General features: G+C 53.0%; 6 protein-coding genes and 1 pseudogene across 21 annotated transcripts; 5 read left to right on the plus strand and 2 right to left on the minus strand.

Moving 5' to 3' along the window:
- Positions 1-27,880: 27,880 nt before the first annotated feature.
- Positions 27,881-28,983, minus strand: LOC132229121 (E3 ubiquitin-protein ligase RNF113A-like; annotated as a pseudogene).
- Positions 28,984-121,875: 92,892 nt separating this feature from the next.
- SETD4 (SET domain containing 4) lies at positions 121,876-145,955 on the minus strand. Of its 11 annotated transcripts, none has more exons than XM_059686404.1 (12): positions 145,547-145,955; positions 144,070-144,238; positions 143,424-143,519; positions 141,388-141,425; positions 138,801-138,889; positions 136,709-137,138; positions 134,427-134,601; positions 132,509-132,590; positions 131,627-131,707; positions 129,889-130,012; positions 126,011-126,227; positions 121,876-122,417 (listed from the first exon to the last, which is right to left on the minus strand). In XM_059686404.1, exons 2-11 carry the CDS (start codon positions 144,140-144,142, stop codon positions 126,027-126,029), a joined length of 1,389 nt encoding a protein of 462 aa, XP_059542387.1. In that variant the 5' UTR covers positions 144,143-144,238; positions 145,547-145,955; the 3' UTR covers positions 121,876-122,417; positions 126,011-126,026. The 11 variants fall into 11 exon arrangements, 10 of the variants coding, with proteins under 10 accessions (XP_059542387.1, XP_059542390.1, XP_059542386.1 ...); XM_059686407.1 differs by lacking the exon at positions 121,876-122,417 and adding an exon at positions 122,425-122,715; XM_059686403.1 differs by lacking the exon at positions 121,876-122,417 and adding an exon at positions 123,794-124,747.
- A 4,215-nt stretch (positions 145,956-150,170) lies between these two features.
- LOC132229858 (carbonyl reductase [NADPH] 1-like) lies at positions 150,171-154,045 on the plus strand. Its single transcript, XM_059686414.1, has 3 exons — positions 150,171-150,581; positions 151,611-151,718; positions 153,483-154,045. The coding sequence occupies exons 1-3, from the start codon at positions 150,293-150,295 to the stop codon at positions 153,917-153,919; spliced, it is 834 nt and encodes a 277-aa protein (XP_059542397.1). The 5' UTR covers positions 150,171-150,292; the 3' UTR covers positions 153,920-154,045.
- A 3,044-nt stretch (positions 154,046-157,089) lies between these two features.
- LOC132229857 (carbonyl reductase [NADPH] 1-like) lies at positions 157,090-160,576 on the plus strand. The gene is made up of 3 exons (XM_059686413.1): positions 157,090-157,539; positions 158,052-158,159; positions 159,884-160,576. Exons 1-3 carry the CDS (start codon positions 157,251-157,253, stop codon positions 160,318-160,320), a joined length of 834 nt encoding a protein of 277 aa, XP_059542396.1. The 5' UTR covers positions 157,090-157,250; the 3' UTR covers positions 160,321-160,576.
- A 3,360-nt stretch (positions 160,577-163,936) lies between these two features.
- LOC132229859 (carbonyl reductase [NADPH] 1) lies at positions 163,937-169,542 on the plus strand. Its single transcript, XM_059686415.1, has 3 exons — positions 163,937-164,365; positions 164,874-164,981; positions 168,985-169,542. The coding sequence occupies exons 1-3, from the start codon at positions 164,077-164,079 to the stop codon at positions 169,419-169,421; spliced, it is 834 nt and encodes a 277-aa protein (XP_059542398.1). The 5' UTR covers positions 163,937-164,076; the 3' UTR covers positions 169,422-169,542.
- Positions 169,543-174,661: 5,119 nt separating this feature from the next.
- Positions 174,662-180,706, plus strand: LOC132229860 (carbonyl reductase [NADPH] 3). The gene is made up of 3 exons (XM_059686416.1): positions 174,662-175,051; positions 176,430-176,537; positions 180,086-180,706. Exons 1-3 carry the CDS (start codon positions 174,763-174,765, stop codon positions 180,520-180,522), a joined length of 834 nt encoding a protein of 277 aa, XP_059542399.1. The 5' UTR covers positions 174,662-174,762; the 3' UTR covers positions 180,523-180,706.
- A 2,499-nt stretch (positions 180,707-183,205) lies between these two features.
- DOP1B (DOP1 leucine zipper like protein B) lies at positions 183,206-243,408 on the plus strand. Of its 6 annotated transcripts, none has more exons than XM_059686417.1 (38): positions 183,208-183,391; positions 185,431-185,613; positions 187,829-187,993; positions 198,106-198,287; positions 198,605-198,775; positions 201,112-201,301; positions 203,078-203,176; positions 203,462-203,585; positions 205,288-205,397; positions 205,618-205,732; positions 206,790-206,910; positions 208,152-208,271; positions 209,692-209,794; positions 210,503-210,694; positions 212,046-212,724; positions 214,181-214,452; positions 215,454-215,606; positions 216,328-216,428; positions 217,579-217,769; positions 218,503-220,111; positions 220,827-220,938; positions 221,540-221,728; positions 222,541-222,663; positions 224,453-224,584; positions 226,406-226,461; positions 226,857-226,961; positions 227,051-227,117; positions 229,079-229,223; positions 232,823-232,908; positions 233,379-233,488; positions 233,599-233,745; positions 234,658-234,719; positions 235,378-235,506; positions 236,708-236,844; positions 238,286-238,341; positions 239,030-239,191; positions 242,323-242,452; positions 242,925-243,408. In XM_059686417.1, the coding sequence occupies exons 3-38, from the start codon at positions 187,856-187,858 to the stop codon at positions 243,174-243,176; spliced, it is 6,870 nt and encodes a 2,289-aa protein (XP_059542400.1). In that variant the 5' UTR covers positions 183,208-183,391; positions 185,431-185,613; positions 187,829-187,855; the 3' UTR covers positions 243,177-243,408. The 6 variants fall into 6 exon arrangements, 3 of the variants coding, with proteins under 3 accessions (XP_059542400.1, XP_059542402.1, XP_059542401.1); XM_059686419.1 differs by having other exon boundaries at positions 232,826-232,908; XM_059686418.1 differs by lacking the exon at positions 185,431-185,613.
- The last annotated feature ends 2,143 nt before the right edge of the window (positions 243,409-245,551 follow it).

A 245,551-nucleotide genomic window follows, 5' to 3' on the forward strand; every position in this document is an offset into this window, starting at 1 on the left:
CAGGCAGCCTTACCGCGGGCCACCTTCCGTGGACGAAGGACCGCCGTGGCCTGGAGCCCTGAGTGCGGACCTGTGATGAACCGCCCCCGCCGCCTTTCCTGGGCCTCAGATGAACCACTTGACGTTCGGCCCACGGATCAGACGGCAGATCTGCGCTTGTTGCTTTTGGACACCAGCCACCGTGTGATTTACGGAGCAAACAATCCTCAGAGTCCATTACAAAGTTAGAGGGAATTTCTAAGCATGAAAATATGCAACATTTCAAAGGCAATGCCATAAAAAGAGGCATCAGACCAATAGATCACTGTCCCATTCAACTGTAATCTCTAAAAATAACTGCGGCTTTCATTTCTCAGGAGGAGGCAGAAACCTTAGAAGTCACAGTCACGGTCTTCAGAGTCCGTATGTAACCTAACGACTCCAACACTGAACTTGAATGCAACCGAGTTAGAGTTACATCCCCCAAGGACATCTCGGGATAGAGTCAGACTCACAAAGCACAGGCACAGATACCAGGGGTGCGTTCCAGCGCCCAGGCCCACGCCCACGGCAGCCGCCTCCGTGTCCACGTCCCCCTCTCTCCCTTTGCTCCCAGGAGCCGGGGCTCCCGTAAGAAGGCCCGTGCGGTCAGAGAGCTACAGGAGCCTGGTTCGGAGGGAGTAACGATCCCTCATCTGACAATTCTCTGAGCGCTCACACTTTCTACTCATCACTTTTTCCGTCTTGCACGTCATGCAAATTGTGACAGGAGGTTAAAAAAATGGATAGGCTAGAAAAGAAAAAAAGAGGACAAAAAAATAAGATGCAAAATGTCTTTGATAATGAACTTAATGTTTTTTTAAAATGCCTTGTATGAGAACACTAGTGGAAATGTTTAAATAACATAGCCCCAGACAGATTTTCAGATGGTGATGCGCATGCCCCGTCCCTGGCACCGAGACCACTGCAATGGCCACCGAGGACGCCCGAGGGCCACTCCCCGTGGACACCGGCTGTGGGCCAGGCCAGCTGCCCCCAGGGTCGCCTGAAGGAGCCACTCTGGCTGCCAGGTGGCAGCCTCGGAGGGACGCCGAGCTGTTACTTCAGAGGACAGCCCTGCGTTTACTTGTTCGCCTGCTGGCTCTTGTCAGTTTTCACTGAGACGCCCGCTTCTCAGAGTCACCGGAACCTGCGGCCGTGGAAACCCAGGGGCAGGTCTGCACCATTACTGGTTGCCGTGCCCGCTGCCACTTGGCAGTGAGAACAGGAAGCTAAGAGCCAAGACGACCCTCCACTGGGAAACGCCAGATACGCACGGGAGCCCTCGTGCGCCTAGGACAGTGATGGTGAACCTATGACACGCGTGTCAGAGGTGACACGCGAACTCTTTTTGGTTGATTTTTCTTTGTTAAATGTCATTTGAATATATAAAATAAATATCAAAAATATGTCTTTGTTTTACTATGGTTGCAAAGATCAAAAAATTTCTATATGTGACATGGCACCAGAGTTAAGCTAGGGTTTTTCAAAATGCTGGCACGCCGAGCTCAAAAGGTTCGCCATCACTGTCCTAGGATGTCCCGTGTGTCCGGAACCTGTGGCCGATTCCAGGGCGGGCTGTGGAAGCCAGGCGGGTTCAAGGTGATGAAACATCAAGGGCTTTACAAACTCAGCTCTTTGTGGTGTGAGTTAACACATCTTGCGAAAAGGAAAACAAGAAATTCCATAGGAACAGGCTCCAGCTGTGGCTCTAAGTGCCCGGGACGGCTGGGGCAGGGAGCCCGCGGGGCCACTGGCCAGGGTGCACCGCCCCAGGGTGGCCTGGCGGGCGGCCGCTGCTGCCCACTCTCGCCTCCTCTTCTCTTCCTGGGGCTCCTGGAACACCCTGCTGACACCCAGGCTCCTGCCCAAGCAGGAGGGGAAGGCATTCGCACCAGACGGCGTCTAAAACCGCTTTCTACCGATTTCAACATTTTAGTCAAAAAAATGCATGCTGCTCCAATCTGAACGGGGAAAAAAAGGAACCATTTCTTCAAAGATGCCGATCTGCTCATGCCCTGTGCGTTTCCTGTCCTGGACAAAAATTTCCATTCTCTCCTGAAGCCAATTCGTTCTGAAGCTGGGAAGTCAAGCAGACATTGTGTTTTAATGACTTTCTGTCCATAAAAAAGGAGAGAAAATGTGTGTTCTTTGGGGAGAAAAGATAAAACCCAGAGACAGGCTTACTCTCTCCGCTCTCAGATCAGAAGAGCAGGCCTGTGATCGATGCTGTGCTTTCGCTCATTCCCTGGCACACAATCGTTGCTTAGTAAACTTTTTCCTGTATGTTAAATGGCTCTTTCCATTGAGTAATTTACAGGTTTTCCGCCACTCCTTATACTCAGGGCTCTACCAAGGATCTTTGTAAAAGTATAAGACCGCGATTTTTACTCTAGAATTTCCCAGTGCAACATCTCTCTTTCTAAATAGTAGCTTCCACTTGCACCCCGCAGAGTGAGTTTTCTCTGGAACCAAAGGTTCGGCTGAGTCATGGATCCCACGGGCTGTGATGTCAGACAGGCACGTGCAACCACATGGTTCGGCCACTTGCTCACTGCTGTTCAGCAAGTTGCTTCATTTCTCTGAGCCTCACTTTCCCCACATGTAAAGCATCATAATACTTATTTCACAAGACTATCCCTGGCTTAAGTGAAGTGATATGTATAAAACAGCAAGGCGCCTGATACTCAATGAATAGACTGTTTTTGATGACTTCTTAATTAGTAATAGCATCATTGTCATTCTTACCTAAAGGAGACTTTAGAATAATCCTATAGCATGCCTTATAAGTTAAAAACTGTTGTATATCAAAGAAGTTTTCTTGCTCATAAACTATATCTGCTGGTGTTTTGTATGTTACATTGTAGAAAAGTGCCCTTAGTGTTTGTAATGTCCAAGAATAAATAAATGATAAATTATGTAATTTCTCTAGAATGTTCTTAAGTAGTATATACGTATATACAGTATATTCAAAGTCAACAGCCTACCAGTGACCACAAAATACAAAAAAAAAAAAGAGAAAGCAGTGTACACCCACACACATCCTCATGGCAGGAAACGTGGAACTGACCACTCCCTTGGGGAAGTGGAGAGACAAGGTCAGATGCTCTTCTAGAAGTTTCTATGCCTGCGTATCCGCTTTTCACCTTTGATGGGGTTAAAGGGATGCCTACAAGTTTAGGAGGCTCCACAAAGACTCCTTTACCTCGGGCACCGGGGGTTTGCCCTTCAAAGAACTGGAGCAGAGACTCTGAACACAGAGGTGGAACGTGTCCATGAAGAGCATGGGAGAAGCGTGGCTCTAAATACGAGGGCGGACAACAACTTGAAAAGGAAAAGACAGTTGGGTGCTTTGGGCCATTGCTCTCCACTAAACAGCCAGGCTACAAGGATTCGGACTAGTCCTCAGTCAGGGAAGGCTGGCCCCGTATCCAGGCTCGGAAAATCACCGGGAAATGGCAGACCATCCCGTTTCGCGCTCCCTCTGCGCCTAGGCCCGCGGACGAGAAAAGGAGCCACAGCCAACTCCTCTCCCGTGTGCCCGGCCGCTCACTCGATGCTCTCAGTGCCTGATGTCACCCCTCTAACCCAGCTCCCCCGAACAGACATTTCCTTCTGGGTGTTTCATGAAGACCTTAAACATAAGCAAAGCCTCTATTTACCCACATTTCAAATTAAATTAAGTCCTAATCATTGTAACTTAGAAACCAGCCCATGAATTTACTTGTTGATTAAATATTGGTCAACTGCATTGAGCCCTTCTTGTTAAGTGAACAAGAAATGTGTTCATAACTGTACCTGTCCCTTATCTTACTTTCATCTTTCCCAAGTCACCCCATGACCAGAAGGGGCAGCGTAACCCTCCTGCTTTCAAAAGTTTGTCCATTGGGCCCTAACTGGTTTGGCTCAGTGGCTAGAGCGTCGGCCTGCGGACTGAAGGGTCCCAGGTTCGATTCTGGCCAAGGGCATGTACCTTGGTTGCAGGCACATCCCCAGTAGGGGGTATGCAGGAGGCAGCTGATCAATGTTTCTCTCTCATCGATGTTTCTCTCTATCCCTCTCCCTTCCGCTCTGTAAAAAAAATCAATAAAATATATTTAAAAAAAAAAAAGTTTGTCCATTGGGGCTCATCTTCGACTCTTCCTCACCCCCAGGGGAGGGGGCATGCAGGTGGGGGGAGGGGAGCAACCCACCTCCTCTACAGTCTCCAAGCTCGGAAAGGCTGGGGTGGGGAACCCCGGGGGGCCGGTGCCTGCGTGCTCCCTGCAGCAGGCCCTTCCGACGGGTCCAGGAGGAGAGAGGGCCAAGATGGAAGCCATGGACCAGCCCCCTGACCACACACACCTGCATCCCACCCCTCACAGGCGTAAGGACGGATTCATTCCTACTTTCAACTCAGAAATTTTAATTGAGCAACTACAACGGCCAAGCACTGCTCTGTTTTCGATGACGCAGATGAAGGGGGAAACAGGACGCGTGTGCCTGACCTCAGGAGCTGGCGGTCCAGGGGTCCAGCTCTTGGGCGTGAGACGGGGAGTGTGAGGAGCAAGCCTCCTGAGGATGCACCACAAGCCTTCAGTCTCTCTAAAAGTTCTCGACTGCCCTCGGTCTAATTCCAATGCCAACGTCATTCCTTCCATGCAACATGGCATGGCCAGTCCGACCACCAATCACCAGAGGCTTTCCTAACTCTCCGCGTGCGCCGTCGGCCAAAGAAAGCAGGCTGCTCCGGAATGGCATGGCCAAGCATGTGGAGCAGTTTTAATCGATTCTCTCAGCCAGTTTTAAAGGTATTCATCACAGAGCAGCACCGTCTCGCTAAAACAGTTCTTCAAGCACAGAGCGCGCTTTGTTTCCAAGCCTCCGGGAGACCCGGGAGCACCCAGACACTGGGCCTGTTTTGTAAGTTCAAGTGAAAAAATACGACACCGAACCTCCTGGTGATACCTCCTCGGCAGCGAAATTCATCAGCGAGGTAATAATTCCCAGTAGCGGCACAAAGAGACCACAGTCTTCAGAAAAACCACATGACAGAGGACGGAATCCTGGGAGCAGCCCACATAATGACTCATGATAGATAACTGTATTAAAAATTAAATATAAATTACTGTGGGCATTATAGTTTTGGCACGAGATGAAAAAAAGCGCTTTATGTTACTTAAAAGTTTCAATAGCTGCCTTAAATGTGGCTCCGTCGAAAGCCAGCCTACCCTGAATAAATATGGAGCAGGAACATGTGAAGTATTGCTTTCAATACAATTGCAGGGTAAAAAACATCCCTTGAATTTTCTGAAGGTTGCTCTATGGCATTGATCTTCCTATAAAGAACTAAAAACGAATACCAAGAGGTGAATTTTAAACAGGACCTTAAGGGAGATTAGTATATGAAACTCAACAAAACACAAAAAAATCAATTCCAGATGAGCTTTTCATCTACATATGAGAAGGGGAAAATAAATCTTTTTGGAAAAAAATATGAGAGCGTCTTCATGACACTGGAGTAGGTAGAGTCCTTAAGTAACACAAAAAGCACTGACCTTAAAGTAGAAAAAGATGAATTAGATCACATTAAAATTATGAATTTCTTGTCACCGCTTTTAAGAGAGTGAAAAGGCAGCCACAAGGTAGAAAAGATGCTTGCGCTACCAACACCAGCAAAGAACTGATTCTCAGTGAGAAAAAGGAAGCTCAGCCGGCGTGGCTCAGGGGTTGAGCGTCGACCTATGAACCAGGAGGTCATGGTTCTATCCCCGGTCAGGGCACATGCCTGGGCTGCGGGCTCGATCCCCAGCGTGGGACGTGCAGGGGCAGCCGATCAATGATTCTCTCTCATCATTGATGTTCTCTCTCTCTCTCTCTCTCTCTCTCTCTCTCTCTCTCTCTCTCTCTCTCTCCCTCTCCCTTCCTCTCTGAAATCAATAAAAATCTATTTTTTTGAAAAAGGAAGACAACACAATAAAAAAAGAAATGAGGAAAAAGCCCCTGGCCGTGTAGCTCTTTCTGCTATGCCAAGGTGGTGTGCTCATCCCCAGTCAGGGCACACGCAAGCAGCAGCCAATGAACATCTAAATAAGAGGAGCAACAGATAGATGCTTTTCTCTCCCCCGCCTCACTTTTCCCTCCCTCCCTCTTTCTCTCTCTCTAAACATTCTATTAAAAGTAAACATTTTAAAAAAAAAAAAGAGTAAGAAACTTTGACACTTCACCTAAAAGACCGTGGCTGAGCGGACGAGAAGGAGGCTGATGCCACACGGAGCCCTCGTTCTCTTATGGCTGGTAAGACAGTAAACGGGCACAGGTACTTTGGAGAACTGCTTGGCGCTGGTACCTGCTAAGCAGACCTTTTCAAAGCGCGGTTCCTGGGCCAGCAGCACCCGCATCACCTGGAATTTGCCAGAAGGGCACATTCTGGGGCCGCACCCCAGCCCTGCTGAATCAGACACTCTAGGTGTGGCCGGGGATCCGAGGTTTAACGAGCCCTCCCGGTGGTTCTGAGTCATGTGGAAACCGGAGAGCCACGGGCTAACGCTGAACAGATGCACGCCCCGCGGCCGGACTGCCTCCGGGACACCGCTCACAGCCAGTGGACGAGCAGCCATGGTCAGCACTGCAGGGGGCTCACAGCAGCTCCGCTTTCGGCAGCCAAACACTGGCAACGGCTCCCTGCCCGTCGCCGATAGAGCAGGCAAACACGCCCGGAGGTAGCCGCGTAGGAACCCGCGCAGCGAGGGGACGAGCAACCCTTGGTTTCGTGCAGGGGTGAGAGGACCTCACGTCTGCGATGCTGAGCAAAAGAAGCCGACACACAGCAGTCCGTTCCGTATGACGCCATTGCTGGAAAGGACCGAGACAGGAGAAACGACCCTACTGCTGAAAGTCAGGGTCGCAGGGACGCTGGGAGAGGCCCCAGGAGGGTGGGTGGGTGTGATTAAGGTTCCATGTCTTGATCTAGACTTGGCTACACTGGTGGTCATTTTATGAAAATTCACGGATCTTCTCATAGCCATGTAGACTTGTAACAGGGGTGCTTGTCGACGCCTATACTCCGCTTCAATAAAAAGTTTTTTGGTTGGCTTTTTAAATATATTTTTATTGATTTCAGAGAGTAAGGGAGAGGGAGAGAGAAACATCAGTGATGAGAGAGAATCATGGATCAGCTACCTCCTGCACACCCCACACTGGGGATCGAGCCCACAACCAAGGCATGTGCCCTGACCAGGAATCAAACCATGACCTCCTGGTTCGTAGGTTGACTCTCAACCACTGAGCCACTCCGGCCAAGCCAATGAAAAGTTTTTTGGGGTTTTTTTAATCTTGATTAAAATAATTATTTTCAAGTTACATAGTTGAGAATTACTTTAGGTAAAAACAATGTATTCATGCTGTTTAGGGCGTTAAACCATGAGGAACATGAGATGCTGTGCCGCTCTGGGAACCGCTGTAGACATAGGGGCTGAAGTCGGGGTGGGAGCGTGTGAGCTCATCCACCACGGAGAGCCCCCCAGCGCTGCATCTAGTTCTGAAACTGCCCCTGGGGTCCGACTGGGCGGTAGAAACCACCCGTGGGCGTAGCCCCTTGTAAACCTAAGCGTTAATAATTTACTAATGTAAACACTCTCTCTCTAGGTCCCTCGCCTCCACTGAAATCTGCAGGGGTTGCAATTGCATTAATCTGCTCATGGGTCAGGTTAGGCAGCCGTCGAAGGAGCAAAGCCATTCACGGTCAGACGCATTAACTAGCTGATGCTTGCTTCTACTGAAGTGTGCTCACTTCTCTGCCAGTGGACAGGGGTTTAAAGATGATGATGAATAGTGTCCCATCCCGTCACCGGCCGAGCCTGGGGATCCCTTCGGAGTGGGTTCCGTCTGGTGTTCACCACCAAGGAGGTTGACCCTGGCCAGCATGTCACTCAGCGACCTCGATGTGAGCAATACACCTATATTTTTCCCCTTAAAAAAAAAGTATCCTCTATGCTGGTTTTTATTCTTTGAAATGATAACTAGCTTGCATGGTTAGGAACTCAAAAAGCACCAAGAACTTTATGTAAAAACTAGAGGCCCAGTGCACAAAATACATGCACAGGAGATGGGTCCCTCAGGGGATGTCTGACTGCAGGGATCAGGCCTAAATCGGCAGTCAGACATCCCTCTTGCAATCCGGGACTGCTGGCTCCTAACAGCTCACCTGCCTAACTGCCTGATCGCCCCTAACCACTCGCCTGCCCGCCTGATTGCCCCTAACCGCTCTCCCCTGCCAGCCTGATTACCCTAACTGCTCCCCTGTCTGCCTGATAGCCCCTAACCTCCTCTGCCTCGGCCCCCACCACCATGGCTTTGTCCAGAAGGATGTCCCAAAGATATCTGGTCTAATTAGCATATTACCCTTTTATTAGTATAGATGTCTGTGCCCTAATCCCATCCCCTGTCATTCTGTACCCATCTCTGCAGGTAACCAAGGCTACCAATTTCCTCTGCAACTTCCCAGAGGTTGAATACTTATTGGAAAAACTCTGGCCACGTCTAACTGTTCCCTCTTGTCCTTCTCTCCTCTCCATGCCAACAAAAGTATTCACACTGCCGCGCACTTAACATCTCAGTCTCCCCACAGTTAGAATGGGCTTGCTCCTCCTTTTTATCGCCGCAGAGCCATCCGCTTTGGGAGTGATGGATGCGCCACAATATAAGTGCTCCCACATGACAGACATGTGTGTCCACTAACCTTCTCATGCAGAGAGTGTGATCACGGAGAATGGTCTACATACGAGTATGTAAACATGTGAGCATATCTGAGCATAACGGCCTGCTTTATCACAATTCCTTGTTAAACTCTTCCATTTAAAAAAAAAAAACAGACCTACAGAAAAATTGTAAGACTATTACATTGAACTACTAATAAAATAATATTCTATATAAGTTTCCACTGCATTGCAACCCACTGACCATTTTATATGGAGAGTACATCTTTCCAATGAATCCTAAGGGAGCAAGATAACCTGGGCATTTGAAGGCAATTTTTTAATTAAAATAAAATAAATTTTTAAGTGGCAGTCCAGAGGAGGGCAAGGAAAGCAGGACAGGGGCGAGGGGATCTCAGCACAGCCGCCTCACAGGCCGTCCCTGTGGGGATGTCGTCTCTCAGCTCACACACCAGGACGGGATACACGCTTTCCCGACAGCGGGCCAGACAGTGGATACGTTAGACTTTACGGTCGCAGCCATGCCACTCAGCGTCACCACAGTCGCATGAAAGCCACCAGGAGCACCACCTAAACAAACGAGAGAGGCTGTTCCACCATCACTTACAACATTACCCACAGCAACAGGCCTTTGTGTGCCAGCCTCTGCTCTCAAAGGTGATATGAAAATTGCTACTGTTTTGCCCAACCAGCATGGCTCAGTAGTCTAGCATCAACTTCTGAACCAGGAGGCCCCAGTTCGATTCCTGGTCAGGGCACACGCTCCGGTTTCAGGCTTAATCCCCAATGAGGGCATACAGGAGGCAGCTGATCAATGATTCTCTCTCATCATTGATGTTCTCTCTCTCTCTCTCTCTCTCTCTCTCTCTCTCTCTCTCTCTCTCTCTCTTTCCTTCCACCCACCCCCCATCTCTGAAATCAATACAAATATTTTTTTGAAAGAAAATTGCTGCTTTTCAAGAAGGTCGACCTCTAGACTTTTCAAATGTTAAAAAAAAAACACACATGTCCATCTCTTCAAATCCAAGCGAAGCGCTCCCTGCGGGCCTCTGACCGCTGACAACTAGGCTGTCATTCTCTGCGTTAAACTGATTCCACTGCTCCCCGCAAAGAATCGCGGGTTTGCACTGAAATAAGTGTCCCCGTGAGAGGCTGGTGCTGGCACTGTCCCTGGAGGTCCCACATGCCCCCACACAGGTGAGCGGACTGGGAGCCGCCTGAAGGCAGGCACCACGCAGCCTCTAGGTCTGGGTGCACATGCGTGCAGGCATGAAAACACACTCTCTCACGTGAGAGAGAAAGTGGTGCTTTGACATCTGGACCGTCACACAGCAGGGAGCATAGCTGCCAGTGCCCACGCAATCCAGTCCCCGTGATTAAATACAGAGAATGTCTTCTAATCGGTTCCATAAAGGAACCCTCTGTGGCTGACTTCCTTGAAGCCATGTGACTTTCCCCTGGAACTGGGCTCTGTTTCACTGGGTTATTCTTGCCTGGAGGTCAGGGCCTCTGGCAGAACATCCCTGCTGACTAGAAACAAGCTATGCTTCCGGTGCTCTAGAAACGTGCGACCATAACATTAATTCAATCCCTTTCTCTCTTGCTTCAACCCAACCAAAAATCTATAATAATAAAAGCATAATATGCTAATTAGACTGGACGTCCTTCTGGACGACCTTCTGGATGAAGCTGAGGTGGCGAGGGAAGCCGGTGCCGGCAGCGGGGGAAGGAAGGCCTACTCTTGCACGAATTTCATGCACCGGGCCTCTAGTAAGATAATAAAAGGAAGTAGAGGGCAGAGAGACTTTCCTATGGAAAGAAGATCATTCAAGACAATGCCTTTCACAGCCTTCTGAGACCGTCCCTGAGAGCAAGAACATACGTCTGGTATATTACAGATCAGAGATGCTCTAGCCAGGAATTAAACCCAGAGAACCAACTTATAGTAACTACACCTCCAATGATTTTTTTATGCTTTCATCTCAGAAAGCTTCTTTTAATTGATATCTGTTATTGGTTTGATATCAATGTCAACTAAAAGCAGCATATTACAGCCATTATGCAACCAGATAGGAATAAAAAACACACGAATATACAGGTCTGACATCGAACACACAAAGTTGATCATTATGATAATAAGTATACTTGTTGAGAGGCTGACAAATAACCAATGGATTATTGATAGGATCCTCTAATCCCCCTGCCTACACCTAGATAAAAATACAGAAACCAAAATAAAAAGATAATACACTAAGAATAAAAATGAGAAAGCAGAGTGTCCCCTTGATACATAATTCCAGGACATTCTCTCAGCCCGACCCCTGCTCCTCCCGTGTCGCATGGAGTCCCATCGCCCACCTGCCTGGGCTGAGAGGAGTGAGTCAGAGGCGCTGTGGGAAAGCAGCCAGGCGCTCTGCACTGTGGGTCATGGTTATTGAAAAGGCGGGCGGAGTAAAACCCACTCGTTTGAAAATCTCTCTCCCCAAAATGTCCCCATATTATCTGCATCATCTAAAAGATGAATTTATCACATTTTAAATTGTGCTCTCGGTTAAAATAATCATGTACACAATCAGATCCCATGGTGGAGTACTCATACATTTTTTTAAATATATTTTTATTGATTTCAGAGAGGAAGGAAGAGGGAGAGAAATAGAAACATCAATGAAGAGAGAGAATCATTGACCAGCTGCCTCCTGCACACCCCCTAATGGGATTGAGCCTGCAACCCAGGCATGTGCCCTTGACCGGAATTGAACCCGGGACCCTTCAGTCTGCAGGCCTACACTCTATCCACTGAGTCAAGCCAGCTAGGGCCACACATTTCTCTTTTTTTTTTTTTAAATCTGGAATGGGGCTTCGTTTTATTATTGAACATAAAAAATGCATTATCCCTCAGTTCACTTGTTAATTCTTAGGTAGCTAGATTTTTCCTTTAGTTTTTGTCTATTGGATCCTTTTCCCACACAGCCAGCTGACGGACAGCAGAAAGTGCTTGAGATGTGGAAGTCTCTACAAGTACAGCTCCTGGGACGGCAGGTGCCGGCAGGAGCACAGCGAGGGACTTTACCACCTCAGAATTAAATGCCTTCCTGGCGCGCTATCTCACGCCCTAGCCTGGCGGTCCTGAGATGCCATCAGCAAGAACCGGCCTCCTGCCCATAGTCTATGTACCGGGTGTCTCACAAAGAGCCGGGAGGGACCGGGTGAACGTCACACAGTTCAGAGCAGCTCTTGTACCTGCAGCCAACAGCCCTGGGCTCCAGCCCTCAGCACTGCTTGCTGTTGTGAGACCCGCGACACGGCATCCAGGAGCCTTGCTATCTATAGTGATACTACTATATGATGCTACTTCCTTTATGATACTACTTTCCCTCGGAATAGGCTCGATTTTCAAGCTTTCCTTGCAAGGGTATAGAGGTGTGGCTCTTTTAACAGTAATGTCTTTCTTCTCTAGTTGTTTTCAAGATTTAACTTTTTACTTTGGTCTTCAGCAGTTCTACTATGACATGCCCACGCACGGCTTTCTTTGCATTGCCATTGCTGGGGATTCCCCGGGTTTCTTGAATCTCAGGATTCGGTTTGATGAAATTCTCAGCCATTATCATTTTGAAAATCTCTTCTTCCTCCATTCAGCCTGGGAATTAAGTTATGTGTATATCAAACCTTTTGTCATATTCCTCTTGGGTCTCCCATATCCATCATTATAAATCAGAATTTGAATGCTATTGGCTTGCCTTCCAGTTCACTAATCTTATGTATGGCTATTTCCAGTCAACTATTAAGCTCAATATATTCTTAATTTCAAATATTGTACAGGCCTGGAAAAAAGTAGGTTTACAGTTGTTCATACAGAAAATAATTTAATAAATATGAATATAAGAATAAACTGTTTTGCATACTCACAATTGAAAACGTACTTTTGCCCCTCCCTGTATTTTCCCACTTTAGGATATCTATTTGATTTCTTATAGATTTCAACTATTTGATGCAATTATCCATCCTTTTATCGCTTTTATTCATTTCTCCTCTATTTTGCACAGATGAATCATGCATATTTTAACTCCTTGGCTGCTAATTCCAGTAACTGGTCATCTATGGGTCTTCTTGTGTTACATGTTGTTTTCCTTGATTATCAGTTATACCGTCTTGCCTATTTGCATGTCTTGTAATTTTCTAATTGTATACTAGACAAAAAAAATTTTAAAAACTATACTGACCCTCGGTGGTTTTATCTTCCATCAGGGAGCATTTCTCTCTCCTCTACTGTGAAGGACTAATCATTTCAATCCAATAAGGTGTTAAGATGGAAATGGACTAGGATTAGTAAGCTTCATTATATTCTGTTGTTCCTTTATTGCTATGGCATGGATGTCCTAGGCTTTTATTGAGATCCTGGCAGGGCCTTTGTCTTCTTGGTTCTGAAAGATTCTGAGAGTCTCAGTTTTGACCTTTGGAGGTTTTCAAATTAGCGCTCCATCCTCCCACACAATGCAGCCTCAAAAGTAAAAATGTCTTCCTGGGGACACTGGCCAAGTGTTTGGTGCAACTCTCCTCCTAGGCAGGGGTCTTTGTTTTCTCACCTTATATCCAGAACTGGGGAATGACCACAGAGGGTGGAGAACAGCTCACAACCGCCAGGTAACCCTGGAAAGTTTCTCTCCTGGGAGTTCAGTTTATTTAGTCCTAATTGTGTCATCTCACCTCTATCCTAGCACTCTGGTGCCTATAAAAATAGGGGTTTTCTTTGTAAATTTATAAATCCATAGGTTTTTTTTCTCATTGTTGTAGCAAGAGCATTGGCCAAGACCTTCTACACCCTGCCCAAGAGAAGAAGTCCCCCTTCTCTCCTGAAAACAAGTGGTATAATTGGTGACTTCATGCTCATTAAAAGCCTCCAAATCTTTCATTACTAACAGAAGAACCTGGAATGGAGGGAAACCACAAACAGCTTGACCTGTTGGATTCCTTTTTTCTTTTCTTTTTTTTTGGAACTTTTAAATGTTGTTTATTTCCTCCTCAGGCCCAAAGAACACTTCCCTTTGTACAAGAACCGCTTCTTATGGACAAACCAGGCCGACAGCATTTAAATGATAATTTCTAGTTTACATTCCATTGAACCACTCCGCTTACAAACACCACAGCCCAGACAAAGCCGCTGTGACAGAGCGGGACCATTTGCCCATCAGTTTCATCCTCGTGATTCAGACGTGCATGTAATGAATCATTTGGGTTTCGCTAGGATAATATCAACTCACAACCCCCCGCCTCCCGTCAAAATAAGCTTCACACTGACACAACAGAAAAAGGACTGATAGTTAAAAAAAAAAAAAAAAAAAAAAGATGGAAAGCAGCCCGATTTAGAATCGATCATCCTATTTACAAAAAGGTGCTCGATATGATCATTGCAGAAACTGCTCCCAAGCCACTTCAGGACCAATCGCTACAGCGAGGGAGATGGAGAGAGAGAAACTAGAGCTGTGTGTGGTGCAGAGACCTGATCTGGTGCAGGAGTGTGCGTGCTGGGATCCACTGAGCCCTGTGGAAAGACTGACGCTCCCGGGCCCTACCAACCCTTTAGTCTTAGGAGCACAGTGACTCTGGGAGAGTTTGTCAATAGCTCTTCTGGTTTAAAAAAAAAAAAATGTGACAAGGCCTTGTCCTGTGTACGTCATGAACTAGGTGACGTTTGCCCTAATTTCCAACTCCTTCCTGGAGCCCTCCACAACCTCCTAACTGATGTCCTCGTTCGTCATAAGGCGCCCAGACCCGCTTTAAGGATCTCTCTTTGAAGGTGCGCTACCTTCACCTTCCTAGATCCATCCCGGCCCTCCTTCCCACCCCACCACTATGTTAATGTATCTATATTTGTAGAGACGTGCAAGGAAAATAGAATGAAAATTTAGAAGAGAGGCATTTTAAGGCCCTTCTATCTTAGCAGGCATGCACAGCCCACCTTACCTAATGCACAGGGCCCGCCCTGGCCAGAGGGATTGAGGAAATGGGTGGTTCTGATGGGATGGGCTGGGAGAAGAATGGGATCAGGAACTGTTCGCCATTTCCAGCCCGCTCATTGGATGTGTCCTCTCACCTCTATCCTGCCACAGCTGGTGAAAAATTTAAAGGCCACTTTTAGTTTTCCAATCAACAGCTAGAAATGATCCAATAAAAGGGCAGCTCCCCTAATGGACAGGCTAATGCACTGGCACACGGAGGTCCGGGCCCCCATACCTGGCACATGAACAGATCATCTCTTTCCTGAAACACCTCTTCCCTTCCCATCAAAGGTATGAATTATTTGTCCAAACAATCTCCCACTCTGAATGTAATACAAAAGCGCAGTCAGTGCTGAAATTCGGGTGGGGCCCACCAAATCTAAGGCTCTATAGTTCGCGGGTTGCGGGGAGAGGAGGGTGTGGGAATCAGGTGCCTAATATGATGAGAGATCAAATGAAACCAAAACACTCCACCTTGCCAAGCATTTCTCGCAGCCAAATACCAATCCAGATGGAGCCGGAGGGCTTAGCCTTCAGGTCAAAGAGGTGCTGCTTAAGCTTCTTCCATTATTGCTCCTTCGGCAGATGGCCTGCTTCCTGGTACCGTCATCGGGCCGCGTTTTTTAGAAGTTCTGAGGGCTTGAACTGTGTGGATCGTTTCTCCAATGTTTTATTGTGACGGAAATATACTTCTGATGGTTCACTTCTCCAAAACACGTGGTCTATGCTGTTAATTCTCACACCGGGCGTGCAGGGGTACATCTTTGCTCACACGAGTGAGTGAGCAGACCCCTGAGAGGATGAGATGGCCGCCCATCTTCCTGGGGGCGTCCAGCTCCAGCCGGGGCCTCCAGCCACTGCCCAGGTGCCCGGCACCCGCAGGACCTCAGCAAAGAGCCAACCGAACCGAGAACGCTTTCTCTCTCAGTCACTGAGCGCGTGCGCTCTTGTCCCTCGTTTCAGCCGGGGCTCTATCCACACACATTATCCGCATCCTGCCACGGCGCCCTGTGCAGACACCTCAACGTGCAGCCGCCGCGGGCCTCAAGGCTCAAATCCTCCCCCGTGGCTGCTTCGGCGTGTTGATTTATGTGTCTCTGACTCGATAACACGTGGATTCAGAGAGGCTGCGAGTCAAATCAGGCCCTGCCCACCCCCACATAACTACACTCGGGAAAAGCCTGCGTGCGCGTCCATCGGGGGGTGTTAGCTTTGGCTCCCTGCTCCGGCTTCCAAAACCTAAATCCACCACAAAATAACAATGGCCAACGCGCAGATCACCACGCCTGTACACAGCACTTCCACAACCATGATCCCATTCGACCCTCACAAGAACTTTATTAAGTCGACAAAGCAGGCGTTACCCTTCGTTTAAAGATGATGAAAATAGGGCCCCGCGAGGTGAACCCCCCCCCGCGCCCCCCCCCCCCCCCGCACCTCCCAGCAGCCCTCGCCAGCACCGGCCCGGTCCCAGCATCACCAGCCTCGGGAACCCCGATTAATTCTGCCTTAGCACAAAGCATGGGACTTACTGGAGCATTACCACCCGCCATCGCAGGATAAACGTCTCTTGAAATTAAGCCTCTGAGCGCGACGCCAAGTTGTTACAAAGCTCTGGCGCCCTCAGACGCTGTTTCCCTTTGTTGTGCTTAAACACCCCTCTCTTTCCGCACGTTCCCGCGACTCTTCTTCATTCCCCGGCTGCTGCACATCGTAACTATCAGAAATGTCTGATCGCCTTAAGATGCTGGAAGCACTGCCCACATGCTCAGCTAGTGACGCGGCGCTATCCCAGCTGCGGTCACGTCTTTGCAGAGGTGTTACCAGGCCTGACCTTGGGTGGGGGTCTCCTGCCCACGCCTGCTTCTCCCATGTTCCTTCTGCAAGTGCTTTTGAAAAATACACCACATGGTAAACCCCACCTCCGTGTCTAGTTCCAGAGACCTCACTAGGTTTCGCATCGGCTGACAAGGAGGGACACTGCCCAGGTAGGAAGCTGGTAGAATATCCAGGGAAAGAAAAAATCCTGACAGCCACGCACTTGCAACTTGAGTCCAGGGGAGGAAATGCGATAAGGTGTGGATGGGAGGCTTGCCAGTGAGTGTCCGTGAAATATCTCCATCCCAGGGACAGACAGATGCGGGGCCCCAGCGACTTAAAATGCAGGGACAGCATCGCCATTGGATAAACGCTAAAATGTCAGAGTCCACCTCCCCGGGAGGGTCAGAAAGAGTCCCTCGGCTGCCTGTGGCATCGCCTCCTCAAGGCCGATAGATGTGATAAGAACACTGAAACTTGATATTTAAAATCATGAGGATCGATTTTACAAAACATACATGCTCGGCTAAGGAAAGCTCATCTACATAGCCCTCAGACTCTTATGGCCATAAAACGATATGAAAAGTCTTGTGATTTATGCAAAACTTTCCTTAGCAATTGATAATTATTTCATAAATATGTTTCGTGTGTGTGTGCGTGTGTGTGTGTGTGTGTGTATAATATATATATAGTCTCATTTCCACTTAAGGTCAAGGTCAAAAGAAGCTAAGTAAAAGGGTGGAGGAGGGTGGAAGGGTAAATTGTTCCATGAAAATTTTTGAGCTGATTAAAAATTTACAGAGAACAGAATCCATTCCAGCATCGTCCTGCCGCCCGTCTCCTGCAGGGCGGGAGCTGGTTACTTAGTGCTAACCCTGCTCACAGGCTATCTGATTACCCCTTATCAGGGGCCATTAGTGTCCGATAATAGCAGCCAATCTCTGGTTCGGTCGGCCCTAATTTCCTTAAAGAAAAATCTCCTCCTTTGGCGCGCAACTCGTCCCCTGTTCCCCCGATGGAGCGGTGCAAGGACCGGAGATACACTTGAAGATCGGGCCCCAAAAGGCAAGGCCACTCCCCCCCGCCCATCGCCTGTCCACAAACACTCCTTTCCCCAGGCCTGTCACGAGGTGGCATGGTCCTCCTGCCGGGGCCCAGCCGAGCAGCAGAGACCTGAAGCAGCATGCAATATTTATTGTAATAATTACAAAATATGTAGAAGGCCAGAGTCGAGGGAACTGTAGAAATCTTTTAGGCCAGCCTCTACCTTTTATAGGGCAGGAAACAGGAGCCCACAGTCTCCTAGGGCCGTAGAGGTCAAGTCTAGATTTCTGACTCCCACACCAGGCTAACCTCCATCCTGAAAAGCCACGCGCATCGTCCCGTTTTCCACGAGGAAGAAAAGGGCACCCGTCCAGCCTGCGTCATCCCGGGAACGTCACCTCCCCTTTGCCATTATGTGCCTTGTGCCTGTACAGACATTTTAAAGAGAATTGTGACTAATTGGGATACACACACACACACACACACACACACACACACGATGGCAAAAGAAGGAAAATGTCTCCACTTTGAAATAAAAATCCCGTGGATGTTGGCCTCCGATTTAAAAAGCATTCGCTCCCTAGGCTCCACGAACAAGAAAAAAAAAGATACAGAGCAGCAGGGCCCCCACAGGAAGCGTGAAACTCCGACTGGCAGGCAAACTACAGGACGCAGAAGGGGGTGGCAACATGAAGGCCAACAGCCGCCCCTCTGGAACTCGGACCCCCATCCTGCCTCGACTCTCGGACGCTGAGGTCTGTCTGCAACAGAAGGCAGTCAGCATCCCCGCCCCGTGTGGCCCAGGTTTCCGAGCGTTGTAATCCCCGTGGAGCCTCCGCTTCTACGGAGAAGGCCGAGGCCATGGCCAACGGTCCCGTCTTCATGGGCCTTGGTGCAGATTGGGCCTGGGGTTCTAGAGCGTGTGTCAATCTGGTCTCCACGTGGGTTTTGAAATGGAATTTTTAAAAGATTCGAGCCACTTAAAACTTCAATAACCAGAAGGGGGAAGGCGCAGATAAGAGGGTTCTAGTGAGGGTCAGAGAGAGGGTGCGGGCGGACGGACAAGGTCAGCATTCGCAGGAGGGGCCGTGGGCGCTGATTCAGGAAGCCTGAGCCGTGACGTCAGCACACCCACATCGTTCGGTACAAAGCCCCATTTTCAGAAGAGGGGCCAGGTCCGCAAGCATGTCCACCGCCTGTCTGCTGAAGGCGTCGTCGGCCGACTAAATGTTTTAGACGCAGGAAGTAAACCATCTCTCTACTGAATTAAAAAACAATTCTTACCCATCGTCTCCTATCACAAGGCAATAATTGCTCACTCGCCACTTAAATTTGTTCTGGCAGCCTAACGTCAGATAACACCAAGGAAAACAGATGAAAAATAGAAAGAAGAGTTAGTCTCCTCCGTGATATATGTTTGTGCCAAAAAAGATTAGTTAAAAATCCATCTTCCTCCACCTGAATTCAGAGAATGTTTAAGGGAACTGTCCGGAAAATCATTACTAATGAAGTAGCAGAGTACGCGAAACCATGGTTAGGAAGGAAATTTAAAAGATAAATGCAATTGCAGATGTCACAAATTTTTCATTAGGGAATGAAGATGCTGGGAAAGGTCGCATTGTTAGGACAGCCCGTGAGCATTACGAGTCTCCGGAGCATCCAGTTTTACCTAATCCCGTATTCTGGTCCAACTCTCAACCTTCTCTCTGTGCTCAAGCCCCTCCTGCTAGGTTGTGGCACTTGGCTTTTTCTGTAAAAACTGGAAAGAACTGCCATCCTCTACCCCAACAACCAAACCCAAACCTACTTTCTTGGCCAGCATGGCCTGTGGCGTGTATAATAGAACATCCATCTTTAAACTACAACCATCATCACTCACCCAAAATCCCACCGAGGGGCCCACAGGATGGCTTTGCTTGTGGGAGGGAGGGGGCTTGGTCTAAAGACAGACACCCACTCTAACACCGGACACTGGGTCCTGGAGTGGGCAATGGTGACCAGTGAAAGTGGCCACGAGGGCATGGGAAGTCAAGGAGCAGGAGGGAGGCTGGTAGTTGGCAGAGTCGGTTTCAAACGATGGGTGTCTGCAGACAGACATGCGCACCCAGGCCCTGCGTCCAGGACGTGGCCTTTTTCACTGGGGAGCGAGCCCGACTCCTCTTCCGAAGGGTAATGGGGAGACACCTCAGAGAGGACAGGAGACCACGGAGGCGCTGTCCCCTACACGCTCCTACGACACTTCAACCTATTTGTGGAGTTTCCATTGCCCGTGCCAACTCAAGAAGCCAAGTGGCCCGTGGCTCAGTCCCCCCGGACTTTCCTCTCTCCTGAAGTCCAGGTCAGCGCCGCCCTCACCCATGTGCTTGGTGCTGATGGAAGGAGCACTTATATCTTGTGCCTGGACTGACAAATGACAAGGCAAAGTATGTTTTTAAAAAAGTCAACAAAGAAGCTAACGGAAACTTCACGGTGAGGTGCTACCGACCTAGAAACCAGCTCAAAGCCTCCGCGTTCCCTTGCCAAGTGGCACCAAAGGCCAAGAACCAGAGTCACGACACGTGTGAGATTGCTGTAGCGCGATCCCAGCATGTACCAACCCGAGACTTCGACTTCCAGATCCCCCTGAATAATACTCCTAATCATTGAGTGTATTTTAATAAAAAGTAGTGCAGCTATTTCAACGATGTTATAATTAAGACTAGTTGGCTTTCAGTCAGAGAAAGATAAGTGTCACATGATCTCACTCATACGTGGAATCTAATGAACCAAATAAACTGATGATCAAAAATAGACCCAGACTCATAAACTCATGAACAGACTGTTGAACCTCAGAGGGAAGGCAGGGGAGGGTGGGTGGGAAGAGAGCAACCAATGAAGGCGTATGTTTATCTCCATAACCTGTAGACACAGACAATAGGGGGGGTCAGGGCCTGGGGTAGGAGGACTGGGATGGGCTGGAAGAGGTAAACAGGGGCGGGGGAGGACCTATGTCATACTTTCAACAATAAAGATTAAAAGAAAAACAAGCTTATTTGGCTTTGAGCAAACCCGTAAAGCTAAAAAGTCAACTCCCTATACGAAGATAAAGAGCTCTGCCGAGTTCTGAATGGAGACGTAAACCGGACTGAGACTGTGGAAAGCCAGCCCAGCTGTGGCTGTGCATCCTCTGGGAACGCAGCCTGTTTCAGAGCCGGGGGCCAAGAGCCTGTGCCGAGAAAAGGGTGCAAGACTCGAGGGGACAAAACCCTCATGGCCAGGGGCTGGGCACGGCGCTAATCCCAGCGGGAAACCAGTGTGCGGACTGGAGCTGACGACGAAGTCGCGTCCAGGCACACCCCCAGGCTTCCAGGAGAGCAGAGGGTACAAAAGGCTACAGTGGGCACACGGGAGCAGGACTTCTGGCGCTCCCCAGGCTCAGAGTGGGAGGAAACGGAAGTCAGTCCCGACCCGTCACCAGTGGAGATGCACGGGCTAGAACAGGCTGGAGGCCCACCGGCGAGCCTGCGGGGAGATGGGCTTCAGCAAACAGCGGGAGCTGAGAGGGGCATCTGATGAGCTGGAAAGGCAAGCGGCGGGCAGCAGCCAGGAAAGCACCGAGCACTCATGTGGTCCACACAGCCAACGTGCCGGGAGCGGCACAAGAATTGCCCGAGCTGCCAACGGGCTGAGGCCCTCATTAGATGGTGCACGGCCATCCAATAGAAATCGCCCCGCAGCACGCCCTCCCTCCCATCCCTCAGACGCTTACTGAGCACGTGCGAGATGCGGAGCCTGCAGGTGGGCCGGTGAGCCGGTGGGCCAACCCCACAGCGCGTGCAGGGCCACAGGGAGGCGCAGGCCGGGCCGTTACCTCCTTCACACTTAAGGGGCTCTCAGCTTGAGAGGCACAGGCCACGCTGACAGCGGGCTCCCCGGGTTCTAGTCGTTTGCTTTTCACCAGGCTTTGTCCTTGTGGCTGTTGTTTAAGATGTGTTTCTGCTAAACTCGCTTTACATGTGGGTTTTGTTGTTGTTGTTTGTTTTTTATATGTTTTTGTTGTTGTTTCTTTACAGAGAGGAAGGGAGAGGGATAGAGAGTTAGGAACATCGATGAGAGAGAAACACCGATCAGCTGCTTCCTGCACACCCCCTGCTGGGGATGTGCCCGCAACCAAGGTACGTGCCCTTGACTGGAATCGAACCTGGGACCCTTCGGTCCACAGGCCGACGCTCTATCCACTGAGCCAAACCGGCTAAGGCACATGTGGGTTTTTTTACTAAGTGGATTTTATAATGTATTTAATACAAAATGTGTGGAAGACATACAGAGATTTCGGGATCTGATGCTATTTATAAGTTAGCACTTTGGACGCCACAGAATTAATAAGGACTTCTTTACTTCCCAGTTGGTGCCATTCCCACGGAGCTGGCATACACAAATGCAGCTATGAAGGGCGCGTCACGCTGTCTCATTTTGCTTGGAAATAGCGTAATGGTGATATTCCGTCAAGGTGAGTAAGACATGGACCCTTTTTATAGAAAAAGATTCCCACATTGCTCATCTGTTAATCTTTCGGGCCCACTGTGCACAGTAGGTGTTTGAGGGTGGCCTGGACTATGTAGGGTGATTCCTACTCAACACCAAATGCATTCGATCCGAGGGGCTTAAATTATAATGTTTCTTAACGATCAGCCCACCAAAAGCTAAGAATAGATCCCCCCAGCTTAGAGTACTTCTCTAACTATAAATTAAAATAACATTGAAAATAAGTATAACCAAAATAATACAAAGCCACAAAATTTCAAATTAATAAATGCATTTGAACATGGCAGGTGACTGGGTGACTGTAAAGTGACTGCTGCCCCGCCAGCGTGGCTCAGTGGTTGAGCATCAACCTATGAACCAGGAGGTCATGGTTTGATTCCAGTCAAGGGCACATGGCTGGGTTGCGGGCTGGATCCCCAGTGTGAGGCGTGCAGGAAGCAGCCAATCAATGATTTCCTCTCATCACTGATGTTTCTCTCTCTCTCTCTCTCTTTCTCTCTCTCTCTCTCTTCCCCCCCCCTTCCTCTCTGAAATCAATAAAAATATATTTTAAAATAACACTGAAAATAAATATACCCAAAATGATACAAAGTCACAGAATTTCAAATCAAATGCCTTTGAAATGGCAGGTGATGGTGTGGCTGCTGAGGAAGCGGGGCCTGGGTCTGGCCTGGGACATACGTGTGCGCCACGAGTGTGTGGTGGCCCCAGCACCTGTCTCTACAAAGTACACCGGGCGTTGCCGGCACAGCCCTCGGTGCGCTCACAGTCCTGCACGTGGCGCGGAATCGCTCTGCATGTCTCCTCGGTCCCCGCATTCTTGCGCTGACGGGTGACAGTTAACGGAAAGTCTCCGCTGCTTTGCTCTCCCACGGGTTGTTTACCTGAAAATGACCACAGAGCGCTCCCCATCTTCTAACGGTTTGATCAATTGCACCACGGAGCAGCTCCCTGCCGCCTCTAACCCCAGCCCTGCTGCTCCTGGGGCAGGTGCCGAAACACCTCCCAACCTCAGGCTTGGAATCTAGTCCCACGTCGTGCTGCATCCCAACAATCCATGTGGAGCTCATGCTCTAAAATCAGCATCGAAGGCGAAGACAAGGTCGGCAGTCCCCTTGAAATTGTGTCCCATTGGGAACCAGCATGGATCCTTGCGTGGCCATCCGTATGCTCGCTGCAGTTTGAGAACCACTGACACAGACTAAAGGAAGGAGCAAAAGGGAAGTCCCTCCACGGAGACGGGGCGCCCAACCATCCCCCTGTGAGGCAGCGCCGTCCCCGGGGATGAGCGGGAGACCAGTGGGCATTCAGACGTGTTCTTGCTTTGCCAGGAGCAGTCACTCCATTCATCCTTTTCTCATGCGGAGCTTCTCACCCTGACGTGTTAGGTTTGGTCACACTGAGATCTCAGCCAGCTCATCGTGCTGCACGCACTTCTGTGAATTCCAGGGTGCCCTGGGGTTGTCTTTTCCTGGTCAGTCCCATGATTGACTCATACCCAAACATACTTCCCAAAGATCTTCTGTTTGCACAATGTTAATTCTGTTCAGTGTGTGACGCTATATGTATTTACTGAAAAACCAAATGAGTCTTCTTAAAGAGCAAGAATTGCTATTGTGCCCAAAGAGTCAGACTCACCAGGCAGAGAAGAGCCAGGAGATGAGTGTAACCCACATACAGGCGCCGTGTACAAAGGAGGAAAGAATGTCTGGTGGTCAAGATGGACAGGCTGAAATATAGCGAATCTGCTGCCCTTAATCAAACTGAACCAACCATCAGAATGTTCGGTCGGCATAGTTTTCCAGAAGACGTTCCAGCCTCATGCACGTGGGCCCCCTTAGAGCTACGTGGGCTTTATAAATATTCAATCAGAAGAGCCCAAATGAGTGCCTCTGTCTTCTGTTGCCGTGGTTCTGCCCACGCAGCCCTGGCCTCTGGTCCCTAAGAGGAATTTCTTCTCCTGTTCATGTTATTTGCTCCTCCTGCAGCCCCACTGGCTCTGATCATGGCCCTAACCAAGCCTGGTCTTCCTGCAGCTGCCATCGCCTCAGCATGAAGGCCCCGCCCAGTTGTCCCACCTAGAAACCTGGAAGTCTGTCCCTCGCCTCCACTTCCACGCAGGCGCCCAGACCGGCCTCCCTCGGCCTGCAGTAGCACCTGCCTGGCCCCGGCCACCGGCGTCCGCGACCTGAACTGTCAGGTACCCTCCTCAGTGCTTCCACTCTTGCTCCCCACAAACTCGGGATCTGGAAATCAAATCAATCGTGTCTGCTACCTGACCCTTTCACCGACTGCCCGTTCCTCCCCCGATCATGCCAGAGTCCATCTTGCCTGCCAGGCAGGTTCCTCAGGACCTGGTCCCTGCCTCCCTCTCCAGCTGCAGCGAGGGCCATGGTCCCCCCTCAGGCCTCTCCTCGGACCTGCTAAGGCCCCAGCTCGGTGGTTCTGCAGGGGCTCCACACCTCCTCAGCCCTCAGTTTGGGGTGCCTGACCCTCCCAGGCAGCCTGAGCAAGCCCTCCACCTCCAGTTTGCTCCCTTGTTACACCCGCTACAGCTGGTCAGTAGAATAATGCCCCCCCCCCCATATCCAAGCCCTAATCTTTGGAACCTGTGATTATTTTACCTCACGTGGCAAGAAGGACTATGCAGATGTGATTAAGAACCCTGAGGTGGGGAAACTGCCGGGAGGGTTTGGATGGGCCTGACGTCATCACAGGAGTCCTTAGACGTAGGGGAAGTTTCTAGTCTGTGGTCACAGGGACCCATGAGGACAGAGGGCTGGTCAGAGAGAAGCAAGCTTGCTGGCTGCAGTTGAATTTTTAAAACATGCAATACCTAACTCTTTAGACAGAGGCGCTAAGGGACAATCTCCCTTACATTACCAACTTAAAAAAATGACAAGAGCCATCCAGTGTGAATGACTCAGAATTATACTTATTTCGTCAGATCAGCAAAAAATACATTTTTTTTTTTTTGGTGTGCCATTGAATTTTAGTAATTAGTTTGTGTGCCATGCGAGGAAAAGGGTTGAAAATCGCTGTCCCAGAGCCTCCAAAAGCAATGAAATCATGCCTACAGCTTGCTTTAGCCTGGTGAGACCCGTGTTGAATTTCTGACCTTATAATCTGTGTTGTTATAAAACCATGCAGTTTTGTGCTAATTTTTGTCACAGCACCACAGGAAACTCACACACAACATTTGTGCTATTTGTCATCCCTATAATATCGGTAATTATCTCATGTGGTGGTTAGAAACCACAAGCGCTGGTGTCAAACCAGGTCAAGCTCCCGCTCTCCCGCTCCACAGCCAGGGGGCTTTGGACAAGTTACCCGAACAGCCATGCTAAGCTTCAGCACCCTGGTCTGTGAGAAGGGGCTGATACTGCTTACCTCCAAGGGTGGTAATGGGTTTCAGTAAGAGACTGTGAACAAGTACTTAGCATAATGACCGGCACAAAGCAAGCCTCCAGTACTAGTTCTTTTCCCCACGAGGTTATATATAAACTCCGCAAAGACAAGCACCATGACTTTATTGCTCATTGCTGCATTTGCAGGGACAAGCACAGAGCTGGACAGAGGGGGTGGTCAACACAGAGAGAATGGACAAATGGATGAATGTGTTTATGTGGACACTGCTTAGGTGCCAAGTGACACAGAGGCATAATTCACACGGTTAACTCAACATGACGTGCTGACCAGCGCTACACATGCGAGGCATTCTGTGCTGATGAGCTTACAGCTGCCGGGGTTCTCAACAGGTACCGATGGTGACAGCATTAGACAACGTGGACTTTTGGAAGGTGTAAGAGAGGAAACTGTGGCACCCACCGTGGGTGGTCCTAGAGGTGTGGAGAATGAGAGGGGGTCTTCGACTCTAGGCCAAGTTTCCACTGGACAAGAGCAAACAAAGAGAATCGTTCTGGGGCTCGGTGAGTGGCCTCAGCAAAGGTGCTGCGCAGGCAGATTGAAGGTGCAATGCACTTGGGGGACCTCGGACTCTGGTAAAGAATTAATGTTGGGGAGTAAGGGACATGCGCCTGCCAACACGGAAACACAGTGGACCGTCCCCTAAAGCAAAGGGAGGGTCAGTGAAGATTTCTGACCCAGGACGTAGCACAATGAGACAAGCGTGGAGACAATGGCTGTCCTATCTGACACACCGTGTAGGGCTGCAAATCCTGGTTATAACAGGAGGAAAGTTTGATGGTGAGGCACCAGGAAGCACCTTATCTTCACTTCAAAACCACTTTGGAATTTGTTTTCAAGGTGTGGTCCGGATTCCTGCCTCATCTTGGTGGTCAGTCTGCTCTGTTCACTAGACTGTTGGCAATCACTGTGCCCACTGGCCCCTGGGCTGGGCAGCGCTTCTGCTGGTGGCGCCCACATGAACTGTCCTAAGCCTCTCCCAGGGGCTCTGGCATTGGAGTCTCGAACTCTGCAGTGCGACATCTCATGGAGATCATCTCAGCGTGTTGAGACTGAAATGTAGAATAAGTTGGGTCCTCAGCAGTCCTTCCCAAGAACCCCAAAATCTGAGTCTTTGTGCGATGACCTTCCCTACCTGGACAAAGACCGGCCTCCCTAACAAAAGTGAGTACTGTCCCATCAGTTGTGACACAAACATGGGGACGAAACCCAGCCCTATCCTGGGACTCTCAACTTGAAAATGGACAAATAGAGAAGGCCTTTCTCCGTCCTGGCTTTGTGATGCCAAACTATTGCAAAACATTTGCTCAAGAAAAGCAACCAACTGGCTTTACTTCCATTACAAATAGCACCCAAATATTTCCAAAGTCCTTCCTGGCATCAGTGGTATGCACTTCTGAAAAGTCTTAACTGTTTCCAAACTCTTTTGAAATTTGTAGTGATTGATACAGGTTTTTAAGTTTAGTATTACTGCTCAGGTCACATTTTCGCCTGATTTCCAATCTTTTGTGGTATCCTTGATTAGTAAGGAACTCGATTTTATCTTTTATTGGGGGCCTTTGAATGTAGCAAAATGTTGAAATGATTCATTAATCATAATAAACGACTTCAAAGGGATTCAAGTTAAACTTCAGGTTTCGGAAGAGCACACTAGACAGGCAACTTCTTGTATTTCAACTTCAGGACAATAAGCCTAGTGGAGGATTTTGCTAAAAACGCCTAATGAGTATGTTAGTCACATCTAAAAATCATCTGTTGTCCACATGTTCACGTCCAGATATTGCATTTCATCCAACATCCATTTATTATGCAGCAAGATAGAGTCTGGGCTGTTCATTTCTACTGATCCATTCCCTGAACTGCAGAAGAAAAATAAAGTGAATTCCTCCGGGCTGGAGCCTGCCCAAAACCAGAGACCTGGCTCATGTCCTGACTTGAGCTTTGTCCACACGGGCTCCAGTTTGAAACAAAGTCGAAGTCCCTCAAATGACCGTGTTGTTCTCTTTTGTGTGCTTTGGGGTTTTGTTTGTTCTTGTTGTGTGCAGTGCAGGAATTCGGGTCGCTTCACTGCAGGGCCTCGTGCAAGGAGAGCTGGAAGCTGTCCCTTCAAAACGCCATCCCCGAGGGCGAACGACTGAGAGGTCTGAAAGGCCAAAAACTATGAGCCAGCTTGAGTCAGGGGTGCAGAGTCGTGGGTGCGTGGACTTGGTCAGTTTCTGTGCATACCTCAGCCCTTTTCTTCATCACATCCGGTTCCCGGTGGCATCGTGTCCAGGGTCTTCGTGGCTGTGGCGGGGGGGGGGGGGGGGGGGGGGTAGCATTTTCTGCTTTCGGGCGCGGCCAGACCTCCCGCGGCTCTCACGGGCCATCTCTCCGGGACCCTCCGCCCCCGCCTGCCGGTCCCGGTCCCTCCGTCGCCTCCCCGTCCTCTGCCGCCGCGGGGCGCCTCTGCAGCTGGGCCAGCAGCTCCTTCGCGGGGTTGAAGACGCCGTGGGTCTGGCGGCCGCAGACGGAGCAGCGCGGGCTGGCGCGGTAGCGCTCCAGGGCGCAGCGCTCGCAGAAGCAGTGGCGGCAGCGGGTGACCACGGGCCGGCGGAAGGGCTGGCGGCACAGGGGGCAGCCGGCCGGCACCGCGGGGGCCCTCGCCGCCCACCTCGTAGCTCTCGGCCTCGGCGGCGCCGTGGCGGCCCTCGGCCAGCTCCCGCGCGATCTGCCAGCCGTGCTTGTAGTCGGAGCGGTCGTGCAGGAACTTGCAGCTGTCGCCGAAGCCGCAGAAGCCCGTCTCCTTGAAGTCCTTGCACAGGTCGGGCTGGTAGTCCCAGCGCACCGTGGCGCGCAGGTGCTCGGGCGCGCGCAGGGGGCCCACGCGCCCCAGGCCCCACGCCCCGGGGCCCACGCGCGCGTCCCTGGGCGGCAGGAGGCGCCGGTAGCTGCGGAGGCCCCGGTAGGTCGGGCCGTGCGCCCCGGCCCGCGGCTCCTCCCGGCGCTCCTCCTCCGGGTCCGGCTCCGACACCGCGGTCGCCCCCATGTCCTCGGGCCCCACGGGCTTCGCGGAGCGGGTGGACTTGTAGACCACGCGGGGGGCCCCGGCTCTCCTCCTCCTCCTCCTCTTCCTCCTCCGCCGCCTCCTCGCGCCCCGGGGCGCCGCCAGCCCTGCGGTGCCCGCCCCGCGTCGTCTGGACCCGGGGCCCGCGGGCGGCCCGCTTCCCGCCCGGGCGGACCACGCAGCTGCCCTCGTCCTCGTCGCCACTGTCCCCCGGCTCTGGGTCCCCCACCCCGCGCTGCCTGCGGCCCGCGGTCCCTCTGCGCCCCGGCTTCCTGAACAGGAAGGCGCACACCGGGCCCGTGGGCCCTGCGGGGGAGAGCCGCTCCGCCACCTCCCGGCCCCGCTCCGCCACCTCCCGGCTCGGCTCTGCCACCTCCCGGCCCCGCTCCGCCACCTCCCAGCTCGGCTCTGCCATCTCCCGGCTCGGCTCCGCCTTCTCCCGGCCCCGCTCCAACGGCTGCGCGGAGCCCGCACGTGGGCTGCGTCACGCGAGGCGCGTGGGCGGGGGGGGGGGGGGGACAGGGAGAAGCGGGGAGGAGGGAAGAGGGGTCGATAAAGCAAGAATGGAGAATCGGAGCGAGACTGGCCGAGAAGAGGGCTGTTGGGGCCCTCACACATGATTTTAATGTTTTTAAGATGTTAGATGCGAAATGAGCCCCAAAGCAGGGAGGCGTGGGACAGACTGACACCCCTCGACGTGGGGTTGGGGGCACGGGAGGAGATAAAGCAAAGGGCATATATACTCACATGCACAGCCCATGGACACGGGCAACAGGGGAGTGGAGGGGGGGGTCGGGGGTAGGGGATGGGAGGAGGGGGAAGGGGAGAGAGACATCTGATACCAGCAACAATAAACAGTTATTTTAAAACACAGTCATCCTGTGTGTTTATTACTTGGACATTGTAATGCGGCTGTGGGGCGGTCTTCAGTTGCCTCCTGCTCTCCCCGAACGTCCCTCATCCATAGAGACCCTCCGGGAACGGCAATGAGAGCTCTCAGCCCACCGAAACTGATCATCAGTGACCATGACCGTCAACTGACAACCCACAACTCAGAAACACCTGACATGAATTCGACCTCAGGTCTTCAAAGGGACTGAGAGTTTGACTGGATTAAACGTTGAATAAGGCGAACGAGGGTGTGTGTCTGGTGTCCGTACTGATGTGGGGAGCAGTGTTAGCGAAGGTGAGAAGATGAACACAATCAAAAATAAGGGACTGGCCTTTCGAAATGCACACTGACAGCACGTGGTCTTCCGTCCTTGCGATGGGTTTACTGAGAGGCCGCGACCTGGAGGATGGGGGCGCAAAGAGCAATGGAGCAGAAGAAAATAGACGCCTCAGTGCCCATAGAGCTGGGCCCAGGCGAGCAGAGAGCCAGGGTGCCTGTGGCTGGAGACTGAGGGGGGGCCTGTTCTCCCCGGTGGAATCAGGAGAGACTTGGGGGCGGGGGTGATGGTCCCATTTAAATTAGGTCTTGGGAGGGAGGGAGGGAGGGTTCCAGCACCCAGAGAGGAAGTCCCGGGTCAAGGACAGCATGGTCACTGGCCAAAGGCATGAGGAGGCAGCTCTGGCAGCTGGGAATCTAGGAGACCCTGGAAGTTGCGGGGGGGGGGGGAGGGTGGCAGCACCTGCCATGAAAATAGTAAATCCAGGGCAGGTTGAGAGGGCAGGGCTAGGGAGAAAATGGGGTGGGGAGGTTTGGGACAGAGAGGACTTTAGAATCATAAACATGATGATGAGCCAGAGGGTAGCGCACAGCTGAAGGAGGAGGAAAGGTCTGCCAGGAGACCCATGGACTGGCTCCCCCGAAAGTCAGGCGGCTGCGGCCTGAAAGGCACAGGTGGAGACGGGAAGGGGGACGGGGAAAATCCAGCCGCCAGCCAGCATCTGGTCCCTGGTATCATCTCAGTGCAAAGATGGCTCAACATCTTCTAACTGAGGGAGGTGCGGACCCCGGGGGGGGCGGGGGTCCAGGAAGACAGGGAACACGGGAAAATGCAGGTTTTGGAAACAATTAAGTAATTGATGTTGTTGTTTTAATTTTAAAAAGTGATGCCGAATTTCAGTCTTAAAAATTTTAAGGCTCACTAGTGAGAAGAGTAACAAGGGGACACAGTCTAGCCGGAGGGAACAGCATGAGCAGCGCCACAGAGGTGAGCGCTCGGGGCTGTAACAGCAGGAAAGAGGCAGGATGGGGCCAGGAGCGGGGGGGACCTTTGGGAGGCGAGATCAATAATCGCTGATGATGATGGGATAAGGGAGACAGGGGTTCAAGAAAGTATCTCGGGTTTCCAGCTTAAGTGGCCCCTGGGATTTCATCCCCACACTGGACGTGGAGAATAGATGCGGAGGAGGAGGCAGAGGAGGGAGATGAGCGAGCCGCTCTGGCCATGCTGAGTGTAAAGTGTCTGGGAGACGCGGGGGCCCGTTCCAGCCGCAGACAGAGGAGCAGGGCCGAGGCTGGGACTCGAAGAGCCGCAGTGATGGAGACGCAGCGGTGTTCCTGTGCAGGCGGTAAATAAACACGCGTGTAGGAGGCGTGGCTGTGAGACAGCTGAGAGAGGATCACACGTTTCTCTCTGTTGACCCCAGCACCAGGCGGCACCGTTCAGACTGAAGAAAGAAATCCTCTGAGAGCCGGTCATAAAGGCGCCAACAACACCCGACAAACAGAACTAACGACCGAGCCGACTGGAGGAGCCACTCGCTAGCGTGCCACGTACAGTTCCACTGGTCACGCCACAAACGACATCCTCGTCATCTGACGGAGCCACACGCTGGCCTTTCCTTAACGCCGCCAACACGTGGGACTGTCTGTCCATGACCACCAGCGTGTCGGGAGCGAGGCTGCCCGCAGTCCGAGCCCAGGTTCCAGGTTGACTAATGCTTCAAGGCCTGGAACATTCCAGCAGGTACAGCAACAGGCAGAGCAGTGCCATCCACAGAGCAAGTCACTCCCCGAAGGAGGGAGGGCTCTGCGTCCCGGGCCTGCGAGTAAACGTTAAAGACCGCAGGTGTGGTTTAGTGACTCACACCTTCCCTTTGGGCAGTGGTCAGCAAACCACGGCTCACGAGCCACATGCGGCTCTTTGGCCCCTTGAGTGTGGCTCTTCCACAAAATACCGACTTCTGCGCATGGGCCACGAAGTTTCGATCGCACTGTACATGAGTGCCCACACGTGGTATTTTGTGGAAGAGCCACACTCAAGGGGCCAAAGAGCCGCATGTGGCTCTCGAACCGCGGTTTGCCGACCACGGCCTTTGGGGAATTAGACACACCTGTTTGACAGGACGGGAATGGCACCGCAAACTTCCTCCGAGGGTCTCCGCTGAGCCTCACGGGTTCTCCCGGGCGCTCAGAGCCCCTTTTCGCCGCATCCATAAATGTAGCGCGTGGGTGACATCGCCCGAAATGGGCGCCCTGCACGCGCTGACACCACATGTCACAGGCGCCTACGAAACGCAGCAACTCCGTCAGCTCAGAGAGGCTGGGGCGCACACGACCCGCGGAATTCTCGCTCCTGGAGCTCCAAAGAATAATAAACATCTAGAACTTTTTGGTCTTCAATTATTAAATGGAGCAACTTATATAGCCAAAGTCCACTAACCCTGCGGGCCTGCTGACCACCCTCGTGAGGGGAACCCCCAGTGGCACCTGGGACACTGATCGGAGGCTGGAGGGCGGGGCAGGCCCTTGGCCGCCTTTAACCCTTAATTACAGGAGAGAGAGGCTCATTCACGGCCTCCCTCCCGTTTCCAGCTCCCCCGCCCACCCGCCCGCCCGCCCCTCCCCGGGGAGGCTGTGTCCTTCTTTCATTCCCTGTGTCAGGTTTCGGGCTGACACGTGGTAATTGATTCCGCTGCTGGTCAGACGGGTGTTAAGTGGGTGGGATGGAGTTTCAGTGAAAACAAATAGCACTTCATGGGTCTGACCTTTCCTCTCGGAGCTTTTGTTGTGGTCGGCGCTGGGATGCGCCGATCAAAGGCTGTGCGAGCCCGTTGTGTCTATGTCTGCAGCCCCCTACTCCCCCCGTTCACCTTCACCCGCTCCCGGCGTGCCCACGGCAGCTAGAGCCGCGCGGTGTCACTTCTGGCCTGATGACAGCTCGGCGGCAGGTGGCGGCTCAGATTCACAACAGAGAGCTGGTGTCCGAGAGGCAGAGAGGCTGAGAGGGGCCCGGCCTCCCGGGACAGCGTGCCTCCGTGGAGACTGACACCCGGAAGATGACAAAACTAATCTCTGAGTTCTCGGGAGAGGACGTCTGGTCCCCGGCTGCCTCCGGTCTGCGGCTCCGTGTCAGCATTCAGCTCCATCCACCAAAAGGAGGCAGAGGCACTAACCCTGTCCCATAGGAAGTTCAGTGCGGCCTGGTAAAGTGGGTTCTTGCACTGTTGTCACAGGTTGTCTCTGCGTGCCCCAGGCCCCACTGCAGGCCTGCAGGGTACACCCTGGGCAGAGAGGCTGCCGGCCTCTGCAGGCGCTGCCCGTGACTGGAGGGCGTCCCCTGAGCAAGATCCTTTCCCACAACAGCCGCCATCAGCCTGGTGGGCAGCTCAGGAGCACGGCCTGCCTTCTGCCCCAGCTCAGCAGGACCTGAAGGCCACGCCGGCTTGCACAGGGTGGCGGCAGCACTGTCCACCTCTCCACAGCCCCCTCCATCCCTTCCTGCCTGGACCGCAGGCGTGCCCCTAGCAAACACCCAACACGCCGGCGTCCCACTCAGAGTCTGCCCCAGGAGCCCACCCCGACGCCAGAGTGATTCCAAAACGTGGAGTCATCCATAGGATATTTGGGGCTAGATCCCCCCTCCCCAGCCAGCAATGGAGACCTGTTGCCAGCTCCTGGCTCCTGAACTGGGGCGGCGTATCCGGCCGGAGATGCAGCCGGGGCTGAGAACCAGCCCTTTGAGAAATACAGGAAAGAGTCGTCAGAACGAGGTGAGATTGGGTGGCGGCTGCTGAGGGCGGCTGATGCTTGGGGGGGGGGGGGGGGGGGGCTTGGAAGCCTGAGGACACCAGCCACCAATAAATTCCCAGCGGGAAAGCCAGAGGGTTCCCCGCCGCCCACGAAACGCCTCTGCCACTTGGATTCAAACCACAGAGCAAGCGAAGGACGAGGCTAAAAGTCCAAGATCGCGGCATCCTCTTAGCCACTCTCCTTAGCTGGTGGACAGCCACCTCCCTGCCTCACCGCTCCCTCCGTGCATAGCTGTGTCCTCATCTCCGCTTGTTCTAAGACACAGTCATTGGATTAGGGCTCACCCCAACTGCCTCACTTTAATTTAACCATCTCTTCAAAGGCCCTGCCTGGACATGCAGTCACACTCAGAGGTGTGGGGCTAGGACTTCAACATGAAGTGTGTGGGAGAACACAGCTCAGTCCATACCAGCCCTCCACAGCTCGGCCCATACCCATACCAGCCCTCCACAGCTCGGTCCATAACAGCCCTCCACAGCTCGGCCCATACCAGCCCTCCAACAACACTTCCTAGAGGTGGATCAGCGGCTGCTGGGGGGTCTGGGCAGCTGGGAGCAAGCGATGGCTACGTCGAGTGAGGCAGACATGCCAGGACTGCGCTGGCGGACGGCGAAGGAGGAGCCAAGGCTCAGGAAGCGGGCGGCTGGGCTGGACACACCATGGGAAGCCAGGACACCCAGCAGAGGCCGGTTCACGGGAGGGCCAGCGTGTGCGCCGGTTACCTAAGCAACAGGAGCTGCTGGTGGAGCCATCGGCATCCCCGAGCGTCTCGGTGGGTGCCGGTCTCTGCAGGCAGGGCCGATGGTAGGAGACACCAGCACAGAAGTTGGCCCACTGGTAACCATGGCGATGATAGGACCCAAAACAGCAGACACCACCGCCGTGCTCAGCCATCAGGAGCAGACAGATAACTCTCCTAATGAGCGGAAAGGTCAGAGTGCATCTCCTGGGGTCATCCAGGCAGAGGTAGGAGAGGATTGTGGGGGAACAGCACCCCTAGAGGCCGGGCAGAGCCCAGCCAAGGCCTTGCTCAGCATGTGCCTTCAGAAGGAGCCACACTGGAGAGCAGGGGGCTGGGGGAGCGAGCCCCTCCCAGGCCATCACCCTAGTTGCAGATGTATGACGGGGGGCAGGTGTACCTGACAGTGGCAAACACCGACACGGAGAGAGCTGTCATGGTGGGGAGTCGAGGGGAAGTTCCAAAGCTGCCCCCCACCCCAGCCAAGGCAGGAAATCAGAGACAACGCCTACAGGACGCAGGGTGTGGCCCCCATCCCATCACCATCTATTCATCAGTCCAGTCCCTGGGAGACCAGGTGGGTCCGGAGGGCACAGCGGGCAGCGGCCTTCCTGCCAGGGGGTGCTCTTGACTCAAGTGCCGGCTCAGGTGCCCGGTGTGCAGCCTTTGGCCCGGGACTATACCCTTCCCATCCCCCTGCCCCCCCCCCACACACACACACACACACACACAGGAGGGCCTGACGCAGGCCCCACGCCCTCAGACGGACAGCGGCGCCCGCGGCATCGCCTCCTCTCTCCCAGTGCAGCCGGAGGAGACCCCCCCCCCCCCAGCGGACATCGGCAGAGCGTCCCGCGGTGACGACATCCCGAAGTCAGACTTGATGAATACCAGGTGCCCCAGGCCGGGGCCCTCGGTTCAGACTCCGGCAACAGAGACAGCAGGAAGCAGCCCCTGAGAAGACGCGGAGGCGGCCGCACCGGTGCCCCTTTCCGCGGCCCAGAGCCCGGGACGCGCTAGAGCGTCTCAGCGTCCAGAACACATGCCTGCCTCTCGCCCCTCCTGACACCCAGCAGGCGGCACAGTCCCACGCTGCTCCGGCCGGGAGACAGTCATCCACGCTGGGGACGTGGCTCGTACCCCCGTCACGAGAGACAGAGGGCTGAGCGGGCCCAGAGCAGGAAAAGGCCCTGCGAAGGCCCCGCTGCAGGCAGGCGGCCCCCGCCCAAGCCCGCGCCCCAGCGGCCCCTGTGGAGTCAGAAGTACTGGCGGTGGGTGACTTTTCCCTTTAAAAAATCCCCATATTGAGCTTCATCATCAGTTACATAACTTAGCCAGTCTAGAAGTCATCTAAAACACTGGAAAGAAATAAAAATCAGCGAGCTTTTAAGTGGTAAACATTCATTCTCTCTCCAAGTCGAAGTTCAATAGAACTCTTTCATGAAACGGGTTTTTTTTGAAGAGCAAAGGGGACAAAATGGTCACACAGGAGCTCTTTCTACAAGAAGCCCTCGGCCCTGGCTGGTGGCTCAGGTGGTTGGAGCCTCTTCCCCGTACACCAACAGGTTGTGGGTTCGACTCCTGGTCGGGCACATACCTCGGTGGCGGGTTTGATATCCACTCGGGGCGCACACAGGCGGCAACAGATTGATGTTTCTCTCTCACATCAATGTTTCTCTCACTCTCCCTTCCTCTCTCTGAAATCAACAAACATATCCACGGGTGAGAATTTAAAAAAAAAAAAAGAAGTATTGGTGATGGAAAAAGGCAGTGTGTGGAGCTTTGGCAATCCACATTTAGACAATCACAACTCAGGCACTCTTCTGGAGCAAAGCCTTGTACAATGAATCACTTCAGAAAAACAAACAAACAACAACAAAACAAAACAAACAAAAAACGCTCCTGGCTCACTGTTAGGCCCTGAAAGAGATGTGGTTCCCCACAGTGGGACCCCAAGTGACCCATCAGCCATGACGAGCTGGGCTCCATCACACCCAGGAGCTACACGGCTGGGCGGCCCACTCCCTGTGAGATGAGAGGGGTACATGCAGACCAAGGGCCCGGGCAAGCTACACAAGCAGGCAGCCCCGGCCCCATGCCACTCACCACTGTGGCCCCAGTTCCCCTCCTGCGGTCTGCTATGACCAGCTGATGATGGAGGGGAAAAACCAAACATGATGCATCCATGGGTCAGCTGAGTATGAAGGTACCAGCCAGAAACAGCCAGTGGGGCCCTAGCCGGTTTCAAACCTGAAGGGCCCCAGGTTTGATTCCGGTCAAGGGCACATGCCTGGGTTGCGGTCTCGGTCAGACATGCAGGAGGCAGCCAATGATTCGCTCTCATCATTGGCGTTTTTATCTCCTCTTCCTCTCCCTTCCTCTCTGCAATCCATAAAAATATATTTAAAAAATAAAAAACAGCCAGTGGTTGCAGTTCAGCCTCATCCGGGGGTGGCCTGCAGGTAGCGGTGAGAGGGAGAGTTTCGGATGGCACGCACGGTGCTGGAGGGAAATTGGAAACTGCCAGTGTGCAATAGCCTTAACTCCTTACCCCACGCAGGACTGGGGCCGACAGGAACAACTGGGTAGTTTATGTCACAGGCCCCCAAATCCAGCTGATCGTCAGAATGACCCAAAAGCTTCTGAAGGCTATAGACCCCTAACCCCACCTCAGCATGACTGCAGCAGACACTCCGGCTATGGAGCGCATACGTCTCTATTTCGAACAAGATCCTTACGTGATTCTGATAGGGCTAGTCCTTGCAATGGTATCTGGGAAGCATTTGTCTAAAGCGGCGATTTTCAACCGTGGACTGCAAGAATGTTTAAAACATGCAATGCCTGACTCTTTAGTCAGGGGCACTGGGCTCTTTTCCCTTAGATTGTCAAGTAAAAAAATGACAACAGCCAACGCAATAGCCATCTGGTGTGAAGGAATTTAAATTATACCCATTTTTTGTCCGGTCAGCTAGAAATATATTTTTTGGTGTGTGCCGCAGAACTTTAGTCATCAGTTTATGTGTGCCACGAGATGAGAACGGTTGAACATCGCTGCTCTGAGGGGTTAGCAATGCCACAGTGAAAACGAAAACATCAATAGCAAATGCAAACACACATAAGTAGCCCTAGTGTGCAATCATTTCACATTCTACATGCGATCGACGTATCACACTGTACACCTTAAAAGTATTCGATGTTAATTGTTGCTATCGCTCATAGAGCCGGCGGGGAGGGGCACGCGGTAAAGAGACCGTTTTTCAAAAAACACATACAACGCCACGTGCTTTAATAGATATTAACTTTTGAATCCTCCCTGCCACTCCATGAGGGATGTGTCGTTAACTCCGTTTTGTCGATGGGAACACTGAAGTTGAGTGACTCAAGGTTACACAGTGAGTGAGTGACGGGCTGCATTGGAACTCAACCTGATTCTGGAGTGCCTATGCTTAATCATGATGATGTAGTGGAAAAGGCAGCCGGGGGTGGAGGGGGGGAGGTCTGTAATCCACAAAGCACAGACATTTTTTTAGGGCCAATTCCTGTATTTACCTTAAATGAAGACAAATTGTTTTTCCAAATAGTTTAATATGAGAATCCATTTACAATAGCATATGAGCGCCACCTAGTGGCTAAGAGGGCTGTTTGAGGAGTAACTGCTCTGTTGAAATCATTTCAGAAGAACAAAAAAAACAGAGAATTGTGGCCGGGCTGGTGTGGCTCAATGGTTGAGTGTCAACCTATAAACCAGGCGGTCAGGGCTTGATTCTTGGTCAGGGCACATGCCCGGGTGGCGGGCTGGATTCCCCAGTGTGGTTTGTGCAGGACGCAGGCCATCAATGATTCTCTTTCATCACTGATGTTTCTATCTTTCTCTCCCTCTCCCTTCCTCTCTGAAATCAATAAAAAAAAATATTTTTTAAAAAAAATGAATTGTTAAAGTTTAGCAGATGCAAGTTCCCAATTCCAGAATGAATGAATTCAGAGAGATGAATTCTTTGACTTCCAGATAAAGTTGTAAAAATATAGTGAGGATATAAAAATGAAGGGGTGGGGGGGGTATAAAAACAGGTAAAGTCTATAATAGCCACAGGAATAATGTCAGACAGGGGTTTTACAAAGGATGAAAAGACAATAGCAATAAAACATAAAAGAGGAACGGCGGTTTGGTAAATCATTTTAAAGTTTATATCCTTACAATGAATTCACTACAGACAAACGCTGAAACTTTTCATGACCTTCTCCAGAGCTATCTTAAGTCGGCATCCTCTTCCACTAGATTCTACCTGCCCCCCCTCCACCCATGAGACCTCAGGGCCACCTCGCAAGATGAGAGCTGCTAAAGTTTAGAAACCCACCACAGTCCTCCCCGATTTCTGTGAGATTCATCTTCCCTCTAGAGCTACTGAGCCCACCTACACAGAGGCAAGGCAGGCGATACTGAATCCACACAGTGGGGAGTCGTTCGTTGTGTGAGAAGCGGGGCTGGAAGGCAGGCACCAAGGGCCCCAGGTGGCATCGCCCAGAACAGAGCCAGGGTGAAACCAGCCAGGAGACAGAGGGTGGTCCCGTGAGCGGACTCTGGCCTCCGCAGCCTCTGGAGGGCTCTCGGGGGCTCAGAGGCACCAGGCTCGTCTGCAGGTTCTTAAAGCTCCTGCTCTGCTGTGAGTAGGAGACGCACTAGCTCCCCAGCCTGGTTTATTTTAGGGAGAAATGTCCTCCTGATATGGATGAACTTTTGAAAACATGATGCTAAGTGTAAAAAGCTGGACACCAAAAGCCACATTTTGTACGAATCCATTGATGTGACATCCAGAACAGATCGGCCCATAGAGACAGAGAGCACACTGGTGGTTGCCAGGGGCTAGAAATACATAAACATGTTTTTATATTTTTTTTTCTTCTGTGGCCAAGCCCAGAAATATCACAAATAAAAAACTCTGTCTTCTGTGTTGGGCCTTTAGACCAGGGTGCCTTGAATTCAGGGCCTTTAGACCAGGGCGACTATTCGGTGAGAACTGTCTATGAGACGTACTGAGGACCTCGGCCACCCTCCAGGGTCAGCAGGTCCTGCGCCCTCGGGGTGCCCAGGGTTTGGTAGTGAGAAGGGGAGAAAGGAAGGTGACTTCTGGGCCCCGGACGGGGGAGGCAGCTCACCTGTGGCAGCAAAGCGGTTCTAACCAGAAGCCAGTCGGGCTTCCGGGCTGCGCTTTGTGTGGGTTCCATGTTCGGACGGGAGGGGTAGGTCTCCTGACAAGAACCACGGCGGCCCGGGCCTATCTCTGGGAAGCCCCCACCTTCCCGATCCCAGGGAAGCATCCGACGGCACTCAGCAATTGGCTGAGAGGCACAAATTCCAGACACACGCCCAGTTCATGGGAACCACACACACACACACATACACACACAGAGACACACACAGACACACACAGGCACACACAGAGAGACACACACAGACACACACAGAGACAGACACACACACAGAGACACACGCGCGCGCGAGAGCACACGCACGCGCGCGCACACACACACACAGGCTCTCCCTCCCTGCCACTCCCTGGGTGGGAGCCTCGGACGGAAAGTAGCCACGGGGGCTTCGCTCCGAATTCTCTACATCGAAGGGGGAGTTGAGTTTCTCTAAAATAAAGCCTTTCTGTCTATAAACATATTGTTTTTGCCAAGAATGCTTCCTTTTAGGTGCTCTGGGAAAACTGCAGAGTCCTCGGGTTTGTGGCCAAAGACGCCGCGTGTTGCAATCCTGAGCCTCCGGCGTGGCCAGGAGTGTCTGCGAGTGGAAAGTTTCGCCGTGGGCCGCCTTGGTGCTGTGTTTCGGTGTGTGTCTGTTTGCCTGCTTCGTGCCAAAGGATTTCCTCGGGGTCCCCCCAGAGCCAGGAAGGGGGGGTCGGCACTCCATTTGGGATGTTGGCCCCAAATCACCTCTACCCAGCTTGTACATCCCGTGTGGCTGGAAGAAGAAAGAAAGAAAGAAAGAAAGAAAGGAAGAAAGAAAGAAAGAAAAGAAAGAGAAAGGAAGGAAGAAAGAAAGAGAGAAAGAGAGAGAGAAAGAGAGAGAGAAGAAGAAGAAGGAGGAGGAGGAGGAGGAGAGGGAGGGAGGGAGGGAGGGAGGGAGGGAAGAGATAGCAGCCATGGTGGGGGGAGGGGGAGGCAGCCCCCTTTTCTGAGGCCAGGGAGGCAGACGGGACCCATGAGGGGCTCTCGCCTTCGCTCAGGTTCCGTGCGGCTGAGTGTTTCTGTCTCCGACGACCCCGGCTGGTTTGCTCCCTGTCACCCTAGGACACACTCTGTCTCTCCCTCTCTCCCCGGCTACTCCCGGGGCCGAGACAACAGTCTGATACCCGCTCTGACTCTCTATTGGAGCTGGGCGTGCGGAGGGGCCCAGCCAGGCCGGCGGGCTGTAGAGACGAAGCGAGGCACCCCCAGGGCGCTGTACATTTAGCGCAACAGGGACGATGGGCTGAAGACCCAGCCTCCCGAGCTGCGAGGCTCGGAACTGAAACTGACAGACTGAGCCTGGTCCCTGGTCGGAGCCGCTGCACAGGGGACAGCAGCGGTCCTGGTGCGACCAGGCCCGGGGGGGGGGGGGCCAGGCTGAGGGCGCAGCGCTGAGAGGGGCGGAGGATAGAGCCAGAGCCCAGCCCCAGGCCTGTCTGCCCCAGCGCAGGCGGTTGCTGAGCGGGAACAGGGCCGGCGGCCCACTCAGTCCCGAGGACACCCAGAGAGCTCCGGGCCCACGGAGCACCTTCCCACCCCGGACCCCACGGGGGGGGGGGGGGGACGGCTCCTCCAGCCCTGCACCTCGCCATCTCCGGCCACAGAGCGATGCTGCCCTCCCGCCTCTGCGTCCGGTGCACGTCCAGCACTCAGCCCTCCCCCATCCTGGGTCCCTGCTCTCACCCTCTCCTGCTCAGCCCTCCCCCCTCCTGGGTCCCTGCTCTCCCCCTCTCCTGCTCAGCCCTCCCCCCTCCTGGGTCCCTGCTCTCCCCCTCTCCTGCTCAGTCCGCCCCACTCCTCCCTCCCGAGGGGCCTTTCCTGATAACCGGCTTCTGAGACACTGGCCCACAATTCCTGGCATCAGCTCCACTGTCTCCATCGCCCCCCTCGGCTCATCTGCTGCCAAATGCCATGGCTCTGCTGGCCTGGTGCCTCTCCTCCATCAGCCTGGTGCCTCTCCCCCATCAGCCTGGTGCCTCTCCCCCATGGCCTGGTGCCTCTCCCCCACATGGCCTGGTGCCTCTCCCCCATCAGCCTGGTGCCTCTCCCCCACCGGCCTGGTGCCTCTCCCCCACATGGCCTGGTGCCTCTCCCCCATCGGCCTGGTGCCTCTCCCCCATGGCCTGGTGCCTCTCCCCCACCGGCCTGGTGCCTCTCCCCCCTATCAGCCTGGTGCCTCTCCCTCCTATCAGCCTGGTGCCTCTCCCTCCTATCAGCCTGGTGCCTCTCCCCCATCAGCCTGGTGCCTCTCCCCCATCAGCCTGGTGCCTCTCCCCCATGGCCTGGTGCCTCTCCCCCACCGGCCTGGTGCCTCTCCCCCCTATCAGCCTGGTGCCTCTCCCCCATGGCTGCTTTTCATCACCGCAGCCACCACCGGCTCAGGAATTCAGCAGGCCCCCTGACCCCACTTGATCTGCTCCTGCCTCCCCCCGCTCGGCTGCCCCCAAGCGGAATCCTGGTAAACGCCTCCCTGTCTGGCTTATCCCCTCCGCGCCTCCTCCCTCCCTGTCTCTGCAGATACTGCCTCCCTCCTGCTCCAGACGGCGTCCAGACGCAGGGTGATGCTTCCCTTCGGCCACCGCGGATCTGCCTCTCTGCCCAGAACCCGTCCCCTCTCCTCCCAGCCGATCTGGCTCATCTTGCAGATGCCCCAGGAGTCGCTTCCTCCAGGAAGCCCCACGTGCTTCCAGCAATGGTGACAAGCACTGACCCACGGGGTGAAACAATGAGGGAAATATCCAGGTCAGGTGGCAGCGACTCGCAGGCAGCATGGGGGTCTGCGGTGTCGCCTACGACCCTGCCTTCTCCCCGCTGTTTCTCTGCCCCTCCACCCCCACTCCCTATCACACACACACACACACACACACACACACACACACACGCACGCACACGCACGCACACCCTGGCGCTGGCTTCATCTCCGACAGGTGCTGGTCCCAGTTCCAGATGCCACGTTCAGGCAGGCCGTGTCCAGAGCAACGGGGAGTTTTCCTCCCTGTCCTTCTCAGGTGGGAGGGGCCATTCCCAGAGGCACCCTCTCCTTCCCCGCCCCCAACAGAACGCTCCTCACAGTTCATTGGCCAAGCTTAGATCGTGTGTCCATCGCTCAGCCAATCAGCGGGGCGTGGCATCATTAGTGTCACCTATTGAGCCACCCCTTGCACCTGGGTGCACGGTCAGCCCCCCCCCCCCGAGCACATGACTGTGCAGAGCGAGCGTGGAAACCTGATCAAACCCAGACTCCAGCCTGGCCACGTGGCCCAGTAGATTGAGCATTAGCCTGCGGACTGAAGGGTCCCAGGTTCGATTCCACTCAGGGCACACGCCTGGGTTGCAGGCTTGATCCCCAGTGTGGGGCGTGCAGGAGGCAGCCGTTCACTGATTCCCTCTCATCACTGATGTTTCAGTCTCTCTCTCTCCCTCTCCCTTCCTCTCTGAAATCAATAAAATCACATTAAAAAAAAAAAACAGGCTTCGTTCGGGTGGAAGCACCGGGCACCCCGAGCTCACTCCCTTCACCTGGCCCCTAACTTAACTCTGGTGCCGTGTCACAGATAGAAATTTTTTGATATTTGCAACCGTAGTAAAACAAAGACTTATATTTTTGATATTTGTTTTATATATTTAAATGCCATTGAACAAAGAAAAATCAACCAAAAAAATGAGTTCGCGTGTCACCTCTGACACGCGTGTCGTAGGTTCGCCATCACTGACCCAGACTCGGCCCAGGGCCCCTGTGGTTCCGTGGTCGGTGGGTCATGGCCCCACATTGAGGTCAGCTGTCTCACACTCCCTCTCCCCACCCCCGGCAAGAACGGACACAGAAAGACGACTGTCCAGCTCCTCTCTCGAGCCCCAGCGCAGCCTGGCAGGCGGGAAGTGCTCAGGAAGTGACTAGACCTGACCTGACGGCACAGACAGAGATCTAGGGTTTCCAAGGCCATGACTGAAGTCCGCAGCGAGAACAGAGCGGGAGGAGGGGAAGCGTTGGCAGCAGCAGGGCCTGAGCTCCTGGTCGCAGGGCGGGGCTGGCGGCTCGGCCCAGGAAAGTTCTGAGACGGGAAGAAAATGAGTGTTTTATGACCGTCATTCTGTCCCATTTTTTCTCTTTGCTTCTCTTCATTTTTAAATTGGTTTTTCACCCCCAGGGCGTGGATGGTGCCTCAGAGCTGTTGGCCTCTCTTCAGAGGGGGCTTCTCACATCCCAGCTTCTCCCCCGATGCCAGGAGCCGGTCCATCCTTGCTGTTTCAAAGGACCTGGCATATATGGCATACTGTTCTTGATGTGTTTGCTCCCCTTCTTGGCGCTATGTGTTTTAACCAAGGTCACCTCTCTGAGAAAGGTTGTTTCCCCAGGTAGGGATTTTCCCCTGAAGTTAGGGAGGGAATAAAACCCCTTAACTAAGTGCCAGGCGGGTAATTAATCACTTTAACTACGAACAATCATGCTTAAGCTACATAATCTTTACTCCCTGGAATGGAGATAAGAAACGCCCTAACCTTTGGAATAGAGATTGATAGGATTGGAATCAACTGGTATAAATACAGATGTAACAAGACAACAGGACACAGAACCTAGACACAGAACCTAGATACAGAACCTACACAGAACCTAGAGACAAAAGAACTTTGCTGGAGAGAACATGGCAAAAGATCCTGGACAGAAACTGGCCACAGAACCTAGAGACAGAACCTAGCGAGAGAACCTGGCTGAAGGACCTAGAGAGAGAACCTCACTATAGAACCTGGATAGAACATGGCAAGAGAACCTGACTAGAACCTGGTGACTGAACCTGGCTGGAGAACCTAGCAAGAGAACATGGACACAGAACCTGGCTGGAGATCCTAACCAGAACTTCGCTGGAGATCCAGACCAGAACTTGGCTGGAGATCCTGGCTAGAGATCCTGGCTAGGCTGCTGATCAACTGAACACTGTCTCCGTGTCATTCCTTCTTCACCGACTCCGTCCACACCTTTGGGGACCCCTGGACCTGCTGGGGTTGGACCCCAGCACCCCGAGACGCCCTGACAGTAGGTCCACAGCTCATGGCAACTCCATGCTCTGAGCGGTTCCTGTCTCCGGACAGTGTCCACTTCCCCTGCTGACCACGCCTCCTCCTCGCCATCTCTCGGCACGAGAACAGCTCTTTCCCGCACCAGGCGCCCACGTTGGCAAATTTTTTTTTAAAAGGAGAAATTAAAATTCCATTGGACACTGGGGAGAGATAGAGGCACAAAAACACATAGCATGCCTGGGAAGATAAATGTGCCTTTAAGTTCCTAAATGTGTGTTAGAAACTTCCTAAAAGAGCGTTCAATCGGTGCTATAGCGTCACACAAAGGAAAGGCTCCAAGCACACAAAGTAAGAGCTAATCCGGTTTCTGTGACGCAGACCTTGTCAGAGCCTCTCCTGTGCTAACAGGCACCGTGAATCTCCATGAGGCACAGGAAACGTTCGACGCCTCGCAGACCCACTAGCCATGGGCTCATCCTGCAGGGGAGTGGCGTGCAGGGGGAGGAGGAAGTTCAAGGACAGGTGCCCAGGAAAGACTCTGGAAAGCACTGGCCCCGGCAGGATACGGTGCCGTGAAGTCTCCAAGCAGAGCTAGGGTGACTCCCGGCACACGGACTCCCTGTGGGCTGAGTGGTGAGCGCGTGAGTCTGAGAGACAGGAAGATGGAGATGAGGGCTCAGACCCAGAGGGGTGCGAGAGAAAGGAGACGTTCCGAGCCGCATGGGAAGGGCGCCAGGCGGCTCTGTGGAGGAGAGCTGCGGGTGGGCGGGACAGAGACCTGGGAAGAGAGGGAGAAACTGGGGAGGAGGGAGCTGAGACCCGTGACCGCCTCCTCCTGGCAGCAGGGAAACAGGAACTCCACCTCAAGACAGGCCTGGGTGCCGGGCCAGCAGGACCGAACGAGGCTCGTTTATCAAAAACGCGGGTGCCGATAAGCAGGGGCGAACTTGGCGCGCAGTGAGCCACGTTATCCAGGGCCAGAGCCTGGGCATGCTGCCCATCTCAAACTCCCCCCCGTGCTGCCCTGGCATAGGCAAGCAGCCCCACCTCCCAGTGACCCAGTGTTCCCGCCCGTGAGATCAGGGAAACTGAGGCTCCGGCCCCTGACCATCCGAGCACCCTGACGGTCTCTGTGGTGTGACAGTCACGTCCGTGCAGAGCCGGCAGGGCAGCCAGCGCCGGGCAGGGGGCACTGTGAGCTCAGGCTCCACACCTGTCCCCCCACTGTGACCTTGACGGGTGGTTTCAGCTGCCAGCCTCCCTCCGAAGGGCAGCTGGGCAGCCCGATGCAGCCGCTGGTGCCGTCTGGGCAAGGGGTGGGCACCCAGGAGGCACAAGTTCCGGGGAAATCAAGGGACAATATTTTGGGGGGCCCGAGGATGGAAGGATTGCAGGGGGTGTCTTCTCCCCTTTTGAACTCTGGCAGGCTCATCACCCTGCCCCCCTGAACCTTCAAGACGAAAGTGACCCGGTGCCATGTGCTACTTCCCCAGCTGTTTCCTAACCACTGAGCACCAGGGGACAGCTCGGAGTCTGTAGATCACAGACTCTGTCACAGCTTCCCAGGGTCGCAGAGCGGAGCACATGGCCTGGGTTACAGAAGACAGGAAGCCTCGCACCAGGCCCAGAGCAGCAAGTCCATGCACGCCACGGCTCTGGAGTGTGAGAGAGAGTGTGTGTGTGTGTGTGTGTGTGTGTGTGTGTGTGTGGCTGGAGCCGAAGTCTTTCCCAGGATGCATCACTGAGCGTTCCCCCTCCACTGGCTCGCCCCCCAAGCTCCCGCTGTCCGAGGGCGGGACTCGGGACCTCCTCAGGCCGGTGCTGCAGGGGCACGGGAGGACGGGGAAACAGGCCCACGTGGGCAGCTCTAACTTCTTTTCCTTACGGCTGACACAGCAAGTTTGGCTAAAATGTTGGAATCGTTTCATTTTCCATTATTAGCATGACTCTTACTCAACAGAATAAAATATGGCTTTTTAAAATGTTCTCCAAAAAAATGGAAAATATATACTTTTTGGTTTAAGAAGCTCACTAGGTCATAAAATATGGAGCAACCTCGGTTGCGTTTAGCGCGGCTTCCCAGCAGCTGCTCTGGGCTGGGCGGTAACGCTGGTCCACGCCGCGGGCATCTGCTGCACTCCCAGCTCCTGGCTGACCCCTTAATCCGCAAATTAATTGCGTAACGTGAGCCAATACATCGGAATGCACAGCTATTTTTATGAACTCGACTGCCAGCACATTAATGCACGACATGTGTTTCATAAACTGGAAGAGTGGCTGAAATATACGTATGGTTTTTACATGACGGATGTTTCTAGAAACCAGGTGCTGCGGATCATTCATTCATCAAGAAGTGTTCACTCAGCGCCTACGAAGAACCAGCCACAATTCTCAGCACCACGGGCGACAGCGGAATCCAGTCCAGGGGTGGCAACAGGTGTGCGAATGAGTCCTACACACAGGCGTGTGATGGAGCCGCGCACACAGGTGTGTGATGGAAGTGTGCACATAGGCGTGTGGGGGAGGCGCGCACATAGGCGTGTGATGGAGACGCGCGCACAGGTGTGTGATGGCGGTGTGCACACAGGCGTGGACGGAGGAGAAGTGAGAGGGGAGTTGGGTGGCACCTGGTGGTGTGATGGGGGCCAGGGATCCAGAAATTCCCAAAACCTCCCCCGCAGATCCTGTGGCTCCGCCAGGATTGGAAACAACTGAGCAGATGGTCTCTAAGCCAACGTCAGTGCCACCCAACTCCCCTCTCACTTCTCCTCCGTCCACAAGCAAGCCCTGCTGATGGGAGGCGCGCACACAGGTGTGTGGGGGAGGCGCGCACACGGGCGTGTGGGGGAGGCACGCACACAGGCGTGTGATGGAGGCGCGCACACAGGCGTGTGGGGGAGGCGCGCACACAGGCGTGTGATGGAGGCGCGCACACAGGCGTGTGGGGGAGGCGCGCACACAGGTGTGTGGTGGAGGTGCACACAGTGGGAGCCACACACCTGCTGGGGGTCAGCCCAGGTTTCGCTAGGGCAGGGTTGCATCTGGCAGGATGACGAGGGTCCCACCGGACGGACAGGCAGGAGGGGTCATAGTGACGGAAAGGCCCCGGGTGGCAGCCATCTACTCAGGAAACCCCTCGAGGCTCAGGGAGGCTGTCAGGTCCGGAGGAGAGACGTGTGGGCGGGAGAGAGGGGAGGACAGCCCCTTCGGAAGCCTTGAGGGGCACAGAGGAGTCTGGGCTCGCCCTGAGGCAAAGCGGGCTTCTGAGGGCGCGAAGCAAGAGGGGCCAGTGGCCGGAGGGTAAGAGCCGTGTGGAGACGCGCCGGCGGGCGCATCAGGACGGGCAGGTGGGAAGGAGCCTGGTGGAGAGGCAGCGTCCAGCCCAGGAGAGGGGATGGCGGTCTGGGCTGAGTCGGCGGCACTGGGGAGCAAGAGCAGAGAGCAGGTTTCGGGGACACCTTCTTCCCGGGTTCTTTGAGCTAGAACTGACTCAGGCATCGCCCACAGCTCACATCAGCAGGGCTGCTCGTGGACGGAGGAGAAGTGAGAGGGGAGTTGGGTGGCACCTGGTGGGTGGCAGCACCATCCACTGAGTGTGGGAGAGAAGGGAACCGGGTGTTGGGGGGAGCTCATGGGCCCCTCAGCCATGGGGGCCGGAGAGGGCTGTGGGACATCCACAAAGCAGGCCCTCAGCAGGCCGCTGTGTACATGGGTCTGAAGCTAGAAAAGAAGTCTGGGCTGGTGAACAGCTGTCACCACTGTTACCATGGAAACCAAGAGAGGCCAGGGGGGTGCCCAGGAGGGGCGGGTGGAGGAAGAGGAGTCCAGGAAAGAGGTGGCCCAGAGACGGCACGGAGGAGGCTGAAGAGAGGGGGTGGGCGCACACCACCAGGTAGAGCAGCTCCCGGGGGTGCAGTCGGCAGGGGCGTGGCCGAGGAGGCGGGATGAGCGCTGGACGGACGCCTCACTGTCTGCAGATCCCAGTCTGCGGGTCCACCCAGCAGCGCCCGGGATTCACCGCGGACAGGGAGGTGCCGGCGACACAGAGGGAACGCCCAGCAGCCCTCACGCTCCCACATGCAGGGGACAAGGCCCCCAGGCCCGCCCGCGGCGTCTGATGCAGGCGTCTGTGGGAGACCCCGGGCTCGGCATTTCTGACAAGCGCCCGGGGTTCCTATGAGGACAGAGAACCCACCCTCAGACACACTGTGAACGCACCTCTGTCAGGGCAAAGGGGGGGGCTTTTCAGCAAGGGATTCCCCCGGGGCCCACAGCATCCGTTTCTCTCCCCCGGAGGCTCCTGGGCGGGTGTCATCTCCCCAGCGACTTGAGCCTGGTCGCCCTCCTGCCCTTCCAACGGGCCAGCGCTGTCACAGCTGCAGGATAACGGGGGCGTCCTGGTCCCACCGACCTCCTGAGTCAGGCTCCCGGAGGGGGGCCAGGGATCCAGAAATTCCCAAAACCTCCCCCGCAGATCCTGTGGCTCCGCCGGGGTTGGAAACAACTGAGCAGATGGTCTCTAAGCCAACGTCCGTCCTTCAGCCCTGCCTCCCCTGAGCGTCTGCGGGAGGAGTTGCGTCCTGGCTGCCAAAACAAGGCCCAAAGGACCTCAGATTCCTGCGTGTCAGCAGAGCCGGCGGGAGTTTTCAGAGTAAATACTGTTGCCGTGGTGCAGGGTCCTAGCTGGCCCTCCTAATGAGGCAGTGGGAGCACTCCCGGGTCCAGGGTGCCTGATGGAAACACCTGGTCGGGTAGTTACTACAGCCAAGTCCAATGGCCTCCTCAACTCCGTCAGCAAAGATTTACCACTGCTGCCATGACAACAAGAGCCGTCGGGGAGGAGGCGTCCCTCCGTCAGCTCTAACACAGGACCATTGGTAAGAGCGGATTGCAGTCGGCGCCAAATCATAAACCTCCGTCTCATAAGGGTCGCGAAGGGAATCACGTGCCTAAACGAGCATCGTACAGGGCTGGTGGTCCCCGTCGCGTCCAAGCCCCATTTCTCCAGAGGGGAAGGTGACAGGCACTTGCAAATGAGCGGGTTCTCCCCTAACCTTCCCCCTTTCCTCCTGGGCCTCTCTGACCCGTGTCAGCAATGGCCAGTCCCAGCCTAGGTTTTGCGGAAAGGGAAGGGGATAGAGGACGTGGGGGAGCGCGGGGCGGGCCAGCACTAGGACCTGCGTGCACCGCGTGCCTTTGCTCTCTCTCCCAGGATGGCCCAGGGAGGTGCCTCCAGTGTCCCACAGAACAGCAGAGCCGTCCCTGCTTGAAAGCCTCAGTAGAGCCCGGCTAGCGTGGCTCCGTGGTTGAGCGTCAAGGTCAGGGTTCGATTCCCTGTCAGGGCACATGACAGGGTGGTGGGTGTGATCCCCAGTGTGGGGCGTGCAGGAGGCAGCCAATCAATGATTCTCGCTCATCATTGAAGTTTCTGTCTCTCTCTCCCTCTCCCTTCCTCTCTGAAATCAATAAAAAAATATATATTTTCTTTAAATCTCAGTAGGACTCCCAGTGCCCACCCAGTAAAGCGCACACTGTTTGCAGAGGCAAGCAGGGCGTCTTCCCCTTGGCCTCGGCCTCCTCACTTCCCTACCCACGCGCGTGTGCGCCTTCCTGTCCACGAGCATGAAACCTCTTACTCTCCACCCGTCGGGGCCTTCCCCTGCAGGCGCTGAAGCCTCTGATGCAGCCCCTCACTGCTCCCTGTCCTCACCTGGCAGATCTCTCCCGTCTCCCAAGACCCAGCTCAGGTGGCATCTCCTTGGCGAAGCCTTCCCAGATCACCACAGACAGACATACGGACCCACCCCCGGTGCTCTGGGCCCCGTTTAAGCGCCTACGACAGTCAGCACCCTGCTAAGCTACCGCCCACCCCCTGCTGCAGCCCGTGAGCAGCTCAAGGCCACGCTCGGAGTAGGCCCTTAAAATTACCTGTTGGATGGATAGAAGGAAGGAAGGAAAGACGGGCAGATGGATGGAGTGACAGACAACGGAAAGGAAAAGGAGGCGGAGGAGAACTGGAGTCCAGAGGCCTATATGTCTCCATCTGTTAATAAATCAAATGTGTATTGGGAACAACTAAGTTCAAAACATGGCGCCAGACCCACCGAGACAATGAGACACGCCGCTGCCGCCCCCGGCAAAGCTCCCAGGCCAGCCAGGAACACAGACGCGCAGACAATGGCGATAACATCCCATGGAGGTCCACACAGGTGCCATGACATCATACGGGAGGATTAGCCAAAACAACCAGGGAGTCCAACTGAAATCCGAATCCCAACGCATGAGGAGCGCCGGCAGCAATTCACAGACCAACCCAGTGCAGGCAAGGTTCACGCAGAGGAAGGAAAATCAAGAAACGCTTGGGCTAAGAATTGGAAAAAAGAAAAAAAGTGCCCAGCTGTGTGTTAGCAGCCAGGCAGGGAGAGAAGGCTGGGGAGAGGCAGGGTGTGGCCCCGAGGGGGGCAGAACAGGCATGGGCAGGGGAGGAGCCAGAAAACAGCTCCCACTGCGCCCCCCCCACATCCGCCCCCCCCAACCCCACCCCGCCTTCACCTGCTGCTCCTGACTTACTAGTAGAGTATGCCTCGGTCCTCCAGCCAAATTCCACGGCCCCCAGCTCGGGGTTCCAGGCAGCCTACGCTTCCATTAACGCTCCTCACATGTATGTCCCTGGCCTGTCTCACACCGGCCGCCCCGACATGGCAGCCTCCGCCAGGTAGCCTCCACGTCCTGGTTAAATGAGCGCGAGCCACGCATGGTCTGGTTGACAGAATCTTCCCACGGCGGAAACTGTGAAGTAGTGAGAGGAATCCCATCTGGGAAGATGTTTGGGGAACATTCATGAGGTAGGAAGAGTCCCCGGGGGAGGCTGGCTCTCACACAGCCACGGACACTCGGTGTGATGGGCCCGCAGGACGTGGTCGCTCCCCGAGCCTTGGTTTCCCCTGATCCACGGGACTGTGATCCCAGATGAAACCTAACGGTCTCTCACTCAGCCAGCCGACGGCTTGTACTACAGCAGCTTCAAAGCCACGGGGAGCGGAGGCGGGAGCCCTGGGCGGTGCTAGATGGAGGAAGGGCCCAGCCGAAGTGGCTCAGGGGTTGAGCGTCAACCCCGAAACCAAGAGGTCACGGTTCGATTCCCAGTCCAGGCATAGGCCCGAGTGGCAGGGTCCATCCCCAGTGTGGGACGTGCAGGAGGCAGCCGGTCCATGATTCTCTCTCATCATTGATGTTTCTCTCTCTCTCTCCCTTTCCCTGTCTCTCTGAAACCAATACAAATATGTTTTAAAAAAGAGAGAGAGAGGAACTCTGCACCATTCACGTCCAGCGTGTGGTCTGCTTCCATGCGTGCCTGGGAAGCCGTGCAGGGGCGGCCTGACTTTATTCCATGTGAGACGCAGTCGGAGAGGAAAGGGGAGGTCACCTTGCTGAGCAAATCAACTTTCTTCCTGTGAGTCCCCAGGACGGGCTCTGCAGAGCCCAGCGCTTTCCACGTCCAAGTTTAAGGGGCCAGGAACAGCCGCTCCCCCTGAGCCCCACCGGGGAGAGGGGCTCACGCAGCACAGGGCCACGCGGGTCTGCTCTGCGCCCCGGAGATGCAGAGGTTTGGAAATAAACTAAAGTCGCGCTCTAAGTAATTTCATCTAAGTGTTTCCAGAGATTAATTATATTTATTGCATCTGACACCAGTCAGGGCTAGCAAACGTCTTTTGTGAGCCTAGCACAAAAGTTAAAAAGCATTAGTCGTAATGGCCGATTCTGTTTTATTACATCTGACTCAAAGCCGAAGGTGGACAGCACTTAGAGCTGCCCGTGGACAGGGACGTTGGAGGGCAACCCAGGCAGCTCCCCTCTCGGGCCTCCTACCCGCACCGGCTTCCCACCCCCTCTCACGCAGGACGTGGGTGGGGCTGGGAGCCAGCTCACACCTTCAGAATGTACTGGGCAGCCAGTATATCAAAAGCACAGAGCTGGGTGTTCCTGGATCTTCACAGGTGAGTAAGCTCCCGGCCCTTCAGGGATGCAGAGGGTCAATCATCCTCTAGCCCTGGCTGGTGTGGCTCAGTTGGTTGGATCGCTATCCCATACACCAATAGGTTTCCGGTTCGATTCAAGTTATACCACATACTTAGGTTGCAGGTTCAATCCCCAGTCAGGGTGCGTACCAGAGGCAGCCAATCGATGTTTCTCTCACATCAATGTTTCTCTTTCTCTCTCCCTTCCTCTCTTTCTAAAGTCAATAAACATGTCATTAGGTGAGAACAAAAATAATGATCTCTATATATAAAAGGCTAAGCAACCATATGACCGGCCAGTAGGTATGACACACACTGACCACCAGGGGGCAGACGCTCAACACAGGAGCTGCCATGACTTGGCAGTGGTGGTTCTCGGGTGACATCAGCACCCTGGAACCAGAGAGGAGGGAGCCCGATTCCAGGGTGCATCACCCAAGAACCACCCTCTTACAATCCAGGACCCCTCAGGGGTGTTAGACAGCCAGTTTCAGCCCAATCCCCACAGGCCGGGCTGAGGGACCCTACCTGCTGGAGGGACCCCGCTCACTCTGCAGACAATCTTCAAGCCCCAGCCCCACCCCAGGTGCAGCCAGCTGGGAAGGGGCTGCGGGAGTTGTCTCCAGGGGGTGTCCGGCCCATCTCGCCCAGTCCCACCCTGCTGGCCACCTTCTAATTAATTTCCTTTTAATGCACACGAATCCATGCACTGGGGCACTAGTAATAATAATAAATGACAATAGTGATAAGCTAATAAACACTATCCCATCAAGATGATACTGCGTCCTTAAGACAGGAAGACAGGTGAGGTCACAGTAGGGTGAGAATGTCCACAGATGGGGAAGGGGGCTCCCCTGGGAGAAATCAGGAAAGGAGGTGTCGTCTGAGATGAGCCACCAAGGAGGTATCTGTCAGGGTGACAAATGGAAATTGGATTCTTGTGCCATGAGCAGCATAGGCAAAGGTGGGAAACTGGGGAAGGGTGGGGCACAGCCTTAGATGGTGTGTGTCCATGCTGCCCGACGATGGGCATGTGTGTGGTGGTCAGTAAGGAGCACGTGTGCCCTTGATCAGGAGAATAACTGCATTCCAGAGAGATCAATGCAGGCGGTGTTAGGCATGCAGCGAGCGGCGCCTTTAAGAAACTACCTTCCACGGCCCATTGGAGAGCCACTACCCTAGGACAGCTGCCAGTAGAGTCTGTGGTGTTGCTTCTCCAATATTATAGAAATTAACAGGGCGGGCTTGGTAAATTTTAGTCACCCGGCCTGGGAACCCAACTCTCTCGCCCACAGAAAAATGCAATTGTGGATTTCAAGCCACTGACTTAGAAACAACCTTCAAAGACAACCCAGATGTGAGCTGTGGACAGCCCCCCAAAAGGAGGGAGGTTTGCTTCCCATCTTTACAGGAGATTTGCTTCCCATCTTGAAGGGAGGTTTGCTTCCCATCTTTAAGAAAGGTTTTCTTCCCATATTTGCTTCCACTTTTCAAGGAGAACTTGCAATCTCCGGGAAAGAGGAGAGTATTTTGGATGAAGGAACCAGGAGCTTCAAGCATGAGGGCATTTCCATGCACCTGTGCCCCGACCAGGAACACGGCCCACCAGGCGGACTCCAGCTAGTTGCACAATGGCCTGTCTCCATGCGCCTTAAAAAATAGCACAAGAGGGGAATGTCTTTAAAACCATAACATCTTCCCAGAGTCCATTTTACTGGAAAATTGCTCTCCCTTTTTATTTTTTTTAAATATATTTTATTGATTTTTTTACAGAGAAGAAGGGAGAGGGATAGAGAGTTAGAAACATTGATGAAAGAGAAACATCGATCAGCTGCCTCCTGCACATCTCCTACTGGTGATGTGCCTGCAACCCAGGCATATGCCCTTGACAGGAATCGAATCTGGGACCTCTCAGTCCACAGGCTGATGCTCTATCCACTGAGCCAAACCAGTTAGGGCCCTTTTTATTATTTTTTAATATATTTTTTATTGATTTCAGAGAGGAAGGGAAAGGGATAAGGAAATAGAACATCAATGAGAGAGAATTGTTGATTGGGTGCCTCCTGCACACCCCCTACTGGGAATCAAACCCACAACCCAGGCATGTGCCCTTGACCGGAATCGAACCTGTGACCTTTCAGTCCGCAGGCTGATGCTCTATCCACTGAGTCAAATTGGCTAGGGCTGAAAATTGCTCTTCTTTTTTAGAACATTAGTCCCTGAGGAGACAGTGTGGGGACGTGGGGAGAGAGACTTGTTTTTATGAACTTGCCTAAGAAAACTGATACACCCTAAAGCCCATCTAGTTATAAAATTCCTCCGCCTCTATCTCTTGTTTGCTTTGGAACCACCCACCTAAACCTGCTTGGAGCACTCAATGCAAAACAGTCATAGTTCTGTTCGCTTCCGCTTGGCTTGAACGGGAAGAAGTGGTGGAGCGTAGGGAGACAGGGAAACACAGGGAAATTAGCATCCACGCGCAATGCATCAGACCGGAGCTCCGAGCTCTGCACCGTCATCGGTCCTTCTCCTTCACAGAGCAGACATTGACGTCCCTCCTCCCTGCAGACTTTCTGGGTCCGTTGCTGCTGCCCCATGTTTCGTTGTGCCAGGTATAAACCCTGAAACATCATAAGCAGCGTCTACTGCTTATCTTTTAAAAAATACAACTCAAAGATCCGATAAAATGATGCATGCGGGCTTAAACAGGCAGAGATGCATGTGTCTGTTGAGGAGTTCATGTACATGTGACTATTGTTAACTTTCTATTTCAACACCGGTTTAGGCTTATAGAAAAGTTGACGAGTAGAATTCAGAATCCCCGTGTACCTCCCACCTAAACTCCCCAATATTAACTTTGATCCTGTGTTGGGGGAACATGGGGACATGTATGTCACAAGCATGATGCACTTTTATCCCTAATGGCTGAAGGTTTTGTCTCCTGAAAACAAGAACATTCTCTTACATCACCACAATATAACTATCAAAAAAAAACAATAATGCTATTGTTCAGACCTACTACACAGACTGTATTCAAACGTTGCCAGTTGTCCACATTTAATACCATAAACACCATGAAAGTGGTTCTTTTTGGTGAGTGTGAGGGAGTTTCCAGAGTAGCGGGCAAAGTTCTAGTATAATAAAAAAGTTTAATATATGCTTACAAATCAGAAAAGAAAATAGTTGTTATTTTAGAAAGACTTTCCAGAAAAGAATCCAGCATGGTTATGAGTTACAGCACTGTGAACCCCTCACAATACACATCTGTATGGAAAATAAATGTCCAGAGGTTTTGAAGTCTGCCCCCCCCCCCCCGAGCTATGAGCTGTGAACGGTGGGGTGGGAGGAAGATAGACAGGGAGCTGGGAGGCTCGGTACAGGAGGACTTTTGCTTTTTGCTTGACGTATTTTCATACTGTTTGCATTTGTATAAGCAACTTTTCATGTATTATTTACATAGATTAAATGAAGCAATCAATCAAAGAGTGAGTGAGTAAGTGAGCGAGCGAAGGCATGTGTAAGCCAGTGGGTGAGTGATACACTCCCTCAGTGAGGGAGACGGAGTGGGTGAGTGAAGGAGGGAGGGAGGGAGTTTGCAAATGAATGGAGCAGAAGAAAGCAGGCCAGTATGGCAGGCAGAGTCCAATAGTCAAGTCTCCATAACACCATGTGCGTGAACCACAGAGAAAAATGGGTTGTGCAAAATCTGTCTCCGCAGAAATTTCCCAGCCAGCGTATGTGAAGACCCTTAAGTCCCTAGTCACTGACGCAATGAGGTGTATGCTAAAATTTTATAAATAAAAAATGTACAGCCGGCCAGCGTGGCTCAGTGGTTGAGCTTCCACCTATGAACCAGGAGGTCATGGCTCAGTTCCCAGCCAGGGCACATGCGCGGGTTGCGGGCTTGATCCCCAGTGTGGGGCGTGCAGGAGGCAGCCAGTCCATGATTCTCATCACTGATGTTTCTCTCTCTCCCTTGCCCTTCCTCTCTGAAATCAATAAAAATATTTTTTTTAATTTACAGGGAAATTTGATGACAGACCAGTCAAGCACGGATGCAGAACCCGTGTCCATGCTAACACCATCTGTCTGCGCGCTGGGAAGCCCTAACCAGGGGATCCGATGGGGAAGGCTGGCCAGCCTCTGCAGTGTCATCACCCCCAAAGAATTCTGGAGCGCCCTCTGCACCCACCCCGAACTCTTTCTCTGCGAACATTCCTTTAGACACTGAACCACGGCCTCTAAATCACTGACCACCCAGTGTCCGCATTCACAGCAGAAAGACATTCTTTCAAAATTAGCCGTTGGAAAACAGCTCCACCTCCAACCGAGTTTCTCCAAGTCATCGTGTTGAACTCCGGGAATTCGAGGTCTAGAAAGCTCGTTAGAAGGAGAGTGTGTTGCTTAACTTTCCTGGACTTCCGCCGGGGTTTTCAGCTATAAAACGGAAGGAATACTTCACCCCCTTCAGAGAGCGGTGCTGTGGCCTCCCTGAGGGACTTGGGAAACGCGCGGTACAGTGCCTGGTACATAGCAAGTACTCGGTAGGTATTTGCTGCAGTTTTTTGTTTTGTTTTTATTTTTCATTAAGGTGAGAATCACATAACACAAAAGTCGCTGTTTTTAAGTGAATCGCAGTGCCATTTAGTATGGTCACAGTGTTGCGCAACCATCTCTCTACCTGGTTCTAAGCCATCTCATTACCCAATGGAAACCCATATTCACTGAGCAGTTAACTCTGTACTTCCTTCCTCCCTACCCCTCCCTCCCACTTCCGGCCCTCACAACCACCAATCTGCTTTCCGTAACTCAGGCTTTACCCATTCTGGACATTTCATATCAATGGGATCATACAATACATAAGCTTTTGTGTCTGGCTCCTTTCGTTAGCGTGATGTTTTCCAGATTCATCCATACTCTAGCATGTATCAGTACTTCGTTCCTTTTTAAGGTTGAATAACATTCCATTGTATTTTTTAATATATATTTTATATATATATATATATATATATATATATATATATATATATATATATATATATATATATGCCAGAGAGGATTGGAGAGGAAGAGAGAGATAGAAACATCAATGATGAGAGAGAATAATGGGTCGGCTGCCTCCTGCACGTCCCACACTGGGGATCAAGCCCACAACCCAGGCATGTGCCACAGCCGGGAATCAAACCGTGACCTCCTGGTTCAAAGGTTGAGCTCAGCCCCTGAGCCAGGCGGACCGGACCCATTGCGTGTTTACACCGCAGTTCGTTTGCCATTCATCAGATGCTGCCATGTGGGTTGCTCCCACCTTTGGGCTCCTGTGAAAAGTGCAGCCACGAGTATCTGTGCACATGTACTTGTTGGAGTGAGCTCCTGTTTTCAGTTCTTTGGGGTATAAACCCAGGCGTGGCATCTCTGGGTTAGATGGTAACTCTATGTCTAACTTTTGGAGGAACCACAGAAAGCAGCCATTGCTGTGCCCAGCGCTGTTTCCCAGGGCGGTGGGATAAGGTCACCCGCCGTAGCCCCTGGGAGAATTTATTTTCTGGGAGCACCTTCCTTTAAAAGGTGAGAAGTCATTATAACTTTCCACTGGTCTAGGCCAGTGGTCGGCAAACTCATTAGTCAACAGAACCAAATAGCAACAGTACAATGATTGAAATTTCTTTTGAGAGCCAAATTTTTTAAACTTAAACTATATAGGTAGGTACATTGTTATTAACTTAATTGTTATTAACTCCTAAGGCTTAGGAAGAGCCACACTCAAGGGGCCAAAGAGCCACATGCGGCTCGCGAGCCGCAGTTTGCCGACCATGGGTCTAGGCCAACTCAGAAAAACTGAACCTCAAATTTCAAAGGAGTCTTTATCTCCCCCAATATACGTGAGTTAGATGTTTGCAGGTAACTAAACCTGTTCTTTTAGCTGATAACTTCTGACTAGATCGAACTTGACCTGCTATAGCATCTAAATAAAATCTATTTCTAGGCCCTAAGCCATACACATCCATGCACGCACAAAGGCATCATGGCCGAGAGCCTGCCTGGCGTGATTGCTGCGATGGAGCCAGACCTCCACGGAGGCAGGTTAGGGAAACACACCCACGACGGGAGGGCAGCGGCGTAGGCCTTGGGAAAGCTGAGCCTGGGAAGAGCTTCCAAGAGCAGAACAATGTCACAGGAACGCCAGGGCCTGCAGAAGGTCTGCCAGCTGTGGACGGAGGCAGGGTGAAGCGATGAGAGAGGAATGCTAGCTTCCTGGCCTGGCCAATATCCCTCATGGCTAATTACACCCGACAGCCTATAAATTCCTCTGATAGTTTTCCACGGAGACACTGCTCCCCTGCCCATCCTTGGAACTGCCAGTGGTGCGGCAGTTAGTGGGTGTGGACAGGGCGGAAGAAGAATGCGTTCCTCCAGGAGCCTCTGGGCAGAGAGCACCATGTATGGCAAATACCAGGCTGCCCGCACACAGGTCCCTGCTTCCCAACGGAGGCCAGTATCTGAGGACGCCTTGCTTCTCTCTCTCTCTCTCTGTCTTCCCACTCCATCCCCCGCCCCCCAAAGACTAGTCCCCCAGGGAGCCCTGGCCCTGCCCTCATCTCTTCCCCACAGTTTCCAGAATGAACTTCTCAAAACTCACTTTCCCCAGAACTCCCTGCTGGGCTCCCCACTGAAGGACAAAATCCCCAGGCGTGGCCAGGGGAGCGCAGGGCCTCGTGCCCTGGGTCGGAGCCCTGCCGGGATGCCCGGGGGGGGGGGGGGGGGGGCCACACACACCGAGATCCTGGCCTTTGTTCCTCCGAGCAGATTCCAGAGGAAGAGAGGGTGCACGCACTCGGGCCTCTCCCCTCAGTCATCGCTCTGAGAATCCTGGGGTTTCCAGGGAGGCTCAGCGGTCGGGGTGGGCTGAGTGAGAGAAAGAGGGAGCAGTTACTGCGCGCAGCATCCCAGAGCTGGCCGGACAGGGTGGAAATGTGCCCCCGAAAATCAGAGAGAAGCTGGACCTGTCCGCCGCTCTGCAGACGGACAAGGAGATTTCACAAACACCCGTGCTTCTGCATCCCTCACAAATTACACAGCCCCTCCCGCCACCTTGACCACCACACGGCGGGGAGAGAGCCAGGTCCCGGCCGTCCCTCCAGGCTTGGTGACCGTGCACAGGCCGCATCCAGTTCCCCAGGGCGACGGGAAGAGGCCCGGAGCCAGCAGTGCGCATCCCTCCCCTGCGAAGGGCCCGCTGTCCCGGGCTGGGCGCTGCCAGAGGCTGGCCCTGTGCAGCGGGGACTCCGTCACATGCTGCTTCTGACTTAACAATCGCCCACGCGCTTTCTTAAAGACCCGAAAACGAGCGTGTCTCTCGCAGGGCTGCCCGCAGAACCACGCGAGGGAACCTGTCCCGCTGAGACCGCCCCCGCCCCCACGCTGCCCTGCCGCTCCTTCTGGCCCTGGAGTTGAAAGTGTGTTTTTTTTTTTTACTTTAAAGACTCAACTTCAAAGCCATCTATGAAGCTCTGGCCTTGCACTTCGAGCAGAACAGCAGCATTCTGAATCCAGCCGTCCATGGCAGATGGACGCGGCTGCCTCCCCTGCTCCCGCTCACAGCTGGAGACGTGGCTGAGGAACTGCCCTGGACTCGAACCCCAGGAAACACAGACGGTGATGCCACACAGCCAGCTCTCTCTCCCCTTCTGAGGCCCCAACCGAGCCCTTCCCTCCTAAGTTCACTGACCTTCAACCTTTACCCCCCAACAGCTTCTTGCCTTGGCAAACACCTGAAGCTGGCAGGGTGGTTAGCAAACAGTAGGTGTCGGCCTAAGGGTTAAGAATTCACGCTCCCAGATAACATCAGCATATTGTTCCGGAAAATTAAATATACCTGGGCCAAGTCTCTTAGGGCTGTACTCTTTGGAGATGTTTCAGTTTTTTAAAAAAGAAGAAACAGTTCAAGAATGTGTACTTCATTTCTCACATATATTTCCCTAGACCTTTTTTCTTTTTTTCTTGGTATGTTTTGTTATGTGTTGGGTTTTCCCAAGGTTTCTCCCTACTCTTGTCCTCCTTGGCCTATGAAAATGAAAAGTGCTTCCATTTTGCCCTCTCAGTGGGACACGGATGATCACAAACACGGCTCATTCATACAGCTAGCTGCACGGACCCCAGCAGCCGGGTGGCCGCGCCGTGCCACCAGCGGGTGGGGGTGGGGGGGACACATACATTCCACAGCAAGAATCGCTTATTGAGTCATCTACTCACTGAACACTGGGCTCACAGCACGGCTCTCACAAACCAACCCGGACATTCAGTTCTCAGGGATTCACATCTGTTGGAATAATGGCCTAGAATAGAGGCCAACACAGGCTCTACCAGAGGAGTGGGCACCTGGGACAGGAGTGGGCACCTGGGACAGGAGGAGGCCGGGGCACCTGGGACAGGAGGAGTGGGCACCTGGGACAGGAGGAGGCCGGGGCACCTGGGACAGGAGGAGTGGGCACCTGGGTCAGGAGGAGTGGGCACCTGGGACAGGAGGAGGCCGGGGCACCTGGGACAGGAGGAGTGGGCACCTAGGACAGGAGGAGGCCGGGGCACCTGGGACAGGAGGAGTGGGCACCTGGGTCAGGAGGAGTGGGCACCTGGGACAGGAGGAGGCCGGGGCACCTGGGACAGGAGGAGTGGGCACCTAGGACAGGAGGAGTGGGCACCTGGGACAGGAGGAGGCCGGGGCACCTGGGACAGTGGTTGAGCATTGACCTATGAACCAGGAGGTCACGGTTTGATTTCTGGTCAGGGCACATGCCGGAGTTGTGGGCTCCATCCCCAGTAGGGGGCATGCAGGAGGCAGCCGATCAGTGATTCTCTATCATCATTGATGTTTCTTTCTCTCTCCCTCTCCCTTCCTCTCTGAAATCAATAAAGATATATATTTTTAAAAAGAGAGAGAGATTTCTGCTGTGATGAGAAGCTGGCAGAGGGTATTTCAGGAATCTCCCAAGCAGAAGAGGTTGTGGTCTTTGCGGGGAGCACTAAGGATCCATGTGGATTTCACCGTAACTCTGCCCCTGCCAGCTGATGACCTAGCCCAGTGATGGCGAAGCTTTTGAGCTCGGCGTGTCAGCATTTTGAAAAACCCTAATTTAACTCTGGTGCCGTGTCACAGATAGAAATTTTTTGATATTTGCAACCGTAGTAAAACAAAGACTTATATTTTTGATATTTATTTTATATATTTAAATGCCATTTAACAAAAAAAAAAATCAACCAAAAAAATGAGTTGAAAAATGAAAAGTGTCATAGGCGAACGTGTCATAGGTTCGCCATCACTGACCTAGCCAGTGGTCAGCAAACTGTGGCTCGGCAAACCACGGCTCGCAAGCCACACGCAGCTCTTTGGCGCCTTGAGTGTGGCTCTTCCACAAAATACCGACTTCCTGGGAAACCATAAAAATCCTAGAAGAATCCAAAGGCAACAAAATCTCAGACATATGCCGAAGCAATTTCTTCACTGATACAGCTCCTAGGGCACTTGAAACTAAAGAAAAAATGAACAAATGGGACTACATCAAAATAAAAAGCTTCTGCACAACAAAAGAAACCATCAACAAAACAACGAGAAAACCCACTGTGTGGGAAAACATATTTGCCAATGACATATCTGATAAGGGCCTAATCTCCAAAATTTATAGGGAACTCATACAACTTAACAAAAGAAAGATAAACAATCCAATCAAAAAATGGGCAAAGGACCTAAATAGACACCTTTCAAAAGAGGACATCCAGAAAGCCAAGAGACATATGAAAACATGCTCAAAGTCACTAATCATCCGAGAGATGCAAATCAAAACAGCAATGAGGTACCATCTCACACCTGTCAGACTGGCTATCATCAACAAATCAACAAACGACAAGTGCTGGAGAGGATGTGGAGAAAAAGGAACACTTGTGCACTGCTGGTGGGAATGCAGACTGGTGCAGCCACTATGGAAGACAGTATGGAGTTTCCTTAAAAAACTGAAAATGGAACTCCCATTTGACCCTGTGATCCCACTTCTAGGAATATATCCCAAGAAACCAGAAACACCAATCAGAAAGGATATATGCACCCCTATGTTCATAGCAGCACAATTCACCATAGCTAAGATCTGGAAACAGCCTAAGTGCCCATCAGTAGATGAATGGATTAGAAAACTGTGGTACATCTACACGATGGAATACTATGCTGCTGTAAAAAGGAAGGAACTCTTACCATTTGCAACGGCATGGATGGAACTGGAGAGCATTATGCTAAGTGAAATAAGCCAGTCAATAAAGGAAAAATACCACATGATCTCACTCATTCATGGACAATAGAGACCATTATAAACTTTTGAACAATAATAGATACAGAGGCAGAGCTGCCTCAAACAGATTGTCAAACTGCAGCGGGAAGGCCGGGGAGGGTTGGGGGGTAGGAGGTAGGGGGGTAAGAGATCAACTAAAGGACTTGTATGCATGCATATAAGCATAACCAATGGACATAAGACACTGGGTGATAGGGGAGGCTAGGGGACTGTCTAGGGCGGGGGGATAAAATGGATACATATGTAATACCCTTTGTAATACTTTAAGCAATAAAAAAAAAAATATATACCGACTTCCGCGCATGGGCCACGAAGTTTCAATCGCACTGTACGTGTGTGCCCACATGTGGTATTTTGTGGAAGAGCCACACTCAAGGGGCCAAAGAGCCACGTGTGGCTCGTGAGCTGTGGTTTGCCGACCACTGACCTAGGCAAAGTAGCTAACCGCTCTGTGCCCCCACTTCCTCCACCGTGAAAGGGGGTACATGCTGGTTCTGCTTCTAGGGCCGTTCCAGGGTTGAATGAGCTCATCCGTACCCAGGGTCTATTGAGACAGAATCAATGCCGAGGAAACACGTCTTTGTTCAGAGTGTGACATGTTCTCATTGGTTCACTGCCCAGCATCACACCAGGCCTCGTAAGTGCTGGGAGATGCCACTGAAGTGGCACACAGCGCGATGGGACCTCCTTCCAAGCCCAGACCATGCCCACGACCCGTGTCCTCCCACCAGCTCCTTCTTCCTTTCTGCTATGAGTCAAAGTGAAGCGTAAGGCGGATGAAAAAGACATTGAGATGCGGGTTAAACAACTGGCATCTTTATAACTCTTCTTCAAATACAATTAATCACGAATGACATTAGTCAATTCCACTAACTCCTATGCAGAAATGTCTGTCCGTGCCGTGTGCTTCCGTCTTATCGGACAGCATTCAAATGTGTTTCCAGCCTCGGCCCTTTGCAGTGCTCCTGGTAGGGAGAGTGGAAAGTCCCAGAGGGGCCCTGCCTGCATTGCCCCCGGGCTCCCTGGTGCCGCCCATTTTAGACGCGTTTACCTTGAACTTCCAGGCACCTTCTTCCACCCCCTGCGAGCTCACACACAGAGCACCTTTGAGAGCCGGAGACTGAGCCGGGGACAGAACACAGAGGTTTGCCAAGCCCCGCAAGCGGCTTCATGTGCAGGAATCCCCGCTGCCTCTACAGACTAAATGGTGCAAACTTTCAGCTGCTTCTGGTTGAAACTCCACTGGCACCTTCACTGGGGGCCTGTGCCTTCCGCACATACAGTTCCCGGCGCTCGTGCCATCGGCTCCACCTGCCAGCACACACGCTCGGCGGTCTGTGAGTAGCAGGTGGCTTCAAGGTGTCTGTGTCACTCGACCGCCAGTGGTTTCCTGCTTATTTGCTGGGTAAGCACGTCCCTGCCCACTCATGCACGGCAGCTCACAACATTTAACGAGGTTCGGGTGGCGGGCGCCTGGAGTGTGAACGTCCCAACATGGGTGCCGGAACGGACCTAGCAGTGGGCAGCTCTGTTAAGAAGGTGCTACAATGGTGGAGGGTGGGGGTGTGGAGGGGGAGGGACAGTTAGAGATCCTGTTTGACAGCCACTGGCCACGTGTGGCTCTTCAGGGCTGGACATGTGGCTAAGCCAAACTCAGATGTACTACAGGCATGAAATGCACACCAAACTTCAAAGACTTAGTACCAAAAATAGCCAAGTAACTCATTAATACGTTTTTAGATAGAGTAGATGTTACAAGGGTAATTTGGATATGTGGGACAAATAAACATAATACTAAACTTTCACTTGTTCCTTCTTACTTTTTTAATGAGGCCACTAGAAAAATTTGAATTCCACACACGGCTCACATGCTATTTGGATGGTACAGTGCTGACTCGGGCTTTTATTCAAGTCAGAGTCTCACGGGGTGGCCCTGGAGTTGGCGTGGCTAACAAGCACCCATGTGATGGAGACCGTCGCCACTGGGGACCCTGACGGAGCCGGCAGTGACCTCCCCGCTGAGTGAGGCCACCTGGGTAGCACCTGAGGAACTAGCCGTTTCACCTTTCCAAGAGCCTCTGACAAAAGCTGTTAACCTAGTCCTCCCGGTCTTTGAAATTTCCATTCCAAACCGTGGAATGTTTCCATTGGAAACGAAAATGGCTCACTCAAACTACTTCTAAAAGTAACCAATGAAGTAAGTCAGCAGTGCCACGTGTCTGGGACGAGAGGAGGAGGCGGGTAAGACCTGCCCCATCTAGACCCGGAGCGCCCCTGGGCGGGGCCGGGGGGGGTCTCCCTCTCCCGCTGCCAGGGCGCACCGCGGGTGGGAGTGAGATGTGCAATGCTGGCACTTCAAGTAAGAGTTTGTTGGCTCATGTGTGAGAGGAAAATTCACCAGGCTGGCCACCAGGCAAAGATCCTGGGCAAACCTCCGTAATCCATGCAGGGTCCCCACTTCCCCCCACCACTTACTGTCCCCACGTCACTTTACTGACGCAGCAAAGGAAGGCCCACGGGGCTGTGAGGGTAGGCGCCCGCTGAATATAGAGCAGCGGTCCTCAACCTGTGGGTCGCGACCCCTTTGGGGGTCAAACGACCCTTTCACAGGGGTCGCCTAAATACATCCTGCAGATCAGATATTTACATGACGATTCATAACAGTAGCAACATGACAGTCATGAAGTAGCAACGAAAATAATTTCATGGTTGGGGGTCACCACAACTTGAGGAACTGTATTAAAGGGCCGCGGCGTCAGGAAGGTTGAGAACCGCTGATACAGAACATGTGGAGACCAGCTCCCATGTCTTGCTTTGCTAAGGACTCTCACATCTCTAACCTGACACCGTCGCAGGTGGCATTCTTGCAGTGTTGTGTTTCTCACGCTTGGCCTAAATGTCAACGCCTGACCGAGCCCCTTAGACTGGGGCTGGCCCATCCCACAAGGATTTACCATCCCATCCAGCACGTCCTTGCCAGCAGGCACCAGGAGGAAGACAAACTCATAAGAAGCGTAACAAACAGAATCAGGACCCAAGTGATGAGCTAACACCGTGAACAAACACACGGGGATTCCAAGGTAAACCGGTTCTGTTTGCAGTGGGACAGGGCGTCCTCCCTGGGGACTCGCCGCCCGGCCTCTCTGATCAGCAGCTCCACATCCTCACGACCTCCCTCTCGAGTTCCCACTGCCTCGTGTGCAAGCGGTGGTTGCTGTTCTGCACAAGAGGCCGAGCTTCAGTAAACAGCTCACCACCAAGCAAGACCCGTAGTCGCATCTCCAACCACTGTGGCCGTCTAACTCCACGGCCTCACATCCTCCTCTGCACAGAGAACAACTGATAGGACTCCCTTTGCTGACCTTGAATCCCGGCCCAGAGGACCACGTGGGTCTAACTAAAGAATTGGGGGGTCACCAGGAACCTGTGTCAATGAGCAACCAATGAGCTTCCTGGGCAAAGAAGGCCCGACTAGCAACCTCAGTCATCAGTGAGGAGGTGACCTGAGTAGCCCTGGGTGTTTGGCCTGAGCCCAGCCCACCCAGCCCGCCGTGTCCAGAGACTGGACTGAAATGGAGGCTGCCTGTCACTAATGACATCTGAGGCACCGAGATGAGGGTAGGGTTGCTTCCGGCTCTTTCCATGACATGCAGAACAGGTGCAGAGAGGAATTCTTCCCACAGAGGACCACAGGGCATGGCTCCTCAGGGCTCCACCCCGGCACCTACACAAGCAGAGGGGATGGCATGGGCAGCAGGGGAGAGGGGGCGGCCCTCCCTCCTGGGTCAGCAGAGGCTCCGGGAGTCTCAAGGAGAAGGGAGAATCTCTCCAGGCGGCTCCCCAGCAGCAGAGGAAGCAAATGGCAGCTGCCACATGGGGACTGAGTCCATGAGTAATTAGGAGAACAGTCTGTGGGGGCCAGCATCCCGTGAAAAACAAGAATAATGGGTCACGCATGCCAGGTGGCGGGCTCAGTGGGTGAGTGTCGACCTATGAACCAGGAGGTCCGTTCGATTCCCAGTCAGGGCACATGCCAGGTGGCGGGCTCAATCCCCTGTGTCGGGTGTGCAGGAGGCAGCCGATCAGTGATGCTCTCTCATCACTGATGTTTCTCTCTCTTTCTCCCTCTTCCTTCCTCTCTGAAATAGATAAAAATATTTAAAAAAAAAAAAAGAAGAAGAAGAAGAACATGGGTCATCTATACTAAAGTGAACCTCTTTTAAACGATATGACTTGCCCCAACCGGTTTGGCTCAGTGGATAGAGCATCGGCCTGCGGACTGAAAGGTCCCAGGTTCGATTCCGGTTAAGGGCATGTACCTCTGTAAAAAAGTCAATAAAATGTATTTTTTTAAAAAAAATAAAATAAAAAACGACGTGACTTAACAACAGCTAACAAAATCAGACCTTTCCTGGGACGCGACACCGCAGACACACTGAGAGACGGGGCTCCCCCACGGGCAGCAGGGAGGTCCCTCCCGCTGTGCTCTCCGTGTGGGATTAGGCATCTTAGCTGACTTAACCTGACACTTGAAGGAGCAAAGGGATACGCCTCTCAGGTGAGCAAATGGGCAGCAGAACGGAGACGGACAGTTGCCATGAGCATCCCGTGCCCACGGGCCAGGCCTGGGGTCTCACTGTCTCAGGACGGCCATCTTCATGGGGTTGGAGAGAATAAGGGCGCTGGCTCTGTGGTCATAGAGACATGGATCCAGCTCTCAGCTCCGCCACTTGCTCATAGAATGAATTTTAACAAATTGGGTGACCTCACCTTGGACACCTCAACTAGCAAGAGAGGATTCCGATAAATACCTTGCAAGACCTATTGGAGGGTTAAGTAAACTGTGCAAAGCTCAGCGTGGAATGCCAAGAATAATGTAGTTGCTTAAAAAATAACAGCTACTGCTGTTAGCCAGCCCATTCTGAACAGCTTTCCTTCTACACAGAGAAAGCATGGAAGCAATGAGACATGGACCCAGTAACAGAGGGTCAGGAACAGTGCGTGTGCTTGTAAAGCCATGGGATTGGAGGGAGAAAATCTCACCGATTACACGGTCCAACCCCCGCCCCCCCTTTTTTTTTTTACAGAGAGGAAGGGAGAGGGAGAGAGAGTTAGAAACATTGATGAGAGAGAAGCAGCGATCAGCTGCCTCCTGCACACCCCCTACTGGGGATGTGCCCGCAACCAAGGTACATGCTCTTGACCGGAATCGAACCTGGGACCCTTCAGTCCGCAGGCCGACGCTCTATCCACTGAGCCAAACCAGTTAGGGCCCCCTCTTTTTTTTTTTATAGAACTGGGGCTAAGTGCCAAACTAAGGCCACACCGTCAATGAGAGATAGGAAAGAACCAAAATCCATGCTTGGCCCTGTTGTGGATTGAATATTGTCCCCCAAAATAGGACATGTTAGAGTCCTCACCCCCAGTGCCTCCGAATGTGGCCTTATTTGGAGGTAGGGTCTTTACAGAGGAAATGAAGTTCAAATGAGGTCATTAGGATGAATGCTGATACACTATGACGCGGGTCCTTATAAAAAGGGGAAATGTGGACGCAGACAGGGAGAATACTCTATGAGGATTAGAGTTATACTTTCCTCAGTCCAGAAGCTGCCAGAAGCTAAGAGAGAGAGACCCGGAACAGACCCTCCCCTGTGGGGGGAGCACAGGACTTGGTTGGAAAGTCTGTAAGGAGGATTCTCTGAAAGGCCAGGGGCCTGTAGGGGGATCTTACTGAAGGCAGCAGCCACTGCCTTGACTTTTCCAAACAAGTCTGAGCCCACTGGTGTTTTACTGGAGTCTCTATGTTTAGTCTTTAGATACAACCTTGTAGAAGCATGTGCTTTCTCAAGGATACTTAACCTTCTAATAGTAGCTAAAGGTTAATTTTAGTTCAAGCTATTGCTACAATAAAAGCTTAAGGAGGCAGGCAAATGGGGCTCTTTGGTTCCTATAGCCAAGCAGTCCCTTAGCCTCTCTTTCACAGAAACGTGTGTCAGAGTAATCCATTTATCCGTCACTCAGGGTCTGCTGGTCAGTCCCGGCACCCCTGGAGCCTCAGAGGAAGCTGGCTCTGCGACACCTGGGCCTTAGGCTTGGCCTCCAGAACAGTGAGACAAGAATTTTCTGTGGTTTAAGCCACTCAGTGTTGGGTACTTTGTTTAAGCAGCCTTAGTGAACTAGTACAACTATTCCCCAGTGCACTAAACCACCCTACTAGTCATTTTCAAATTCTGCTACACAGGACCCTCGGGCCCCTGGCAGACAGTGATGTCCTGGTAAATGTATAATAAATGGGTCTCGGATGTATAGTGTTTGCCAATTCCTATGGTGTAAATACTCCCCATGTGGCCAATTTCAAGCTGCCAATGTGTAGTTGGGAAGAGCTGTACACCTCAGCTCTCCTGAGCCAGTCTTAGCCCCCTGAGGCTCCTAAGATGCTTTCTTCTTTTTGCCAAGATGACAGAATCATCTCACTGCTCAACTGTCTCTCACAGATTAAATAGAGAGAGTCAGCACAGCAAACAATGGTGATGAAAATCGCAGAGCAGAAAGAGCGCTGGCCTAGGGAAGGGCATTCCTAGTGCCAGCTCCATTAATGAGCGACATCCAGTCTTCCCCCTTCCCAGCCCCTTTACCTGCAAACGGTGTGACTAGGGAACGCTCAGCCCAGGTGTGTAGTGCGGGTCGCATGAGGTGCCAAGCACATCAGACATATTGTCATCCCCATCTTATCAGCTTTACTCTGGTGGCTTCGGTTAGAGCGTTTGTGTGATTGATTCATAGGAGGCAGCTTTCAGAGTTGCTTTCCATGTAAAAAGCAAACTAACCCAGAAAAAAATAATTCCACAGGCCCTGCTTTTGTTGGTTTGATCAGTGTGAGAGACGGCAGCCAGATCATTTCTTTCTAAAGGTAAGCATTTTCTTTAGGAGTGTGTGCCGACTGACTCGCCTTCCAGCCTCCCCAGCAATAGCTCCGGCACAGCTGGGTGTGTTAGTGTGTCAGACACACTGGGTGACAGCCCACCTCAGCCAACTACAGCTCGAGACCCAGGGATGCGCACCAACATGGACAGCAGGACGTAGAGAGAAAGCTCCACAAGAACCAGGAACTCACCTCTCTCTCCTCATTGGGTTTATTCTGTGTGTGTGCGCACATGTGTGCATGTATGCGTGCATGTGGGCGTGCGTGTCTCCTCCCAGACTGCCTCACTCAAATTGTATCACCAACAACTCAATGTGCAGGTTGTCTTTGTTTTCCGACAAGGACAGAAGGAAGAAGATGGCAGGACTCCAGGCCGTACCCTTAGAAGGATGTTTAAGTGTGAGGGGGGGAGACTCAGATGAAAGAGGCCCGGGTGGCTGTCTGGGGAGGGAGGAAGAACAGGGGATGTGATAGTAGGAAGAACAGGTGTGGAGGAGCTGGCTCCAGGAGCCCTCACACCCCCTCCAATCACAACACTGGAGTGTCACTGGGGCAGGGACAACAGATGGTATATTACAAGCCTAGAGCTGCATGTGACGTCCCCCAGAGAGGAAAGGCAGAGGGCCTAGGGGGCACGGGGAGGGCCCCAGGATGGGAGGAAGAGGAGGAAGGCTCAGCAAAGGCATTCACAACCTTGGGTACCAAAGAGCGGGGGGCGGGGGGGGGGGGGATAAATTCCCATGACCAGCCAGCGGAGGGTGTTTTAAGAGAGAAGGGGGTCAGCTTTGCCAAGCGCTGGGAAGAGGGTGAGGAAGCGAGGAGGAGGTCCAAGGGGCAGCCATGAGGGTCTTGGGGCGACATATCTGTAACAGGGTGGTGGGACAGGAGCAATCACCAGGCAGAGCAATCACCAATAATTACCCACATTGCCTCTCAGCACACACCAGTAACGAGAGACCACACGGGAGAATGCAGAGGAGCGAGACTAGGACGGAGAAATCACGTGGTGGGAACATTTCATCCACACAGACGTGCGACCTGGGGGTGGGAGATGAATGGATAAAAGCTGACTCGCTGCCACAGGACGGAGAGATTGGAGGGCTCCGCAGAGAACAGGGGACTCCCCGGGAGGGGGCGGGGTAGGCTCGGCCTCAGAGTCCAGCTCGGCAAGCAGGGCTCCGTGTCAGGAGGGTTGGCAACAAGCAAGCAACCGGCACCCAGGGGGGCAGAGAGCGTGGGGCGGGGGCTGGGGACGGAGCGCATCTGTCAGCATAGTTTTCCAACAAGCCAGCTACCCCGGGAGCAGGAACTGTCCTAGGAAAGGGGCAGAAGGACCCAGGACAGCAGGGCCGACCCACCCGGCGTGGGAGCTGAGTGTCCGGCACACCCCGAAGAGGGGGTCAGGGCCCTGAGGCTGCATGGGGGCCGGGGGCAGGTCTGCCTTGCTGCAGCCCCGAGCACCGGGCCGGACCCTCAGCTCCTCCCCAGCCGGGCGGGAAGGGCCTGGAGCGCCCCAGGGTCGCTCAGGGGTCCCACAGAAGAGGACCACCCTGCCAAGAGCCGGGCAGGGGCCAGAGGGGCTGCTCCCTCATCACGTGGGGCTCAGCTCAGAGACGGAAAGGAAGGAGGAGGCTGGGCAAGGCGGAGCTGGGACGGTCGGGAAGAGCATGTTGTGGGAAGGAGGCCTGGGAAAGTGGGGAGGAATGAGATTCCCGAGGCAAGGCGTGCCTGGCCTTGCCCACCCCCTCCCCGCCTCGCCTAACCAGGCACGGACCCCGAGCTGCTGGAGAACAGTCGTTCATCGATGCAGCGCCCGGGGCACACGCCTCCTGGGAGACAGCCTGGCCTGCCGGGCGAGGTCCGAGGACGGAGCTGACACCGTGTGTCCCCGCAAGAGGCTATGAGCGTCCACGCTTCGGCTATCGGTTTCCTGTGGTGCCGACCCACCTACCCTGAGATCTACCCGAGGACCAAGAGGTGAGATGACAACTTCACACAGAAGTGAGAGCTCACTGCTTCCTCTCCCAGCCGCCCGGCCCCTGCCGGGTTTCAACCTGTGACTCCTGGAGCCCAGGACAGTGGCTCGGGCTCTGCTTAGGTGGAGAGGACGGAAAGAAAGGCATGTCTCTTCTCAGCCAAAAATGCTTTCCAAATCATCAGTTCTATGTTAACCCTGTACATATATTTAAGCCTATCTACACTAATAAAAGAGAAACATGGTAATTGGCGTACGACCGCTACCCTTCCCATTGGCTAATCCCCCTGTCACTCACAGAGTAGGGCCGAGATATGCAAATTAACTGGCAGCCAAGATGGCAGCCGGCAGCCAGGCAGCTGATGCGAACAGGGAGGCTTGCTTGCTTCAGTGACGGAGAACTCCAACGTTCCCCGCCTGATTTGCCGGCCTCTCAGCTGCAACTCTAAGCAACTATGTTGCGAATATAGAAGCTAAAAAAACCCCAGAAACCTGCTTTACTCAGTGGGGCTTCAGCCAGCCAGACCGCAACATTGTATCAAATACAGACGGTAAACAAAGGCCAGAAACCTGTTTTCAGCAGCCGAGGCCTCAGAGCTAAAGCTGGCCCAGAATAAGAAAAAAAGAAAAAAAGGAACAGTTGGGAGCTTCAGTCCCAGCCTGAAAACAGCCCTCAGCCCCTCAGCCAGACTGGCCAGGCACCCCAGTGGGGACCCCCACCCTGATCCAGGACACCCTTCAGGGCAAACCAGCCAGCCCCACCCATGCACCAGGCCTCTATTCTATATAGTAAAAGGGTAATATGCCTCCCGGCACCGGGATCAGCGTGACAGGGGGCAGCACCCAAACCCCCTGATCTGCCCTGCAGCTCTGTGTATGACAGGGGGCGGGGCCACAACCCCCCGGCCCCCCACGGGCCCTGCTCTGTGTGTGACGGGGTAGAGCCATAACCTCCCCATTGGCCCTGCCCTGAGTATGAGAGTGTCGGCGCCCCAACCCCCTGATCAGCCCTGCTCTGTGCATGACAGAGAGGAGCTCCCCAAACCCCTGATTGACCCTGCCCTGTGCGTGACAGGGTATGGAGCCCCAACCCCCCTGATGGGCCCTGCTCTGTGCGTGACAGGGGTTGGCGCTGCAACCTCCCCATCGACCCTGCCTTGAGTGTAACAGGGGGCGGTGCCCCAACCCCCCAATCGGCCCTACCCTGAGCGTGACTGAAGGTGGCATTGCAACTCCCCAATCGGCCCTGCTCTGTGCCCGACCAGGGGCTGCACCTAGGGATTGGGCCTGCCCTCTGCCACCCGGGAGCAGGCCTAAGCCAGCAGGTCGTTATCTCCCGAGGGGTCCCAGACTGCGAGAGGGCACAGGCCGGTCTGAGGGACCCCTGCTTCCCCCGAGTGCACAAATTTTTGTGCACCGGGCCTCTAATCTATAATAATAAAAGGGTAATATGCTAATTAGACCAGATGTCCTTCCAGACAAAGCCAGGGCTGCAAGGGAAGCCCGGGTCCTGGGTGCCAGAGGGAAGCCGGTGTTGGCAGCCGGGAGAAGGAGGGCCTACTCTTGCACGAATTTCGTGCATCGGCCTCTAGTGTATATATTACTGATCTCAGAGAGGAAGGGAGAGATAGAAACATCAATAATGAGACAAATCATTGATCGGCTGCCCCCCTGCCCGCCCCCTACTGGGGATGGAGCCCACAACCCGGGCAGGTGCCCTGACGGGGAATCAAACCGTGACCTCCTGCTTCATAGGTCGAGGCTACCGCTGAGCCACACCAGCCGGGCTCCTATTTTAAGCCTTTGAAATGACCCAAATTCTTCAGTGCCAACGACAATCCTTTAAAACTTTCTGACTTTCAGAGAAAGACAAGCATCACATGATCACACTCATACATGGAATCTAAGTAACAAAATAAACTGATGAACGGAGGGGATCCAGAGACATGGAAGCAGGGAACAGGGTGCAGAATCTCAGAGGGAAGGGGTGGGCAGGATTTAATCAACCAAAGACCTTGTATGCGAATGTGCATAACCCATGGACGCAGACAATAGAGTGCTGGAGGCCTGGGGGGTGGGGAGGGCTGGAGGGAGTCAGTGGGGGAGGAAAGGGGAACATTTGTAATACTTTCAACAATAAAAAATTATTTTTTAAAAAACTTCCTGGCTTTAGGTTGCTGACTTAAAACCTGTACACGTGGTTTTCCTCTAAGGGGCAAGTATTGTGGATTTGTTTTTGGTCGTCCCCTCAAACGAAGGACCTGCACCTTTAGATTCAGACCTTAACCAGACTGAACAAAACCCTGTGCCACCCCGGCCGCTGAGCCCCAGAACGGGCAGGCCCGGTGCCTGTAGGGACCCTCCGGAGGAGGAAGTGGCTCCCAGCCTCCTACTTCCATGAGATTAGATCATAAACGCCCCGGGCTGTCACGCTGGCCTCAGTGAGGATCTCGGTAAAGAAATGAAGAGGACACCTTGACCCAAACCCTCCGGCCCGCACGTCAGGCATGGACAGGGTGTGCCAGAGCAAGACTGGACCCGGGGCCAAATGGCGAGACTCTTGCCTCTGCATCAAGCTCCTCCCACAGAACCGGGACCTTGAACTAGATAACCTCAAAAAAGAAAACAATTGGCTCCAAACTGTGGTTCACTTTCAAAGCCCAGTAAAAACAAAGCTATTCTCCAGCAGCTCTGGGACTTGGGTTCATGTGCTGCTTTGAAATCCTCTGTTTTTCCCCCTCAGTGTCCTGTATGAGAGGCCTACGTTGATGGGCATTAAAAAAAAAAAAAAAAAACAGCGTCATAGAAGCATGAAGACTGTGGAACCTCAGAGGGGAGGCAGGGGAGGGCGGGTGGGAAAAGATCACCCAATGAACTTGTATGCATATATGATGGCCATGGACACAGACAATGGGGCGGGGGCTGGGGGGGATGGAGTGGGCTGGAAGAGGTTAATGGGGGGAAAGGAGAACCTACGTAATACTTTCAACAATAAAGTTTTTTTTAAAAGAAAATACACACACACACACACAACCTGAAATAAAGCAATCTGTTTCCGTGGTTTATAAGCCACACCCTGATAGAGACAGGAACCACTCTCTCCATTCCTTCCCCTTCCAGCATCCCTCACTGATGTCACCGGCCAAAGGCCAGGAGGGCAGACGACAGTTAGCAGGGGAAGGACACAGTGGCCACAGCTGTCTGTGTCCACGGATGGAGGTCTCCGCCCCAGGCCCCGGATCGGCTCACAGCGCCTGCTACACCAGCACAGAGTGCATGGCCTCCTCCCTCCTCTGTCCGTCTTCCCTCGTCCCTTCGATGGGTGTGTCCTCAGGAGTCCGATCCACCATCTCAGAAGCATGGTCGACCCTATGATGAGGCAGCCCTGGGCTCAAGTCCAAACTCCAACATGTAAACGCTTTCTGGCTCCGAACCAGGTACCCACCCTCTGAGCCTCACGTTTCTTGTCCATAAAATGAGTCTATGACACGCACAACTTAGGGTTCCTAGAGAGAGAAAGGGAGAGCATATCCGGGAAGCTCCGGGCACACGGTGTTGCTCTGTGAACGTATGTCCCTTTCCTTCCCTCCTCAATTCACTTATAAATGTGTGCTAACTGAACACTCAAGGAACAACTGGACAAGAGTTCGGGCTAGTTCTTGTCCCCTAAGAAATGCATCATGAATTACAGAATGTTCAAAGGAGGCCCCCAAAATGGCTCAAGAGGGTGGAGAGATTTCCATGAGAGGAATAAAGGGAAAGATAAACTTCAAGCCAGAAAGGCAAAAGGAGCTACACCAAATCTACTGGGCACGGAGAAAACACAAGTCACAACGCCCTGGGACTTTCTCTCCAAGTCAGTTTCTTCTGCTGCAAAACCAAAACAATAACATCCCCCTCAAAAAACTGTAAAGAAGGATGAACCTTAGGGAATGTTTATAAAAAACTTAGCACAATGCCTGTGTATTCCTGCACTTCGGCTGCCATAACAAATCACCACACACTCAGTTGCTTAAACAACACAGTGTATCTATACATATAAAAGGCTAATATGCTAAGTGTCCTTCCCACTGTCCGACCGGTCGCTATGACGCGCACTGACCACCAGGGGGCAGACACTCAACGCAGGAGCTGCCGTGACACGCACAGAGAAACGGTACTGCCGACCTGGCACCAACAAAGCAGCACTCGGCTGCCCCCAAGTGGGGCACAGGCCCCGCCACCCACCACCCCAGAGCGACAGCCCACCAAATCGGCCGACGCTGCTGTGGTGCAAAATGCGGCCCACAGCCCAGCCCACAAACGGTGGCTGTGGGCGCCTGGTAATGACGTCACATTTTTGTTGACGTTCTGAAGCTGAAATTGTCGACAGAATATGTCCGAAGACCAGCTATTGCCACAACGTACCTCTGAAGCCGAAAGAAAGCGATGTTGTTCACAGACTATGTCTGAAGAACAGCCACCGACAAGTACGACCAACACTGGTAGGAACGGCCTTCACGGCGAAGATGAGGTAGATGAGGGTGCAGTTATCGAACACAGCTGTGGTGGAGTGACTGTGACATGTCAGTGTTGCCTATCTCTAAGTTTCTCCGATGAGAAACCATCTGATGGAAAATTTACTTGATGTTGCAGCAAAGGCAAAGTTTGTCCAAATGATACAAATTTTCCAGAATACCCAGCATATTTTTAAAAATTAATGGTAAACAAAGGTCTGACAGTAAAAATTTCATGGAAAATATTCATTGTTATATTATGTTGTTATTGTTTATTAGTCAATTTATATATTATTTTCATGTACATTGTACTAATTTTCTTTCATCTCTGACATTCCTATTATAGAGAAAGGGCGAATAGCAATATTAAAATATTTCTTCTAATTAATTTCCTTTCAATGTGCACAAATCCATGCACTGGGCCACTACTTGTCTTATAATTCTGAAGATCAAGGTTCAAAATGTATCTTGCTGTCATCAAGACTGCGCTCCTTGGTGGCTGCGGGGGAACACGTTTCCTCGCCTCGTCCAGCTGCCTGAGCTGCCGGCCGCCCTTGGCTTTGGGACCCTCCACCTTCTCCAGGGCCAGCAGCGCGGCATCTTCAAATCCCCCAACTCTCCGCTCCCCACTTCCGTGTGCAAGTGCCCTGTGATCACACTGAGCCCACCCACCCCTCCAAGATAGTCTCCCCGCCCACTCAAAACCCTTACATTTATTGCCTCCGCACGGTCCTTCCTGCCGTGCCAGGCCACGTGCTCACAGGTGCTGGGGTTGGGATGGGGGCATCTCTGGGCCACTAGTGTGCCAGCGGCAGGCAGCTTGGCACGTAGGATGTTCTCAGCACGCGGAAGCTGCAACGGCTCAGGAGGAGGGACAGGCAGCTGCTCACACCCGCAGGAACCTGATGGAACTCGCTGCCTGAATATTCAAAGCTGGCTCAAAATGAGTTCCATAGCCCTCAGACATCATGCCAAAACCGCCCCCACAGGAAAGCTGGGGATGCCTGTGCTGTGTCACCACCGCTGAAGGCTGACGCACAGACAGCACCCACTCTTCTTCAGTAACGGGGTTGGTGCCGTTTAAAATCATGAGAACCTTGAAAAGCCAAAAGGGGCGTGGGGGTGGGGGTGAGGGTGGGGTGGGGGCGGTAGGGGGGGGTCCCGTTCAAGACGGGGACATAAGGGGATCCTGAGCTCCCTCACACACCAGGTCTACAGGTACCCCTGGCACAGCTCCCTCTGAGCAAAAACCTGAAGACTGCTGGTGCCGGGGTCCAACCCCAGCGGGTCCAGGGGTCCCCAAAGGCGTGGACGGAGTCGGCGAAGAAGGAATGACACGGAGACAGTGTTCAGTTGATCAGTAGCCTAGCCAGGATCTCTAGCCCGGATCTCCAGAGAGGTTCTGCTTCGGATTTCCAGCGAGGTTCTGTAGCCATGTTCCCTCGCTAGGTTCTCCAGCCAGGTTCTGTCCAGGCTCTCCAGTCAGGTTCAGTGTCCAGGTTCCAGTCAGGTTCTCCTGCCAATCTCTGTAGTCAGGTTCAGTCCAGGATCCCTTGCCATGTTCTCCCGCTAGGCTCTGTCTCTAGGCTCCGAGGCCAGTCCCGGTCCAGGATCCTCTGGCATGCTCTCGCCAGCGAAGTTCTTCTGTCTCTAGGCTCCGTGTAGGTTCTGTCTTCTGAATTCTGTCTCCTGAGTTCTGAGTGTTTCTGTCTTGTTACAACTGTATTTATACCAGTTGATTCAATCCTATCAATCTCTATTACAAAGGTTAGGGCGTTTCTTATCTCCATTCCAGGGAGAAAAGATTATGTAGTTTAAGCATGATTGTTCGTAGTTAAAGGGATTAATTACCCGCCTGGCACTTAGTTGAGGGGTTTTATTCCCTCCCTAACTTCAGGGGAAAATCCCTACCTGGGGATTCAACCTTTCTCGGAGAGGTGACTTTGGTTAAAACACAGCGCCAAGAAGGTGAGCAAACATATTAAGAACCGTATGCCATATATGCCAGGTCCCTTGAAACAGCAAGGATGGACCGGCTCCCGGCATGCTGGGGCCACGCAGACCTCTTCAAATGGCGCGGACGAGAGAAGGCCACAGGGAAACAGAGGGAGCGGCTGGGACACACTCTTACCATGAACCCCACACCTGACCAGCCCACAGTCTGCAGGAATCTCACCCGGAGCTGCTCCTTGAGGAGCGAAGGGTTGAACCCCACATCAGGGCACCCCCCAATTTTTAAGACCTGCACCAGAGGGACAAGCCCCAAAACATCCAGCTTTGGGAACTGACAGCAAGACCCACAGACCAGAGCGACTGGGGCACCTGCGCGCAGGACTCACCTGGGCCCTCGACGGCGTGGGCAAGCGGCTGCCAATCTGAGCACCAGAAGCCTGGGGGCAGCAGAAGGCTGGCCTCAAACCCGGCCTGCTGCACACCCAGCCTGCCGCACACCTAGCCTGCCGCACACCCGGCCTGCCGCACACCTGGCTTGCTGGCTGCTCTCAGGATGGAGGACACAGGTGCCATCTTCTTGTGCACTCTCCACCTTGCTCCCTTTGACATGTTTTTTATGTCCAGGTTTTCGGGGTACCAGTTCTCCCAATGGGAGCTTTGACGCGTGTCTGCTGCCCCAGGTTTTGCTGCTGCCCCGCAACTCCCTCCAAGGGCTGGCCCAGGTGGCCCGTGGGCCTTTCCCTTGCAGGACCCCAGGACTGGAACCAGTGGAGGAAGAGTTTGTAAATGGCCACGGCCTCCAGGGCACAACCTGAGGCGACAGGCCCGGAGCCCAGTCTGTCTGGGAGAGGCCTCTCCGCTCCTGGTGGGGCCCCAGCGGGGGGCAGCCTCGCATTAAACACACCTGAGCCGCACAGTGAGCAAACCTGGGCATCGGCCATGATCACGTAGGGCAGTGGTTCTCAACCTTCCTAACGCCGCGGCCCTTTAATACAGTTCCTCATTGTTACACATTGAACATGATTAAAGCATAGTGATGAATCACAAAACAATACATAATTATAGATGTGTTTTCCGATGGTCTTAGGCGACCCCTGTGAAAGGGTCGTTCGACCCCCAAAGGGGTCACGATCCACCGGTTGAGAACCGCTGGCTTAGGGCGTGTTCAGCCTGGGCCCATCAATTCAGAAACGCTCCCGCATCAGGATGAGCACGTGTCTTAACCAGCGCTCTCAGAACTGTCGCCCTAACAACGCCCAAGCCGGTGGAGAATTGTTCTAAGAGTTTATTTGAGCCCAAACCAGGAACATGCTGGGAAGCAAGACCTCAAATGCTCTGGAGAAGGGCGGTTTTGCAGTTCCTTTCCCACCTTGGGGATTAAGGAGGGAACCAGAGGGTGACATGAAGGTGGGAGAGAGCCAGGCCAGGATAGTTAACGAGGTGACGTGCTCCCTAGAGGATGGTCACACCTGAAGACACCGGAGGAGGAGACCTTAAATTAGAAGGTGTTTGCAGGCAAATGTAGGTCGTCACCTGCCTCCCATAGGATGTTCATGCGACCCCCTAACAAGTCCTGCTGAGCCCCCAAAATAACCAGGGGATAATGTTCCCCTAGAAAACAAATTGTGCTGGCCTGTTGGATGAAAGTAATTAATATTTCTCTCTCTTAATACTGAAGAAGCCCTGCTAAGAACTATCCCAGCTACCTTTCTGACATTCATTTGTAAGGAAAGAAGGAGGAGGAGGAGGAGGAGGAGGAGGAGGAGGAGGAGGAGGAGGAGGAAGAGGAGGAAAATAGCTAATATGTATTGAGCACTTACTTTCTAACTCCCATTAATGCTACATGTATTGATTCATGTAACTCTCAACAATCAGGTGAGACATTATTATTTTGAATTCCAGACAACTGAGGAACACAGAAGTTACATTTGTTTTTGCTCAAAATCTTACAGCAAAACAAAGGTTCGAACCCAAGCACTCCGGGTCGTGGGCCTAAACTCTTAACCGCTCAGCTCTATCCCTCTCCACAACCACAGTTCATTCACAGTGGTCCTACCTACACAGTGAAGCCCCACTTTTGTCCTGAGATACTCTGACCCGATTAAAGTTAAGAGTTCCAAGCCTGGGACTTTCCTATGTTTTCCCTTTCAGGGCAAGGGGTTCGTTCGGTGTCTCAGTATAAATGCTACATACAATCAAAGAAATCATATCTTATTTCTTTTAACAAAAGACAAAGCTTCCCAACAGAAATCAGAATGGTCTCCTTGTTTATGTCCTGAACCACGGCCTTGCCCATCGATTGGCATCACCGACACTGGGCCTTCAGCCACAGTGTGGTTGCCCAGAGCACATAGGCGGTGCTTTTATCTTCCAGATGTCTCTCCAAAATGCCCCAGCACCCGACAGCTGGCTCAGGCCACACTTCTCCAGAATACGCATGTGGCACATTCTTCAGATACCTCACGGATTACGTGTGCGGTGAGGAAAGGGGATCTTTGATCACAGAACACACCCCAGCAAAGCATTTCATCCTCAGCCTCAGCTAGAACATCGTTAAAAACAGAATTGTGAAAAGGGTTTCCTCACAATGTCAACCAAGTAGAGGTCGATGGAAAAAGCAGTTCTGGAAACTGGGCTGTCAGCCTGGGCCCCACAGCTCGGTTGGACTGGCACCAATTTACATGAAGGTTAAACCAATCTTTGGAGACTGTACTGGGCTGCCTTACCACGGTTTTGGTTGTTAGATTATTAACCCTTTCTCCATGTTTGGGGACTTCTTTTTAAAATATATATATATACACACACACAGTATATATATACACACACTAGAGGCCTGGTGTACAAAATTGTGCACTGGGGGGGAGGGGATGTCCCTCAGCCCGGCCTGTGCCCTCTTGCAGTCCAGGACCCCTCGGGGGATGTCCGGCTGCCTTCAGGGGAGTGGGCCTAAGCTGGCAGGCGGACATCCCCAGAAGGGTCCGTAGCGCTGCCACGGAAGAGGGAGAGGCTCCCACCACCTCCGCTGCACTCCCCAGCTGTGAGCCGGTATTCTGGCTGAGCAGCGCTCACCCTGTGGGAGCAAACTGACCACCAGGGGGCAGCTCCTGCGTTAAGCATCTGCCCCCTGGTGGTCAGTGCGCATCATAGTGACCGGTTGTTCCGCCATTCGGTCTATTTGCATATTAGCCTTTTATTATATAGGATATTGATTTCAGAGAGGACGATAGAGAAAGAGAGACATCAATGATGAGAGAGCATCATTGGTTGGCTGCCTCCGGCATGCCCCACACTGGGGATTCCTGACCGGGAATCAAACCGTGACCTCCTGGTTCATAGGTCGACGCTCAACTACTGAGCCACGCTGGCTGGGCTCAATTTTCTTTTAGCAACCTCTGCACACTGCACAATGGCACACTTCCATGCTCCCCATCCTTAGAAAAGACAGAAGTGGCGTTGAATATACTGAAGCCACATGAGCTGCGCAAAATGAGAAACAGTTCCCAATATTAACCAGAAATTTTGAGGCAAAAAAAAAAAGTCAAAAATCAAGCAGGATCAAGTTGTTGGAGAAAACTGCAACCCACACTTGGGTGTAAGAAGGCTGCCACCGAGAGGAGTGGCCACACCACCCTCCAAACTCTGAGGCTATGGACGGAAGAGGCAAGAGGGACATGTGGGCAAAAACACTGGGGCTTAACTGGGCTCCTCCCGCCTTCCCTGGTGAGTGGAGTGACTGACAGCAGCACAGAGCACAGGTTGGCGTGGTGGTTGGGGCAGGTGAGCCTCAGCAGCATCGCTCACCTGAAGCTGTGGCAGAAAGAGGCTTGGTGCTCACAAACCCATCTTCCTCTTCCTGGGCCCACAGAAAGACTGCACATATGTGTGAGCTTCCTGTGTACTCGGGCTGAGATGACCTAACGAGTTTCCAGCCAGTGGATGGCAACGCCTGTACCCGCTCCGGGCCTGACCATGAAATGCCCTGTGCCATCATCTTCATCCTTTCTTCTCTCAAAAGTAACGGGTCCAACGAAGATCGATTCTACGAGGATCCCGGGAAAGATAAAAGTGCCCCAAGATGGAAAGAGTTAGGATCCTGAGATCAGTAGAAAGAGAAACAAATCTTTGTTGAGCTGCTAAGAGTTGGGGTTATTTCTTACAGCGGACATGGGTTCCCCAACTAATACGTAGCCCGGGAAGCCCTGAGAGGATGAGTAGGAGCCACAACAAGGAAACACCTCGCTGACGTCATCACCTCCAGCAGGTGCTCACCGCACTCTGGAAGGGTCCACCAAAGAGACAGGCACACGGACTGTGTCCAGAGGCAAGGACAGGGCTGAAGGGACCGCCCAGGGGTGATGAAGCTCCCAGAGGTTAGCAGGAGTGGGAGGCCCTGGCCTCCCCGAGTCCTGAAGGGGGGCGGGGGGAGCAGTTACCAGAAGCCAGGAAGAGAGGCGGCCACAGAAGAGGAGGGTCCTGCCAGGAGTTCTGACGTCAGGTAGGAAAACACCGCCACCACCAAACCCAGGATGACAGAGGGCGGGCGGGGGCGAGGGGCCGCCAATACTCCAGTATTTCCTCTGAGTCTCCCATCGGCCGAGCCAACAGGAAAGCAGTTGCCAGGGGAGCCCAGTGACTCAGAGACCAGCGTCCTGGGCGCAGAGCAAGGCTGCTCGGACACGGCATAGATCTGGGAGGCAGCCTGAGAAAAGCCAGATCACCCTCCCAACAGCTCATCCTGCCCAACCCCCCGCCTCTGGGCATGAGCAACGGCGAGCAGAACTGGCAACCACAGAGGGGCCAACAAAGTAAAGACGAGCAGGCAAAACGGAGTCGGCGACGCAAGGGAGGAGTGGCACAACGTCGCCGCGAAGAAGAAACAACAGCAAAGGAGGCGGGGTCCGTAACGCCAATGGGCGAGGAGGAGCGGGCATGTCAGATCTGGGGGATGTAAGAGCGGCCACCACAGTCACACATTAACAGCCAGCCGGTCTTAGGAACGTGTGAGAAATCATATAAATTTTTGATTGCCCTGGAGAACTGAGCCATGACATTACTTAAGAATGTCATGAAGAGGGGAAAATGAAAAAGATATTTTTTAAAAGACATAAAGTGCCAATATCCAGCTAATGAAAACTCTCGAAATAGAAAACATCTACACATAGAGAAAAACAAGTCATCAAGAAACAACATGCTCCAGGTGGGAGAAACACAGGAATTAAAGTACCCATCAGGCAGTGCCCTGGGCGTCCCGCTCCGGCTCCTGTTTGGACGGCACAGCCTCCACCCTGCTCCTGGCCTTCGCCAGTCGCCACCTTCCCACCCGCCTCCGAGACCGGCCAACAGCGGTTTCTCTTCTACCTCCACTCCTCATTGCCGAACAGCCATGCTCCCAAGTTCACCAGAATCACTCCCCCAGGCGGAGGCTGCACGCTCGCCTGGCCGGGCACCTGCGGGCTCACACCCACCTCTCTCTGGGCTTCGCTTTCCGCTTTCCACCGGGATGTGTGGCTCGAGGGCGAAGGCGGGGGCCGCTTCTGCAGGGAGATGAGTTGGCGGAGAAGCCGAGGGCGCCCAGTGCGGCCGCGTTCTCTCCAGGACATGCTGACGCCTCCCCGGGGTGATGGGCAAACGCAGGGCCAGGGCAGCCACCCCGGCCTCGGCCTGCGAGAGGAGCCTGGCCAGGCCCTCGGGGTGCTGCAGGCCTGGTTCTCCCGCGCCGGCCCTCAGCTCCGAGACTTCCTGCAGAACCACTTCCGGGTGAGGAGGTGGAACTCATCAAGAAGACGGCCACACCTGCCTCACCTCCACAGGCTGGCTGGCGAGTGTCTCTTCCAAAGGCTCCCCCTCAAGACGACTAGGAGCCTAGAGGCCTTTGAGGGGCCCCTCTGCATCCCCTGGTGTCTGGCTTTTGCCTGAGCCTCTCCCCGAAACTACTAGCCATTATATACATATTGATTTCAGAGAGGAAGGGAGAGGGAGGGAGATAGAAATATCAATGATGAGAGAGAGTCATTGATCAGCTGCCTCCTGCACACCCCACACTGGGCATGGAGCCCGAAAACCGGGCATGTGCCCTGACCGGGAATCGAACCATGACCTCCAGGTTCATAGGTCAATGCTCAACCACGGAGCCATGCCAGCTGGGCATACTAGCCATTCTTTTAACCCTTGAAGCCCTCTCCCATGCATTGGACCAATGAAACAATTAAGCTTTTTGCAGCCAAAAGACCTACCCTCCCTGCGACGCACCGTTGTAACATTCAGAAGTTCAAGGGTGAAGTGAAAATCCTAAATGCTTCCTGAGAGAATGAACCTGAAACGAATGAGTGTCTGAGCAGCATCCGCGTTCTCCTTGACAACACTTAACGCTGGAGGCAATGGAGCAACACCATGGAAGTTCTGCCACTTCCGATCTAGACTCTAATTCCATCCAAATCAGCATTTCAGAGGAAAAATGAAATAAAGGCATTTTCACAGACATTCAAGGAGTCACACACAGGCCTTTTCTAATAGATTTTGTCAGGCAAGAAAAAAAAAGTTAATTCAAAAAGGGGAAGACGTGGGATCCAAGAATCAACAGTAACCAGAGAAACCAATAGAACATCGTTTGGAAATATATTTTAAAATCTTAACAATAATCTGCAGCTAGAAATCCCAGAAGATCTAAACTTGGGTGGTAGCAGATTTGGAGAGTGAAGAGGTTGGAGTGAAAACATGCCTAGGGCCTAGTTTTGTTTAGGTTGCGAAAGAGAAATAGATTAATTCGAAGTAATTGATTTGCAATCAATAGTCCAAATATTAATTAACCTAGCAATGAGAAACGGGACGTAACTCTAGATATGAGATTTTCTTCAATAAAAGCAAATAATAATGTATAAAAAAATCTGACAATCTCAACAAGGCCATGATTTTCTATAAATATTATGAATTAGTGAAAATTGATCCAAGAAGAGGTAGAAACTATGAATAGATAAATGGATTAATATGCTTATAAAAGGTAGGCAAAGCTCAAGCCCCTTTTTATATATTTTTTATTGATTTTTGAGAGAGAGGAAGGGAGAGGAAAGAGAGAGAGATACCAATATACTAAAGGAACATCAATCAAGCACCCTTCACATGTCCCCACAGGGGATTGAGCCGGAAACCTGGGCCTGTGCCCCTCCTGGGAATCGAGCTGAAAGGTGTTACTGTTACGGTTATTAATAACATGGATAAAGAGATAAAGATGCCGCACCGAATAGTACTTGTGGAGGACAGAATTAAACAGGTCAACCCAGCAAGATACAACTTAGTAAGGGTAAATAAAAGTCCCGCGTGTGGACGTTAAAAATCAATTTCATAATTACAGGATGGGGAAGCTTTGCTTGGCTGGCGTGCTTGTCCCCCCGACTAAGCCGTAAGCTCCTTGCGGGAGAAAATTGAGGGGATTTCGTTGACAGCCAGCTCGGAGTGAAACAAAGGCGTGGAGAGACACACTGTCAGCGGCATCCTGACCACAGCTCAGGGTCAGGATGGGGGGCGGGGGCAGAACCACATCCCAGGAGCCTGTGGAGAAACGGGTGGCTGTGCCTGGAGAAGACAATCTGGGGGACAGGAAGGGACAGGTGGCCAGGCCTGTGTCTGAAGGCCTGTCTCTGGGAGAGGAAATGGATTTGCTCCAGAGGCCAGAATGAGCACGGCTGGCTGGTGGCTCCGGGAACGCTGGGTGGCATCAGGACAAGAGCGCGTTTCTAACACCGGAGCCGCCGCTCTCGGCCTCAGCTGCCCATCACCTGAAGGGTTTGCCTCATACTGATGCCAGCACCCTCCCCGGAACAATTCATAGGCACCGAGGGCGGGCCCCAGGAAGTAACGGTTTTGACAAAGGCGCCAGGTGATGACATTGTGCCGCCATGATCGTGGAGAGGGACGGAAAATCCACCAAGGCGCTGACTCCACAGAACCGATAGACGCGTCGCCAGGAGTGTTCCAGCCGGAGTCGGGGGCCTGTCGGTCAGGGTTGGTGTTCCAGGGGACCTGCGTCAGGGGAGAAAGAGGTGAGCTTCAGACCCACTCCAGGAGCTACAGATCCAGGGTGGAGAGTGATTTGACGCCATCGAACCGCAGAAGAAGACGTGGAGACTCCGGCAGCTGCGGGAGCTGTGCCCACGGCTGAGGACAGACAGCCAGATCCCCAACCCTGGCGACACGGGTTCTCATAGTGGACTTTCTTACCCAAATGCACAGTTTGAGTCAGAGGATAATCTGTGTGGAAGGGTAAAGAAAATGAAAAGTTGCCCGGCTGGTGTGGCTCAGTGGTTGAGCGTTGACCTGTGAACCAGGAGGTCACAGTTTCATTCCTGGTCAGGGCACGTCTCCAGTTTGCATGGCTCCATCTCTGGTGTGGGGCGTGCAGGAGGCAGCTGATCCTTGATTCTCTCTCATCATTGATGTTTCTCTCTCTCCTCTCTTCCTCTCTGAAATCAATAAAAAATATATTTTTTTAAAAAAGAAAATTGAAAGTTTAGGTAGAGAGTGCAGAATAAAGGTATTTAAGTCCATGACCTAGGTATTCTTTTTTTTTTTAGCCAAGAAAGCAAGGATTTATTAAGGACACGGTGCCATGCCCGGAGTCACAAGTAACTCATGCTCAAAACCCTGGTCCCGATGTCTTCCAGGGGATGGATTGGGGGGCGGGGGGTCATTAATCATGGTGATTAATAGAGTCAGGGCCCTGGCCTCTACTGATTGGTTAGTGCTGGGGGTGGGGGTGGAGCATTGCACCTGGGCCCAATGTCAGCCATGGAGAGTTTCTGTCCAATTTTGCAAGAGTTTGTTCTGTGGGATCGTTCTGCTTTCCTGGAGCTAAAACACAACTGAGGCTGAGATACTATGTTGAGTTTGAGTGAAAACTCTGTCCCAGGAGCCAACACACCCCGGACACTGTTTCTAAGAGCACTGCATGCCCAGAAGGCACCTCGCTGTCCCGAAGGCCGAGTGACTAACGGGGAGGGAGGGGTGAGTCAGGGCGCGGGGTGAGGCCAGTTTGAGTCAAAGGGGAAAAGGTCAAAAGAAAAGACCAGATTTAAGAAAATGAGGTTTCTGCATGGTGACAATCCCCCCTTCCTTCTGGTCACCCCTCAGGCTTGGGGACCATCGGGCAACGGGTCCAGGTTCAACCAAGAGGGCGGCTTCGCTCCTCAGACGGAGTCGGCTCTGTCCGCCCCTCGGGCCCTCTGCTCTGGCTCCTACCAGCCCACACGCCCACCTCTCCCGCGATGGCCGCTGGGCCTCAGCGAGGGCAGCTGGGTGGGTGTTTCCACTGGAAAAGCTGTGGCCTTATTTCCACGTGGAGGCTCGCCTGTCCCCTAGCTTCTGCCCATCGCGTCCCCAGCCCAACGCCAGCTCTCGTCTCGAGCGACATTACTCTCTCCGCGTTGAATCCCCTCCCCTTGGAACACTCTGGGGGACGGCCGCCGGTGTCCCCGTCCCCGTGCCGGCCAGGCCGCGCCCTCCTGGGCGTTTCGTTCCCATAAACATCGATCAGAGCCTGGCGCCTCCAGACCTGGCTCTGGGCCCCTCTCTGAACGCTCCCCGGTTCTACTTCTACACCTTTCTACCCCTGGGTGTGCGGCTGTGTCAGAGCAGCCCCGCTGTGTCACCAGCAGCCCCGGATCCACACAGCACCACCCCCTCTGACTCCTGACAGAATGGCATTTCAGCCACAGAATTCTTCGGCGCTTCCTATACTTCCCATCGTGAGAAGACAGCGCTCGGCCCTGGGTCCCACACACCGAGGGCCGGGAACTAGCATATCTCTGCTGCGTGTCCTCCTCCACATGAAACTGTAGTTAGTTAGTTAGTTAGTTAGTCCTCACCCGAGGATATTTTTCCATTGATTTTTAGAGAGAGTGAAAGAGAGAACGAAAGACAGAGAGAAACATCGATGCGAGAGAAACACTTCAACAGGTTGCCTCCTGCACGCAGCCCGACCAGGGCCCGGGAACCTGCAACCAAGGTGTGTGCCCTGGACCGGAACTGAACCTCTTGGTCCGCAGACTGACGCTCTATCCACTGAGCTACACCGGCCAGGGCTGAAACTGTATTTCCTTGTGTTGTTCTTTGCAGATACGGGTCTCCCTGACGCGGGACATGGATGGATACCAAACAGAGAGATTTTCTGGTGATGTGACTACAGATTGAAGGGGGGTGGGGGATGTTATAAACCACAGCGCTGTCTCCTCAAGGCCAAGTGCGCTTTTTAAAACGTTCCCTCTCCATCTGGGGCAACTGCTCAGCTCATCAATGCTTTATTTGTCAAAGCAAACGACTGGCCTTACAAAACATCTATTCAGACACCGTGACTCAGAACGCCGGGACTTTCCTGCTTGTCTGGGAATCATGTTTATGATACAAACGCCCGGGCAATAAAAGCCTCCGTCCACGTGTCAGAGACCTTCACGATCTTAAAGAAAGAATTTTAAAAGCTGCCTGGCTGTTCTCCTTTGTCCTCCTTCTGCCGTGTAAATGCCATTTGTGGGGCTTCGTTGTCCCTGGAAATAACCAGTCGGTGGGGTGTTAGGGTCGTGGAACTCTGTGTGTCCATTAGAATTTGTCCGAATCTGGGGAGTATACACTCCAAGGGGGAACCCCAGGGTACAGTGCGGGCTCTGGGGGGGATGTTCATGGGGGGGGCTGCCCGTGGGGGGCAGGGGCATGGGGGAAATCTCTATACCTCCTGCTCGATTTGTCTGTGACCAAACCTGCTCTAAAAAGTAAAGTCTGTTTTAAAAATAAATAAATAACCAGTCCCATTGGAAGTAGCCCTCCTGCCACACTCACGGCTCCGGGAGGATTTTGAAAGAGGCTTCCCTGCGAGACACGGAGAGTACAGGTGTCGGAGCAGGAGGCCGGGCTTTGGGTGGATGGCGACTCCCCTGGGACGTTCACCCCATGCCTCCCTCCCTGGGAACCTCCGCGCAGGTCTTCGCATGACCATTGCTCCCTGTCACGTGAGCTCGACGCAAGGGGCATCTCCTCGGAAGGGCCCCCTCGCCTTCTGAAACCGCCCAGCCATCAGCCCGCCTCGCCCATCGGCGCCTCGTGGCACTGTCTCCCGACTAGGAAGTGCTCCCGGTGCTCAGAAAAATGCCTCTTCGTTCACGTGTTACTCCGAGCCAACAAGCTGCTGTCAAGAGGGTATTTGCCTACATGACCAGGACGCTGCCCAGCTGATGCCGAGGAAGCAGGCAGTGTTGGCTGCCACAGCTGTTTCGCGGCGCGCCCAGCGGCATCCCGTGGCGGTGCGCCCGGCGGCATCCCGTGGTGGTGCGCCCGTGGCATCCCGTGGTGGTGCGCCCGTGGCATCCCATGATGGTGTGCCCAGTGGCAAACCGTGGCCCACCAGCAGCGCGGCGTCTAAGGCAGGAGGGTGCACACACCCATGTCCGCTGGGCAGCCTCGGTGGGAGGGGCAGAGGCGCTGGCCCACATGGAGTGCTGCTTCCTACCTGGACACAAAATGTTCTTCCTTGTAAACATCTCCACGGGAGACTCTCGTTTCTGGCTCACATGCAGGCTGGCTCCTCCGCCCCACGCGCAGGATGGGCCCTAACTACCACTGCGCCCCCAGCCCCGCGGCCAGCGACTCAGGAACAAAACCGCAGATGGAAAGTTTGGGATATTATCGCCCGCCCGGTGTGGCTCAGTGGTTGAGCGTCAACCTATGAACCAGGACCATGGTCAGCAAACTGCGGCTCGGCAAACCATGGCTCGTGAGCCACATGCAGCTCTTTGGCCCCTTGAGTGTGGCTCTTCCACAAAATACCCGACTTCTGTGCATGGGCCACGAAGTTTCAATCGCACTGTATGTGCGTGCCCGCACGTGGTATTTTGTGGAAGAGCCACATTCAAGGGGCCAAAGAGCCGCATGTGGCTCGTGAGCCACGGTTTGCCAACCACGGAACCAGGAGGTCACGATTCTATTCCTGGTCAGGGCACAGGCCCGGGTTGCAGGCTCGATCCCCAGTGTGGGGCGTGCAGGAGGCAGCCGATCCATGATTCTCTCTCATCATTGATGTGTGTTTCTCTCTCCCTCTCCCTACCTCTCTGAAATCAATAAAAATATATATATTTTTAAAGTTTGGGGTATTATTTCTCTTCCAAGGGAGATCATCGCAGAACAAAGGCCCAACCATATCAGAGTGGGGGAGCCACCAAGAACTCGGAGAGCCCCAGGTCTGCGCATCCTCACTGGGGAGGCATATATGCGTGTTATAGAGCCATGTACCTGGCATCATATGTATTATATCATGTACTATGTATAGTTCATGTAGCATACATAGAACAGAATAGGCTAAAACACATCACATTATTACAAACTAATTTACAGAGATGGGGTCTTACATGCAGAATGTAGTCTCTATATGTTAAGAGTGGCCAAATCTCAGCCCCTTTCCACATCCACACCCTTGCCCAGCCTTGTCGTGACCAGACTGTGTTCTCTTGCCCAAGGGGCTTGGGCTCAGCCATGTGACTCGCCGTGGCCGTGGCCGTGGCGTGTGGTGGGAGGAAAGTGTGCCCCTTCCCCGCCTCAGCCACAGCGACCGCCTCCATTCCCCCCTGCACCCCTGCCACCATCGCCGGGAGAACATGCTCAGCTGGCCTCCTGGGACCTCCAACCCCCGGGGAGGTGGGGCCAGCCGTGGCGGGGGCGGTCCCGGAGCAGGACCGCCCTGGGCACCTGCCACACCCACAGACACGGGAACAGCCTCCATTCACTGTGGTTTTCATTGTGGTTTTCAGCCACTGAGCTTGGGAGCCTGGGGAGCTGCTATTCGGTGTGATGTGGCGGCATAAACACTGACACACGGGCTGTGGCTATTTCTTACGAAAACCGTAAACCGCCCGCCTACATGCGCCTCTGTCATTTTTCTCTGTTCTCCACATCACCCGCCGGTCCCTCCGCTGACATGTGTGTGTTGAAAGCAGTGAGGAATTAGCAAACACCGTGTCCCCGTGCCCATAGTTGCTTATTGTCTGAACATCTGTCATGTTTGCTGCAGGCCATTCCTAGTGCACACGATTGCCCATGAAGATGGAGGCTGCTCCGAGCCGGGAACTGCCTCTAGCCCACCCACGATGAGCCAGCGAGGGCGATGCCCACGCCTCCCGGTCGTCCTGGTGTCCGCGGCGCTGGTCTGTGTGGAGGAGTCGGCGGGAGCTGGGAGAGGACTGAAGGGGCAAAGAGCGAGGTCAGAATCACTCAGAGAGAAACCGCCTGTGGGTCCCCTGGTTCAGACCCACGGAACCTGCCCCTGCCGGGGACGTCCTGTCCCGAGGTGTTCATGAGGGTTGCAAAGAGGACCACACGTCATCACCCCCGTGGGAAAATGGCTTAAAATCTCGGTGAGGCCCGCCCTGGCCAGTGTGGCTCAATGGATAGAGCATCGTTCTGCAGACCAGAGGGTCCCGGGTTCAATTCCAGTCAAGGGCAAAGGCACGTACCTCAGTTGTAGGCTCCTCCCCAGACCAGCCCAGCCCAGCCCGGGCCCTGGTCGGGGTGCGTGCAGGAGGCAACCAATCAATATGTATCTCTCACATCGATGTTTCTCTCTGTCTCTCCCCCTCTCTTCCACTCTCTCTAAAAATCAATGAAAAATATCCTTGGGTGAGGGTTGAAAAAAACCACCTCAGTGAGGCCATTTATACGCTCACAGGCCTCCCAACCAATCAGTGGAAAATTTCTTTAGAGGTTCCATGATGTGTGTGCCAACTCCTAAGAACAGATGCACGCACACGCATACACACACACACACACACACACACACACACGCACGGCTGCGTGCAGACTCCTGTGCTCTCAGTCCTGGGAGCAGAGACTTGCTGAGGGCAGCACCGGTCCCTGCTGAGACAGGTCTCCCCCTAATCTTCTCCTTCCAGCATCCGCGGTCTGTCCCAGCCCCTCTCACACTCCACTCCCCCACCAAGCTCCCCGAAAGGTGCTCAGTGGCCCAGCCGAGGCAGAGAAGCAGGATGCACTGGGGTTCGCGCTGCGCTGGACTGCACGCAGGGGAAGAAAAGTGACCGAGTGCAGGGGAAGGCGCCTTTGATCCGAGGTGGAGGAGCACAGCATGCCTGCAGGGAGTCATGGGGAGCCAGAAGAGGCTGATGAGAAGCACCGCTCGGCTCTGGGAATTACACGTCATTCCCAAGCTTGTGTATGTCCCCCTGCAGGCTCCGTGTAAAAACAACCCAGAGCCATGGCTGGGGCTGGAGAGGCTGCTGTACTGGGTGCTGAGCCTGGGTGCACCTGAACCTTGCCCCTCCCCCCAGGCACCGGCCCCTGGGCGCTCCCTCTGCACAGCTCAGGCTCGGCCCAGCCGCCCTTCCCACCCTGGCAGCCTCCGCGAGCCTTTCGCCAAGGTTCTGGGCTCTTTCAGTCAACATGACCCATTCCACATCCTCTTACTAATGCCTACCCACTTCCCCTGCAGTCAGGCCTGCAAGCCCGGCTTTGATCTGCCTGACACGTCACGTGGGCTGCGCTTCTGAGCACAGCCCCTCCCATGGCCGAGGCCCACTCCCGGCGGCCCCGAGCAGAGAGCTCAGCTCCTCCTCCCCTCTGTGCTCACTATGGAGAGCCCACTGGGACTTGCTGAACATCCCATCACAGGCTGTCATGACCCCTATATCCGGTCCAGTTTGAGGGAGCATAACGCATTTAGCTCAAGAACTAACCATGATTCCGAAACCAGTAAATTCATATGTAGATATTATTGCTTTCAGAGAAGAAGGGAGAAGAGAGAGATAGAAACCTCAGTGATGAGGGAGAATCATTGATCAGCTGCCTTCTGCACACCCCACCCTGGGGATGGAGCCCGCAACCTGGGCCTGTGCCCTGACCGGGAATCGCACCGTGACCTCCTGGTTCCTAGGCCAATGCTCAAGCCCTGAGCCACGCCGGCCGGGCTGAAACCAGTAAATCCTGAGAAGCTGACTGGGGTGCCTGACAGAGGAGACCTCCGGACAGGGCCTCCTGCAGCTCCTACGCCCTTTCCTATGGCGCAGCGTCATCCGCAGCGCCCGGCCCAGTCAGCGTGGCTGTGATGGGCGCTTGCCAAGGACATGAGCTGCTGCCCACTTTCCTCCTTGGACCCCTCTCTGCAGAAACAGCGCCTGGCATTCCGATTGCTGGCCCGACGAGCCGGAAGCACTTCTGAGGGACGCACCCGGCTGTTCTCTCCCCGGAGGTGACAGCGGACGCTTCGGGGAAACCTGAAGGTGAGCACGGTCCGCGTTTAACAAAAATGGTCGAATGCCGGCAGCTCACCCCAAGGATCCAAAGCAAACAGCCAGGACCGGGCGCAGGCTGCTGGCAAGCCTCCCATCTTACATGAGCTGCCACGGGCCACGTCATCAAAAACCTTAAATCACAAAGGACCTGCCTTTATTAAATATTCAGGCCGTTTCTGTTTCACCAAATCACGGCCCTTTGTCGCTGCGTGGCCTGACATGCAGGTGAGCTGAAGATCACCCCGCTTCCTCTTGGCAGCCCGAGTCAGGAAAGCCCTGGCTCTGCTGCTGACTTGCTGTCTGGGGTGGAGATCAAAGAGGCCTCCTCCCCCAGCGGATTCCGTCTGCAGGGCCCTGGCCTCGCAGTGTGGTCCTGGCCGCTCCCGCTCCTCCCACGCGGCTCGCTCGGGAGGCGCAGCCGATGTATGTGACTGGGCTTGTGAGTGACAGTAATTGCCGTTCTGTGAAGTCACCTCCAACCAGGGAGGAACTTGCCCTCCAGACACACGCCTCAGACTCCCGTGCAGAGATAAGAGCGGATTCAGAAAAGAAGGTTATCCAGGCCTATTCATCTCATCGCGGTGCCGCTACCACCAACGCGCTCTTCTCCTCCTCAGGCGTGGGTCTCCCCTAACGCACTGCCTGCCGCCAAGTGGGGCCACGGCTTATGTCTGTTTCCTCAAATCTCTGTTTTCTTGATGCTTGGACCACCCGAAGCGCCCAAGGCAATGGGATCTTTGAAAAAATGTTTTTAAATATATTTTTATTGATTTCAGAGAGGAAGGGAGAGGGGGAGAGAGAGAGAGAGAGAGAGAGAGAGAGAGAGAGAGAGAGAGAATCATATCAGAGAGAATCACTGATTGGCTGCCTCCTGCTCACCCCACACTGGGGGTCAAGCACACAACCCGGGCATGTGCCCTCCTGGTTCATAGGTCAACCCTCAACCATTGACCCACACCTGCCGGGCTGGCTAACATATTTTAAATAAATTCTCACTTACTAGACTATTCACTTGTTCATGGAGGCTCCCCATCCCCATATCCAAAGAATAGGGGGAGGGGAGGGGAGAGGGAGGGAGGGAGAAAGGGATGAAGGGAGCAAGAGAGGAGGGAGGGAGGAAGGGAGGAAGGAGGGAGGGAAGGGGGAGGGAGGGGGAGGGAGGGAGAAAGGGATGAAGGGAGCAAGAGAGGAGGGAGGGAGGAAGGGAAGGAGGAGGGAGGGAGGGGGAGGGAGGAGGAGGGAGGGGGAGGGAGGGGGGGAAGAAAGAGGGAGGGAAGAGGGGGAAGGGAGGAGGGAGGGAGGGAGAGAGGATGAAGGGAGGGAAAGAGGGGGGAGGAAGGGGGGAGAAAGGGAGGGAGGGGGAGGGAGAAAGGAGGGAGGAAAGAGGGGAGAGGGTGGAGGGAGGGAGGGAGGAGGGAAGGAGGGAGAGAGGATGAAGGGAGGGAGGAACGGAGGGAGGGAGGAACACAGGGAGGGAGGGAGGGAGGAGGGAGGGAGGAACACAGGGAGGGAGGAGGGAGAGGGAGGAGGGAGAGGGAGGAGGGAGGGGGAGGGAGGTAGAGAGGGAGGGAGGGAAGGGGGAGGAAGGGAGGGGGAGGGAGGAAGGAGGGTGGAAAGGGGGGGAGGGAGGGAGAGAAGGAAGGAAAAATGAGGGAGAGAAGAGGAGAGGGAAGGAGAGAGAATGAAGAGATATAATACTTAACAACTTTTACTTGCTTTTGGCAGGAAAGTGTTTCATATGTTTTATTGTAATTAAACAGAAAAATGCACCCATTGGACACAGATACCACTTGTCATACAAATAATTCACCCCATAAACTGCATTTGCAAGGAAGCAAATTTCATCAGGTGGTTTGAAGACGGTGATAAAGTCACTTCATTCCATCTGCAAACCCATGGCAGAACCAGGAATGGAAGTGTAATTATATGAAGTCTCCTGCTAAGACTCTATGAAATATACAGTGAGCGGTGCCGTCTCTTCCCCCAATAGCTCCGGTGTGGACTTTCTGTCTGTGGGTTCGGCTTAGCACCCAGGGTTGTGCAGTCAGTGGCTGGTGCAGGGCCTGGGGCCCCGTCGCTGAGTTCGCGGCTGCTCCCTGAATGCCGGCACTGTGACCCACACAGCACAGGCTGCAGGCGCAGAGCTTCCCAGACCCGCTGGGGAGAGTCCCGGGGGGAACCCGCCACACTCCACAACATATTAATCACAGCCGAGTGGCAGCACGAATTGAACTGGTTCATTAATTATGGAAATTCCCTCGCCAAGTGACATCTTGTTAACGAGGTGGCCGCTTAGCACATTTCCACACGGTTCTTTCTGTCGGCGCAGATCTAACGTTTCACATCTGGTACTGAGGCGAGGTTTTCCTGTCCCTTCTTTAGGACGAAAAGGCTCTTTTACGCCTAACTCACATCGAAATAGGTACTCGTGTGTTTACCTGTGCCCACTGCGTGGATAGAGGTCGCGTGTTGGTCAAGGGAAGTGTGCGATGCCAGGATTTGTTTTACAAAGATTTGTAGAAGGAATCGGGGAAAGAGGTGTTGATTATGTTAAAGCCTTTGGGGCCGTGTCCAGGGCCCGCCCCTGGGGGCTCAGAGAACTCGGCGGTCACACGCCGGCCGGCCCTGCTGCTCCGCGCACGTGGGCTAAAATCGCTAAAATCGTGAGCAGGATGTGTGCCTTCTCACGGTGCCCTGAAGGAACTTCCGTGTGGGGGTCTTGTCTTTCCTCAACATGTGTGAATGAGACGGCTAAGCCACCGAACGTTCCCTTTCCACATTCAGGCCACTTACAGAAACCGACACGGTGGCTCTACACTATTCCACTTCAAGAGATCCTCCGTGTCTCCTCGACCCGCCCTGATAACAGAGCCCGGGCCCTGGGTCAGTGAGGCTGCTGGAGAGGCTGCCGTAGCGAAGGTCCAAGGAAGGGCCTCACACTGACAGAGGGTGTTCCTTTCACAGAAGGGCCCGATCACACATGTAGGAGGCGGGTGTGGCGTCCCACGGCACCAGACATGGTCACGGGACCCTCTGTCAGAGAACAGACACCAACTCTTCCTGGGACCTTCATGAAAAACAGTCTCCGGCGAAAATCTTAGCAGAAAAATAGAGTCCGGCCATTCATCTTCTCAAGTGGGACCTTTAAAAAAACCAACCTGCACATCAGCAACATACACTTAAAAACCAACAGCACCCAGGACGCTGCTCTGCGTGGTACCACAACGGTGGGTCCATGTCATTACACAGGTGTCCACACCCACAGACTGCACACTCCCCGGAGTGGCCCTGGTAACCAAGGCCCGAGGAGCAGCGCCTCAGACTGACAGAGGGTGTCTCTTTCCCAGAGGGCCCGGTCGTACATGTGGGGAGGCTAGCGTGGCACCCCACAGCATCGCAGTCCCAGGGTCTTTCCGTCTGCTCGCTCTGCCATCCGAAACGCAGGGCTGCCATGTTGCCAGCTGTTGGCCCGTGTGTGCCTCCATCAGCTTTGGGTGGTGATGATGTCGGCGCAGGTTTAGTGGCTGCAGCAAACACACCGCTCTGGTGGGGGGTCGATGCCGGGGGGTGGGGGGCTGTGCCTGTGAGGGGCCAGGAGGGACGTGGGACAGTGTTTTCAGAGCACGCTGACAACAGTGCCACGGATCCCACGTGGCTCTGAACCACTAGACCCATGGGCCTGCCACCTCCCATGTCCTCGTTTCCCTGGTGATTTCCGAACCATCGTGGGAGGTAAGATGTGGCAGGGACCTTGAAATGTCCTCAGAGCCACCCATCTGCTTCCGATCCTGATGTCCCTGAGAGAAAACAACAGCAGCACGAAACCTCCTGATGTGACCTCATCCGTGCCCGGGTCTGGCTAACATCACGCCCGCTCCCCTAAACACTGCAAGGGACGATGATCCAGACAGACAGGCTTCCACCGCGGGATGTGCGGATGGGGTGGGGAGGAGGCGGGGGGCAGAACCAGCAGCCCCGGGAAATCTGGCATCCGTGGGGAAAATACGTCTGGATTTCGGGAGGGCCCTTGGTCCCCGTGGGGAAAGGCCATGGTCTTGGAGGCGGTGCACAGAGAGGACGGGCCGGGTGAGAAACCTGACTCACACTGCATCCACGCAGCGGCATCCACGCGGCGGCATCCACGGGGCTGCATCCACACGGCAGCATCCACGCAGCGGCATCCACACGGTGGCATCCACACGGCAGCATCCACGCAGCGGCATCCACGCAGCGGCATCCACACGGTGGCATCCACACGGCAGCATCCACGCAGCGGCATCCACACGGCGGCATCCACGCGGCTGCATCCACACGGCAGCATCCACGCGGCGGCATCCACACGGCAGCATCCACGCGGCTGCATCCACACGGCAGCATCCACGCGGCGGCATCCACACGGCAGCATCCACGCGGCGGCATCCACACGGCAGCATCCACGCGGCGGCATCCACACGGCAGCATCCACGCGGCGGCATCCACACGGCAGCATCCACGCGGCGGCATCCACGCGGCGGCGTCCACACGGCAGCATCCACGCGGCTGCATCCACACGGCAGCATCCACGCGGCGGCATCCACACGGCAGCATCCACGCGGCTGCATCCATGCAGCGGCTCTGGCTCAAAGGGAAGCCAGACCAGTTCCCCTCAAAACGGCTTCTCAGCAGCAGGTGGCCATCCACCGCCTGGAGAGCAGCGGGTGGACGTGGGGCTTGAACCCCCGCTGCTGGGAGCGGCTCTCTCTACCATCAAAGGACAAAGAAGGCAGACCCGCCCGTGGCGAACCGTCTCCTGCAATGGGACTCTGCTGCAGACAGGCTGCGCCGTTGCCCCGTTTCAGAGAAACCTTATAAAATATGAACTAAGAACTCAGCGTGGAGGCGGCCCTGTGAGCAGCACGGTCTGGGGCGCGCCGTGAGGAGGTCAACTAAAGGCAGGCTCCAGCAGCCTCTTGCCTCCGCCCCGCTTCCCACCGCGGTCTCATTATCCCCTGATGGACGCGGGCGCGCCAGCTGTTAGGAAAGACATTCTCACCCACCAGGCAGCGTCTGTTTTCATAAAACTAAATGTGGGGACCGGGTGGGACGCTAGAGCGTGGAAATAACTGTACTAATTGTTCAAGTAAAATGCAAAGAGCCGGCTTACGGCCGATGACAGTGAACAGTCATGAAAAGTGTGTGTTCGTCGGTGCAGTCACTACAGCCCGGAAATCGTTTCAAATGTGATTCATTCCGGATGGAACAGGAAGGGCAGCAAAAGCGCCAACATCGACCCAGGCAGGTCACCGAGGTCCCAGCCACCCTGTCCCCGAGCGGAGGTCACTGCCTTCCCACCCCCCACCCACCCACGGGGGCTGAGCCAGCTCCGTGCAGCCACCAGCCACACACAGGCACTCACACGCACCCGCACACACATGCACGCACGCACTCACACGCACACACAGGCACTCACACGCACCCGCACACACACGCACGCACGCACTCACACGCACACACAGGCACTCACATGCACCCGCACACACACGCACGCACGCACTCACATGCACACACAGGCACTCACACGCACCCGCACACACACGCACGCACGCACTCACACGCACACACAGGCACTCACACGCACCCGCACACACACGCACGCACGCACTCACATGCACCCGCACACACACGCACACACACACAGGCATTCACACACACATGCATGCACGCACTCACACGCATACACAGGCACTCACATGCACCCGCACACACACGCACACACACACAGGCATTCACACACACATGCATGCACGCACTCACACGCACACACAGGCACTCACATGCACCCGCACACACACGCACACACACACAGGCATTCACACACACATGCATGCACGCACTCACACGCACACACAGGCACTCACATGCACCCGCACACACACGCACACACACACAGGCATTCACACACACATGCATGCACGCACTCACACGCATACACAGGCACTCGCACGCATGTGCGCGCATACACTCACACGTGTGTACACACACGCATACTCACATGCACGCGCACTCACATGCGCGCGTGCACACACTCACACGCACACACACAGCAATAGTCAGCCGAAGAGTGTGGAAGAGGGAGGGCCACGCCAGCCTCTTACGGACCGAGCAGCCCACGTGGGCCTTGAAGAAGGAGAACTCAGGTGAGAGTCTTGTTGGGCGAGGGGCTGGGGAAGGCGGCCGGTTCCCCGGTTTCAGAGGCCCCGAGACGAAGAGCCTGGATGGCCCCGCAGGCCCCGCAGGGAAGGAAGCCGGAGCGGACGGGCAGGAAGGGGAACGAGGCCGGAAGGGGCCACACGCTGCCGCTCCAACGTGCAGGCCTGGGGACTTGCAACTTGAGGAAAAGGCCCCAAGCTCCTCCTAAGGCTCGGAAAACGTACCGAAAACACACGCTTCTTCTAAGGCAGCGGTTCTCAACCTGTGGGTCGCGACCCCTCTAGGGTCGAACGACCCTTTCACAGGGGTCGCCTAAGGCCATCGGAAAACACATGTATAATTACATATTGTTTTTGTGATTCATCACTATGCTTTCATTATGTTCAATTTGTAACAATGAAAGTACATCCTGCATATCAGATATTTACATTGCGGTTCAGAACAGTAGCAACATTGCAGTGATGAAGTAGCAACGAGAATAATGTTATGGTTGGGGGTCACCACAACACGAGGAACTGTATGAAAGGGTCGCGGTGTTAGGAAGGTTGAGAACCGCTGTTCTAAAGAGAAAGGTCGTGGGTGGGAGAAAGGAGTGACCGTGGCCTCCAGTAGTCCGTTCCTCCTTTCGTGCCCTTAACTGGAACAACACTCTGCGTGATGAGCGAGTAAGACCCGCACGCAGAACCTCGCGGCACTCACCGCCAGAGGAGAAGTGCCGCATGTCTGCCTCAGCCCCTGTGAGAGAAGCCACTGGCCACAGGCCCGGGGAGTACAAGGGTGTCATCGTCCCAATCGTTTCCAAAAACTAAATGTTGACTCAACCTAATGAAGCTATTTGGGGTGAGATACTCCCCAAACTCAGAGACCGCCTGGTTTCCGAGCCCCCGCGCCGGCTCCGAGCTCCGAGCCGAAGGGCGGAGGATTCCTCCTCAGGAAGGTGGCCTGTGGCCTCCGTGTCAAGAACACATTTGTCCTCCCACAAATTCCAATCACGGAAACTTATTCTAAGGAATTAACCAGAGTTGTAAAAAAATGCATATGTAACTATTTCAGCCCCATTTCTGAAAATAAAAAATCTGAAAGCACCGAAGTGTCCACCCAGGGGAGAAGATGGGATGGGATGTTGCCGGTAACACTGGTTTTCGCTCTCGTGTCCCCCTGAAACAATACAATGCTGCATGTCCACTGTCACCGAGGAATAAAATAAAAAGTTTAACCTGGTGTTTCGAAGAGTGTTTAATGATATGCTCATGACATAATGTAATGTAACAGTGAGGATTTAAATTGTAGGTACAACATGATTGCAACTGTCTCTACAAAATGGTGAGAATTATTATTTTCATGATACTTTTCTGTATTTTCCAAGTTTCCCACAACGGGAATGTGTCCCTTCCAAAGTCAGAGGAGAAACCTGATTATTCAGAGGAATGACTCTGTCCCGAAGGAAAGCCGCCTTCAGAGCCGCTGTTCCCACAGGAGCCCAGCGCACGGGACGGACCGCGAAGGCTGCCGTGGCCGCCACCCTCCACGCTTCCTATCCAGGCCCCACGGCCACCCCGGCAAGACTGTCTACACCGGGGAAACACTGCGACCCACCCCCGGAGAGCCGGCCGACGGTGACTTCGTTACACAGAAGCTAAGAGTGTGGCCGAAGCAGCATGAGCAGCTGGGTCCCGTGGAGTCACTGACAGACGCAGCTGCCCCCCCCACCCTGTCATCAGGAGAGGCGGTTCCACACCTGCACCGCCCGCCCCACAGCACTGTGCCAGCTCCCAGTGACGGCACCCCGAACCCAAACTGCTGGGGGAGGGCTTGCTCCCAAGGACAGGTGGGGAGGAGAGGAGGGGGGAGGGGGAGAGAAGGAAGAGAGGGAAAGGGGAGGGAGTGGGGGAGGGGGAGGGAGTGGAGGGGGGAGTGGGAAAGGGGAATGGAGTGGGGAAGGGGAAGGGAGTGGGGGGAGGGAGGGGAAGTGGGAGGGAGTGGAGGAGGGGAAGGGAGTGGGAAGAGGGAGGGGAAGGGGGAGGGAGTGGGGGAGGGGAGGGGAGGGAGTGGGGGAGGGGAGAAAAGGGAGGGGACGGGAAGGAGGGAGAGGATCACACAAATAACTAAGTTAAACATCCGCTGAGAATAACATGTTCCTAGCGTTTCCGGGACAGGGAAGAACACATCTCTAGTCCTGGACGAAGGAGAATAGCCCCTCTGTGTCTCCTGCCAACGCCCTGCCCTGCACATCGCCGGCTTTGCCTGGTGCACGCCGCGGTGCACACAAGTGGTCCAGGTGCTTGAAGCTGGTGCCCAGGGACCCGCCCCCTGTGCAGGCATGATCGGCACCATCAATGCCCCTGCCTGCTGGCGGCGGTAGCGTGGACACAGAGCGACCCCTAGTGGCCAGCTGCGTGAAAATCGGAACGTGCGGGCTACATGGGGGGCGCTTATCATCCACCTACAACTGTACTTTTTAATATATATGTGTTTATTGATTTCAGAGAGAGGGAGGGAGAGAGAGAGAGAGAGGGAGGGAGAGGGGGAGAGAGAGAGAGAGAGAGAGAGAGAGAGAGAGAGAGAGAATCATCGGCTGGCTGCCTCCTGCACACCCCACGCAGGGGATGGAGCCTGCCACCCAGGCCTGTGCCCTGACCGGGAATCGAACCATGACCTCCTGGTTTATAGGTCGACGCTCAACCACAGAGCCCGCCGGCCGGCAAGTTTGCGTTACTTTTTTTAATCAGAGAACAATGTTATATTTTATCCCAACCACTTCTTCATAATGCACGTACCTTAAAAGTATAGGAATATCTGACCCCTTTTTGCATACAAATCGTGTTAGCCCGTTTGGTGATACTTCATAACCAAATTCGAAAGTCATGACAAATCGTGTACCCACGGACGCTCAACACGCCCCCTGTACACAAACATCAAAGGGACACACGGGTTGCTGGCACGAGCACGCATAGTTGGGGTAATTGTTGTTACTCACTCCGCTTCCGTCCGCCAACGAGAATACATCCTCTGCGCGATGCCCTCCCTGCTCTCGGGCGCGTCAAGTGACAGCTTGCGCGAAATCAAATCAAGGTCAAGTCACCTATGTGCTGCTGTGTCTGGCTGGAGGTCAGAAGTACCTTCCTACAGAGCCCTGAGGCCAGAATGAATTTCTGTCTACTCAGCATTCTACCTCCCAACCTCAGCTAACCGGGGGAGAGAGAGAGAGAGAGAGAGAGATTGATTCTCAACCCAGGGTTCAGCCTGTACTTGCAAATGACCAGGAGGAAGAAAGACATAAGCACAACCAACAGATGATGGGCTGGAAGCTCCCTTTTGCAAAGGCAAATATTTGATGACTATGGGCCCGATGCACAAAGTTCGTGCAAGAGTAGGCCTTCCTTCCCCCGGCTGCCGGCACCGGCTTCCCCCTGGTACCCGGGACCTGGGCTTCCCTCGCAGCACCGAGCTGCGTCCGGAAGGACGTCTGGTCTAATTGGCATATTACGCTTTTATTATTACTGATTCACTTCAGCTTGAATGATGCCGGTGGTAACCAGAAGAACGCTGGCCTGCAGGCAGCAAAGGAAGCGTGCTTGTCTGCGGGCCCCTCTCCGTGGTTGGACATCATGGGCGCGAGGCACAGGAGCTGCGTGACAAGCCACTGCGGCCGAGGCCTGGGAGGACGCGTCCCTCTCCTCATCACGCGCTGACCGTGTTTCCTGATGAACTTTAGTGTCCGCACGCACCATGGAGGCACACCTCCCCTTCCCGGCCTGCGGGTCACAGCGTTTACTTGTGTATAAGGCTCACTTTGGCTTCAAGAGAAAGGCATCTGGCCTGTGGATTCCTGTAAAGGCGGAGAAGTCAGGCCCTGCAGGAGGCAGCCCGGGGCCCTGCCTCCCCCATCATCACCCATCTCTCTGGCTCCCACTCCTGGCCGCCTCCTGTGAATTTTCTGGCCTGGCCGGCATGGCTCAGTGGCTGAGCGTCAGCCTATGAGCCAGGAGGTCACAGCTTGATTCCCAGTCAGGGCACATGCCCGGGCTGCAGGCTTGATCCCCAGTGTGAGGCATACAGGAGGCAGCTGATCAATGATTCTCTCTCATCATTGTTGTTTCCCTCTCTCTCCTTCTCTCCTCCTCTCTGAAATCAATAAAAATATTTTTTTTAAAGAAATAAGAAACCAAAATTTACCTAAGAAAACAAAATCAAATTCACGTGTCAATACCGGCCTCTTCAAGGTTAAGAAATACATCGCCCTTTAGACATCGCAGGAGCCGGGAAGCGCCGATGTGTGGGAACATGCACTGCACCCCATAAAACGCTCACACGCAAGCCTCTGAGCTGCTCTCTTTTCTGCGTCCAGAAAGATGCCAACCACTCGGTCCCGGACGAGGAGAGTGCCCAGGCCTGTTTGAACAAAGCCAACACCAGGCGGAGCGCGGACGGAGTGCCTGCTCCCTCCGGCGGCGAGTGAATGGCCCCCAAACGCCGGGAGCCCCGGGGCGTTGCAGGGGTGCTCTGAAGAGAGCCCACGGGCCCCCGCTAAGTCAGGCACCTGTCAATGCCCCAGATCGACGGCTGGGTGAGACCGGACTTTGGAAAAAGCACCGATTTCCTGCGGAACCAGGAAGCTTGAACAACTCCTGACTTTATTTCACAGTTTCCCTGAGAAGTAACATTGTCCACACCCTTCATTCTCAGAAATATTTTATTTTTTAATATATTTTTATTGAGTTCAGAGAGGAAGGGAGAGGGAGAGAGATAGAAACAGCCGATCCATGAGACAGAATCATGGATCGGCTGCCTCCTGCACGCCCCACACTGGGGATCAAGCTGGCAACCCGGGCCTGTGCCTTGATGGGGATTCAAACCGTGACCTCCTGGTTCATAGGTCAACACTCAACCACTGAGCCACACCGGCCCAGCAAAGTCAGCGCTTCTAATGTCTGGGACAGGCACCCTGAGTGGAGATGGCATCTAACAGAAACGGGAGCTGCCGTCGGACGGAGGGGTGCCCGCTGCCCACAGCTGCCCGGGCCACGCCTCGCTCGGTTCCCGGCAAACCTTTGTTTCTCTCTAAAGCACTGTTTGCTCGGCAGAAGCCAGGACACACGAGGACCTCCTACAGCAAATGTTGGTACAAAGAAGAAGTCCCACGTGACCAGAGGTATTCATCCAGGTATTTTTTCCGCCGCCCTCGCCAAGTTTACCAAGCAAGTGCGGAGGGACTCTCTTGTGTGAGTTCAGCTTGAGTTGCCCGGATACCACTCCTTGTGCTCAACGGAGAACATAAGTCTCATTGTTCCTCTCGCCACTCAAACCACAAGGTTCCCAATCAGATCACAGGTTGAGCCACAAGCGTGAACCTTGTGCATCTGAACTCTGCGTGGCTTGCCAACGCTGCCCGCTGGCACCAGAGGCAGCGGGCTCTACAGTCACGAAGATGTTTGGGCCCTGGACGGGTGGCTCAGTGGGTTGGGGCATCTTCCTGTACACCAAAAGGTTGTGGGTTTGATTTCAGGTTGGGGTGTGTAGACGAGGCAACCCATAGATGTTTCTCTCTCGCATCAATGCTTCTCTCTCTCTCTCTCTCTCCCTCCTCCTCTCTCTCTAAAAATCAATAAAAAACATATCTTGGGTTGAGGATTAAAAAAGAAGAGCCTGGCTGGTGTAGCTCAGTGGTTAGGCATTGACCCATGAACCAAGAGGTCACTGTTCAATTCTAGTCAGGGCACAGGCCCAGGTTTCGGCTCAATCCCCAGTAGGGGGCATGCAGGAGGCAGCCCATCAATGATTCTCTTTCATCATTGATGTTTCTATCTAGCTCTCCCTCTCCCTTCCTCTCTCTGAAATCAACAAAAACATGTAAAAAATATTTTTTAAAAAAGAAGAAATTTTGGGGACCTCATGGAATGCAGCCAGCCATTGGGAACCCCTCCCCTGGGCAGGTGTCTGCCTTGAGGTCACCACCCCTAATTGCTGGTTACACAAGGAGCCGACTGCTGAGAACTGATTCCCTTTCTGCAGCCAAATATGTGCAGACACCCTCATACCCTCCCGTTGGCAGGCACAGGCCCGAGGTCCATGCATTCCAGGACACGCCGTTTCCACAGGCCACAGATGCGGAGACATTTCCTTACCAAGCTCGCCAAAGGCCACGGGGTGAACACAGCAGCACTAGGAGGAACGTTAAAGCAGCGGCTGCTGTGGACCCAGAAACCCTTAAAGCAGCGGTTCTCAACCTGTGGGTGGCGACCCCTTTGGCGGTCGAATGACCCTTTCACAGGGGTCGCCTAAGACCATCCTGCATATCAGATATTTACATGACGATTCATAACAGTAGCCACATGACAGTTATGAAGTAGCAACGAAAATAATTTTATGGTTGGGGGTCACCACATGAGAAACTGTATTTAAAGGGCCAAAAGAGCCCTAACCAGTTCGGCTCAGTGGATAGAGCATCGCCTGTGGACTCAAGGGTCCCAGGTTCGATTCCGGTCAAGGGCATGTGCCTTGGTTGCGGGCACATCCCCCGTGGAGAGTGTGCAGGAGGCAGCTGATTGATGTTTCTCTCTCATCGATGTTTCTAGCTCTCCATTCCTCTCCCTTCCTCTCTGTGAAAAACCAATAAAATACATATATTTAAAAAAAAAAAAAGGACCAGAAGGTTGAGAACCACTGCCTTAAAGTAAGTAACGAACGTCATGGGAACCTGTCACAGGCACAGCGGGGCCAAGACGGGCACTGTTCTCAGGAAGCTGGCTTTCCTCTTGGTAGATGCCCACGCCGTCACCCTCATCACCACCGCGGGAGTGATACCTGCGCTGCGTTTCCTGCAGCGGCCGCCTCCCTGCTGACGCCGCAGCTCCCCCAGGGGGACCAGGGTTGACTCGTGTGCCTCCCTGATGCCCAGGACACCGACGGGCAGGTAGCAGGGCTCCACTTCGCTGCCATCCCTGCAATGGCTGAGTCACCTCGCTGTCGCCGTTTCTGCCCCGCCCGGCCCCGGCTTTGTCGTCACGCAGGCAGGCGAGGTGTCACCGGCTGAAGGGCGGGGGCCACCCTGTGCACTGCCCGTGTGACGGCCATTTCCACAGAACTCACCCCTCCGCCTGCCCTACACAGAGGCCGCCGAGACGCTGTCACGCCATCATTCCCAAGGCGAGCTGTCGGGAAACCCAGGGCCAGGGAGAGATGCCGTGTGGTGAGCCGGGCAGTCCCTGGAGATCACACCCAGAACACGTGTGTCCGGGCCCAGCGGGCACCACGCACATCTGTGTTGTCAGCCACAGCTGCGGCTGCCTCGTGTTACAGAGAACGGGGCCCCCGCCAGCCGCCAGAGCTCGGAAAACTGAACCAAGTGCATTGCAACCAACAGAAAGGCTTCCCAGGCCCCAGTACTTGGATAACCTCTCCCCCTCGCAGCTCCCCGCAAAGCCACTGGGAACGTTTGACACTCCTGGCCGAATCGCACAATCAGATTCTAATTTTCAACACCTCACTGACCGCTATGAAGTCACCTCCCTGTGGGCCTGGGAACACGTGGCCTTGCTGAACTAGCAGGGAGTGTCAGAACCGGGCACAGCGGGGTCAGGACGGGCACAGCGGAGTCAGGATGGGCACAGCAGGGTCAGGACGGGCACAGCGGGGTCAGGATGGGCACAGCGGGGTCAGGACGGGCACAGTGGGGTCAGGACCGGCACAGCGGGGTCAGGATGGGCACAGCTGGGTCAGGACGGGCACAGCAGGGTCAGGATGGGCACAGCGGGGTCAGGACAGGCACAGCAGGGTCAGGACGGGCACAGCAGGGTCAGGATGGGCACAGCGGGGTCAGGACAGGCACAGCGGGGTCAGGATGGGCACAGCAGGGTCAGGATGGGCACAGTGGTGTCAGGACCAGGACAGTCTGGCGTTCATGGAGGGAGAGTTCACCACCTCCCAACCAGCCCTGGGCTGAGCCCACTCTCTGGGGCTCTTTGTCCTCCTAGGACTGTTCCCCAAGACAAAAACATCCCCCTTAGCACCCACAGCAGCCTCCATGGGGCCAGCTGCCCAGCACCCGCAGGCTCCAGGCCTCACCTTCACGCCACCCAGTTTAAGAGGCCGGGGGAGCAGCAGTCCACAGGCACACCTTGGCCAGCCTCTCCCCACAGGGAGGCCGGCTGCCGGGAAAGCGGAAAGAAGGGAAACCGGTTTCATGACCTCCTGGCCACGGTGGGCAGAGGGAAGAGGCTGGAGAAGGAGACAGGATCTTCGCTGTCAGAGTTTTCATACAGCAGCACAGTCAACACACCGAATGCCAGGCGGGGAGCCCGAGAGGGGCAGTGCCCACTCTCTCAGGTTTTGTAGCAGAAAAGCCACGTCCACGTGCACAGCATTAGAGGGTCAATAAGGGACTTTTGCACACAGACACTCGAACCCTCACAACCCGGAGCTGTTACGCCCATTTCGCAGATGAGGAAACTGAGACTCAGGGCGATGTAGGCCAGCAGGGACAGCGGAGAGAAGAGGGGCAGGTGAGAGCTGTCGTGCTGTTCTTGGGGGGAATCAATAAAGCTCCGCCCGGAGGGGGGTGAGCCTTCCTCTCCATCCTTGCGCCGGCCCAGGACGATGGACACAGACGTCAGGAGTGGCGTCTCTTCCTCCTCTGACAATTCAGGGAACAGTCGCTGCGCTGACATTCTCATTTCAAAGGTGATTCATAAAACACTGTCTCCGGAGAGAAATCCACCGGAAACGTGAGATGAGAGAACTATAGACCAAGGGCCCAGCTGTCGCCCGAGGGGGTCGGCCAGGCCTCAGATGCGACAGCTGCTCCAGTCCGAGTACCAAAGGACTTCCGAGGCAGCGGCTCACCTGGACGTGACCCGGGCTGCAGGTGGAGGCCGCTGAACCAATGCATCTAGCTGTGTCTCCAGACCCCCAGCACTGGGTCCAGCACCTTGAACTTGAGACAGGAAGACTGGAGGCTGACCTGCTGGGAGCCAGGAGGACAGGGCCCCCCAAGCCCCCCTGGAGGAACACAGAGCCATCAATCACCTCCTGTGGGAAGGGCCGCTCCAGGTCATTTAAAATCCTGGGGCAGCTGCAGGAACCACACAGGCAGCAAGTATGCTGCTCCCCACGCCCAGCACCCGCTCCCCACGCCCAGCACCAGCTCCCCACGCCCAGCACCCGCTCCCCACGCCCAGCACCAGCTCCCCACGCCCAGCACCCGCTCCCCACACCCAGCTCCCACTCCCCACGCCCAGTACCCTCCATGGCAGCGAGACCCAGAGCGTCTCTTAGGGTCCGGGCAGAAAAGGAAGGCATAGGATACTGAGTCTGTGATGAGCACAAGGAAGCCCCCAGGTCTGCTGGCTCCCTCTCTCCTGCTCCTTCATCTCAACGTGGCTGTGGTTCAGGCTCCCACAAGTGAAAGGTAACCTTCCTCCCAGGTGACCAAGGTCGCCCTCAGCATGCAGTAGTTTCAGCCACCGAAGCACAAAGTCACAGCTCACACACTTGACCACAGAGCCCCCTGCAGCACACACCAGGCTGAGGCCGGGGGTCCAGGCTGAGGCTAAGGGTCCAGTCCAGGCTGAGGCTAAGGGTCCAGGCTGAGGCCGAGGGTCCCGTCCAGGCTGAGGCCGAGGGTCCAGTCCAGGCTGAGGCCGAGGGTCCAGTCCAGGCTGAGGCCGAGGGTCCCGTCCAGGCTGAGGCTAAGGGTCCAGTCCAGGCTGAGGCTAAGGGTCCAGGCTGAGGCCAAGGGTCCCGTCCAGGCTGAGGCTAAGGGTCCAGTCCAGGCTGAGGCTAAGGGTCCAGGCTGAGGCCGAGGGTCCCGTCCAGGCTGAGGCCGAGGGTCCAGTCCAAGCTGAGGCCGAGGGTCCCGTCCAGGCTGAGGCCGAGGGTCCAGTCCAAGCTGAGGCCGAGGGTCCAGTCCAGGCTGAGGCCGAGGGTCCCGTCCAGGCTGAGGCTAAGGGTCCAGTCCAGGCTGAGGCTAAGGGTCCAGGCTGAGGCCGAGGGTCCCGTCCAGGCTGAGGCCGAGGGTCCCGTCCAGGCTGAGGCCGAGGGTCCCGTCCAGGCTGAGGCCGAGGGTCCCGTCCAGGCTGAGGCCGAGGGTCCCGTCCAGGCTGAGGCCGAGGGTCCAGTCCAAGCTGAGGCCGAGGGTCCCGTCCCCAGGTGCCGGAGTCAGCCAGGTGCAGCCGCCAGGGCCACCGCTCCGGAGAGGGAGAGGCGGGGACCTTTGCCCACCCCCTCCTCAGAGGCAGCCCCCTCCTTGCGGTCCTGCCACCAGGTGACACAGCAAAGCACCAGGGGTTCGCGCTCCTGCCTCCTGACGCCTGGGTCCCTCCTGCTCGCGGTGTGGCCTCCTCCGTTAGCCCAACCACACACTGCCTTGCCGTGACCATTTCTCACGTCAGGAACTAAACCCTCTGCACTCAGCAGTCCCTCATCGTCCGCAGCTACATCATTAAACCATCTCGCGTGAGCAGGGGTGGCGTGAGTATCCCAGGGCTGGGAGAGGATCAGCCAGGGACCGAAAAGGTAGGTGCGAGGGAATATATGTAATACTTTCAACAATAAAGAATCGTTAAAAAATAATAATAATCTATAATAATAAAAGCATAATATGCTAATTAGACCGGATGACCTTCCAGACGAAGTTGTGGCAGGCGGGGACCGAGGCAGAGGCAGCCGGCGTGGCAGCAGGGGCGAGCCCCTTGCACGAATTCCGTGCATCAGGCCTCTGGTAAAAAATAAAAAGAAACAGGTAACACCAATTTTTAAAAATATATATTTTGTTCAAATCTATCAACATTACCATCATTTCAACATACAATCAATGTAGAAGTTAGTCTTTGGTGTTTAAGTGTCTGAGGTAGTCTGACAGTATTTGAGCACGCCGCACTTCCAGCCACCTGCACGCAGACCAGCCACTCTCGGTGCTCCACTGCCACACGTGGTCCGTGGCTACGTGTTAGATCGTGCAGTTCTAGATGATCAAGTAGGACAAGAACAAAAACCAAACTTATAAAGACTGGGGTAGAAGGAGTCAAACTTTCTTTAGTCCAGTTTTGATGGTTTCCTATGCAGAAAATCCAAAAGACTACAAAAACCCCACTAAAAATAGTAATAAATAAATAGAAAGAAAATGTGCGTTTGGCTAATCCCAGGCTAGACCGAGGTGAGGGTGCTGTTACCGGTCGAGTCGGCGGGTTAGGGCGAGCGCCCACACCCGGCTCCAGGCCTTTCCCTCGGGCGGGATCTCGGGTGAGGATGCAGCGGGTTACACTGGAGGCCGCCCACTGTCTTCCGGGCCTCACGCCTCACCCGTGTTCCTGGCTTCCCCAGGGATCCCGCGCCCTCCTCCAGTCCACGCTGTGCAGGTCTCTCAGCTGGTAAAGGAGTCGGAGCTTACCTCCTCCCCACGCGGGGAGCAGGAGCAAGGAGTGGCCTGAACCTCCCCACAGCCCTGCCCACCCCACAGCCCTGCCTACCCCACAGCCCTGCCCACCCCACAGCCCTGCCCAGGAACCATGTACAACAGCGAGGAGTGGGCTTCACTTCTTCGTTTTTTAATGTTTTTATTGATTTTTAGAGAGAGAGGAAGAGAAAGGGACAGAGATAGAAACGCCGATGAGAGAGGAACATCACCAATAGGCTGCCTCCTGCACGCCCCCGACTGGGGATCAAGCTGCAATCCAATCCCCAGCCCTGACCGAAATCGAACCAGTGACCTCCTGGTTCCTGGGTTGACGCTCAACCACTGAGCCACGCGGCCGGCTGGGCTGAGCTTCACTCTGATGAGAGGAACAGGCCAAGGCATCAGCGCCCCTGCCCCCGCCCCCCCCCCCCCCCCCCCGCCAGGGCCATGGCTTGGCTGCTGTTTCCTTTATATACCAGGTCCCTGCCGGCTGCACACCCGCTGGGCCCCTGCCCGGCCCACATCCCCCACCAGGAGGCCTCCCCCGCGCCGTGCCTCCCCCAGGTCAAGGTTATTGCTCCCCCTCGGAAAGAAATGCCAGAACTCTTACTTAGATGTCAACATCACCCCGAGAAGAGCACAAGGCTGTTTTGATCGTCTGAAACCGAACCCCTGCGTCCTCTGAGCGGCTCTGGCCGCGCCCCACTCACCGCCCGCCCGGCTCCGGTTTCCCTTCAAAGCTCTGCCGGCGAAGTCATGGCAATTTCCAGAAGAGCACGCCTCGTCCCACTTGGGTCCCCGCCTCTTAAAAGCATGTTTTGACTAAGATCAGGTTCTAGCCCAGGGAGATGTGGGGGAGGAAAAAGCCTCGAAATGGCGAGTAAAAGTATCCGAGAAATCCGTGCTTCTTAAATATCAGGGGCCGTTGTTTTGGGACCAGGACCAGGATGGAGGCGCTGCAGGGGAAGGGGCGGCTGTGGGGTGTGCAGGAGCCAGTGGGCACTTCGGGGAAGACATTCTAGCCGCACGGGGTGCTCAGCCTCCAGGGCTCCTCCCAGGGCGGGCAGGGAGGAAGGTGGGGTCAGCGGTGCCCCTTCACTGGGGCAGGGCTGCCAGGCTCGCCGCTAGGTGCTCTGAGGCTGGGAGAGGCGCAGGGATGGGGACGTTTCCATAAACAGTTGGTGCCCTGGAAACTGACCTGGGCTGCTCCCGTCACAGCTGCCACAGACACGCTCATGTTTCTAAACTAAATAACATGTTTCCTTAATAATTTATCATTTTGTGGACGAAAGGGGCCACACGCTAACCCAGTGATGGCGAACCTTCTGAGCTCGGCGTGTCAGCATTTTGAAAAACCCTAACTTAACTCTGGTGCCATGTCACATATAGAAATTTTTTGATATTCGCAACCATAGTAAAACAAAGACTTACATTTTTGATATTTATTTTATATATTTAAATGCCATTTAACAAAGAAAAATCAACCAAAAACATGAGTTCGCGTGTCACCTCTGACACGCGTGTCATAGGTTCGCCATCACTGTGCTAACCTGACAAGCTCAGGGGAGACCTGCATGGCGGCCTTGCAAACTCAGAGACCTAAAATAACCACAAAAGATGGTCTGAAAATTAAATATTTAACTACAAACAGGTTATAGTGGACAGTCATGTCCTAGGTGGGTAGTCATGTCCTAGGCCAGTATTTTCCCTGACAAAGATCAACTGAGATCTTTACTAAGCCCATTTGTCTTTTTGCCTCTGTGATAAGGTATCTGTGAAATGTCTGGGGAACTTGTAACTTCCTTTTCACCACCCGACCCCTCAGGGCACAGCCAATGGCACCAGGACGTCCTCTCATTGTCATTGTTATCAGGTTAATTGTCAACTGTTAATTATGTTAAGCTATCCTGCGCCCATCTGTGTGAGAGAAGCACATGTCCATCATTTCACTTTTTACCCAATCCCAGAAGTCCCCCCCCCTTTGTTTTATCCCTCCCCCTTAGTCTATCACCAATGGATTTCATGTAACCCACCTATGTCCCTCCTTTGATTGCAATGTATAAATACAGATGTCACCCTCCATTCTCCAGAGCATTATCTCAATTAATTGAGGTTCTGCTTCCTGGCATAAGTTGACAGTTTGGCTCAAATAAACTCACAAAAATTCTTTACAGGTTTCAATGGTTTTTTTACGTTAACAATGTCTTTTCTTCTTCAGAAGCATCGAACAGACCATCAAACCTCAGAGGGAAGGCAGGGAGGGTAGGAGGTGGGTAAGAGACCAACCAAAGGACTTGTATGCATGCATATGAGCATGACCTTGGACACAGACAGTAAGGGGGTGGGGGCATGTGTTGGCGGGAGGGAGTGGGCGGGGAGAGGTCAAGCAGGGGGAGACATATGTAAAACTTTCAACAATTTTAAAAAATATATTTTTTAATATTTTTTAAAAATATCACTTTGACCCTAACCAGTTTGGCTCAGTGGATAGAGAGTCGGCCTGCGGACTCAAGGGTCCCAGGTTTGATTCCAGTCAAGGGCATGTACCTTGGTTTCGGGCACATCCACAGTAGGGGGTGTGCAGGAGGCAGCTGATCGATGTTTCTCTCTCATCTATGTTTCTAACTCTCTATCCCACTTCCTTCCTCTCTGTAAAAAATCAAATATATATATATATATCTCACTTTGCCCTGGCCAGTGTGGCTCAATGGCTGGAGCGTTGGCCCGAGCACCGAAGGGTCTCGGGTTGGATTGCCAGGCAAGGGCACGTACCTGGGTTGCAGGTTCAATCCTAAGCCCAGATCAGGCGCATTGTTGGAGGCAAACAATCAGTGAATCTCTCTCATATTGATGTTTCTCTCTCTCTCTCCCTTCTACTCACTCTAAAAACCAATGGAAAAAATATCCTCAGATGAGGATTAACAACAACAACAAAAAGTATCAACTTATGGTTTTTAATTTTTTTAAATATATTTTTATTGATTTCAGAGACAAGAGGGAGAGAGAGATATAAACATCAATGATGAGAGAGAATCATTGATCTGCTGCCTCTTGCACGCCCACACTGGGGATGGAGCCTGCAACCTGGGCATGTGCCCCAACTGGGAATCAAACTGTGACTTTCTGGTTCACAGGTCGATGCTCAACCACTGAGCCACACCCACAGGCCCAACTTTTTACATGTACACAGATGCTACTCACGGCATTCAGGGAGAAAGCCGCGGGATCCAGGAAGTCCGTGGTCAGAACCCACGTGGCAGGTTCTGCTGAGGGCTCTCCTCCTGGTTTGCAGACAGCCACCTTCTCTCTGCATTCCTCGCCCAAGGATAGATGTTCGTGATTTTAGGGAGAGGGAGGGAGAGAGAGAGAGAGAGAGAGAGAGAGAGAGAGAGAGAGAGAGAGAAACAACAAGTTGAGAGAGAACCATCCATCCGTTGCCTCTGGTTCTTGCCCAGACTGAGGACAAAACCTGCAACCTAGGTATGTGCCCTGACCAGGAATCAAACCCCCAACCTTTTGGTGCATGGATGATGCTCCAAGCAGCTAAGCAGCTAAGCCACCCGCCCAGGGCACATCCATCTTCTCTTGTTGAATCCTCACATGGTGGGGGGTTGGGGGGGAAGAGAGAGAGAGAGCGAGAGAGAGAGAGAGAGAGAGAGAGAGCAGGTAGGTCTCTCCTGCTCACAAGGGCACTAACCCCATCACGGGGGCTCCACTCCATGACCTAATCTGAACACAACCACTTCTCTCAGGCCCCACAACCGCCACCCTGGGGGGTGAGGTTTCAACACTGTGACTTTGGGGGGCGCACAGACACACGGTCTACGATAACACGCCAACAGGGTACTGCTTGTCCTGTGAGGCACCAGGACAGTCGGGCCCCCGGGGGTGTCAGGCTGTGAAGAGCTACCGCAGGCGGCCGTGTTCCAATCCAGGCCCGCACCCCTACAACACGTAGCAGCAGAGCGTGGCCATTCGGAGCCAGGCCTCAAAGATCGAGGTCCCGGAACACTGGGTCCCGCAGGGCAAGGACCCGAGCGGACAGCCAGGGGCAACGCCCCAGCAGTGTGGTTACCAAGGGCGACAGCACAGCCCCAGAGGTGCTGCCTGAGCCCACACCAAGCTGCAAGTTCAAGGCTACAGACAGCAGAACCAGCCAGGAGGCGGACGTGCGAACACCCCCCTCCGCCCAGAACTCCGTTAGGGAACGAGAAGGGAGGCTACTGGACGCTTCTCCTTAGGCTGCCGCCTAAAGCAGCCACTGGAATTCAGTTACGTGGATGAAACTGAATTCTAAATTAAATTGGATGAGACGAAGGTTTCAACTGGACAGAACTAAAAGCCAGATTTTACCCAGAAACGTGTCGGGTGGGCTCAGGGGGAGGTCAGCCCGCGGGGCCAACATGAAGGCATTCCGTTCTCAGCAGCGAGCTGAACTGACGGGCCTGCCCAGCAGCCAGCCAGGGTGCACCGACCAGCAGCCAGCCAGGGTGCACCGACCAGCAGCCAGCCAGGGTGCACCGACCAGCAGCCAGCCAAGGTGCACCGACCAGCAGCCAGCCAGGGTGCTGCCCAGCAGCCAGCCAGGGTGCACCGACCAGCAGCCAGCCAGGGTGCTGCCCAGCAGCCAGCCAGGGTGCTGCCCAGCAGCCAGCCAGGGTGCACCGACCAGCAGCCAGCCAGGGTGCACCGACCAGCAGCCAGCCAGGGCGCTGCCCAGCAGCCAGCCAGGGTGCACCGACGAGCAGCCAGCCAGGGTGCTGCCCAGCAGCCAGCCAAGGTGCACCGACCAGCAGCCAGCCAGGGTGCTGCCCAGCAGCCAGCCAGGGTGCTGCCCAGCAGCCAGCCAGGGTGCACCGACCAGCAGCCAGCCAGGGTGCACCGACCAGCAGCCAGCCAGGGCGCTGCCCAGCAGCCAGCCAGGGTGCACCGACGAGCAGCCAGCCAGGGTGCTGCCCAGCAGCCAGCCAAGGTGCACCGACCAGCAGCCAGCCAGGGTGCTGCCCAGCAGCCAGCCAGGGTGCACCGACGAGCAGCCAGCCAGGGTGCTGCCCAGCAGCCAGCCAGGGTGCACCGACCAGCAGCCAGCCATGGTGCACCGCCCAGCAGCCAGCCAGGGTGCACCTACGAGCAGCCAGCCAGGGTGCTGCCCAGCAGCCAGCCAGGGTACTGCCCAGCAGCCAGCCAGGGTGCACCGACCAGCAGCCAGCCAGGGTGCACCGACCAGCAGCCAGCCAGGGTGCACCGACGGCCCATGCCTTCACAGCAGCCTCAGCGCAGGGCTCTGCTCCCCCTACAGACGAGGAGGGGGGGCAGGGCAGATAGGAACTTGGCACGCTCACAGGACTGGGAGGGGGACCAGGACCCAAGCCCAGGTAGGGCCCAGGCTTGTAATCCGCGCCCCTCGAGGCCCCACCACAATCCAGTGAAGCAGAAGGCCCAGGTGCCCACTGAAGCAGGAGGAAAGCACGCTAGGAAGCTGCCGTCTCAGAGCTCCAAAAAGCGCTCCTGACTTTCGTCTTGTGCCTGGGACACATCTGCCCTCAAAACTAGGAAGGAAGGGAGCGAGGGAGGGAAGGAGGGGAGGTGGGACAGGAGGGAGGGAACGAAAGAGGGAGACCAGGCAGCATGGCCCAGTGGTTAAGTGTTGACCTAGGAACCAGGAGGTCACGGTTCGATTCCCGGTCAGGGCACAGGCCCAGGTTGCAGGCTTGATCCCCAGTGTGGGGCATGCAGGAGGCAGCTGGTCCATGGTTCTCTCTCATCATTGATGTTCCTATCACCCTCTCCTTCTCCCTTCCTCTCTAAAATCAATAGAAGTATATATATATATATATATATAGAGAGAGAGAGAGAGAGAGAGAGGGGGGGGGAGCATAAGAGCAGCAGCAATAATTAAAGATGAGTGGAGAACAGCGAAGACAAAAGGCGGGTTGGGAGGCTCCTGGGGGAGCTGTATCTCAGGGAAAGGGGGGGAGGAATGAGTCCTCTCCTCAGGACTCTGCATCAAGCGCTGAGGTTTGATTAAAGAAACGACCTTGAACCACAGCAGAGAATAATAAAAGGCGATTTCCAGTAAGTGTGCTAGCTCGAATTAGTCATTTACTTTTTATTTTTAAACTGAATTCAGCAGAGATTTACATGCATTAGATTACAGTGATTAACATTTGAAATTTGACCTTGAAATAATCTTTACATTGTAAATTCTTAATGATCAAAACAATGTTCTCAGTGATTAAAACATATTAGTAATTAATTATTAAAGGAGAATAATTGCAAATACACATTCCTAAAATCTCAAGGCTTTTAAACCATTTGTACAAATGACTGGACATTTTTTTTAATTTGCCAAAAAAAATAAAACAGCCCTCCATCTGATTTCTCGTTTTCATTGTGAATCCAACAACAACAATTAAGGTACTTCTCAGCCTGCTCTTCTGTTGCCTCACAAGCTAGAAAAGCATGCAACTACCTTTGACCTCGTCAAAGCCAAAGAAAAGAAAATGCTGTAACGTTTTTAAAAATCCAAAACTCTCCCAAAGTAAGGGTGATAAAAGGTCAACAGATTTGATCACCACTGTTCCTTTAGAAAGCGCTTTGCCTGGCTGGCATGGCTCAGTGGTGGAGTGTTGACCTATGAACCCAGAGTCACGGTTTGCTTCCCAGTCAGGACACATGCCTGCGGGCTCCATCCCCAGTGGGGGGCGTGCAGGAGGCAGCTGATCCATGATTCTCTCTCACCATTGATGTTTCCCTCTCCCTCTCCCTCTCTTAATCACTCTGTAAACACAGAGTTGGGACAGGACCCCGTGCCACACCAACAGCTACGCTGGCGCCCAGAGAAGGGGGGGCCAGGGGGCGCTGCCTGGCGAGCAGGATTCACCCAAACCATTTTTACTAAGTACCAAGGTTTCAGAAAATAATTGTCTCATGCGATAAAGAAAAGACATTCGACGCGATGTGGCCCATGTACTTTAGGCCGTCTTTCCCACCCACAGCTCTCTGTAAGTCGGAGGCCCTGGCCTAGAGATTTCCTCTCCAAGGCAGAAACCCCAGAACAGGTACCAGCCAGGACGGACTGTGGCTTCCGCTGGCCAAGGTTGTCCCAGGGCCAGGACAAGGTGCACGGGCCACCCAAGGGCGGACCACACCTGGCCAGTTCTCGGGAAAGATACAAGAGCACCCGCTCCTCTCTCCCCCCATCCAGTCCCTCAGCCATGGGGTCCCAGCAGGAGTGACGATGTTTAATGAATAAAAAAAGAAAAAGCCATTTCCGGGGGCATTTAATCTATGCAATTTCCTGAGCTAGCAAGCATTCCTTTTCACAATTTACTGTATGTTGATCATTAACATGCTTTTTTGCTAATATAAAGGAGTGGTCTTTGAAATGTTACCTCCATTAGTTTTCTGTTGCTGCATAAATTACCACAAACTCAGTGGCTTCTGGCCACACAAATGTACTGTTTCAGTTCCTATGGGCCAGGAGTCCTGCAGGTTTTCACTGAGTCCTTGCTCAGGTTTCTGCGAGGAACTCAATGTTTGTGTCAGTCACCCCAAAATTCGTAAAGACCTAATCATCAACGTGAAGGGTCTGCTGGGAGGTGGGACCTTTGGGAGGCAATTAGGGTTAGAGGTCATGAGGGTGGGGCCCCCAGATGGGATTCGTACCTTGTAAAAAAAGAAACCAGAGCTTCCTCTCTGTCCCCCACCACGTCAGCGCCCAGCAAGAAGGCGGACACCGCACACCGGGAAGAGAGCCCTCACTGACAGAATCTGCCAGCTCACCGGTCCTGACCTTCCAAGACCTTGGGCACCGAGACATAAAGCCTGCTGTGAGCCGCCCCATCCGTGGTTCTTTCTTACAGAAGACTGAGCCCAGACGGCCTGCAGGCTGACATCAACTTGTTAGCAAGGTGCACCCTTATTTTACCCACTTTTCATGCAAGAAGCAAAAATGTGACCCCTTGAGGACTTGGCTGTTCGGGCAGCCTGAGGACCGAGAACTTGCACATGAAGCGTCCTCTCTGCCCTGCTCGGCCATCTCTTCCCAGAAAGCGTAGCTGTGCCTCCCACGCCCGCTGCCCTGCGCTGCTGGGGAAGCCCCGCGTGCTCCAGCCGGGAAGTCCTCCTGCCTGAGACCAACACTCACACTCTCCCAGCCAGCACCGGGTGTGCACAAATCGTTAATAAAAGTGGAACAGCGCTGATAGGAAGGTTAATTACTCTCCCGATAAGTTAGAGTCCATCCAGTGTCATCCCTGGAACAGTGTCGTTTCTGATGCACTTCCTCGATTTAGAAAAAGGAGGGGAAGCCGTGGGCTAGAAGGAGAAGGTCCTACCACAGGCAACCAAAGGCCCGTGCTATGACTGTACTGCTGGGAGGTGTGGTTTTGCAGTTTCTGTTTCCTTTGAATTTCACTCGGGATACATTTTCTTTCTTTCTTTCTTTCTTTTCTAATCCTCACCCAAGGAGTGAGCATATTTTTTCCATTGATTTTGAAAGAGTGAGAGGGAGGGGGGAGGGGGCAGAGAGAGAGAAATATTGATGTATGAGAGACACATGCCTGAGTGCCTCCCACATGCACCCCAACTGGGGGTGGGGGTGGAACCTGCATCCCCAACTGGGGGTGGGGGTACAAGCCCTCGACCAGGAATCTAACCTGCGACGCGCCGCTGTGCAGGCCGACATTAACCACTGAGCCACCGGCCAGGGCTGGGAGTACATTTTCAGTAAGACGGGCAGCAAGGATAAGCAAAGGATGCGTGAGCGGCGCGTGCGCTCATGTGGACGAGAACGCCGCCACGTCCTCCTCTGAGCAGTTAGCGCGCAGGGAGATGTGCAACCAGCGGCACTAACTTCTGCTTTCCAGTTAACTCTCAGGCACGCGTCCCAGGGGGTCCGGTCGCTTGGATCTGCTGTGCCCCTGTCAGCTGACAGCCAGCACCTGTGCGGTCAGGGCCTCACCTCTTCCACCGGAACATTCCAAAATCAGTGAGTTCCATTTGTTGTGATTGTCAGCAAAAATCATGTTTATTTAAATGTATTTATTATAGTGCATGCTTGCTTCGTTATCCTTGGGATACAGAATAAAATCAACACCCCTTTTAAATATAACCTGTTCCTTAAAATACATTGAAAAAGTAAGTCTCAATAATTACATCAGCAACATGATGTTTTTGCCTGTAGAGTGACGGGTTTCTGAGATCTTTCGTGGCTGCTTTACCCAACACGTGGCTGTTTTATAAAAGTCACCCCAAAAAAGCACAGTGTCATTTGCCTCATTTCCCGACATTTGTTATTTTCTGGAACTCTGAGTCCACGCCGGGCTGTGTCGTTGTGCCAGATGCACGCACATCTCTACAGCTTGGACATGCGTGTCATCCCTTACGTGCTGCACGGGGCTGAGCCGTGGGAACGGGGTCAGAAAAGGCCGCCCCAAAAGGGGCCACGTTGGCGTACGGGCTCCTCCGCTGAAGGTGCCTGAGGAACAGCAGGTGCAGGAGGAACTCTCCACCCTCCTTTCGGCCAAAAACCCAAGTGTAGGTTTCCATTTGGAAAGGTTCCCCCACCCCCACCCCCGCCCCTCATGCCAGGAAGAGACAACTCTGAACCACCGGACTCATATCACGGGCCTGCCAACTGGAGTCGGCATAACGAACCTACTGAACAGCCCTTACCCTCCATTAGCTTCCCCCGGGGAGCCCAAATCTCTCCTTTGTCTAGTCACTTCTCTACAACTGACTGCCCTTTTTTAAAATGGTACATAAGCTCTTAGGCCTAACTACTTCTTGGCTTTCTCATTGCTTTCCTGTATAGCCCCTATGTATACACAGAGTAAATCTTTACTCCTGTTGATCTATCTTTTGTCGGTTTAATTCACAGGCCCCAGCCACTGAACCTAAGAGGCTAGAGGAAAATGTCCCCCTCAAAAAAGAAATGTGGCCCTGGCCGGTTTGGCTCAGTGGATAGAGTGTCGGCCTGCGGACTGAAGGGTCCCAGGTTCGATTCCGGCCAAGGGCATGTACCTAGGTTGTGGGCACATCCCCAGTGGTGGGCGTGCAGGAGGCAGCTGATCGATGTTTCTCTCTCATCAATGTTTCTAACTCTCTGTTCCTCTCCCTTCCTCTCTGTGAAAAACCAATAAAATATATTAAAAAAAAAAAAAAAGAAAAAGAAAGAAAGAAATGTGGCCCTAGCTGGTTTGGCTCAGTGGATAGAGCGTCAGACTGTGGACTGAAGGGTCCCAGGTTCGATTCCAGTCAAGGGCACAGGCCCAGGTTGCAGGCTCAATCCCAGGAGGGGGCGTGCAGGAGGCAGCCGGTCAATGATTCCCTCTCATCATTGATGTTTCTCTCTCTCTCTCTCCCTCTCTCTTCCTCTCTGAAATCAATAAAAATACATATTTAAGAAGAAAGAAGAAATGTGGCCCTTACACACAGTGGAGTATTAGCCTTAAGAAAGGGAGTCCTGGCACCTGCTACGCGACTGGCCCTCAGAAGCTGTACTAAGTGAAACAGACCAGACGCAAAGGGCAGATGTCACATGATCCCACTTACATGAAATACTGAGAACAGACAAGTTACGGAGACCAAATAGATGAGAGGTTAGTGGGTCCTGGGGGAGAGGGGGCTGGGGAGTTACCATTTAATGGGTAAAGAATTTCTGTTTGGGGCCATGGAAGAGTTTTAGAAATGGTGGTGACACAACATGATACTCAATGCCACTGAATTGTACATTTAAAATGGTTTAAATGGCAAATTTTATGTTATGCATATTTTGCCACAATAAAAAAGTTCCCATTTTTAAAAAACTTTATTTATAAATACAGAGAGTGGCTACAGTTTGCTGACCCCCAATCTAGAGTTTTCTACAACACGGTGGTGACTCATTACTCAGGACTTAGCAGCCCAGCGCTCTAGACGAGTTGTGGTGCGTCCGTCCCACGGCTCTGCGACCTGCCGCGGCGAGGGCACTCCTCAGGGTGTGTGTGGATACATGTGGGCGCACGGAGGAAGGTGCCTGCGATGGGGCTGTGTGCCCTTGGAAAGCCGCCACACTGTGTCCTGTGCACCGTGTGTGCTGGGGACCGTCTGCATGCCCGGCCTGGCCTCGCCGCTCTGCTCTCTGACCAGGAGTCTCCCCCGCGGGCCCGGCGTCCTGCCCGGAAAGGGGCAGCGAGAGGCCGGCCGGCGCAGGGCTGGAGGATGGCCGCCACCGCCCTCAGGCACCGTTTCATCCAGAAGAATAAACATCCTCGCAGGAACGGACACGAGACGCGAAGCCCTACGTCCTGGGTGGGTGTCCAGCAACCTGCGCGCCAGCGGCTCCGGAGCCGCTAATGGAAATAAATCATGGTTTCTAAGTGACTCCCCGTGTGCGGGACTTACTTCTCCGCAGAAGGTGAATGAACTGCGAAGTGCTACTTCCTGCAGGGCGTTTCCCCCGAATGCACAGGGGCCATGAGGCTAAAAATGCAGACACGCACCATGTCTGCAGAAATCATAGAAAAAGATCAAATGTAGTATTTTCTTTCAACATGACAACCGCTTTGAGATTTTCCATTCAAGCAGACAGAACACAGCCTCCGGCGCTCGCCAATTCCTCCTGACAAATACCATTTGGGCTGAGTGATGCTGGAAGGGAAATAAAACAGTGGGAGGTAGAAAGCAGAACATGATAAAAGGCATTCTTCTCGGTCTGCTGAGAGCCCTGTGAGCCGTCCTCTCGGGAGCGCCGCGCTCCTGCAAGCCGGACCATGTGACCTGAGTTCTCAGGTGACTTGTTTGACAGTAATGGGATGGGAAGACAAAACTCAGTGTTCCTGTCCCTTAAAAGGCAGTCGGCTCTTTATTCCCCTCACAAAGAAAACACGCAATAAAGAAAGGAAGGGCACCGGGGGGTGCTCCGTCATTCTGCACAAATCTGAACTAATGGCGCCAACAATGGCGTGAAATCACCCCCAGACCCCAGACTGCCGGCAGCCCCGCCGGCTCCATCCACCTGCGAGCCTGCGGCACGTCAGAGCCGGCTGCAGGGACCGAAGCACAGGACAGAACAGGCACGGCCAGCGCAGAGGGCACTGCCCGGTCCTCCCCACGCCCCAGTCCCTGAGTGTCCTCCTCCGCTAGGCCTTCCTGTCCCAGAACCCCGGCAGCCAGAAATGGGCCGGGAGACGTCCGTGCCACCACATGCTCTGGCCCATCCCGTGGCCACAGCACCCCTGCAGCAAACATCCTCGCCGCATAACGAGTTACCTTTTACCATTAAAAGGGTAAAATCACGATATATAAAAGAGGGACATTTGGAAGGGCATAATGAAACGTGAAAAGATGAAAAACAAAATTCAAAAGTTTCCTGTGAGATGCAGCCTGTGACTACATTTAAACTATAGTCATGGCAACACCGCACGAACAGCAGACTCTGTTCTGTGGACGGCGCCGAAGCACTTTCTCCTTCGTGGGAGCCGTGGGCCTGGCTCTGCCCTCGGGGCCTGGCCTTGCTTTCTCCTCCCCGTGTCCTCTTGCAGGACGAGACCCCAACTCCTGGGGAACTCATGTCATCGGGGAGAAGTGCCAACGATGTTAAGGGCTGGCTGAGAGCTACACGTGACCTAACCTAGAACAGGAGCGACTGTGAGAGCCTCATCCACGGAGAAATGAAGCAAATGAAGCAAAGCAAGAAAAGCAAATCGCAAGCAGCTATTTTTATCTCTTTTACGGCACCTGACTGCTTCGTCAATAGAGAAATAAAGCCAAACAACAAAACTACCAGCCAGTCATTGTCTCTCTTAGGGCAGAAATGCCTCACAGCCCATTAGTTATGAGGCAGAAATGTCTGCGCGGAAACGTCTGCTGCAAAGGTGTCTACGCAGAGATGCTTCGGCTTGGCCCGGGCTCTGCTGTCTGCAGCAGGGACTTCGCCCCCTGGCCCCTGAGCCGGGCTTTCCCCACCCATCGAGAGAACGGTGCCCGGCGAGGAGGACTCCGTGCATGGATGGCACAGCCTGGCACCGAGCTGGCCCCGCACCCACGCGGGCCCTGGAGATGCTGGAGAGCTGGCCCGAGGCAGCGTTTCTGACGTCCGTCACTGCGCAGACTCCGACGCGGCAGGCTCAGGGTGTGAGTCTCCTTTCTAACGGGCGAGCTCCCGGGGCGCGGGCGCTGCTGGCTGCAGACCACCGTGGGGAGCGGGTTGTAGGTGAGCTCCGAGGGCTCCTGCCACTACAGATTATAAGGAAGAAGATGGGCTCCGTGGCCCTGCCAGGACCCTGCTCCTGCTCCCGAATGGAGACGGAATACTTCCTCTCACAGTTTCTGTGGAGCCCACGTGAGCCATGGCTCCCAGCCTCGCCTGCACGTTAAACCACATCAGAAACAGCGCCTGACCCCCACCTGACCTCCTCAGCAAGATCGCTTCCAGACAAACAGCCGCCACCGTCAGGCAACTCCGATCAGACCGACGGCCACGTGTGGGTCTCTCTCCGCGCCCAGTTCCAGGGGAACCTGCAAACCTGCAGCAGGGGCCTCGCCAGGCCCTGCAGGCGCTCTGCATGGAATGCCGCCCGCTCGAGGCGAGGCCGGGACGTGCATCCACGGAGAGGTGGCGCGGAGGGTCCAAGGACCTGCAAGGTGAGCGAGGCTCCACCTGAGGACAGACAACGGGGCCCTGGGACGGCCCAGCAGACCCAAGAGGTCATTTCAAACGAGGCCGCCGCATCGTCACTGTGCAATGTGCGGGGCCACCTCACGCCTGTTACCAGCCGGCTGGGATGGGAGCCTGTCAGTCAACATGGATGCAGGAGTCCAAGGACACCGGGCACGCTCCACTCGACCTTGAGGCTCTGTCCTCACGTCAAACGCACGCCTTTAAGGACGGACGGCCAGCCCGTCAGAGGAAGGCTCCTTCCGGCTCCAGACACACCTGGCAGAAGCCATCACAGGAGCAGACCCCCTTCTGGGTGGGGGCTCAGTTTACACCCTTGGAAGTGAGCCTTCCTGTTTGCCTGGCCAGGACCTATCTGCCTGCTCTCGAGGACATGGAACTAAAACCTGCTCCCTGCGATGAGGCATTCTCTTCTGCTCGAGAAAAAGTGCCACATACTGACATTTCCTATGGCCTGTCGTAGGCAGACAGTCCTGAGTCTTATCACCTGCCCCTCCACCCTCACCTCTGAGCCCCACACCTGGTCAGGCCCCTTCGCCCTGAACTGCTGTGTAGCTGCCTGTTCTCACCCAAGGAGGCCAAGGCCCCAGGAGAGCAGGGACACCAGCGTTCTGTCCCAGGAACACAGAGTCGCTTTGCTTTGTCCAGATCCCACTCCCACCTGAACACAACTGCCTGCTTTTGAGGAGCCAGCCTTCCGGCTCGGCGGTCCTCTCGCGCCACCCAGTGGACGAAGAGGGAAGCGTGTCCAGCTCACTGCTGAGCCCAACTCAGCTCTGCTCCTCAGACCCCTGGGCGGGCGAGTGGGGCTTGTTCTCACAGGAGGCCCTGACGTGCACCGAGTGCTGAGCACTGTGTTCTGCCGCTCACGTGGCACTGACCGGCTGAGCCGAGGACTCGTGCACTTGAGCTGGGGATTAACCTGTACTCAGCATGGGCTGCTGCATTTAAAGATGACGGGCGGCGACTGGCAGTACTCCCTCTCCTGCCTCCCACACCCCGGGAGCTGTGGCCCTTGGAGACCCGGAACATTCAGCTGGGAGAAGTGGAAGCTGCTCATCCTGCGCCCAGAGGCTCCGGAAGGGAACACCGCATCGTCTTGTGCTTCGACAAGGCCCAGTGTTTCTAAGCAGCAGCAATGGCTTCTGTGGAATGATTTCTGCTCTGACACCCGCCCCCTTGTCCTGAATGTTAACAGGCGTGAAAACGCTGTGAACAGTAGAAATCCAGAGCCAAGATCTAAAAAGGATTCAGGGTAAAACGAACCTTAGTGTACAGTGTTTCAGGCGTCACACCCTGCAGAGGGAGCGACACCCAGCAGGGGAGGCGATCGGAGGCACGTGGGTGAGCCACGAACAGCGGCCTGCAAACCGCTCAGGGTCTCGGCAGATGCCCGGAGGATCTCCAGCTCTTCTGTCCACAACGTTTCCACCAGAGTGAGCTGCTGTATCAACGCCATTTCTTTATCTTTCATGTGAGAAACCTGGAAGTTATTTTTAAACTTATTATAATAAAACATACATAAAATTAACCATTTTGAGCACTTTTAAATATACAGACAGTGGTATTTAGAATGTCAACAATGTTATGTAATCATCACCATACACTGTCCCCATTAAACCAACCTCCCCAGCCCTGGCATCCCCCACCGTCCGTCTCTATGCCCCTGACTGTCCCAGATCCTCCAGAGGTGGAGCCGAGCAGTTTGTCTTCTGCATTCTGGTTTATTCCACTGAGCACAATGGTGCCTTCAAAGTTCATTAACATATTTTAAATCCCAGTAATGTTTTTATTCAAATGAGCTGTTCTTTATTTATTTTTTTTAATTTTTTATTGATTTCAGAGAGGAAGGGAGAGCGGGAAAGAGATAGAAACATCAATGATGAGAGAGAGGGAGAACCAAGATGGCGGCATAAGGTACAAACCTGTACGTGCTGCCCCCCACAACAACATTAAAACTACAACTATAAGACAAAACAGCTATCATCCAGAACCACGGGAAAGCTGGCTGGGTGGAAGTTCTACAACTAGAAGGAAAGAAAAAGGCGCATTGAGACCAGATAGGAGGTGCAGAGGCGCCAAGAACAGAGGTACGGAGGCACGGGGGAGGCGGCTGCACTTGGGTGCGCGGTTTTTTTCAATCAGAAGGGGATACAAGCTCTCGAACGCACTGAACTCATTTATGGTGAGGCTCTGGGGTCCCAGACTCCTACGGGGAGAAACTGGACTGTCTTGCAGCGGGTCGGAAAGCGAGGGTGACTTTCTCGCAAAGCTGCTCACAGGGATCATTGTTGCTGTGGGGGCGCGGGACTCGGGGATGCAGAGACGTGGAGTCGCGGAGATGGCTGACAACAGCCATTGCTGTTTGCTCTGCCCTGGGGATTCTCTGAGACCCCGCCCCACTCAATTTACATCCCCACCCCAGCTGTGTGCAGTGGCACAAAGGAATCACCTGCACTTTTGCAGCCTAACCTAACAAACTGCAGCTGGGTCAGAGAGCTCCAAAACTTCCAAACCCCAAACAAAGAGGAGAAACCTGCTGATATTGCTGTAGCTCCTGCTGGGTGGACTTACACAGTGGTTGACTTGGAGATCCAGGAGCCAGGGTACCCCTGGTCAGACACCAGAATTCAACTCCTCACATCCATAAGGGACACACTCAAGAAGCAGACTCAGTGAGCACCAAAGCCCCACTGAAGCAAGTCCTACCCCATAAGGGTGTCTCCAGCACAGCAGTTCTTCCACTGTAGACACAGCGGGTCCTCGCAGTCAGCCAAAAATGCGGAGACAAGGAAACACATCACAAATGAAAGAAATGGAGGAAAGCAAACTAATGGAGGACATAGAGTTCAAAACCACAGTGATAAGGTTACTCAAGAATCTTCTATGAACCTCCGAGGAACTTAGTGAGACCTTCGAGGATCTTAATGAGAATGCCAAAAAAATGGAAAAGGACCAGTCAGAAATTAAACATACACTGACTGAAATTAAAAATAATATACAGAGATCCAACAGCAGACTCAAGAATCAAGTCAAATCAAGTCAAAGATTTGAAATACGAAGAAGCAAAAAATACCCATCTGGAAAAGCAAAACGAAAAAAGAATCCAAAAATATGAAGATAGTGTAAGGAGCCTCTGGGACAACTTCAAACGTACCAACATCCGAATTATGGGGTGCCCGAAGAAGAGAGAGAGCAAGATACTGAAAGCCTATTAGAAGAAATCATGACAGCAAACTTCCCCTACCTGATGAAAGAAATAGACTTACAAGTCCAGGAAGCGAAGAGAACCCCAAATAAGAGGAATCCAAAGAGGACCACACCAAGACACATCATAATTAAAATGCCAAGGGCTAAAGACAAAGAGAGCATCTTAAAAGCAGCAAGAGAAAAACAGTTAGTTACCTACAAGGGAGTACCCATACGACTGTCAGCTGATTTCTCAACAGAAACTTTGCAGGCCAGAAGGGAGTGGCAAGAAATATTCAAAGTGATGAATACCAAGAACCTACAACCAAGATTACTTTACCCAGCAAAGCTATCATTCAGAATTGAAGGTCAGATAAAGAGCTTCACAGATAAGGAAAAGCTAAAGGAGTTCATCACCACCAAACCAGGATTATATGAAATGCTGAAGGATATTCTTTTTTTTTTTTTTTTAATATATTTTATTGATTTTTTACAGAGAGGAAGGGAGAGAGATAGAGAGTTAGAAACATCGATGAGAGAGAAACATTGATCAGCTGCCTCCTGCACACTCCCCACTGGGCATGTGCCCGCAACCAAGGTACATGCCCTTGACCGGAATCGAACCTGGGACCCTTGAGTCCGCAGGCCGACGCTCTATCCACTGAGCCAAACCGGTTTCGGCAGGATATTCTTTAAGAAGAGGAAGAAGAAGAAAAAGGTAAAGATAAGAATTATGAACAAAGTGACAACAAATAAATATCTATCAACAAGTGAACCTAAAAATTAAGTCAGAATAAACTGGTGAATATAATAGAAGCAGGGGCATAGAAAGGGAGTGGACTGACAATTCTTGGGGGGAAGGTGGTGTGGAGGGTGCGCAAAGCGACTGGACAAAAATCTTACACCTATGGACGAGGAAAGTGGGGGAGGGTAAGAGCCTGGGGTGGGGTGGGAACCAGGTGGAGGGGAGCTATGGAGGAAAAAAGAGGGACATCTGTAATAACCTGAACAATAAAGACTTATTAATTTAAAAAAAAAAAAAAAGAAAGAAAAAATGAAAAAAAAAAAAATGATGAGAGAGAATCACTAACTGACTGCCTCCTGCATGCCCCCTACTGGGGATCAAGCCCGCAACCCAGGCAAGTGCCCTGACCAGAATCAAACCCAGGACCCTTGAGTTCACAGGCCAACACTCTATCCACTGAGCAAAACCGACTAGAGCAGCTGTTTTCTCACTTAATTAAAATAGTTACTAAATAAAGTAAAAGGAAAAGAGTACTTAAAAATCTATTACCAAGAATTCATGCGATAATTTTACTTATTAAAAGGTGCAGACAGAATGTCAACAGTCAAAAAACAGATATCAATGTTCATATATTTAAGGCATTAAACAACACTCAAAGAAGGTGTACCATCCCTATCCAACGTGCCCAAAACAAGTAACTTCTTAATCAAAACACTTCTTTAAGAAAAAGATGCAAGCCCTAGCCGGTTTGGCTCAGTGGATAGAGCGTTAGCCTGCGGACGGAAGGGTCCCAGGTCCAAGTCCAGTCAAGGGCATATGCCTGGGTTGCGGGCTCAGTCCAACGAGCAGGAGGCAGCCAATCAATGATTCCCTCTCCTCACTGATGTTTCTACCTCTCTCTTCCTCTCCCTTCCTCTCTGAAATCAATTTAAAAAAAAAGGCATTAAAAAAAAGAAAGCCCTAACTGGTTTGGCTCAGTGGATAGAGCGTCGGCCTGCGGACTCAAGGGTCCCAGGTTTGATTCCGGTCAAGGTCATGTACCTTGGTTGCGGGCACATCCCCAGTAGGAGGTGTGTAGGAGGCAGCTGGTCGATGTTTCTCTCTCATCGATGTTTCTCTCTCTATACCCCTCCCTTCCTCTCTGTAAAAAATCAATTTTAAAAAAAAAAAAAAGAAAGAAAGAAAAAGATGCAAAGTTATAGAAACACACCTTTTGAAGCATAGCACTAGCCTCCTCTGTGAAATAACGGCATATTTTCTGGGCGACGTCCAAACTCGTCTTCTCATTTGTATCTGAGATTCTCTCCCCAAGAAGGACTTTTTTCCAGCGAGGACTAGAACCAAAATGTTTAATAAGATCATTTCAGCAGGGTCTCAAAAAATAAAGACAGCTTTTACACCTCAACAACACACACAGCCCTCTCCTGTTTCCAGAAGCATCACAAAGCCCGTCCCGGTGGATTCCTCTCATAACCCCCCCGCCCCCCAGGGACTCCCCACGCTCCCGCCCGTGCTCCTCTCTGTGCTGAAACGGACGAGGTTCACAGAAGGCACCGCGAGAACAGGAGGTGGCCCGGCACTCTCATCACCGCGCGACCCTGGGCCGGGCGCAGTGGGCCGGCAGGTAGGATACACGTCTGAGGGTGGGCAAGAGGGAGCAGGAGCAGCCTGGCTGGCGTGGCTCAGTGGGTGAGCGTCGACCCATGAACCAAGGAGGTCACGGTTTGATTCCCAGTCAGGGCACAGGCCCGGGGTAGTGGGCTTGATCCCCAGTGAGGGGCGTGCAGGAGTCCAGGAGGCAGCAGATAGTTGAGTCTCTCTCGTTTATGTTTCTGTCTCTCTCCCCCTCCCCTCCTCTCTGAAATCAGTAAGAACATTTTTTTTTAAGAGGGAGCCACAGCAGAAGACTGAGCCAAAGGTGGCAGCGCCACTCCATTCGCTGGAAGAAGCACCAATGGGAGGGAGGGTGGAGAACAGATGCTGGGCGTACAGAATCTGCAGAGGAAGTGGCTTGGACGGCGAAAGGCACGGTGACTGGGCCTGCGGCAACATCTGCATGCAAGTAAACAGAAGGCGCTTAGAAATGCAGAACCAGCCCTAACCGGTTTGGCTCAGTGGATAGAGCGTCGACCTGCGAACTGAAGGGTCCCGGGTTCGATTCCGGTCCAGGGCATGTACTTTGGTTGCGGGCACATCCCCAGTAGGAGGTGTGCAGGAGGCAGCTGATCAATGTTTCTCTCTCTCTCATCGATGTTTCTAACTCTCTATCCCTCTCCCTTCCTCTCGGTAAAAAATCGATAAAATAAATTGTAAAAAAAAAAGAAAAGAAATGCAGAAACAAAACATAGAGGCCCCACTGAGCCAGCGCCACCACTTTGGGCACTGAGCTATCTCACGTTACCCTCCCAACCACTCAGGAAGTCCTCCCTGCACGCGGCTTCTCGGCTCTGGCTCTGACCAGATCAGCACCGGCTGCAGGAGCTCCGGGCCAGGCAGCACAGCACACACCACGGGAGCCCTCGGTCCTTTCCACGGGGCTGGGGCGGGGGGGGGGGGGGGGCCAAAAGCCTGACCAGGACCCATGTTACACCAGGGGCTCCCCTGCCGCCTCCCCCATGAAAACGCCCAGGCCTGAATCTGCCCTGGGGCAGAACAGGGGAGGGGGAGGGGCAGGAGCTCTGTTGGCTCTGGGAAAACCACCCACTCAGACTCCCCTCTGGGCAGTGCCTGTGCCCACACTTCTGAACAAGGAGCTGCAGGTCCCAGGGGGAACCTCTGAGGAGAGACTAGAAGTTCTCCAAACCATGCACTCTGACTGTGATGCTCAAACAGAACCCGGAAAACTAAGGAGAAACACCCAGCCGGCGGGTGAGTGGCATCAAGAGCACGCGGCCCCCGCCCGCAGCGGCATCCCAGAGCTACAGCCTGACCCACCCACGTGCACTCACAATTCTCCAGCCTCCAGACACAGCAGCTTCAGGGCCGTGAGCAGCCTCCAGGACGGCCCGTCCCATCCGAACGTCAGGTTTCTGCGAGGGGGGACAGGACGAGCCGTCACTAGTACTTCGGGACCAAGGCTAAAGCAGTTTCTCTAAAGCGACCACTAAACGTTAGGGAGCCTGCGGTCTTGGTCAGAAAGACAAAAGGAAAGTAAGTCTTCAAATACCTAATGATAAAGCCCAAGTAACAGGAAAATCTCTCACGTTTAAGAAAAAAAAAATGCAAGCCATTTTCCAATGCACCTGGGTCAGAAGCCGGAGCTGGAGGAGGCCCAGCGGCAGGCACGGCCAGTCACAGGGAGACGGAGGCTGCCGCCTCTGGGTGGTCTGGGGGTTAAACTAGCGGCAGCACCACAGCGCGACCGGCCTGGGCAGAGCTGGGTCACTCACAACTGCACTTTATCTACCAAAGGGAGAACCCTGACCCTCTTCTCCCTTTGGGTGTGAAGTCACCAGCCACCCCCATCCCAAGAGCCCACGCCGTGGTCGGGGAGGCCCAGCCTGGCCTCCACCCGCCGATGCCACACCACCGTACCACAGTCAGAGACCCACGCAACCTGGGCCATAACCAACTCACCCAGGCTCCCTTCTGGCACCATGTTTCCTGTCCCAGCGGCCTCTACGTCCCTGAAAAGCTTTCTTGGGAAGTAGCTTACGCTCCTGTGTGCCCCACGACACCAAGCACCGCTCACTGCACAGAGTAAGTGCTCGATAAACACCTACCTGCCAGCTGGTAAGAGTCAGAAGGTGTCTCATCCCTACAGAACCCTAACCTCCATTTTCTCATCACAATTTCCCGATGGAACAATTCTGAGAGAGAGGAACACTTACTCTATAAAGTCATGATCCTTTAAAATGGAAATCTTTTTGTTCATCTGCTTATCTGTTGATGGAAGATACTTAACAAGCACATCTACACAAAAAAAATCAGACTGAGATTTAGGATGTAATTCAGACAAAAGTATAAACCTTTCTTTCTCAGCTTACTTTCCTTCCCATTGCAATCAAGACATATGGAAACAGTTTCACCTAATTCATACAAAACAGAGGTCTATTAGTCAAGGCCCACGCAATGAGATCGTCATCAGCTCCAGAAAAGCCACACAACTCCACGAGGCAGGGACCAAACACCCGCAACCCAGCTCACGCTCCCACTCGGCACACGGGCCAACAAGCCCAGTCCCGACGACGGCCCCCGGCAGGCCTGCTGGGAAGCCCACCTCCGCGGCGGGCTCTGCACCAACACGAGGCGCGGAGCTTCTAAACGCAGACTCACAACTGTCTGCACAACTGTGACTACAACCTGAGCAACTGAAAGTGAGGATGCACACAGGGGCTAAGCCACTTGGACAGCAGAGTCATGAGGGACTTTTGTATTTTTAAATTTTCTCTTCGTAATTGTCTTTATTTTTAAATGCAATAATCACTAATACATAAATGTTGATCACAAGTCAGCATTTCATGGTCATCATGTTAAAGTTATTCTGATAACACAAGGCTAATCTCAAAGCCCCTTTTCTCAGACACCAGCAAGGCTTGCTTTTGCGTTTCTATTTTATTTCATAAAGAACAGCATTCTTCTGCCCGCAGGATGGAGTAGCAGCACCTCGACCACGTTTCTATTTCCGCTAGAACTTGTATTAAAACCACCTCAATTACACACGCGGTGACTGTGCTGCTCCTCGCACTGGGAGACAGTCCGTGCCGCCTCAGAAGGGACCAGGCTTCATGTACTGTTTCCCACGATGTTGGGAATATTCACAGCATAAGTTTTTTAAAATATATTTTTATTGATTTCAGAGAGGAATGGAGGGAGGGAGAGAGAGAGAGAGACAGAAACATCAATGATGAGAGAGACTCACTGATCAGCTGCCTCCGGCACGCCCCCCTACTGGGAATGGAGCCCGCAACCCAGGCATGTTCCCTAACTGGAAATTGAACCGTGGCCTCCCGGTTCATAGGTAGGTCAACGCTCAACCACTGAGCCACGCCAGCTGGGCCACAGCATAAATTTACTAGCTAAATCCTGATCTTAGAAAGAGTAACACCAAGGATGAGGGCTACTTAATGGCCACAAAAGAGCATAACCCAGGACTTCATCACGCACCGCGCCCCGGAACAAGGACGGGCATGCGTCTCTCTGTGGTGAGCACGGTGCGTCACACACAGCAGTGCTGAATGTTTATGTGTGTGGCTTTCTAATCTCAGTACAGAGATCTCCATTTCTTTCCATCTATTAAACATGCATTTCCTTAGCACGCTTCCTGGTCCTCCATTCCTGTCTGACCCAACACAATAAACTCTTCTTGGTTCTTCTCATCCTCAATGTCGGTCAAGGCTTCGTTGTTTTTACTTCATTATCGCAATTACATGGTCAGCCAGAGTGAGGCGAGCCCTACCTCGGAGAAAATAAACAATATACATTTTAAGGATTGCTGCCCGGCCAGCATGGCTCAGTGGTTGAGTGTCAACCTATGAACCAGGAGGTCACAGTTCAATTCCCTGTCAGGGCACATGCCTGGGTTGCGGGCTCGATCCCCACTAGGGGGCGTGCAGGAGGCAGCCGATCAGTGAATCTCTCTCATCACTGATGTTTCTATCTCTCTCCCTCTCCCTTCCTCTCTAATATCAATAAAAATATTTAGAAGGAAAAAAAAGGATTGCCATCTTTATTAAAACTTAAGAGAACCTCACCCCCAGACGGGGAAGTGTATACCATCTTAGCGATAGGAACCGAAGTTCATCCGACCTTGTGAGACGGGGACACACGCGTGGGGGTTCCCGCGGGGAACGAACCCGTACTCCAGCAGCAGCCGCCGGCTGTCGTGGGGGCCGTAGCAGATGAACACCTCCTCGCGCCGCCGGCAGCCCGAGCCCGTCCTGACTTCGTAACAGCGGGTTTCCTCATTAAATGCTGCTTTCACCTAGAAAGGAAAATCGTTCGTTTTTTAAAGCAAAACCCAAAACTAAAACGACTAAGTTATTATGTTTATTTAAGCCCGATGCCCCTCTGAAACACTCATCGCTGAATGTAACCGCAGGTGGGAACAATGAAGGTTCCCAGGGCAGCCCCTAGTTCGCCTCCATTCGCCCCACTGGCAAGCGAGTCCCACCCCCGGGCCCTGGGGATGGCAAACACTTGACATTGGATAACACCTGACAATGGATATGTCACACAGACAGCCCGGGGAGGGAGGAGGGGGAGAAGGGAGGAGGGGGACAGACAGGCGGCCGGCCCCCAGGCTGTACTCCTAAGCGGGCAGCCACCAGCAGGGGCCACGGGAAGCAGGCTTTGTAGTAACAAGAGGTCACTGGTTCTCCGGGGAGGATGTGAGTTACTTGTTTGAATAACTTCCAGGGCTGGCAGGGAGGGGAACCTGTTAGGGTGAGGACCGGGTGGGGGCAGCTCGTCTGGCTGACAGAGCAACCAGCTGGGAAGCCTTCCGCACCAGGTCGGGGACTACGAGGTGTGAGCAGGGAGCTGCCCGCCAGGCCTCTGGGGCCCTGTGAGCCCAAAGGTGTCAAGGCACACGCGGGATTTCAGGTCTTACAATAAGGCCTTTGAGCATGACACTGGCTGACACTGTCGTATGGATTTTGTGACTGTTTTGTGAGCTGATGGGTAGAGAGGAAAAGAACAAGAAGACCTACCTGCTCCCCACAGAAAGGAGTGGGTGCAGGCACTGAGGCCCCTTCCTTAGCAGCAAGCCCAGCGAGCCCCAGGAGGCGAGGAGGAGGAGCAGGCTGAAATTCCCACCTGGCAGCATCAATGATAGATTAAGGCCATGGTTTGGAGTCTCATGCCAAAAGCCACTGCAACGCACTTTAGACCCGGCCGGCAACTTCTTCCATAGAGGGCCAGAGAGGAAATGCTCAGCCCGCCAGCGCCCTGAGCCACATGCCCCGCTGCAGGAGGCGGTACCCACACTCACCTGTAAAATCACTGGTCCTGGGGGCGTAAATGCATTAACAGCCATAAAAATAAAGCCAGCCCAATGGGGCAGAGTCCCTGTGTCCAGCATCCTATTGTACTACGGCCCCACTCATTTCATCAACATCAACCACAGACACCCTTCCTGGCTCGGCCTCCCGCACTCAGTGTTGTCAGAAACGCATCCTCCTAAGGAAGTGACAAGCCGACAGGCAAGGAGTGTCCTGGCCTTGGAGGCACAGCAGGGCCTCCCCACGCTCCCTCCCAACGGCAGTGGGCGAACCAGGTGGCTAACCGGGTGGCACGGGTCTTCCCCGGGCGGCCGGGTGTGAAGAGGACAGCGAGCAGGGGTCCCAGCCAGTGCGCCTGCAAGTGGACCCTGGGAGGGTTGGCTGTGGGTGAGCCGACTACAGACACCTCTGCCCTCAGGCAGGCCCTCCCCAGCAGGCCCTGCAGACAGAACCGTCTCCGTCCTGTGCCACAGGGCAGAGGGCAGAGGGCAGAGGGCGAGGGATCTGACTCTCCCACAGCAGGCTTCTCCAATGACCTCTGGACTCCTTTCCCCACTCCATAAAGTTTTGTTTGTTTGCTTGTTTTGTGTGTTTTTTAATAAAGGTTTATTGAAGGCCTACTACATGCCAGGCCCTGCGCTGAGCACTGGGATTACAAAGAGGAACAAAGCAAAGTCCCGTCCTCTCAGACTGCAGAGCTCAGAGACGGGGCAGTACATTAACCAGAGATCACAGCAAAGATCAAAGCGGACAGCAATGGCCCCAAGTATAAAAGGGGTCAGGGGCAGGAACGCAAGCCAGGCTCCTGGGCCAGTTCTGGAAGGAGGAAGACCGTGCACCACAGGTGGGCGAGGGAGGGGAGGCTGCGGGTTAAGACCTGGGGGGGGGGGGGGGGGGGGAGTATAGCACTGGGCTCTGCGGGCCTGGCGGGACATGGGGTCGGAGCAGGCAGGAGCACGCCTGGCGGCAGGCAGTTACCTAGCACTGGCACACCTTCCCTGTGGCCCACTCCCTAGTCTAGGTCACAGGTTCTAAAGTCGCTGTCCTCCCTGTGGACACAGAACGGGTGCCCCCTCGGCAGCCTCTCACCTGGACGGCCGGGCTGTGGTTCAGCAGATCCAGGTACGGGGCGAGCGCGCAGGTGTCTGGCTCCGTGGACAGGCCCTGCCTCCGGCCCCGCTCCATGTACACGGCTCTGGTGTTGACCGTGCACCAGGCCCACAGGAAGGCCCTGTAGCTGAAGACACTGGCCGCAGCCTCGGAGAGCAGAGGCTGCAGGGAGGAGAAGCAGCCTCGGGAGGACGTGAACAGCTCGCGCACCCGCGTCCTCTGCTCTCTGGCCTTCGCTTCCAAAGGCCTGGGGAGAAGAGCCACCACTTCCGGCTCCAAACACACAGGGCAGGTGTAGGCCTTCGGCAAAACCTCCAGGTAGGGCTTCCAGGGGGACCGGTCCCCAGCATGCTTTTCTGCAACTAGAAAGGTGCACAGAGCCAGCAGAGGAGACGGGGGAGGCTGCCACCTTTTCAAATTAAAAGCCAGAGGAAAGAAGTTACTCTTATTGGAAGATACAGACACTCTAGTGCAGCGGTTCTCAACCTGTGGGTCGCGACCCCTTTGGGGGTCCAACGACCCTTTCACAGGGGTCGCCTAAGACCATCCTGCATATCAGATATTTACATGACGATTCATAACAGTAGCAACATTACAGTTATGAAGTAGCAACAAAAATAATGTTATGGTTGGGTCACAACATGAGGAGCTGTATTGAAAGGGCCAGAAGGTTGAGAACCACTGCTCTAGTGGTTAGTTCTGCTCCCAGAGGGACGGGGCGGTCAGCACTCGCCCAGCTTATTCCATGGCCCATGGGAGGGTCTTCCTTCCTCAAAGCTTTCTCTCCAGAGAGCACCCAACACAAGTGCTCTGAGCAGGTCACGCCACACAAGAGCGGACTCACCAACCCGAGTCCCAGCTTTGTTTGCAAGATTCCTTTCTGCAAACACCCTCTCTGCTTCCAACTTGGTTGTCCAGCTTTAAGCTTTTGCTGGCAGCCCACTGGTTTCACTGGGATAACTAGGGCACTTGGTGGGGGAACCAATGGAAAGAACCTAGTACATCCACTGGTGCATGTAGGCATTTCTATTTTAACCCTAAATTACCATCTCTATTGAAAATTATACACTGCAGTATTTTTATCTGTTCACAGTAAAAAATCTCATGCTGCATGAATGTATTCAGAAAAGTTTACATTAATCCTTCAACGCCTAGATTCCTCTATTACCATATATTCTACTCAAAATTTCAGAATGATATGGAAAATATTAATGCTAAGAGCATCCTTGCCTCCACTCACACCAATAAAGATATATCAGTCCTCTTACAAACACAAGTGGGGCCCAGCCAGTGCGGCTCAGTGGCTGAGTGTCGATCTATGAACCAAGATGTAGGTTCAATTCCAGGCGGGACACATGCCCCGGTTGCAGGCTCGATCCCCAGTAGGGGGCGTGCTGAAGGCAGCGGATTGATCACTCATCACTGGTGTTTCTCTCTCTCCCTCTCCCTTCCTCTCTGAAATCAATAAAAATAAATTAACTTTTTAAAGAGCTGAGGGGGGGCACATTCAGAATTTACCCTGGGCTAAGACACAATTCAATCTTTCAAACCTCATAGTTTAGAAACCCTTCGGCTGAGGCTCTCACACTCTGTCCTCAGACGGACCCGAGCGGAGGCCCCGGAGAACATGAGCTGGAAATCTGTTCTCCCTTCAAGGCTGGCCCCTCTCTCCTACACTAAATAAAGCTAACTCTTTCCTAATGTCAACAGCTCTTCAGAGTTGAAAGAAAATTCAAGCAAGTACAATGAGGGTAAAAATAAAAGAGAAATTGACATCTGTCATGCTCCACTACGATGGAGAGCAAGCTACTGTGAGCAAGGCGCTCGGCCCTGACTTCATTATCCCATTTCATCTGCAGTTTCCGGGATAGATCAGGATTCAAACCCACCTCCCAGTTTGCCATGAATTAAAACAAACTTCACAGACCAGAGTAGCCCTGTTGCACCATTGCAGGTATCGGCTACGCAAGGGGCTGGGTCCTCCTGAACTCTGCCTCAGGTGACACACCTGCTGATGGTGCAGACTTTAAGGAGAAGCGGTGCCCCAGGTAGCATGTGTGCGGTCACTTACTTAGCAATGTACGCCCCTAAGTAGCTCCTAATCACTGTGTCCGTGGTGAGCAGGCAGCTCTCAGGCAACGAAATAATCACCTGTCCCTCCTTCCCGAAAAAGAAAGCAGAGTTTAGAACGCCCGTGCTTTGGGAAGGGCTGTGAGTGCGCGTCTTTTCAAGTCCTCGGTTTCACCTACTAAGAGCCCAGAAGAACCCGACCACAGAGACCACCACCAACTAACTGCCAAGCCCCTGAGTCGGCGGATGTAGGCAAGGCCGCTCCAGCGCGGGTACTACGACCCCAACAGGAATTAAAGGTCAATTATGTGACTGTCAACCTTTCACCAGAAAGGAAGTGGAAACACTGACAACTCAAATCAAATTGTTCCTTCACTTCCTTAGGCCAGGAAATTGTGCTGCCTTCAGGAAACAGGCAGAACCCCACACACTCACACACAAAAACCCATCTGGCGCAACCCCCTGTATCCAGCAGCTGTCCTAGAAATGGCCCACCCTCCCTTAGCCTGTGTCCACTAGCTACAGCAAGGGCAGCCCGCCAGCACAAGGGGCCCGTCTCACACCTGCAGAAGGACCGCTCTTCACACGGAGACGGGAACAGAGAAAGGAAAGTTAAGCTGCAAGTAACGGACCCCGGAAACAAGTAAGGCGCCAACAAGCCAGGCGCAAGGCCCTGCTGTCGTTGTAACTGGCACCTCAGTTACGGATTTCAGCCCAAATCAGCCGGGTGCCGCTGCCAGTTGCCTCATCTGTAAATCGAGATTAGACTAGATCACCACTACCACCCCTTCCTGCCCCGACATCCGTGACTTTATGGTTTTTAAAAAATCCACTCGGTGGCTCAGTTAGAGAATCTTCCTGTACAGCAAAAGGTTGCGGCTCGACTCCCGGTCAGGGTACATACCTAGGTTTCGGTTAGATCTCCACTCAGGGCGGGTAAGGGAGACAACCTATCAATGTTTCTCTCTCATGTGGATGGATCTCTCTCTCTCTCTCTCTCTCTCTCTCTCTCCCTCCCTCATCAATAAAAACATATTGTCAGGTGAGGATTTTTTTAAAGCCACTTGATAAAATGGTCTATATCAGTGAGGGCGAACCTTTTGAGCTCGGCGTGTCAGCATTTTGAAAAACCCTAACTTAACTCTGGTGCCGTGTCACATAGAGAAATTTTTTGATATTTGCAACTATAGTAAAACAAAGATGCATATTTTTGATATTTATTTTATATATTTAAATGCCATTTAACAAAGAAAAATCAACCCAAAAAATGAGTTCGCGTGCCACCTCTGACACGCGTGTCATAGGTTCACCATCACTGGTCTATATGGTCCTTGGGGTAAATCTCTTCATCATCAAAACTCATCAAACTGAACACTTAAAAGCTGGGCAGCCCAGCCAGCGTGGCTCCATGGTTGAGCATCGACCTATGAACTACTAGGAGGTCAAGGTTTGATTCCTGGTTGGAGCACATGCCCAGGTTGCAGGCTCAAACCCCAGTAGGTTGCCACAACTAAAAATTATAAAGTAATTTAAAAATTAAAACAGCATAATAGAATTACAACACTAAAAGTTACCATTCTTTACACTAAACATACTAGTATATGTAAGGCTGGGGTCTATATAAATTAAATTAAGAAATTAAAATAATGTTAAATAAAAATAAATTAATTAACTGGCAGCTTTACAGAAAACTGTATTGTCCTTTAAATGGCATAAATGGACCTTGGAGATCAGATCACCATGCCATTCACCTCCTTGTTTTCCAGGGGAGGACCCAGAAGCCCACGGGGTCCGGAACCTTGTCCCTCCGGTGCCACAGCAGGCTGGCGCCTGGGACAGGCCCGGAGGCCTCCTCCCTCTGCTCGCTCGGTTCTACCTCCTCTGCTAGGCGCAGTCTCTCAGATGAGAGCGGCTTCCTCCCGTGCACGTTAGCACATGATCTGGTTTATAAAATCCGCTGTGGCAGACTGCTGGCTGCCTCCCAACAGCCTCTCTCCTCCTCAGCACCCACCCCCCTCCCCACCCCCGAAGGGCACTGCGGACAGGTGCCGCCTCCCGCCCCCGAAGGGCACTGCGGACAGGTGCCGCCTCCCGCCCCCGAAGGGCACTGCGGACAGGTGTCGCCTCCCGCCGGGGCTGGGCACCTGGTCGTTGGCAGCGGAGAGGAGGCTGGTTCATGGGTCCCCTTTCCTGGGTGGGAGAAGCTGCCCTTGCTCACCCCTTGCTGGGCCCTGCTGCTCCAGCTCCAGGAGCTACAGGCTGGACCTGAGGGTGGCAGCTCCCTCTAAGGACGTGGGTGGAGAGCTGCTAAGTCCTGGGCCTCTGACGGCCACGGGACGCCACACCAGCCAGGTCGCCTACCCAGGCGTGTTCGGGTGACAGCACAATAACCTGCTCTGTGCAAGCCCTGCTACTTGGGTTTGTCTCCGGTACGCAGCAAGCAACTCTCACGGGCAGAGTTGTACTGAAACTTATCTGTAAGTAAAGAATGCCTGTAGGCCGAGCCTATTTTTAATCCACTTGGTTTAACCCCAAAAAACAAAGCAGCAACATCTGCACTGGGTCTCAAGGACAAGAGAGACGCTCACCTGCAGGGACGTTCTGCTCATCAGCCCTCTCCCGGTATCTAGGAACGCAAAGACAGGAAAGGGTGAATCTACTGCAGCTTCCAGGCCTCAGAGACACTCTGAATAGAAGATGTGAATGAACTTCAAAGCCGGTGTCTTGTACCCTGAGTCCCGGAGGATCAAGAAGCTGCTCTGGAAAATGTAAATGTGCTGACCTCCCCTTGGGTTTGTAATCCTCCAAGGGCAAAGCGAGCTTCAGAATCCAGACCTACAGACCAGGCACCTTCCACAGATCTGCTTCCGGGTCTCTCAGGAACCCTTCAGCTGACCTCCTCCGCTGGGTCATCCTTTAGACTTGTATGATAATTTAAGCGGAAATGCATCTCCAACCATATACAGGGGTAGGCAAAAGTAGGTTTACAGGTGAAATACAAATAATACAATAATTAATGCATTACAATACAAGAATAAGCTGTGTGTTTTGAATACTCACAACTGTAAACCGACTTCCGTCCACCCCTGTGTGTGAACCGAACTTGGCATACGGGATAAACCTGGAAGACGCTTTACCGCTATTTCTACAACACAGTGTTCAAGTTCAGAAAAGAGAGCCCAGCAAGCTACACTTACTAAGGCGAGGCGGGAAGTGGCCATGAGGACCATATAAAAGTAAAGCTCATTACAGACTAAGTTCCAGGAACGTCTGCGCTTCTGCTGACGGACAATAACACTAAGACTCGGGTCACTGGCCACATAATTGTCTACACTGCTGGAAAGGAACATCAGGTCGGTGGCTCGCCTCTGAGAGGGCGCAAGATTTTATCATCGCAATTTTTATGGATTATCCTTATTCCTGCCTTCGCCTTATTTTTCTATTCTCATCCCCCTTTTGTAATTTTGGATTTTATTTCACCATTTCGGCATTTCTTCCCACAAGCCACTTCATTTACTTTTAGAACCAGGTAAAGCACCTTAACACATTGTATGCGGGAAGCGTATTTACACGTTTACGTTGACTGGTAGTACAGCGCAGGACACGTATTAATACGTTTTTTATAGACTAGCGGTAGAATGCAGGTAACGAATAAATACGTTTATTTTTATACTTTTTTATTGCTCTAAAGGGATGCTAACATGCAGATATATGAATTCCAAAGGACAAAATTTGGGTCTCTAACACATACATTGGTGAATTATGTATGTACTTCCAGGTCTAACGGTAATCTATTCAACTGCGTAGAGCAGGGGTGGGCAAACTTTTTGACTCGAGGGCCACAATGGGTTCTTAAACTGGACCGGAGGGCCGGAACAAAAGCATGGATGGAGTGTTTGTGTGAACTAATATAAATTCAAAGTAAACATCATTACATAAAAGGGTACGGTCTTTTTCTTTTTTAGTTTTATTCATTTCAAACGGGTAGTTTGCCAATGGCTGGCATAGTCATCCCTTCACACAATTCTCTGCCTCACCACGCATTCAGTGCGATTCTAAGAAAAATAATTCAGTATACATTTTATAGTAAATCACAAAAAGTTTCATTGAAAAAAAATATGTAAAACTGAAGTTATCGTAATTTTACTGAACGGTGCCATTTGCGCAAAAAATTAGCAAAAATGGCCCGCGCCACCTGTTAGCGCGCGATAAAAACTACCCGCAAACAATGTGTTAATCCACCTTCTCAAATATTACAGCTACAGCCTGGCCAGCATGGCTCAGTGGTTGGGTGTCGACCTATGAACCAGGAGGTCAGGGTTTGACTCCTGGTCAGGGCATATGCCTGGGTTGTGGGCTCAACCCCCAGGGTGGGGCATGAAGGTGGCAGTCGATCAATGATTCTTATCACTGATGTTTCTCTCTCTCTCCTTCTCCCTTCCTCTCTGAAATCAATAAAAATATATTTTTTAAAAGAAAATTACAGCTACAAGGCAGGAAGCCTGACACAATACGAGATACGCTCCCCAAGATAATACAGCCACCTGCAAGGCTCACCCCTGCTTTCCTGTCACCTGTGCCATCTCATGTGACAAAGGTCATGAGAACTGAAAGCCAGACTCACCTGGAAAACAAGCAGGTATTAAATTTGTATCTTCAAACTTCCTAGCTTTCAACCACTTCTTAAGCGCTATAAATTCAGGCTTGTAGCTCTCATTCACTAACCAATGGAGGAAAAAAATGGTGATTAACAAAACCTCTGATGAACTGTCTCAGTGTTATCATAAAAATAAATGAATTTTAAAATGTACAAATAATGTAAACTAAAAAGAAAAAGCATATGGTGGTCTCAAAGAGGCAGGAGAAGCAACTGGTAAAACTGACCGTTATCAGTGTGGTGCCTCCCAGTTGGCCAGGCACTTTCACACGCAGCCTGTCCTCAAACTGGGTTACAGCGAACTCAGAACGAGGAGTTCATATCCAAACACTGATACCTTGCAGGTAATGAGAGGACAGGAGAGAGGGCAGGGCTAGAAACAGAAACCTGGGAGTCAACCCCAGAAAAGACACAGTTGAAGGAACGAGAAATATGTTTATATTCCCACAAGGGTTAAAAAGAATACAATGGCACAATTACAAAGAGAATTATTGAAGAAATATTCTCTGTGAACATTGCCCATGTGCCTTTGAGAAAAGCTATATGCACCTGTTAATATCAAGCAACAAGATTCTTTTTCTATCACTGGCACCAAAAAAAGTAAACACTGTACCTCCCCTTGATTGAAAATTTGTGCAGAGTTTCCGTCTTCTGATCCGGCTTGTTCTTCCTCTACCTTTCTTCATACTACAACTGCAGTTTCCGTTTAGGTGCCCAGTCGAAAATAAAAGGCACTTCCTTTACTTTTTCTCCTGATGTATGATTATCACTGTTCTTGGTACCTTTAAAGATTTAAATAGACAAACATATTATTTGGTAAACCACTTCTCTAAAGTGTTTTTAGATATAGAACTTTTATACTGAGAGCTAAATCATGATCCCTTGTGCAGTGATGGAATGCACATTTTACTGGTCCCTCTAAAACAGTTCCTTTTTAAAAAAAATAAATGTGTGTATATAAATTCATACAGCAGGCACCTACAGGAGGCAACTGATAGATGTTCCTCTTTCACATCAATGTTTCTCTCTCCCTCTCTCTCCCTTCCTAAAATTTAAAAAAAAAAAAAAAGCCCAGCTGGTGTGGCTCAGTGGTTGAGCGTGGACCAATGCACCCAAGAGACCTCGGTTTGATTCCCAGGCAGGGCACATACCGGATTGCAGACTGATCCCCAGTAGGGAATGTGCAGGAGGCAGCTGATCTATGTTCTTTCTCATCAATGTTTCTCTCAATTCCTCTCCCTCTATCTCTTAAATCAATTTTTTTAATATTTAAAATAAAAATATCCTCAGGTGAGAATTTAAAAAACAGCAGGATTCAGATAATGGAATATTATGTAGCCACCAACAGGGGAAAAAATATATGCTAAGGCGTAAAAATGTCCAAGGGGGGGGAAAAACAAAGTTTCAGAACATTTCAAACTCAATGACCCCTTTTTTTTAATATATTTTTATTGATTTCAGAGAGGAAGGGAGAGACAGAAACATCAATGACCCCTTTTAGGTTTGCTTTTGAACCCATTATGTATGTTTATAAAGCCAGGAGATTTAAGGAAAGATAGCCACAGGTGCGCAAGGGGAGGCGGCGCTTACTGCGACTTACACGTGCTTGAATGCCGAGCGGACGGTACCCGGTACCCGGGGAGAGCTGGGGTTTTATGTGCGCACTTTACCCAACAGCTGCTTTTAAATCTACCACCGACACCGGGCAGACAGGGGACCAGGCACCGGTACCACCCGCCTCGGCCCTGGAAGGCTCCCTGCTTCACCCACCGAAGGGTGGCGAGCCGGGTCCCTGGGCGAGTGCCCGGCCGCGCGCGGGTGCCCGTGGGCGCGCGGGCTCTGCACGTGGAGCCAGGGCGGCCGCGGACCCGGGCACGGCACGCGCTCCCCGTCCCACCCGCGGCGCCCACCCCGCGGCCCTGCGCCTCGCGGACCTACATTCGCCAGCTGAGCGACTTCCGGGGCTAGCGGAGTACGGATACGACCTCCGTTCTTTTTACATCAAAAAACTAAAATATTAACAAAGCTCCAGAGCTGCTTCCGTTACCCGGGCAACCGGAGGCCCCGGCCCGGAAGTGCTTCCGGCTCACCTGGCGCCGGGGCCGGTCTCCGAGGTGACGGCGGCGGGGCGGCTGGCCCAGGGCACGTGGAGACCCAAACCGCACGGTGACCGCCCTGCGTCCTCACTAACCGAAGCCCAGTCCCTGGCCGCCGGGCGGAGCCCCTCCCCGCCGCGGGTTCCGCCGGGGGCCTGCGCAGTGTGTCCCGGCAGCGCCGAGGACGCCCGCACCCGACGGGGTCAGCCCTTACCCGGAGTCGCGGACGAGGAAACTCAGGGGCCCGCGGCGCGGAGCCCGCGCTCTGAAGCCCGACCAGCGGAGGGGAGGGACTCCCTACGCACGCGTCCCAGGCCTGACCCCCAGGGCCGGCATCCAACCCGCCTTTTGCTCCGCCTCCGCCGCGACCCCGGAACTGCGAGCCCAGGCCCGCCGCCCCCGATTCCGCCGACGTGCCCCGCCCCTTTGCTCGGGAGCCCCGCCCCGCCCCTGGCTTACCGACGCGCCCCACTCCTGAGGCCCCTCCCCTGACTCACCCGACGCGCCCCGCCCCTTTGCTCGGCGAGCCCCGCCCCTGCGAACCCGCCCCTTTGGCTAGCCCCGCCCCTTCCTCTTGCCCCGCCCACTTCACCCTCCCTGGCCTAGCTCTCCCAGGATCAGCCTTGCAGGAGAAGTCCATAGCTTTTAAGTCAGTGGTTCTCAACCTTCCTAATGCCGCGACCCTTAAATACAGTTCCTCATGTTGTGGTGACCCCCAACCATAAAATTATTCTCGTTGCTACTTCATAACTGTAATGTTGCTACTGTTATGAATCGTCATGTAAAAATCTGATATGCAGGATGTATTTTCATTGTTACAAATTGAACATAATTAAAGCATAGTGATGAATCACAAAAACAATATGTAATTATATATGTGTTTTCCGATGGTCTTAGGCGACCCCTGTGAAAGGGTCGTTCGACCCCCAAAGGGGTCGCAACCCACAGGTTGAGAACCGCTGCTTTAAGTAAATACTCCTCCCTGTGCAGAGGTGGAGCTCAATTTCTGCCCCCACATCGCCACTGGATTGTGGGACAGGCTTAGTGACTTGCTTCCAAGTGTGCAGGGCAGTGTAGAGAGCAGGGAAAAGTAAGTGTGCAGTGGGGAAACCTGGCAAGCCGTCCGGCCAGGTGCTGAGGGTTAACATAGTCAGTGATGAATTATGGTGATAGCATGCCAGGGTGTAGGGAGGGCACTTCGCTCCTGTGGTCTTCCTCCCCCAAACCCTATAACCGCGTTCTTTCTTGAGAAGAACATCAGACAAACCCCAAAACACCTGAACAGTACAGTGGGGCCTTGACTTACGAGTTTAATTCGTTCCGTGACGGAGCTCATAACTCACATTACTCGTATGTCAAAGCACTGTGACGTTCGCTGCGCCAACTAGCGGTGGGGTATCTGAAGCTGGTTCGTAACCCGAATTTTAGCTCGCAACTCAAACCAAAAATCGGCCGAGAGTATCTCGAAAAACTCGTTAGTCGGGACACTCGTAAGTCAAGGCCCCACCGTAGTAAAATTCAAATAAAGCATGGAGCTCAGTTATTACTACTGTTCCAATGGTAGTTTCTGATTTGTGACAAATGAGCCATCATAGTAAGATGGCTAATAGTTGGGGAAATTTGATGAGGGATATATCAGCATCCTCTGTACTACATTTCCAACTTTTCAATAAATCTATTCTAAAATTTAAAGTTTACTGAAAAGGATAGGAGGGGGGGCTGGAAATTGATAGTCCCAGATTTGGACTCAGGAGCCAGTGATGTCATCAAAAATCAATGTTTTTTCTAATTTTCCACACAATACCCTTCTTAGGGAGCTGGCTAGTGACCTTTTAGTTTGCTTCCTTGTGGTCTCAAGATAATTGCTGCAGCTCCAGTCATCACACACTCACACAATACATTCAAGACAGGAAGAAAAGGAGCAAACAAAACATTTTGTTTTTTGTTTTTTATGAGGAAGATAATGTATCCTCCCCTTTTCCTTGACTAAACTCTAGCCAAGCTCTTCTGAGCCTTCATCTCCACGGGTCATCAACCTTCACTTACACCATCTGCAGACTCAGCATGAGTGATTTCATGGATTTCACCCCTCTCACACTGAAGGCTTAAACAAGCAATAACATTGTTCCTAACAGCTCCAGGCTGCTTCCCCAGAATGGCCTGCTCCCCTTATATCTTAACAATAGTAGTGGATAGACAAACCCGCAGAAGTGATAAAGTTGTATAGCTCCAAATACATTCACAAACACAAGTACAAGTAAAACTGAGGACATTTGAATATGATTGGTGGATGGATTGCATGAGTGTCAATATTCTGATTGTGACATTGTCCTATAAGTTTTTTTAATTTTTATTTATTTATTGACTTGAGAGAGAGAACGAGACATCATTTGTTGTTCCACTTACCGATGCATTCATTGGTTGAGTCTTGTATGTGCGCTAAGAGAGGATTGAACCCACAGCTTGGCATATGGGGAGGATACTCGAACCGACTGAGCTGCCTGGCCGGGCTGTACTCTAGTTTTCCAAAATATTATGATTGAGGATAACAGGCGGAAATGTAAGGAATCTTTGTATTATTTGTTACTACTGCACATGAACCTACAATTATCACCACGGAAGTTTCAGTCAAAAAAAGTAAAGGTCTTTCCCTGATCGTGAGTTTTGGTTTTTTGCCAAACCTACTTTGAAACTGCAATATAATTGGATTCTACCTAAAGCTTGCTTTCCCGCAGAACTTGCTGCTGTGTTGGTAATAGCATATGTCTGCACTGTCCCATACGGCGGCCACTGACACATGTGCCACACTATTGAGCTCTGGAAATGTGGCTGGGCAACTGAAGAACTGAATGTAAACTGTACCGTTGTGATTAAAATAACATTCCAATGGCCACCTGTGGCTTAGTGGCTTCCATAAAGGACAGCACAGACATGAAACTTGACTTTATACTCCCCTATTCCTCTGCTGTAAGCACTAAAGAGGAAGAAAATGCATTTCCCACCACATCTAATTTATGGACTTTCTGAGGATGCATCCTGACGAGTTATTGTGAGTATGAGAAAGGGTTACCAAGCAACCTGGTACCTCTACCCTGGAGCCTCTGCATACGGGTAACGAAATGGCCTTGCAAGTGACTAAGGCACCGATTTTTTAAAATATATTTTTATTGATTTCAGCGAGGAAGGGAGAGGGAGAGATAGAAACATCAATGATGAGAGAGACTCTATTGGCTGCACCCTGTTCGCCCCCTACTGGGGACTAAGCCCACAACCTGGGCATATGCCTTTGACCAGAATAGAACCTGGGACCCTTCAGTCTGCAGTCTGATGCTCTAGCCACTGTGCCAAACTGGCTAGGGCTAGGGCACCGATTTTCAACTTTTTTCATTTCATGGACACAAACTAATTACTAAAATTCTGCGACACACCAAACATATATGTATTTTTTGCCGATCTGTCAAAAAAATAGCATAATTTTGATTCACCAACACGGGTTAGCTCTTGTTGTTTAGGCCAAGCATGCCAAGCTGTGGCCCATGGTCCGCACGCGCCACACAACAAATACTCACTAACAATTACTCATTTACTTCGTCCCTTTGTATTCAGTATGTCTCTATCGAAATAAACCGACGTTTCTATGAAAATTGAGGCGTTTGGTTTTTTGCGGCCCTCGTAAACCTAAACCTTGTTTATTTGGCCCGTGTTAGCCTTTGAGTTTGACATGCTTGTATTCAGGCTTTTTTAATTTGACAACCTAAGGGAAAAAAGAGGTCAGTGCCCCTGAATAAATAGGTATTGCATGTTTTAAAATGTCTCACACTGTGGCACACTGGTTGAAAATCGCTGTTCTAGAGAGGTGGTAACCCCGGGATGACTCACATGAATAGTTGCCCAATGTCATGTAAGAACCAGCCAGGGATGAGCCAGAACTTTGCTTTCACACACTTAGAGGACAAATCAACACACACGTGAGCGCTTGTCATGTTCACACAGCTTATTCCACAATTCCAGTTCCAAAGACTTCTATTTTCAAGCTACATTTTTTAAAATATGGGGGGAGCCCTAGCCGGGTTTGCTCAGTGGGTAGAGCACTGACTGGCCTGCGGACTGAAGGGTCCCAGGTTCAATTCCAGTCAAGGACCAAGGCCGGGTTGCGGGCTCCATCACCAGTGGGGGGCATGCAGGAGGCAACCAATCAATGATTCTCTCTCATCATTGATGTTTCTAGCTCTCCCTCTCCCTTCTTCTCTGATTTCAATAAAAATATATTTTAGAAAATACAGGGGGGCAGGGGGATAGGGGACCAGGAAGGAGGGCAATCTGTATAAATGTCCCATTTCTAAAGCTTAGTTAGGGGAATCCCAGGGAAAACCCTTGGAGAACCAAGGATTGGGTTCAGTTGAAAGGTAGCCACACAACCCATCAAAATGATTCTCTACTGCCCAGCGGGCTGAGCCAGCAGACAGTGGCCTTAGACTTGGGCCAGCCCACCTGTCACCCTGCAGGCGGCCCTTGTTTACCTAACAAGCACCCCTGGGAGGGTCCCTGGGCCACGCCCAGAGGGGCGGGGACTGCACCTGCCCTTGCGCCTGCGCCTGCGCACTGGGCAAGAGGCGCCTTGGCGCCCAGTCCAGCACGTGCGCTGATGCTCGGAGCCTCCCGGGCCCTGATCGAAGCCGTTGGGCATCCACGGCCCGCTCCGCTCTCCACGCAAGTGCTTCTCGAGCCTCCTGCCCGGCCATGTCGTCCTGCAGCTGCGTGGCGCTCGTGACCGGAGCCAACAAGGGCATCGGCTTCGCCATCGTGCGGGACCTGTGCCGCCGGTTCTCGGGGGACGTGGTGCTCACGGCGCGGGACGCGGCGCGGGGCCGGGCGGCCGTGCAGCAGCTGCAGGCCGAGGGCCTGAGCCCGCGCTTCCACCAGCTGGACATCCAGGACCTGCAGAGCATCCGCGCCCTGCGCGACTTCCTGCGCAAGGAGTACGGGGGGCTCAACGTGCTGGTCAACAACGCAGCTATTGGTTTCACGGGTAAAAGGCTGGGTGGTTGCAGCGGGGGAGGGGGGACACCCCAGCACCTGCAGCCAGGGTGGCTGGTATGTCAGGGAGTGGTACAATGGGGCTCCTCCCATGTATGGGGTGCAGGATGGCTCCCGAGGGGAGTAGGAGAGGCAGGGGGCACGGTGCCACTCAGTGGTTCTCAACCTTCCTAACGCCGCGACCCTTTAATACAGTTCCTCATGCTGTGGTGACCCTCAATTTCATTGTTACAAATTGAACATAATTAAACCATAGTGATTAATCACAAAAACAATATGTAATTTTATATATATATATATATATGTGTGTGTGTGTGTGTGTGTGTGTGTGTGTTTTCTGATGGTCTTAGGCGAGCCCTGTGAAAGGGTCTTTGGACCCCCAAAGGGGTGGTGACCCACAGGTTGAGAACCGCTGCGACTAGATCATAGTGCAAGAGAAGCTGGAGCACTTTGTGGCCCAAGGACCTTTTGTTCTTGGGAGTCTTCTCTAGGTTGTCACCGTTCCTCCCGGGTTAGCCTTGAGGGCATCTGAGTGAATGTTGAATGGATTTCTAAATAAACAAGAACCTTGCACAAACAGGTTCGGAGATCCCACTGTGCACCTTCACCAGCCTCCGGGAATGGCACCATCTCAGACACCATAGAACATCAGGGAACAAGGAAATGGTCATTGCATGGGCGCCGATTCTACACAAAATTCACATTTTGTTTTTATTTTTTTTCAATATATTTTTATTGATTTCAGAGAGGGAGGGAGAAGGACAGAGAGAGAGAGAAACATCAATGATATGAGAGAATCATTGATTGGCTGCCTCCTGCAAGTCCCCCACTTGGGAACAAGCCCGCAACCCGGGCATGTGTCCTGACCGGGAATCGAATCGTGACTTCTCCTGGTTAATATAGGTTGATGCTCAACCACTGAGCCACACAGACCAGGCCAAAATTCACATTTTATGTCATTCTATGGAATGGTACCACATGGCTACTATTTATTAACTATATACTCCTTCTCTCCTGAAAGGGAATGATCCCACACCGTTTCACATTAAAGCAGAAGTGACGATGAAAACAAACTTTTTTGGTACCCGAGACGTCTGCACGGAGCTACTGCCTCTCGTGAAACCCCGAGGTGAGTCTAGGAGCCCTGGCTGCCTTGTATGTGGCAGCACCCAGTCCTGCCCTCCCCTGGTGTCATCTCCAGGCCCCTCCCTGCTCAGCTGCCCTGCCCCCTGCTCCCTGCTCAGCTGCCCTGCCCCCTGGTGTCTCACCTGGCTAGGTGTCCTCAGCCTCAGGACTGGGCTATCTTTGCTGTCTGTCCCCCTGGTCTCTGCACAACCGGCTCTTGCTTATCCTTCAGCTCTTTGTTCAGAAGTCTCCTCAGAGAGGCCAGTCATTGCTCGTGCCCCTCACAACCATTGGAGTCCCCTGAGGTTCCCAGGCCAGATCCTCCCTCCTCCCCCTCCCTCTCCGTCCTCCCCCTCCTTTCCTGAGTGACCTTTCCTACCTCCAATCCATTAGGCCCCTGAACCCTTCTGCATCTGATCACACGGGCCTTTCTTTGTACTCTACTGATACAGTGCGTTGCACCTGTTGGTTCCGAGATGCTAAACCAACCCTGCATATCTGAGATAAACATCACTTGGTTTTCACAAGTTCAGGAGTTCCCCCAGACCACCCTCAGGTTCAAGAATCCCTGCAAGGACTCAGAACTCAGGGACGCCATTATACTCAGAACGGCAGTGCTCAGCAGCAGAGGAAAGGGAGAGTGCTGCAGATCGACCCGGGGGGAGCTCTCAGGGGCCAGGGGCCAGGGAAGCCGGGCAGGGAGCTTCCAGCTGTCCTGTCACATGGAGTCCTGTGGACAGCAGCTGTGTGTGTGAGAGGAACACGGAGCACTGCCGTCCAGGGAAGCTCAGCCACCTTGTTTCAGGTGTGTCTGCTGAGGGCTGTTCTCACAGACATGACCTGCCGTTCTCTTGGCTGACCTTCCTCTCCATCACCTCCCCCAGGGATCCGTTTGATACCAGGTAGCCTCACCATAACCATATTGTTAACATCCACTGTGTAGCCTGACCCTAAACCCTCAAGGTAACAGGACAATCTTAAGATGAACAGTCCAACAGTTTAAAGATTACCCCAGCAGCCCTGGGCAAAGGCCAAACGTTGCTCTGGCCAAGCTTAATCCTTTATTTTCACAGGCTCACCCCCCGCCCCACCCCCCGCCCCCCGTCCCCCTCTTCCCTGCTCCGTTCCAGCCAAAGGATCACTGAACGTATAAACTTTATATAGAATTTATATGACAGATACAGACACAGGACCAGAAGTATGCCTGCCATTTGGAGGAGCCGGTGTGGCCTAAGGAGAGATGGAAAGGGACAGATAGTCCATCCTGTGAAGTCATGACATACACATTCAAGATTTTGTTCCTTTAGGTGGCATACAACTGTTTTTGCAGAACTACTTAGTCTTAAGAGATAAACTGAGCCTGGCCTACTGGCTAATTGGTTGAGCATCCACCTTTGAACCAGGAGGTCACAGTTTGATTCCAAGTTAGGGCCTATGCCTAGGTTACAGGCCCCACCCCCAGTGTGGGGCAGTCAGGACACAGCTGAACAGTGATTCTCTCTCATCATTGTTGTTCCTATCTCCCTTCCTCTCTGAAATCAATAAAAATATTTTTTTAAAAAAACATTTCTCTGATATCCTCTGAGACTTGCTGGGTACGACCGGCCTCTAGGCTGTCTCCGTCCTTCATCATACGGGCAGTCTTCATCAGTGCTCATGGCACACTGGAAATTTCTCAGATGGAAATTCCTGGTCCAGAATCCGGGCAGATTTGGCACCTGTATGCTCGTGCCTGCCTTTCTACATAACCACCTCCTTTGCATTTCAGGCAGAGTGGTGAATGTGTCCAGCATGGAGAGTCTCAGAGCTCTGAAAAACTGCAGCCCGGAGCTGCAGCAGAAGTTCAGAAGCGACACCATCAGCGAGGAGGAGCTGGTGGGGCTCATGAACAAGTTCGTGGAAGATGCACAAAAGGGGGTGCACCAGAGGGAGGGCTGGCCCAACAGCACGTACGGCGTCACGAAAATCGGCGTCACCGTCCTGTCCAGGATCCACGCCAGGAACCTGAGTGTGCACAGGAGAGGGGACAAGATCCTCCTGAATGCCTGCTGCCCAGGGTGGGTGAGAACCGACCTGACTGGACCCCAAGCCCCCAAAAGCCCAGAAGAGGGAGCAGAGACCCCTGTGTTCCTGGCCCTTTTGCCCTCAGATGCTGAGGGGCCTCACGGACAGTTTCTTTTGGAGAAAAAAGTTGAACCATGGTGAGCTCCCCTCACAGCCCCCTCTGTGGGCCCCATTGTGTTATCTGTCCTGAACTGACCAAAAGGACATGCACACTGTCACATCATTTCTATCCAAATATATGTATTGTTCACGTGAGAATCATTCAAATCTATGAGGAATTTTCGTGAGATCATGCTCCGGAGAATGGTGATTTTGCACTTGTTTGATACATTACAATCAAAAGAGGAGACATAAGTGCTATAGGGTTCTTGGGCCTGTGACTAGGGGATTTGGGCTGTGAAAGAATTCACAACTGTGAGAAGAGATAGATACAGAGAGAGAGAGTTTATTTCACTTCCCAGAGGGAAAGCGCCAGTGCATTGCTAACCAAGGGCAATGAACAACAAAACTCTTTTCAAGCCTGGACAGGGAAAGGACGGGCATCTGGGGGCATCTGGGGGCTGCTGCTGTTGCTAGGTGCAATGGAGCCCACGGCAGGGGGTGGTCTGTTATTTCCTCAGGAGACAGTCCAGGCAGAAGTCCTAGGCAGGTGTCTTATCCTGAGTGGTAAACCAGCGGGAGGAAAGAGGAAGCCTCCAGAGTCACTGATCTTGTCTGTAAGTTTGAACAGAGGGGCTGTTTGAAGCAGAGGAGCTAACAGTCTTGGGATTTAATTATCAGGTGCTTCTCATAAATTGTGGAAGGCCACAGCTAAGAAAAAGAAAGGCCTTTTTCCACCCTAACAAGTGGGTTCCATGAAACCCATTGGTGATAGATTAGGGAGGCAGGAGAAAGCAAAGTGGGGGTTGAGGGGAGGGGGAGGAGGCCACTGGGATTGGATAAAAAGAAAAGTGATAGACACATACTGCCTTTACTGGGGTGGCTGCAGGATAGTTAACTGTCAGTAAGTAACTCAGTTATAATGAGGGGATTTGTGGCCTCCACAAAACTTGCCTGACCTTTGAGGGGTCCAAAAAGAAAAAGGAAAATGACTTTGACATTCCAGTGATATGTAATTGTAGATGCAAAAAGACAATAGAGAGGACCCATAATAGTGAAGATTGACCTTTGTCAGGGAAGGTGTCGGCCTAGAACAGGATTACCCACCGTAAACTGCTTTTTAGTTTAAAAAGTTTTAATTTCAGCCCAGCCAGTGTGGTTCAGCATTTGACCTTCAGCCTATGAACCAGAAGGTCAGTGTTTCAATTCCTGGTCAGGGCACATGTCCAGGTTGCAGGCTCCATCCCCAGGAGTGGGAGTGCAGGAGACAGCCAATCAATGATTCTCTCTTAACATTGATGTTTCTAACACTCTATCCCGCTCCCTTCCTTTCGGTAAAAAATCAATAGAATATTTTTTAAATAAATAATAATTAAAAGTTTTAATTTCAGACACCATTGTGGTTACTTCAGGTTTCTGAGTTTACAAGGCTGCCACGCAGACCTACCCTGAGCTAGTCAGGTTAGCATCGGCCCCTTTTCTTCATATATTAGCCCCTTTATGAAGTATTCAGTTTGAATTGGCTACTAAATCTGAGTCTGTGATTCCTCCTGTGACACGGGGTGAAAGAGGAGTGTGGGTGAGATTAATGACTGATCATCAGCAGATGCATAATGGGTCTTGCTACAGATCCATCCTGCAGATCACTTGCAGGCTGCACCCACTCAGAAATCAGATAGACATTTAGTTAGGCCAAGGAAGGGACAGTGTGACTGAGGGGCTCACATACATTCTAGAAGGAGCCAGAGAGTAAATGTGTTCAGCTTTTCAGCCGCAGTCTCTTGGGAGTACTCTGATCTGCTGTGGTAGCATGAAGGCAGCCACAGGTTCTAACCAGTGAGCGGGGTGAGGTGTTACATCTCTCTGTTAACTGTGACCAAGGACAAAACAAAGTGTAGGCGCTTTAAGCAAACAGGATTATGTAACCATGAAATACATATGCCATCACCAGCTTGGTCCCCGAAAGACCTTCATAAATGCTGCCTCCCACTTGGGGGTCCCACGCTGAATGCATTCACAGGGCCTATTTAATTCTGCCTTGGTTTCTCTTAAGAAAGGAAGGCGATCTGTGTCCTCACAAGCAGTTGCCCTGTGCAACTACTTCACTGCATTTTAGAAAAAGCAGACATTGCCTTTCTGCAGTGGAGGATGGGCCTGGGTCCCAACCAATGAGTCCTGCACCTACTTCCACCTTCTGGGGTTCTCCTGAAGTAGTTCCTATAGTTCAACCAAAGCCCTTGATTCCCATCACCAACCCCTGTGCTTGGGGGAAGCACAGCCCTCCACCCTGTCCACTGCTGGGCTCAGAGCTGGGATCAAAAGAGGGTGGTGCGTGTCCTGCTTGGGCCAAACTTACATCACAGGAAGGGCCAGTCCCGGAATGGGGGCCTTAGTAAACCTGGAACATTCAGCGCCCCCCCCCCCCCCCCCCCCCGTGGAGGGAGGGAGGGTCGGAGGATAGAAGTCACAGCCCTGAAGCACAGAACTCAGTTTGTGCTGCTTCTCAGATTGTCTGGGACACCGCAGAGCGCGACCACACCCCGGAGCCCCTGTGACCCACAGCGCTGTCTGCTCTCTGTTCAAGTGCCCCCAGGACCCCTGCCAGCCATGGGGTCCTAACCCCTGTGGCCCTGGAGACTGTGGCCAGTAAGGGCACCGCCTCGCCATCACACCGGACCTGTGCAGGCGGTTCTTGGGGAAGCGGCGCTCACTGCACGGGACTCGGTGCGGGGTTGGGCAGCTGTGTAGCAACTGCACAGGCCGAGGGCCAGGGCCCCGCTCCCACCATCTGGCCATCCTTGACCTGTAGAGCGTCACATGGATTCCTGTGCAAGGAGTGGGGGCCACTGCGAGGTGAAGACCGGCCAGGGATGAGCCCGGAGCTTTGCCTTCACACACTTCGGGGACAAATCAACACTCACGTGAGTCCTTGTCGCGTTCTCTCAGCTTATTGCACAATTCCAGTCCCAAAGACTTGTTTTGGGGGCTGTATTTTTTAAAACACCAAGGAAAAGCCATGGAGAACCAACGCTAAGGGCTCAGTTTAAAGGCAGTCAGACGACCAATCAAAGTGATCCTCTGCTGACGGACAGCCTTCGCCTTGGGCCCGCCCATCTGTAAACCTGCCAGGTGGCCCCGGTTCGCATTCGCAGCCCCGCGGGGCCGGGCGGGGCCGGGATGGGCCACGCCCCTAGGGGCGGGGCTTGCGCCTGCGCGCTGGGCCACAGGACTAGGTTCCAGCCGGTGCGCACGGTGCCCCTGCAGTCGCCCTCGCAGAGGCTCCGAGCCTCGCGGGAGCCCTGGTCGCAGCCGTTGGCCGTCCACAGTCCGCTCCGCTCTCCACGCAAGTGCTTCTCGAGCCTCCTGCCCGGCCATGACGTCCTGCAGCCGCGTGGCGCTCGTGACCGGGGGCAACAAGGGCATCGGCTTCGCCATCACGCGGGACCTGTGCCGCCAGTTCTCGGGGGACGTGGTGCTCACGGCGCGGGACGCGGCGCGGGGCCGGGCGGCCGTGCAGCAGCTGCAGGCCGAGGGCCTGAGCCCGCACTTCCACCAGCTGGACATCGACGACCTGCAGAGCATCCGCGTCCTGCGCGACTTCCTGCGCAAAGAGTACGGGGGGCTCAACGTGCTGGTCAACAACGCGGGCATCGCCTTCAAGGGTAAAAGGATGTGTGGTCCCAGGAGGGGTCACCCCAGCACCTGCAGCCAGGGTGGCTGGTATGTCAGAGTATCGGTACAATGGGCCTCCTCTCGTGTATTGGGTGCAGAATGGCTCCCGAGGGGACTAGGAGAGGCAGGAGACAGGGGTGCCACTAGATCAAAGTGCAAGAGAAGCTGGAGCGCCTTCTGGCCGAGGCACCTTTGTGTCCTGGCCCAGATGCCTGGGAGTCTTTTCTAGGTTGTCACAGTTTCTCCTGGTTTAACCTTGAGGGCAAGGGGGAGTGAATTTTGCACAGACAAGTTCACAGAGACCACATAGTGCACCCTTCACCAGCCTCCGGGAATGGCACCATCTCAGACACTATGTTCAGAACATCAGGAAACAAGGAAATGGGGGTTGCACAGTGCTATTACTCGGAACCAATTATACAAAAAATTCACATTTTATATCATTCTATGGAAAGTTACCACATGGCTACTATTTATTAAGTCTACTCTCCTCTCCTGAAAGTGAATGATCCCACACCATTTCACATTAAAGCAGAAGTGACGATGAAAACAAACTTTTTTGGTACCCGAGACGTCAGCACGGAGCTGCTGCCTCTCCTGAAACCCCAAGGTGAGTCTAGGAGCCCTGGCTGCCTTGTTTGTGGCAGCACCCAGTCCCGCCCTCCCCAGGTGTCATCTCCAAGCCCCTCCCTGCTCCTGCTCCTGCTCCTGCTCCTGCTCCCTGCTCAGCTGCCCTGCCCCCTGGTGTCTCACCTGGCTAGGTGTCCTCAGCCTCAGGACTGGGCTATCTTTGCTGTCTGTCCCCCTGGTCTCTGCACAACCGGCTCTTGCTTATCCTTCAGCTCTTTGTTCAGAAGTCTCCTCAGAGAGGCCAGTCATTGCTCGTGCCCCTCACAACCATTGGAGTCCCCTGAGGTTCCCAGGCCAGATCCTCCCTCCTCCCCCTCCCTCTCCGTCCTCCCCCTCCTTTCCTGAGTGACCTTTCCTACCTCCAATCCATTAGGCCCCTGAACCCTTCTGCATCTGATCACACGGGCCTTTCTTTGTACTCTACTGATACAGTGCGTTGCACCTGTTGGTTCCGAGATGCTAAACCAACCCTGCATATCTGAGATAAACATCACTTGGTTTTCACAAGTTCAGGAGTTCCCCCAGACCACCCTCAGGTTCAAGAATCCCTGCAAGGACTCAGAACTCAGGGACGCCATTATACTCAGAACGGCAGTGCTCAGCAGCAGAGGAAAGGGAGAGTGCTGCAGATCGACCCGGGGGGAGCTCTCAGGGGCCAGGGGCCAGGGAAGCCGGGCAGGGAGCTTCCAGCTGTCCTGTCGCATGGAGTCCTGTGGACAGCAGCTGTGTGTGTGAGAGGAACACGGAGCACTGCCGTCCAGGGAAGCTCAGCCACCTTGTTTCAGGTGTGTCTGCTGAGGGCTGGCCTCGTGGACATGGCCCGCTGTTCTCTTGGCTGACCTTCCTCTCCAGCACCTCCCCCAGGGATCCGTTTGATACCAGGTAGCCTCACCATAACCATATTGTTAACATCCATTGTGTAGCCTGACCCTAAACCCCCAAGGTAATAGCACAATCTTATCAGGATGAACAGTCCAACAGTTTAAAGATTACCCCAGCAGCCCTGGACCAAGGCCAAACCTTGCTCTGGCCAAGCTTAATCCTTTATTTTCACAGCCTCGCCCCCCGCCTCCCCTCCCCTCCTTCCCGATTCCCTGCTCCTTTCCACCCAAAGGATCACTGAGCGGATACACTTTATATAGAATTTATATGACTGATACAGACACAGGACCAGAAGTATGCCTGCCATTTGGAGGAGCCGGTGTGGCCAAAGGAGAGATGGAAAGGGACAGATAGTCCATCCGGTAAAGTCACGACATACCAAGATTTTGTCCTCCTTTGAACAACTGATTTACCCTTTTGCTGGCATACAGCTGTTTCTGCAGAGCTATCTAATTTAAGAGATAAATTGAGCCCAGCCAGCTTGGTTCAGTGGTTGAGGGTCGGCCTATGAATCAGGAAGTCATGACTCGATTCCCAGTCAGGGCCAATGCTGCATTTGTGGGCTCCATCCCCAGTGTGGGGCATGCCAGAGGCAGCCGATCGGTGATCCTCTCTCATTGATGTTTCTCTCCCTCTCCCTTCCTCTATGAAATTAATAAAAATATGTTTAAAAAAAAATTTCTCTGACACCATCTGATATATACTGGGTATGACAAGCCTTCATTAATGCTCATGGAAACTTCCTGGTCTAGAATCCCAGCAGATTTGGCACCTGTATGCACGTGCCTGCCTTTCTACATAACAACCTCCTTTGCATTTCAGGCAGAGTGGTGAATGTGTCCAGCATGGAGAGTCTCAGAGCTCTGAAAAACTGCAGCCCGGAGCTGCAGCAGAAGTTCAGAAGCGACACCATCAGCGAGGAGGAGCTGGTGGGGCTCATGAACAAGTTCGTGGAAGATGCACAAAAGGGGGTGCACCAGAGGGAGGGCTGGCCCAACAGCACGTACGGCGTCACGAAAATCGGCGTCACCGTCCTGTCCAGGATCCACGCCAGGAACCTGAGTGTGCACAGGAGAGGGGACAAGATCCTCCTGAATGCCTGCTGCCCAGGGTGGGTGAGAACCGACCTGACTGGACCCCAAGCCCCCAAAAGCCCAGAAGAGGGAGCAGAGACCCCTGTGTTCCTGGCCCTTTTGCCCTCAGATGCTGAGGGGCCTCACGGACAATTAGTTACAGAGAAAAAAGTTGTAAAATGGTGAGCTCCTCTCTATGGGCCCTATTATGTTATCTGTTCTGAATAGGTCAAAAGGACACGTACACTGTCAAATAATTTCTATCCAAATATAGTATATTGTTAACCTAAGAAACATTCAACCCTGAGAATTATTATGAGTTCTTTTGAGCCAAAGTGTCGACAAATGCTGGGAAGCAGAATCTCAACGGATTGAGATCATGCTCTGAAGAACATCGGATTTGCTCCTTGTTTGATACATTACAATCAAAAGGGGAGACATAAGTGCTATAGGGTTCTTGGGCCTGTGACTAGGGGATTTGGGCTGTGAAAGAATTCACAACTGTGAGAGGAAATAGATACAGAGAGAGAGAGTTTATTTCACTTCCCAGAGGGAAAGCGCCAGTGCATTGCTAACCAAGGGCAATGAACAACAAAACTCTTTTCAAGCCTGGACAGGGAAGGGACGGGCATCTGGGGGCATCTGGGGGCTGCTGCTGTTGCTAGGTGCAGTGGAGCCCACAGCAGGGGGTGGTCTGTTATTTCCTCAGGAGACAGTCCAGGCAGAAGTCCTAGGCAGGTGTCTTATCCTGAGTGGTAAACCAGCGGGAGGAAAGAGGAAGCCTCCAGAGTCACTGATCTTGTCTGTAAGTTTGAACAGAGGGGCTGTTTGAAGCAGAGGAGCTAACAGTCTTGGGATTTAATTATCAGGTGCTTCTCATAAATTGTGGAAGGCCACAGCTAAGAAAAAGAAAGGCCTTTTTCCACCCTAACAAGTGGGTTCCATGAAACCCATTGGTGATAGATTAGGGAGGCAGGAGAAAGCAAAGTGGGGGTTGAGGGGTGGGGGAGGAGGCCACTGGGATTGGATAAAAAGAAAAGTGATAGACACATACTGCCTTTACTGGGGTGGCTGCAGGATAGTTAACTGTCAGTAAGTAACTCAGTTATAATGAGGGGATTTGTGGCCTCCACAAACCGTGCCTGACCTTTGAGGGGTCCAAAAAAACAGGAAAATGACTTTGACATTCCAGTGATATGTAATTGTAGATGCAAAAAGACAATAGAGAGGACCCATAATAGTGAAGATTGACCTTTGTCAGGGAAGGTGTCGGCCTAGAACAGGATTACCCACCGTAAACTGCTTTTTAGTTTAAAAAGTTTTAATTTCAGCCCAGCCAGTGTGGTTCAGCATTTGACCTTCAGCCTATGAACCAGAAGGTCAGTGTTTCAATTCCTGGTCAGGGCACATGTCCTGGTTGCAGGCTCCATCCCCAGGAGTGGGAGTGCAGAAGGCAGCTCATCAATTATTCTCTCTCATCATTGATGTTTCTATCTCTCCCTCTCCCTTCCTCTGAAATTAACTAAAACAATTTTTTAAATTAAAAGTTTTAATTTCACACCACCACTGTGGTTACTTTCGCTTTCTGCGTTTGCAAGGCTGCCACGCAGACCTACCCTGAGCTAGTCAGGTTAGCATCAGCCCCTTTTCCTCATATATTAGCCCCTTTATAGAGTATTCCGTTTGAATTGGCTACTAAGTCTGAGTCTGTGACACGAGGAGAAAAAGTGGAGTGGGTGAGAGTAATGACAACATGAGCAGGTGGTAAATGGTTCTTTCTACAGCCTGCAGATCACTTGCGTGCTGCACCCGCTCAGAAATCGGATAGACCTAAAGGTAGGTCAAGAAAGGGACAGTGTGACTGAGGGGCTCACATACATTCTAGAAGGAGCCAGAGAGTAAATGTGTTCAGCTTTTCAGCCGCAGTCTCTTGGGAGTACTCTGATCTGCTGTGGTAGCATGAAGGCAGCCACAGGTTCTAACCAGTGAGCGGGGTGAGGTGTTACATCTCTCTGTTAACTGTGACCAAGGACAAAACAAAGTGTAGGCGCTTTAAGCAAACAGGATTATGTAACCATGAAATACATATGCCATCACCAGCTTGGTCCCCAAAAGACCTTCATAAATGCTGCCTCCCACTTGGGGGTCCCACACTGAATGCATTCACAGGGCCTATTTAATTCTGCCTTGGTTTCTCTTAAGAAAGAAAGGCGATCTGTGTCCTCAGAGGCAGTTGCCCTGTGCAAGTACTTCACTGCACTTTAGAAAAAGCAGACATTCCCTTTCTGCAGTGGAGGATGGGCCTGGGTCCCAACCAATGAGTCCTGCACCTACTTCCACCTTCTGGGGTTCTCCTGAAGTAGTTCCTATAGTTCAACCAAAGCCCTTGATTCCCATCACCAACCCGTGTGCTTGGGGGAAGCACAGCCCTCCACCCTGTCCACTGCTGGGCTCAGAGCTGGGATCAAAAGAGGGTGGTGCGTGTCCTGCTTGGGCCAAACTTACATCACAGGAAGGGCCAGTCCCGGTAGGGGAACTTAGTAAACCTGGAACATTCAGCCCCCCCGTGGAGGGAGGGAGGGACGGAGGGTAGAAGTCACAGCCCTGAAGCACAGAACTCAGTTTGTGCTGCTTCTCAGATTGTCTGGGACACCGCAGAGCGCGACCACACCCCGGAGCCCCTGTGACCCACAGCGCTGTCTGCTCTCTGTTCAAGTGCCCCCAGGACCCCTGCCAGCCATGGTGTCTTAACACCTGTGGCCCTGGAGACTGGCCAGTAAGGGCACCTGCTTCGCCACCACACCGGACCTGTGCAGGCGGTTCTGGGGTCGCGGTTCTGGGGACTCGGTGTGGGGTTGGACAGCTGTGTAGCAACTGCACAGGCTGAAGCACAGGGCCCCGCTCCCACCATCTGGACATCCATGACCTTTAGAGCGTCTATCAGTGGTTTTCAACTTTCTGGCCCTTTAAATACAGTTCCTTGCCCTAACCGGTTTGGCTCAGTGGATAGAGCATCAGCCTGTGGACTGAAAGGTCCCAGGTTGGATTCCAGTCAAGGGCATGTACCTTGGTTGTGGGCACATCCCCATTAGGAGGTGTGCAGGAGGCAGCTGATCGATGTTTCTCTCTGATTGATGTTTCTAACTCTCTATCCCTCTCCTTTCCTCTCTGTAAAATATCAATAAAATATATATTTAAATACAGTTCCTCATGTTGTAACCCAACCATAAAATTATTCTCGTTGCTACTTCATAACTGTCATGTTGCTACTGTTATGAATCGTCATGTAAATATCTGATATGCAGGATGGTCTTAGGCGACCCCTGTGAAAGGGTCGTTCGACCGCCAAAGGGTTCGCCACCCACAGGTTGAGAACCGCTGGATTCCTGTGCAAGGAGTGGGGGCCACTGCGAGGTGAAGACCGGCCAGGGATGAGCCCGGGGCTTTGCCTTCACACACTTCGGGGACAAATCAACACTCACGTGAGTCCTTGTCGCGTTCTCTCAGCTTATTGCACAATTCCAGTCCCAAAGACTTGTTTTGGGGGCTGTATTTTTTAAAACACCAAGGAAAAGCCATGGAGAACCAACGCTAAGGGCTCAGTTTAAAGGCAGTCAGATGACCAATCAAAATGATCCTCTGCTGACGGACAGCCTTCGCCTTGGGCCCGCCCATCTGTAAACCTGCCAGGTGGCCCCGGTTCGCATTCGCAGCCCCGCGGGGCCGGGCGGGGCCGGGCGGGGCCGTAGCCACGCCCCCAGGGGCGGGGCTTGCGCCTGCGCGCTGGGCCACAGGACTAGCGACTCCAGCGGGTGCGCACGGTGTCCCTGCAGTCGCCCTCGCAGACTCTCGGAGCCTCTCGGGAGCCCTGGTCGCAGCCGTTGGCCGTCCACAGTCCGCTCCGCTCTCCACGCAAGTGCTTCTCGAGCCTCCTGCCCGGCCATGACATCCTGCAGCCGCGTGGCGCTCGTGACCGGGGGCAACAAGGGCATCGGCTTCGCCATCACGCGGGACCTGTGCCGCCAGTTCTCGGGGGACGTGGTGCTCACGGCGCGGGACACGGCGCGGGGCCGGGCGGCCGTGCAGCAGCTGCAGGCCGAGGGCCTGAGCCCGCGCTTCCACCAGCTGGACATCGACGACCTGCAGAGCATCCGCGCCCTGCGCGACTTCCTGCGCAAGGAGTACGGGGGCCTGGACGTGCTGGTCAACAACGCGGGCATCGCCTTCAAGGGTAAAAGGCTGGGTGGTCCCAGGAGGGGCGGTCACCCAGCACCTGCAGCCAGGGTGGCTGGCATGTCGGAGTATCGGTACAATGGGGCTCCTCGCACGTAGGGGTGCAGGATGGCTCCCGAGGGAAGTAGGAGAGGCTGCGGGCAGGGGTGCAGCAAGATCAAAGTGCAAGAGAAGCTGGAGCGCTTTCTGGCCTAAGGACCTTTGTGTTCTTGGCTCAGATGCATGTTTTCAGTTTCTTCCGGTTTAGGCTTAAGGGCATTTAAGTGAATGTTGAATGGATTTCTAAATAAACAAGAACCTTGCACAAACAGGTTCAGAGATTCCACTGTCCACCTTCACCAGCCTCCGGGAATGGCACCATCTCAGACACCATAGAACATCAGGGAACAAGGAAATGGTCATTGCATGGGCACCAATTCTACACAAAATTCACATTTTATGTCATTCTATGGAATGGTATCACATGGCTACTATTTATTAACTATACTGCCCTTCTCTCCTGAAAGTGAATGATCCCACACCGTTTCACATTCAAGCAGAAGTGACGATGAAAACAAACTTTTTTGGTACCCGAGACGTCTGCACGGAGCTGCTGCCTCTCATGAAACCCCAAGGTGAGTCTAGGAGCCCTGGCTGCCTTGTATGTGGCAGCACCCAGTCCTGCCCTCCCCTGGTGTCATCTCCAGGCCCCTCCCTGCTCAGCTGCCCTGCCCCCTGCTCCCTGCTCCTGCTCCTGCCCCCTGGTGTCTCACCCGGCCAGGTGCCCTCAGCCTCAGGACTGGGCTATCTTTGCTGTCTGTCCCCCTGGTCTCTGCACAACCGGCTCTTGCTTATCCTTCAGCTCTTTGTTCAGAAGTCTCCTCAGAGAGGCCAGTCATTGCTCGTGCCCCTCACAACCATTGGAGTCCCCTGAGGATCCCAGGCCAGATCCTCCCTCCTCCCTCCTTCCTCCTCCCTCTCCCTTCCTGAGTGACCTTTCCTACCTCCAATCCATTAGGCCCCTGAACTCTTCTGCATCGGATCACAGGGGCCTTTCTTTGTACTCTACTGATACAGTGCGTTGCACCTGTTGGTTCCGGGATGCTAAGCCAACCGTGCATATCTGAGATAAACATCACTTGGTTTTCACAAGTTCAGGAGTTCCCCCAGACCACCCTCAGGTTCAAGAATCCCTGCGAGGACTCAGAACTCAAGGATGCCATTATACTCAGAACAGCAGTGCTCAGCAGCAGAGGAAAGGGAGAGTGCTGCAGATCGACCGTGGGGGAGCTCTCAGGGGCCAGGGAAGCTGGGCAGGGAGCTTCCAGCTGTCCTGTTGCATAGAGTCCTGCGGACAGCAGCTGTGTGTGTGAGAGGAACACGGAGCACTGCCGTCCAGGGAAGCTCAGCCACCTTGTTTCAGGTGTGTCTGCTGAGGGCTGGCCTCACGGACATGGCCCGCTCTTCGCTTGGCTGACCTTCCTCTCCATCACCTCCCCCAGGGATCCGTTTGATACCAGGTAGCCTGACCATAACCATATTGTTAACATCCATTGTGTAGCCTGACCCTAGGCCCCCAAGTAAACAAGGACAGTCTTATCAGGCAGGACAGTCCAGGGTTTAAAGATTATCCCAGCAGCTCTGGGCAAAGGGCCAAACCTTTGCCATTTGCTACCCAGCATACAACTATTTTTGCAGAACTATTTCGTTTTCTTAAGAGATAAACCGAGGCATTTCAAGAAATTAAGAGTTTCTTTGAGAAAAAAAATCTATTTGAATTGGGAAACAGCAAACCGGAAGTGCTTAGGAATGCTCTATCCACAGGTATTGGGAAGAGACCATCACAGAGAAAAGGCAGAAGCAAAATAAGGAAATTATTGATTGGCTATAGCTGTAAGCCTAGCTGTCTGTTTTTGATCGGTGGTCCTTAGGTTTCGGTTTTGTAACCTTGAGTGTGGAGAGAGGCTCAAAGACCTGCTTTGGACAGATTCAAGCCTCGGACTAATGAGAGGGCACAGTTCTCTCATGGCCACGTGCAAGTCCCAGCTTGGAGGGCAGAGCCCTTCCAGCACAGTTATAGCCAACAGCTGTAGTTGTGAGCTTGAACCTATCGTCTGAACACGTGACCCCACGTGTCTGAGTGATGTAGGCTTGATAGAGTTCAGGTGCATGTAATTGAGTGGGCTCGAAACCCAGGAGAATGTTGTAAACATCTTAACCACGCCCTTTGCCTCGTGGAATCTGGCTATAAAATAAAGACTCAGCTTGTCGTCCGTGGCACTGACTCTCTCCATCCGAGAGGGCAGCGTCCCACCGAGACCCAGCTTCCTTCTCTTGTCTGTCTTTTTTCAATCCTTCACCTCCCCCACTCGGGCTCACCGAACCTGGCTGAGCTGGCGCCGCACACAAGGGGCGGAGTATGCCATGGCCGTGCCGGCCCGCCACACTTGAGGCATTTACAGGCTTAGATGGTGGTTTGCCTACGTAGGCCGCCGTGGTATTAGAGCCGCCGGCGTGTCACGCTTCCGTGTTTGCTGAGTTTCGCAGTACAGAAATTCGCTGGTGGCTCACTAAACCCAGCTCCTCCTCAGGCTATCCCTTCCCATCTGTGTTCCATCCTGAGGAGACTGACTCAGTCTCCCAATACATGTGGTTACTGATAGCAGTGTCGTCATGTAACTCACACATGGTCATTGAACATTGCCAACCAGGCCAACGTTACACCATATCACAGTGCAGTTGTACATGGACCTGACGAGTAAGAATCAAGGGCGCTGGCACATTCCCCGTGTCCCACTCAGTCACTGACGGTCGGTTCAGTGCATCACCGTGTCATGGGAACCTGCCGCCCAGAGCCATGCTGCCCAGCTGTGCCAGCTCCCCTTCCAGCTGTCAGTCCCCAAAGCGGGGTGGTCTTGGCAACACCTGGCTTCACCCTTTCCAGCGCCCCGTACCATGGAGCCAAGAGATGAGATCGTGTCTGGAGGCACCAGTGTCTCGTTGGACTCCTCTTTGTTGGACCCATTTTATTCCTTCCTTTGCCCTTTGCCACCATTCCTTCTCCCCAGTTATCTTGAGTTTTACCCCAACTTTTTCACTTTCCAGAGGGACGTGCAGTTCAGCCATGTGCCGCTCCCGACAGCCTGCTGGACGCTAGTCTAACACATGCCTCCCTCCAGCCCACTGCTGGTCGTGGCGGGTAGGGTCACACAGGCCCAGAGCCGCCGGGCTGTCTCCACCTGTGTTGCTTGGTCTGCAGGTAAAGCTTGTCAGTCCAGATTGGTGCCGTATCTTCTGGTCCAGTAGAGACTGCTCATCTCCGGCCACGGCCTGCAACCCGACCTGCCAGCTTCAGGCAGGGCCTTCCCCTCGTGCAGCCTCTCCCATAACCCTCTGCAGTCTCTGCTCCCTCGCTGGCAGGTAGAATGGTCCTCGGCATGTTGTGGCTCAGAGGGTGCAGGAGTCACATGTCCACAATGATCCCACCTCTGCGTCACTGCAGCTGCCCACCTCCGCTCCACCACTGCTCCCCGCTGCCCAAAACCCACACGGGGAGAACCACACGGGAGAAGACAGGCTCGTTTTCTCCCCATCTGGGTTTTGGACAGCTTGTAACACTGGCCTGGTAATTAGCCCACTGAACTCATTTGTGTGTGTGGGGAGGGGGGGTTGTTTGTTTTTCTATCATCACTGAAGATATTTTTTCCATTGATTTTTAGAGAGATTGGAATAGAGAGGGAAAGAGAGAAATGTCAAATTGAGAGAGAGACATTGATTGGTTGCTTCCTGCACGCACCCCGACCATGGCCTTGGCCAGGGAGGAGCCTACAACCAAGGTACGGCACTGCCCTTGACCATGCCCTTGACTGGAATCAAACCCAGGACCCTTCAGTCTACAAGCCGATGCTCTATCCACGGAGCCAAATCGGCTAAGGGCAGTGGTCGGCCAACTGCGGCTCGCGAGCCACATGCGGCTCTTTGGCCCCTAGAGTGTGGCTCTTCCACAAAATACCACGTGCGGATGCGCATGTACAGTGAGATTGAAACTTTGTGGCCCATGCGCAGAAGTCGGTATTTTGTGGAAGAGCCACACTCTAGGGGCCAAAGAGCCGCATGTGGCTCGCGAGCCGCAGTTGGCCGACCACTGGGCTAGGGCAAACTAATTTGTTTTTATCTCCCGTGATCAGAGCAGCAGCCTTCCAAACCGGGTGTTGTCTGTTCACCTTAGAACTGCTTTTTGTTGGTCAGTAGACACCTGTTCATGGAGCCCTGCACAAGTGCCCGTAAGAGCCTCACGAGTTCCCGGAGATCGTCTTGGGGCAAGAGAGTATCTACTGAATGCAGTGAGCACCTCCTGTGTTCCCTGAACGTGTTCCGGCAAAAACCATCTTCACATTCTCGTGGGACTTCTGGGCACCGCCCTCCACATTTAAACGTTTCCCTGATACCCTCTGAGACTTGCTGGGTCTGACCGGCCTCTAGGCTGTCTCCGTCCTTCATCATACAGGCAGTCTTCATCAGTGCTCATGGCACACTGGAAATTTCTCAGATGGAAATTCCTGGTCCAGAATCCGGGCAGATTTGGCACCCGTATGCTCATGCCTGCCTTTCTACATAACCACCTCCTTTGTATTTCAGGCAGAGTGGTGAATGTGTCCAGCATGGTGAGTCTCAGAGCTCTGAAAAACTGCAGCCCGGAGCTGCAGCAGAAGTTCAGAAGCGACACCATCAGCGAGGAGGAGCTGGTGGGGCTCATGAACAAGTTTGTGGAAGATACTCGAAACGGGGTGCACCAGAAGGAAGGCTGGCCCAACACTGCGTACGGCGTCACAAAAATCGGCGTCACCGTCCTGTCCAGGATCCACGCCAGGAACCTGAGTGCGCACAGGAGAGGGGACAAGATCCTCCTGAATGCCTGCTGCCCAGGGTGGGTGAGAACCGACATGGCCGGCCCTAAAGCCACCAAGAGCCCAGAAGAGGGAGCAGAGACCCCTGTGTTCCTGGCCCTTTTGCCCTCAGATGCTGAGGGGCCTCACGGACAGTTTGTTATGGAGAAAAAGGTGGAGCCATGGTGAGCTCCCCTCACAGCCCCCTCCGTGGACCCCATTGTGTTATCTGTCCTGAACTGACCAAAAGGACATGCACACTGTCACATTTCTATCCAAATATATGTATTGTTCACGTGAGAATCATTCACACCTTTGAAGAATTTTTGTGAGTTTATTTGAGCCAAACTGTCGACAAATGCTGGGAAACAGAATCTCAAGGGATTGGGATAATGCTCCAGAGAAGGGCAGTTTTTTACCTGATTTTATACATTAGAACCAAAAGAGGAGACCTAAGAGGGTTACACAGAATCCCTGGTGATAGATTAGGGAGTTGGGGAAACCTCTGGGATTGGATAAAAAGTAAGATGATAGACACGCACTTCTCTAACGTAGGTGGGTGCAGGATAGCTAACAGTCAACAATTGGCTCGCTAACAATGAGGGGGTTTGTGACCTCTGCAGAGCGGTGCCTGTGCTTTGAAGGGTCCAGAAAAAAAGAAAATTACTTTGACATTCCAACGATATGTCATTTTCGCCGCAAAAAGGCAATAAACACACTGGGCTTCTGGTTTCCTTCAGGACACAGCTCCCTCGAAACCTAGTGGTTCCAGAATATAGGTGTCCCCTCCCCACCTAAAACCTACACCAGTTCCTGACAACCACATGGGCAGTGCCAAAACACCAACCAGGGCCCTGCCGTTCACATCCTAGACGGGTAAATAGTGAATCCCACTTTATCCATCTGACTCAAAGCCCATAATATCACCTGCACTCAACCAAAAGTCTACCTGTAAGTAACAGTCCGTCGTGTTAGGTTATCAGATGTTTAACACTGCCCTTCCTAACTGCATGGCTCCTAAATATATTCTTTTTCTTTGGATTGGCTCTCTCACTTGCTTTGCCTCCTTATCCTGGATTCTGGCCTGTTCAAAGCTTTTTGGGGACTTCCTTGTAAAACACAGGGCAAAAACATGGGCTAAACATTTTGATGGTTGCCTAATGAGAGGGAGGTTGAGGGGATGGGTGAAAAAGGTGAAGGGATTTAGAAGGAATTGGTGACCTCTTGGTGCATGGGTGACCTCTCAATGCATTGACTATATTCCCTACGCCCAGAAGATAGCCAATAATCCTATCTAATAAAAGAGAAACATGGTAATTGGCGTACGACCGCTACCCTTCCCATTGGCTAATCAGGGCGATATGCAAATTAACTGCCAGCCAACATGGCAGCCAGCAGCCAGGCAGCTTGAAACTAACATGAGGCTTGCTTGCTTCTGTGGCGGAGGAAACCAATGTTCCCTGCCTGCTGCTGCAGGCCTCTGAGCTGCAACTCTAAGCAACTATGTAACAAATATAGAAGCTAAACAAAACCCCAGAAACCTGCTTTAGTCTGCCGGGCTTCAGCCAGCAGGATTGCAACATTGTAAACAAAGGCTAGAAACCTGCTTTCAGCAGCAGAGGCCTAAGAGCTGGAGCCAAGCCTCAAAGCTAAAGCTGGCCCAGAATAAAAAAAAAGAAAAAGAAAAAAAGGAGCGGTTGGGAGCTTCAGTCACCCGCCAACCTGAAAACAGCCCTCAGCCCCTCATCCAGACTGGCCAGGCACCCCAGTGGGGGCCCCCACCCTGAAGGGTGTGTGACCAGCTGCAAACAGCCATCATCCCCTCACCCAGGCTGGCCAGGCACCCCAGTGGGGACCCCCACCCTGATCCAGGACACCCTTCAGGGCAAACCAGCTGGCACCCACCTGTGCACCAGGCCTCTACCCTATATAGTAAAAGGGTAATATGCCTCCCGGCACCGGGATCAGCATGACGGGGCAGCGCCCAAACCCCCTGATCGCCCTGCAGCTCTGTGTGTGACAGGGGGCGGGGCCACAACCTCCCTATCGGCCCTGCTCTGTTCCTGATGGGGGAAGGTGCCCCAACCCCCTGATCAGCCCTGCTCTGTGCCTGATAGTGGGGAGCTCCCCAACCCCCTGATCACCCTGCAGCTCTGTGTGTGACAGGGTGTGGTGCCCCAACCCCCTGATTGGCCCTGCTCTGTGTGTGACAGGGTGCGGCGCCCCAAACCCCACCCCCCATGGGCCCTGCTCTGTGTGTGACGGAGTAGAGCCATAACCTCCCCATCGGCCCTGCCCTGAGTGTGAGAGTGGCGGCGCCCCAACCCCCTGATGGGCCCTGCTCTGTGCGTGACAGGATACAGAGCCCCAACCCCCCTGATGGGCCCTGCTCTGTGAGTGACAGGGGGCAGTGCCCCAACCCCCTGATTGGCCCTGCTCTGTGCGTGACAGGGGGTGGTGCCGCAACCTCCCCATCGACCCTGCCTTGAGTGTGACAGGGGGCAGTGCCCCAACCCCCCAATCGGCCCTACTCTGAGCATGACTGAGGGTGGCATCGCAACCTCCCGATCCGCCCTGCTCTGTGCATGACAGGGGGCGGCACCCCAACTCCCCAATCGGCCCTGCTCTGAGCCTGACCAGGGGCTGCACCTAGGGATTGGGCCTGCCCTCTGCCACCCGGGAGCGGGCCTAAGCCAGCAGGTCGTTATCTCCCGAGGGGTCCCAGACTGCTAGAGGGCACAGACTGGGCTGAGGGACCCCCCCCACCCCCCGAGTGCACAAATTTTTGTGCACTGGGCCTCTAGTCCTGTATAATAAAAGGCTAATATGCAAATTGACCAAAGGGCGGAATGACCAGTCACTATGACGCACACTGACCACCAAGGGACAGACGCTCAATGCAGGAACTGCCCCCTGGTGGTCAGTGCACTCCCACAGGGGAAGCACTGCTCAGCCAGAAGCTGGGCAGCAGCGGTGGTAGAGAGTGGGCCTAAGCCAGCAATTGGACATCCCCCGAGGGCTCCTGGACTGTGAGAGGGCACAGGCTGGGCTGAGGGACCCCCCCCCCCTCCCGAGTGCACTAATTTCATGCATTGGGCCTCTAGTGTAATAACTAGGTGTGGTGTCTGATGGGTATGAGATTACTTGGAATGATCAGTAAGTTGTATAATGTCTAATCACTGGGGCCTATGCACCTGAAACTAATATAATATGGCATGTCAACTATCATTGAAAAATTAAAAATGCGCCCTAACCAGTTTGGCTCAGTGGATAGAGTGTCGGCCTGTGGACTGAAGGGTCCCAGGTTTGATTCCGGTCAAGGGCATGTACCTTGGTTGCGGGCACATCCCCAGTAGGGGGTGTGCAGGAGGCAGCTGATCGATGTTTGTCTCTCACATCTCTCATCAATGTTTCTAACTCTCTATCCCTCTCTCTCTTCCTCTCTGTAAAAAATCAATAAAATGTATAAAAAAAAAAGAAAAATTAAAAATGCACCCTGACTGGTTTGGCTCAGTGGATAGAGTGTCGGCCTGCAGACTGAAGGGTCCCAGGTTTGATTCCGGTCAAGGGCATGTACCCTGGTTGCGGGCACATCCCCAGTAGGGAGTGTGCAGGAGGCAGCTGATCAATGTTTCTCATTTATGTTTCTAACTCTCTATACCTCTCCCTTTCTCTCTGTAAAAAAATCAATAAAAATTTATTTTTTTAAAAAAGGAAGAAAAATTAAAAATGACTTTAAAAAAAATGGGCTAAATGTGGGGATGCTTTGAGGACAAGCATTGAGCTACACAGAGTGGCTCACACCAACAAAGACACCGCGATGCTCCCTTAGGGGCCAGCGACGGCGAAATATCCATGCCAAGTGACTAACGAAGCCTATGGGTGCAGAACTGTTCATTTACAGAAAAACAAAGGAAGCCAGTGGATACCAAGGGCAACAACTTAGATGAAATGTATTAATTTTTTTGAAAACACGAATTAAGCGTCCACAAAAAACATCTGAATAGCCCTATATCTATTATTATTGATTTCAGAGAGGAAAGAGAGGGAGAGAGAGATAGCAACATCAATGATGAGAAAAAAATAATTGATCTGCTGCCTCCTGCACACCCCACACTGGGGCTCAAGCCCGCAACCTTGACATGTGCCCTGACTGGGAATCGAACCGTGACTTCCTGGTTCATAGGTCCCTGCTCAACCACCGAGTCACACCGGCTGGCTAGCCCTATATCTTTTTTTTTTTTTTAATATATTTTATGGATTTTTCACAGAGAGGAAGGGAGAGAGATAGAGAGTTAGAAACATCGATGAGGGAGAAACATTGATCAGCTGCCTCCTGCACATCTCCCACTGGGGATGTGCCTGCAACCCAGGTACATGCCCTTGACCGGAATCGAACCCGGGACCCTTCAGTCCGCAGGCCGACGCTCCATCCACTGAGCCAAACCGGTTTCGGCAAGCCCTATATCTTTAATAGAGTTCCGAATAATCTGCAGGTGAGTGGTGGGGAGGGGGATATATTGGTTGAGCCACAGTAAGGGACCGCACATAGCAGGTGCACACCTTCCTGACCTCACCTGTTACTTGATGGAGACGGTGGAGTCAGAAGCGCAGGCAGCTCAGCCGGCTCTGCTAGAGAAAAGCCGAGTCACGATGAGATGGCGAAACTCTCCATAAGCCCACAAATCGCCGAGAAACGCCCTGGGATCAAACACTCAGATTACACTAAAGAAGGTGGGTGGGGAGTTCTAATCGCCCGTCCACACCTTGGCACACCTTTGGGATTCCCTTTCAGTTGAGCTTTGTGGGTACACAGGTTTCACTGGGAGAAAAAATTATGTATGTCACCTTGGGCAAACCTAAAATGCAGACACTTCGCAGCCGCGGGGGGTGAACACATCCCAGTAAAAGGCTTGGCACACGGCCAGAGCTTCATACACATCCCTCCCGCCGGGGCGCACTGGGAATCACACCGGCGTGTACCTGCGCACACCTGTGCTTCCACTCATAGGACCGCTCTGCCCTCATTCTCTTTGGAGTTTCTCTTAAGCAAGCAACGGCCTCAGAAGCAGTTGCGAGTCTAAAATTTCATTGCATATTAAGGAAAAAGCAAACATCCTCCTTTTACAGGGGATGATGGGCGCAGACCCAAGAAAATCAGTCAGCACTTCTCTCTCTCCCTGTGGGGTTCTCCTAAAAGAGTTTCTTCTATCCGACTGCCATGCGCCCCTAGACCCTACCCACCCATCACGGTCCGGTTTTGCGTTGGGAGAACGACAGCCGCCCCACGGGCTGACCACGGCTTGGCCGGGACGCCGCGCGGGGAGGGGGCGGGCCGGGAACGGGGCGTTCCGCAAGCTTCGGGAACAGCAGGCCCCTCCTTGGAGGGAGGGACCGAGGCCGGGCCTCGCTCCTCAAAGTCGCAGCACGGAATCCCCGAACTCAGTCCTGACTGCGGCCGGGTCTCCGAGGTGGGCCTCTAGTCCGATCCGCTCTCCGTGCACGTACCCCGCGCGCCCCGCACCCGGCCATGTCGTCCTGCAGCCGCGTGGCGCTCGTGACCGGAGCCAACAAGGGCATCGGCTTCGCCATCACGCGGGACCTGTGCCGCCAGTTCTCGGGGGACGTGGTGCTCACGGCGCGGGACGAGGCGCGGGGCCGGGCGGCCGTGCAGAAGCTGCAGGCCGAGGGCCTGAGCCCGCGCTTCCACCAGCTGGACATCGACGACCTGCAGAGCATCCGCGCCCTGCGCGACTTCCTGCGCAAGGAGTACGGGGGGCTCAACGTGCTGGTCAACAACGCGGGCATCGCCTTCAAGTGTAGGTGCGGGAGAGGGAGGGCCTGGGTGCCCCGAGGTGGGGGACGGGGAGCCGCAGGCGCTCCCCCCGCCGCCCGCCTGAGCGATCGGGAAAGGCAGCGTGCGCCCCCGTGGAGGGCTCTCGCTTCCCGGCGTTGCGGGAGCGGTTCGCTCAGCGCCAAGTGGGCCGGGTGCTGTCACCGCGCGCCCCGCCCGCCCGCAGGCCTGTGCGCGCCTGTGCGCATCCCAGGGCCCTCGCCGAACTGTCAGCCGCCCCTGTTTGCAAGTAAACTGCCTCCTGGGAGGGGGCCACGCCCTGCTTAGCTCATCAGCTTTCTGTCTAAGGCAAGAAACGTTTTCTCTGCGTAGGGTCTCCCCGCTCGCTTGGGGCTTTCGCTTTCTTGAAAGGGCGCATTCACAGACGCCAGGAGCCATCTGCTCCGGACAGGAAATGAGTCTCTGAGACCCGACGAGCCCCGGCACCGCGGTGGACTGGAGACTTTGTTTAATGGAGAGCTTTGATAGGCTCGGGCTTAAAGGAAGCGAGCCTGTTCCCTCCCCCGGGGAACTTGTGGTGGTTACCGGACGCACAAAGGTGGTTTTGAGTAGCATCTTTGATACTTTTCGGGGTAGGGGATTAAAGCGACGACTGACCCTATGGCTCGATTAAGGAAGGCATTGAGCTAGTGCTGCGGGGAGAAAGAAATAACAGGCCAGCCTCACTCGCAACCCAGTGGAGAAGAGAAACCTAGAGGCAGAACCGAGTCAAGCGAGCTATTGTGCAGCGCGAATCTCATCCCCTTGGCGGTGGGTGCTCCCCATTGCTGTGCACTCGCACCTGCCACTCAGTGTGCGGGCTTTCTGGGAGCCCAGGCAGGTGGGTGGCTGACACCCCCTCCCCAGTGGCTGAGGGACTGGTGGATAAGTGCCCGTCCCTGAACTGCAGGTGGGGGGGACACTGGCCTGCGCTGCCAGCCTTGCCCCCGATGTGTGGGCGGACTCAGCACCTGCGACCCTGGGCGCCCGCTGCCATCGCAGCGCTCAAGGCTTTGCCCCACACCTGCTGAATCAGAACCCGCACCTTAACAGACTCACCAGGTCAAGTCCGAGAAGCAAAGGTCAAAGCCAGGCTCGCCCGCAGCCCAGCCGCCGCAGCGTCCCCTGGGAACTCGTTGGAAGTGCAAATGCTGGCGCCCCACCCCAGGCCTTCTCCATCCAACTCTCGGGCGGGGCCCAGAGAGCTGTGTTCTAACTGGCCCTGCAGGTGATTCAGGTTCCGGTGAAGTTTGGGAACCACTGACCTCGTGGTTTAAAAACTGTAAAGTGAGCTTTCCCCCCTTTAATTAGAGATCAGGTCCACTTTGCCTGACTCCGTCTTTGTTTCCTTCTCTTTTCCAAAGTTGATGATCCGACGCCCTTTGACATTCAAGCTGAGGTAACTCTGAAGACAAACTTTTTTGCCACGAGAAACGTCTGCAACGAATTGCTGCCGATCATAAAGCCTCATGGTGAGTCCAGCGTGTGGATTGTCACGTTGCATCCCTCAGCACGGAGTGAGCCAGGGCCTCTGCTTCCCAAAGGGGCCACCCAGGGTGCTGTTCTCTGAGGGGGAAACATGGAAAATGGCATTTTATATACATATATATTAATTTCAGAGAGGAAGGGAGGGGGGAGAGAGATAGAAACATCAATGATGAGAGAGTCATTGATGGGCTGCACACCCCTCACCAGGGACCAAGCCCACAACCCGTGCATGCGCCCTGACCAGGAATTGAACCCAGGACCCTTCAGTCTGCAGGCCGACGCTCTATCCACTGAGCCAAGCCGGCTGGGGCCAGGCATCATTTTTTTGTAGTGCTGTATCTGGTCCTCACCCACACATTTCAGCTTTAGCTTTAAAAGGGATGTATGCCACATGGTGACGCTCTTGATGCTCACAGGGCATGAGCTCAATCCTAGAACAATAGGTGTTGCGAGTCTTAAAAGTCCTCTTGCCTTTTTGCAACCTCGGGGAGTCCTCCTCCAGCTCCCCAAGGTGAAGGGGCCACACCCAGCTCCCCTGGGGTTGGGGATGGTGTCCGACCTAGCACTGTATGACTTTCCCTGTATTCCTTTCTTCTTGCACCAAGCTTGGTCTCGCTGATTCAGAACACCCACAAGTACATTTCTTTACTAGGAAATATCTTGCCCACACTCCAAAGCATTCAAAAAATAACTTTAATTGTTTCTTGCACAAATATGTGTTGAGTGCCTCCCGTAACCCGGTCATTACTCTGGTGATGTGTGCATCATGGGCCAGGACAGTCGTGCCCTCGGAGCACTGAGTCCAGTGGGGGAGACTGTCATTAGCAAAGAATCACAAGTTTCTATTACAACCCTGCTGGAGGGGGGAGGAGGAACGGGGCGGGGGGGGGGGGGGCGGGGGTCGCCGGGGAAGGCTTGCTTCCCTGAGGAGTTTGTTTCCCAATAAGTCAACTGTGAGTCTAAGAAAAAGCAACACTGTGATTCTCATTAGAAATGTTCTTTTAGCCGAAACCGGTTTGGCTCAGTGGATAGAGCGTCAGCCTGCGGACTGAAAGGTCCCAGGTTTGATTCCGGTCAAGGGCATGTACCTGGGTTGCGGGCACATCCCCAGTGGGAGATGTGCAGGAGGCAGCTGATCGATGTTTCTCTCTCATCGATGTTTCTAACTTTCTATCTCTCTCCCTTCCTCTCTGTGAAAAATCAATAAAATATATATATATATATATGTATATATATATATATATATATATATATATATATATATATATATATATATATAAAAGAAATGTTCTTTTAAAAGTTTAACATTTTGAATAACGATGATCTCTAGTGCAAAACCTTAAAATCTAAAAAGTTGCCTGAGAGAGTTGCACCTGTATTGCCATCCGCTCCCACCCCAGCTTGCCCAACCCCCGTCTCCAGCCCCCACAGGTAATTCTCTTTATTGGCTTCTTCGCGGGGTGGGGTCCTGGGAAATCCGCAGGTAGCGCTGCAGGTACTGGCAGGTACGGCGGAAGGAAGCCCTGGGTCCTGGTTCATGGAGCTGGTGAGTGCCCAGGGCCACGTGGGTGGCGTTTTCCATTCATATCTAAGCAAATCTAAATGCATTTTTTTGCTCCCTTTTTTACACAAAGGGAGACGTTAAGCTTACTGCTTGCCACCCTGTTTCCTTCGTTCACTCTATCTGGGGCTCTTTCCAGACCAGGACAGAGCTTTCCTATCCTTTCTTACTGCTGCGTAGCATTTCACTGCAAGGGTGTCTCTCACCAAGTACCAGGATGTCTATTCCCTGTGGATCTTAGAATCATAGAATTTGAAAGCTGCAAGGTGCTGGAGAAACCTTACTTCCTACACCTGCACTTTCAGAGAAGGAAACTGAGGCCCAGAGAAGTGAACAGCCAGGCGGTGAGAGGGCTGGAAACAGAACCCAGGTTTCCTGACTACACCCCTCAATCAAATCAGGATCATTAGTTCTCGTGAAGTAAGGATTGCAGCTGCCAAGTGATCGCAAACCAAGCCCTTTGAAAGAGAAAAGAAGGCGGGAGGGAGGGTGGGGCTCAGGGATCAACCCAGGACGGGTGAGTCGCTGGAGGGCAAAATGCTGAGTATCAGTGCTTCTTGATCTGTAGGGAATTGCTAGCTCCCTGACTTAAAAGCCCCTCTTTCTTTAGGTTTATATATCACTTTAATTTTTAAAAAAATATATTTTTATTGATTTCAGAGAGGAAGGGAGGGAGAGAAACATTAATGATGAGAGAGGATCATTGATTGGTTGCCTCCTGCACACCCCCCCACCCCCCCGACCAAGGATGGAGCCTGCAACCTGGGCATGTGCCCTGACAGGGAGTCAAACCAGGACCTCCTGGTTCATAGGTAGATGCTCAGTCACTGAGCCTCTCCAGCCAGTTTCTATCACTTTAAAGAGTTATTCCGCTGGCTTATTTGTTTGAGATTCTGAGTAAATAGGTTAAGCAAGTGTCCAGCCAGTAGGGGGAGCAACTTGCCCACTCTTTCAAGAAGAGTGTTTCTGGACCAGTGAGGCCACCTGGACCTCAGCGGAGGGGGCTGGGGAGGCATGGCTGCAGCACTTCTCCGGGCTGATTGCACCCATCTGGCTTTTGAGACTGTCACCCCTTGGCCTCTCCCAGAGTGTGTCCTTAGATCAAAGAGGACACCTTTGCCCTGGCTGGTGTGGCTCAGTGGCTTGGAGCAGCATCCCGTGCACTGGAGGATCTCGGCTTCCAACCTTGGTTGGGGCTCGAGCAGGAGGCAACCAATTGATGTTTCTCTCTCACATTGATTGTTTCTCTCTTTCTTTCTCTCCCCCCAAAACCCACAAACATATCCTCGGGGAGGATTAAAAGAGGACACTTCTTCCTCGGGTTTTGTATTTTCTTTTTTTAAATATATTTTATTGATTTTTTTACAGAGAGGAAGCTAGAGGGATAGAGAGTTAGAAACATCGATGAGAGAGAAACATCGATCAGCTGCCTCCTGCACATCTCCCACTGGGGATGTGCCCACAACCAAGGTTCATGCCCCTGACCGGAATCGAACCTGGGACCCTTCAGTCTGCAGGCCGACGCTCTATCCACTGAGCCAAACCGGTTAGGGCAGATTTTGTATTTTCATCAGAGGCATAGGGTAGCTCCCATAACTTGATTTTCTTTTCTATCTTCCATTTCCATATATATAATATGTTTTTTAAATTATATATATTTCAGAGAGGAAGGGAGAGGGAGAGAGAGATAGAAACATCAATGATGAAAGAGAATCATCAATCGGCTGCCTCCTGCACACCCTACACTGGGGCTCCAGCCCAAAACCCAGGCATGTCCCGAGGGGGAATCAAACCAGGATATCCTAGTTCATAGGTCGATGCCCAACCACTGGCCCACACGGGCTGGGCTAGAGTCGTGTCTTTTCATCCATCAGCAATTAAACCTGCACCAGGATTCAGTCACAGTCCCTCGTGGCAGAGCCAACCAGCGGCCGTCTGTGTGACCTGCTTCTGTTTTCGCTGTCGTTGCAGGCAGAGTGGTGAACATCAGCAGCCTGCTGGGCTCCCGAGCCCTGGAGCAGTGCAGCCAGCCCCTGCAGGAGCTGTTTCGCTGCGAGGCCCTCAGAGAGGAGGACCTGGTGGACCTCATGAAGAAGTTTGTGGAGGATGCGAAAAATGAAGTGCATGAGAGTGAGGGCTGGCCCAACTGGGCCTACGGGGTGTCTAAGCTGGGGGTCACGGTCTTATCCAGAATCCTGGCCCGGCGTTTGGATGAGAAGAGGAACGCCGACAGGATTCTGCTCAATGCCTGCTGCCCCGGGTGGGTGAAGACAGACATGGCTGGGGATTTCGGCTCCAGGACTGTGGAGGAGGGGGCAGAGACCCCGGTCTACTTGGCCCTCCTGCCTCCGGATGCCACTGAGCCGCAGGGCCAGCTAGTCCGGGACAAAGTGGTCCAGAACTGGTGAATGGTGAAGGCCTTCTGTGGTGCATACTGCTTAATAAATGAGGGGCGGTGAAGGGATCCCGTGCTGGAGTCTGGTGTGTTTCTGTCCTCTGTGGATTGCGATCTCCCCGTGGGAAGATGTCTAGTTCTGAAATCAAGCCGAGTGACTTTGTTACACCCACACTCGAGCCTGCGAGGAAGAACCTAGTCCTGTGGTTGTCAAATGCCAGAACCAGCTGGAGGGCATGTACGTCATTGCCCAGAGCTGGGGCCCAAGGATGGGCGCTTCTCAGAAGTTCCCAGGGGCTGCTGGGGCACTTCGAGAGCTGCTGGTCTAGGAGGTCTCAGACGATGGGGGTTTCCCAGCTGCCCGCTGCTGCTCCTGGGCTGTTGACTGTGGAGCCTGTTTCCTTAGCTCTGCACCTCTGCCTCTGCCTTCTACCCCATTGTTCTATTACATTGAGTACATTTTATAAAAATCGTATTTTATTGACTTCAGAAAGGAAGGGAGAGGGAGAGATAGAAACATCAGTGATGACAGAGGATCATGGATCGGCTGCCTCCTGCACGCCACACACCCCCCTCTGGGGGGCAAGCCCACAGCCCTGGCATGTGCCCTGACCAGAAATCGAACTTCAACCTTCTGGTTCATAGGTTGATGCTCAACCACTGAGCCGCTCTGGCCAGGCTCATTTGACTGCATTTTCATTGGTTCTTATATTTAAGTTGTAGATGTAGCTTGTTATGGGGTGGGGCCACAACATTAGTAACAAAGAAACAGAATTTCCGGAGGATGAGGCCCAGAAATCAGGATTTTAAAAAGATTCCCAGGTGATTCTAATGTGCAGACAAGGTTGAGAACCACTGCACTAGGGAGAGGAAGCTGGGCGTTGCTATGTGACATCATTACCCAGTGCCCATAGCAACCATTTCTGGGCTGGGCTGGGCAGAGCGCCTCATTTGTGCCATAGGATCTTGTCAGCATTGGCTGTGATTTGGTGGGGTGTTGCTCTGGGGTGGTGGCGGGGCCTGTGTCCCACTTGGGGGAAGCCAAGTGTTGGTTTGTAAGTGCCAGGTCCATGGTGCCATTTATTTTTAAATGGCCAGTGTGCATCATGGCAGCACCTGTGTTGAGCATCTGCCCCCTGATGGTCAGTGCATGTCATAGCTACCAGTCGGACAGATGGTCACTTAGCCTTTTATGTATATAGACTAGATGCCCGGTGCATGAAATTCGTGCACAGGTAGGGTCCCTAGGCCTGGCTGGTGATCAGGGCCAATTGGGGCCTTCCTTTGTTCTGTGCTGTCCTCTGGTGGTCAGCGCACGTCATAGTGAGCAGTCGAACTCCCAGTCGGTGAAACTCCTGAGGGGACAATTTGCATATTAGCCTTTTATTACATAGGAGGATTCTTGGTGATTTGAGAGAGGTGATAGATCCCTTTGGGAATCTGAGACAAACTATATACCCTTTCTCTAGAAACATACATCTATTCAAAAGGTTCTGTACAATTTATAGTGTTCATGGTCCTCCCAGTCCCACCCCCCCCACCCCCCAACCCCCCCAAAAAAACACTTTCATGATTACCTTGCCTTCAGGAGCCCTGGACTAGATCTGAAAATTCCCAAGGGATCTTAAGGGGTTAACTGGGTAGAGGCCTCTACAAAATTACCACCTCTGTCAACAGGTGGCACTGCTTGGGTTGGCTGGCACTGCTTCCCAGCTGGTGCAACAGGTAATCAGGTGAACCACATCCTTCAAGGTGCCTCTCGCCCTGCAGCTGTCAGGCCAGGCTGGGCGGGTCTGAACGGGCTAGGTCCAAAGGCTCGTGAGAATGACCGGAAGGGGTTACAGTTTATCTGTAAATATTAATGCTCTTTAGAGTTGACGAGAAGCCCCATTTCTGAGCCAGAGTGCACGGAAGGAAGCTCATTTCATGAATTAATTTCTTCACTTCGCTGATGCCAAGGGTGGAAAGGTGCGGCGCGTGGGGAGGAGGCACCGTAACCAGAGTGCCCGAGCCTCCTGCGGCCCACCTCCTCCCGAGGGCTTGGGTGACGGGAAGGATGGGATGAGCCATGGGTCCCAGCTTTTTAAATCCCACGGTTCTATCTGCAACTCCAAACCCCTCCTCAGGCCGGCTGATCCAGTGACCGACGTCCCCTTTTGCTGGGTGGGTCAGGGGAACTCCGGGTGAGAGGCGGAGCCACCCTGCCCATTGTGTGAGGTCTTAGGGGACAGTCTCACAGCGAGGGCGCGAGCTAGTGGCCCCAGCGATGGACGCCCACAGCCCGCGGGGAAGCTGTGCGGGGGCCCCGCCCACTCACTGAGAACCCGCCTCCCAGCCCCTCCGCCAGGCGGGGTGCCGCCTCCTGATCCGTCCCCACTCCACCCCCGCCCCAAGCGTCCAGGATACGCTCGCCCACGGTCCTGCCCCACGCACAGGGCAGCCCTAGTCCCGCCTCTGCGCGCCGAGGGCCCGCCCACCCGTCCAGCTCTAGAGCCAGCCCTTGGCCCCGCCCCCTAGAGTCAGCCATTGGCCCCACCCCACGCACAGCGGACCGCCCATGGCCACGCCCCTCCGCGCCAAGGGCCCGCCTACTTGTCCCGCCCCCTAGAGCCAGCCCTTGGCCCCGCCCCCTGGAGCCAACCCTTGGCCCCGCCCCACGCACAGAGGACCGCCTCCTGCTCCGCCCCCGCGCGCGGAGGTTCCGCCTCCCGGCCCCGCTCCTCTCCCTGGATCCGCAGCTGCACTGGCTCGGGCACGGCGCTTCCTCCGCGGTCCGGGCTCCGGACTGCGCCGCCGGTGTGGTCCGCTCTTCCTGCCCCAGCCCGGCCGGCCCCTCCGCGCCGTCCGTGGACGCGTCCCCGACAAAGGCCGCTGCCGCTGTGGTAAGTCAGGCCTGCGCCCTCGGCCGCCCTGTGGGACCAGTGAAGCCGGGGCGTCTCCCGCGGCCCCGCGAGCGGCGAGGCGGCGCGGGCGTCCATCCCCGGCGCGCAGGGTCCAGGCTTTGCCGAGGGGGCGACTCTGGAGTGGAGGCGGTTCCGCAGCGCGACCCGGGCCCGCGCTGCTGCAGTGCGGGGGCGGCTCCCACGAGGCTACGCGTGAGCTCCGGCCCGCGACCCCCGAGGGGCAGCCCGGGAGGCTGGGCAGCGCCGCTCCCTGGTCCCGCGGCTCCCGCGGTGCCGGAAGTGCGGCCACGCCCTGGCCGGGCCGGCGCGGCCTCGGGTCGGCAGGTGGAGGTCAGGGGGTCACGGCCATCAGCCCCACCCCGCCTGCTGGCGGCGGCGCAGCGGTGCCTTTGCTTGCGGTGCGGTCCTGGTCCGGGAGGAGGCTCCAGGGACCGAGACCTTTACGGAGCGCGGGCTTCCCTGTGGAGGGAGGACCGCGGCCCCCGGCTGTCCGCAGAGGAGGGTCCGAGCCGCCGCGCGCTCTGCCCGCCTGGCCCTGCGCCTGGCAGGGTTGCCGCGCTCGCTGGCGTGCGGGCCCCTTCCCGCTCGCGGTGCAGCTGCTCGTGGAGGCTGTGCCCGCGGGCCTCCCCGAACCTGGGGCAGCTGCCGCACACGCAGGAAAACCTTCGTGGGATGGTTTGGCAGGGAGATGGAGGTACCCCTCCCCCATCCTCCCCCCTCCCCGCCTGCTCCCACGAGTGTCTTAAAGCTTTCCACAATTTCATTACCACTCTGACATTAAAAATAAAAATAAAAAAGTGCCCTAGCCGAAACCGGTTTGGCTCAGTGGATAGAGCGTCGGCCTGCGGACTGAAAGGTCCCAGGTTCGATTCCGGTCAAGGGCATGTACCTGGGTTGCGGGCACATCCCCGGTGGGGGATGTGCAGGAGGCGGCTGATCGATGTTTCTCTCTCATCGATATTTCTGACTCTCTATCTCTCTCCCTTCCTCTCTGTAAAAAATCAATAAAAATATATTTTAAAAAAAAAAGTGCCCTAGAGTTGCCTAAGCCAATGAACCAGTCGCCCATGGGTGTTTCTGCGCTATAGACTGAAGGTCCATATCTGTTGATAAGTGTTCTGCTCTTGGGAGCGTGGCTGTCCTTTTTCAGTTTTCATCTAACTCGGAAATGTGCCTTCCTGTAAACGTCTTTACAGTGAACTTCTTTTGGATCAGGCAGTAGATTTGTCACTTGAATTTGTTTTTTAAAATATGTCTTTATTGATTTTTAGAGAGGAAGGGAGAGGGACAGACAGAAACATCAATTGGCTGCCTCTCACAAGATTGACCCCGTAACCTGGGCATGTGCCTGGACCCGAAATGGAACCAGTGACCTTTTGGTATATTCAGTGCTCAACCACCAGCCACACCAGCTGGGCGAATTTGGTTTTGTTTTTTTAAATAAATTAAGCATGTGTAAGGTGAGAGGTTCTCTGCTGACATTTTAGATGTTCAGGCAGATACATCTGGTGAGATACACTTGTGTAAGTGACAAGCCTTTTGTTTATTTGTTAGTGGGCTGTAGAACTCTTACCAGTTTGAGCTGGCGAGTCTTGCACAGAAAAGTTATTCAGGCTAGATTGCAAGATCATTATCAAAAGAGTTACTTTGAGGGCTGAACTCTTCCTTTTACCTGTAGCATAACGTAGTGAGGGCTCGGCTCTGTGGCTCTGAGCTGGCCTGAGCTGGGATCCTGATGCTGCCAGTTGCTTGCCCGGTGACGGGGCAGTTTTCTCTGGAGGGCCTGATTCCCAGCATCCTCGTCTGGAGGCCCATGATACCAGGTCCCAGGACTCTTGTGTGTTACATGAGAGAAATGCAAACATAAATGATGGATTTACCAAGCCCACCCAGAAGACTTCCTTAATGCATAGTATTGAATGCCCCAGATTTTGAAATAAAGGAGCTTGCTTGAATGACTATTTCCAAACTTCTCACCTGTGCTCTTAGTTACACTGACTAGTTCTTTCTTCATATAGCCAACCATAACATTGAACTGCTCCAGTTACCTGCCCTTACCTGGCCGACACCCTCCTTGCCCTGAGCACACACCTGATCGCTGACAAGGCTCTCTTCCTGCTAACGGGCCACCCATACCTGTGGACTTCAAGGACCCCTGTGGGAGTCCGTCTTAGGATAAGCAGAGTGTCCTGAAGAGAGAGGTAGGTGGAGCCATATAGGCCCTGTGGTGAGTGGGGAGGAGTTCAGATTTATTGTAAGTTTAATGGGAAGAGTTTACATGTGATGGGGACGTGTTTTAATTCACGTGAAGAGGATTCTTGGAGCTCTGTGTGAAAGTGCACCGGAGGGGGCCAGAGTGAAGGGAAGCGTTCAGAGGCCTCTGCAGGCTTGCAAGAGAGGGGTGCGTGCACAGAGGTGCAGTAGAAAGAGAGCGAGTCCACAGGTGTTTAGGGAGAAGAGCCAACTGGACGGGCGGTGAGTGTGGCAGGTGAAGAGAAGGAAGAGTCCAGAATGATGTCAAAGGTTCCGTGGATGGGGAGCCACTTTCTGAGGAAGGAGCATGCTGAGCAGATAGAATCAAGAGTTTTTAGAAAACAGCCTTATTGAGGTATAGCATAACATTCATTCGAGTATACAATTCAGTGATTTTTAGTAAATTTGCAAAGTTGTGCAGCCATGGTCATAATCCAATTTTAGCACATTTCCACTTCCCTAAAAAGATCCCTTGTGCCTATTTGCAGTTACTCCCTGTTCCTACTCCCCACCCTCGGCAACCACCAATCTACTTGCGGACTGTATAGATTCAGCTGTTCTGGGCATTTAACACAAATGGAATCATACGTGGCCTTTGTGACCGGCTTCTTCCCCTAAGCGAGCATTTCCCAAGTTCATCCTTCCTGCGCCCGTGCCAGTGCTTTGCTCCTTCTCATTGCCCACTGGGAGATACGGCCCTTCACCGGGGCCAGTAAGTGAAGGTGGCGAGGCCACGTTTTGCTGAGGGACACTTGAGAGTCTGGTTTGGGATGCACTAAGTTGGAGACACCTGTGCTGCTTCCAGGTGGAGGGGTCCAGTGGACATTTACATGAGCCTGGACATCTGAGGGGAGGTTTGGGCAGGTGTTATAAATCCAGGGGTCACTGGCATGAAGATCATATTTGTAAGTTACAGGAATGGGGAGATGACTGAGGATAAAGAGAGAAAGAAAGAGGACCCAAGGCTTGGTGCCAGGAATGCCAACCTTTCCATATCTTGTCGAGTACTTCCCAGAGTTCTAATTTGTTTGAATAGACTGATGGGTTGACTTTCAGATATTTTTAATAGGAAATATTTTTATTTCAAAATGTACATATTAAAGGCAGCCTGGAACCTTACAGGATTCTGGACGTGTAAGCCTACAGAACAGACAAATACACAGAGCTGCCCCGGCCCTGGGGTTGGACCTGGCGGGGGGTGTGGGAGGGAGGGTGTCCTTTCGTACCTATGAGCCCCTGAAGTCGTAAACATAGAACACTTCATAGATCAGCAGTACACGCTATCAGATTTTTAAATGAGTAAGAACAGAACGACATAGGCCCGTATGTGTATTGTGTACTTTACATCGTATAAGTGAGGGTGCTTACACAGAGTCAGGTCAGTGCAGCACTGCCTGTTCTCGGTTTCCCTTCGTCACAGTGGGGGAAAATAAAGGGACGCCGTTGGAGTTGGGAATAGATCGGCTACAGCTTGGGCTTTGTAATAGCTGCAGGGGTTCATACATAATGAATGGCTCTAACCACAGGAATATTCAAGGGCAAGAAGAATAAAATGAGGGTTGCTTGGGCCCTGGTGTAACCACCCTACATGCAGACTCTACACTCTGGCCTAAAGCTGTCAGGGCAGCACCTGGTGGGTGATTGATTGGAGCTTAGTAACTGGACAGGCTGTCAGACGCCACACTCTTACATCTCATGTTTTTTTTAACGTTTTTCCCCCCACCAGATTTTCTTCAAGAATATTTCCAATTCTCTGTCCTAGTCTAGTTGTAGAGGGTTGCACTGCCCAAAAGCTTGTTTCCTCAGGTTTTATAAACGCCCTACAATCGGAGGGGCCATCTGCATTCACAGTTACCCATCGGGAACAACTTGCGTCATCCAATTTGTAAGTTTCCCTCCTAGAATTATTCTGTCAATGAAGGAAAACCCTGGCATCTTGCTTCTGCCTGCTCCGTCCCTTTGTCCCGCTCAGAATCCAGGAGGCCGGAACTGTTTATCTTTTATCTACCATAGTGCCTGGCCCAGAAGCCTTGCTAAATATTTGAATTGGATCACCTATTCCGGGAGTTTGTGGACGGACACCTGTCCTCGGTAGCTCTGGGCTAGGTGCGATGTGTGTCCTTGAATAACTGCCTCATTTGTTTATTTTTGATTCGCTTTTAGATACTTTCTCTGCTGTGAGAATGTAAGATGGATCCAGAAGAGCAGGAACTATTACATGACTACCGATACAAAAATTACTCTTCAGGGATTGAAAAGGCTTTAAGAAATTTTGAGTCCTCCAGTGAATGGGCGGATCTCATCTCTTCACTGGGCAAGCTCAACAAGGTATGTGGGCGGAGCGCGTTTGGATTTCGTGGAGGCGGGACACTGCTGTCCTTTTACTTTCCTAAGGGACTGTCTTACTCTTACGTCACTGTTAACCAGTCAGTGCACATCCCTCCTTCCAGCTTTTTCCCTGAGCATAGCATTAGTGTGGACATTAGTAGAATAGCCAGTCTTTTCTCAACAATGAAATTGCCCAATCAATTACTCAAAGATGGATTGTTCTCTTTGTACTGCTGGGAATCGAACCGTGACCTCCTGGTTCATAGGTCAGCACTCAACCACTGTGCCACACCAGTCAGGCTTTGGTTTACTCTTGACCATTTTTCTGCTGATTGGTAACTCCTGGAAGAGCAAAGGATGAAATAAATAATGAAATCTACCCGGAAACTGTGTGTGTGTTTGGACGAGGAGAAGAGGTCAGGCCTAGGAAGACCCGAACTGGTCAAGTGCGGGCTTGACCTTGTGTGCTGTGATGGGGCCGTTGTGTTTTCCCATGCTGCTCAGAAGGGGGATGGCACAGTACTGGCCAAGCGCTCAGAGGACCATGTGACCACAGGCGGAGCTTATCTGGGCACCGTGGCTGTGGGGCCAGGACTCCTGGCTGGGATACCTGCCTTTTGAGCCCAGTGCTATGTGGGAGTTGGGGGTGCCCCTCCCTACTCTGCAGCTCTCCAGTCCCCAGGTCGCCGACACTGGGGACTCTGACAAACCTCACTCAAGAGAAAGGATCTCTCCATCTACCTCTTCAAGGCATAGGCGGGGAGTGAGGAATGCCAGAGGCTGATCCCGGTGCAGTGCCTGGCAGCGGTCCACCCGGCTGCCAGAGCAGCTCCCCGCACTCCCCGGGGCTGTCGGGCACGCACATAGGCAGTGATCACAGGTTGTGCCCGGAAGCTGTGTGTGTCCTGCAAAGTATATTTACAACCTGTGGTCGTCACGGCTGGGCGCTGGCTGGATGCACAGATGTCAGAAAAGAGCAAGTAAGAGCCTGGGAGTCGGGTTGAGGGTGCTGGCTCAGGAATTCCCAAGCTGACACCACACTCGCTGTCGTGCCTGAAGCTGGCTTCCTCTGTCAGGGGAAGGGAGAGGCGCTGGGGTAGGATTTAGGTGTATGCAGGTTCTTCCAGATGTTTCGACGTTTTAGTTCTCGACTCTCCTGCAATCTAAAGATAGCGTACTTATTTTTGGAGGGTGTGTGTTCATTATTTTTATGTTGAGGTAAAATTCACCTAACATAAAATTTACCATTAACCATTTTAGACTGTATTGTTAAAGGGATTTCAGTACATTCACGATGTGGTGAATCACCACTGTCTAGTTCCAGAACATTTCCACCATCCCCAGCAGAAATCCTTCCCAGCCCTGCCCCGCCCCCACCCCTCTGAGATGCTTTCTGTGTCTATGGACACGGAGAAACGGAATGATACAATAGGTGGCCTTTAGTGTCTGGCTTCTTGCAGTTAGCATGTGTTCAGGGTTCATCCAAGTTGTAAGATGTATCAGTACTGTATTCCTGTTCATGACCAAATAACACTCCATAGTAAGGACAGGCCACATCTTGTGTATCCGTGCAGCCGTCGGTGGCCTTTAGGTTTCCATCCTGAGGCTGTTTAGTGCTGCGATGAGCATTTGTATACAAATTTTTGTCTGAGCACCTGTCCTCCCTGCTTTAGGGCATATACCTAGGAGTGGAATTTAAATGCAGGTTATCAAGTATAGTTACAACCTTTCTTTTGAAAAAAATATATTTTATTGATTTTTTACAGAGAGGAAGGGAGAGGGATAGTTAGAAACATCGGTGAAAGAGAAACATCAATCACCTGCTTCCTGCACACCCCCTACTGGGGATGTGCCCGCAACCAAGGTACATGCCCTTGAATGGAATCGAACCTGGGACCCTTCGGTCTGCAGGCCGATGCTCTATCCACTGAGCCAAACCGGTTAGGGCTGTTACAACCTTTCTTTAAGGAGCTTTTCAAGCATTGGGCATTCATTCATTCATTCAATAGGTATTTGAGCGCCTACAACATGCCAGTACTGTTCTAGGTATCAGGGTACAGCAGAGAGCAAAGGGGAAGCTGGGCGATAAACAAAATACCTGGGATCTTAGCTGGATGAGTATTGTGGGAACAGTAAGGAGGGAGGAGACAGTAAGTGTTGGGGGGATGGCACAATATTAAATGGGTTCATCGAGGAAGGCCTTGCCGAGAAGGTGCCATTTGACCAAGTTCCGAGGCTGTGCCATGTCTGCGGCCAGTGCGGCCACGGAGCAAGCGAGGGATGGGGAGAGCATAGGACATGAGGCCACAGCGGCAAGGGGTGGGGAGGCCTCCTGGTCTTGTAGGTCCTTTAAAGCGAGCCTGACAGCGGCCACCGAGTCCGCAGGGAGCCCTGGGAGCTGAGCAGAGGGCATGGCCTGGCTTCCGCCTGGTTTGCTGGAACCACTTCCAGCTGCTCCCTGGGGCAGGAAACAGGACGGGTCAGGAGGCGGGAGGGGTCGGGGAGGCAGAGATAGGGACACCACAGAGCTGTTCCCGTAGGAGGTGGTGCTGTGGGGCAGGTGTGGATTCCGAACAGACTTGGTGGGAATAGCTAACGGGACTCCTTGTGGATAAGGTGTGGGTGTAAGAAAAAGAGGAGCCAAGTGCGACTCCCAGGCTTTCTCCCAGGTCTTCAGCTTGAGGAGATGCAAAGATGTGCGGCAAGGATGGGGTGGGGAGACTGGGGGAGCTGGCTCCGTGGGTGGGCAGGGAGAAGGGGTCACTTTGGGATGGGTTAGTGTGATCAGGTAGATGTGTGAAGGCATTTGGATGTGAGTCGTATTGGATAAAAGTTTAAAAACACCAGTTTTTGTCCTAGTTGGTACCCAGTCCTCTAATCCCACTGCTGTGTCCTCTTTGCTCGAGCTTTCTGTCCTGCTGCTGTGATTAGGCAGTGAGTGGGAACAGCCCCCGTGAAAAATTTACAAGAAATCGGTGGGATGAGGGTGACACTGTCCCTACCTCAGCCCTGCCTGTGACAGGTGACACTCCTAGAGAGCGTACCGTGTGCTGAGGACCTGCCATGCGTTACTGTAATCCTCACAGCCTGTCTTGACATTGGTCTCAGTCTAAGCAACTTGTGAAGGTCATGGCCAGCAAGTGGCAGAGGGAGGACTCAGACCCTGGCTGCCTGCGAGGCTCACAGAAGGGACAGGGTTCACCTCTTTGTGTGAGGGGCACTGTCTTCATCATCCCAGTGAGGTGGCTGCAATTATTAGCCCTGTTTTACTGGTGAAGATTCACGTGCCCAATGTCATGTGGCTGTGATTTTTATGGGTTGAATTATATCCTCAAAAAAAAAAAATGGAGGTCCTCACGCCCAGTACCTCAGAAGGTGGCCTCATTTGGAAAGGGGGTCTTTACAGAGGACATCGAGTGAAAATGAAGTCATTTAGGGTGGGTCCTGATCCAGTGTGATTGGTGTCCTTGTAAAAAGGGGAAATCTGGACTCAGACACGCATGTGGGGAAGGCACCATGTGAGGATGAGGGCAGAGGCTGGGTGATGCAACGATGAGCCGAGGAACCAGGGATTACCAGCTGACTCCAGAGAGAGGCCCCTGGAGCAGAGCCTTCCGCGGCCTCGGGAGGAGCCAGCCCTGCCCACCCCGGGACCTCGGGCTTCGGGCCTGCAGGCTGTGCGGGCGCATTTCTGTTGCTGTGCGTGCTGTGTGGTGCTTTGTTACAGCAGGCCTGGCAGACTGATAGAGGAACAGGACCGAGGCATGAACACCTGGGTGCTGGGGACACAGCAGTCAACACGGGGTTCCTACTCTCAGGGCGCAGGGCGGTGGTGGCAGGAGGCAGGCAGCAAACAGAAATGTGCTCAGAGCGAAGAGGAAAGTAAACCAGGAAGGGAGAAGGATGGGTGCTAGGTTAGACAGAGATGGCTCTGATAACGTGACATTTGAGGTTTGAGCAGAGAGAGGCCTGGATGCAGTGAGTGAGCTGCTGGGGAGGCCATCTGGGGCCTGGGCCTGGGTCCAAGGTGCAGTGGGGGAGGGCGTGGCTGGCTGAGAGGTGACAGGAGAGGAGGGAGGAGGTACCAGGGCTGGTCTGGGGTTTTGTTCTGGGAGGGCAGGAAGCCATGGAGCTTCCAGAAAGGTTTGGAGCAAGGTGATTGCTGTCTCACCTGGTAGGAGAACCCCTCAGGCTGATGCCTGGGGGTGAGCCCGAGCCTGGGAGTGTCCGGGTGGCAGCGGGCAGTGTCAGCTCCAGATCAGTTACTGGACAGAGGGTTTGAGAAGGCGCTGGGGGGAGCAAGCCTTAGTGATTACCTCTGAAAAATAAATAAATAAAAAGGACACCTGAAAACTAAAAAGGACACTTGCTAGGAGTTGATGTGAATAAAGAATTTTCTTAAGGCTTTGTTAGTAGTGATGGTTAGATTTCTTGGACTCCTGCATGAGCACAGAAATTCAGTGAGTAAATTAGTGATGAATAAGTAAGACATCTAAATGCAAATAGAAACAGTGTTGTAGTCTACAAGGGTCAGGTCAAGAGGCTGATGAAGACACTGAAACTCAGACTTGCTTGAGGCCTCCCAGCCCCACAGGCAGTATTTCAGCTGAGCCAGGGCCGCTGGGAGGCCCACATGGGGGTCAGGGGTGAGGGTGTGGATGTCAGGGAGTGCTGAGCAGCTGAGAAATGAGTGAAATGTAAGCCTGGGGACATGGAAAGCGTGCCACCAGCCATCTGTGTTTCTTCATAGGAAGACGGGGAACATGGGTGACCGTGGTGAGGGTGAGTGGCTTTTACAGTCTGCAGGCTGTAGTAAATTCTGGAGGGACAGAATAAAGAGCAGAATTGGAACCTGTGCTGTAGGTGGTCTGTGAGACAGCGTGTCGCTTCCCCGGTATCTTAACCAGGAGATTGGGGGGCCATGGCGCTCCTGTCGTGTGTGCGTGTGTGTGTGCGTGCGTGTGCGCGCATGCGCATGCACGGGTGTTCAGTGTTAGCCCTGACACACTGGGCAAGTGCAGACAGAATGACACTCGGCACGAGTCTAACCCCCACGACCTGCCGGTGGTAGGTGACGGCACTCTTTCTGTGTGTGAAGCCGGGTGGTCAGGTTGCTTGTGACGGCTGCACAGCTGATGAGAGTGGGCCCCGTATCCCCCATCGTGTCCCCCATGGTGTTCCCAGTATTGCCTTTCTGGGTTCTTCCTCCAAGTGAGACCAGCAGAGCGCCCCTTCCACAGCCAGCCAGCAGCTGAACTGCTCCAAGTGAGTGTGAGCTGCCAGGCCCGGGGCTCCAGCAGGTGGTACGTCCAGATGCTTAGTACCAGCTGCACGTCCACCACACTGTGCCCGCCTCTGCGGCCTGGCCTGGTGTTTGCCCAGAAAGTGCAAGTCAATATTCACTGCGACAAGGTAAAGCGGATTCAAAAGAAGAGTTTTAAAAAGGAAACAGTGTATTCTGACGCAGCTGTCTGAGCTGCTGCTGGGGCTTCAGTGCCCCTGGGATCTGGGGGTGGCTGTCGGAACCTGCTGAGTTGATGATTGGGTGCCCTGCTGCAGTGCGGTGACGGTGACGGTGACGGTGACGCTTCGGAGGAGGAAGCTCCTCGTTTACAGAGGAGTTGAACACTGTCAGTCCCCCAGTTAAACAAGAGCTGACCTCACTGGCTGCCCGTGAGTCCCCGCCCATGTTGTGCCTTTTTCTCCAGCTGTCACTCCCCACTTCACCCAGCCTGGCAAGGTGGCCAGGCCACTGCCGTTTCAGGGGAGGCAGGCCACACTCAGCGTCGGTGCTTGGCCTCCTTTCATGTGGGAGGCCCTGGCCAGTCCTGTTCTGTTGCCCTTCTTTCTGGAAGGGAAGGCCCGTGGCAAATGCTTAATGACTGTTCCAGCCGCTGCCACCTGGCCGGTCTTACTCACGTACTGTACTGCGTTGTTTTCGCGGCAGGAAACGAGCATCCTTATAAAGCTGGCTGACTTCCAGAAGGAAGCCAGGCGGTGTTTTGCCATTTGCTTGATGGAGATGCTTTTAACTGGCGACGAGCACCTGGCGCTCTTGAGTCAGCCTCACTGGGTGCTTGGCTCTCAATAGGGAAAGGGAACATTTGCCATTTCATTTCACAGGCTAACACAGCTTACAATCACACACAGTTCCCCCGCCCATGTTGTGAAACTACCTTTAACATTTTAGAAATTGTGATAAAATACACGTACAGTTTATCATCTTAACCATTTTAGGTAAAATATGCACAACATAAAACTTACTGAATCAGCTTTTGAATCACTTTAAGTGAATTGAATTACTTTTTGAGCCCATGGTCTACCCTTTGGGGTTTTTATGGTGTTTCTCCCACGACCATTCTGGACCGGCTACAAGTCCCAGAGAGGGTCAGACTGTGTCACAGTAAATCAACATGAGAGATGCCATCTGGGTGGAGCCAGTAAGACACTTCCTGGTCTCTGTTAGTGAAGCTCGGGTGTGGGTCCAGCCTATTTTTTCAAACTTTTATTTTGTGTTTTATTATTTTGTTTTGCTGAGCCCATGAATCCGGTGAGGTTAAAAATATTGCAATTATGCCTTAACGATAGCTCAAGCAATACTTTTAAACTAGTATAGTCCATGAGCGAAAGAAACAAGGAAGTTTAATTTCCTGTTTAATTATAGTTTCTCCTTTCTGTTTAGATGTTTAAAAAGTGATTTTGGAAACATGACCCTTTTTTCCTTCCCAATTAATTTGTTTTCCTGAGATATTTATCCTATAGTTGTAGAAGAACATGTCTCAAAAAATGTTTTTAATATGCATCATTTTTCAGTGACCAGTCACTTTGGGTTTTTGGTTTCCTGAAAAACACAACCCAAACAATGGAACTTCCCCCAACAATGGAACCGTGCTCTATGCCTTTCTCCCTGGAGAGGGTCCTCCCAGCAAAGTGAGGGGACAGAGCCTGGAAAGAGAAAGGCAGGGTCAGGGCTGCAACAGCTGGCAGGGGGAGAGGGAACCTCTGCAACAGCTGGAGAGGGGAGAGGGAACCTCTACAACAGCTGGAGGGGGAGAGGGAACCTCTGCAACAGCTGGCAGGGGGAGAGGGAACCTCTGCAACAGCTGGCATGGGGGAGAGAAGAAAAATTCAGTCATAGCAGCTGGTTCTCCCTCACTGGCCCTGCCCCAAGCTGCACAGGGTTATGGGGAGAAAGCACCTTTCCTTAATGACACCCAGAGTTGGGTGTATTCTGCGTCAAGCATGTTTTGGGGATGCTGCTTTGTGCTGCTCACGCAGAATGTGTTTTTAGGGGGGCCACAACCCTGTTTCCTCCGTGTGCTGTCACTGGGAGCAGGAGCGCAGCCTGGGGAGTCCAGGGCCGGGAGCATTCCGAGTCTTCTGCACAGAGAGTTTCCGACTCCGGTCCTACGATGTGAAAAATTTTCATCCAATATGACTTCTAAAGCCTGTGCCACAAGTACCACGAGTAACCCCACTCACCTCACTGGCCAGCGTGAGTCTAGCTGCCTCGTCTAGGCTCAGGAGGGCAGAGAAATGAGACCTAACGGTGGGCACAGCCCAAGGCAAACAGACACTTAGGTGTCTCCTTTGCACCTCAGGTGACCTTAGAACTCACAGAGCAAAGGTCAGATTTGGACCTCAGCCAGTGTGGCTCAGTTGGTTGGGAGTCATCCCATGAACCAAGAGGTTAGGGGTTTGATTCGCCATCAGGGCATGTGCCCAGTTTGCAGGCTCTATCCCCGGCCCCGGAAGGGGAGCATGTGGGAGGCAAAGCCAACAGCATGCGTTTCCATCACCTCCTCCCTCCATTGTTTGTTTTTTGGGATTCTTTGGATTAAAGCACATGTAAATATTCTGTTGGCTTTACCTTTGTTTTAAGATATTAGACTCTGAAAAATAATGTTTCAAGGTAAATCTCTAGTTTATCTATTTTTTAAGGATTTGTTATTGATTTTTAGAGAGAGAGGAAAGAAGGGAGAGAGAGAGAGAGAGAGAGAGAGAGAGAAGCATCGATGTGAGAATGGAACATAGATCCTGCAAGCCCTCTATCTGGGATTGAGCCTGAAACTGGCATATTCTCTAACCAGGAATTGAACTGGCAACCTTTCATTGCACAGGATGATGATCAACCAACTCAGCCACAATAGCTTATCTATCTATGTATATAAAAGGCTAACATGCTAAGTGTTTGTCCAACTGGTAGCTATGATGCACACTGACCACCAGGGGGCAGACACTCAATGCAGGAGCTGCCAAGCTGCAGTGACTTGGCAGCAGTGGTTCTCTCGGGTGACGCACCCCAAAACTAGAGAGAAGGGAGCTCGATTCCTCGCGGGGCCCTGCAATTCTACCTTTAGCCGTGGATTATGTTGCTGCTGGGGCACTGTCGGCCCCGAATCTGGTTTACTGCACACTTGGATTTACGTTCTACACCCTGTACGACAGTAACTTTGCAGAGTGCCCTCTCGCACTCTGGGACCCCTTGGGGGATGTCTGAGAGCTGGTTTCAGCCTGATACCCGCAGGCCAGGCCAAGGGACCCCACCTGCCAGAGGACCGCTACCCCCGCCCCCCCTCCCCCCCCCCTACAGCTCACTCTGCAGACGCCCTTTGAGCCACGGCATCACCCCGGGTGCAGCGGCTGGGGAGAGACTGTGGGAGGTTGGCTCCAGGGCGTGTCCAGCCCATCTGGCCCAGTCTTGCCCCACCAGCCACCTTCTAATTTCCTTTCAGTGTGCATGAATCTGTGCACCAGGTCACTAGTTTTTTAAAAAATGTAGTTTTATTGAACTCTCAAGTTAGACTATAGGCTTCTGATGAAAAATACCCTTTTCCTTCCCATCCCTTTACCTCCTGTGAAGCCTCAGTATTTATTTTAGAGGTGGGATCTTTTTGTTTGTTTATAAAGATGTTGTGTCCTAAGATGGTCTGGGGGCCAGCAGCTCTGACTCACGGGCAGAGTGCAGTTGGCATTGCCGAGTGTGCCACTTCCTCCAGGCAGCCTGCTGTGCTTAGGTACAGAGGGCTGAAGACAGCAGAGAGGGAGACAGACCTGCTCCCTCTGAGTGGCCGGCCGCCTAAGTCAGACCATTAGGCAGGCAATTGCTGGAACAGCATTGTAAGTCGGTGGCAGGCGAGCACGTGGAACCCATGGAGGAGAAACTGAATGTGGGAGTCCCGGGACCATTCTGCCTCCACGAGGGGCGCCGAGCTGGTTTCTTGTGAGGAATCAGCAGGGGGTGGGAAGGAAGGCCTTGCGGGCAGAGGGCCAGCGAGGGTCAGCTGAGGCCTCCAGGGGCTGTGTTGTTAGGGTGTGAAGCTGAAGTGGCAGGAGGCGCGCTGTGGAGGCCTTCGAGTGGCTGGTTTAAGGAGTGTGGACTTCACCCTATCGGCCTTCAGTAAATATTTGTGTGAGTACGTCCGCCATAGTGACAGACACGCAGTATTTTAAGCCTGAGTCATGAGGACTCACCCGGCCATGGTGCTTGGCGCCTGGATGGTCAGCGTTGACGGCTCACACCCCGTAAGCACACACCAGGGATACGCTAGCACAGACAGGGCCCGGGTCCTGCTTGGGGACACGCAGCCCTGGAGCCAGGAGGGCCCTGTGTCCCACCTGAGGACTGACTGGGGAAGGTGCCAGGAGTCACAGCCGAGAGGGTCCCCACCCATCTCTTCTGGGCACCACCTGGCTGTGAGGGGCAATTCAGACTCCGCCTCTCCCTGGACAGAGGGCCAGGGGCATCCAGGGAGCACAGTCTTCCCAGGGACGGAGGTGGCCTCGCCCCACGTGGAATGCGTGTGCCTGCTCTGTGTAGACGGGGCCTTCCCAGGGAAGCACACGCCTCACCATGCCCAGGTGCTCACATGTGGCCTGACAGTGAGTCACTTGGAGGGAGCCAGCTTTCCCTGGCTCTCGAGCCCGGAGCCTGCCTCCTCCCCATCATTGGAGGCATCCCGGACATTGTGTGCTGGAGCCTGGCTGGTGCCCCAGGCCCTCGTCCAGTCGCTCTGTTCTCCTGTTCTGTCTCGTCTCTCACAGCCACATGGGCCTGCTGGTGTCTGCCATGGTCATCATCTTCTTCCTCGTGCGTTTCTCTTGTTTTCCAGGCTCTTCAGAGCAACCTGAAGTATTCCCTGTTGCCACGACGGCTCCTCATCAGCAAGAGACTGGCTCAGTGCCTGCACCCTGCCCTGCCCAGTGGGGTGCACCTGAAGGCCCTGGAAACCTATGAGATCATCTTTAAAATTGTGGGCACCAAATGGCTGGCCAAGGATTTGTTCCTGTACAGGTACGCCAGCTTCCCCAGGGCCCCCTTATTATCCAGGTAACCCGTGTTTCCTTCACAAGATCAGCGAGTGACAAACTGCAGAGCTCAGGGGTGTGCAGTGGTCACCAGGAGACGAGGGCTCACCTCCCGGAGCCCGTCCTCCAGACGCCTCTCTAAGGGTGTGGGTGCATGCTGGCCCGTGGCCCCCTCGGTGCTGGCATGCGTCCTGACCATCTCAGGACAGGCTGGGGTCTGCATCTCCAGCTTGGACGCCGGTGGCTGCCCATCTGGAACTCCTGAGTGGGTCTCACTCACCCTCTCGCCTCTTCTCCCCCAAGCTGTGGGCTGTTCCCGCTCCTGGCACACGCGGCCATGTCGGTGCGGCCCGTGCTGCTGGGCCTGTATGAGAAGTACTTCCTGCCACTGCAGAGGCTGCTCCTGCCCAGTCTGCAGGCCTTCACCATCGGCCTGCTGCCCGGCCTGGAGGAGGGCTCGGAGATCTACGACAGGTGGGTCTCAGCGCACCGCAGCTCCGCCCGTCCAGGCTGTCGTGGGCCAAGCCGCTGGCGTCTTGTGGGAGAATCTGGGGGAAAGTACAGAGATGCACGGAGCAGGGCCAGGTGTGGAAGTGGGGCCAACCGTGTACATATCTGGTCTGGTCTCTGCTTGACCGAGTACCGTGTTCTCCTGGGAACACCTTTTACGGGTGGGGAGGAAGGAAAGGTTTCCGGGTCTCTCAGTCCGAGTGACAGTGATGGGGTTCTGACCCACGAAAGGCAGATCCGAGTCCTTCCTGCCGCACTAGGCTGCTTGCCAGTAAGAAAGCCAGGCCAGGTCTCCGTGCTGGGCAGGGCGTGAAAAGGTGATGCTTAGCAGGCTGGCTGGACGCTTTCAGCAGCACTTGGAGAAATTTGTGAAGCGGACACGGCAGGCGTTTCCGTCCCTGCTTCGGCGGGAGAGGGCAGACACCCATTCAGACTGCGGAGTGTACACCGTGTCCCGCTTCTCTGGAGAGCTGCTGGGAGGCTTTCCCACATGAATAGAGCAGGCAGCCTCTGCTCATGTGATCGCTTTCAGGGCCCACGTGCAGCCCGACCGGGAGGCTTAGAAACCTCTGGCTGGCAACAGTTTTCATGTGATTACACACCCACCACTCGTTCCACGCCAGTCCCTACTCACCCCACCTTTGCCTTGGTGTTGGGGCTGCCCTGGGGTGGGGAGGGGGCGTGCAGGGGTGGAATCAAGGAATTGATCCAGGGTCTGCTAGCCAAGGGAACCAAGCAATCAACGATGTGAGGGCGGGTGCTAGTGACCAAGGGTGATTTGAGTCACCAGGATCTGTGTGGGATTCGACAGCCCATCAGGAATGTAAGCCTGACCGTTTCCAGCTGTCACATGGAGTGGGCGGGTGCAGCTCTCCGTTCTGGTGGAGAATCACGTGTACTGTGGGTGGGGTCACTCGGTACTGCTGCCTTAGGAGGCAGTCTGGCTCCCTGCCATTTCAAAGCCTGACCACCATGCCCGGTGGCTGCCCATGGTGAGGTGAAAGGTCAAGGTCACAGAGGGGTCAGCGAGAGGACCTTTACCAGACTCTGTCTCTTGACTCCTAGACCCAGGCTCTTCCTACAGGTTCTGGCTCATTCATGTTGACCAGCCAGGTGCATGTATGTCTGTGTGTGAAGTGCTTTTTCCATTGTCTGACATGAACACCAGTTCCCAAAATGGCCTGCATTTAAAAAATCTGTCAGAGTGGATGACAGAAGGGCGTCAATAGTTGGGGTGTTTCTGTGTGTTCTCTTAGTTGAGAAATGGGGGTTCACTACTTTTTCCTTGCACTGTGGTTTCTTGACATTGAACCCAGAGCGAGTAAAGCTGCCTGGGCCACTGAGTAGATGGGCTGGGACAGGAAGCCAAGCCCAGTGTCTGCAGCCCCAGAAGTTGTTCAGTGCCAGCTCTCCGAGGGAGATGCTGGGCGAGGGTTCTAGAATCCCTGACCGGACGTCTGGGTACAGTAATTGAGGCGATCGCACAAGATGTTTTTGTCACTGTATCCGTGTCTGTTTGAGAGAGTTTGGCAGCTGTTTCTTCAAAGTTCTCCGGAATTGAGCCGACACCACCAGCAAGCACTGTGCAAGGACATGAGCGGGGTGTGGTGGGTCACGGTGTCATGTTGGCGGAAATGCAAGGGGGTGAGGTAGGCCGGGGCTCAGGCAGGCGGGTAACCCGCAGGGTCGTGTTGCTGGTTTGTGCTGGTAAGAGAACCGGAGGAATGGGAATTTGGGCCAGTGTGAGGCCTTAGTGTTCACGCTGCCTTTCTAACCCCTGATGCCTGCACACTGCTCCTGACCCCATTCCTTTGTTAAGAGCCTGTGAGTACCTGCATAGCTACGGTGACCTTAACCCTGGTGCTGCGGTGACCTGGGTGCTGCGGTGACCTTGACCCTGGTGCTGTGGTGACCTCGGTGCTGTGGTGACCTCGGTGCTGTGGTGACCTCGGTGCTGCGGTGACCTCGGTGCTGTGGTGACCTGGGTGCTGCGGGGACCTTGACCCTGGTGCTGTGGTGACCTCGGTGCTGTAGCAATGTGGGTGCTGCGGTGACCTGGGTGCTGTGGCGATGTGGCCTGTCACATGCTGCCTGTAGGCCAGGAAGCTGTAGCTCCCAGGAAGTGTGTGTTTTAGCAGATTCAGTGGCAGTGGCAGGTGAACAAACAGAAAGACGAGAGCACCAGCTTAGAGAGTGCTTTCCACGGCCCGGAGAGCGAGCCGGGCTCTTCCTGGAGCAGCACTGTGAGGCGTGGGCACGTGGGGGAGGAGCCCTGAAACTCTGTGATCTCTTGTCCACAGGACAGACGCCCTGCTCCTGCGCCTGTCCCTGGTGGTCGGCAAAGAGGTGTTCTACGCTGCCCTCTGGGGGAGTGTGCTGGCCAGCCCGGCCGTCCGCCTGCCCGCCTCGCTCTTTGTGGTCAGCCACATCAGCAGGGACTCGCCGGGCAAGGAGCAGAAGCACATGCTGGGGACGGACCACCAGCTCACGGTGGGTGCTGGCTTCTCGCTGGGGGTGGCGGCCGCTGGGCACGCAGTCCCGGGCTGTCACTGGGGCCACAGGGGGACGTCAGTGGAGTCCGAGTGTGTGTGAGGATGAGCAGCTGAGCCGGATGAGGTGGGGGTGTCCTCAGGTGCAAGGAACCCCAGGATGGCGGTGCTTGTTTTTAACACACGCATTGCAGTGTGTATATTCGGACGCGTGTTGTTCACAGGCGAGGGGCCCTGCAGGAGGCCCCGCTCCTCAGCAGACTGTTAGCGGTGACGTTCCCGAGAGCCTTGCGCAGACTCTGCCGCTTTATAAAACCCTGCTCGCCCCTCTGCCTGCGTCCCACTGTCCACTGCCCGCCCGGGAGGCTCCTCCTCTGGCCACTGCCTGGGTCCCACCCCAGCCACATCTCTGGCTGCTCTCTCACCTAGACTGTCGGGGTTCCTCTGGTGCCCATCCCCTCCCCTTCGAGGACAGCTCTCTTCCCTGGCTGGGACACGCCTTCTCGTGACCTTAAAACACAGGAACTTCCCAGGGCTTGGCCTCTTTTCCCAAACGCACCTTAGTGTTTAATGGCCTGCTGTGTAGCGCCACCTAGTGGTGCACCCACGCTTGGAACGGAAAACGTTGGCAATGGAATTCAGCTGCGAGAATGGCAGCACCTTGGTGTGAATTACTCACCCTGAGTCCCCTTCCTCTTTGCAGCGAGGGGATAATAGGTCTTCCTCACGGGCCCTCGAGGGTTCAGTGAAGAGACTGATGACGGCGCCCTGCACTGTGCTTAGCACCGGAGAGCCTCATAAATACGTCCTGTCTCTCCTGCCCATTGGTACCGCATCTGTCTGTCTCTCTCCATGCTCGCGGTCCTGCTCCAACTTCCGCAGTCTTGCTTCCGGACCACAGCATAACTTCTAACTGGTGTTTCTCCTTCCCATTCCCTACCCTTCCCCTCCCTTTCCATTACTAAGAGGTTTGCATAGCTTTGCTCATGTCTACACTATGTGAAAAATATCTGGCTTCTGTTGCCCAAAGTCTAAACTCTAGAGTGTTCTTAACAGTCTGCTCCCAACCCACCAAATTCCTCACTCTCCCCTTCCGGCCCCCCACTCCCAGAGCCACCGCCCAGCCCAGCCTGGAAACTGGGTGGGATGCTGTGTTTGCTCCCGGGGTCCCCACCTGCACTCGCTGCCCGCCCCTCTTCTCCAGAGGTCTCCATGGAGATGCTTCCTGCCTGTGAGCTTTCCCACAAAGCTTCCTGGTTTTTCCAGAATAAAGGTCTCTCCCTCTCTTCTGCTGAATTCTCCTAGCTTTTTATTGACATTTGTCTTATACTCTGATCATCCACTCTGCAACTATGCTATACCTTCTGTGCTCAGAAAAGATGCTCAAAACAGGTACTGAATGGGTGTGGAGTCCATTGGACACAATGTCTTCGGAGTCTGAGTTTAGCCAAAAGTGTCTATTGGAACCTAAAGACATTCCTTTCTGGAGTCATAGAATTCGAGGTCTCAGAACCTGATCATGTGGTCCAAAGCCCTCTGGCTCTGAGACGAGCAGGCGAGGGCTGCAGTTGACCGGCCTCCCGATCTCACAGCCCCCAGCGTCTAGAGCTCGAACCCAGGCTTCCCATGTCTACACCTGTTGTTCTGCCCCTCATGCTCTCACAGGGCAGCTTCGAGTTCCCGGGAAAGTTACTTTCCTTTCTGTGACCAAAGAGTAGCTTGCAAATGACATGAAACGTCTTGGGAATGAAACATCTGTGTTGTGTGTCGTTTATAGGTGAAGGCTTTGTGCGCATCACTGTTGGATTCCAATGTTCTGGTGCAGAGAAACACTCTGGAAATAGTTCTCTTCTTCTTCCCGCTGTACACCTGTCTGGTGAGTCGGTGTTATGAGGGAGGAGTCCCTGGTATTTCCGAGGAGGCGGTGGGCAGGGTCGACCTCAGCGTTGGTCTCGGGCGGTGAGCAGCTGCTCCGTGATCGCCGTTGGCTCTCAGCCTCTGAAAGGTCCTTGTTCACATTTGTGAGGACGCTGATCACGTAGCAGCTGCTGTCCCCAGGCTCCTGGGAACTGCCTTTTAGGAGGAAGCTCTGGAGACCAGTGAGGAAGGGCCGCGTGCCAGGAGGTCAGTCACTGACCTGATCGTCTTCCTGTTCCGCTAGGATTCCGAGGAGAGAGCCATCCCCCTGCTCAGACCTGACGTAGTGCGCATCCTGGCCGCTGCCGCCCAGACCCTGCTGCGGAGAGACATGTCTCTAAACAGACGGCTGTACGCGTGGCTGCTAGGTACTGCGACGCACAGCAACCGAAGTACAGGGAAACCTCCCGGGCGGACTGGTGGCAGAGACTTCCATCTGCTGGCACGTGTCCGAGGCCTCCCGTGCGGAGACATAACCCGGTGCCTGTGGCCCTGGGTGCCTGGGTTCTGCCATCCCCACCGCACTCTGCCTGGTTGGCAGCTGTTACTTTAAAAACAGGGAGGTAACACATGAGATTTAAAAAATTCGAACCGAATTCCACTTTAAAAAGCTTGGAATACCGCGAAAACTGCCGCTAAACCTTATCCAAGTAGAGGCCATTGCTATGGAGAAGTTCCATAGGGCGAGGCTATGAGAAAACCCGCAGACGTGGACTGCGTGTGAAAGGCGGTTCTGTGCAGATGGGAGTGCGCGTGGCCTGAGATGTTCGGGAGACGCCTGGATAACAGGCGCGTGCGCACCCAGGCGGTGCTGCTGTGCCTCGCAGCCTGTGAACTGTAGGAAAGGAGCCCTTGACTGTTGCCGGCAGTTCACAGGGACGGGGTCCAGGAAGTCACTGGCCGAGACTCATGATTTTAAAGACTTCATTTTCCTTAAGCACTTTTAGGCTCCCAGCAAAATTAGGAGGAAGGGACAGAGGCTTCCCATACACCCCCTGTTCCCACCCAGGCACCACCTCCCCATCGTCAGCGTGCCCCCCAGGGAGGTACATCTGTCACCGTTAATGAGCCTATGGTGGCATGTGTCATCTCCCAGAGTCCGTAGCACCCATTAGGGCTTGCTTTTGGTGTAGTAACATACGGTGGGTTTGGACAAATATCTGATGACATGTATCCACCAACATGGTATCATACAGAGTAGTTATTAACCCCCAACACATAGACCTTACCACACCACAGCCAGAAAGCCCCTGACCTTTTCTTCCCTCTCCCCTGGTTATGAAAGTCTCAGAAGTCATTGCGTGGAAGCTTGTGAAGGATTTCACTGAGTCTTTTTTTTTTTAATCTATTTTTTTGATTTTTTACAGAGAGGAAGGGAGAGGGATAGAGAGCCAGAAACATCGATGAGAGAGAAACATCGATCAGCTGCCTCCTGCACACCCCCTACTGGGGATGTGCCCGCAACCAAAGTACATGCCGGAATCAAACCTGGGACCCTTCAGTCCACAGGCCAACGCTCTATCCACTGAGCCAAACCGGTTAGGGCTCACTGTGAATCTTTAAGCATTTTTATCAAAAGGATGGTTTTGCCCAGTGCATCCCTCCCTCTAGTGGGGCTGGTCCCGCTGTGTCCTGCCGCAGCCCCGGGAGCTTCAGGTTCTTTGATTGTCCCACGAGGACGCTGCTCTCGCTCTGCGGACCTCTCAGACCTGCCCAGGGTTCAGAAGGACGCACAGATGAGAATGCCTTGATGCCGTGATGGTGTCCAAATAAACACTGGCTTTAAAAAATGATACTCCATTAGACCCTGGTAATCACTCCTGTCAAACACAATCGGGCTGAATTCGTGGGACAAACCGAATTGATGCCCATTGAGATGTAATTCTGTCTGTCCGACCCTTAGCTCTCCACCGTCGGGAGGGCGGTCGTGTGCCTTGTCTTGGGGATCTGGTTTGTGTTCTCTCAGAGGAATTTTATCTTTAGAAATATCGTAGCATGAGACCTTTGCACAGGCTGATGCTCTTTCTGTGTGCAGATCTCTTCAAGCTCATGGCGCTTGTTTCTTCACAGGTTCAGACATCAAAGGAAATACCGTCATGCCAGAATCCGAAACCTCAAGTTCTTCCCAAGACCAGTCCTCGTATTTTTTTGAAAAATATTCCAAGGACCTCCTAGTTGAGGTAAAGGAGCATTTCTGGGAAGCCAACCCCATTCCTGACCATGCGCTTCAGAATGTTTCTCTGCGGGACCTCAGAGTAGGCGTCGGGCGCGTTGCTGGCGCCCGGTCAGGAGCACCTGTGTCCTCAGCGCTGCACCCGGTTTCCTTTCTGTCCCAGAGCCGCCAGTCATGTCATGCGCCACGGTATGCAGTGTCCTCACATGTGGCTTTAAAATACACAGGGTCTGGCTGAGCTGCTGCACCAGGAGTTCTCAGACGCCGACGCAGAGGAACGCCACGCCGCGTACCTGAGGCCCTTCCGCATCCTCACCAGCCTGCTGGACAAGCCGGAAATAGGTACTCTTAGAAACGGGAATTAACACGGCGAGAGGAAGCCAGCACTCCCTTCAAATAGAAGTTAACCTTTGGAATTTCAGAATCTTGAAGTACGTTACTCGTGTTATGGGGTACCGGTATCCTGTCTGGCCACCACTTAAAAGCCTCACACGGAGGTTTGGACATTTGTGTTAGGAAGAGCCTTTGAGCTCCTGTGTGCGTGTCGCGTGGGTGCCTGCCGAGCACTCACAGCGCCGACTTTGTAAGAACAGGTCTTCCTCAAACGTCAGACCTCAGATGAGCTTCGGTTTTATTTTCAAGAAAGGTGCTGGCCAGCAGGGCTCAGTGGTTGAGCATCGACCTATGAACCAGGAGCTCAGGGTTCTATTCCAGTCAGGGCACATGTCTGGGTTGCAGACTCGATCCCCAGCAGGGCACATGCAGGAGGCAGCCCATCAATGATTCTCTCAATTGATATTTCTCTCTCTTCCTCTCCCTCTCTGAAATCAATAAAAAAAAGTTTTTTTAAAAAAATAAATGAATAAAACATTGCGCATACTTAACCAATGTCACCAAATAAATTCAGTAAAAATTTTTAACAATACAAGAGAGCTCAGGACAAGGAAAACAAAACAAAACATTATGCATGCGCCGTGCTCCACCCAGCAGAATCTGGCTTGATGTTACCTGAACTCCGCCTCAGTCCTCTTACCTGTAATCAGGACATCAACTTAGCACCTGGTCATGCGGCTGCTGTGAGGATTAAATAAGTTAATAGACGTAAAAGGCTTAGAGCAGTGTCCAGCACGCAGTAAGCTCTACAAAAATATTGGCCATTTTCAGGGGTGCTCATCCCCAGCTAACGCTGTCATTGCTACAGTTTAAGTAAGTTTCTGAGCATTTTAAACAGTATAAATCATCTGTATATAGAGTTACCCTATACCAAGCATGTCAGACTCACGGCCAGAGCCACATGCCATGAGTTTGACATGCTTGCTCAATACATTTCGTGAGTGTCATTTACTGATTTACAAATGGGTTGTTAACCTTTCTCTGGCCATTTTACTTTTCATTGCAGGGCCTCAGGTGGTTGGGGATTTGTTTCTCGAAGTCATCCGGGCCTTTTATTCCTACTGCAGAGACGCGCTTGGCTCCGATCTCCAGCTTAGCTACACGCAGAGTGGGAGTCTGCTGACCAGGTCTGGACTGGGCCTCCCACTTCCCCCTCTTCCTCCCTCCCAAATGCCGTGATTTCACTTCTCTGTTGTTTACCATACATTGTGCAGATCTGGGACAGGAGACGCAGCCTAGGTCATCGTAACGATGAGTGGGTCCGAGTGAAGTGACTGGCCTGAATTCGGGGAGGAGTCTAAAGGGGGTTTCATCTTATCCCTGCCCTAACCTGGGAAGCACAGACCGTATTTATTGGTCAAGCATGAAGAGTGGTCATTGGAGGCAGGCGGAGCTAGGTGACCCAGCAGTGACTTACAGGGGGGAGGCTGATGGGGGAGGCCATGAAGGGGAGCCGGGGACATGAGTCTTCAGGAGATGAGGAGTTTGGGGGTCAAGGTACAGGCTTCCCAGGCCACGTGCTCCACGACCCTGAGGGCGGGGGGAGGGGAGGATTTGGGAGATAGCAGACATGTTGACCCGAAGTGTCTAGTTATCTCTCAGCCCTATGTTTTGTTTTTCTTCTTTTTTTCCTTCTGTTTTTGTTCTTTTTAAGATAGTTCAACCTCTTGTTACTTTACTCTTGATACAATTTCCTTCTGCCTGAATTGGCACTGGGTATATTGAAAATTTAAATCGATGGGAGGATTTTTCTGGTTTTTTAATTGTCAGTGTACCAATAATTCTTAGCGTTTGCTTTATTTTCCCCCGAGTAGTTTATTTGTTTTCTGAACGTGAAAACAGTACATGCCCATTGTAGAATATAACAGTGCTCGAAGATATCGAACCGTGATCTCCTGGTTCCTAGGCCGATGATCAACCACTGAGGCGCTTTTCAGTACTTTAATGACCTTGCAGTGGATCCTGTGTGCAAAGCTTTGTGTGGGGTAAATCCCTACAGTCAATTTCTGAGTCAGAAGATGCACATTTAAGTGTCAGCCAGATGTCCCCCTGCGTGATTGTGCCGTGTTATTTCAACAGTAGAGCATCTCATTGCCTACAGTGGGACTAAAACTGGTTTTCTACATCCCCCCCCCTTTTTTTTTACGAAAGCTCTTAAGCTTATTTTTAAGAGAATGTGCCGACATAGTGAGTGTTTAGGGTGGCATTGTACATGTTCTTTCCTATAGAAGAACAGTGAGTAGCATTTTTATCTTAAACCACGTTTGTCGGTCTCTAGAAATAAGTTGTGAATGCTAAAGTGAATTTGTTTTCCAGACGTGGTGTTCTTGTCATAGATATATTTACAAGTATCCCTCTCCCTTTACAGTACAATAAAAGAAAACAGAAATGCCTCTGAGATTGTTAAAACGGTGAATTTGCTGATCACTTCCCTCAGCACAGACTTTCTCTGGGACTACATGACGAGGCGTTTTGAGGATTGCTTTAGGTGAGTGTCCAGTTCAGGATAATGAGCATTCCGGAAGGAGCAGAGGGTTTCATGGTTTCATAGCTGCTTATTGTGCTCAGATGACATGTAACGGGCTAAAGTTGGGTGGTTTCTGCTGAGTACACGATTGGAAAGAATTCACTTAAGATTATAATAGAATAAAAGGCATTGCCATTAAGAAGGTTCTCTTTGCCCTGACCAGTTTGGTTCAATGGATAGAGCGTCGGCCTGCGGACTTAAGGGTCCCAGGTTCGATTCCGGTCAAGGGCATGTACCTTGGTTGCAGGCACATCCCTGGTGGGTAGTGTGCAGGAGGCAGCTGATCGATATTTCTCTCTCATTGATGTTTCTAACTCTCTGTCCCTCTCCCTTCCTCTCTGTAAAAAATCAATAAAATATATATTTTTTTTAAAAGAAGAAGGTTCCCTTCATCTTTGCCACACAATTCTGGAGCCTCTTCATTTATTAAAGTTGAAGTATAGAAAGCCCCCTCAATCCCCCCTCCCGCCCCCCGTGCATCTCCTAGTTGCTCTGATAAATCCGCTTTCCTCGCACAGCCTTCTGGAGGCTTGATCTGTGAAGGAAGCTTGACTTTGTGGCTCTGTGACTGGACTCAGTGTTTGATCATCAGTCTCCTTAAGTCCCTACTGAAATCAGTGGCTAACTAGTCAGATAAAATCATTCATTTTTCAGCTACTGTAGTCAGCTTCATGTCACTCTGAATCTGGTGAATTACAGCAGCTCAGAATCTCGGGTGGTGGTGACCTCCGGGGAGTAGCGAGTGGACAGGTGTCCAGCCGGCGCCGGGTTCCAGCCAGGCTCCTCCCCTGGAGCAGGCTTCTGGGCTGGGCTGGGAGCCTGGAATGGTTGCTGTTGACAGTGTTCCAGATCTCTGGGTGTGGATCCCATGTGGGTAGGAACCACCCTTATCCGAACTGATGACACTCACATCAACATGAACCCGTTTTGGAGACAAGCAGATTCAAGACACTTATTTATTTTTATTTTTTATTGTTAATCCTTCCCCGAGGATATTTTTTTATTGATTTTTGGAGAGAGTGGAAGGGAGGGGGAGAGACATCGATGTGAGAGAGAAGACACATCGATTGGTTGCCTCCTGCGTGTGCCCTGACCAGGGTTGAGGATCGAGCCTGCACCCGAGGTATATGACCTTGACCAGAATCAACCCCAGGACCCTTCAGTTCAAGGGCTGATGCTCTATCCACTGACCCAAACCAGCTAGGGCTCAAGGCTCTTCTCGATATTTCTCTGTGTTAGGAAGTTTTAGGCACCAGAGCTTAAGGATTGACACCACAGAAACTACATTTCATTATGGTTGAAATAGAATAAGTAGTTTTATTGAAAATTAAAGAAATGTTAGAAAGACTTGATCTGTTTTTCTCTCCTGGGACTTCCGTAGACCAGCGAAGCCGAGGCCCGCTGTGGAGAAGAGCGTCAGCCCTGCCCCCACGGCCTCGGAGCTCTGCACCCTCCTCGTGTTCCTGCTGGACGTCATTCCCCTGGTAAGGGCCTTTGCTGGGGAGGGATGGCTCAGCGCTTGCTGTTACGTTTTTATTTTTATTTCTTACATTGATTTTTGCAGAGAGGAAGGGAGAGAAAGAGAAACATCGATCAGTTGCCTCCTGCACACACCCCGACCAGGGATCAAACCTGCCACCTGGGTATATGCCTTGACTGGGAGTAGAACCCGCCACCCTTTGTTGTAGGGGACGATGCTCCAACCACTGAGCAACACTGGCCAGAGTTCTGTGACATTTTCATTAGTCTTATTGGCCTGTTTAACAAACCTGCTACATTTTATGTCTTATTTTAAAGGGGTTGTAACGTTGGAGCCAGCTTTAAGGGGGCTGAGCTGACGTCATGTAAGCGATGGTGAACTGGGCGTCATGCTGTATTCAGGAGTGGGAGTGAATGTATTTCCTACTTAAACTTCTGTAGTTGGCCAGTTTCCCCAAGGAAGCTAGTTGCCTCGATGTAGAAATAAATGTGGCAGTGGTTTCCTGTTAGAAAGGGGAAAGCCACTTGAAAGGAGGAGACAGAAGTCTATGATTTGTCCAGATCAGAAAGAAACTTTGTTTTGTTTCCTGGTTTAGGAGTTAACATGAAGCTTCCGTATGCTCTAGAAAAAACGGATCTAAGAAGCGTCATGAGGTGCATTTTCCCCTTGATTTAAGCCGAACCACGTTCATTAACCCGTGTCTGCTTCCCAGGAGCTGTACTCTGAGGTGCAGACCCAGTACCTCCCGCAGGTGCTCGCCTGCCTGGTGCAGCCTCTGGCCGAGAACGTGGAGGCTTTGAGCTTGCCCGAGCTCACGCACGCCCTGAAGGCGTGTTTCAAGGTGCTCAGCAAGGTGCAGATGCCGCCTTCCTACCTGGATGCAGAGGCCATGAGCGGAAACGCGGTACGTGCCAGGAGCGGCCAAAATGGTCCTCTGAGTCGGAAGGAGCTTGTGCCTTCCTGGGAGCAGAAAGTAATTCAGGGCCGGTTAGCATAGGTAGGACCGGGCGATCTATAAGGAACATCTACAATACGCTTCTCAGATCCTCACTCTGTGGAAGTTCTTAGCACGATGGTAACCCCCGCCCCTTGCCCACAGGATGAGCTGTGTGAGGGACTGGAGTCTCAGCCCACAGACTAAGTACCGACTGCCGCCTCGGTTGCAAAGTTAGTCCTTATTTTCCCCAAAAGTTATGGCAGATCATCTGCTTAAACTGGGGCAGAGGCTCTGCTCTAGCTGTTGGAGAAAAATGTTCTAAAAATGACTTAAGATATAAATTTAAGTATGTGCAGTCTACAAATTTCAGTCTTCCCTAGAAAGCACCATAGGTTATATGCTGAGGAATTTTAAACTTAATGTAGTATTACCTAAGTAACAGTGTAAGAAAAGGGGTTGGTTCATTGAAGGTTGACGTTTCATTCCTCTGGAAAAGCCACACAAACACAGCAGGTCTTTGAACGGCATCATTTTGTTGTAACAGTGAGATGCCATGGGAACTTGACTCCTGTTTACATCAGTTAGTCTCTGATAAATCGCTTTATTTTTACGTCATTTTGTTTAAAGTTGCAAAATGTATTGACATTAAGTGAGGACTTACTATACACATACATATGTGTGGATGTGTTTTTATGTGTTATGTGTACGTGTTTATGAAAACTTTATTCTAGCTTTCTCCTCTTATTTTATTTCTTCATGTCTTTATTTTACCCTCAGCCCAGTTTCATCATTCATATTTTTAAATCTGTCAAACTGTTTTTAACTACTTTTTTTAAAAAAACATATTTTGATTTTTTTACCAAGAGGAAGGGAGAGGGATAGAGAGTTAGAAACATCGATGAGAGAGAAACGTTGATCGGCTGCCTCCTGCACACCCCCTACTGGGGATGTGCCTGCAACCAAGGTACATGCCCTTGACTGGAATCGAACCTAGGACCCTTGAGTCCACAGGCCGACGCTCTATCCACTGAGCCAAACCGGTTGGGGCATTGCATTAACTACGTTTTTTTAAATGCTGAAGAATCTAAATAAATAATCTGGAGAGCATGGTGGTCTGTCTGCCCGTCCTGGGGCCAGCGCCTCTGCCCGGCCTGTGTGCCATCTTCACTGGGTTATACACGGTGCACAGGGGTCCTCTTGGTGTAGAGAATCCTGATTTTAAAACCAGGAAGAGTACATTTACGGTTTGCCTAATTCAGCTAATAGTTGAACCCCCTGGTCTTACAAGATGCACATTATAAACTTCCATTTTTTGCAGAGTCCAGTAAAAGGTGAAAACGACCTAATTTTAGACACAAAGGCTGTAATCGCAGGTGATGAAGATGCTTCGTTTCCTGCACTGAAGTCTGAGGACAGCGGGATCGGGCTCAGTGCGTCGTCGCCAGAGCTCTCGGAGCACCTGCGGGTCCCCAGAGTCTCCCCGGAAAGAGACGACGTCTGGAAGACGGGCGGGAGTATGCAGAGGACGTTCTTTTGCCTCCAAGAGCTGATTGACAACTTTGCGCACAAGCACATCTTTGGGGTCCAGCTGACGGCGTCCGGAGAGGAAAGCAGGGCCGCGGAGCCCACAGGCCAGCGGGACGGGGCTGAGCCTCGGGGCCCAGAGCCCAGCCCCCGCGGCAGGAAGAACTCGTGGGACGCCAGGCCCATCAGCGTGCCCCAGTTTAAGCAGATGCTCTCAGACTGGTTCACGGTTCGAGGGTCTCCATTTAAGACCAAAAATGTGGAGGCACCATCACCTTTGCCCAGCAGCCCCGGCCAGACAAAGGGAGACTGGGCCGTGGACCAGGTGGTCCCTGACCTGGGCGGCTCCAGCGAGGCCTGCAGGGAGGCCTTTGCCGCCGCCTGCCACCTGCTGCTGGACTGCGCCACCTTCCCCATCTACCTGTCCGAGGAGGAGACGGAGCGGCTCTGGGAGACGCTCTTCCAGCCCCCCGGTGAGCGGGTGGCCCGAGGTGGCCCCTCTCGGGGATCGTGGCGCTTAGGCGGTTGATGTCTCAGAGGAGCAGGGACCATGTCGTCCAGGGAGGACTAGGCCACACGCGCTTCCTCCCGCAGTTTCTAGTCAGTTGTACGTGCAGGGCTGGCACGTGAAGGTGTTTGATGGCCAGTAGACTATTTCATGAGAGCTGGTGTTAAAGATTTATGCATTCGTCCGCAAGGGCCGCCACAAAAAAGTGCCACAAACAAGTGGCTTAAGCAACAGACACGTGTTCTCTCCAGTCCTGAGGCCAGAGTCTGAGCTCCGGGTGTGGGCGGCGCCCGCTGCCCCGCACTCTGGGGAAGGCTGTGCCCCCGTCTCCCCTCGCTTCTGCCGTGCAGCATTGTAGCTCCAGTCTTCACATGGTTCTCCCCGTGTGCCCGCCTGTGTTCAGGTCTCCCTCTTAAGGACACCTGCTTTATTGGGTTGGGGCCAGGCAGCTCTGATCCCACTGTAATGATTATATAATGGGTTAGGGCTTCAATATCGAATATTTGTGGGGCACAGTTCAAGCCATAGCGGGCAGTGTCTGGGCTCAGGCGCCCTAACGAAATACCATGGACTGAGCAGCTTAAACACTGGAACTTGATCTCCTCACAGTTCTGGGGCTGGAAGTCTGAGATGAGGGTGTCGGCATAGTCGGTTCCTGGTGACGTCGCCCCTTGATGACAGACCGCCACCGTCTCACTCGGGCTCACATCCTGGGGGGGTCTCTGATGTCCCATGTGAAGGCCCTGCACTCAGGCCCTCATCCAAACCCAGGGACCTCCCAAGGCTCCACCTCCAGACCATCCCACCAGGGGCTGGGCCTCCACATGACTCTGGACAGGTCTCACTCCGTCCATGGCAGGCAGAGAGTACTTTAAACAAAGGGAGTTGGCGGGGGAGGGATAGAGGGGAAGGTGGGGAACAAAGTGATTAGGTGGTGGAAATGAATATAGGGCGGGGCTCTCTGTCTAAGTCATTACCTTAACTTCCGCACCCTTGGTCTCCTGGCGCCAGCCGCCAGTGGCACAGACCTGGATGGAGAATTGGTCCCTCCATCTGTTTCTGCCCTTTTCAAGGCAATGCCATGTGCCCTGCCACCAGGAGAGCCCTGGGAAAACAATTTGAACCCAAACGTGTGAATGTTACTTCATGTAAAATAAGCAAGAATTTCACTGTATCTTAAGTCTTTAAAGAAAACAGACATTTTGAATCATCTCAAAGCCCTGAGGTCGAGGGCAAACGATTTGACGAGTGTATGAAAGCAGACGCGGTCTCTCTCACCCTCTGGCCGGAGTGCTGCCTGCAGCCAGGTCACCAGGGGAGGCCAGGAGGCCTCCCGATCACAGGGTGTTAAAGGCTGCGCGTCTGAGCACCGTTCTCGGGTGCGTTTGCTTGTTCCCACCCTATGGTTGGCTTCCTTCCAGGGGCCGGCGAGTCCAGTTTTCCCGCGTGGCTGAGATCCCTCATGACCATTTGCTGCTGTGGGACTGACTGCTACCTCCAGAATGTGGCCATCTCCACGCTGCTGGAAGTGATAAACCACTCCCAGTCCCTCGCTCTTGTCATCGAGGACAAGATGAGGCGCTATAAAAGCTCTGGGTACAGCCCGTTTTTCGGCAAGCTGCAGATGGTGACGGTGCCTCCCATCGCGCCAGGAATCCTGAAGGCCATCGCCGAGAAAACGGACTTCTATCAGGTATTTCCCGCAGGAGAGCGGTGGGCGGGACCTGGGTCCTCCTCTCGTACCATGTGCAGAAAGCTGTCCCCAGGGCTGTGGCTGCTCTGGTGACACCAGATTAGGACTGTGCCCGCCGTGGGCTCCTGGCATAGGGTCTGGCCCTGGAGTGAGTTTCCAGTACCAGCAGTTTAGCTGTAACTTGATCATGGGAAACCACATTCCCGTAGGTCAGAAATAAGTCCTGGGCAGGGCCATGCGCCAGGCAGTGATCAGTGTGCTCTGTGCAGAGAAGACGGCTTTGTCACATGGAAACAGATGGACCAAAAACGTTCTTTTATCTGAGTTGTCCCTAAAACACCATAATCTAGGAGACGTCCTCTCTATGACTGGAAGAATGCCTTCAGATAGCCTCCTCCCGGAAGTGGGGACCCACCTGCTTTGGAGCCGCACCCCATTGGGGCGGGTGCTCCCTGGACTCGGGGAGGAGCTGCAGCTGGCCCCTGGCCCCGCTTGTGTATGGAGCTGAGGTCAGGGCTGGGAGACGGAGGACTCACGTGGGATGCAATTTGGGTCCTGGCAGGGAGCCAGACACCGGCCGCGGCTCTGTCCACAGCAGTGGGAACAGGCAGGTTTGTGGCAGTGAAGCCGAAAGGCGATCAGAGCGCACCCTGGGTGGGAGGTGCTGGGTGGCCCTCACAGCGGTGGCTGAGGGCGTGTCTCTGGAGCGCCGGCGCCGGGCAGGCTTGGTTTGTGCTCGTTGACCCATAGGTTCGTGCTCCCGGCTGACCCCTCTCTGAAGCTGAGGGTCTCAGCTGGTGGCAAGCTCCACGTGTAGCCCGCATCATGGCCTGTGCAGGGTGACTTCTGCTGGGCTTCCTGGTTGGATTTGTTTTGTTTGTTGACGATGTTTCTTTGTCTGTTAAGGATTCTCACATAGCAAATGTAGGCAGAAGCCAGGACCTTGGTACCAGGACTGGACTTGTTCACACCTGGTTCACACCATGTCCCCTTTGTCCCAGAGGGTGGCTCGTGTGCTGTGGAACCAGCTGAACCAGGAGACCCGGGAGCACCACGTCACCTGCGTGGAGCTGTTCTACCGGCTGCACTGCCTGGCCCCGACGGCCAGCATCTGCGAGGACATCATCTGCCACGCCCTCCTGGACCCCGACAAGGCGAGTCTGCAGCCCCAGCCTCCCTCCTGCGAGGGTCCCACTGCTGGGCAGCCTGTCACTCACGGGCCCAGGGCAGACTGCATGGATTCAGCGGGGGTCATTCTGGGGCCGGTGGACATACTGGTTAGTGAGCAGAAGTGCTAGGGATATCGGGACTAGAAGGCCTCCCGCCGCACGAGCTGTCGCCTTTGGAGTCCCCAAAACATGGTTGTGTCCACCTCAGGGCTCCCCAGGGAAATCTGCCCAGACTGCCTTCGTGTTTGCGGACATCTAGGTGCCTGTGGGCCTGTAGGTGCCTGTGGGCCTGTAGGTGCCTGCGCTGCTAGAAGTGCTGGCACAGGAGGCCGAGAGGAGGCATCGGCCCCGCAGCCCTGGCTGTCCTCGCAGTGCAGTGGTGTCCTGTGCTCTGAGCCGTGGGCCTGTCACTTCCCAGGGAAGGGCATGAGCCCCACTCTCCTGTTTCCCTGCCACCACAGGGCTCCCTGTGGCCCTGGGCAGAGGCGAGTGCCGCGCTGGACTGTGTGCTTTACTGACAGCGCATAGTGTTACAGGGAGCGAGGGGAGAGGGGCAGGGTGGGCACCAGGCAGGGACCTCCTGCCCCTGCGGCACTGCCCTCCTGCTCCTGAGCTGTCCTTTGCTTCTCAATTGGGTTTCATGCGACTAAGAACAGTGTCCTGCTGGGAAACCAGGCTCCTCACGCTCGTTTATTTCCTAATCAAGGGAACCAGATTGGAGGCTCTGTTCAGATTTTCTGTCCTCTGGCACCTGACTCGGGAGATCCAGGGCAGCCGAGTGACATCACACAACCGCTCCTTTGACAGGTGAGGCTGTCTTCCTCATCATTGACCCGCAGGCAGAAGGCACTTTGCAGGGTTCCCGGTCAGCGTGCTGGGCTGGGGAAGGGAGATGCGTGACTCGGACCACCTGATCTCACATTCCTGATGCACAGCAGCCGCTCTCAGGATCCCCTAAGTGGCTTCAGGCAGGACACATGTGAATAGATACATGGTGGGGATTTCCCTGCTGTGGTTGAGGAGGAAGGAGACTCCGGTGCGAGTCACTGGGGGGGCTGTCAGAGCGTGCCCCATGGGGGGGGGGAGTAGGGAAATGGAGAAGGTCTAGTTCTCGATTGGAGTGGTGGCCACACTGGGTGTATTTACTTGTAAAGTCATCAACTGGCTTAAGATGTGAATTGATTGCAGGTACGTTATAATCCACATTGTTTTCTAAAACCCCTCCCTTGTTTCCAAAACTCTAGGTGTGGGGTCAGATACAGCCTTACTGGCAGCTCATTGCACTGCCTGGGGATTTAACCTATTGGGACGAGGCCTGGAGATCAGAACTTCGTTTGTTTGTTTATTTTTATATTTTTAAATATATTTTATTGATTTTTTTACAGAGAGGAAGGGAGAGGGATAGAGAGCTAGAAACATCGATGAGAGAGAAACATTGATCAGCTGCTTCCTGCACACTCCGCACTGGGGATGTGCCTGCAACCAAGGTACATGCCCTTGACCAGAATCGAACCCGGGACCCTTCAGTCCGAAGGCCGACGCTCTATCCACTGAGCCAAACTGGCCAGGGCTGTTTATTTTTAATATACTTTTATTGATTTCTGAGAGGAAGAGAGAGGGAGAGAATGATAGAAACATCAGTGATATGAGAGAGTCATTGATTGGCTGCCCCCTGCACTCCCCTACTGGGGATCAAGCCTGCAACCTGGGCATGTGCCCTGACTGGGAATTGAACTGTGACCTCCTGGTTCCTAGGTCAGTGCTTAACCACTGAGCCACACCAGCCAGGCCTGGGGATCTGGACTTTAAAAGCTCCCATGCTGGTTCCAGCATGAAGCCAGTGTTTAAATGCCAGGTCCTCGTTTGCTGGGGCCCACAGCCCAGCGTGGGTGAGCTCCCTGGGGGTGTCCCGCACATGGTGCTGCACGCCGACCTCAGGATGCACGTCCCCCCGCAGGTCCCTGTTCGTGGTGCTGGACAGCCTGACCTGCACGGACGGTGCCATTGGCGCGGCGGCCCAGGGCTGGCTGGTGCGGGCACTGTCTCTCGGGGACGTGGCACGCATCCTCGAGCCCTTGCTCCTGCTGCTGCTCCAGCCCAAAACCCAGCGGACTTCCATTCACTGCCTCAAGCAGGAGAACTCGGCGGGTGAGCTCCCCATGCCAGGCAGCCGGGCCAGCCGTGTCCCCAGGGTGCCTGGGCCAGGGAGGGTGGAAGGGCGTTGACCCTGCTGCCCGCCGTGACAGTTAAGGCCCTTAGACCCACTTTGTGATTTTGCCAGATTCAAACGGTGTGAAGGTACTTTGTAAACGTGTGGGGATCGAGCCTGCAACCCAGGCATGTGCCCTGGCCGGGAATTGATCCTCCTGGTTCATAGGTTGATGTTCAACTACTGAGCCACAACCAGCCAGGCTGATTGCTCGAACAGTTTACTGTTCACTTTACTTGTCTGCCTTTTGTCCATCATATAATCTAGGCTCTGGTGCTGTAGTTTCATGGGGGAATTTTATTTTTTATTTTATTTATTTTTTGGGGGAAATTTTATTAATAGTAATCTTTTTGTCTGGCTTTAAGACAAAGATCACTCTAGAACAGCGGTTCTCAACCTGTGGGTCACGACGCCTTTGGGGGTCGAACAACCCTTTCACAGGGGTCGCCTAAGACCATCGGAAAACACATATGTAGTTACATATTGTTTTTGTGATTCATCACTATGCTTTAACTATGTTCAATTTGTAACAATGAAATTGTGGTCACCACACCATGAGGAACTGTATTAAAGGGTCGCGGCGTTAGGAAGGTTGAGAACCACTGCTCTAGAATGAACATATCATAGCTCACCCTTCTGTTCTGAAGTCGCTTGTCATCTTGTGATTTTCAGAAGACTTGCATCGTTGGTTTAACAGGAAGAAAACCTCTTTCAAAGAGGCATGTGGCGTGCCCGAGGGCAGCTCGGAGGAAGGCGTGCCTCTGAACCAGTTCACCACCGTGGACCGTGAGGCCATCTGGGCCGAGGTGGAGAAGGAGCCAGAGAAGTGCTCACCGGGAAGCCAGCTGAGCGAGGAAGACCTTCCCTACTACACGGACCTTCTGGACAGAACGGCCCGAGATGCTCCCGACAGCAGCGAGCACACCGAGTCCGCAGACACGAGCTCCGTCCACACAGACAGCGAGAACACGTCCTCCTTGTCCTCCCCCTCCCACGACCCACAGGAGCTGAGCAACGAAGAGGGCTGCTGTGCGCCCATCCCCACGGGCGGCAGGGCTTACCCCCGGCCCGCAGCCTTCCTGGCGGAGAGTTTCAAGTCCAGTGCCAAGTTAAGCTTGGCGCGTGTGGACTCGGACAGGACCCAGGCCTCCGAGTCCTTCTCCAGTGACGAGGAGGCCGACGCGGAGCTCCAGGCCCTCACCACGTCCCGGCTGCAGAAGCAGCAGCGGGAGCGGCAGGAGATGATCGAGGCCTTGTTCAAGCACATCCTGCTCTACCTGCAGCCCTACGACTCCCGGCGGGTCCTCTACGCCTTCTCCGTGTTGGAGGCCGTGCTCAAAACCAACCCCAAGGAGTTCATCGAGGCCGTGTCCCGGACCAGCATGGACACCAGCTCCACCGCGCACCTCAACCTCATCTCCAACCTCCTGGCGCGCCACCAGGAGGCCCTCGTGGGCCAAAGCTTCTATGGCAAACTCCAGACCCAGTCCCCCAACGTGTGCCCCCACTCCCTGCTGATCGAGCTCCTCACCTACCTGTGCCTGAGTTTCCTGCGCAGCTACTACCCTTGTTACCTAAAGATCTCCCACCGAGACCTGCTTGGCAACCGGGATGTCCAGGTCAAAAGCGTGGAGGTTTTGATTAGGATCATGACGCAGCTGGTCGCTGTGGCCAAGTGCACGGAAGGGAAGAGCGTGGAGTTCATCCGCAGCCTGCTGCAGAGGTGCAAGGTGCAGGAGTTCGTCCTGCTGTCCCTGTCGGCCTCCATGTACACCAGCCAGAAGCGCTACAGCCTGGCCACCACGGAGCGAGGCCGGGCCCCGCGGGAAGACTGCCTCTTCGAGGAGCAGCTCATCAACTTGGGCCAGGACCAGATCTGGAGTGAGCACCCGCTGCAGATCGAGCTGCTGAAGCTCCTGCAGGTGCTGATCGTCTTGGAGCATCACCTGGGCCAGGCCCACGAGGAGGCTGAGCACCAGCCAGACCTGTCGCGGGAGTGGCGGCGGGCCCTGGACTTCCAGCAGGCCATCGGCGCCATGCAGTACGTGCAGCCGCACCCCCTCACCTCCCAGGGGCTGCTGGTGTCTGCCGTGGTGAGGGGCCTGCAGCCGGCCTATGGCTACGGCATGCACCCGGCCTGGGTGAGCTTGGTCACGCAGTCCTTGCCGTACTTCGGAAAGTCCCTGGGCTGGACAGTGACACCCTTCATTGTCCAGATTTGTAAAAACTTGGACGAGCTGGTCAAACAGTATGAAAGCGAATCAGTGAAGCTCTCTGCCAGGTATGGCGACCCCTGGATGGATTATTACTGCATTAGTGACAGGTTTGCAATGAGTGGCTGATTTGCCGGAGAAGCCAGCTGGAGGGTGCTTTGAATCAGAAGCCTGTTTAGCATTGTCAGGAGGGTGACAAGGAACTAACTGTCCAGTTCAGCTATTTTTTTAAAATATCTTTTTGTTGATTTTTTTAGAGAGAGAAAGGAAGAGGGAGGGAGAGAGAAACATCGATGCATCAGCATTGATAGGCTGCCTCCTGCACCCCCCCACACACACACACACTGGGGTTCAAGCCTACAACCTAGGCATGTACCCTGACCACGTATCAAACTGGTGACCTCCTGGTGCGTAGGTCAATGCTCAACCACTGAGCAACACTGTCCGGGCCAGATCCTCTATTTTTAATTCCACACAGCTACCCAGGCTGGCTCAGTGCTGCAGGACAAGTCAGTCACACTGTTAGTTTTGCAAAACAAATAAAAATGGAATCGCCTTCAAAGAAATTCTAAAACATCTAAAAACATTTTTTAAAGTGACTGCATGAGTCTAAAATAGCACAAAAGATGCTACCAATATTGTAACAATATTTCATTACGCAAGTCCAAGTTTGTTTAAGATAGTGATAGCTCTCTGGTTCCTATGTGTGTATGTAGGATTAAACATCTTTAGAGCCTCATTCTTAAAATTCCTCAAAACCACCTTCTCGTTTCTCCACCAAAGCATCACCGCCAAGAGGGAAAACATCGCTCCGGATTACCCACTCACCCTTCTGGAAGGTCTGACAACCATCAGTCATTTTTGTCTTTTGGAACAACCCAACCAAAATAAAAAGGTAAGTTGTTTTTTTTTCTGAGTTGGAGGCAATTTTCATAATATTGTTTTGTCTGGGTTATGACTGTTTCCAATAAGAAATGTTTGTATGCAAGTAATGCAAATGTGTATGCACATCTATGTCAGTAATGCAAGCGGGTGTGCACGTGTTTGTGGTTTTGTTCTCCTGGCCACTCCTTCCATCCTGGCCCATTGTTTCATCCGGAAAGTCAGTTGAGATAAAATGTAAAGCCACTTGCTCCGTTTTAGGCTTATATTCACTTTTTCCCACGAGCCTTTTACTCGCCCTGTGGTGTTCATGCAGTCTGTGTTGGGAGACAGTTGAGCTGTTACTACTCTGCCCTATTGGGCAGTGAATTTGAGAATGCAGCCAAGGCTGGGGTTGAATGATGGAGAGCGTCTGTGACGTGCCTCTCGGACGCACGCCCCTTCCAAAGGAGGCCCTGGGTCAGAGGCACCGGGGAGCGCCCTTCCAGACCAGCGCACCGGGGACCTGCTGGGAAGCGGCTGCCGTCCTGGGGCCCCCGGCCCTGGCCCGTCCTCGGGGAGAGGGAGCGCTGCTCCAGTGCAGCCAAGCCTCCCGCGCCCATTTCCACTTCCAGGCCGCGGCTGTGAGTGACCCCACCAGCCTGAAAAACGCCAAGAACGCCATTCTGGAGGAGCTGCCTCGCGTCGTGAACACCATGGCCCTTCTCTGGGACGTGCTCAGGAAGGAGGAGGCACAGAGGAGGCCCGTGGACCTTCTGGGAGCCATGAAGGGGTCCTCTTCCGTTTATTTTAGGACCACCAAGGTGAGAGATCTTCCTCCGCCGTTTTGTTACTTGCTTTGTCTTCATTGTCCCCAAAAAATAAAGACACATGGGATACATACACAAATAATCAAACATACGTGCTCCGTGAAACCCACGTTAAAAGGAAGTTGGGAGTAGAAATCTCCAGTTTGTTTGTTATGAGTAATTTTTCTTTTTGTTTTGTTAATCCTCACCTGAGGATATTTTTCCATTGATTTTGAGAGAGAGAGAGAGAGAGAGAGAGAGATAAGAGAGAGACACATCAATTGGTTGCCTCCCGCACACGCCCAAAAATCCATGTCATGAAAGGAGAGGGGTGAGTGATGTTGTCCAGGGCCCTGTTGCAAGCTTATTTTCAGTTGATTAATAAAATTATTTCAGGGGTACCTATTTCTAGAAAATGAAAATATCTTTCCTCATGGATGTAAGCCCCGCCTGGGCTGATTGAGATGGGCAGAGGCTGGGGATTCGGATGGGGACAGGGCTCCCTCCACTGCCCGGTCTCCCCTTTGTCACTCTCTGCAAAGCACGGGGTGGCTTCCTTCCAGCCCCCACCCTGCTCATGGCTGTGGTGGCGGTCCTCGCCTCCTAATCTCTCCCTGCTCCGCTCAGCCAGGCCTCTGTCTGCCCACCCACATCTGCAGCCACTGCACATCCAGGCCCCCCAGGAGCTCGGATTCCTGTCCCCACGGTGCTGGGGGCGCTGACCCCACTGGCATGGCCCTGCTCCAGGGTTTATGGCTGTGCTGGTCAAGTATCAGGAACAGCAGGGCCCTGACACCACTCTGCCATGACTGGTTTTTTATTTTCAGACCATACGCCAAAAAATTTTAGACTTCTTGAACCCCTTGACGGCCCACCTCGGAGTGCAGCTGACGGCCGCCGTGGCGGCGGTGTGGAGCAGGAAGAGAGTGAAGCGGCACAGTAAGGTGAAGGTGAGCTAACAAGTCCCAGCCGTCACTGAGCTCACCCGGACAGAAATACCAAGTCGTTGTCATCCAAGATGACGTCAGAGGCCGACATGGGAAAATCCTGAAGCAGTTGCACCCTTTTAAATGGAAGAGACAATGCAGCTGAGCCTCAGTACAGCCGTGTGCTGGGCGGCTGGGGCGGGAGCTCTCCCAGCGTGCTCTGCTCTCTCTGTAGTGAGTGTGTAGGACTGCTGTTTAACCGTTTCAATTCTGTACCCAGCAGCATGCATGCAGCAGTGTCTGTAACGTACATTTCAGAGGATAAGCACCTGCTATGAGCCCACCACCTGGCTAAGGAAGGGCCAGTGCCCTACCTGTGAAGACCCCTGCCGCCCTTCCCTGGTTGTGATAGCATCTTACAGCTTTTTTTTCAAATCACTAAAAAATTTTTTTAATTGATTGATTTTGAGAGAGAGAAACATCAATTTGTTTTTCTACTTATTCATGCATTCATTGGTTGATTCTTATATGTACCTTGACCAGGGATCAAACCTGCAGTCGTGACCTATTGGGACAACACTCTGACCAGCTGAACTATTCAACCAGGGCTAAATCATTTTTTTAAAGGTTTTATTTTAGGGCAGTTTTAGATTCACAACAAAATGAGAGGAAGGTACAGAGAGTTCCCATATACTCCCTTCCCATAGGCGGCCTCCCCACTGTCAGCATTCCCCAGTGACACATCCTTCCTGCCCCAAGTCCGTAGTTAATGTCAGGCTTTTTAGTTTATGGAAATAATTCTTGTCCGTGTTGGTAAGGAAGATCTACATCATCACATTTCTGGGCCCAAACTGGAGTTTGCATGTCATCCATTCTTTACCTGCTGACTGGTCCATCCGGAGATCCTCCAGGGCTCAGTTTACCTGTCTCTGCAAAACCAGCAGCCCTCTTCCTTCTCTCCGGCTCTTGACCATCCAGGGTCCTACCTTGTCCCTCCCTCAGAGGGTCTTCCCATCCCGGACACTCTCTCAGTGCCCAGGGTGGGCTCCTGCTCCCTGGGGAGGTGAGGGTGGCTGGCGGCTCAGCACAGGCACATGGCTTTGCACCTGTGCGGTCCTTCCCTGGTGATTAACCTGATACTTCCAAGTGCACATACCATGGAGTGCAGACTTCTAGCATCATCGTGCACTTCCCACATCAGGGCTTCCTGCCAAGGCCAACAGTGGAACCTGATTTACCGGGTTTTCTTCCTGCCTTTGGATCTAGAGGGCCATGTCTTTTTTAAAAAATACGTGTGTTTTTTAGTTGATTTTTAGAGAGAGAGGAAGGAGAGGGAGAGAGATAGAAACATCGATGAGAGGGAAACATCAACATCTATTGGCCAACTCCTTCACGCCCCCTGCTGGGGATGGTGCCTGCAACCCGGGCATGTGCCTTGACTGGGAATCAATCGGGTGACCTCTTGCTGCCTGGATCGACTCAACCACTGAACCACACCGGCCAGGCTTGTCTGGGTCATATGCTAGCCTGTTTCCTTCACATTATGTGTTTCTGTTCTAAAATGCTTTCTAAGCTTGAACATACCAGTCTCACTCCCCTGTCATCAAATTCACCTTTTGGTCCTAATTTGTATCAGATACTGGTTACGTTGTGATTAAATGCTTAACTCTCTCTTTATTCCCACCAATAGTCCTGACCCAGTTTTCCTTTAAATACTTAAAAGATTAAAAGAAATCTCTTTCTCCAGGGCAACTCTTACAGAATACTTAGTGCATCACTCTTACTTTTGTCTTCTCTGTTTTTTTCTTGCTAGATAGTCCCTGTGGCAAGCGCGTTCCAGCTCACCCTCGTCGACCTGATGTGTGCACTCAGCACCCTGCAGACAGACACGGTGCTGCACCTGGTGAAGGAGGTGGTGAGGAGGCCGCAGATCCGGGGGGACCAGGTCAGGAGCCTGGGGGGCCTCCCCATGAACGCGGGCCATTCTCCTAATGCCATGTCTTATAGATGTATTTGGGAGGAAAACAGGTCACAAGAGCAACTAGGAATTGGGGGTGTAAAATGCAGGTGCTCTAACTGGGCTTTGGGGAGATGGGTGAGCTGTGCCCCGTAGGCTTCGGTGTGCTGTGTGAAGGTGGGAGACGGAACACGGCCAGGGACCACCTTCGGTCCTTGCTCCCTGCTGCAGGCGCCTGCCCAGGACTGGTTCCAATCAGGACACCTTTCCTAAGAGGCAGTGGCACCTGCTTCAAGGAATTTGCAGCCTGAAGCACATCACAGATAAAGCCAGACACTAGTTAAAGGTGGTAAAGACCGATTTTATTTAGTAACCACAGTGATAGGTGAGAGAGCTGAGCTCAGTTGATTTGTGCAAAGGTAACCTGGTTGTTGTTCCATTTCGGGAAGATGAAATAGTTCCAGATGGATGGTGGTGATGGTTGCCCCAAAATGTGTACATACTGAAACCACTGAACTGTGACACTTAAAATATGGCAAAGATGGTAAATTTTATGTATATTTACCACAATAGATATTTTTATAAGGAAAAAAAAGGAATATTGCCTTTATTTCTTTTTAATATATTTTATTGATTTTTTGCAGAGAGGAAGGGAGAGGGATAGAGAGTCAGAAACATCGATGAGAGAGAAACATCAATCAGCTGCCTCCTGCACACTCCCCACTGGGGATGTGCCCGCAACCAAGGTACATGACCGGAATCGAACCCGGGACCCTTGAGTCCACAGGCCGATGCTCTATCCACTGAGCCAAACCGGTTAGAGCAAGGAATATTGCCTTTAGATATTGAGGTCATCACTCGGGATGGTGAGCAAGCGCTGGCTGTGGGACTCCACGGCGCTTGTCTGTCGGAGGTCGGGGGCTCCCATGAGTGTCTGGCATCTTGTTACCTTTCACTGTGGCTCATAAATGTGGAGTAAGTTGGCCCTGGAGGAGCGCAGCGGGTGGAGGGCCGTGGGTTCCTGCTGGATCTGCATGGTGACTGAGCGGGTCTCGGCGTCTGGAGTAGACTTTCCGCGCTGGCGGGCTGTCCTGTGGATGGCGTCACAGGCGGGCGCGCTGGCAGGCTCCGCGACAGCCTTTGTACAGACGGAGGAGGCATGCGTAGGTGTGCTTCCCTCCCGCTACTTGAATTTCTGCAAGTTTTTGCAACTTCTGCCTCCAGGCCCAAAAACAACAGCACTGGATTGTAACTGCCCGGCTGGTTTTTGGCTGCTCAAAGGACAAACTTAACGTTTTGTGGTTAGTCGGTTAATTAGCTCAACTCTGTAATTTCTACACAGAGCTGTTCCCAAGCCTGGAGGAAACCACTGCCTGAGTGACTCCAGCCACTGGAGATTTGGGAAAGTTGCCTGGGCTGACTCTGAGGGGGGTCCTTGAGCTGAGAACGAGAAGAAGTTTTCATTTCCCTTGTCGGTCGCTAGTCCCAGGTGTTCAGAAGGGTCGGCCCCAGCCCCCAGCTCTCTGTCTGGGGAGGGTCAGTGGTAATGTCCACTTTCCCTGCGTGCTTGCTAAGAGCTGAACAGAAAGCAGGTCACAGAGAAGGGCTCCCTGCAAGTGTGCTAGCGGCACTGGTGGTTAGGACCTCGTGGGATGCCTTTATTTGTGTTGCACGTGGGGGATGCTTTCACGGCTGTTACTCTGTTTAAAGACTCTGGCTCACCCCTGCTTCCTTAGGGTGCAGAGTCCGCTCCTCTGTTTGAATTCCCTTCCCACCAACTTGGGTAACGGGTTTCGCTTTACCTTTCAGAAGTCGCCGCTTGTGGACGTCCCTGTGCTGCAGTTCTGCTATGTTTTCATCCAAAGGTAGTGCAGCCCCCCACCCCCTTCTCCTCCTACAGAGCTTGCAGATGACAACTGCGCCTCTCGGCTTCACGACCGGAGCCTTACTTAGCGCAGGAAATGCCTCGGTGCGGTCCTGACTCCTTCCCGAGGCGTGGGAATGCCCTGGGCCCTCCTCTTCCTCCTGCAAGATCTCAGCTGACATTATAAAACCCGTGTGCTGTGTGCTAAACACACTGGCAACAAAGCCTTAGGGGAGGCCTGGCGCATGTGTCTGTTGTCACCGAAAAAAGAAGGAACAGATCAGTCAGCTATGCTTCCTTCCCCCGCTTTCTGACCGTCTGGACCGAAAGTCTGCTTGTGAGAGCGTTTGGTTTTGACTTGCTCATGGCCCGTTTCTTTCCTGTGTTTGGATGTAGGCTCCCAGCGACAACCTTGCAGGAGAACTTCCCCTCGCTGCTGGGCGTGCTGAGGGAGTCTGCGCAGCTGAACCTGGCCCCCCCGGGGTACTTCCTGCTTCTCAGGTGCGTGTCCAGCCTTCACATCCCCGCGGGTTCTGCTGGGAGGGTGATGCCTGCACATTCCCGGCCTGACGCTGACTGTCTCCCCACAGCATGCTCAACGACTTTGTGACACGCACGCCCAGCCTGGAGAGCAGGAAGGATCAGAGGGACCTGCAGGTCTGTGTGGGGAGTGGCGGGCTGCTACCTTCCCCAAGGGCTGTGCATCCTTTGAGGGTGCGTTGTAGAGAATCAGCACTGGGCAGAATCGGACCTGGATCTGCACCTGTGCTCAGGCCTCACTTCCTCCTTTTGCCTTCAGAGGGCTTGACCTCCCTGTGGAGGTTCCGGGTTTAGCTTGAGCACCTGCCGGGGAAGGTGCTAGCTGCCCTCTCCCACTGCGCAGGTGCAAGTGGAACTCGCCTGAAGCATGATTGCAATAAAAAGTCTATCTCTATGCATGGATTTTTTTCCTTAAACACTTTCTCTCCTCCAACCCCCTAAACCCAATTAAAGCAACACATAATCACAGGGAATTTCAAAATGCTGAAAATTAAGGTAAAACTCTCTTTAGAGTGCAATGCAACTATAAGCAGACATAATGATGGAGTTAGAAAATCACTATTTTTCAGCCAGTATAGGGACTTTTAATCCTCACTCAAAGATACTTTTTCCATTGATTTTTAGAGAGAGTGGATGCAAGAGGGAGAGACATAGAGAGAAACACCAATGTGAGAGAGACATCTATTGATTGCCTCCCACATGCCCCCAATTAGGGCTGGAGCCTGAGGTACGTGCCCTTGACCAGAATTGAACCCGGGACCCTTCAGTTTGTAGGCCAACACTCTAGCCACTGAGTCAAACCAGCTAGGGCCAGTATAGGTACTTTTAAAGGGCTTTTTTAGTCAAAGGCTTTGATGTAAGCTAGGGTATATGTGGGTTTTGTTTGGTTGTTATTTAGTTTTTTAATTTTTATCTATTGATTTGAGAGAGAGAGAAAAAAAGAGAGAAACAGAAGCACTAGTTTGTTGTTCCAGCTATTGATGCATTCATTGGTTGATTCGTGTACGTGCCCTGACTGGGGATCCACCCCACAACCTTGGCATCCCTGAGGACACTCTAACCAACTGAGCTCCCCGGCCAGGACAGCTAGGGTGTATGTTTGCGGCTTTGGTGCTGTTCTTGCTGATGGTTCGGATCCCAGGCATGTGTGAATGTTTCTGCAGGCCCCATTCTGAACCGCTGCCGCATAAGGTGCAGTAAAGCATTGGTTGGAGGCCCAGGTGGCTCCTTTGGCTTCCACCTGTGGAGAAGCATCATCATGAGCGTGCAGGCCCCTGACCTGGAGCCAGCCCCTCCCCCTTCAGAGCTTTGGCCTCGTGCACCCTCCTCGCCCCCTGCCAGGCAGGCAGGCAGGAGGGCAGGCATGCTCTCCCGTCATGCAAACACAACTGCCGGGCTCACAGTGGCGTCAGGGCTGTGCAGTCCTCAGGTATCAAGGACCCACAGCCGCGCTTCAGTGGCGACGCTCGGTGACACTGGCCCGAGAAACCTGCCAGGGTCCTGTCCCGTGAGCCCAGCCACCTGAGCAGGCGCTTCGCTGACCATACTGACCTGGATGCCTCCTCCTCCCACCCCCGTCGTGTCCACTGAACTTCTTTAATCTTGTTCCTTGTGTTATTGTTGAAAGGTGCATCTCTAGCAAGAACCCATGGTTCTAAAGAAAAGCAATCCGCTGGATGCTCTGTGCAGCTATGACATTATGTTTACGCTGTTTTAGCTCCGTCGGCCAGTGCCATAGTCACTGCCACGTGTGGCCTTTGAGCCCTTGAGAGGTGGTCCCTCTGAGTTGGTGCTGTAAGTGTGAAATCACACCGCTGTCAAAGACAGTCCCAAAAAGAATGTAAACTGCCATCAGTAATTCTGTACTGATTACACGTTGGGAAGGTTTTGGACATGTTGGTTCAGCATTACCAACTTGTTTCTTTCAACTCCCTTTTAATGCGACCCCTGAAAATGTAATCTTACCCACGCGCTCACAGTGGTGGCTGCGTTGTATTTCTACTGGATAATGCTCTTTCGGGCTCTTAGATTCTTTTTCATAATGAATTTCCTTTCCTCTGTCTCCCGATTCCTCCCAGGAAGTCACTCAAAAAATCCTGGACGCCGTGGCGAACATTGCTGGCTCTTCCCTAGAACAAACCAGCTGGCTGAGCAGAAACCTGGAGGTGAAGGCGCAGCCTCAGATCGCCCTGGAGGACTCAGACGCCGAGGAGGATGTGTGCGGTAGGTGTAGAAGGTCAGAAAGTGGTGCCCGCTGCCCGCTGGCGGGTCTAGTTTTTCCTTAAAAGTAAACTCTGCTTTCACTCCTCACAGCACAAGTCGGATGTGTAACGAACAGCAGATGACACTAACAGTGTCCTGGTGACTGTTAACCCCCCACTGAGCCTGCGTGGGTCCAGGAAGGATCTTCCCAAGACTCAGTGATAGAAATCTTTATGGGATTAGAAAACATAGGAAGTAGGGTTTGGGGGTGGGTGGCGGGGAGGGACTGTGGAAACAGTAAACCAGCAAACTGTTGTCAGGCAGGTGACTTTGTGTATTTCATTTCTGGCTTACACACCCTTGCCTCTCAGGGCCCTCGTGTTTCATCATTGTCTGCATGTGAAGACTTGAAAAGGGAGGTCACATAGACTAGGCACACCCAGCCTTATTCCTACTTAAAGCCGCCTAGGAAAATGGTCGGGAGACTCATCGTCTGCTGCAGGCCCACCGGTCAGCCAGACGTTCTAGAAGAGTCTGAATTAAATGCAGTAGTGCAGCTTGTCAATTGCCAAGGCCCTAAAGACCACTAGACAAGTATACGTATCAGAAATCCAAAAACAGCACAAAACTGTTTGCCTCAAGTGAAAAGCCAGGTTTGATACCTGTTTTAGGTACGGCAGGCGCGGTGCCCAGATGAGGTTAGTCAAGTCCTGTGAGGCTGACAGAGCCGGGGGGGGGGAGGGGGGGCGCGGGGAGGGGGGAATTGGTGCATGGCGCCTCGAGAACTGGGCTCCCGCCCGAAAGCAGGTTCTGCTCCCAGGAGGAGGGAGGGCGTGTGCTGGACACAGTGGTGCCACCGCCCATCTGTCCTGCCATGTTCGTCTGACAGCTATTTCGTGGTTTGCACGAGATACTGTACCTGGGATCCCATCACTGGCTGATGTAAACGAGCAATCATGCCTTCGCAGCAGTGCTGGTGGCTCTTCTCGAGGAAAAGAGCCCGTGTATCCCCTGGCTGATTTGTCCTCAGGTTTCTGCCGTGTGTAAGGTTAGAGAGTGACCTGCGTCTCCACCACTCAGCTGTGTCCAGTGGCGGGATTGGGCCTGGCTTTGGTGCAATAATGAACTTTAACCTCAAGACAATACTGTAGTAATTGCCCGATTTTATTTATGTATTTTAGAAATCATAGCTTTCTAAAGCTTGAGGTGAACCTTGAGCTTTTCAGTAAGACTTAATTTGCAAAGTATAGAGTACCAGAAATCGGAGTGCTTGGAGGCAAACCCAGTTTACACATCAGCCCTGTAACTCAGGAAGCAGACTGGGGCTTCGAAGTGGCGTGATTTTCTCCTGAAAGATTTTGTGCGTGCCGTGGGCGTGCAGGTCCTCATGTGTAGGCATGTGTCTGGTATGTGCCACGCGCTGTGTCCTGGACACTGGCACCACAGCAAACAAAGTGGCGGGGTCTGCACTCGTGTGGGGGCGCGGAAGATGATAATCAAAGGTTGACTCAACATAGGTGTCTTCTCAATGATGTATGAAGGGAGGTTGTCAGCTGAGGAGGGAGGGTGGTGAGGGCTATGGGGGGAGCATGTGGAAGAATTGTGTCGCAAAGTGGAAAGCAGCATGTGCCACAGAGCATGTGGCGGGATTACCTGGTAGCATCGGGTCTTTTGAGTTTCATGCCCATGAAATAAAGCAGGATCGTTTCAGAGCATTTAGCTACACAGAACTACCTAGGCTACCTAGCCAGCGTTGTGTTTCTCCAGGTGGAACTTCAGAGGGGAGAGAAGCAAGAGAGTTAAGGATGTTTGCGAGGTCAACGCTAGACCATGGGGCGTAGTGGGGGAGGTAGAGCAGTGAAGTCCTGGAGGAGCTGCTGGGCAGTTAGGGTGGTAGACTCAGGGGTTGGAGGCCTGAGCAGGATTTGCCAGAGCAGGGTTCCAGGAGTATGTGAGCAGGAAAGATAAAAAGACATGGTTCGATCTGGCCTGTGTGGCTTAGTGGTGAGTGCGTTGGCTCTCCCACCAAAGGGCTGTGGGTTCGATTTCCAATCAAGGGCATGTACCTGGGTTGTAGGTTCGATCCCTGGCCCAGTCAGGGCACGTACAAGAGGCAGGCAGTCTGTCTCACATCGATGTTTCTCTCTCTCCCACTCTAAAAAAAATGGGAAAAATTTCCTCAGGTGCGGATTAACAAAAACAAACAAACAAGCAAGCCGAAACCGGTTTGGCTCAGTGGATAGAGTGTCGGCCTGCGGACTGAAGGGTCCCAGGTTCGATTCCGGTCAAGGGCATGTACCTGGGTTGCGGGCATATCCCCAGTAGGAGATGTGCAGGAGGCAGCTGATCGATGTTTCTCTCTCATCGATGTTTCTAACTATCTCTCTGCCGGGGTCCAACCCCAGCAGGTCCAGGGGTCCCCAAAGGTGTGGACGGAATCGGCGAAGAAGGAATGACATGGAGACAGCGTTCAGTTGATCAGCAGCCTAGCCAGGATCTCTAGCCCGGATCTCCAGAGAGGTTCTGCTTCGAATCTCCAGCGAGGTTCTGTAGCCATGTTCCCTCGCTAGGTTCTCCAGCCAGGTTCTGTCCAGGCTCTCCAGTCAGGTTCAGTGTCCAGGTTTCAGTCAGGTTCTCCTGCCAATCTCTGTAGTCAGGTTCAGTCCAGGATCCCTTGCCATGTTCTCCCGCTAGGCTCTGTCTCTAGGCTCCGAGGCCAGTCCCTCTCCAGGATCCTCCGGCATGCTCTCTCCAGCGAAGTTCTTCTGTCTCCAGGCTCCGTGTAGGTTCTGTCTTCTGAATTCTCTTCTAAGCTCTGAGTGTTTCTGTCTTGTTACAACTGTATTTATACCAGTTGATTCAATCCTATCAATCTCTATTACAAAGGTTAGGGCGTTTCTTATCTCCATTCCAGGGAGAAAAGATTATGTAGTTTAAGCATGATTGTTCGTAGTTAAAGGGATTAATTACCCGCCTGGCACTTAGTTGAGGGGTTTTATTCCCTCCCTAACTTCAGGGGAAAATCCCTACCTGGGATTCAACCTTTCTCGGAGAGGTGACCTTGGTTAAAACACAGCGCCAAGAAGATGAGCAAACATATTAAGAACCGTATGCCATATATGCCAGGTCCCTTGAAACAGCAAGGATGGACCGGCTCCCGGCATCTCTCTCCCCTCCTCTCTGTAAAAAATCAATAAAATATATTTAAAAAAAAAAAAAAACAAACAAGCAAAATGGTCCTATCAAGATGCTGGGAATGGAGTTTTTGGAAATTGTGAGGCCAAGGGTATGATGGCTGGCTGAGCAGAGTAAAAGATTTTTGGAAGAGAAAATGTCAAGGGGTCAGAGGCCAGGGTGTTCAGTACATCATCCAAAGGAAGGTGGAAGTTCCAAGAATGATGCCGAGACTGGGCATGCGGAGGAAGACAGTTGGTGCTAATGTATTTGATCAAAATAGACAGATGGTTCGGTGCTGAAATGGAGCGTGTTGACAGAGAAGAATACCTACGTTACATCCCTGTACATAATCAGTGTGAAAGCGGGGGGGCTCATGACTCCCGTTCATGAGGGCTCAGTGGCGACCCATCCATCATGGTCACACACAGATGCTCCTTTGTTAGCAGATGCTGCTGCCGCTGCTTCGGCCATGGTGTCCGCGTCCGCCCCCTCGGTGTACAGCGTGCAGGCCCTCTCTCTGCTGGCGGAGGTAAGCACATGCCTGACCGTCATCCCTACGGAAGTGATTGCATCCTGAACCTTTGGGAAGATGTCTTCTCAGGTGCCAGGGTGTGTGGGCTGCGCGTCCCAGGTGGGCTCCTTGGTCTCGGCCTCCAGCTGCACCGGGAGGTTCCTGTTAGGCCAGTGATGGCGAACCTTGTGAGCTCGGCGTGTCAGCATTTTGAAAAACCCTCACTTAACTCTGGTGCCGTGTCACATAGAGAAATTTTTTGATATTTGCAACCATAGTAAAACAAAGATTTATATTTTTGATATTTATTTTATATATTTAAATGCCATTTAACAAAGAAAAATCAACCAAAAAATGAGTTCGTGTGTCACCTCTGACACGCGGTCATAGGTTCGCCATCACTGTGTTAGGCTGTTTACACCTTGAGGACTACCTTCTTGCCCCCCCCCTCGGTTCAGAAGGTTTCTCTGCTCTCCAACCCGCTCCAGGCCCTGGCGTCGCTCCTGGACATGGTCTACCGCAGCGACGAGAAGGAGAAAGCCGTGCCGCTGGTCTCCCGCCTGCTCTACTACGTGTTCCCGTACCTGCGCAACCACAGGTGCCGCGCCTGCGCCCTCCGCCTGTGCAGGACCGCAGGTTCTGGGAAATGCAGCCGGTGGCTTGCCTGGGCAGCCCCTGACCTTCACCCTCCCCTGCCGCCCCATTTAGTGCCTACAACATGCCCAGCTTCCGGGCGGGCGCCCAGCTGCTGAGCTCTCTGAGCGGCTACGCCTACACGAAGCGGGCCTGGAAGAAGGAGGTGCTGGACTTGTTCCTGGACCCGGCGTTCTTCCAGATGGACACGGCCTGTGCGCAGTAAGGAGGCCGTCCTATCCCATGTCCTCAGTCCCCACCTGGGAAGTCGTCTCGTAAATCATTCCACACCTGAGACAGCAGCAGAGTTAGCATCAGCCCCAATACTGGGACATGTCACCAACCTGTCTCACTGGGTATTCCTGGGGCAGGAATTAAGTTTTTTAAAAATACGAAGGTGCTTTATTTATTAAAAGGATTTCAGTGAAGAGCTAGTGTTACTCTGAAGGCTTACTATGGGACCACGGACTGTTAGGCACTGCCCGTCCCTGCCCTTCCCCACTCACACTGACGAGGCCTCACTGGCCTTGCAGTGCCCGGCCCTGCGCGGACAGCCGAGGTCCGTGGAGATCCAGCTGCGCGGTGAACTTCCCGCGCCTTTTTCTCGGAGGTCACAAAACCGCTCAGTGCTGTCCTCCTGGCGTGGCCGAGCGTGTCTTTATTAACGGAGGAGGAGGGCGGAGATTGGTCAGCTTGCTTTGTGTGGCCTGGGAGTCTGCCCTGCCACCACCAGCGCAGTGGCTTGCACCCTATAACCCTGTTGCCCTTTGGGGGGCCCACTGGAAGACACGTATTTGTCTTCACTGCTCCCCGTTCTTCCCATCAACACAAGTGTGAACGTATTTAAGGGCAACCTCGGAAAAGCCAGCGTACCTGACAGTTTATGTTTTCTGTTGTGGGAACTGGGAGTTACTCGCCACTCCCGTGTTACTCATTCCGTTAGTTATTCCCTGTCACGCTTATAAATGAAAAGCTCTTGCTTAGCTCTCCCTCATGTAAAAACTACTCCTTTCACTAACTTTCCAGAATGTGGTTTTTAATAGATCTTAAAGGGGCATGGTCTTTTCTTGATGCTTTTAATCAGACTGTCATCTTTTGCACATTTAACTAATTTTGCTTTTTTTAAATATCCAGTTGGAAGTCCATTATTGACCATCTTCTGACTCATGAGAAAACAATGTTTAAAGATTTAATGAGTGAGTTCTCTGTTACTTGCACGTAAGTCACACTTTGAGGGACCGACGCCACTGTCATCAGCTTTGCCCACGTAGTTCAGAGCCCCACTTGCACCTTCGTGGCACCACCTGAGCCGCAAACTGTGGTGTGATGAGTGCAGTACATCAGCACGAGACGAGGGAGCCTTCCCGGCTCCCTGTGTTGGCAGCGTTCCTTAGCAAAGCCCTTTTGCAGCTTTATTGTGGAGAAATACATTACAAAGTCATTATAAGTTTGCCATAATTTATTAGAAGAGTATCTTCTTCTAATCCCTTATCACTAAGACTCACTAAAGACATAAGTATTTGGCCCAGCCAGGGTGGCTCAATCGGTTGAGCATATGCCCATGTGCCAGGAGGCCACTGGTTCAGTTCCCAGTCAGGGCGCATGCCATCCACCCAGGCTTGTGTTGTTTCTCATCCATGTTTCTATCTCCCGCTCCCTTCCTCTCTCTGAAATCAATAAATACCAGTTTTTTCCTAAAGAAATAAGTATTTTTACAAATAAATTTGCAAGTAATTACCACATGCCTTTACTTAATCAAGATCGTGGTTTTTCGCCAGGGAAGTAAGAATTGCACTAGTGTGAATTTCCTATCATTTCTCACTAAGTGGGACTTATGTCCTGTGTTTATTCTAGGCATGCAGAGCAGTTCCTTAAAACTGTTCCCAAGTTTTGAGCAGAAAGCCATGCTGCTAAAGCGCCAGGCTTTTGCTGTCTTCAGTGGCGAACTCGACCAGTACCACCTGTACCTTCCCCTGATACAAGGTAAGAAGCCACCCCCACAGAGGCCCTGATCGGGGACCGGGAAGATCTGGAGGTGACACTGTTCCCTTTAAGCTGCGTGAGTCGGCTCCCCAGGTGCACGGCGCAGTTCCCATCCCTTCCTCGGGGTCCTGCATGGATGAGCTCTGTGCCCACATCCGGATGCCCGTGTTCAGAGACTGGCATCTGCCCCGGCCGGAATGAAACTTAAAAAAATAAAGTTTAACCCCACGGACCTCACCTCCAGGTCATTCCTTGAGTCCCCAGGTTCCTAGCCAGTCCTGCCCCCTATCCCTCACCTTTCAGTTTTCTGCTGGTTGGTTTATGTATTTTGTTCAAGGGTGGTTTTTTAAAATTTCCGTTAAAGAGAGAAATAGAACGTAATATACTTACTCCATCTTGTCCGGAACCAGAAGGAGAAACGTTCGTTTAAATGCCAGCGTGCTTGGCAGGTGTCTGAGCTGTGCATGATCCTTTGTGCTTGCAAAGGCGACAAGAAAACACCAGCGAGCCAGCTCAGATACAGAGAAGGGTGTCTCTGCAGTGCTGCAGGAATTGCAACCAGCAGGACCGTAGCTCAGCTGTTTGCTCTGGCAGTTTATGTTCCTAAGAAACCTTAAATTATGGGGAAAATCACATTGTACAACAATTATTTCAGTAAACAAGTGGGAAAGGCTGTTAGGGGCTACGGAGTTGAACTCACAACACTTTTTTCCCCTGCAGGAATTAAAATTGTCATGAGTGTCAAATATACACTTATTGAATAAATCTATTTTATTCACTCATTCCACTTCCTACTTCTCACCACCAAAATATAGTGTCACCTACCAACCAACCTATATGGTGTTGTGGTCCCATCCCTCACCAAGGCCCGTCTTTGGTTTCTGTGCCTCATATTTCATACTCTTAGGGGAAAATTTAGGTGGTCATTGGTCAGCCAATGGCTTTCTGGCTTGAGCCAAAAGTTCATGCCTTTCTCCTCCACTGTGGCAGGGGAATGAGAGCCACGGGAACCCCTTCCTTCAGCAAAGGCCAAGGACGAGGAGGCCAGGTAGACCAGGGCACAGACATCTCCCCAGCACCCGCTTCTTACCTGGGTGGTTGGGAAATGTTGAAGCATTGACAATTCCATTTTTCCTTTTTGTCTGTTGAGAAACTCCAAACTGCATATTTGTGTGACATCTTGAAAATCTTCTTTCCCTAGAACGCCTGACAGACAATCTCAGAGTTGGACAGACACCCCTAGTTGCTGCTCAGATGTTTCTTTTTTTCAGAGTTTTGCTGCTAAGAATATCTCCCCAGCATTTGACTTCCCTGTGGCCAATAATGGTCTCTGAATTAGTAAGTACCAATTCTCACCCTTGCAAGCGAAGTTGGAGCTTTCACAAATGCTTTCTCATATACAGTCATGCGCTACTTGACAGTGGGGATGCGTTCTGCGAAGTGAGTCGCTAGGCAAGTTTGTGGTTGTGTGGACATCATAGAGGCTCTTACACACCTAGATGGCACACCTGCTCCACACCTGTCTGTCCGCTGTGGTCTGCTCCTAGGCCATAACCTTGTGCAGCACGTTACTGTACAAACAACATAAGCGTTTTGGGGTTTGTTTGTTTGTTTTGAGGGTACGTTTATTAAAGCTGGGACAGTAAAACAAGGAGGGGCCTAGGATAGAAGAAGCAACAGGAGGGCTGAGGCAGGGCTGCTCTGGCTCACTGGAAAGTCAGAGAAAAGGGGGCCTTGAAGACAAGTTTGGGGTTGAGCCCAGGATGAGCTGCCACTGCCCATGGCTCCCCTGGTTGCCAGTCTCACGGGGTCCCTTAGAATCTGGGACATGGATCCTGAGAGGGAAGAAAGGTGTGGGCATGCTCGGGGAGGGAGGACATGCTGGGGTTTCCAGTTTTATTGAGCTATAAGGGGCATACAGCAGTACATAAGTTTAAGGTGCACAGCATAGTAATCTGATTTATATGTGTTGAGAAATGATTGCCACCGAAGCTCAGTTGCTTTTGTTACCTCATATAGATACATAAAGGAGAGGAAGTTTTTCCTTGTGATGAGAACTCTTAGGATTTCCTCTCTCAACAGCTTTCATATAAACCATACAGCAGTGTTAATGGGAGGCATTGTGTTATTATAGGGGAACAGAATTTGTTACCCCAACATGTACCTCTTTGGCATCAGTATTATTTTAGGCTTGTTGACTAAGACACAGCAGACATGGGAGAAGCTCTGAAAACCGAGTAGAAGCTCCCCTCTGCAGGGGAGTCTCTGTAAGGGTGCCTTCCTCCTGCAGCCGGGAGAGCTGGACCACCTGACCTCTAGAAACTGAGTGCAGAAGATACCGGCAGGGCGGGCAAGGAGGCTCTTAGGAAAGAGACAGGATTCCAGGACACAGGGTGCGAGGGGCTTTATCAAGCAGCTTGCTTGCTCTTTGGGGAAATGTGAGGGCCCTTGTGACAGATGACCTCATTGGTGTTGACCAGAAAATTCCAGACTGGCTGATTAGGATTGTGTTTTTGGAAGAGGTTGCAACCCCAGCTACTCCTGGTATTAAATCTAAGTTTGGTGTCACAGGCTTCAGCACAAGTGATGCCATTTTGGTCCGGTGGTTTTCTCTTTAACAGTTGGGGTATCTTTTCATTTTGTTGATTGATTTTTTTTTTTGTTTCGTTTTGGGTTTTTTTGCTCTATTTGCTACTTTTTATGGACATTTGTATTTTAGACATTAAGCTAGGTTTAATCTCTCTCGAATAGTAACTTGAATTCACATTTTATTTTCAAGATTCAGGCATTCATACAGCTGGAGGACAATCTGAAAGAGGATGAGGAATCATTGAGGTAAGGAAGGGTCTGTGCACATGCGTGAAGGTTAGTGGACGTCACTCGGTGATGTAGGGTTACCTAACATCACACTAAGTACCATTTTCTTGAAGTTCTTGTGAAGGGACCAGCTATTTTGCTCATTTCTTAAAAGGAAAAACCCTTTTTATGGGCATTATGATACCAGTCCTAAGTTCGTAAGGCCAAAGGTCAAAACATCAGAGTTTGGAGTAAGGAAAGTTTATTGACCAAGAAGGCACCAACCTAGAAGATGGGATTTAATGGTACTTCAAATTCATCTTAAGAAAGTGCAGAATTCAGGCTTCTTTTATGTCAAGGGGTGGACAGGTGGGAGGGGCAGAAGTGATTGACAACTGCAGGCATAGGTGGGGAGAGGTTGTGCTTAGTCTATAGACCAGAAGTTCCTGCAGATCTTTGATAAATAATACATACTTTCCTTATCTCCTGGGAGAGGCAGTTTCTGGTAAGGGCCATTTTTTTAAAACTCAAGCCACAAGCAGAATTCCTCTAATGATTCACGTGTCTGTATGCAAAAAGCTATTTGCCTGAAGGCCATGCGAACAAAGCCGCTTGAACAGATAAAGTCCGAGAGGCCCAGCACTTCCCTGTTATAGCTGCATCCACAACGGGACTGCAGCAGGTTCGAATGAGCTTCTAACGAGTTTCTTTCTCTGCACATTTATAGAAACAGCAATAAAATCAACAAAACAAAAGTTTCAGTTCCTGACGGAAATGGGCCCTCAATGGGGGAAATGCCCCAGAACGAACTCATCTTCTATTTATCAGCTTGCAAATTCCTGGACACGGCACTTTCTTTTCCACCTGACCAGATGCCCTTGTTTCAGACGTAAGTCCTGTAAGACCTCCTGTCCTCTTAGAGGTAGGAGGGCCTTTCCTGTACAGCATGTGAGAAGCCACAGTACACTTCCTGGTGCCAGTGAGCCCGCTCGGCACACTGAGGTTCAGATTACTGACACAGTGGTTTTGTGAATTTGGCTCACAGTAGTGTGTTATGGGTGTGTGTGTGTGTGTTTAAGTGCTTTTTGCTACTGAATGCTTATAAAACAGGAGTTACTCACTGGTGGTCCTCACTGCATTTGTGTAGATTTGTTTGTTGTCTTAGTTTTTCATTAAATAACTAGTGGCCCGGTGCACAAACTCGTACACATTGAAAGGAAATTAATTAGAAGAAATATTTTAATATCGCTATTCGCCCTTTCTCTATAATAGAAGTGTCAACCAAATTCACGATCGACAATGACAGATGGAAACACGTGTGCGATTGGCGCCAGCGAGAGCTTTATGTGTATTGTGCATGGGGGAGTTAACTTAGCCTTTTATAGATAGAGAATAAACTTGCTTAATTAGGCCTGCTTTCTGATTTAGCCAAACTTTTCCCAGCCCAGTGAAGCACCCCAACTTCTCTTTCAGGTAATTGTCAGCAACACAGCAGTAAATATCAACACAAAGCAGATTATTATTGTAGATCACACAGGGAGGACAAAGGGTGAAGTATTTAACTGCAGTGTTGGCTGCAACACCCCAGTGTGGGCTGTCGCTCTGGGGTGGTGGCGGGGCCTGTGTCCCACTTGGGGGAAGCCGAGTGTTGCTTTGTGGGCGCCAGGTCAGTGGTGCCATTTCTCTGTGCGTGTCACAGCAGCTCCTGTGTTGAGCATCTGCCCCCTGGTGTTCAGTGCACATCATAGTGATTGGTCAGGCAGGTGGAGGGACACTTAGCATATTAGCCTTTTATATAGAGAGATTTGTATATACAGATTGGGGCATACCATCTCTAATTCACACTGCCCCTCTTGGCTCACATTTCCTGTGGGCTTCACACAGCTGCTCATCATTTAGTTTTATGCCAGACACCACTCCTCTCGTGCCGTTCCACTAAGGAGGGTAATCACGTGGGAATGTTTGTGGTTAAACGTGTGTCCTTAAATGCTTGTTAGCACATGAAAGAAGCTGATATGAAAAGGCTACATGGTGTGTGATCCCAGCTACAGAACATCCTTTAAAGGCAAAACCAGGAAGAGAGTAGAAAGATCAGAGGGGCCCCGGGTCGGGGAGGGAGGCAGCGCACGGGCTTCTCCAGGCAGTGAAACTGCTGTGTGTGCTATTGAGTAGGTGGTTTTATTGAGCAGAGTGATTGCTTTAGAAGAATGAAGCCACAGACCAAAGGTGATAGGTGAAAAGTACAGAAACTGTATTGCAAGCAGACACTTCCTCAAAACCTTAATTCTCAATTCTAAGCCTAGCCCTGGCTGGTTTGGCTCAGTGGATAGAGCATCAGCCTGCAGATTGAAGGGTCCTGGGTTCAATTCCGGTCAAGGCACATGCCCAGTTGTGGGCTCCATTTCCAGTGGGGGGTGTGCAGGAGGCAGAAGACGATCAATGATGCTCTCTCATCATTGATGTTTCTATCTCTCTCTCCCTCTCCCTTCCTCTCTGAAATCAATAAAAATATATTTATAAATAAATAAGTAAATTCTAAGTCTCAGACTCTGTCCCTCTGGACGGACAGAGGGGCCCCTGAGAAGGATGACCGCCGCTCAGGGGCAGGAGAGCCCCTTTTCTTTCGTGGGACCTTAGCCCTGTACTCAGCTTCCACGCCGCGAACACCTGCACTTTTCCTGTGGGGTTACCTGTGTCGGTGGGGTCACTGCTGACTGATCGTACAGCTCTCCCAGCTGTGCTGGCAGAGAAGCCGCATCTTACAGCCTCCCCGCTCCTCAGGTCAGGGCTGCTTTTGGCCTGACTTATGGTCACTTTAATGCTCAGGCCAGTTACCCTGTCTGTCCTCGGGCTATGGCTGTCTTCGTTGCCTAGCCCAGATGTATTTCTATTTGCCTGGGGCATTTCTCTGTCCTCTGTACAATAAGATAAACACCCTGGCGCCTTCAAGTCTCATCCCTTCCCATGGACCTTTTTCATTCCTATAGCTCCCTAAACCTGCCTGCTTTACCCCTAAAACTGCTTTCACTGTAACAATGGCACATGTCACTGGGTATTGGTCTGCCAGCGGTTCTCAGCCTTCCTAATGCTGCGGCCCTTTAATCCGCCGGGTACTCGTATGTGGGCGGATCTGCATGTGGGCGGACCGCCTGGAGACGGATAGAGGAGCGGTGTCTCCGTTCCTAAGACCATCGAAAATATGTGTTTTCCAATGGTCTTAGGCGACCCCTGTGAAAGGGTCGTTCGACCCCCATAGGGGTCGCGACCCCCAGGTTGAGAACCGCTGCTCCAGACCCACGGGATGCCTAGCAGCAGCGAGAGGGAGCCCGTGGTGAACCACCACCCAGGGTAGTGATGGTGCGTGTGCACCGCTCTGGTGGGGGATGTGATAGTGGGGAGGCCATGCCTGGGGGGGAGGGGGTGCTTGGCAACTCTGTCCTTTCTGTTCAGCTTTGCTGTGAACCTAAAACTGTTCTTAAAAAGAAAGACTTTTTAAAAAGTGGGTGCTGATGTACATGAATATGCAGAGCAGCACTATTCCTAACAGGCAAAGAAAGGAGACGGCCCCGCTGCCCATCAGGTGCTGAGTGGAAAGTAACATGAGGTCTGTCACGCAGCGGGGTCACTCAGTGGTAAATACGAAGGGAGCACTGGCTCCCGCCACCATGCAGGGGCCTCGACAACACACACGTGTGAGGGAAAGAAGCCAGGCACACGGACCGTGCTCTGTAATTCCATTGGTAGGAAATGCCCAGAATAAGAAACTGTGGCATAGAAACTAGATGAGTGGTTGCCTAGATGGAAGGGGTGTAGGGGACCGAGGGGGCGTGAGCAGGAATTCTTTTCGGGTAATGAAAATAGCCTAAGATTGATTATGGTGATGGATGTACAATTCTGCACTGTACTAGAAGCCATTGATCTGTACACTTTGCCCAGGTGAACTGTATGGCACGGATTTTAGCTCAGTAACACTGTCCAAGGGGCTCTGAGCAGCGTGCTGACCTTGCATTCTCCCCGCAGGTACAGGTGGGCGTTCGTTCCCGAAGTGGACACAGAGGGCCCCGCCCTCCCGGCAGAGCTGGAGGAGGGTCAGCAGGAATGCACGCCCCACACCGTGAGGATTCTAGAACGTCTAAAGTTAAAATACGGGGTAGGTGTTTTCCTTTCCAAAATGTCTTCTCATGGACGACGGGAGAAGGCGAAGGGGCTTATGTCAGCACGCCACCTGATTTTAGTCACTTGGAATCATTTTCAAAATTCACCTGAGTATTAAAACTTGGAGATGGTCACAAATCCCATCTTCAGTTTTTCATTTACATGTCACTCTCCCATCCCAGCTGCTAAGAGGCACGGCTCCCTGGCTAACAGTCATGTCAACGCAGTTTATTACTTAGAGGAGGGCAGGGGCCTCCCGTGGGGTGGGCTTTGGGTGAAATCTGGCGGGAAAGGTCGCTTGAAGACCTAGCCTTTGCGTGTCTGCCGCTGTCCTTAGAGCTGACATGAGGTGCATGAAGAACCGTCTCTTGGGACTGGCCGCCCGCGTGCACTTCACTGGGATCTCCAGCCCTGCGCTGAGACATGTCCTTTGTATGGTCTTTTTGTTTTGTGCTTGTTTTTGCCAGGAAATCAGCAGCTCTGATGAGGTCACCACGCAGAGCGGATTCCCTCTTCTGCGCCAACACTCGGTGTCCAGCCTGAGGCAGCTGGTGCCGTTCTTCACGACGCTAAACTGTGCTTTTAAAGCCCAGAGCAAGCCGCCCGCGGACACCCGAGGTCCTCCCCTCCGGGAGGGCCCTGTCATGGACAGCCCGAGGGTCTTGAAACAGCTGGAGGGGTGTGTGGAGTGCGATTTTCTGGAGCATCTGGAATGTTAACCTCCGAGACAACTGGTTTCGTCCTTTACTGAGTCTTCAGCGGAAGCGGATTCTGCACAGGGAGCAGCCAGGCAGGCTTTGCAGACACGCTAGTCCGCTGGGATGCGGACTTCAGGTCATTTCCTGCTGAGCAGCCAGTCCACTTCCCCAAAGGCCTTGTAATATATGTGGATTGAATTATACGTTTCTTCCTCAATTTATGTAAAGAAAATAAAGTTAATATATCATCTAACGATTGCACAAAATCTGTAAGTTGAAGTGAAATATGAAGAGTCATTCTCTTTGTCGACGTAGACACATGGGTCGGCCTAGTCTGTTTCTCTACAAACTAACTGGTTGAATATTATTTTTAAGCTTTCACACACATCCTTTAAAGTGTCTATTTTAGTACCGCATTTTAGAACTAAAATGTATTTTCTGAAAACAATAATTGCCCACTCAGCAGTGGGTGCTTGGAGAGGCCATCTGAGTGTATTTAGCTCCTGCCCACTAAAATCACGTGTTTGCACCGTTCAGCTGCGTAAGAAATGCCTCGTTTTCAGCCCTCACAGCTGTCGCCGTAGATATGTTCCCCCGTGACCTTGCCAGCACGTTCCAGTTCACGCAGGCCAGTCAGCGTGCTCTCGGAGCCTCTGGTGCCCCAAACAGCTCCAGGGAAACTCCCTCTGGGACTCTTCCCTCCCCCGCTCCCTCCGGGACCTCTGCCCCTGTGCACACATCGCTGCTCATTGCAGTGACCCCTCCCCAGGCACGGCCCCCCGCCTGGCAGCATGTCGCCCACTGTCTCCACGCCTGTCTAACCCTTAGGTTGGTCTTCTGCCAACCACCCCCCGTGGAGTCCTGGCTGGGCACCCCTCTGCTGTGGCTGGCCTCCCAGACCTGCCTGTGTCGCACCCGTCTCCGCTGCAGCGTGCAGTCCCTCCCCTGGCCGAGTGACGCCTGCTGTCCTGCCCAGACGAGTGCTCGCAGCCGTCCTCTCCACAGACGGGTTGGGGCCTGACGAACGATGGGTCAAGTTTCTCCTAACATCCCGCTACTTCCTAGTTTGTGTGCAGGGCAGCACTTTGTGTCATTAGTCCCAACAGAGGATCTGGGGAGCACAGAGCCACGTGGTTCCCTAAATAAGAGCTAGAAATAAGCACCCAAAGGTGCCGCTAGATATCATTCTATATAATAAAAGCCTAATATGCAAATTGTCCCCTTGGGCAGTCTTTCTACCTGGAGTTCAACTGGGAGACGGGGAGTTCGACTGCTCACTGTGACGTGCACTGGCCACCAGGGGGCGGCGTGGAACATGGTGGACCTTGGCAATGCAGCGCTGGCAGCGGATGGCAGTGGAGCCGCTGCCGGCCCCCGATGGGCCCTGACGAAAGCAGGACCACGGCGGGATGGTGGAGCAGGAAAGCAGGTGGCGCCAGGCCAAGGTGGGTGCCAGGCAGGGCTCCAGGGCTTCGAGACTGGGGCTGTGAGCCTGGGGGCACGAGCTGGGGTCCGATCCCCACAGGCCACCCCAAGGGACCCCACCCATGCACGAATTCATGCACTGGGTCTCTAGTGATAGTTATACAAAAGGGTGTTAAAAATCACATGCGGGCCGAAACCGGTTTGGCTCGGTGGATAGAGCGTCGGCCTGCGGACTGAAGGGTCCCAGGTTCGATTCCGGTCAAGGGCATGTGCCTGGGTTGCGGGCATATCCCCAGTGGGAGATGTGCAGGAGGCAGCTGATCGATGTTTCTCTCTCATCGATGTTTCTAGCTCTCTATTTCTCTCCCTTCCTCTCTGTAAAAAATCAATAAAATATATTAAAAAAAAAAAAAAAAAATCACATGCGGCCCTAACTGGTTTTGCTCAGTGGATAGAGCGTCGGCCTGCCAAGGGCATGTACCTTGGTTGCGGGCACATCCCCAGTAGGGGGTGTGCAGGAGGCAGCTGATCAATGTTTCTCTCTCATTGATGTTTCTAACTCTCTATCCCTCTCCCTTCCTCTCTGTAGAAAATCAATAGAATATATTTTTTAAAAATCACATGGGAATTTTTTTTGTGTGTCAGGGGATATCTTTGAAAACATTTGCAAGTTTGGCCACTACAATTTTTTAAAGTATTAAAGTATAGAATTATAAATCCTATGTAACATACTATGCGTTACCTACAATCCAGGTTTTGAGGAGATAACCATGTGCTCGTTAATAGTTAACATTTAGGTAGGTATATGTGTGCCATCCATCAAAATTTACAACAAAACTAATCGCTTATGAGTGGATAAAAAGCTGTGGTACATTTATACCGTGGAATACTATGCAGCAGTAAAAAAAAAAAAAAAAAAGACTCTCTTACCCTTTGAAACAGCATGGAGGGATCTGGAGAGTATCGTGCTA

This window comes from Myotis daubentonii, chromosome 3 (genome assembly GCF_963259705.1).
Source record: "Myotis daubentonii chromosome 3, mMyoDau2.1, whole genome shotgun sequence".
Taxonomy (NCBI): domain Eukaryota; kingdom Metazoa; phylum Chordata; class Mammalia; order Chiroptera; family Vespertilionidae; genus Myotis; species Myotis daubentonii.

Excerpts from the sequence above, each read along its gene's own strand:
- SETD4 (XM_059686404.1), bottom strand. The coding sequence starts at position 144,142 with ATGAAGAAAGGTAGAGGAAGAACAAGCCGGATCAGAAGACGGAAACTC. Across the intron at positions 143,520-144,069 it reads AAATTTTCAATCAAGGGGAG|TGAATGAGAGCTACAAGCCT; the intron begins GTACAGTGTTTA and ends TCCATTGGTTAG. Across the intron at positions 130,013-131,626 it reads TGTCTGGAGGCTGGAGAATT|TCCTCGCTGGAAAAAAGTCC; the intron begins GTGAGTGCACGT and ends TTTTGGTTCTAG.
- LOC132229858 (XM_059686414.1), top strand. The coding sequence starts at position 150,293 with ATGTCGTCCTGCAGCTGCGTGGCGCTCGTGACCGGAGCCAACAAGGGC. Across the intron at positions 150,582-151,610 it reads CGCAGCTATTGGTTTCACGG|GGAATGATCCCACACCGTTT; the intron begins GTAAAAGGCTGG and ends CTCTCCTGAAAG. Across the intron at positions 151,719-153,482 it reads GCCTCTCGTGAAACCCCGAG|GCAGAGTGGTGAATGTGTCC; the intron begins GTGAGTCTAGGA and ends TTTGCATTTCAG.
- LOC132229857 (XM_059686413.1), top strand. The coding sequence starts at position 157,251 with ATGACGTCCTGCAGCCGCGTGGCGCTCGTGACCGGGGGCAACAAGGGC. Across the intron at positions 157,540-158,051 it reads CGCGGGCATCGCCTTCAAGG|TGAATGATCCCACACCATTT; the intron begins GTAAAAGGATGT and ends CTCTCCTGAAAG. Across the intron at positions 158,160-159,883 it reads GCCTCTCCTGAAACCCCAAG|GCAGAGTGGTGAATGTGTCC; the intron begins GTGAGTCTAGGA and ends TTTGCATTTCAG.
- LOC132229859 (XM_059686415.1), top strand. The coding sequence starts at position 164,077 with ATGACATCCTGCAGCCGCGTGGCGCTCGTGACCGGGGGCAACAAGGGC. Across the intron at positions 164,366-164,873 it reads CGCGGGCATCGCCTTCAAGG|TGAATGATCCCACACCGTTT; the intron begins GTAAAAGGCTGG and ends CTCTCCTGAAAG. Across the intron at positions 164,982-168,984 it reads GCCTCTCATGAAACCCCAAG|GCAGAGTGGTGAATGTGTCC; the intron begins GTGAGTCTAGGA and ends TTTGTATTTCAG.
- LOC132229860 (XM_059686416.1), top strand. The coding sequence starts at position 174,763 with ATGTCGTCCTGCAGCCGCGTGGCGCTCGTGACCGGAGCCAACAAGGGC. Across the intron at positions 175,052-176,429 it reads CGCGGGCATCGCCTTCAAGT|TTGATGATCCGACGCCCTTT; the intron begins GTAGGTGCGGGA and ends TCTTTTCCAAAG. Across the intron at positions 176,538-180,085 it reads GCCGATCATAAAGCCTCATG|GCAGAGTGGTGAACATCAGC; the intron begins GTGAGTCCAGCG and ends CTGTCGTTGCAG.
- DOP1B (XM_059686417.1), top strand. The coding sequence starts at position 187,856 with ATGGATCCAGAAGAGCAGGAACTATTACATGACTACCGATACAAAAAT. Across the intron at positions 198,288-198,604 it reads AAGGATTTGTTCCTGTACAG|CTGTGGGCTGTTCCCGCTCC; the intron begins GTACGCCAGCTT and ends TTCTCCCCCAAG. Across the intron at positions 221,729-222,540 it reads TTTATTTTAGGACCACCAAG|ACCATACGCCAAAAAATTTT; the intron begins GTGAGAGATCTT and ends TTTTATTTTCAG.